The 243793-nt window shown below is 42.9% G+C and overlaps 1 protein-coding gene and 1 pseudogene across 2 annotated transcripts; both read right to left on the reverse strand.

The window, feature by feature from the left end:
• Positions 1 to 54252: 54252 nt before the first annotated feature.
• On the reverse strand, positions 54253 to 55301 carry LOC142201135 (U8 snoRNA-decapping enzyme-like; annotated as a pseudogene).
• Positions 55302 to 116679: 61378 nt separating this feature from the next.
• ARFGEF1 (ARF guanine nucleotide exchange factor 1) lies at positions 116680 to 234990 on the reverse strand. Of its 2 annotated transcripts, XM_075270398.1 has the most exons (39): positions 234641 to 234990; positions 188610 to 188640; positions 187842 to 187998; positions 186411 to 186557; positions 184525 to 184704; positions 182677 to 182950; positions 179803 to 179916; positions 178573 to 178733; positions 177277 to 177410; positions 164825 to 165059; positions 162621 to 162720; positions 162378 to 162517; positions 160378 to 160486; positions 159289 to 159490; positions 156139 to 156250; positions 153978 to 154183; positions 152280 to 152364; positions 148469 to 148640; positions 147525 to 147676; positions 147245 to 147373; positions 138237 to 138395; positions 137285 to 137435; positions 137109 to 137199; positions 133092 to 133132; positions 132782 to 132951; positions 131691 to 131842; positions 130806 to 130978; positions 129087 to 129247; positions 126989 to 127119; positions 126031 to 126160; positions 125329 to 125464; positions 123501 to 123639; positions 122927 to 122990; positions 121817 to 121949; positions 121111 to 121250; positions 119813 to 119981; positions 119246 to 119384; positions 118251 to 118368; positions 116680 to 118124 (listed from the first exon to the last, which is right to left on the reverse strand). In XM_075270398.1, the coding sequence occupies exons 1-39, from the start codon at positions 234735 to 234737 to the stop codon at positions 117891 to 117893; spliced, it is 5568 nt and encodes a 1855-aa protein (XP_075126499.1). In that variant the 5' UTR covers positions 234738 to 234990; the 3' UTR covers positions 116680 to 117890. The 2 variants fall into 2 exon arrangements, 1 of the variants encoding a protein (XP_075126499.1); XR_012715439.1 differs by lacking the exons at positions 116680 to 118124; positions 118251 to 118368; positions 119246 to 119384; ... (3 more) ...; positions 122927 to 122990; positions 123501 to 123639 and having other exon boundaries at positions 125332 to 125464; positions 127000 to 127119.
• Between the last annotated feature and the right edge of the window lie 8803 nt (positions 234991 to 243793).

Consider the following 243793-nt stretch of genomic DNA (forward strand, 5'->3'; position numbering starts at 1 on the left):
GAATATATTTCAAGGTTTTGGAAAATACTTTAAAGGGGTTCTGATGTAAGGTGGTGAAAGATCTGTGACTTGTTAGTAGCACATTTAGTATTTTATAAGGAAGCCTAGAACACAGGACAATAGAAGTGGTACTGTGCAGTGTCTATATATACAGAATAAGGGGAGATACTGGTAATTACACCCAGTATACAGGACTAGAGAAGTGGTACTGTGCAGTGTCTATATATACAGAATAAGGGGAGATACTGGTAATTACACCCAGTATATAGGACTAGAGAAGTGGTACTGTGCAGTGTGGATATATAGAGAATAGGAGCAGATACTGGTAATTACACCCAGTATACAGGACAAGAGAAGTGGTACTGTGCAGTGTCCATATATAGAGAATAGGAGCAGATACTGGTAATTACACCCAGTATACAGGACAAGAGAAGTGGTACTGTGCAGTGTCCATATATAGAAAATAAGGGCAGATACTGAGAATTACACCCAGTATATAGGACTAGAGAAGTGGTACTGTGCAGTGTCTATATATAGAGAATAGGAGCAGATACTGGTAATTACACCCAGTATACAGGACAAGAGAAGTGGTACTGTGCAGTGTCTATATATACAGAATAAGGGGAGACACTGGTAATTACACCCAGTATACAGGACTAGAGAAGTGGTACTGTGCAGTGTCTATATATACAGAATAAGGGGAGATACTGGTAATTACACCCAGTATACAGGACTAGAGAAGTGGTACTGTGCAGTGTCCATATATAGAGAATAGGAGCAGATACTGGTAATTACACCCAGTATACAGGACTAGAGAAGTGGTACTGTGCAGTGTCTATATATACAGAATAAGGGGAGATACTGGTAATTACACCCAGTATACAGGACTAGAGAAGTGGTACTGTGCAGTGTCCATATATAGAGAATAGGAGCAGATACTGGTAATTACACCCAGTATACAGGACAAGAGAAGTGGTACTGTGCAGTGTCTATATATACAGAATAAGGGCAGATACTGAGAATTACACCCAGTATATAGGACTAGAGAAGTGGTACTGTGCAGTGTCCATATTTACAGAATGGATGTTCCTGGCTTGCTAGTATGTCACATTGTATACTGTGTCACTTCTCTCCATAGGCATTTTGGTGAAGCAGAAACTTTCAGACTGTTGAGTGTTGTACCAAGTACAGGAGTCATCTGTGTTTGTTCCAGTGGCGTAACTACCACCATAGCAGCAGAGGCAGCTGCCACAGGGCCCGGGACATTAGGGGCCCGGTGACAGCCGCTACTGCTGCTATCATTATACTCGGGGGTCTTTTCGAAACCCCGAGTATAATGATTGGCGGACCAGGAGAGGTAAGAAACATAAAAAATACTGTTACTTACCTCTCCACGATCCTGCCAGACCTCCTTCCTGGCGTCCTTTCTGACATCTCTGACGTCACATGAACCCGGCCTGCGTCCCGGGTCATGTGACGTCCGACGTCATAGAAGAAGGACGGCAGCAGAGAAGACAGCGTAGGAGCCAGGGGACAGGTAAAAAACAGTAGTTTTTTATGTTTTTATTCCCCTGGGTCTCCTATTATTATACTCTGGGGTCTGAAAAGACCCCAGAGTATAATAATTGTTTATGGGTGTCCACAAAGGGGCATAATACTGTGTGCAGGGGCCACTATGGGGGATAATACTGTGTGCAGGGGCCACTATGGGAGATAATATTGTGTGCAGGGGCCACTATGGGACATAATACTGTATGCAGTGGTCACTATTGGGGACATAATACTGTGTGCAGGGGCCACTATGGGGGATAATACTGTGTGCAGTGGCCACTATTGGGGACATAATACTGTGTGCAGGGGCCACTATGGGGCATAATAGAACGTGCAGGAATGCGCAGGAGGGGGTTGGTCAAGGTCTTCGGTGTCGGTGTCGGTCGGGGGGGGGCATGTCAAACGTTCGCCACGGGGCCCCGCCATTCCTAGTTACGCCACTGGTTTGTTCCATGGTATGACCCTGTGTAGCCATGGTCTTTACTCTGGGTCTTACATAGTGGCACGTCTACTCTATAACTAGGAGTGCTTGTATGCCACTTAAGGACTTCAGGTCTTGGAGATGTTACCTCCATTCTTCTTCCTGAGCGCCATCAGCTCTGTTCACCTGGTAAAGCCTATGCTTCAATATTCTACTTTAAAGACAATTGTTAGAAGACGTCGCTGATAGACTTTGTGTGTAATATTATTGTTATAACTACGGGCTCAGGAATGGAGACTCAGTTATGAGAGACTGTTGTGCCTGTTGCCTTGTAGCCATTTCTATTCTGGGCCACAACTACTCTTGGATGGTCACAGAATTTCATGAAGGTAAGTCCTGTGTATGTGCCATACTAAGGGCTTTTGGAGAACATAGAGGATCTCTCTCATTTGAGATATGCCTTTATGTTGTTCAATACACCCCCACATACTTCACCCCCTCTCTTCCATGATCTTTCACAATAAGTGATGAACAAGGCAAGTAGCACTTCTTTGGTCCAGGATGGGTTTATGTAAAAAAGGCTCACCATAATTACCCCCATCTATGCCACAAGACTGGTGTAGATGGGTTAATAAATTCCCCCCATTGCATAGGAGTGGCTCCTGTTCTGTCAGACATGAGTTGCCCTTATTTACCTAGGGGGCGCATTATTAATGGTTTGTCTCTGGACAGTGCTAGGACTTACCAAATTCACAATGGAAACGGTAACTCTCAGTTGTCGAAGAGGAGTAACAGAGGAATAACACAATCCAGAGGTCTAAGAAAAGACTTGTATGACTTTTATCTTTTGGAACGTACTTCATACAAACCAGTTCTCTATAACATATTGAGGTGATTCTAGTATTTGTAAGGCCTTGTTTACACATGTGGACTACCAAACTCATTTGCAAGCGGTGTGCAGTGAAAGCACACAGACCCCATAGACTATAATCGGGTCTGTGCGCTTGCCACGAGATCTCCGCAGGGAACATGTGGACAGGAAAGTAGGTCACAATCTACTTTTCTGTCCACATGACTCGTGCAGAGCTCTCGTGGCAAGCACACGGACCACATTAGAGTCTATGGGGTCTGTGTGCTTTCACTGCACACCGCTTGCAAATGCATTCGGTAGCCCATTTAGGGGGTCCCCATGCGGACTCCCTGTATGGAGTACCAAACGCAGATGTGAACCAAGGGTAAGGAACACAAAATATTCATTACATAGTAGTCATCATAAACAATCACAATGTGAATATTCCCTCTGTCAATAATAACTTTTATAGTCCCATATTTTAATAAAGCTATTCTATAGAACCATGACCAGCCAGATCAGCAGGGGGGCTCTGTTGTCTACGCCGGCTTATTCTCCGACACTCTATTATTTTTACTCCAATCATGTCTTCAATGGAATATTATCACAGCAATAAAAACAGAGGCATTAGTGAAAAATGGAAGTGAAGCATAGATCCTTTCATCAAGTACGATTGCGGACTTTAATCTTTGGAAACCACTTGTTCAAATTTGTTTTTCCTCCCCTTCTGAAGTCCGTAAAATACAAATGTCTTCTTAATACTTTGTTACTTTTACATGGAAACAATTCTGCTGGGATTCAAAGAAAAACATGTCATTAAAAAGGTGGAAGAGCCATTACACGTCAGCTTTCTGAAAAAATAAATACCTTATCAAGAGAACATATGCAGATTCCCTGCCCCATCCGAATAAAATGTTTGCACAAATCACACATAAATCATCCGATTTGCTTAGTGTCAGATCTGTTTATTTGTGTTTTGACTGATCCTTTGATCACATTGATCAAACAAAGGCCCCTTGTCAAGCGCTGCTCTCCGTCAAGTAGTTCTGCCCAAATTTTCAATATATTGATGTCATAAAAATCGCTCCCAATAATGGAGTTCAGATAAAAAGGCAAAGCCATTAAATAGGCGATTGAACCCCCAACTTTAATCAAGCACATTATCTGTTTTCACAGGCGCAGGGCTCTTGTTTTCCTCCTACGGTTCAGTAGGGAAGTTCTGACATGACAATTTGCATGCTAACTGAACACAGGCCTCATGTAGATGTCTCAGGACATCTGTTTCTCATTGTTCAGTGCTGGCCTCTTCAGAATAATGTATGAAAATGCAAAAGGTAAAGGCAAATTATTTACCCAGGCAGCTACGAAATTATAATGGTTAACTCCTTCTATAGCCGATAGACCACGGTGCTCGACCTCATGAGCAAATAAAATATACACCATAAAAGAGTAGTGTAAATAGCGGACAGACTATGGGGTCACTGAAGTTAAAGGTTCCAGCAACATCAGCAAACAGGGCTATAGGGTATCAACCTAAATATCCGGAGAAGGGGATTATTATTATTTTGCTTACTTATATAGCACCATCATATTCCACATTGCTTTACAGACATTGTCAATCACAATCTACATTCCCTATCAGTATATTTATGGATTATACTGTATATATTATGTGTATAGAATTTTAAAAAGTTCATTTCCATGCTGTTAATAATGATCAAGTCATGAGTTTTTACTATGATATTTACTTAAATAGCATGGCGCCACCTGGTGTTCAAAGTGTATAGCACTATGCACGTCCATCTACCGAGCTGAGGACTGGGTGACATGCAGGCTCAGTCACTCTTCCTACAGTTTGGTCTTCGTAACCCTTTGTTCATCGAAACAGCTTGCTGTGCCTCTGGATTAACTAGTTTTGGGGGGTTTTTTTGAGGGGGGGGGTAGAAAGATTAACTTTTTCCAGTCTGCCAAATATGTATCATGGTCACAATAGCAAATTATCTGTACAAAGAAACGTAAAGGCAGGGACAGCATGGTGGCTCAGTGGTTAGCCTTGCAGCACTGGAGTCCTGGGTTCAAATCCTCCCAAGGACAACATCTGCAAGGAGTTTGTATGTTCTCCTCATGTTTGTGTGGATTTCCTCCCATACTTCAAAGACATACTGATAGGAAAAAAATGTACATTGTGATCCCTATACAGTGCTCACAACCTATATTAAAAAATGTAAAGGCAGAACATAATTTTAACCCATGCATTTTGTTCCTCAGTTGCTGCTTAACATAACCACCCTTTGTCCTTTGACTATAGCGACCAGTCAGATTATCTTTTTTTATTTTCATTGGAATTGGTTGGTTGCTCTGAACTATTCCTTATTAATTAAGGTTATATATTTCTATTTATATATGTTTGACAATATTTGTTAATACATTGTGAGAAAGTGACAGGCAGAGTGCTGGAGTCCCGGTATGTCAGCCAAAGAGTTCTGACCTATGTGTGGTCTAGTGCGGGTCTTGAATAGGTTTCAGCCCCAGGTGTGGATTCTGGACCTGATACTGAGAGTCTGGTGAGATTGTACTGTGCTACTTTGTTTTGTTTGTGTGGTTGGTAGTACGTCACACGTATAGTTAGTTTTTACTGTTTAAGTTTTGCTCGGACGAGCAGGGTTTTGTTTGAGGTTTTGCCTGAAGTTGTGGCTGTATTTTATTTTGTTTATTCTATGCCTGATGTGAAGATTTATATATTTTTGCTGTTTCTCAAATAAACCTCTTTGCACCAGACATCATGTGCCTGTCTCTGGCTGGTTGGGTCCGCACCATTGCTGCTACCGAGCGACCTTCCCCACAACATATATAGATAGATAAAGAAATAGAACTAGAGAGATGGATAGAATTTTATTATTAGCTATCAAGTTCAATACCAATGATACAGCATCCTTATACAGCATTTTCCCCCTTGTCAACTAATAGTTACATCTGCTTCTTTGGTTCCCTGCAGAAAATCCAAGACAGAACAAAACTTGTTAAAAGATAATCTGTCCCCTATCATCTTTCCAACAACTCCGGAGTTGGCAGCAGAGAAAGAAATTCCAATTTGCACAAAAGTAAATTCTTACTTTAGGCGATGACTGCGAATGTGGGCTGAGATTGTGATGTGCACAGCAAGTGGCTGAAACACATTGAAGTGTTAATATAAGGTATTCTTTTATGTGAGGAGGAAGAATATCGCTCTAAGTAAGAGATGCATTATGACCTAAGGATACAAGATATCACATGTGACCTCTACAGATCTTAAGACACAATTACTGATAAATTAGTTGGCTCTATAAAGTATAAAGTAATATAACATTATGTTCTCTCATGTCTGTGTGGGTTTCCTCTGGGTACTCTGGTTTTCTCCCATACCCAAAAGACATACTGATTGTGAGCCCTATATGGGACAGTGATGGACAATGTCTGTAAATTGCTAAAGAATATTTTCGCTACAAGAAAGCAAAGTAAATTATAAATAAGATTGTGATTGGGAAAATATAGAAACGATGAAAGATTAGCAAAGAAGTAAAAACTTTGGCATGGGTTAAAAGCAATCTTCATCTACAAACCCACTGATTTGCTGCAGGTTTTCCTTCATCGGAAATTTCCCTTTAGGAACGTTTCCCTTCTCCTTTTTGCATCAATGTGTATGAATATATCATTTTTTTAAAATTGAATTATCAATATAAAGTTATTACTTTCAGGTAAAAAAAGTCTTTTTAAAATCACTACAGCTATGGTGGTCACTCAAACTAATGGCCATCCAAGGAGCAACATGGTGGCTCAGTAGGAGGGCAACATGGTGGCTCAGTAGGGGGGCAACACGGTGACTCAGTAGGGGGGCAACACGGTGGCTCAGTAAGGGTGCAACACGGTGGCTCAGTAGGGGGGCAACACGGTGGCTCAGTAGGGGGGCAACACGGTGGCTCAGTAGGGGGGCAACAGTGGTTAGCACTGTAGTCTTGCAGCGCTGGAGTCCTGGGTTCGAATCCTGCCAGGAGCAACATCTGCAAGGAGTTGTATGTTCTCCCCATGTTTGCATGGATTTCCTCCCATTCTAGACATATTCATAGGGAAAAATGAATAAAAAAAACAATAGTCATCCATATAATGGCCTGCTCCCCACCCCCACCTTCAAAGCACTCGTCCATAGCTCTGTATTATCAGAGAGGACGTTTCTTACCGCTGTGAGGAACTCCCCCACTGACTGTACTCATCCATAGACTAGTACTGGGGGGGAGTACGTTCTTCACAGCTTAGTGTCACCGCTGTGTGGTAAGGAACGCCCCCTGTGATAGTACAGGGCTATGGACGAGTACTGTCAGGGGGGCGTTCCTCACAGCCCAGCATATACTGTCAGGAATACCCTTCTTATAGTGGGCAGAGATTGGTAATGGCACCGATATCTCCAGCCTGGGGCACATAACAGGAAAGCCAAAAGTGTGCTGAATTCAACGCACTGCCGGCTTTCTGGCGGTATATAAAACCGCATGTGCCTGAGGACATGAAAGGTCCACTTTAAATACTAACTAAAGCTACTGTACGAAATTCTTTGACACAACTGTCATGTTATTAGCGGGCCCCACATGACTTCTGAGGGCCAGTCTTAGAGCACCTAGATCAATCCATCTTCTTCCTCTTCTCCTGCGTTCATTGGTATTACGGATACCATGGCAGCTGGCTTTATTATTACAATGACCTCGTCCAATACAAGCCCTAATAATACAAGCAATACTAGTGAAAACAGGAAAGCAGAGAGAAGTGGTTCAACTCAGGTGCTGGTTCTGAGTCGTAGCCACCCCAAAAACCAAAGGCTCAGGTGAACTAGTACCCCGAGGGCTGTAAAGTGAAAAAAAAGGTCCCTGGATAACCCCTTTAAATGCTGGCTGTCTAGACAGAGATTGTAAGGGTTACTAAGTACTAGCAGGACACATTTGTTTGCCCATTAGAATGCATTTTGCTCTACATGGCTAGAAGTAAACTTGATCTTTTGTACAAATTATCCAGAAAATTAACTATATATGTTTTCATGGAACGCCAGCAGCAACTGCACTAGATAAATCAAAGCGGCACAAATGTCTTTGGCATCCGTGGCTGTAGAGGCGATTTGGCTTCTCTTTTGAAGAAAATAAACTTTGTCTTGAACTGTAAATGGTTTGAAGGATAAACAAATAAATCTGTTCAGAGCCGACTGTACGCTGAGAAGTCACAACAAAGGGCAAACAGTGGGGGGCTGCTCCCCCCTCCCCAGATAATACTTATAGGACTTGTACAACTTGCTACTTATAATAGTAATATTAGAAGTAATAGAAACAGCAATAATAGGTGTAGTAGTAGTTCTAATAGTAGTGTATATTGTATTCGCCATTTATTAACCCTTTCATTTTGCGTTTGTGCGACTTTCTTACAGCCATTCACTATGCAGCCAAAATGACATGTCATTCTATGAGTAAGTATGATTCCAGCAATACTAAATTTTTATAACTTTTTTTTTGTTTTAACCCTTTCCTGCCGTGGGCATTTTTCAACTTTCGTTTTCTTTATTTTTCCACTCTCTTAATGTTTATGGGACAATTTTTTTTTCACGATGCTACCATTAATTATTCTATACAATGTACTGGGAAGCTGGAAAAAAAATTCAGAACGGGGGGGATTTGAAGAAAAGTTGCACAAATGCACGACTTTCTTACGGGCTTCGTTTTTATGGTATTCAATGTGCAGACAAAATGACATGTCATCTGTTTTCTATGTTTCAGTGCGATTCTGGGGATACCAAATCAATGTGGATTTATTTACCTTTTAATCCTGTACGGGAAAAATATTTTTATAGATTTGTAGAGCGGGCGTTTTCGGACACAGGGATACTTAATGTGTATGAGTTTCACAGTATTTACCGTATATACTCAAGTATAAGCCGACCCGAATATAAGCCGACCCCCCTAATTTTACCACAAAAAACTGGGTAAACTTATTGACTCGAGTATAAGCCGAGGGGGGGGGGGGGATGCAGCAGCTACTGGAAAATTTCAAAAATTAAAATGGTCGGAGTTTTTGGGTGCAGTAGTTGCTGGGTGCTGGGGAAGGGGAGGGGGTGTTTTGGTTGTCATTCTGTCTGCCCCTTCCCTGAGCTTGAGGACTGGGTTTTTCTTCCCTCCACTTGGAATTCAGTCTGCTGAGTATAGGGAAACTGCAGTGCTCCTATTAACCCCTTCCCGATGGAACAGGAGCACTGCAGATCCCCTATATTCAGTAGACCGGGCACTTTCAGACACAGGGATACCTAATGTGTTTGTGTTTCTCAGTCATTTTCTACTTTTGTATGTATTCTAGGGAAAGGAATGATTTAGAACTTATATATATATATTTTTTTTTTTTTAAATCTTCTTTTTTTTTCTTTTGCACTATTTTATGGGAGATTCTATACATTAATATTGTGGCTGGTCATAGACCCCCCCCCCTCCTAAAATATATATATATATATATATATATATATATATTTTTTTTTTTTTTTCCTTTTATGCTGACTCGAGTATAAGCCGAGGGGGGCTTTTTCAGCACAAAAACTGGGCTGAAAAATTCGGCTTATACTCGAGTATATACGGTAAGTACTTTTATATGTTTTCTATGGAAAGTGGAGGGATGATTTGAACTTTCATCAATTTTTTATTTTTATTTTTTTCATCAATTTATTATACTCCCTAGGGATTTTGAAGCCCATGTCATCTGATCACTAATAAGATATGATAATCCTTTAATAGTCAGTTAGGAGCCGGAAGGTGGATTCTAGAGGGCCGCGTCCTGCACTCACTACCAGGGACACCACCTTATCAGAGGACGCATAGGCCACTGCTGTTTCCTCCTTTGGGATACCATTGTTGACTGATTCGCCAGGTGGGAAGGATAGGTGATGGATAAGTCTGAATTTTCCTTTCCCTTTCTTGGGGACCAGGCCCAGTGGTGACACTCTCAGGTTTTTAAATGGAGGTTCGGTAAAGGGGCCCGCCATGCAGCCCAAGGCCACCTCTTTCTCAATTTTTGCCCGTGCTGTGCTCATATTTTTTGCAATTGAAAGTAGATTGTCTGCTAGGGTAACAGATGAACTTGGAAAATGGGGTATGTAGAAACCGACAATGAAACCATTAATAAGCATGTCTACCTCTCGCCTCCTGGGGTACCTGTCGAGCCAAGGCTGCATCCTTTTTACGATCACGGGTGTCCTCTGGCTTACACTGCACCCGCTTTGGGGACTTAAACCTTCTTGCGCATTGCAAGGCTGCATGGGCCCCCCACAGATGGTGCATTCATGTTTAAATTGACAGGAGACATAGAATCTACAGTACCCTTCATTATACATCCAACATGTGCCTGTCTTGTGAGCCGCTGCTGCGGGCGACCATACTCCTGCAGCGGCTGCTGGCTGAAAGAGAGTCCTTACCAGCTTGGGGTTCATCATTATTTGAATCCATACATCAATAGCTTTAGAGGCCCATCCCACCTCTTGACACAGAGCCAAGCACCGCCGAAATTCCTCATCATACCTCCACCATGCTGAATCACCATACACATTTTATGCTGAGAGAATGATATTCTGATACACAAACAGCTCAGGTGCCTTCTCCAATCTAGTCTGGCAAAGTATACATGACAATGTGCCAAAGGTCTGTAAAAAGTTTTTGCCACTCTGGGCTTTTTATCCTCTCCTCTCCCGTATACCCGCTCTTTATCCACTATAGGTTGGACCTGAGATATCAGCGACTATATGTCCAAAAATTCCCCTTTTATAATCTTTTCCCTCACGTCCGCTGGCATGTGTGTGCCCAGCGGTGCCACTCCACAGAAAAATGTATTGCTCCATAACCTACTTTCTGGCAGCCGCGCAGCCACAACCGTTGTGGACTTAGGAGGGGAGGATGCAGTCTCCAGTTTCTCTAGCAGAGAATGCAATGCAATGCATTGCATAAAACCGTCAGTCCTATTGCAGGCTACATAAAGTAGTCTGCAATAGAACATATTGCATGACAGGCCTGAGAGCCTTCACAAGGCTCCCGGGTGTCATGACAACTGGATGCCAGCCACAGAGCTAGCTCCAGGCACCAGCGATCCATAGAAAAATGGCAGCGCCCATGCGCCTCCGATAAAATGGTACTTCAGTCAGCTTTAACCGAGGCGTTGGGAATTTAATGCCCGTGATCAGTGCAGGCACCGATCGCGGGCATTAGCGCTGGGTGTCTGTTGTATAAAACACGCAGCATTTCACTGGATTAGGCCTAAATGAATTGGCCTAGTCGGGAGGGAGTCTCACGCTGCAACGGATTAAGCTGCGGAATCCGCGTCAAGATAGGGCAGCTCGTTTCTTTTTTCTGCGAGTGGGAAAAAACTGCTAGCGGAAAAAAGAAGTGAACGGCTCCCATCGAAGTCAATGGGAGTCATTTTTTGGAGGAGGATTCTGAGGCAGATTCCGCATCAAAATCTGGTCCAAAAAACTTAGCGTTAACCCACGTTAACTAAAGAATTACAGGGGAAATCAGCCTCCACCACCAAAGAAATTATTATGCCCTTATAGGGACACATTTTCCCTCCTTTTTTGTTTGTTTTCCCAGGTATGAAAAAATGAAGAAAAAAAAAAAAACGTGCCAAAATAGAAACAACGTAAAAATAAAGCCCTATGTGTCACCGAAAAAAGACACAAAAATTAGTTGAATAACCCAAATGGTAAAAATGTCATAGCCCTCAGAACTGCACATACAAAAACCCCGAAAATGTATCAGGTCCAGGACCAGACAAATTGTCCCGGTATTGAAGTGGTTAAGAAAAAATGTATCTATACATAAAGTATAAACTTCATTAGATAATTTTCAGACTATTCCATTAATATTATATTACCGTATGTAATCCCTAGTTAAGAAATTTTATAATATAACAAATAAAGTGTAATAAGCTGTCATATTCAAACTAAAATTAAAAAATAAATAAATTGCATTTTGTTTATGTTTCAGTACCATGGACAGGGGGCATTTCTGATAAGAGAAAAATGTAGAAAAAGTTGGAAGGGCACTCACCTACACCGAGGCTTATCTTCATAAAAGACTTCTTTTATTAAGGTAGCACATCTTTAAAAACAATTCGTGCAGGGAGGGAAAAACAGCATAGAATGGCAAGTAGGCAACAGCCGTTTTGCGCAGCTCTGTGCGCTTTCTCAAGCCTTAGAATGCAAAGTTTGCATTCTAAGGCTTGAGAAAGCGCACAGAGCTGCGCGAAACGGCTGTTGCCTACTTGCCATTCTATGCTGTTTTTCCCTCCCTGCACGAATTGTTTTTAAAGATGTGCTACCTTAATAAAAGAAGTCTTTTATGAAGATGAGCCTCGGTGTGGGTGAGTGCCCTTCCAACTTTTTCTACATTTTTCTATTTTCATAATTGCTTTTCTCTGGTCGTTGAGCACCCCTACGGTTCGTTACAAATAAGGTTCAATCCTCATATTTACCTCCAACTCACCAGGACTTTTATCCATACACCCAGCAGTGCCATTCTATATATCTTTCTTGTTGCATTTCTGATCAGACAAAAAATTTACAATATTAAACAAAAAATGTATTCATTCATTGATGACTTAGTTATGAATAATGATACAAGCTGTATATGGGCCAATAACTGTTGTTATTGGCCCATGTCCACAAATCAGCTAAAATGTAATAGCACTTTATTGAGGCCTGAAAATATCACTTCATTAAATTCCATTAGACATTCTGGATGAAAAAGTCCTGCAAACATAACATTTATGTACAGTGATATCAATTGCATATAACAAATACTTAACAGACCCCATTATATAATGAAGGGGGTCCTTCAGGATCTGTTGTTGTCCACCTTAGATTGACCGTTTTTCTATTCTTTTGGTCCTGCAATGAACCAAAATAATAAAGACAAAGACACAGAGGTGAATGTGCCGCTTATCATTTTCTCCTGTTGTTTCAGGTTCCTTCAACACTCCAAAAACATGGCTTAAAGGGGTTTTCCCATCTCCTTGTTTCAGCAGTTTGTGTGCGGTCTGTTCTTGTCACTTACTGTATTTCTCCCCCATCCCTCACTGAACACTGCAGAACCACAATAATTATGCAGATCAGATAATATGCAGATGCTTGTACAGAAGGCACTCAGTGTTATCTGTGTGTTTACATAGAGAGATAACAGACTCTGTTTTATCAGTAAACTGCAATTAGCTGAACTGATTGTCCTGCCGACACTGAGTAAGTGACATCACTTGTCCCAGTACACAGGTCCATGGTTATAGCAATGCTGTGTAAAGAATGGGAGGCATAAGTTCACATAGCAGGCAACAAAACAGCATTTCTAAAGCAATATATTTAGGAAAAGTCTTCATTTTACATAAGCTACCAGTATAGATAGGATCCTTGAGATGGGACAACTCCTTTAAATGACTTCCTATGGGATCAACCTGGCGTGTTTCTGACATTAGACACACAAAAAGACAGTAACCAATATTGGAAAAAGAAAACAATTTCTAAAATGAAAAATAGTAGGTGGTTCCTCCAGAATCTTACATTTGATAATAATGCCAGGAAAGTCCAAGCAGTACACAAAGTATTACATGAAGGATATTCTACTGCTATCGCTTAGACATAGAGATATATATTTGAGGATAACATTTATGACAGGAGACATAGTCATGTAGTATCTCTACTGCTGAATAATAATAATAATAATAATAATAATAATAATAATATTTTAGGCCATTGTATTGCCCCAGAGGTGTAGAAGATTGCACTTATGGGAATTGGAAACAGCCTTGGAAAAATACTGCGTTAAGACTATGTCTTTGGTTGGGACATGACCTGCTTACAAACCACTAGCAAACAACTAGCAAAGATATTATAAGAGCAATAACACATAACAAGGGTTGAGCCGGTCTTGAGATTTCAGGATCGATTTTAAAATTCGATTTCTGATCATTTTCCAGCCGATCGCGATCGTGAAATTTGCTCGATTGCCGATCGGGATCCGACCTTTTCCAAACCCGATCGCTCAACCCTGCACACAACATGATAACTTTGTTGCACTGGAGTTCTAGGTTTGAATCCAGCCAAGGACATGCCTGGGGTTTGTATGTTCTCCCCTTGTTTGTGTGGGTTTATTTCAGGTACTATGGTTTCCTTCCACTTTCCAAACACATACAGATGGTATTTAGATTGAGAATCCTACTTGGGACAGTGACTTATAATACCTGTACAAGTGCCACGAAATAATTACTAGTAAAATTGACCCTGTACATTCTATATTACCAGCTCTATTGCATTGCCTCAGACAGTACCCTGAGAGTTGCCGCCATTTTATTCTTAGTCTATTCATGATGTAATCCTCACAAAGTTTATCGATGGGAATGAATAAGCAGAGGACGGTTCATTCTGTGCAAGATCTCTGAAATTGCTGAGTGCAATATAAATAGCCACAAGCTCTAATACAATGAGAGTAAATCAGCTCTTCTGTATAATGGCTGCAAGCAGCATTCACAAAATTTCCCAATCCAGTGGAAATTTATGTAAAAATGCATTTTCTTTTGTGGTAAATAGCAGGGTGCTGAGGTCATAGCCATAATTAACTGAACCAGGCAATTTGTAATGTGAAAGAGCATGGGATAAAAATTCATGGTTTATTATGCTTCGTGTGTTTCAGCTACAGGGTGGCAAATCCTATGATTAAAGGAAGGATTTCTCATATGTAGACGCTTGGTCTAAATACCAGGAATTAGAATTCGCCTTTGTTTTCAAGCATTTAATCAATGTGTTACATGGAGTGAAAGTGAAAAATGACAATAGAGGTTAAAACTAAAATAAAAGATATTCCAATAGGGAAATGATGTGTCCTGTAAAGTTTTACATTGTAAGAATAAGAAGACTGGATTCTGGAGGAACATAAGTATAGATCCTCTGGTGCCTTAAAGATGCCATCCTGGAAGAATGATACGATATGCTGTTACATCCTGATCAGCCACCAGCTACAGTATGTTGTAGTTTACACCAAAGGAGGTGACAATGAACATCTTGGATATCAGATTGGTGGGGGTCTGATCTTTGAGCACCCCCACCGATTAGTTGTTTGAAGAGCTATGGACCTTAGCCATATTTGGAAGACTCTTCTGAGTTTACACTGGTGGCATGCTGTCTACTTTCTAGCAGTGGTGTGGGGTATTTAAGCTTCATTATATTCACTTGAATAGGAAGAAGCTGTAATATCCGGCATCAATGATAGCAAGTAGAAGAGATAGATGGACCAATGTAAACATGGAGAGGACACAACACTCAGCAAAACAGCTGTTCACCAGTGGTTGGAGTTGGACCCCAACCAATATTATATTGAAAGCCCTTTGATTGATGGCTCCAACTTTCAAGTTGTTTAGTGCCATAGCTTTCAAGACTTTTGGTATAAAGCATTGATGAGCATATACTTGTAAAGCCACAGATCTATAAAAGGGGGAGTTCAAGTTGATAGATAATAATAGAGAAGTAGTAGATTTTAAGGTGTTTTCTAATCCCAGGTGGTGTTTTATACTGATGACCTATCCATAGAGTAAATCCTCAGGATAGGTCATCAATATCCACTCGGTGGGGTCTGACACTCGAGACCCCACTAATTAGCTGATTCAGTTGTAATCCCAACACCCAAATCTACTGCACAGAATGAGGCCGGAAGTGGTTCTGCCCAGGTAATTGGACCAGAGTTACCACTTTGTCCATATAGCCGTGGTGCCAGGGTTCTGCAGCTCTGTGCCTAGTACGTGAACAAAAGTAGATCCTCTTCCAACACTGGAACATGTCCAGAACTGCTGATCGGTGTGAGGGTCTGGGCGTCGAACCTCCACTTATCTGCTGACCTATCTTGCGCGATCTATGCACTTCCATGATCATCAGAGAGAGATATTTATCCGTTGGAAGTAAAAAGTAAAAAATCCTATTTAATGAGAACAAGCAGAGATTTTGAAATTCCCAAGAAATAGATCCAGAAATGAATATCAGAAAATAGTATAACTTTTCACGACACAGTGAATAACCTCTACTTGCTGACACCGCCATACCCACTTAACTGTGTCCCAAGTGTCACCAGAGGAACGCTGCAGCACCTGTTCTTCTGCAATGTGAAAGGAATGATACAAAGAGAATGAGCCATTTCAGACATCTCTAACGGGACTTCCCGAAAGTAAAAGTATTCCTTTGGATCGCTGGGGTAGAAGATAAAAATACTTTGGATTACACAGTGAAAGCTGTTGGAGAAGTCATCTTAATATGGTCATACATGTCGGATTGTCTGCCCTAGCAGATAGCATCCAATGCGGCAGCGGAGTAATGAGAACCATTTCTACAGGCGCTTGTTATTTTTACCTCGGAGCACCAGGAAACCATGGATCGTGTTTTGATTGGCAGGCCTGACTTCACCTTGTTCCTAAGTGACAAATACTTGAAGTGTTGTCTTAATGTCAAAATTCAGGGACTTTCGTCTTGACATATTTACTCAGCAGCCACAGCCTGTGATTCTTAAAAGACTGACCCTGAGATCTTAAACTGTTTTCATAAGTAAAATAAATGTTCTCTTGTAGTCATTCAATCACTTGTGACATGGCGGAGTTATGACTACTTTTATGAGAGGTACCGCTAGATTATGTTAAATGGATATATAAAGTTTAGGTCTTAAGAACTTTCCCCATTTCCTGATTTACTTTTTACTATGTTATTCTTGTAGATTCTAAGAAATAAATGGAGCCTTCCACCTGGGCTAAACAAACTACCACCTCAAACCCAAAATGTCCATCATCAAATTCAGAATTAACAGTGGATTTTAGCCATAGAGATGAGCGAATTTCCCAAACTTCATCTCGAATCTAATTCCATCGAATTGTCTGTTGGATTTGATTCAGTCCAAATAAATTTGATCCTAATAAAATTCCCTGTTCCCATCTGCTTGGCTCGCTTCTGGCTTCAGTTTTGTTGTGCGGTGTTCCCAGATTTTGTCAGCATCAGTTCATATATGTAATATTTGACATTTTTCTACAGATAAATTAACCATTAGCCATATAATGTCTCATAAACTCCATACTATCAGCCATACTATCATATCCTATCACGTAACTAGTCTCCGTAATCAAAGGATGTGACCAACTGATGGCTAGTGTATAGAGAATTCTGGGGAAATTACCCACTTTGGTCAGCAATTATCACGTCTATGATTAGGTTGAACATATTTTGTTGATCTGTAGATTAAAGGGGTTGTCCAGGAATTGACCAAAATCCAGAGGGACCTGGGGTAGGTGTAACATATAAAAAAAAGCATACTCACCTCTCCTTGGTTCTCCAGTATCTGCCACCACAGTCCATTTGATCACACGCTGTGCCTTGGTCACCTAAAGCACTGCTCCTCTTATGACTGTTGAGGTCTCTGTAGTTGCATGAGAGAGACCAATGCCATCACTCATATGTCACTGGTCCCCTCTGCAGCAACCAATCAGTGGCCTCAGTGATCACATGGTGCTTCCCAGGACCGAGGCACGGCAAGTAATTGAACAAACTGGTGGACACCAAAGCACTGGGGACAGGTAAGTATGCTTTTTTTAAAAAAATATATGTTATACCTGCCCATGGCACCTCAGAAATGTGTCCAATTCCTAGACAACCCTTCTAACATACTGTATATACATAATCCTCACTAAATGATTAAGTACATACATTTCCCTTGTTAAGAATACCAACAGACACCCCAAAGTGTCATGATGTTGAACCCCTCCATGTGACCGCTAAGGCCCAATCACTGGTAACCTGGAGCTGCTGACATCACAAAGGAGCCCGGGGATGTTGGGGATGCCCAGGAAAGAAGACTGTATGCCACAGCAGAGCCCCAGAAAAGTGAGAAGAGGTGAGTATAGTTGATGATTTCTGAGTGGCAAACTCCAAAAAGTCTTAGAAAATTTGTAACAAACCAGCTCACTGATGCCTAGCTCTAAATAGACAATTATATTTGTGATTGTATGTAACAGATTTTGCTTCAGGGTTGATACATATATTATTAATGGATAGAAAATTAAATGGAGTCTACCACCTCCCGCAAGCATATTCAACCGCTAGCACCATATTACAGAGCACATTCTAGTGATATAACAAAATAACTTTCTTACTTATGTCACTTTGATAAAAACTACTTTAAAGCCTTATGCGATTGAGGCAGTTGGAGCACTGGGGGCGGGGCTTCTGCTCCTTAGAGCACTGCTCTTGTTTCTCAGACCCCTCCCATCTCCTGCCTGCACCATCCAAAGGAGTTGATCCTTCCACTGATATAACCTATCCTACTTTAGTAGCAAGATCAGTGCTCCAGGAGCTGAAGGCCCGCCCCCAGTGCACCAACTGCCTCATTAACATAAGAATCTACAACAGTGATTATACATAACAAAGGTATGTTGCTTATTACTGTAACATACTCTGTAATGGGGGGAGGTACAGACAAATATGTGTGGGGAGGGAGGGGAGGTGGTAGAATCCTTTTAGATAAGAAAAAATAATAGATTGAAAAATGTTAAATCTTGTCTGCCATTAGAACTGAATCCCAGACATCGGCTCTACCCGGCACAAAGCAAACAGCACGTCCAGTTTCTCAGAGTCCTAGTGGTATTCTAAATTTGCTTAGCATTTTCCTATGGTTGAACTGGCCTGAAAAACAAATAGAGATTTACATAGGTTTTAAAGCAAAACATTTGTCTCAGTGCAGATTATAAATCGGTAAATTATGTGGATTACTCTATGTCCATTAAGGGGTTGTGCACTTTAGACAATAGACCTTGTCAGGACACATCTGCAACATGTTATCAAGCAAGAGGAGCTGTGAAAATTGATATATCACTTTGTGGGAAAAGATTTAGTAGATCTTGTAACTTATTGACTGAATGTCTGCATTTTCTATGCCTAGGAGTCCAGTGGGCGGATCTAATAAGTGAGTGACAGCTAGTTCTGTCTGCAGATACATATGGTGATCATTAAGTGAGACTGCCCACTGGACTCCTGAGCATAGAAAGAGCAGGGATTCTAATTATCAATTTATAAGTTATACTAAATCAGTCCGTTCAGCTCCTCCTGCTCTATAACAGGCTGCCAGTACATTCATATGAATAGCTCAGCCAGAGCCTACAACCTATAAGCAGTGCAGCTCTACTTACTCATGATGTTCACTATTTCATGCTAAGGATCCATATTCTAGCAAAAAAAAGCCGATATTCTATAGTACAACTTTACTAAGGAAACTATTTCACATTTCTGGAGAGCACAGAGAGCGGCCACATCAGTGAGGACCCATAGAAATACAACAGATGCATTTCAGAAAAAGAACCTGAAAGTAAAGTGCAGCCTGCACAGTGTGAACTAGTACTGGAGACTGAAGATGCAGCTTTATCTGGGGAATAGTTGGAATATACAAACCGTGATGCTGCTTGTCACTTTCATGCAAATTACAATGACACGGCTGAATCAATGCAAAGTCTTTCAGCAATTTCATTGCCGTGCCACTTTTAACAATTATTAAATTTGGATAACAAATTTTGTACTTGCACCTATTTTATTTGTACATTGAATGAGAAAGATGGATGGATAGCTAGATAGATAGATAGATAGATAGATAGATAGATAGGAGATAGATAGATAGATAGATAGATAGATAGATAGATAGACAGACAGACAGACAGACAGACAGACAGACAGACAGATAGATAGATAGATAGATAGATAGATAGATAGATAGATAGGAGATAGATAGATAGATAGATAGATAGATAGATAGAATGAGATATAGATAGATAGATAGATAGATAGATAGATAGGAGATAGATAGATAGATAGATAGATAGATAGATAGATAGATAGATAGATAGATAGATAGAATGAGATATAGATAGATAGATAGATAGATAGATAGATAGATAGATAGATAGATAGATAGATAGATAGGAGATAGATAGGAGATAGATAGATGATAGATAGATAATAGATAGATGATAGATAGATAGATAGATAGATAGATAGATAGATAGGAGATAGATAGAAGATAGATAGATGATAGATAGATAGATAGATAGATAGATAGATAGATAGATAGGAGATAGATAGATAGATAGATAGATAGATAGATAGATAGGAGATAGATAGATAGATAGATAGATAGATAGACAGATAGATAGGAGATAGATAGATGATAGATAGATAGATAGATAGATAGATAGATAGGAGATAGATAGATGATAGATAGATAGATAGATAGATAGATAGGAGATAGATAGATAGATAGATAGATAGATAGATAGAAGATAGATAGATGATAGATAGATAGATAGATAGATAGATAGATAGATAGGAGATAGATAGAAGATAGATAGATGATAGATAGATAGATAGATAGATAGATAGATAGATAGATAGATAGATAGATAGGAGATAGATAGAAGATAGATAGATGATAGATAGATAGATAGATAGATAGATAGATAGATAGATAGATAGGAGATAGATAGATAGATAGATAGATAGATAGATAGGAGATAGATAGATAGATAGATAGATAGATAGATAATTAGATAGATAGATAGATAGATAGATAGAGGATAGATAGATAGACAGACAGATAGATGATAGATAGATAGATAGATAGATAGATAGATAGAAGATAGATAGATGATAGATAGATAGATAGATAGATAGATAGATAGATAGATAGGAGATAGATAGATGATAGATAGATAGATAGATAGATAGATAGATAGATAGATAGAAGATAGATAGATAGATAGATAATCAGATAGATAGATAGACAGACAGATAGATAGACAGACAGATAGATGATAGATAGATAGATAGATAAATAGATAGATAGATAATTAGATAGATAGACAGATAGATAGGAAATAGAAAGATAGATATGAGATAGATGGATACCTAGATAAACAAACACATAAAGCAGAAGCGTGTGCGTAAAAGAGAGAGAGATGGATAAATATGAGATAGGTAGATGATAGATATAAAGATATACAATAGATGAATAGAGTGATACCCCCCCCACCCACACACACACACACACACACACACACACACACACACACACAACACAGGAAGAATGGATAGAGATGGATGGATGGATAGATAGATAGATAGATAGATAGATAGATAGATAGATAGATAGGAGACAGATACTGATTTTAGCTCCCATCTGTAATAATAATAACACATTTTATTTATAAAGCGCCAACATATTCCGCAGCGCTGTACAATTTGTAGGGTTCAAGTACAAACAAAAAGATACATTACACAGAAATAGTTATTTCACACAATGGGACTGAGGGCCCTGCTCACAAGAGCTTACAATCTATGAGGTAGAGGAGGGTGACACAAGAGGTAGCAGGGGCGGCATCGGTGGTCAGACAATTTTGTAATAGAGGTCACTGTCATCACACAAACATAAAGCTGTATGAGCCGTCACTATCTGTGTCCATAAGCAGTTTCAGTTCTGCGTACAGACCATTGTGAAGGATGTTATCCACACTTAGTTACTTGTTTTTCCAGTATAATCCCTGTTTTCTTTAACGCTGTTTTATCTGGTTTACCTTCCACTTTGAACACTTCTCATTTTTCTAACCACATGAAGTTTCGGCTCAGCGCACAATACATAAACTGCTGCAGGAATCACAAGACACAAGTGAACAAGTGTAATTCAAGAGCGTCCGCTGTTATTAAAGCAAACCTGTCTCATTGTATGCAGTGCATTCTGCGGGCAGTATGTTATAGAGCAGGAGCAGCAGCAGACTGATATATAATGTTGGGAGAAAAGTTCCAGTTTAATTTGGATTTTATTCATTTAACCTCTGCTTATTCTGAGCTTAATAGTCCAGTGGGCGGTCCTACTCAGTGCCTGATGGGAGAACTGATTCGTACAAAGCCGGGTTTCACTTAATTATTCCAAATTATTCGCTTTTTTTACATTTTTACATTCTAATTCTCAGGCTATAGACGCTTCATCCAGGTTGTCACGGTGTCTACCCCCAAACTGCTGATTAGAGGCTGAATCCACCCTGATTTCAACAAACTTTGCTGGATAGAGCACAAAACACAATGCAATAAAGGCTACAAAAGAAAGTAAATCCACTATCAACAACCATAAATAATGTCAAACGACAGGATCACTTATAAGTAAAAATATATAAATTTTATTGTAACATATAAAAACGAGGTATAGGTGTCCAGTGCTTCTTCATAGGATTTTTCCTGCGGTTTCGGACTTATGTTGGCGCTGTGGCTCCGCTAGGGGTACTATGCTACACATTTGGTGGGATTGTGACGTTCTGCGGCCTTTCTGGGACGCGGTGTTTTCATTGTATTCCACGGTCAGTGGGCGCTCTGTGACTGTTTCTCCTCAGCTGGCGCTTCTGTCAGTCATCCCTGGCAAGCTGTCGGTGATTAAGGAGGACCTCCTGAGACATTTTCTTACGGCCGCCAGGGCTGTTATTCCAAGACGCTGGCGTAGCTCCACTCCGCCCTCCCTGCTTGAGTTCCTCCAGGAGTTTCTGCTTATACAGAGGATGGAGTCCTTGGTGGCGGAGGATTCTCCCGCTTATTCCAAGTTTGAACTTCGATGGCGCCCTTGGATTCTGTTCCAGGAGTCCTCTGCTTTTTCTACTGCTTTCGCTTGAGTGTGACATGGCCGTCTGTTTTCTTCCCTTCTTTCTTTCTTGCTTTCCCTTTCCTCCACTTCCCGTTCTGGTTCTGTTTGTGGTCTCGCCGTCTTTGTCTTGTGTTTGTTTATTTGTTTCTTGTCTCCTCCTTATTCCCTTTTCTTCTCCTCGTTGAGCTATTTTTGGTTTATGTGATGAGAGGTCTTTTTTGGCCTCCTCGCCTACTGATTTATATGCTTTTTCATTGATGCTCGACTTATCTTTTGTTTATTTGTGTTGTATTTTTATTGAAAAATCCTTAATAAAACCCGTTTAAGCAAATTACAATAAAATTTATATATTTTTACTTATAAGTGATCCTGTCGTTTGCTGGATAGAGGCTGAATCCACCCTGATTTCACCAAACTCTGCTGGTGCAAGGCTCAACTAACCCCAAGGGCCAAAAACACTGCTGGTGCAAGGCTCAACTAAGTTAAAGGGCCTAAAACTCTGCTGGTAAGAGGCTGAAGTCACCCTAAAGGGCCTCAATCTCTGCTGGTAACTCAGCTTATGGGCCTCTAAATTTGGAAGGGCTCACGTTAAGGGTCAGAAAAGTGAATTTTGGAAGGTCTTACTAGATCACACACACACACACAACCACAATGACAGTTCAGGGTAGATACTGTTGGATTTCCCATTGCCTATTCCATCTGTGGTTGTCATGGGCAATGTGATTTAAAGGGGTGCTTGTTAAGGTTTCATTAGAGTAAAATTTGGGTTTCTGTCCATCCAATTGGGGAGGAAAAAAGGTTTCCAGGTATTTTTCCACTTTCATAGGGGTTCTACTGAGTTTGGAAAGTGTCTATTTGATAGGCTGTGATAATGGGGTAATACAAGGACTTTGGTGTGTTAGATGCCCCCAGATATGCTTCCCCTGCTTTCCCAGTTGCATTCCCGAGGTGTTGTCATCATTCGCTGAGGTGACATAGTGAACATTGGCTTTCCCCCTAAACGAGTATTTTTCCCCATAGACTATAATGAGGTTTGATGTTCGATCGAACAGTCGAGTATTGAGCAGCTACTCGAATTGAACTTCGAACATTTCACTGTTCGCTCATCTCTAATTATAAACTAATCTGCTTTTTTTTCCATTTATATGACCCAAAACTCCAAGTAGATGAGTTATTCATAGAGCGGTCATAGTAATAGTATTTTTTTCGGGTATTTCTTTCGGGTTACTTAAATGATCCCCCACCTCCACACAATGGTCTAGTGAAAATGCAAAATGATAGTAAGTGACCCAGTGACAAGGTCACAAGGACTGCATAGAAAATTCTCTCAAAGAAAACAGGGAGCAGGCATAACATTTACCATTACTCCTGGATACATCCTTCAGATCTTCAAGTCTTTCTAACCAGATCAGGTGTCAGCTGTAAAAGGAAGCCCCACGTGGTATTTATTTCCTTGCTATCTGCACTTTTCGAGCCATGACTTTATTGCTCCAATGTATATAAATGCACAATAAAGGAACCTTGTGAGACTTGGTTAGAAACATGTTTTATTGTGGTGTACTGCATGCTGCTCGTATGCAGACTGATGTGTCTCCATGACTACAAACTAAAAACTGACCCTAAATGTAGTCATGTGTTACTGCCCCCTATCTGCAGTCTCTCCTGTTTATAGAATGTGCATATTGGTTACGGACAGTCTTTCACTGAGGACACAGCATATCAGTTTCAGTGTTTACAGACTACAACAGAAACCCACTATAAGAGCTGGAGGGCGACTCTGGGTGGGCGAGCTTCCATTAATGTCAAGTCCTCCAAGAAGCACTATGTGTACTGAATGGTTGGACCAAGGGAATGCCGTGGACATAGTATATCTTGACTTCAGTAAGGCATTTGATAAAGTATCACATAACCTTCTTATTGAAAAAATGATTAAGTATGGCTTTGACAAAAAATCAGTTCGGTGGATTCACAACTGGCTTAATGATCGGGCACAACGAGTAATACTAAATGGCTACACATCGAACTGGAAGAAAGTCAAAAGCGGGGGTGCCGCAGGGCTCTGTTCTGGGCCCAGTACTTTTTAATATCTTTATAAATGATCTGGACGATGGAATTATTGGGGAACTCATAAAATTTGCAGATGATACGAAGATAGGAGGAATAGCCAACACTAGAGAGGAGAGAGAGTGTATTCAAAAGGACTTAGACACACTGGAACAATGGGCTGAGGCCAACAAAATGGTATTTAACAGGGACAAATGCAAAGTTCTACATCTGGGTAACAGAAATGTAAAAAACATATATAGTATGGGAGGAATAGAACTAAGTGATAGCATAGGGGAAAAGGACTTGGGCATAATAGTAGATCACAAATTCAACATGAGCCAACAGTGCGGTGCTGCTGCAAAAAAGGCGAATAAAATTCTGGGATGTATTAAGACAAGCATTGAATCTAGATCAAGAGAGGTCATTATTCCGCTGTACTCTTCCCTGGTCAGACCACACCTGGAATACTGTGTACAGTTCTGGGCGCCTCAATTCAAGAAAGACATCGATATATTGGAGCAAGTCCAGAGAAGAGCAACCAAAATGGTGGAAGGTCTGCAAACCATGTCCTATGAGGAGCGGCTAAAAGAATTGGGATTGTTTAGTTTGCAGAAGAGAAGGCTGAGGGGAGATTTAATAGCAGTCTACAAATATCTGAAAGGTAGTCACAGTGCAGAGGGATCTCCCCTATTCTCATTAGCACAAGGAAGTACAAGAAGCAATGGGATGAAACTAAAGGGAAAGAGATACAGATTAGACATTAGGAAAAACTTTCTGACAGTCAGGGTAGTGAGAGAGTGGAATAGGCTGCCACGGGAGGTGGTGGGCGCTCCATCAATGGAAATTTTCAAGCGGAATCTGGATAAACATATAGCTGGGATGATTTAGGAAAACCTGCACTCGCAGGGGGTTGGACCCGATGGCCATTGAGGTCCCTTCCAACTCTACCATAAGAAAAAAAATAAATAAATGCTTGCAAGATGTCAGGGATACACCTTGTAAATATCTACCTCCATCAAATCCCACTGAATCCAAGCAGGTCACCAGGTATGGTGCCCAATCACTATTCCACAAGAATTTCAAGCACTAGTGTGACTCTGATCCGACTCAGCTCCACTTGCAGAGTAGTCTGGGGTGGTTTGTCACATCTTCACTTGACACTTGTTTCTCTACTGCTCACGACACACTACCCTGAGACGCATAAGGTAGCCCCATAAATTACATCTGAATCCACCTTTTTACAAATCCGGTGCGGCGTTACACTTTGAGGTCCACACACATTGCCAGGGACTCGGCATCCATGTTGCCCACCACCCACAATCTAATATAGTAAATATAATCACTGAACGGGACAGTATTTAAGAAAAGGAGGTTAATGAACCCTAGTGAAGTGCACCAAAAAATTGTGTGTCTAAGTGTGTGTTCACATATTATTTTCCATTCTTAATGGAAGTTAAAATGCTTTGCCAGGTTTGCTGTCCAGCAGACACCAGTGGTGGCCAGCAGACCACAATGATGTATAATGGGATGTGTCAGGTTCATTCTTGGCAGGAAAATTAGTTATGTAAATATAACAAGATCAGTGCTAGAGACTCAGAACAGAATCTTCCAATCTGCAGCCGTGTCTCCAACTTAGATGTGAACAGACCTCACCTGCTGATAAATATTTAGATCTGTATCATTGGGATATACATTGAACTCAAGACTAAATGTCTTAAAATTAGGGGTGAAGAGCAGGGGAGTTACAAGGAGAGATGCTAACATGCCAGGGGTATCAGCAAGCCATGCTGCTTTGGCCCGAGTATTCTGCAAGGACAGGGAACGGCATCTTTCTTCCTAAGCCTCTGAAATACAAGGTGCAGTAAATCCTATTTCAGACACAATTGTTACCAATGGATCCAAGATGTTCCCACTGAACTATACTCCATTTTCCTTGGTACCCATCTGAAAGGTTTTCTTGTTTGACACCTTGAGAGTAATCTGACAGGTTGATGACATGTCAAAAATGAGATAATGTTCATGATATCATCAGGCCCCTTACTGAATATGACCTGCCCTTCTAGCTATTGCTCCTCGCAGGCCATCTAATGAGCCTCTTTAGCTGTCAGGATGTCTTCTTATAGTCAAGGAGAAGAACATCATTATGACATTTGTCGATACAGGAACTGATTACTCAAACTTATCCACCAGCCATCTGACACACATGTAGATACGTAGTATTCCTCTCGTAGGTAACAATGCCTGCTTTGTCTACATCAGAACCTACATTGGTTCAGCTAGACTTCTGTGATGAACAAAGCGAAGCCTAAATGTGACATGTGATGTGTCCCCATCAGTAAGCATGGCTGAGATCTTCATTTATTTTAGCACAGATGTTTCTTCCCTTCATATCCAGAGCTGGTTTCAAACCACAAATGTTGGCACAATTTAGAGAAGTATTGAAAAAATTCAAGTTTGTTATTCCAGAATATTCTTTAAAGTGTGTTCAAGAAATACTGTACATACTTCTTCATCATGTCAGAATTGAGGAACCACCATGTGCAATGTGGGTGACTGCCAGGTTCAGAATTGCCATTGCCGTCCCTCTAGTGCTGTTTTTAGGGGATAAGGCCCTGTACATTACTACTCATTCTGTTTCCAGCTACTCATCATTTTCTTTGTGTCTGACTTCATCACTTGCTCAGCTAGTTTGACTTCTTCTGGTTGTGTCCCCGTTGTGTTACATGTTGGTTACTATTAGAGATGAGCGAGTAGTATTCGATCGAGTAGGTATTCGATCGAATACTATGGTATTCGAAATACTCGTACTCGATCAACTCGCTATTCGAATAGAAAAGTTCGATGCAGAACCAGCATTGATTGGCCGAATGCTATACAGTCGGCCAATCAACGCTGGTTCTTCTCCTTCCTTTAGAAGTCTTCTCCGTGCAGCTTCCCCGCGGCGTCTTCCAGCTCTTCATTCACTCTGCCAGGCATCGGGCCTGGGCAGAGCCGACTGAAGAGCCGGAAGATGCCGCGGGGACGCTGCACGGAGAAGACTTCTCGGAGGATCCAGCCCGACCCTCACTCGTGGACTTGGTAAGTATAATTTGATCGAACGTTGCCTACCCCTGAAACGAGCATTTTCCCCCCATAGACTATAATAGGATTCGATATTCGATTCAAGTATTGAGGGGCTACTCGAAACGAATATCGAATCTCGAACATTTTACTGTTCGCTCATCTCTAGTTACTATACTTCTTTACTCTGATCGTAACAACTTTTGGCTACATATCCACCAGGCGTTCATTGCAACACTTTGAACCAATCCATTCTTCTTTCCCTCAGGCCTTTAAACTTGCACTATGAATTTACCAACGTAATATCCCATTGCAGTGAGTTCCATAGCCTTACTGCATGTTCTTACAATAAATTATCCCCATCTATGATACTGGTGAAATCCAATGTAACTATTTCTCCGGGAGTCACAAAGTCAGGCTCCTTTCAACTACCACCTCAATCATCCCCTTTTGGACAAGCTGTTCTCATACTACACTCACATAGCAATTTGTGCTAAACCAAGGAAAATAAGAGGGTTGCGGATAAGGAAATTGCCTAAGGCACCAATTTATATATTAAAAAAGGATCAATGGGGAAAGGTATGAAAATGGACAATTGAACTGATGATTCCCATCCAACAATCCCTGAACGTCAAGGACCAAAAGCGGTTGAGGAACATTCTAAAGCCAATGCCTTGGATATCAACAGAGCTTATCTTGTCCCTTTTCAAAGGTACAAATTGGTTGCATGTCTAGTATCTGGTATTTAGGCCAGTTATTGGATTTGCAACGTCTTTGCATTGTCATGACCATTAAAGTAATCTAAAAATGGTAATATAAGTCTTCCAAATGTTCTCACTACTGGATTACTGGTTATTAATTACTAGTTAATTGTTCCCTGGACTCTGAGTTCATGATCCAAGCTGATGACCTTGAACAAAGGTTTCGTAGACAGGGTTATCTATAGACAGTCTTGAATCGAGCATGTGAACATGCCCAGTCCTGTAACAGAGTTGATTAACTCACCCCACGCTGAGTGGGAATGATGAAGTCATTAGACTGATAGGTTCCTTTACATGTATACTCGTATGGTTTGTGTATAGGTGAATACCCCTGGGTAGGTATATATATGTCCCTGATTCCATATATTGGAGGCTCTAGGTACCTCTGTGATACAGGATGTTAGTTTTGCCTTTGCCTGCACTCTTTGTTTCTTGTTTTTTTCCAATGTATACTGCACAAGATCAGGTTTTGTAATAGAGCCCATAGCCTTTTACGAACGCTTATTGAGACTTGTAGCACCTAGTTTCCTAGAAGATACTCCCTCTGCCTATAAACAGCCACATCACAATTGGTACCACCCCTAGTATCAGCAAAGAGGGGGGTATAACCAATAACATTGCTCATGCATGGTGTCATGTGGGAGACGGTCCTATAAAACCCCAAGCAGAAGTAACGTCCACCACCAGGACTCCATGTCTGGTGTCAGTGTCCGGTGAGTGTTGAGGGGGATTAGTTATTATTCAGACATCCAGAAGATTGTACTGTGACACTGTTCATTATCCTATTATGACATCATTCTGTACATTATTTCGGTACTGCGACATCACTATGTGCATTAATCCTATAATGTGACATCACTGAGTGCATTATCCCTGCACTCTGACATGAGTGTGTGCATTATTCCTGTACTGTGACATCACTGAGTGTATTATTCCTGTACTGTGACATCACTGAGTGTATTATCTCTGTACTGTGACATCACTGTGTGCATTATTCCTGTACTGTGACATCACTGTGTGCATTATTCCTGTACTGTGACATCACTGAGTGTATTATCCCTGTACTGTGACATCACTGTGTGTATTATCCCTGTACTGTGACATCACTGAGTGTATTATTCCTGTACTGTGACATCACTGTGTGTATTATCCCTGTACTGTGACATCACTGAGTGTATTATTCCTGTACTGTGACATCACTGTGTGTATTATCCATGTACTGTGACATCACTGTGTGTATTATCCCTGTACTGTGACATCACTGGGTGTATTATTCCTGTACTGTGACATCACTGAGTGTATTATTCCTGTACTGTGACATCACTGTGTGCATTATTCCTGTACTGTGACATCACTGAGTGTATTATCCCTGTACTGTGACATCACTGTGTGTATTATCTCTGTACTGTGACATCACTGTGTGTATTATCCCTGTATTGTGACATCACTGAGTGTATTATTCCTGTACTGTGACATCACTGTGTGTATTATCCCTGTACTGTGACATCACTGAGTGTATTATCTCTGTACTGTGACATCACTGTGTGCATTATTCCTGTACTGTGACATCACTGTGTGCATTATTCCTGTACTGTGACATCACTGAGTGTATTATCCCTGTACTGTGACATCACTGTGTGTATTATCCCTGTACTGTGACATCACTGAGTTTATTCCTGTACTGTGACATCACTGTGTGTATTATCCCTGTACTGTGACATCACTGAGTGTATTATTCCTGTACTGTGACATCACTGTGTGTATTATCCATGTACTGTGACATCACTGTGTGTATTATCCCTGTACTGTGACATCACTGGGTGTATTATTCCTGTACTGTGACATCACTGAGTGTATTATTCCTGTACTGTGACATCACTGTGTGCATTATTCCTGTACTGTGACATCACTGAGTGTATTATCCCTGTACTGTGACATCACTGTGTGTATTATCTCTGTACTGTGACATCACTGTGTGTATTATCCCTGTATTGTGACATCACTGAGTGTATTATTCCTGTACTGTGACATCACTGTGTGTATTATCCCTGTACTGTGACATCACTGAGTGTATTATCTCTGTACTGTGACATCACTGTGTGCATTATTCCTGTACTGTGACATCACTGTGTGCATTATTCCTGTACTGTGACATCACTGAGTGTATTATCCCTGTACTGTGACATCACTGTGTGTATTATCCCTGTACTGTGACATCACTGAGTGTATTATTCCTGTACTGTGACATCACTGTGTGTATTATCCCTGTACTGTGACATCACTGAGTGTATTATTCCTGTACTGTGACATCACTGTGTGTATTATCCATGTACTGTGACATCACTGTGTGTATTATCCCTGTACTGTGACATCACTGGGTGTATTATCCCTGTACTGTGACATCACTGAGTGTATTATTCCTGTACTGTGACATCACTGTGTGCATTATTCCTGTACTGTGACATCACTGTGTGTATTATCCTGTACTGTGACATCACTTTGTGTATTATCCTTGTACTGTGACATCACTGTGTGTATTATCCCTGTACTGTCATATTACTGTGTGTATTATCCCATTGTGTAAAGAAGACAAAAATAAACTATACTTTTCATGTTCTGAACTTACTGCCCAAGGTGGTCAACAACAAGTTTTCTGGCTACCATCTATTTACTCATAGCCATATCCGTTGTCAATTAAATATTAATAAGTCTGTGTTTGTGTTTCAGAACTAAAGATTAGTTAGAGCCATAGGAGCCCTCAATGTGTCATACACAAATTTTAAGGCCCCTCTTTCATAGCAAACCAGTTTGGACTGAATTGAACTCGCCAAACCTGAACAGAACAAATACTAAAAAGTTCACTCATCTCTACGGGTTACCTAGGCGGTTTTTGGTTATCAGATTTGGCTTTTTTATTAAAATATTTTAATCCAAGCATTCAAATATGAATTATGTCTATGTATAAGTTGTTGTCGTGGGATAGAAAGCATGAACATCTGAGGCTGAAGAGAGTACAATCTTTCAACATCCTACCGTTGTGAATGCAATTTTTTTTAGTTCTTGGGAATTGTCTGGATAGATTCAACGTTTGATACATTGTTCTAGAGTAAAAGCCATAGTCCCCAGGGTTCATGCTATATGATCATATCCTTGCTGATTGTCATATTTCTGGAAGTACATCATTGGTCTTGATAGAGCAATATTGGCATGCAACAAGACAAGATTAATTGCTACAAAAGACTTCCTGACACATCATTATTTCAGTTTTGCATAATTTCAGATGGCCTTCATTATAAAGACGTCTACATCTGTTCGCTATTATACACAAATACAACAACCACAAATAACCACCATTCACTTGCCCCAATGCCCTCCTTCTTTCATCAAGGCCATAATAAAATAAAAGAGATAAAATATAGACTCCTCATTGAAAGAAGAAGTAATATGTCTAGCCATACATCTGGGATTCTCAAGGGTCTGCATACTGGATGACTTCGGTTCCTGGTTGGTTTGTGAAGTCATAAACTGAGAAATCATAAATTTGTCTCCGCCATGATCTGTGGTTAAGTTAGGGCCAATGCCGATCTATCATCTCATGTGAACCACTTCCCAGCTACAGCCCCTGACAATAACCAAACCAATGGCAAAGACAATAATGCCTTGAGTAACCAAAATCCAACTTGGCAGATCAGATTTTTCACAGATATGTAAATTGGCCGTTTTGTTCAACCAAGATTTCTGAGAGCCAGGTATAAACTATATACAGTATAGAACAAGTAAACTCTGTGTATGCAAATTGGATTAATCATTTAATTTCTGTAACAAATTTTTGGCCTCAAAATTGGTTTATTTTCAATCAAAGTAGATCACCGCAATATAGTTTAATGCTGATGTATGGATTTCTGTACAGGGTGATAGCAAATATTATATACCAGAGGTGTCAAATGCCGACTCACATCATCCTTATGGTTGTCTTCAAGTAGTAATTCTAGGATTGTATGAGTGTATCTCTGCAAGTAAGCCATAGTTTCATCTATATAACCAAAAGAATGCTATGGAGACAACCCTTAGTTTCAAAATTGTATCACAACAATTTATTAGGATTTGAGATGAGCGAGTAGTATTCCATCAAGTAGGTATACTACGGTATTCGAAATACTCGCACTCGATCGAATACTACTCCTATTCGTAGCAAATATTCAATTCAGAACCAGCGTTGATTGGCCAAATGCTATACAGTGTACAGCATTCGGACAATCAACGCTGGTTCTGCAGGAGGGATGCTGCAATACTATCCTGCGGGTCTATCATTCTCCCCGCACCGTGTCCTACTCCTTCCACTTTGCTTTTAGGGCTGGTTCACATTAGCGCTTGCCTCCCGTCTGGAAGGAGTCTGCAGGAGGACCCCCCCCCCCCAAACGGAATATTAGCGCAATTGCAAGCGTTGTGCAGTTAAAGCGCACGGACTCCATAGACTATAATGGGGTCCATGTGCTTGCCACGCACTGTCCGCACAAATCATTTGTGCGAGCAGTGCACTGCAAGCACACGGACCCCGTTATAGTCTATGGGGTCCGTGCACTTTAACTGCACTTCGCTCCTCCTAAACACTCTCCTCCTGCTACTCGTGGATTTGGTGACTCTCCTTAGTCAAATTGTGGTTTCCCCTGAAACTAGCATTTTTTCCCCATAGACTATAATGCGATTCGATATTCAGTCGAATACTCGAATATTGAGGCTCTACTCAAAACGAATATCGAATCTCGAATATTTCACTACTCGCTCATCTCTAATTAGGATCTAATATTATAGACAGAGAGATTACAACAAGGGTGCAAAATGTAAAAGGCACCTAAGATGCCTGGCCCCCTCCCCCAATAGTAAAGAAAGGGATATCCTGTGGATATGAAACTCAAATCAAATGTAATAATATTACATATTACTCAAATGTAATATTATGTCTCAGTATAGACATATATACAGTACATACTATACTATTGTAACCTAGACACAGTTCTATTATACGTATTAAATCAGATGTCAGCTCAAATCTATATTTTGTCAAACCAAATAGTCTAAATAGTAATAGATGTATGGTCAATTTCCTATATTATAAAACTCAGCACAGCGTATAAGAATAACCATCAATAATAGATGATAGCATGCTGCGACTATTAAGAGTATAATAATCAGAGGCCATGGGGAGGTGACAAACATTAAAAAAAAAAACACTGTTACTTACCTCTCCCTAGCTTTGGCGCAATTCCAAGTGATGTTGGCCATCTTCAATGATGGAAGAGGCGACATTTGAGCCGGGTCTTGCGTCACGACACATAAACCCACAGGACCCAGCTCAAGTGACATCACCAAGTGGGCACAAAGCCTGCTGGAGCCAGGAGAGGTGGGTAACAGTGTTCTTTTTGTTCTCTCACCTCTCCTAGCCATCCATTCATTATACTCGGGGGGTCTAAAAAGATGATAATGATAATGTTTGTGGGGTCTGCTGACCCGCGGCCTTACTTACCAATCCCAGGTTCCTGATCAAAGGCTTCGAAGAAGAAGCACTGGCGGCCATGAGCAGGAGCAAGATCAGTAAGTAAATAGGGCCCGTTACCTGCTGGAATTACATAGATATCAAAAGATATTGAGGTCACCCACTTCAGGACAGCTTCTTTCCTAAACATGGGGCAACTAGAGTTTGGCTGATCAATTCAGGTCCAACAGCTAAAACTCCCTGTATAGATCTGTTGACACTGAGCAAACTGCAGGTGACCTCACATTTCCTTACATCCTAGTATACAGTTGCACCAAATCTTGCAGAGTTGGAGTTGTTCTTTCCAGTAGCTCTAGTCTCTGGCTTATAACATCTTGAGCCAGGAAAACCCTCTACAATGTCGAAATGCCCTGATTTACACCCCAATATATTTTGTATAACTTTGACCCCTTCGGCTGGAAAATGCAAAATATAAAGTGCCAATTACTTTCCGAAGCCTTTTAACTGTTTACTCCACAGCGTAATAAAACAATACATAAACTCGCCGGCGGACTCTTGTATTTCTCTGCACACCTTACAGTCAAACACTTCTTTACGTTTTATATAGGCAAAGTCTTTTGTGTTAACGCGAGCAGCCCGAGGCCATGGGAATACTTTCAAGTAGACGTATTGAGACGAAAATACTAAGCGATACCTTGAAACGTCAAGACTAAAAATAAAAGTCATTCAGGGAGGTTTTGATGTGGCCCTTTAGAAACAGATCCATCATTATATTGGGCTTTTACGAGACATTGACACATTTTTCTTTTCATTTTGTACCCAACAATAAAAGGTGGAGATCATCAAGGCTCTCGCCTATGTAAAAGCCATTTTGGAACAATGGAGCACGTAAAAATAGGCACGGCCCTTTCTAATCTTTCTAAGACATATGAATGAAAGTTTCCATTTTGATAAATTATCATGTGTTTCAACTTCCTGGAAAATCCTTGTAAAATACAACTGAACCGCATTACCCTTAGTCTTGAACTTTTTTACCACTAATGGACAAATTGAGCCGCGGCTGAGAACAAATGTGCTATTAATTACACAGATGGCTTTTTAATAGAATCGCGGCTTATTGCACAGTCACTAAACATTGTGCAGAAAATTTCTTAATAATGCCGGCCAAATAGCATTCCTTCTGGAGGGAATAAAGATAGCATTGACCACAAGTTTAAGTTATGTTAGGTTAGCTCAGGAGATAGTAGACAAAGAGCGTGTATTGTTTGTGATCAATGCCATGCCCTATCGACGCTGCCCGGCATCTCTCCACAATGACAGATTTTTTAATTCAGTGCAGATTCTCATAAAAGTGGGTGGTCAGCGCGGAGGGAATCACACAGTGCACCTATTCATACAGGGTGGGGAGACGGGCAACTCAGACTTAACCTGGACTGATTTAATACAGAAGAAAGTCAAGGCAGAAGGATAAAATTAGGATTAATACATTAAATGTTAAGGTCAAGATGTTAAGTCTTCTGCTGAAAGACATCAATGTAATAAAATGGGGCACAGACACAAAGAGATCACCTGAGCAGTCAATGGATATCTTCAGGACTGTAAACTCAAGAAGCGAAATAATTAAACTTAATTTGGAACAAATTGTGAGAAGTCAGGGAGCGAGTTTATTCTTTACAGGTGTACCCGCCTTTGTATGTCTATTGGGTTTTCATACATTTAGTACTTTAATTTAATAGAGAGTTAAGAACATTGGACATGCAAAGACAAAACAACAATCTAAAAATGCTAAAAAACAGAAGCTTACAAGGGTTGTCCCAAAAATAGTTCATAGCATAGTGAGGACCACCATGATGCATGGTTTTATTGTTCATGTATCTTGGAATTTATAATAGGTTTTACGTATTTTTATATTTTGTTCAATTTTATTCTGAATTATTATACTATTTTCTTTATATTCTGGTCAATGATAATAAAAGCTGAGGCTGAATTGTGAATATGCTTTTTTAGATGATATTGTATATAGAGAGCGAGTACTATTCGAAACTGCCACTTCGAATAGCACGCTGCCATAGGAATGAATGGGAGCAGCTGGCGCGCAGGGGGTTAAGCGGCCGGGCGCCGGCCCAGGCTGCGTGCCGCCTGCGTCCATTTATTCAAATAGTACTCGCTCATCTCTAATTGTTTACATTTTAATATACATTTCCCTGTGACCATTAAAGCATAATCTATTTGGATCCAATACATTTGTAGTGATGGAGACCTTGCCTAGGTAATATAGTTTGATAACATGTCAGTAAGATAGATTAAGTTATGGCAGGTTTGTTGCTTTGGAGTAACTTTGGACTCTGACCTATTCTTCAAGTCACACATCCAGACCCCCAATACCTCCTGCCGCCTCCAATTCAAGAACATCCATTGCATCTGCTCGTTTCTCAACCCTGAAACCATAAAGATGCTAGTCCAAACTGTGCTGCTTGCTTAATACATCTCGCCCCCCGTTCTTCATCGGCTGCTCCCCTCTGCCAATCCCTTCACTAGTTACCCATTACCCAGTGAACAATGACATACAAAGCTATCCACAACCATAATAATAATAATAATTAGAGATGAGCGAACACTGTTCAGATCAGCCGTTCCAAACAGCACGATCCCATAGAAATCAATGGAATCATTTCTATGGGAGCGTGCTGTTCGGAACAGCTGATCCGAACAGTGTTCGCTCATCTCTAATAATAATAATAATAATAATAATAATAATAATAGAAAACAACAAGTCTAAGGCCCCATATAGCAGGCTGCAGTGAAATGGCTCTCTGGGAAAAAAGCGGCATAAACGCATTGAGGTTTTTCGCACAGAGCTTCTCACAAACAGTCCACAGAGGTTTCCCTGTGGGAAAAAAAAACAAAAAAACATGATATTGTGTTTTTCTATGTGAGGTTTTAGCCTAAATGGATATTCCGATTCTTTTAAGTTACCCTCTAGCTACAGGATAGGGATTAATTTGTTAATCATGGGTGTATGAACACTGAGACCCCAACCGTTGTACCTCAGAAAAATGGAGCAACTAGTCAATGCATGACTGCTCCATATACTTCTATAGGACTCAGCTATCTGTTGCAGTCCATTAAAGAATGAAAGAACTGGCGGCATGTATGGGAATGGGACGACAGATAACCTGTGTGCTGCAGGGATCAGCAAGTTACTTCTGTTCCTGTGGATAGGAAATAACTTGAACTAGTCTGAATACGCCTTTATTCAGATGTAATTCAGCAATCAGTTGTACATATGGGCACTTTAGGCTTTTTTTACATCATATTCACAGTCCGTAATCTATCTACATACCACAGCATACACATTAAACGGATACAATTGTATTCTTTTTTTCCTATCAGTATGTCTTTGTACTATGGGAGGAAACCCACACAAACATGGGGAGAACATACAAACTCCTTGCAGATGTTGTTCCTGGCAGGATTTGAACCCAGGACTCCAGTGCTGCAAGGCTGAAGTGCTAACCACTGAGCCACTTTGTTGCCCCTTCCTACAATTGTATTCTTTACCCATAGGATCCATATACATTGAAATACACTCCTTCTTAGTAGATATTACAACATACTATACTAACATATTCCAGCCAGCTGAAGGCCAAAAGGACACTCTTTTATCCTCCTTCAGGGTAATGTATTGCTATTGGCACCTGTGGTATGGGTTCATACACATGACTGTGAATGACACAATCCAGCGGGCAAAATATAGAACTATTCCTGTCCGATTTTGCGACCCTGCTTCCGCGGCTCCTACTCATTGAACAAAGGGAGCTGCGAAAACATGGCTGGGGCATGGGTGGCGCATGAGTGGCATCCGTGTGTCCCCCAAGTGCCGCACGTGCCGTTCATTCACGGCAGCCAGTTAGCACATGGTCGTGTTCAACTGGCTTTAATCTGATCCTGTGTTTCTTTTTTCATTTATTACCAAAAAAAAACTGAATTTATAGTTAAATATTAATATACTAAGATATAATAATAATAATATGTTAATAATGAGTAGCACGTGATACATTGGGCTGATCTGTAGCCATTAGTGTAGACGCAGCTCCATATCACGGAGCAGCCAGTGACACCTGTGGGTAGAGAGGGCTTTTGTAATTAGTTTATATGACCTTCCGTAACCTCCCCTCTAAGCAATGATAAGATTGAACTGAAATGCCACCTGTCTGCTCAGGGAGACAAAGCTCTGAAAGCTTCTAAATCATCCAGCTGTGTATTGTGAACCTCGCTCAATGGGAGGACAGCCAGAAAAAACATAAATTGTGAAAAAAACAATGTAACCATACACTCGGAAAGATGGACGTGGTGGGTCATGTCAAACACCTTTCTATTACCCAAGGGAAGGCAAAAATAAACAAAATACAAATCCAAAAATAAAGAGCAAAAGGGCTTCTTATGTCTGTCCTGACGGTATAGGCTGGATTGACTTACCAAGCACAGAGTCACATCCTAGCGGCAGCTCCATGCACAATGTAATACGTATTTCTCTATACTGTATACATTTTACTGCAGTACATACATTATTACTTTAGTCAACACATATACAGACGTATTCATCAAAAGCAATTCACGGCTCCATTTTGGTGAGGGCAAGGTAGACATGTTAAAGGAAGAATTTGGAGCTGATTTTGAGACGTATTCTGCGCCAGTTTCTGCCATGAATCTACCACCCACTTTTTTCAATGGGCTGCAGAGATCGAAGCAGGACATTGAGAAATTAAGCAATAAAGAGATCAGGCCCATTTATTTAAGCCTAACCCACAACAGAGAGCAGAAGCTCTACCTTGGAGGAGCCGGAGCATCAATGAAGAGGAATCTAAAGTGGATGTCCGCCTTCATTCCTTTTCATTTACGCTATATGAATGGTCCCTTAGTCGTGGGCATGTGCAGGGCCATTCTATGCACCACATTCATCATCTTTTATGCTACTTTTCTGGCATTAAAGATGGCAAAATCAATACCAGCAAGCAGGCACAAGCACTCCAAGAGGATGCGCCTAACTCATGGCAAGGTTCAGGCTCATCATGAATTAAGCGCATCCGACATACAGGCCTGTGTACAATACCCAATGGCTTCATCGACATCGAGTTGAGCAGAAAAGTTGCACATATGTATAATAAGGGATCACATTTCTTCATCCTTTGAGATAAAAGTACTGCCTTTGTTGCTTTTTACCAAAAGGACGGATTAGATATGACATAGATAGACAGCTGCCTTTGAGGATGTTGTGAAGGTTATAATCATCTGAAAGTCAGACAACGGAGAGAAAATGTATTGTCAACTAGATAGTTAAATGGATGGATGGATATTGTAATACTGCTATGGCAGCTTGCACCTGTTTGTTTTAGTGTCGGAATCTGCGTCTTCTGCATAGTGCATGGGGGGCGGCCTCCCTCCACGTTGAACGTGCGCTCCTTCCATTTGCACTTCGAATAGAATATGTTTCTTAGATCCTACATCAGTCTCCCACCTGCTTAACACTATCTTAGCGTGCATTCACACAGCGTAGCGCGCCGCTCCTTTAAACACGTATACACGTGTCCGAGCGCGGCGCTTCATAACAGAGCCCATTGATTTTAATGGGTGCCGATATACGCGTGCTACCCATTGAAATCAATAGGTAAAAAAGCCTCCGATTGATTTCAATGGGTAGCGCGCATATATCGGCACCCATTGAAATCAATGGGCTCTGTTTTGAAGCGCCGCGCTCGGACACGTGTATACGTGTCTAAAGGAGCAGAGCGCTACGCTGTGTGAAGGCACCCTTAGGCTAATAATTTTAGGTTCACACTAACGTTGCATCTCTGTTGTTTGGGTCTGTTGGGGCAGCAGTTACGCACGGAGCCCAGCCAATCCCATTGACTATAATGGGATCTGTTGGGTGTCCAGTGAAACCAGCAGAAGAAAATAGTTCCAATGGAGATTTCAGCATAGATGTGAACATAGCCTTAGGTCCCACATTGTGGAAACACAGTGTAAGAAAACACTGCGTTTTACAATACTAGCAAAGTGTATGAGATTCTGGCTAATCCCATCTATATATTGAGAGGAAAATGTGATACGGAAAAAGTGTGTTATAAAAAACACAGCATGTCAATTTTACCTGAAGCAACAAAGCATTTTCCCTATAGATTTAATAGGGAAATAAACACCACAAAGAAAACAGCAAAAACAGATTTTTTTTCTGCATTGTTTTTTAGCTGTGGTTTGGTACATGAAGCCTTAGCTCTAATTAGAGTCCATTCACATGGAGGAAAATGGATGGGATGGAGAAGGTCAGGGATCGCTGACCTTCTCCATCCCATCCATTTTTCCCGGGTATCCGGTGTTTCCAGAACGGAACCGCTGCCACTCTTACCTGGCTCATCTTACAATGCGGATACAGGTGTTGTGACTATATCACAACCCCTCCAGGTGAGAGGATATATTGGTCGTTTTTATCTTTTAATATAAGGCTTGATATCCTTCTAAAAGTGATACTACACTTAGAGCGCTCGGTGTCTCTGTTTCTTTTCTTTTTTGTAACATGGAGGAAAATGGTGAGGAATTTGGTGTGGAATTTCAGCGCTGAAAAAAAGCCTCCCATTGAAGTCAATGGGAGGCTTTTTTTCAGCGCTGAAATTCCACACCATGTGCTCGCATGTACGGCTGTGAATGAGGATTTTTACAAGCCCGGTGTTACTCCGTGTGAAGGCAGCCTTAGAATAGAGCAGGGTTTTAGATCTTACTTGCCCTGTATTCACATTGTAGGCCTAATCTAGTCCCAAGAGAAGTATGTCTGATTAGTGAAGGGGTTCTTGGTTATGTATACCAAGAACCCCAAGTTTCTAATTATAGCAGTAATGTATTTCTAACTCTAATTATTTATGTCTTGCCGCTGTAGTTTTAGTATTAGATACATAGTCAGATAAATGTTTTGTATCCACTAGCAACCAGAGATCTAGAAAACCATAAGAAATTGATACAGAAAACTTATTGGAAATTTGTATAACTTTTTATTGTACAAATAACAAAATTTGTTGCTTGATATTGATCTGAAAGTGGGCATCCCCTTTAAAGTTTGCCTAAACTATCAAACTCACAGCATATGTGTCATTAAAAACTTTGTAATATATTTCATTACCAGATTTCTTTCTTCCTCTTCTTTCTTCTGTTATAGGCAGCAGAAATGATCACTGCTTCTGACTGTGAGTATGAGGAAGTTTGGGTGTAATCCAGAGAAGCTGAGGCAGGTGGGTGAGTCACTTCAAAGTCTTATATCTCAGGAATTAACATAGAACCATGCTTCTGGTGTCATGTGAAAGAAGGGATTCCTTTTCGTATGACACCAAGACAGTGTTTAGTTTTGTGTTTTAATACAATACAATGCCACTGTCAAAGACACATTCTACCTTTATTATTTTCATATATATAAGTGCTCGAAGGGACCACCCCCAGCTTCACTATCTCTGTATTACGCCCATCTCCCCCATACTCACAGTCAAAAGCAGTGAGGATTGAACGCGCACATCTCCAAACTCCTGGCCCAGGAGATGTTGGCGCACCGGTTTGTGGAAACTCCGGCCTTCCGGGACCTGATGGCAAGTGCGGCACCTCACTATGCCATCCCTAGCCGTCACTACTTCTCCCGCTGTGCCGTGAATGTAGTTGAGGCTGGGACTGAGTCACAAACTGGGCCGGTGTACCTCGTCTCCCCGCCTATCATTCCTGGCAGGGGCTCTGAAACAACACCCTCCTCCTCCTCCTCCGCCGCCGCCATTAAATTGACCCCAGCTACAAGCTGGAAACGTTGCAGCACTGGCGTGGGTACCTGGGCCCAGGCATGGTCGTGTGTGATAACGGCAGGAACCTGGTAGCAGTTCTGGAGCTTGCCAGCCTCCAACATGTTCCATGCTTGGCCCATGTCTTTAACCTAGTGGTGCAACGTTTTTTAAAGACATACCCAAATGTGCAACAGCTACTGGTCAAAGTGCGGCGCTTTTGTGCCCACTTTCACAAGTCTACAGTAGCTGCTGCTAGACTCAAAACACTCCAGCAACACCTACATCTGCCCGAACACCGGCTGTTGTGCGACATCCCCACATGCTGGAACTCAACATATCATATGTTGAGCAGAGTGCTTGAGCAGCAGAGACCTTTGATGGAGTACCATCTCCAAAACCCTAGGGTGCCACAAAGTCAGCTTCCTCAGTTTCCCAACCCTGAGTGACCATGGATGGGAGACCTATGTGAAATCTTACGGGTGTTTGAGGAGTCCACCAAGAGGGTCAGCTGTGACAAGCGTAACAATCCCGTTCTAGTAAGGCCGGTCTGTGAAAAAGGCTATGCCTTTAACAGAAGAGGCCTCATGACATGGCTGACTGGAGAGAAGACACAGGGGATGATGGGGTTAACGCCAGTAGCCGTTAGGAGGAGGAGTGAAGGATGACGTCAGGGAAAGGGGGGGGGGAGGGAGGTATATAAAGTAAGGGCGGGAAGATTCCCGTCAGACAGTGTGAGGTAGTGAGCAGTAAACAAGCCCCCACTGTATTCAGCTATAATGGACATTGAGGCAATGTTACGCCAGCTGCGGAGGGAGGTAGATATGAGAGGCCGGCAGTGGCTTGATGATCGCTTGCGCAATCCGGGGTCTGGGGATGCGGCCAGCCGCCCTTCCCCTCCTTTGCAACGGCCACGGAGGGTTAGGCCTCCGGAGCGCCTTAGCCCAGATGAGACCCCTAGGGCCCGGCGACGCATGAGGAGCCCCTCTCGGGACCCTCCAGTTACTGGAGGTGGGCGGTCTGCTGCTGCTCGACCATCCAGAGCCGGGAGGAATCCTAGCTCGCGTCGGGGCCTACAACAAAGGAGGAACGTCCTTCCCCCTTTTACAAGGACTACGTTGGACGCAGGAGATGCGGCCGTAACCAGGCCGACGGCTGTGGGAGGAGCTCGTCGCGGAGGTCAGCAGGCCCATAGCAGCGCAGCTCTTTCGGCCAGACTAGCGGAGCTGGCGTCAGCAGAGGAGGAGAGACAGCAGCAACTGCCAAGGAGGGAGCAGGCGAGTCGTCACGGCTCCAGTGCCAGGAGGCCTGGGAGGCAGGCTACGGAAGAAGACCATGGAGAAGGTTCATCCGACAGTGCCGTTGCCATGGAGACCAGGGATGACCAGCCACCAGGGGATCAGGAGGTTGACCGTTGCTGGGACCACAGCACCCAGGCAACCAGGTGGGACACATTTTCACACACCGGGGGTCCTGTTAGCTTCTTCAGGGGGGAGTCAAATAGGGGGAGTCCCTGAAGGATTTGGCAGGGGGCTTGATAATTTTATGGGAGCTTTGGGTGATATGGTTAGGGGTTTAGGTAGATCTGTGGGTGGTTTAAGTTCGCCGGTGTCAGCATGGGGGGTGGTGAGTCCAGATAGTGGGTCGGTTGCAGGTTCAGCTTCTGGTACCGGGGTCTCTGTTTCTGTCCAAACACAAGGGGAGGAGTCTAGTGACACTCCGCGGATGGATGATGCTGCAAAGGGAGAGGTGTATGTTTGCTTTGAGGGGCCATTAGGGGCACACTTAAAACAAGAGGTACGGGAAAAAATTTGGAAGGGAGAATACGTAGAGATATTCTCCCTTCTTCCTTTAGAACGGTTTAATTTAGACAAGGCCAAAAAGATGATAAAAAAGAGGATGAAGAGAAGAGGCATTATCGCCTCATCCCTAGAACATTCTCCAATTGGTTACAGGCTTTTGCCATTTTGGCAAGCGTTATTGGAGAAAAGGCGCCGGAGAATTGCTCCGCCCTTTTTTGCTATTTAGACGCCATTGGAGAAGCATATAGAGTGTACGGGGGCCAGGCATGGCTCCGGTACGATGAACAATTTAGGCAGAGGAAGGCGATTCAGTCCAGTATTCGCTGGGACCATAAGGATATAAGCCTTTGGTTGCGTACTATGGCGCAAGCAAAGGCAGGCCAGTCCTTTCCAGGGGGGCCCGGGGGCTCTGAGTCCTCGGGTAGATCAGTTGCATCGCAGAGGGGACTGTGTTTTGCCTTTAACGAAGGTAATTGCAAATTCGGGGCAAAATGTAAATTTAAACATGAGTGCTCCTTTTGCAGTGGGTCTCATGGAGCCAGTCGCTGTTTCAAGTCCAAACAAAAGGGTGGGGACTCCTCTGGAAAAGGGGGTGACTCCAGTTCAACTGGAAAAGATGGTGGGGTTTCTAAATAGATACCCCGATAGGAACATGGCGGAATTGTTAGAAAATGGCTTTAGATTTGGTTTTATTATTCCGAGTTTAGTTGTTGGGGAGCGTTTGGGGGGGCGGAATTTAAAATCGGCTAGGGAACATCAGTCATATAGTGACTGAAAAACTTAAAAAAGAGGTTGAATTGGGTCGCATGGCGGGTCCATTTCAAGACCCTCCAGTGGCTGATTTAATTGTATCGCCGCTAGGGGTCGTTCCAAAAAAAGAGGCGGGGAAATTTAGAATGATCCACCACCTGTCGTTTCCAGATGGTGATTCAGTTAATTCGGGGATCGATCCAAATTTATGTTCGGTAAGTTACACTTCTTTTGATGTTGCCATTTCTTGGGTTCAAAAATTTGGAAAAGGTGCGTTATTAGCAAAAACAGACATAGAGTCAGCTTTTAGGTTGTTACCAGTACATCCAGATAGTCAGAGATTATTGGGTTGTGTGTGGGAAGGAAAATTTTATATGGATAGGTGTTTACCTATGGGCTGCTCTCTATCCTGTTCATATTTTGAGGCTTTTAGTACCTTTTTGGAATGGGTGGTTAGGGATGTTTCAGGATGTTCTTCTATAATTCATTACTTAGATGACTTCCTGTGTATAGGGCCTCCGGGATCGACGGTATGTTCATTGCTTTTGCATTCCATGGAAATGATAGCACGACAGTTTGGGGTCCCCCTCGCGGCAGATAAAACGGAAGGCCCTTCGACGGTAATTAGTTTTTTGGGTTTAGTCATTGACTCTGAAAAAATGGAATGTAGGTTACCGGAAGATAAGTTGCGGGATTTAAAACGGTTGGTTAAACAAGCAAGTCGGCTAAAGAAGTTGCAATTGCGTCAATTGCAGTCTCTTTTAGGCAAATTAAATTTTGCTTGTAGGATAATGCCAATGGGGCGGTTTTTTTCCCGCCGCTTGGCTGCGGCTACGGCAGGAGTATCCGTGCCGTCGCATTATATCCGACTGGGATGGGAGTTGCGGGGGGATTTGAGGGTGTGGGATTCATTTTTAGATCATTATAATGGTAGGTCTTTAATGTTAGGGAACGTGGTGGAGGCGGTGGATTGCGAATTATACACGGACGCAGCTGGTAGTGTAGGCTTTGGGGCTTATTTTCAGGGCAGTTGGTGTACAGGGGGGTGGCTGGAGGATTGGAAAGAGGCGGGTTTAGTCCGTAATTTAGCACTTTTGGAATTGTTCCCTATTTTAGTATCCGTTTTGGTTTGGGGGTCGTTTTTTCGGAATAAACGAATAAGATTTCATTGTGATAATCTGGGTGTGGTTCAGGCGATTAATGGTTTGTCTGCATCCTCTCCGCCAGTTATTAGGGTCTTACAGAGGTTGGTTCTGGAATGTCTTTCTTTGAACGCCTGTATAGTGGCAGTGCATGTTCCAGGTGTTCATAATGATATCGCTGACGCACTCTCTCGTTCGCAGTGGGAGCGGTTTCGGAGATTGGCGCCGGAGGCGGAAGAAGAAGGACGTTTGTGGCCGACAGAGTTGTGGGGTCTGCCAGTCGGGCAGTAGGAGTGCTCATTGGGTCGTCTGTAGTAAAGGGTAATGGGTATTTGGCGGCATGGAAGCAATGGGAAGATTGGACTCGTTTTTTGGATTGTTCTGAAGACGATTTTGATATGGCAATGCTGTTGTTTGTGGGACATTGTAATGAGTTGGGTTGGTCTTTTTCTAGATTGAGTAAATGTTTAGCTGGATTGGCATTTGGTTTTAAAAGTAGAGGTTGGCAGGATTTTACCAAGGGATTTTTAGTAAAACAAGCATTGAAGGGTTGGCACAGAGTGGACTCTGCAAAGGATAATAGAAAACCTGTTTCTTTTGCCTTGCTGAAGGATGTGGGTAGGGTGTTAAATATCGTCTGTCATTCTGAGGTTGAGGTGTCTTTATTTAAAGCGGCTTTTTCTTTGGCATTCTTTGGGGCGTTTCGTTTGGGGGAATTAGTGAGCGGATCCAAGTTGGTTCCGGGGGGATTACGGTTTGAAGATGTGGATTTATTCGCGGATAGGGTTGATATCGTCTTAAGAAAATCTAAAACTGACCAGTTAGGCAAGGGTCGTGTAGTTCGTTTATATGCAGTGGAGGGTTGTGTCATGTGCCCAGTATTATGTGTTCGTCAATTTTTGAGGGATAGGCACACTTCTTTTGGTCCGCTTTTTATTCATAAGGATGGTTCATTTCTTTCCAGGTTTCAATTTTTAGCGGTTTTTAAGAAATGCTTGTGCGTTCTGGGAAAGGATGTGTCAGGTTTTAGTGGCCATTCTTTTCGTATTGGGGCTGCCACTGAGGCTGCTAGGAGGGGTTTGGGGGACGAGATAATTAAGCGTATTGGGAGGTGGGAGTCGCGCCGTTTCAGATCTTATGTTAGAATGGATATGGATGTGGTATAATTACTTGGTTTGTTTGTGTCTATTGTATTTGTTTTGTTTTTTAGGTGCGGAATCGTGCTTGATTTGGCTGATGGGTCACTCTTTTGTATTTTGGGGAGCTCTTCGGGCGGCTGTGAGACCAGACGGAAGACAGTTGGGTTTTTCGAGGGATGTGGCTACTATCAGATGGTTGGGGCTTAAAGGTATGGTTTGGAGCAGGTTTTTGCCAGAATTCCATAAATTTGCACGTTTAGATAGGGCCCCCGACATTTTATTAGTTCACTTGGGGGGAAATGATTTAGGTGTTAGGCCATTTCGTCAACTGATTACTGACATAAAGTTCGACTTTTTGAGATTATGGGCGTTGTTCCCGAATATGGTTACAATTTGGTCGGACATTGTGCCGAGAAAAGTGTGGAAAGGGGCTAGATCAGTGGTTAAGCTAAATAAGGCTAGAATTAAAGTAAACAGGGCTATTGGGAGTTTCATGGCCAAGAATGGAGGAGTGGTAGTTCGGCACACGGATTTGGAGTCTGGTGAAGGGTCTTTTTGGCGTTCGGATGGCATCCATCTTAACGCAGTGGGAATCGATATATGGGGTTTGGGTTTACAGGCAGGGATTGAAACGGCGCTGCGTATGTGGAGGGACACTCACCGGCAAGGGGTTCACCGTTGAGTGTGGTGGCGGGGGGGTCCTCGAAGCTGGGTGGCTTATGGAGACTGGATAGAATGGGGGGGGGCCCGTGGGAGGGACTGGACTCCCTAGAATATTGGTAAATAAAGGAAGGATTTGCTTTTTGGGTTGTGGATTGGAGGATGAGCACCAGAGAGCTTTAACAGCTCAGTGCCCTCGAGCCAGTTAAAACGGCTGGGGGTAATTAGTAACGGTGCTAAGGAATACATTATGGGTCAATGTTATAGAAAATTGTTGGGGCTTCGAGGACCTCCTTCGTTGGTTGAGAAGGGATCTTTAAAAGTTGTTTGGGTTGAGGTTATATAGAGTTATTATTAGTAATATGTGGTAATGGATATGGTTATATATATTCATATATGGTTATGAAAATGGTTTGGAAATAAAAGGAATACATTTGTTCATACATTAAACACGGCTGCTGTGGCCGATTTAATCCGATCATGGTGTCTTGTCTTTATTTGAAGAGGTAAAAATTGAACGACTAGGCGTGCCTATGTCAAGTAAGGCCGGTCTGTGAAAAAGGCTATGCCTTTAACCCCTTCCCGACATTCGCCGTAATAGTACGGCGCTGCAGGGAAGGGCTTCCCGCAAACCGCCGTACTATTACTGCGGATGAATGGTGCGCACACAGAAACTGTGTGCGCACCATGCACAGCGGGTGTCAGCCGTAATACACGGCTGACAATGCCCCGTAACACCCGCGGTCGGAACCGGGTCCGATCGCGGGTGTTAACCCCTGAGATGCCGGTGATCAACATGACCACTGGCACCTCCGAGGTTACAGTGTCATATGGAGGCGATCGGCACCCCCCGCGCCGGTTTCAGGGGGTGCTGGTGTTTGTAGGGGGCAGCCCGGGGTCTGATCAGTGACCCTGGGTCTGCCCCTTCACTTACCCCGTCCTCGCGCCTGGTCGATCCTGCCGTAAATGAAGCTGTCAGCCTGTGCATCCACACAGGCTGACAGCTTCCTATACAATGCAATACACGTGTAACACGTGTATTGCAGCGTATCTCTATTGAAGCAGTGATCAGCCGATCACTGCTTCAATCCCCCAAGGGGACAGAAAAAAAAAGTGAAAAAAAAGTCACAATAAAAAAGTTTAAATAAGTTTAAAATAAATTATAAATAAATAAAGCCCCAAAAATCCCTTTTTCCCCATATAAAATGTTTTATTATGTAAAATAAAGAAAAATAGAAAAAAACATTACATATTTGGTATCGCCGCGTCCGTAATAACCTGAACAATAAAATTAAAACATTATTTAACCCGAACGGCGAATGTCGTAAAAAAAAACCATAGAAAACCGCACAAAATAATGATTATTCACCACCTTTCCCTTACAAAATGTTCAATAAAAAGTAATCCAATGGTCAGATGAAAACCAAAATAGTACCAATAAAAAGCAGAGGTCTTCCCGCAAAAAATAAGCCCTCAACCAGCTCTGTCTAGTGAAAAATAAAAACGTTATGCCTTTCAGAAGATGGCGATGCAAAAACAATAGATTTTTTCCCTGAATTGAATTGTATTCTGCACAAATAGCAACTAATTAAAAAATCATATAAATGAGGTATCGCCGTAACCGTACCGACCCGCAGAATAAAGGTAACATGTTACTTATGCTGTACGCTGCACGGGAAAAAAAAAAATGCTAAAAAGCAATGCCAGAATTGATGTTTCCTTTTACATCCCACCCAGAAAGAGTTAATAAAATGTAGTCAATAAGTTACAGGCCCCAAAATGGTGGCATTGAAAAGTACATCTAATACTGCAAACACCAAGCCCTCATATGGCCACATTGCAAGAAAATAAAAATAAAAATCTACCTTGTACAATGTGAAGACAAAACCCCCAAAAGTCGCCAAATCATTAGGACATAAGTGGCTGCGACTAGAAGGAAATGTGTAAGCGGTGCGAGCGTTTTCAGGGGACACCCCATATTTAGAGCGAGAAGACACCAGCGCTGATCCCCCAGAATGCCCCTCTTCCCCGTCCGTGTCATAGGACCTAGTGGGAAAATAGAATGGGATTTGGTGTACCCAATTTACTCCGCACAGCTTACATATTCACTTCGGGGTTACTAATGCTCACTACATCACTTGATAAATTCTTTGAGGGGTGCGGTTTTCAAAATGGGGGCACTTTCTAGAGGTTTCCACTGTTTTGACTCCTCAAGGGCTTTGTAAATGCGACATGGTTCCTGGAACTGATCACAGCCAGATCTGCCCTCTAAAAGCTCTTTGGCGCGCCTTCCCTCCTGCGGCTCGCTGTGCGTCCATATATTAGTTTACACCCACAAGTGGGGTACTATGGTAGTCGGGAGAACTTGCCTAACAAATTGTGGGATGCGTTTTCTCCTTTAACCCCTTGTGAATGTGCAAATTCTAGGGCTAAACGAAAATATTAGTAAAATAAATTCAAATTTGAAAATTTCACCTCCATTTTGTATTAATTCCTGTTAAGCATTTATAGGGTTAAATTACTAGGTATATGTTGTTTTGGCTTATTTAAGGGGTGCAGTTTTGAAAATGGGGTGATTTATGGGGGGCTTTAATACAAGGGTCTTTCAAAACGCTTTCATAACTGGATTAGGCCCTTTAAAAAATGGGTTTTGGAAATTTCTTGAAAATTTTGAATATTGTTGTTTCACTTGTAAATCTTATAATGTCCGTAAAAATTAAAAGGGTGACTAAAGTTTGATGCCGACATAAAGCAGAGATCTGGGACTTGATATTTAGGATATAATTTTGGCGGTCTGACTATCTGTATGTAATGCACATCATTTCAAACTTTATAAAATGCATATTTTTCAAAATTTCCACCAAATTTCCAATTTTTTATAATTAAACACAAAACATATCAACCAAAATTTACCACTAACATGAAGTACAATGTGTTACGAAAAAACAATCTTAAAATCACTTTGGTAAGTTAAAGTGTTCCAAAGTTATTGCCACATAAAGTGACACATGTCAGTTTTGAAAAATCGAGCTTGGTCAGGAAGTCAAAAAGTGCCATCGGCGGGAAGGGGTTAACAGAAGAGGCCTCATGACATGGCTGACTGGAGAGAAGACACAGGGGATGATGGGGTTAACGCCAGTAGCCGTTAGGAGGAGGAGTGAAGGATGACGTCAGGGAAAGGAAAGGGGGGGAGGGAGGTATATAAAGTAAGGGCGGGAAGATTCCCGTCAGACAGTGTGAGATAGTGAGCAGTAAACAAGCCCCCACCCACCCTCCCTAGAATTTATTAAGTTATTATTGTCACGGTAGCTGTTGGCGGGGGGGTCCTCGAAGCTGGGTGGCTTATGGAGACTGGATAGAATGGGGGGGGCCCCGTGGGAGGGGCTGGACTCCCTAGAATATTGGTAAATAAAGGAAGGATTTGCTTTTTGGGTTGTGGATTGGAGGATGAGCACCAGAGAGCTTTAACAGCTCAGTGCCCTCGAGCCAGTTAAAACGGCTGGGGGTAATTACCGTATTTTACGGACTATAAGGCGCACTGGACTATAAGCCGCATTGCCCATGAGCGCCTTATAGTCCGTCTCGGTTCATATATAAGGCGCCCCAGACTATAAGCCGCAGTCCGGTGCGCATTATATCTTATTGAAAGCGGCGGCAGGCAGACTTTGCCAGCGGCCGCTTAACCCCCCGCGTGCCAGCCGCTTCTATTGGAAGCGCTCGGCAGGCGAGGAGGGGCTCTATCAGCAAAATCATGCTGATAGAGCCCAACCGTAAACGTTAGGTTAAACTACCCCCCCCCCCCCCCCCCCCGTTTTAAAATAAAAGCCTGAAACAGAATGTGAAACTTACCGAGCAGTGTAGGGTGGGCGGGCATTCAGGCCTCCTCTTCCTCCGATGTTCCGTCCTCCTCCGGCGCTCGCAAGCTGATAATGGCCAGGGCACATGCGCAGTAGAAGCATTATGATATTGCGCATGCGCCCCGGCCATTATCAGCGAGCGCCGGAGGAGAAGGACGGAACATCGGAGGCAGAGGAGGCCTGAATGCCCGCCCGCCCGCCCTGCACCGCTGGGTAAGTTTCACGTTCTGTTTCAGGCCGGCGTGACAGCAGGGCTGCCGGACACTTCCTATTCATTTCTATGGGAGCCGACATGCGAGTGCTCCCCATAGAAATGAATGGACTGCTTTTTTCCATTCATTTCTATAGGGAGCGCTCGCATGCCGGCTCCCATAGAAATGAATGGGAAGTGACTGTCCATTCATTTCTATGGGGAGCGCTCGCATGCCTGCTCCCATAGAAATGAATAGGAAGTGTCCGGCAGCCCTGCTGTAACGCCGGTGTGTACGGCTGTGATACACGCCGGCGTTCGGTAGTGTGAATGCACCCTTACGGTGCCTTTTATGTATGTATGGAAGCGGCACGCAGTCTTTGCCGCCGCTTCCATCCATATATAAGCCGCACCAGACTATAAGCCGCACTTACGATTTCTGAGGAAATCGTAGGTTTTTATGTGCGGCTTATAGTCCGGAAAATACGGTAGTAACGGTGCTAAGGAATACATTATGGGTCAATGTTATAGAAAATTGTTGGGGCTTCGAGGACCTCCTTCGTTGGTTGAGAAGGGATCTTTAAAAGTTGTTTGGGTTGAGGTTATATAGAGTTATTATTAGTAATATGTGGTAATGGATATGGTTATATATATTCATATATGGTTATGAAAATGGTTTGGAAATAAAAGGAATACATTTGTTCATACATTAAACACGGCTGCTGTGGCCGATTTAATCCGATCATGGTGTCTTGTCTTTATTTGAAGAGGTAAAAATTGAACGACTAGGCGTGCCTATGTCATGTGTGTGATGTGAGAATCCCTCATTGCCATCAGGGATAATGCAGATCACACTGAGGAGTCAGGGATAGCAGCAGAACCGTCACAGAAGGAGAGTAGGTCCACACACCTGTCCGCTTCACAGTGTTTAATGACGGAGGAGGAGGAGGATGAAGACGTGGCAGATTATATGATTGTGACACAGGAAGCTACCGGGGAAGTTCAATGCATCCCATTTTTGCAGCGTGGATGGGGCGAAAGGGAGGAGGAGGAGGAAGAGGAGGAAATGGAGAGTGACTTTTCTGGTGGGGGCAGGGAAGTCATGCCAAGTAGCACTCTGACACATATGGCTGACTTCATGTTGGGGTGCTTTTCAAGTGACAAGCGCATAGTCAAAATAATGGAGAGCAACCAATACTGGATATTTGCAATCCTTGACCCCCGGTATAAAAATAACATCTCATCTTTTATTCCGATAGAGGGGAGGGCCAATTTCATTAATGATTGCCACAAACAATTGGTGCAGAATATGATGGAGATGTTTCCATCAAGTGTCGGCGGCGGCAGAGAGGACAGTTCCTCCATGAGGCGAACAAGTGCCGTCTGGTCCACACCCACAAGGGGCACGCTGTCTAAGCTCTGAGACACGTTAATAGCACCCCCTCGCCAAACTCCCGCCACTGAGGGGCCTAGTGTCACCAGGTGGGAAAAGTATAGGCACATGTTGCGGGAATATCTGTCCGACCACAGCCCTGTCCTCTCCGATCCCTTTGCGCCCTACATGTATTGGGTGTCGAAGTTGGACCTGTGGCTTGAACTTGACCTATACACCTTGGAGGTGCTGTCCTGTCCTGCCGCCAATGTGCTGTCTGAAAGGGTCTTCAGCGAAGCCGGTGGTTTCATCACGGATAAGCACAGCCGGTTGTCAGCTGAGAGTGCCGACCAGCTGACTTTCACCAAAATGAACAGCCACTGGATAGACCCATCATTTTCGTGCCCACCAGTGTCAAGCACCCCAACATGAATTGTCATGTCTGCGCTCAACCTCTACAATTCCTCCTCATACTCCTCCACCATCTGCGTTGCACAATTCTCATCCTTCTAGGCTCAATCCACCCTGATTTTCCCAAACTCTGCTGGTTAGAGGCTGAATCCATCCTGATTTCCCCAAACTCTGCTGGTTAGAAGCTCAATCCACCCTGATTTCCCCAAATTCTGCTAGTTAGAGGCTCAATCCACCCTGATTACCCACAGCTCTGCTGGTTTGAGGCTCCACAACATAAAAGGGCCAAAGACTAAGCTGGTTTGAGACTCCACTACAAAAAAAAGGGCCAAAGACTAAGCCAGCCAAGGCTCAACTCAATTGAAGGTGCAACGTTTAGATGGGTTCTTTCCAAACCAAGGGTGATACCTTTCAGTAAGATCTGATGGATCCCTAAACTAAGTGGGATCCACTGAAATTGTCAGCCTATATACCCTATAAACGCTTAATCCAGGTTTCACCGGTGTGTACCCACCCAAAAATAAGTGGGATAAACATTTGGCAGGCTATTGGCAGGATTAATCCAGGTTTCACCGGTGTATAACCCACCCAAAACTAAGTGGGATACACATTATTTGGCAGGCTACATACGCTTAATCCAGGTTTCAACAGTGTGTACCCCCCACCAAAAAAAAAAAACTGATTTGGCTACACTGCAATTAGCAGCCTATATACGCTTACGTTCCTCGATGGTGTGGAGATTTTTCGAAGAACTAAGCTGCAATACCAGACACTGTCTCTGGATAAGAATGGCGCTGTTTCTTGGAGAAAGCCACTTTTATATTAACATCTTTTGAAATAAACCATTATTTGTAAGAATTTTTGGCCAACTCATAACTTTCTTTGGCTATTCAGCACACAATATTAAGTACAGAGACTACAAACTGAACATCCTAAGTAAGAAACCAGTGTCTGGCATTTGGTATTTTATACTATACATTCTTCGAGGACCTTACTCTAACAGACGGGTTAAAGGGGTTTTCCAGAATTAGAAAAATACAGTAAGTTGGCTTATCTCCAAAAACAGAGCCCTACATGTTGTTTCTGGCATTGCAGCCATATTCACTTTAATGGAATTAAGATACAACACAGTAAACAACGCAAAAACAGGGCTGAGAGAGAAGCCATGATTCTTTAATTCTGGACGACCACTTCAAATGAAAGATCAACTAAAACTAAAAAGAATTCTGACTGGCCCAAATGGAATCTTGAATCTGATCTTCCCGAAGTAGCCGCAAGGTGCGCAGCCCATTGAGAAGCTTGCTTTTTGAGTTTCCAATAAAGGTGCTAGGCAAAAAGGCTAGAAGACCTCCAAATCCATCCCGTAAAGTATACAGAGGAACACGGACTAATCCCATTACCTCCAGGCCATGATCTTTTGCACACACGCCTTCTTTCTCTGTGGCCTTCATTTCAGCCAGCTTCAGCTCCTTTATGTAGAAGTGTGTGACCAACTTCTGAGGATGCTCTCGGATCTGAGAGCTCCGATAATCTTCGTCGGTCACCTTCAGACTCTTGGAAATGGAACCCAGTTCCTCCAGCAATGTGTCCAGCCTCCTGGAACTCTGGCCTGGCTCCGGCCACCGCCTTGTCCCGGTTCTCACTTTTTGTCACCGGGGCCTCCGCTGGCACACACTGGCTCCCGGTTCCAGGGTGCACAGTCCACTGCCGGCGCCTGCTGCCCTCCAGCATGCCTGGGAGGGGTGAGCCCTGCCCGACTTTGCGCCCGCTGCCGACCCGGTCCCCAACGTGGAAGTACCGCCGCCTTCAGTCTCAGGGTAATCCTCAGCCTCAGAAACAGCCGGCTGATGGCAAGACTGAAAATGAAAATGAAAATACATGTCTGCTGGAGCCGGATTCAGCCCGACCATGGAGCACCACTGCAGCCGGGCATGCCTCCATGCAGGTCGATCGGGGACTGACCTTTAAGCCCACTGCCGGGCATCTCACCATGGAGGTCGGCCAGAAACCGACCCTTAAGCCCGTCGTCTCAAGTATCCACAAAACCACCCGGGAAACCGATGCGTCCATCGACACGCATAATAATCAATACAACATATCTGATAGGGACCCGGTCAAACAGCTTGGCATTGGAGGGGGCGTACAGCATGAGGTGACAGGCATGCCTAAATCACTCCAGTTTCAGGGCTTCCTCTCGGGTCACATTACGGGGTTGTGGCCAATCCTCTGCAGGACCCTGCAGCTGCCGCTTGGCCTAAGACATGATACAGGCTACATTCTGGGAGCAGGGACGCTACATTTCACTGACAGCACACTGGGTAAATGGGCCGTGTACCTCGTCTCCCCGCCTAACATTCCTGGCAGGGGCTCTGAAACTACACCCTCCTCCTTCTCCTCCTCCTCCGCCGCTGATAAATTGAAAATGTTGCAGCACTGGAGTGGGTAGACGTCAGCAGGCAGTGCTGAAGTTCATCAGCTTTGGGGACAGACAGCGCACTGCCTCCGAGGTGAGGGATGCTCACTAAGCTGGTGCAAGGCTCCACTCACACAAAGGTGCAAAACTCTGCTGGTGCAAGGCTCCACTCACAGAAAGGGCCTAAAACTCTGCTGGTGCAAGGCTCTACTCACTCCAAGGGCCAAAAACACTGCTGGTGAAAGGCACAACTAACCCCAAGGGTCAAAAACACTGCTGGTGCAAGGCTCTACTCACTCCAAGGGCCAAAAACACTGCTGGTGCAAGGCTCTACTCACACCAAGGGCCAAAAACACTGCTAGTGCAAGGCTCTACTCACTCCAAGGGCCAAAAACACTGCTGGTGAACGGCTCTACTCAATTAAAGGTGTAACATTTAGATGACTTCTTTCCAAACCGAGGGTGATTCCTTTCTGTAAGATCTGATGAATGTTTCCAGCCCTGATTAACCTGGTTGAACTTGTGGCCATATGGTCATGAGGCCAGCTCAGCATGAGTATCTTCTACGTTAGGTTGTCCTCCCCACACACACACACACTCACACACATACACACACACACACACACACAATGCGAGTACTGTTGGATTTCCCATTTCCTATTCCATCTGTGTTTGTCACAGGCAACGTGATTTAAAGGGGTGCTTGGTAATGTTTCTTTAGCTTAAAATTTGTATTTCTGTCCACACAATTGGGGAGGAAAGAATGTTTCCAACTATTTTTCCACTCTCTGAGAGGTTGTATTGAGTGTGTAAAGTGTGTAGTTGTTAGGCTGTGATAGTGGGGTAATACAGGGACTTTGGCATGTTAGATGCCCCCAGACATGCTTCCCCTACTGTCCCAGTTGCATTCCCGAGGTGTTGTCATCATTTGCTGAGGTGTCATAGTGAAGTTGGTGACCCTCCTGAGTAGAATGGTGGTTGCCCCCTTAATGAGTATTTTTCCCCATAGACTACAATGGGGTTAGAACATTTCACTGTTCGCTCATCTCTAGAAAGGAGTCCAAATTCATTAATAAAATATATTACAAAAAATTTTTAATGATACAAATGATGGCAACAAAATCTAAAAGTTTAGACATGCTTTAAAATAACCCATAGAGTGTAGTACTATATATCCATTTTGCATTGCTGTAGCATTCCTAGGTGCTGTCTTGAGAACAGACGTTTGTTCCTCCCCATGATACACAGTAGCTAGGTAATGGTGTAAGGGGATAACGTTGCTTCTTTGCTGACCTTTCATGCTAATTAAAACAAAGCATTCCAAAGGAACACATCCAGTTTTATTTGCTACTTTGTGATAATGTGTTCTCCAGAAGGTCTAGCACATAGTTAATAGTCACTGTCTGTCTGTCTGTCTCTATACATATTGGCAGTAGTTAAGCATGAGCATGGAAATTGCATAACACAAGTGTAACGCTACTATATCCCCGGCTGACATTTTATGTATACCTGCAACAACTAATGTGGAGCCTGCTATGTAACGCCTTTAAGAGATAGCAGAGATCTCTCCTAATAGTCTCTACATGGTATCCCTGCTAAATGATAGATGATGAGTCTTAAGCACACACATCATCTAAGGTTTCATTCAGACTTTGGAGCTCCCTTTGCAGTCGACAGTAGGGCACACTGTACAAAATCAATCCGAAACAACAATAAAAAGGGTATTTTGCATGGAAATCAGAAGGAGTTGGATGTCAGACTCAGCGGTGGGAACTTGTGTCCCAGTGATCCGTATGTCAGCATCATGTCACATGCACAAGGTGAGTCATTGCTGTAAATTCTAATAAAAAGCCATGTATTCACAATGTAACCCAGCAGTGATAACATTACTACTGATGAAAAATAAAGTGTGATATATTAGCTCACTACAGATGTGTTACTGGCATTCAAAGCCGAAATGGGACTTCTTGGTTCATTCCTCGCCAAAAAATACCTGGCCTAGACTCTTTGACATCCTTCCTCCTTTCCTAGTACATACTTGGGTAATTACAGGTACAAGAGGCCCACAGGAAGTCATTAATCTTTCATGAGACCATTCTACCATTTCTAAATTCAGAACAATAGCCTCTCAGAAAGGCCCCGCAAGCTCACATACTTGGGAGGAAGGAGCATTTTAAAGGCAGATAAATCTGATAAAAAGATGGAGCGAGAAGAAAACACTGAGTCTAATAACACGTACAATCCCGGATTTGTTAACCGTTAACAAGGTAAATAATTGGGATTTATTGCCTCCATTTTCCATACAGTTTGTTTCATAAATACAAGATACTAAAGATTGGGATTCAGGGCCTTATTTATTAGCGTTTTGCTGTAACCCAAAATGTATTCAAACCATTTATTGTAAGGTGTCGGCTTTTAGAACTAGGCAATATACATTATTACAATTATTTTCTATTGAGTAGATTTACATATGAATATAATAATAATAATAATAATAATTATTATTATTATTATTATTATTATTTTATTTTACATAATTGCATCCAATCCGTAATAAAAAAAAATTAATAATGAGGCTCACAGATAATGTGTTACTCCTCCTGTAAATTGTCGTAAGCTGACAACCGAACATTGCTATTACGCTGGACCCTAGTGTACAAGAAGGGAAGAGGTGAACTTCAGAGAGTGCAGAGAAGGGTGACAAAAACATTAAGAGGAATGGATAGATTGGAGGACACAGACAGATGAGTTTAGATGAATACATCAGTCCTTAAAATCCTATAACCCTACAATCCTCTAAAGCAGCGGTTTTCAACCTGTGAGTCGCGACCCCAGTGGCCAAACACAGGGGTCACCTAAAGCATACCTCCCAACCGTCCTGGTCGGTGGGAGGTATGTCCCGGTTTCAACTTATCGGCGCCCGGAGGACGCCGATGAGTTGAACACACAGGCGATTAAAGCAGGAGCTGTCACAGCTCCTGCTTTAATGCTGCGCTGCGGCTTCTACATGTCTAGCCACGATGTGATGACGTCACATCGCGGCTACAACTATATGAGTAAGCGAGACTGTGGAGAGAGCGGCAGGGGAGCATTGGAAGATGAGTATAAGGGCTCGTTCACACAGTGTAACGTGCCGCGTGATGTGGCACGTGTACGCCACGTGACCCTTTGCGTGCCGTACACGCTCCCATTCATTTCAATGGGAGCGGGGATCGTATGCGCCGCACTAGTTTGCGGCTGTGAATAAATGCACGGCCGCAAACTAGCGCGGCGCATACGATCCCCGCTCCCATTGAAATGAATGGGAGCGTGTACGGCACGCAAAGGGTCACGCGGCGTACACGTGCCACATCACGCGGCACGTTACACCGTGTGAACGAGCCCTAAGAGTTTTTATTTGTTTTAAACATTAAGGTGGAACATAATGAAGGGGCAGGTGAAGGGGGGCAGCATGACACTGGGGCAGATGAAGGGAGGGGAACGACATGACACTGGGGGCAGAGATGGAGGGACATGAAACTTTGGGCAGATGAAGGGGGGACGGCATGACACTGGGGGCAGAGATGGAGGGACATAAAACTCTGGGCAGATGAAGGGGGGGGACGGCATGACACTGGGGGCAGAGATGGAGGGACATAAAACTTTGGGCAGATGAAGGGGATGGCATGACACTGGGGCAGAAATGGAGGGACATGAAGCTCTGGGCAGAGATGGGAGAACATGAAACTGGGGAACAGATGGGGACATGAAACTTGGGGAAGAGATGGGGGGATATGAAACTGTGGGTAGATGAAGGGGGGCACGGCATGACACTGGGGGCAGAGATGGAGGGGGGACATGAATCTGGGGGCAGATGAAGGGTTTATATGAAACTGGAGCAGAGATGGCGAGGGGACATATAATGTACGGGTGACTGTAGGAGGATTATACTGTGTGGGAGCATAAAAGTTGGGAGGTATGCCTAAAGCCATCAGAAAATACATATTTCTAATGGCTTTAGCCACTCTTTAGCTGCGCTACTGTCTGCAGCAACACTATTCAGCTGGAACGCACGCCGTTATGGACGCACATTCCAAACTGAATTGGGTCACCACAACATGAGGAACTGTATTGCAGAGTCACGGCATTAGAAAGGTTGAAAACCACTGCTCTAAAGTGTTGATCCAGAGGAAGGCAAAAAAAAAAAGAAACAGGAGGCTTATGCCAATTGCCAAATTCCTTCCCAACCCCAATCTGGCAATCAGTAAAAAATCCTGGATCAATGTGACCTCAAAATCTAGAACCCATAGCCTGTAATATTGCTCTCTTCAAGAAAGGCATCCAGGCCCTCTTTGACCTTGTTTAATGAATCCACCATCACCAATTCCTAGCGGAGCAGGAATGACTTGTAAATCTCCGTACGCCTATGTAGGCACACACTCTCCCTAATGTGTACGATTATCCCCTGACCATGGTCTATAGTCTCTCACTCTGCCAAATTAGTATCCCTGCGCTATGCTGAGGAGGTCCAAAAGACCGAAACAGCGCTGTCCATAGCTGGGAATCTGTTCCTTTTGGAATAGAAATATTAATTTGGCAATAAACCCCACATCATTTCAGTAGGCTTATTAACTGAGTCATGCATTATGTTAAAGGGGCTGTCTCTAGAGGTCAGCATACAGAGGCACTGTTCTCCTAATTACATCCTGGAGAATAGATTTGCATATTTTTTACCCACTTCCTGGGGCAGAGGCTTCCATAGCCTCGCTATTCTTACTGTGAAGAATCCCCTTCTATGTTTCTTGTGAAACTTTCTCTCCTCCAGACGTAGAGGACATCCCCTTGTCACTGTCACTGGCCTAGGAGTAAAAAGATCCTTAGAAAGTTCTTTGTGCTGTCCCTTCATGTATTTGTACAAACTTGAAGTTACTCAGTTCAGATCTAATGACAATGTATTTGAAGTGACAGTACAAAGACCTTTTTAATGGTCTTTTTACTACTAGATATGATAGCCACAAGTGGGCATCCTCAATGCCTAGAGGAAAGAACATTTCACCAACATCATAGACAGGAATGCTTTACTGTAAGAGCAGGGAGGTTATGGAACTCACTGCCATAAGATGTTGATGTGTTTGGAGGGGCCTGAACACCTTTCTAGAAAGGAAAGTTATGGGTATTACACTTTTGGTGAAGACAAGTTGATCTAGGGTATTATATTAATTGCCACATTTGGAGGATTTTATTTCCTCACATGGGGCAATCGGCATCCGCCTAAATTCAGGTAGAATCGGACTCGCTACGAATTGGTTCACTTGTCTCTATATGGGACTCTGTGACTAATTCTGGGTAAAGGTGATGGGGTTATTCAGTTTAGAAAAAAGACAGCAATGGGGAAATATAATCACAATGTACAAATACAAGCACAAAGGGACAGTAGAAAGACTAATCTAATGAATGTTTTACTCCTAGGTCAGTGACAGTGACAAGGGGAAGCCTAGAAGAGAGAACGTTTCACCAGCACCATACACAGGGATCCTTTACTGTAAGCATAGCAGTGAGACTATGAAACTCATTGTCACAGGATGTTGTGATGGTGGATTCATTGTGCTAGTTTATCGGCCTGGACGTCTTTCTTGAATGGAAAAATATAACATGTTATGGTTTTAGATTTTTAGTAAAGACAAGTTGATCCAGAGTTTTATTCTGACTGCTGGATTTTGAGTTAGAAACAATTTTTTTTCCCCAGACATGGGGCAGTTGGCATCAGCCTCATAGAGTTTTTTGCCTTTGTCTGGATTGACACTGTAGGGTTATAGGTTGGACTTGATGGACATGAGTCTTTATCCATTGTTAGACTATACATAGAGTGGAGGATCGGGGAATAGTTGCACCCAGATGTCAAAGTATAAATACATGCTCTACACATGGAGTTCATGCCATATTAATTCATGTCTCTTTTATAATTTACCTCTTCATTATTGCAAATAATATTATTCTAATGGGTTTCTCTGCAGATTTCAGAGAAGACCACTGAGTCTACCAAGAAGTAGACTAATAAGATAACGTACAAAGACTTACAGACCACAACCACCCAATGCCTCTAGTCCAGCATTGAAATTGAAGAATGTTCTTACAATGCTTAGGCAGCCGTACAATAAAAATACTTAAAGATTTGACTATGGGCTGTTCTTTAGAAGTAGATCTTCCAGTGTCATTGCTCCGTGGCTCAGACTAGAGGCACCATCTCAGGACCTAAGTCAGACAGACCGCACAGTGATGAATGCAACTATGGATCAAAAGGTAGACACTAACTAGCAAGCCAACTGCTTTGTTCTTAGTAGACTCCCTTGAGGCTTCTTTCCTGGTCTTACCATGGTTTGTCAACTTGAGAGGCTACAAGAGATAAAAGGGAGATGTATAATTCCTACAGCTAATACAAAGATAAGACTTAAGTTATGACACTTCAGGGCCTTAAACAGGGACAAGGATCGGCCATTCCACATCATCACCCCATTTAAGCACTCTCAGCTATGAACCAGCATATCACCAGTGTGAACAACTTATGTAATGCCAATAGATGTAAGATTGCTGCATGTAAATGGAAGTTCTGATAACTTGCTTTATTGTCAATCATAGGGTGTTATGGGCAGGAATGCCCATGTAAAAGGGCCCTGCAGTGTACTAAGTATGAAGACACCTCGATATTCTCCTACAAACATCTACAGGTATACACTGATTGATGCAGCAATTTATTGTTATGGGATTTACCCTAGAAATTGTGACATGTATGGATATCTTAACGGTGCATTCACCTGTTGTTACCGCCAGCACCACACCTCTAAAGAGGCGAGGTGACCGCCTTGGGCGGCGCTCCGGGAGGGGGGGAGGGCGGCAGCACGGGCGATTTTTTATTTTTTTTTTTAACTCTTTTTTCTCTATACTAACTCAGGAGAGCTGCCGCTCTATTGCACTGGTCTAGACATCTGTGTCTCAGCGCAGGTGGCATCATCGCGCTGCCTACACTGAGACGCAAACATCTTACTGCCAGGAGAAGAGAAGGCGGCTGCAGCGGGAGCAGCGCGAGGTCAGTAAGTAAAATAACTTTTTTTTTGTTTTATAATAGGCCGCTACCTGCCTATTTCACTGCCACCTCCGCTTCCTCTTGTACTATAGGCCGCGGCGGGCGGTAGTGAATAGGCCCGGACCCAGGCCATGATCCACTACCGCTATTATTATACTCTGGGGTCTTTTCAGACCTCGAGTATAATAATTGGAGCCCCAGGGGACGTGAGGGAACATAATAAACAGTGTTACTTACCTCTCCGGGATCCGATGTTAATCCTAGCAGGCTTCAGGCCTATATGGTAATATCCCAGAAGTCACGTGGTCTGAGATATTACCATTTAGGCCCAAAGCCTGTGCTAGCAGTACCATATAGGCCCGAAGCCTGTGCTAGTAGTAATAGCCTGTTACTGCTAACACAGGCTTTGGGCCTGTATGGCAACAGGCTGTTACTGCTACCACAGGCTTTTGGCCTGTATGTTGCTGCTAGCACAGGCTTTGGACCTAAATGGTATATCCCAGACCATGTGACGTCTGACACATTACCATACAGGCCCGAAGCCTGGTAGGATTAACATCGGATCCCAGAGAGGTGAGTAACAGTGTTTATTATGTTCTCTCACCTCCCCTGGGGCTCTTGAGTATAATAATAGTTCATGGTTGTGCAACTGTGGGGCATAATAGAGCTTGAAGGGTCCACTGTGGGCCCATCTGTATTATGCCCCACAGCGGCCCCCCTGCAACCAGTCTATTGTGCCACTGTGGGGCATAATATAAGCTGCAGGGGCCGCTTTGGGATATAGGGGCAATGTACATATAGCTATAACATATAAGGTTGGGGGTGAACTGGCAAACCCTATGTCATGTGTGGTATGGTGCTTAGCCAGTCTTGTTTTAGGATCCTCTATAAAAGTGGTAACATGTATGGTTGTCTCATAGGGAGTCTCTCACCAGAACTTAGCATATAAGCCTAGCCCCACAGATAGATAGGTTAGGGTCACCAGAGTCAGTGCCTACACTACCAATATATTGCTGTCAACTCAATCCCGCACTAACCTATCTATCTGTGCAGTGGCGTAACTAGGAATGGCGGGGCGAACTTTTGACATGTCCCCCCCCCCCATTTCTGCGTGTTCTATAATCCCCCATAGTGGCCCCTGCACACAGTATTATGTCCCTTAGTGGCCCCTACACACAGTATTATCCTCAATAGTGGCCCCTCCATACAGTAGTATGTCCCTTAGTGGCCCCTGCACACAGTACTATGTCCCACTGTGGACACCCATAAACAAATATTATACTCTGGGGTCTTTTCAGACCCCAGAGTATAATAATCGGAGACCCAGGGGAATAAAAGCATAAAAAAACTACTGTTACTTACCTGTCCCCTGTAGTGTTGTAGTGAGGATGCAGGTCTTCTGGAATAAGTCCACTATGAGATGGTTACTCTTGTAGATCAGAACACTTTATTCCATGCTCCATCATGGCTCCCTGTCTAACAACTCCTCCCCCTAAGCTCAGCTCCTCCTCCATTACTACCTCACTGTTGCTAGGCAGACAAAGCAGAATAAGTAAGCAGAACAGAACATATAGAACATACTTATAACAACATCACATCCCCCGGCTCCTATGCTGTCTTCTCTGCTGCCTTCTGCTCTGCTGTCCTTGTTCAATGACGTCGGACGTCACATGACACGGGATGCAGGCCGGGAAGGAGGCCTGGCAGGATCGTGGAGAGGTAAGTAACATGTTTTTTTATGTTTCTTACCTCTCCTGGTCCGCCAATCATTATATTCGGGGGTACAAAAAGACCCCCGAGTATAATGATAGCAGCGGTAGCGGCTGTCACCTGGCCCCTAATGTCCCGGGCCCTGTGGCAGGTGCCTCCGCTGCTATGGCGGTAGTTACGCCACTGTACCTGTGGGATTAGATTGATATGCTAGGTTCTGGTGACAGACTCCCTTTATGAGTGTATACACCTGCTGTTACTTCCAACCTACAAATGGGTTGATACGTGGAAGGCAGTGTAAGCGGCTGCCTAGGGCACGTGTTTTGCCTACATTAATGGTGTTCATATGGTGTGTATGTATAAGAAGCTATTAAGCTAGAAACTGTAAAGAGGCAGCAGTAAGATGAGATTCTGCATGTTCTTGATTTAGGGAAGAGCTTTTCTTGGCACTGGTCTACTATATCTAAAACCAGTGGAGGACTTGGATATGTTCTGTATACATGTAATAAAGATACATTACATATGAATAAGACAGATTTATCTAAGTGCCCCTCGAAGCTGTATCAGCATCTATGAACTGCCAAGGGAATTATAGTGTAGAAGGGCAGCACAGGGCTACGGGGAGGCAGGCGAGGTTATCTCTGTATGGACATCTCTATTTAAGTGTTAGTCTTTCCAACCCGAAATTTAGAAAACATAAGTAAGTGTCTGATATAACTTAAGCCGCAGGAGCCCGACCATGCGCTATATCTAGCACATTTGGATTTTCTTATTTTATTTTACTCAAATACTTCATAAGGATCTACTAATAAACAGGTATTAACGTACACTTCTTCCTCAGTGTGTCTCAGACAAACAGATTATTCATGTTCTTGAAACAGATTTGGCCTGGTCATCAGATGTGCCAATGTGCAAACCACAAAGCAAACAAGAACAGCCCGCAGCCCGAGTAAGCATATTTATCTTCTGTACAGGATGGAAGGCTATTACAATGCAGAATATAGCACATAACATATATACGCCATTTGTACTGCAAGCAACAGCAAAAAATGAGCACCTATTTCTCCACTATTTATTTTACAGAACCAGCATGAAAATTCCTTGGAGTGTTTTTGTACAGTTTACTGAGACCTCAGAAGACGTCTATGGTCATCAAAAGTCTTGTTATTTCAATGCAGTATTGAAATCGGGATGAAATGATAAATCAATGGAAATATTATGTTTATCAATGTGAAATATTCATCATCTTTTAGGATTAGCCAGACAAGATTTGACACAAAATGGAATAAATAAAATACTGCCATTTAGCTAACAGGAATTGCCCCTTTTCACAAACATAGGCACAGCTTCACTATTGTGGCTATGACCAGACACTGGAGTAAACGTGGCAAATCTTTGACATAATGTGGTGCGTCTTGGCACATCTCGTTTGGGCTAAAAAAAATTGACATACTAGATATGTGGGTGTTGGTCATAATGTGCCAAAATATCAAAATATATTGACAAATCTGATGCATTTTCAGACTACTTGTCTAAATTTACACTTTATAGGACTGAGGCCCAACGTTGCGAAAACGCAGCTTTTTTTTTCTTGCAAATTTTGCTGACGTTTTTGGAACTAAAACCAAGAGTGGCTACAAAAGGAATGAGAAATACATAGGAAGTTCTTATACTTCAACCTAAGTATTACTATATCATTGTAGCTGCTTTTCCAGAGATCAGATGAGCAAGACATGGAGGAGAAAAGGGCGATCAAATACCAACCTCTCAGGAGGGGTCAGTGCTCGAAATTCCACTCTATGAATCTGGAATAAATGTAGAGCTATTCCTGTTTTTGTGGACAAACCATGCCTGTGTTGAATAGGTGGCCATTCACCTGAATACCTGTCATTCCTTTGGTTGGAAATTTCTGCCTGTTCTTTGCGTCTTCCAGCCAAAACTTCTTTTTTCTTCCACAACTTTCCTCTTCTCCCATACATATCCTTGATCTGGTCTTCCTCTGATTCCGCTTATGAATTTATTAAATCCTCTCTCCCAATTTCTGACCAAAACTCTTTGTCTCTTATACATATAGGAATCTACGCACCATTAGCACCCGGCACCTCTCAGGCACTCTACAGTCTTCACTGTCCTGCTTCTCTTGACACTCCTGCCTCAACCTATAAAAGTGCACTGGATGGGACAGCTTCTTTCTCTACCGGAACCTTCTGACACAGACAGCGGCACCCTGGTACACACCACGGACACGTTTTCTTCAGCATCGCTCTAAGTGTGCTGCATGTCTGCTGAGAAAACCCTATACACTCATAGACTTCCTCCACATCAAGTTTATGGTCACAACCTATAGCTCTGCCCTTCACCTTGCCAAGCAAGTTTATTTTACCATTCACATCTCTTCTCTCTCCAATAACCCTAAATTACTCTTTGATCGTTACCATTCCATACTTACTTCCAAGATGTAAGTAGCCAGATTTGGCTTTCAGTACCATCTTTGTGCTGATGACGTCGAACTACAGTATATACTTCCTATTGTGACATCACCCCTGCATTACTACAAAACACCAATAACTGTCTCGCTATTGTCGCTAATATTATGTCTTCCCTTTCTCTGAAAATTAATCTCTCAAAGACTGAACTACTTCTGTTTTCACCAGCAACTAACTGACCTAACCTTGATATTGCCATTTCAGCCTCCAGTCTTACCAGAACACTGAAGCAGCACACCAGTTGCCTCGGGGATACAGTCCTATGAAAAAGTTTGGGCACCCCTATTAATATTAATCATTTTTAGTTCTAAATATTTTGGTATTTGCAACAGCCATTTCAGTTTGATATATCTAATAACTGATGGACACAGTAATATTTCAGGATTGAAATGAGGTTTATTGTACTAACAGAAAATGTGCAATATGCATTAAACCAAAATTTGACCGGTGCAAAAGTATGGGCACCTCAACAGAAAAGTGACATTAATATTTAGTAGATCCTCCTTTTGCAAAGATAACAGCCTCTAGTCGCTTCCTGTAGCTTTTAATCAGTTCCTGGATCCTGGATAAAGGTATTTTGGACAAACAATTCAAGTTCAGTTAAGTTAGATGGTCGCCGAGCATGGACAGCCCGCTTCAAATCATCCCACAGATGTTCAATGATATTCAGGTCTGGGGACTGGGATGGCCATTCCAGAACATTGTAATTGTTCCTCTGCATGAATGCCTGAGGATTTGGAGCGGTGTTTTGGATCATTGTCTTGCTGAAATATCCATCCCCGGCGTAACTTCAACTTCGTCACTGATTCTTGAACATTATTCTCAAGAATCTGCTGATACTGAGTGGAATCCATGCGACCCTCAACTTTAACAAGATTCCCGATGCCGGCATTGGCCACACAGCCCCAAAGCATGATGGAACCTCCACCAAATTTTACAGTGGGTAGCATGTGTTTTTCTTGGAATGCTGTTTCTTTTTGGACGCCATGCATAACGCCTTTTTTTATAACCAAACAACTCAATTTTTGTTTCCAAAATGAAGCTGCCTTGTCCAAATGTGCGTTTTCATACCTCAGGCAACTCTATTTGTGGCGTACGTGCAGAAACGGCTTCTTTCTCATCACTCTCCCATACAGCTTCTCCTTGTGCAAAGTGCGCTGTATTGTTACCGATGCACAGTGACACCATCTGCAGCAAGATGATGCTGCAGCTCTTTGTAGGTGGTCTGTGGATTGTCCTTGACTGTTCTCACCATTCTTCTTCTCTGCCTTTCTGATATTTTTCTTGGCCTGCCACTTCTGGGCTTAACAAGAACTGTCCCTGTGGTCTTCCATTTCCTTACTATGTTCCTCACAGTGGAAACTGACAGGTTAAATCTCTGAGACAACGTTTTGTATCCTTCCCCTGAACAACTATGTTGAACAATCTTTGTTTTCAGATCATTTGAGAGCGGGCTGTCCATGTTCGGCGACCATCAAACTTAACTGAACTTGAATTGTTTTGTAGAAAGAAATGGTCCAAAATACCTTCATCCAGGATCCAGGAACTGATTAAAAGCTACAGGAAGCGACTAGAGGCTGTTATCTTTGCAAAAGGAGGATGTACTAAATATTAATGTCACTTTTCTGTTGAGGTGCCCATATTTTTGCACCGGTCAAATTTTGGTTTAATGCATATTGCGCATTTTCTGTTAGTACAATAAACCTCATTTCAATCCTGAAATATTACTGTGTCCATCAGTTATTAGATATATCAAACTGAAATGGCTGTTGCAAACACCAAAATATTTAGAACTAAAAATGATTAAGATTAATAGGGGTGCCCAAACTTTTTCATAGGACTGTATGTTTGACTTCGATCTTTCCTTTAACCCCTCCATATTCAATCACTTGCACGCTCATGTCACCTGCACCTCAAAAAATCTTCTGTAGAATCTGTTCATTTCTTACCATGAAAACTAAAAAAAAACCTTATTGTTGCTCTGATTCAATCTCGCCTTGACTATTGTAACACCCTTCTAATCTGTCTTCCCCTTACTAAACTCTCCCCTTTATCAGTCTAGGTGCTACAGCGATGTCTCCAGTTTGTGTCACTATATTGGCTGCCTATTCACTATAGATTACAATATAAACTTGAGAACCTCCCACTGCCATCTCTAAGATTTCTTTTTTTTTTGTAGATTGTGAGCCCCACATAGAGCTCACAATGTACTTTTTTTTCCCTATCAGTATGTCTTTGGAATATGGTATAGAAATCCATGCAAACACAGGGAGAACATACAAACTCCTTGCAGATGGTTTTTTGCCCTTGGCGGGATTTGAACACCAGGGCTCCAGCTCTGCAAGGCTGCGGTGCTAACCACTGAGCCACCGTGTGGCCCCACTGTCTCTAAGATTTCTCCCGAGTTGCACCACTTCTCTAGAATGCTCTACCCCGGACATTCAGATTAACTCACAACTTCAAAAGCTTCAAGCACATTCTAAAGACATATCTCTTCAGACTGACCTATCACAATTCTTATTCTAAATACTTCTAAAGATACATTCTCTAAAAGGAACCCTCCTTTGTTCACACCACACCCAACATTATCCCATGGGATATGATAGGACATGATGTCTTTATTAGACTGTAACCCTGTATGTCCAGGCACTTTGGATCTGCTCATAAAAGGACATGGCTGGTGACGGCTCACACAACTTTATTTATTTGTATAATTATAGTAAACTTTGACATAAAAAATGGTTGGTCCACTGTATAAGCAATACTACCTCCTGTGCCACCCCTGCTACCTCTTGTTTCAACCCCTCTATGCAGAAGTGTAACTAGAAGATACCAGGCCCCTAAGCAAACTTTTGACTTGGGACCCCCACCCCCACAAGACAAAGCACCCTGCCCCCCCCTCCCCACAGAATAACACCAACCCATTTACACACAGTACAATGTCCCACAGTGACTTCTATATACAGTATAATTTCTATAGCGGCCTCCATACAATATAATATCCCATAGTGGTCCATTCACACAGTATAATATTCTATAGTGGCCCATTCGCACAGTATAATAGCCCATAATGGCCCATTCACACAGTAAAATGTCCCATAGTGGCCACTACATTGTTTGTTGCAAATATTGCACAAACTTCTGATTTGGAAGAACCTGAAATTTTTAGGGTTCACCACCTACAAACTATTATTATACTCGGGGGTATCTTCAGACCTTCATAATCTGAAGCCCAGAGAACATAATTAAACATAAAAAACAATGTAACTCACCTCTCCTGGGCTCCGGTGTTGGTCTTCTGGTCTCTGAGCCCGCTGAGGCTTATAATTAGGTCATAAGACACAGTGGTGTGACCCATATGACCAATGAGGTCCAATTACAGGCCTGAGCAGTCTGTGACATCATTGAAGACATCCAAAAAAAAGGGCCGGAGCCAAGGGAAGGTGAGTAACACTATTTTTTATGTTTGATCACCTTCCTGGGTTTCTGATCATTATACTCCGGGGTCTGAATAAAGTGGCCCTGGAGAGCTGAAAGGGAAGATTGTGGCCCCCGCAGCAGCCACTATGGTGGTAGTTCCATCACTGCCTCTACTTCATAGATTGTAAGCTTTTTCGAGCAGGTCCCTGACTCCTATAGTGTAAACTAAATTTTTAATCTGTAATGTCTCGTTTTGTCTCATTTTGCATGACAGTGTCCCACTACTCTATATACAAAAAAACAATGTTCGACACTATTGGTGGTGAGTGCATCAGCATCAGATATGGTGGGGTGAAAGAACAGTAGCCTGACAGGAGGACATACATTACTCACTGTTAGAAGTTATCCTTAAGATACAATTAGGAGTGTCTGAGATATTCTTGTCTGAGTGTATGGTTCTGACCTAGCCTGGCCTCTCCATCCTGCACTTGATATGTGTTCACCATCTCCTTTACTTCCTGACCCATTGCTGACCTTGGCATATCTCTCGACAGTGCTTGGAAATTGCATTTGTCCAGTGAGTAGTTGCTGACCTGACCTAGTCTGCCAGGAGTCACTCTGCTGCTCAGCCAACTTCAGGACCCTTAGAAATGCTATATATCATGGCCGACATTAAGAAGGGCTAATAGTTATGATGCAGTTTACCATTGTTATTCTACCATCAGGGCTTCAGGAAACCTCCACCAGTAATTTATAGACGGAGGCTTTGAGACAGAATATTTCAGATCATTTATAAGCATTGTATATATGGCTCCTTGTTCTGAGGTTTTGCTCTTTGCCCTTTCTCTAAATACAAATCCATCAGCGATCGGCCCTTTAACCTCAGTCAGCCAAACCAAATAATATAACATAAAGAGGGGTAAAGGATACCCCATACATATTAGACGTTGGACATTGGTGCTAAACTAAATTTATACAACTTTCTATTGAAACCTCCCCTTCACTTCTAGTTACTTCTGTTCCTCTTATTTATTAATCCATTGAGTGACTTTCTATTTTTTTCATTTTAGCTTTTTCTTCCTATCTTCCAAGAGCCATAACTTTTTTTTATTTTTCTGTCGAAATTGCTGTATGAGGGTTTGTTTTTTTGTGAGATTAATGTGCAACAAAATAACACATTAAAGGGATCCTATCATTAGAATCCCTTTTTTTCTTACTAACACGTAGGAATAGCTTTAAGAAAGGCTATTCTTCTCCTACCTTTAGATGTCTTCTCCGCGCCGCCATTCGGTAGATATTTGATTTTCTGTCTTTAGGCAAATTAGTTCTCTCGCAGCACTAGAGGCGGGCCCCAGCGCTCAAACAGTACTGGGGGCATCCAACTCTCTCCAGCACCGCCTCCATCTTCTTCAGGAACCGGCATCTACGTGTCGTCTTCCGGCCTGGCTTTCAATCTTCTACGCATGCGCAGTTGGCTCTGTCAGTGGGCCTCGGTCAGAGCTGACTGCACCTGCACGCTGCCATTTTTTGGCCGCTTACATGAGCTCTTGCAGTAAGCGGCCACAAAAAAATGGCCGCGTGCAGGTGCAGTTGGCTCTGCCGGGGGCCTGCTGGCAGAGCCGACTCTGCATTCGTAGAAGATTGGAAGCCAGGCCGGAAGACGACACGTAGAGGCCGGTTCCTGAAGAAGATGGAGCGGCTCTAGAGAGTTCTCTCGCAGCATTGGAGATGCCCCCAGTGCTGCGAGAGAACTAATTTGCATAAAGTCGGAAAACGGAATATCTACCAAACGGCGGGGCGAAGAAGACACCTAAAGGTAAGAGAAGAATAGCCTTTCTTAAGGCTATTCCTACGTGTTAGTTACAAAAAAAGGGAGTCAAATCGTAAGATCCCTTTAACTTTATTATGTGGTTGAGAATGATACAATACCAAATTTATATAGGGTTTTTTTTTTCTACTTTATTAAAAAAAAAAAAAAATTAACAGTAATTTGCATTATCATATGGGGAATTTGGGGTGTTTTGAACTTTTCCTACTTTAGTTTTCCACAGGCTCCATGTCCAAGTATTAGTTTTTAACTTTGTTTTAGGCTAAGCCCCATGTGGGCCACAGCAAAAAAGTGCTGCAGGAAAAATGCAACCCATCACATTTTTTCCCGCAGCGCTGTTCCCTTCAGTTACCCTCTCTTCATAGGATGGGGTATAAGAGTCATTTTGCTGGGTTTCCAACCATTGGGTCCCACAGTGATCAGGAGAAAGGAGGACTGAAAGTCCTTGAAGCATTGGTGCATGTGTGTGTCCAGCGTTCCTCTAACTGGTATGGAGCTGTCAGGCCTTCAATCTTCATAAGCCTCGGTAGTCCCATAGAAGTGAATGGTGCTTCATTTACAGGGTGGATGCAGAGGGACTTTTGATCTCCTAATCGCTGGACTACCATCAATGTGACACTTATCCCCTATCCTGTGGATAAGGCTACATGCACAGAACTGTGTACATGTGCTGGGTTTCTGGTTCAACAGCAAGGACAGCATATGGTTGATATCTTTCTGCTGCTCATGCCTCCATGGACCCACAAAATGGACAGGTATAGAACCTGTCCTGAATTTTGCCATGGGCCATACTTGGGCCCATGATAATACATGGACGTGTGTATGGGGCTACTATCATATATAACAGGTCAGCTAGTAGCACATGCTACATGGTTGTGTGCATGAAGCCTAAGGAATAAGTGTCTTTAATGGGACAACCTCTAAGGTGAATCAAGAAATAGGTAGTAACTGGAGGTGCCAGGGCGTAGTGTGCAAGAGACTGGTGCAACAATGTCTAGGTGGGGCATGTTGTGGCCTTCCTAAAATCCATAGCTGCACAAAAGGTTAGCACAAGAGTCAGCCATCCAGTCTTCCTCCATCCTGGGTGCATACTGGTCCTGGATCTCCTTTAGAGACTATACATGCTTAAATAAACGTAACTGCAAAGAGTCTACATGAGAAATAAACTGTTCCTGTTTACACCAAAAAGTGTCTGTGACATTCCAGCAAGGCATGGTACCTGATTTATGGGGACAGAGCCTGTGCCGGAGTTATAGGGAGGATGTGTGGCTCTTTATAAGGATCCATATGGCCTCTGCGCTCTGTGGCACAGGCTACTCGTCTGTAATGTTGTGATGTCATGCACAGATGAGCGGTAATACAATTTGCAGATGCACAGATCTCACGTCTGCAACTTCCAAAATAGCACTTTAGATAAAGCCATGCATGTAACCCAGCAGGATATGCACCTGGCAGCCATCGGGAAGGAAAGCTCTGATTAATAATAACAATCATTTTTATGACAAGTGAAAGCCGGAAGGGAAAACATGAGGCATGTTCAGTATTTGGCAGAAGACTTTCCCTCCCTGACCTCATGTTAAAGAGAGCTCAGGCTTATGTGATTTTAGAAAAGATGTTGCAAGGGTACGTCATGTGTGGAAAGGTGAAATGTGTCTAACACAAAGCAGAATAATTCATTCCAGACGTTTGTAATGCAGGATAAACAGGTGCAAACAATTGAGCCATCTGTCAGTAAGCTCCAGTGATCGCTCCTGATATCTTAATCGTGTACTGATCCGTGCGCAGCATTGACAACATCTCTGTCATAGTTGATGCTGCATGCACATCTGCACAATTCTGCTCCATACATCGTGGGCGTTATTAAAGTCTCATTCAGACAAGGCAGAACTGACATCATTTCCAGTATTAAAGACCGGATGAGATTTAGATGTCAATACATGTTAATAGTCTGCTACCGTATATCAGTCCGGGGAAGGGGATGAGAGATCATTATGTATGGGCTTAATATCCATGTCACATGCTGAAATGAAGCCATTTCTGATTACACACACCAATATGTGTGTGATTGTGTAAAAGAACTTATTTAGACTAAGGCCTTCTGAGCATGGCCATATTATGACGCCCATGCAGAGTCATATAGCGGTATGTTTCATTAGAGGCTTTACATCTAAGGTTTCATGCACACAGCCCCGATGTGCAGCCCCCATGTGTTCTGATCCTCTGTTCAGTTCGGATATCTTATAGAACCTGATCTATAAACATCTGAACAGTATATCAGAACAGTATATCAGAAAACACAAGGGCTCCACACTTGGTCGTGTCCATGAAACCTAGGGGTGAAATAATTCTTCATGGACAAGTCATATCGCTCCATGTGCCAACATAAGAACTTCATGTACCACTTTGCCATGTATATGAGCACTTAGCAGGGATGGACAGAGAGGTGTCTGGTCCCCTAGACAAAAACAATCATGGGCCCCTTATTAGGTCCCATACTTATGTAAGGTGTTGGAAGCTACCACTTTCCACTGTTATAGCATTAAAGGGAATGATTTCTGCCAGGGAAGATGAAAAATAAAAAAATCCATACTCACCTGTCCCCGGAGCTCCTGCTGCCTTCTGGCCCAGCGTCCTAGGGCAGTTTGCACCTGACCACTGAGACAGTGGACCCAATTGATGGCGAGCCCATCTGCTAAAACAGCGGTTAACTATAATGGGGTCTGCCTTGTGTCTGTCGGGTATCTGCCGTGCAAGACTTTTCTCTCCGAAAATTTTTGCCAGATTCTGCAGCAAAGTCTCCATAGGAGATGTGAACCTAGCCTCACTGGTATTGCTGAGTCATTGCGCCACTACTTGTTCTAGTATTTTCTAGATAAGAGGTGGTATAAAGAGTAGGGTTCAGCGATCGGGATCGGAAATCTTCGGATTCCAATCGGCGATCGAGTAAATTTCATGATGGCGATTGGAATTCCGATCCCGATCTTTTCGGGCAGGATCGAGATCGGAGGTTATTACCCACAATGCTTGGCTACTGGCCAATCATTGTGGGAAAAGCTTAGCACCCATAGGAATGAGTGGAAGCGGACGGCCGCTTAACCCCCTGCATGCCGGCTGCGTCCATTCATTCCTATGGATTTACCGCAGCCTGCCACTCTTCTGCTTCATCCCTGTTTTACCGTACACTCAGCTGAATATACGCTAAAACAGGGACGAAGCAGAAGAGTGGCAAGCTGCGGTAAATCACTGTGTGCTGCGCTGCTGTGAGGACGACGAGGCAAGTTCGCGAGTAGATAGATACTACTGTACATTGACTTGTCTATCTACTAGACAAGTCAAAGTACAGTAGTATCTATCTACTCGCGAATTTCGCTCAACTTACCTGCACAGAAGTGCTGCCGCTGCCCTCTTCTGGTCCGGTCCTCTCTCCTTCACATGCCTTCAGAGCGCCCTGCCCCCCCACCACCACCTTCCTAGACTAGTACAGTATTATAGAGATGCTGGGAGAAGGTGGGGCTTGTGGCTTAGGAGAGTGTGGGCGGGTACTGGGAGGGGAGATATGAGTGATGCACTCACGTCTCCCCGCTTACACTTTCCTAAGCCACAGCAAGCCCCGCCTACTCCCATCATCTCTAACACTAACCTAGGGAGGTGGCTGCGCTCTGAAGGCCTGCAAAGGAGAGACCAAGACCGGGCCGGACCAGAACAAAAAGAATTGGGAGCGGCAGTGGATCTGTGCAGGTAAGGGGACACCAGGGGGGATTTTGTTTTAATCACTACACAGCGTGGAGTCCAAAAATGTAAAAATTTTTAGACTACATGCTGTGTAGTGAATAGGATAATTTTTCAAATCCAATCTTCGATTATTAAAAAAATCCCATTGACTTGCATTGGGATCAGAATTGGGATCGGGTTCGAATGGAAAATGATTGGAAATCGGATTTTAAGAACGATCCTGAAATTTCAAGATCGGCTCAACCCTAATAATGAGGTGTTTGCGTCCATTGGCTGTGCAGCAAGTGGTGCCTAGAAGTGCTGTGGTCTGATGCTTTACTGTAACATGAGAAAACTGACTATATTAGGAGTTTTCCTGTGTCTTCTAGGAGTCTGGTCTGGGGACTTTGGTGCCATCAATGCATTTTCCCATCTATGTAGGGTTATTGTAGAATAACCTGGAGTTTTCCAAAAACCAGAAGAGTGAGCAGCAGTGGCAGCTTAGAGTAGCAGATGAGCATGACCCCTATGTAAACGGGTATGGTACTGTGAGTTTTTGCAGGCCGTCAACTCCAACTCTGAGTAACTTCTGTGTGCTGCTATGCCGTCATGATGTATCCAACAACTACCTCATTAAGGTGCCCACCGAAACTGTGACCTGCAAGTATTGCTGTGCTTTATCGACCATTACTTCAAGATGAACTGGGAGTCGACTTCCTTTTTCACTGTTTTGGGTAGGCTGGTGTAATGGCTGGTGCTCTTAGACTTCGCTGTCATTGCTCTTCCTAATACCTGGGATAAATACCTGACTACCCTATGATAAAATGGTAATAATATATGGGCAGACTAGATATACAATGGGGTCTTTTTCTGGTTCTACGTTTGACTGATGGCCCTAAGATCATATATTTATAAGAAGACCATGAGCTGCTTATATAACGGCCAGTTTTTACATGAGTATATTACAGCCAAATGCCTTGTTGGGTCAATTGACCTGGACTGACATCATCATAGGGATCTAATGCTGTCATTTCAGGTTGGGACATTTGGCTGTAATATGGGCACACATATTCTTTTATAACAACGGCCTTTGTCTGACCAATGACCCCCAGTTGAGTTGTCATTTTATAACAAATATGTTTTTCTCTTCCTTGCTGGCCAAATTTCTATAAGAAAGTCCTCATTTGCTAACTCTACAAGACCTGAGCTTCATAAGAATGTAGACGTTCTCTCGGGAATGTGGTTAACTGGTAACCACATAGATTGGGCATGGTAAAGATGGAGCAGTCTCCAAGAAAAATTTTGGTTGGCTGAAACGCTATACAATAGTGTCGATATGGGGCATTTATGAAAACAAATTCACAGGAAAGAGGTAATACTTCATATAGCAACCTAAGTAAACAAGGATTTCATTTTCTTATAGAAAATTTAGAAAGGCAACAGCTATGATGTGATTGGTTGTGATGGACTTTAGTAATAAATGTATCTAGGCCAAGAGAGGTCATACTTCTATGGGAGAACAGCTTGGTGGTATGATAATTGGATGAAAATACTGCAATTTGTTAAAATCAAGAGACATATGGAGTCTTTGTGAATCTTTGTGAATCCAAGGTAGGGCCCAGCAGACTTTTATGGGTGTCATATTGCAGCATATTACAGGTCTTAAAAGACCCCAGAGTATAATAATTATTCATGGGTGGTCCACAATGTGGCATAATACTGTGTGCAGGGGCCACTATGGGGCATAATACTATGTGCAAGGGCCACTATGGGGCATAATACTGTACGCAGGAACCACTATGGGGCATCATACTGTGTGCAGGGGCCACTATGGGGCATAATACTATGTGCAAGGGCCACTATGGGGCATAATACTGTACGCAGGAACCACTATGGGGAATCATACTGTGTACAGGGGCCACTATGGGGCATCATACTGTACGCAGGAACCACTATGGGGCATCATACTGTGTGCAGGGGTCACTATGGGGCATAATACTATGTGCAAGGGCCACTATGGGGCATAATACTGTACACAGGAACCACTATGGGGAATCATACTGTGTGCAGGGGCCACTATGGGGCATCATACTGTGTGCAGGGGCCACTATGGGGCATCATACTCTGTGCAGGGGCCACTATGGGGCATAATACTGTGTGCAGGGGCCACTATGGGGCATCATAATCTGTGCAGGAACCACTATGGGGCATAGTAGTTCATGCAGGAATGTAAGAGGGAGCGGTTGAGTGAGGGGCCCATGTCAAAAGTTCGGTACGAGGCCCCGCCATTCCTAGTTACAACACTAGGTAGAACAGAGCCATGATATGGTTATGTATGTAAGGACACCCGCAAAAACAACACATACCGTAGTTCCCTAACTAAAAAATGTTACCAGTTGGTATTTGCTCAATAAGATAACTTCATTCCTCAGCTTATAATGTTTCCATAGAAGACACAAATACTTGAAAGTTATAAACTCAAGGAAATACAAAAACAATTGGAGGAATTTACTAAACTGGGAAAACTAGTTTTCTGGTGCAGAAGGGGCACATTTTTTTCACATGGCAATTTGCTCCAAAAATGTGTTTAAAGTACACTACTTTGTTCGTTTTCCGACCTGCTCACCACTTTTGATAATAGTGAGAGGAGCAAGGTAGGGATCAAGGCAGGCAAAGATAGGGATGTCTCAGCCTGACAGATTTACTAAAACGCATGCCAAAAAACTGGCAAGAGTTATATCAGAAATCTACGACAGTCCATCAGTGGCATAGATTTTATTTCTTGTGCATGGGATCTCTCATGGTACACCAAAATTATTAAGAGGCCAAAATGATCCCGTCACATCCAATACCAGCGTACACAATATTAAGACCAGTTCACAATGCCAACTGGCACAAGCTACAATACCACAGAGCATCCAAAAATGGAGGTCCTATAGATGATCATATATATCAGATGGATACAACAGCAGTGCAGTACGACAATAAAGTTCTCTCATCTAAACAAAACGGATAAAGGGAAGTATAAAACAAATGGAGAGTAACATTCACATATTACCCCCGAGAGTTGTTCCACCATCTTATATGGCAATGAGGCCGAACCTTGCAAGGACCATTGATTATCCCACTGAACAGAAGATTTCTTGCGTATTTCCCTCCATTATTTGCTTATGGTCAAAACTTTATCATCAATATTAATCAATGTCTCGGAGGAATCTTAATAATCGGCTTGGATGAGACAATCCGGCAGCCATTCCTCCATTGTGCTTCCTCCTATGCAGCTCTTAGTCATGTTGGCTGCACATTTAATATTTAGGGTTTGCAAAAAAGATTATTATTAAGAGAAACCTAAAACCACTTCTTTTGTGCAGGCATTTTCTTTGTGAATCCTCTGTTGTGTTTCTACAGTGAAACCAATTGATCACAAAGACTTCATTTTCTTCTTTGTTCAACGTAATTTTCGTGTTTTCTTTAAAAGTCAAGAGGGAATTAAAACACAAATGTGCAAAAACATGTCCGTCCCAGACAGAGTGTTCTGCCAATATAATGGTTTAGTCAACACCGCTCGGCACTGTCCTTGTGGTGGAGTAAAAACAGTAAATTGTCTTATTCCAGACAACTGGATGAATGGATTGTCTCATTTGTCAGAATATTCCTACTGTATTAAAACTAGCAAAGAAATACATACTTATGGGAGATTAAACAATGAATTTTCCATACATATCACTGTAGAAACACTTTAACTCCTTCCCATCTCAGCCAGGTTTTGTTTTTTGGTTGATGTTTTTTCATCTCCACACCTTTTTTTCTCCACTGCCTGTATTAGGCTTGTTTTTTGCAGAATTAGGTGTATTTTGTAACGGCACCATTTATTGTACCATGATAAACTTTGAAAAAGTTATTTATGGTATTCTTCTTTTTTAAGTCAACAAATTCTAAGACCTATTTTTTATTTAAGCCGTGTGAGAGTTTAGTTTTACAGGACAAGCTGTAGTTTTTATTGGTAGCATTTTACATACATAGTTACATAGTTGCATAGTTCATGAGGTTGGATAAAGACATTAGTCCATCAAGTCCAACCTATAACCCTACAATCCCTACCGTGTTGATCCAGGGGAAGGCAAAAAAACCCCATGAGGCTCATGCCAATTGCATGTACATATAATTTTATTTAGGGTGGAGGCAAAGTGAGCAGCAAATAGCAATTTGATTTTTTATGCCATTCACCATGTGAGATCTTGTGGAATAAATAACATGATATTTACTAATTCGGACATTTTTTTTTTTTTTTTTTTTTTTTTTATTCTTAAGGCTTTGCTTCATTGATTGTACAATATACTGCAATACTTATTTCTTGTGTTTTGTGACTGTGGTATCTTCTTATTGTACCCTCCCTGGGAGTACCAAGATGGCGGACTTGGTGAACCGGCTACCATGAGTCCCCTCAGCCCCCTGCAATTGGGTTGCAAAGAAGGGGGAGGTCAATCAGGATTACTCCCTCTCTATAACTGCCCAAATTACAAAATTACACAGTGTCATTAGAGGTTTGCCACCTGAGACCCCTGGCAAACTGCTTATAGAAATATGAAAAGATGTGGCCACTATAAGTGATACATAGTAATACATACATATTGTTATAATAAATGGCTCTCCATGTAACACACTGATATATTAGGTATGGCAGCCACTCTTCTTTGACTCACAGAGAGTCCTGAGCCGAAAACCTCCCTCTATGTCATGCACATTTCCCTATAGGTATGTGGAAAGGGAGTTGTTGAAAGATGACATCATACCTGAAGAGGATTGTTACAAATACAATTCTCTATACAATTTAGCCAGGACTGGAAATATGTTGGCCAGAGTATAATAATCGGAGACCCAGGGGGAGAAAAACATAAAAAAAACTCTGTTGCTCACCTATCTCCCGGCTCCTACGCTGTCGGACTCTGAAGTAGTCCATCTTCAATTACGTCAGATGTCACATGACCCGGGACGCAGGCCGGGGTCAAGAGACATCAGACGACTAGGCTGAAGGGTGCCCGGATTGTGGAGCAGTAAGTAACAGTGTTTTTTATGTTTCTTACGAAAATGTCCGAAAAGACCCCCGAGTATAATGATAGCAGCGTTAGTGGCTGTCACCAGACCCCTAATGTCCCGGGCACTGTGGCAGCTGCCTCTGCTGCTACGGCGATAGTTCCAGCACTATGGGCTGCGGCTTTTCTACTGTCCTGCAAGCTACAGCTCTGCTGAGCTCACCTTTTATGTTCCCGGCTATGGTAACATATTATTACCAAAACAACCGATGCTTCCTTCTGACATCACCCATTTATATGGACCTCTCTCTTATCTCCATTGTTGGTAGATTAAGGTATTAAGCTTTTCTTGGCTTCTGTTCTTCTGCATTGTAACTCTGGTTTTGACCCCTGACTCTGACCTTGGGATTGTTTACTTGGTATCTGTTGTTCTGCTACTGGCATTGACCTTTGGCTCCACTTCTGGTTACATTCCCATATCATAGTCTGGCCTGTCACATTCTGACCGCTCTCCTGTTGATGACCCTTGGCTCCATTCCTAATTACAGTACTGCTTCTACAATGCTACTTCTACTGATCAGTAACTTTTCTGGGGACCTAGGAATCCAGCCTAGGAAAGTCAATACCTCTTTGCAGAGTTAGCCCTGGTTAGCACATGATCATATGAATGGTCAGTGTGTTATCCGGGTATTTCCTAGTTAGCACACTCATTCATTTTTACCTGTACACATGGCCATGAATTACAGTACAATGTGACTCATCAATATGTTACTCAGTCCGGGCCGCAAAATATGAATCAGGTCAAAATATGAAACAGGTCCTATTCTTGTCCTAGGTCATTGAAATAAAGGACCCGTGGAAGCATGGTTGGTGAAGGGGCGGCCAATACAAAGAACTTTCTAAGGATCTTTTTACTCCTAGACCAGTGACAGTGACAAGGGGACATCCTCTACGTCTGGAGGAGAGAAAGTTTACCAGCTATATAGAAGGGGATTCTTCACAGTAAGAACAGCGAGGCTCTGGAAGTCTCTGCCCCAGGAAGTGGTGATGGTGGATTCATTAAACAAGTTCATAGAGGGCCTGGATGTCTTACACAAAGAGAACAATATTATGGGTTATGGACTGTAGATTTTAAGGACATGTTGATCCAGGGTTTTTATACTGGCTGCCAGATTGGAGTCGGGAAGGAATTTTTTCCCCTGAAATGGGGCAATTGGCATAAGTCTCATGGACATTTTTGCCTTCCCCTGGATCAACACTGTAGGGGATTGTAGGGTTATAGGTTGGACTTGATGGACTGATGTCTTCATCCAATATCATCTACTATGTAACTATGGGAGACATTGTGTGTTTTCCATGGGCCACCCATGTTGTTCACTCATGGCCACTAGATAGCACACGGTCATATGTAACCAGCTTTAAGAATGAAGAAGAGGGAGATTTCTCAGATTCTGCACCCCAGTCTAGCCAGCTGATATTAAATTCGCTTCTACGGAACATACATTGTAACAAAGTTCATATATTAAAATCCGAGATAAAACATTCAACACAAACTAAATTCTTCAGTGATTAATTTTCTTTTTTGCATTTCTTCTTCTTTCCTCTTAGCACACTTTGCAATGTTCTGTAAATTGACCAACCTTTGCTTTTTTTTAAAGTTATTATTAATATTTTATTAGTTTTCCAGCATTTGCACACTACCTTCCCTTTCTTTTAGGTTCCATTTCCATCGTGGATAAAAAATCACCTGAGGTCTTGCTTTGGCTAATAGGTCTCCAGCTGTAGGCTGCAGTAACATCATCTGTCATCTGTGGAAAGATCTAATGACGGACTGAGGGAAAGTCAGACTGAGGCTGCTTTTTGGAGACACAGTCTATGTTCACAATAACACATGAATGATTCTGAAAGGTGGATAATAAAAAGTTACCGGGTTCATGAGAGAAAATCAAAGAAATTGAATTATAGTAAGTACTGAAGAATATGGCTAGGACTGGTCATGGAGGTCGCCTCCTTAAGGCTCGGGGTTCACATGAAGGTTTTACTACACGGCTAATGCTTTTGTTATTAAAAAAAAAAAAGGATGGCAAAAAAAAAAACCTGATGGAAACACATGCCATAGAAAGGATATGCATTTTAAATAGACTTCCATATTAAAAGCTTCAAGAGTTTTTCTGGCCCTAAATGGATGAATGGATTCCAGCAGCCACTGAGCACCAGAGGTTACAGCTTTGGATATGGAGTACATGCAGATGTGCCAATTCTAGTAATAAGAGCAGACTTCAAATTATCTGGAGCCACCGCTATGTAGTGGATGGGGCTGCAGCCCTATTAATAGGAGCAGTTACTCACACTCCCCTTCTACTCCCCGGAGGTTGTTGAAGCAGTTGATCTATGTATGGTCTGGGTGTCAGACTCCAGTACTTCACATACATATGACCTACCCTTGTAGATGGGTCATCAATATGGAAAAAACTTTTGGGCCTGACCATGATGTCCTATTAGGTCATACAGATGTCACGGAGCAGTTCCTCCACTCAAAACCCCAATATATTAGTTAACATTTAGGCCTGGTTCATATCTATGTTCGGTATTCCTTTTGGGGAGTCCTCTTGGGGAACAAATTAAAAAGAGATGAGCATTAAAAGCACACGGACCCCATGAGGTCTGAGTGTTTTCGGGGTGGTGTCCCCACGAGTCATGTGGAGAGGAAAGTACTTCAAGAATTACTTTCCTCTCCACATAATTCATGCGGACACCATGCAGAAAACACATGGACCCCATTATAGTCTATGGGGTCCCTGTGCTTTCATTCCTCACCGCTTTGTAATGCGTTTGGTATTCCGTTCGGGGGCTCCCCAAGCAGATACCGAACGCAGATGTGAACCAGATCTCAGTGGGTCTTGGTTCAGCTGATTTATGTGATAGCCAACAAGTAGTTATATGGGCTAGCATGTAATGCTACATTTCACTTGTAATATCAGCTAATGACCACTGCTATCTAATGGTTGACCTGTAAGAATCAGCTTCAAGTCTAAATAGTAGTTTCTTCCATGAGACAATGACTGTAATATCATAATTCGGTAATAGTCACGCTTAATATGGTTTCAATTAATGATGAAGTCGAGTAGCTTCATAACTACCAGAATAAGTGAGCATTGTGTTGCTTCCTATTACCGTGATTGTTTAATTGGCAACAGGCCTTGGTTGGTTAGCTAAATGCAAAGCATATACAAATGTCTTTGGTACTTGACTGGAGCAGATCTTACATTTTTCAGTGCCATACCACCCCGACATCTTACTATATGCCCTACTAAAGTATGTAGTAAAATAGCAATGGTACTGGAGATGTGGCGCTAGTGTGGTCGGGTTCTCCAAACCAATGCAACCAAGATAAGAAACCACAAGACATACTCTTTAATAAGGCAAATTACTGGTCCGATTTATTGAACAATTCACATATATTGTGTAAGACATATATATTACTATGTTCCATAGGATGTAAGCATGGATGTCTTCCACCATATGGGAGATAATTCTACAAGACAGTATCCAGATCAATATGTAACGTTTTGGTCCGATGATGACCTTTGTCAAGAATAATCTGGTTGTAGGAGAAATGGAGTTAGGTGGAGGCTGGAGACTGTCTTGTTCAATTATCTCGCACGTGGTGGACGGTGACTATGCTTACAACCTATGGAACATTACATGTTATATGCCTTACACAAGATATGTGAATTGTCCAATAAATCAGGCTGATAATGTGCACCGCTAAAGACTGTGTGCTGTGCTTTCTCCTAGAGGTTGCTGAATTGCTTAGTTACGAATGGGATTTGACTGGAATATTCCAAATTGTTTTTATCGAAACCTAAGAAAATGGTGATTCGCTTCGGACAAATAAAAATGGCCACTGCATTATACTCTTGGGACTTTAGACTTCAATAGGTGGAAGCTGAGGAAAAATAAAGCATTCATACCTTTCATTACCTCCTTTGGGCCTCCTCACAGCGTCTGGTGCTCTCCTGTGAGGTCATGCGCCCAGGGTTACTGCTAAGGCCTATGATTGGGCCACCATGCCAAGTGGCAAGACAATATGATGTTGGGCTTGTCCATGTCACCACTGAGGCCCAATCACAGGCCTCAGAGGTGAGACCAGTGCTCGAAGTCACCAAGGCGGTGGAGAGAGAGTGCCGGTCATTGCAAAGAGGCCCAAAAGAGGTAACGAGAGGTGAGTATGAATGTTTTTTTATTTTTACACTTCTCCTGGGCCTCTACATATTATACACTCTGATCTGAAGAGACCCCAGAGTATAATAAGGTCACTTTCACTTTGGTATAACTTTTTTTTATTTATTTTTAACTGTATTTGCCTTAGGGTAAGTACACACAGAGTTTTTTGGCAGCGGATTTTGACGTGGAAACCGCCTCAAGATCCGCTGCCAAAACCGGCTCCCATTGACGTCAATGGGAGCCGCTCACTTCTTTTTTCCACTACCTAGTAGTGGATAAAAGAAGCAATATGACCATTCTTGCCGCGGATTCTGCGGCTAATCCACACTCCCCTCCCGATTAGGCCTTTTCATTTGGACCTAATCCGGAGTGGAATGCCATTGCACTGCACCCGCATCCAGTTGTAGCCTTTCTTTTGGACTGGATTCTGAGGAAGCCTCCGTCTCAAAATCTGGCCCAAAAACCCCGGTATGAACTTACCCTTAAAGAGCTAAGTGGACCCAATTCTTGGTCCTGAACCCAAAACAAATCATGAGAGGTTCGCCCATCTCTAGTTTCTTGTCTTGGCTACCAGAGTATGTAGGCATTATAATGGGGTGCCCACTTATCATGACACCCTCTATAGGCCATGTAATAATATGCCGCATTATATGTGGGATATAGTCATCCCTTCTTTTTAAGATATTGAAGCATCCCATGAACCTTCACCAATAAGTCGTACTTCCACCCTCTGCTCTGCATAGAATACCAATGGATTTGCGGTAGAGACAGATTTAATATGAAGTCCACTATTGCCAGTAAGCAGAGAATGACATTTACTCCCGTCCCAAATGCTGAACAGAACATTTTAATTCACGGTGACAAGATTTTTAATGTTGTTCCTGATCCAAGTGTTATTAATGCGGGACCCGTGCATGCTCAGGCATATCACTTTGTGGGTGGGAAATTTCAGTTTGCCGTTAAAAAACTGATACGGTTACATTTGAAGCTGCTCTGAAGGTACTTTCCAGGTTTGTGACATAAAACCTGATTTAAACAGTGGAAAATGTGTGTCATTAAAACCTAATAAAACACAAATGTGACTGAGAACACGACCTCTACTCTACTGAGAACGGACCTGGAACACAAGGAAATGCCGGCATCTATGCCGAAGAAAAGCTAGAAAAGTAAATAGAATTTTATGATGTGTTGTATGGATGTTTTTCTTATTGCCGTCATGTCGATGTAGCCACGTGATTTATTCACTGTCAGGTTTAGGATAAATCGTTCTAACAGTCCTCATAGAGTCTTTTGTTATATGGTGTGCTAGGACACCAAAATGTAGCCAAAATATTGGAGCACATATTGTGCTATCTAAGGGTATATTCCGCCTCAAAAAACGCCTCCCATTCATTTAATTAGGAATCAGTAGCAGGTTTTTTCCAGATTCAGATTTTTTCAGCTAGAGGGAAAAAAAGTGACATGACCCATCCTTAGACGGATTCCGCCTTGAAAAACACATTGAAATCATATAGTAGTGCAATATAAAATGTATTCAACATATCAAACTGAGAATATCTGCAAGGAGTTTGTATGTCATCCCTTTGTTTGCGTGGGTTTCTTCCAGGTACTCCAGTTTCCTACCACACTCGACAGACATACTGATAGTGAGTTTAGATTATGAGCCGTATATGGGACAGTGAGCGATGAGAATTTGTTAAGCGTTGCAGAATATGTTGGAATATATATGTCACAGGCAGGAGAACAGGTATAGCGGGTGCAAAGGTAGGAATCGCTGTCAGGTCCTGGAGCTTAAGGGGGCCCAAAAGCCTCTGTACAACATAAAAAGACACCAGTGTTATAGATAGCACATGGTAAGTGGGGGCCCTATTACATATTCTGCATTTGGGCTCAGGAGGTTCAAGTTACACCCCTGGTCACAGGGACGTATTCTAATTTGCCCTCTTATTACCATATACTTTACACTGGAGTTTAAGAGGACCTTCTTGGAACTTTAGACCCCAGTTGAACTCTTAGAGCATTGTGTGAACCCCATGCTTTCTAATAATTCATTACTGAGCAGCTCCCTTATATCTCTCTAACATTACACCAATAATTGGGAGATACAAGATTCATGAGCTTAGCCCCTTAGTCATCTCTGAATCCTGATGCCTGACGGGGCCAAGGGATCCAGCCCCTTCCTTATAAGAACCCACTAATTTTGTAAGTGACACATGGTACATAAGGGGGCCCTATTGTATTAAAAGTAACATATGCTGGATATAGGGGCCCTATTATATGTGACACATGGTAGATATAGGGGCCCTATTATATTTTAAGCGGCTCATGGTAGATATGGGGGCCTTATTATATTATAAATGGTTCATGGTATATATGGGAGCCCTATTATATCATGTGACACATGGTAGATATGGGGGTCCTATTATATCATAAGCGACACATGGTAGATATGGGGGCCCTATTATATTATAACTGACACATGGTAGATATGGGGGCCCTATTATAAGTGAAACATGGTAGATATGGGGGCCCTATTATATGTGACACATGGTAGATATGGGGGCCCTATTATATTATGTCTGACACATGGTAGATATGAGGACCTATTATATTATGTGACACATGGTAGATATAGGGGTCCTATTATATCATAAGTGACACATGGTAGATATGGGGGCCCTATTATAAGTGACACATGATAGATATAGGGGCCCATTACCTACTGCAGCCAACTACATGCGTTGCGCCTTTGATATTTCTGCAATATTATGACCAACATTGATATTATTATGCCTTATACTATAGTAATAATAACAATAATAAAATAATATGTTACAAAGTAAACTACAAACGTGTGATTTCTTTTTCAGGTTGGGCCCCTCTTGTCAAGGTCACGTTACGGTAGTTGATAAATACAATACAGCACTGTTACCAGTGGCATATAATGGATATTGTGTGTGAAATGTCCAGATCATAAAGTATAGCAGCATGGTGCATTCTTGTAACAGCGTCTGACCTTTAAGGCACTGCGCTACTTGTACATAAAATGCTGATTTTGAAAACTGTCAGATAAGATATAGAGATGACATAATAGCTGAAAGATATTAAGTAGGCTCCTGGTAAGCTACCATTATCAGGTTTCAGTAAAATGCCATGTGAATTCACTGAGGTCTGCCTTTGCTTTTTGTATGCGTCCTTTGTTTCATAATGTATTTTTGTAGACACACTGCCCCCTACTGACAAGACTGTCGTACTGCCAGTGACATGATTCGTTACAGCAAGGTAAAATAATACTCCAGCAGCAAATATGGAATTTACCGGTAACTCATTATCCAACAACATTGTTTGTGGAAATCCATAAAGCACAGGGGTCGCAGGGTGTCAATAAACAGGAGCTCAAATGCAGAGACAATACTTGGAGAAAGTTAGTGCGGTTTTTATTACAGCATATGGCAATGTCTTCTCCACAATGCTTCTAGAGGAGAATATCTCCAAAACACAGCATTTCATCATTGTAGTCTGAACAGAATACAACAGATAGGTCAGAGGCATACGAGGGTACTGAAAAGTCCTATACACTTCTATGGGTGCAGTATTATGGCTCCATACAGTAATATGGTAGTATACATCAGGCCTACCTATGTAATATCTTCTATATAGAAAGGAAGCCCCACAGCAAGATCAAAATAACCCCCATTATAAAGTATCAGGTATTACTAAAGCATATACGGCAGTTTATACAAACCACTTTCCAGACTACATAGAAGTCAACCTGAAAGAGCCCTGCACAGGGTCATTTGCGAGTGCAAGTTGCGACAGAAGCAGGAGTGGCCATTTTTAGGGACGTGGCCTTTATAAAAGTGCAGTCACATATATCCAGACTCCATATTATAAGATTAGATATCAGAGTGTTACTAGTTAAATAAAATAAGCAATTGATATGGAATAAACTAAAATATATCATAATTTATAGAGGATCTTCTCATTGATATTCTCTGTACTCAGGTGACGTCACAGCGCAGTGAATATTAATGAGCGGACAGAGACTATTCAGATTCTTAACTAGAGATTTCTCTGTTCCCGATAGAACTAGAGACTGTCGGCTTCCAAATAACACCAGACGCTCTTTTGTAAGTGGTATAAAACATGAAATACAGTTATATGAAGTGACAGGCTACCTTTGGCATTTGCTATATCTGTATATACTGGCAAGTCAGGGTGAATATGGGATGGATCTTTTTAACAACGCTGTTAGATCACTGCTAGGGAGAACTTTCGAGCCTTTTTTTCTGCTAAAAGAAAGTACAATAGGTTAATAAAGTCTACCATATAAATAGCCAGTAAACTCCTCCGTACACAATGGCCAAAAAGTGAAATAACAGTTATACTACAAAGGATGAAAATGACTGAAGACAATGCAAGCTTATCATCATTATTCAGGACACTAATGTTAGTTTTTGCACTTTCCCTTCTTTTCAGCCTTTTTGCTATAGGAAGACATTGAAAATGATAAAGTAATATTCTGGTTCCTGTTCAGATACTACAGGTCTGGAAGTACTGTGCATGTGGTAATACACAGTGGACTGCAGTATGGAAATTTAGTACAGTATTGGGGCAAATGGAGGGCTGCAGCTGGAAGCCATGTGAGAAGGTTGAGGATCTCTTATTGATTAAGTATGTGCCCTGGAGCCTAGGAGACAGACTTCAGAGATTTCTTTGGTATTTCTAACTTTTATTCCTTTTTATTTTATGGTATTGTATTATGCTTTGCAACCGTATTTGCTTGTCACCTACTGATATATATATATATATATATATATATATATATATATATATATATATATACAGTCCCACAAATGGTTTGACAGCGACTGCAGAGCACTACGCCATACCCTAAGAACAGCCTCCAACCAAAAACACAGGGATCCCAACAACAGGGAGGTGAGGAAAGCCTACAACAATCTATGCAAGCAATACAAAGGCACCCTCAGAGAGAAGAAACAGAGGTACCTCTCCCACAAAATAGAGCAACTAGAGGACTCCCTGCAGGACAGCTCATTCTGGGAGACCTGGCACCATATGGGCACAAAACCCAAGAAAAACTCCCTCCACATCCAAAATGGCAACATCTGGCTCAACTACTTCAGAGGTCTCTACAAAAACATCCCAGAAGAAGACCTAACTCCAGAACAGCAACAGATAATCACCAAACTGAGGGACATGGAGAAAGTCATCAAAGACTTCCAGAACCCTCTGGACTCTCCAATCACCATAAAAGATATACAGGAAAGAATTGCCCTGCTGAAAGGCAAAAAGGCCAGTGGCCCTGACGGCATCCTACCAGAGATGATCAAATACAGCCCTCCAGCAATACACGCGGCAGTGGCAAAGCTATTCACCCTCGTGCTCAATGCTGGACACTTCCCCGAAGACTGGAACAAAGGCCTCATAACCCCCATCTACAAGAATGGGGACCATTATGACCCCAACAACTACAGAGAGATCTGCGTCAGCAGCACGCTGGGGAAACTGTTCAACAGCATCATCAATAACAGAATCCTCACCTTCCTCACACAACACGAGGCCTAAGCCAGAGCCAAGCAGGGTTCATGCCAAACCACCGCACCACGGACCATATCTACACCCTGCACAGCCTCATCAAGACGCACGTCCACAACACCAGAAGAGGCAAGATATTCGCCTGCTTTGTAGATTTTAAGAAGGCGTTCGACTCAGTATGGCACCCAGGCCTACTCCTAAAACTCCTAGAGAGTGGAATAGGAGGAAGAATGTACGACGTCATCAAGAGCTCCTACACCGGAAACCAGTGCAGTGTGAAGGTGAATGGAAAAAGGACAGCATATTTCCAACAGGCCCGAGGGGTCAGACAAGGCTGTAGCCTGAGCCCAACGCTCTTCAACATCTATATCAATGAACTGGCTACAGCCCTGGAGGCCTCACCAACCCCAGGCCTCATCCTGAATGACCGGGAGGTGAAGTTCCTGCTATACGCCGACGACCTCCTACTCCTGGTCCCCACCGAGAAAGACCTCCAAGAAAGCCTGTCAGTGCTGGAAAAATTCAGCACCACATGGTCCCTACCCATCAACCAGAAGAAGACCAAAGTCATGGTATTCCAGAAGAAGGGCCACAATAAAGCCTCCACCCCACAATTCACACTGAACGGCTCCACGCTGGAGAAAACCAACAGCTACACCTACCTGGGGCTGGAGCTCAGCCAATCAGGAAGCTTCAAAGCAGCAATAGAAACCCTGAAAGCAAAAGCCTGCAGAACCTTCTACGCCATCAGAAGACAACTGTACCACCTCAAACCACCGGTGAGGGTCTGGCTGAAGATATTTGACGCAGTCATCTCCCCGATCCTTCTCTATGGCAGCGAGGTTTGGGGCCCAGCCACCTACCCAGACCAGTCAAAGTGGGATTCCAGCCCAACAGAGAACTTCCACCTGGAGTTCTGCAAATACCTGCTCCATGTCCATCGCAACACCTCCAACATGGCCTGCAGGGCAGAGCTAGGCAGACTCCCCCTATGGCTCACCATACAGAAGAGGGCGCTAGCTTTCCAGGCACACATCCAGGGGAGCAAGCCTGACTCCTACCACCACCAAGCATGGCTAAGCCACCTGAGCAAACCAGACACTCTCCAACCAAACAACCAACCACCAAACCAAAAACACCAACAGATGATAACCAAGGCCGAAATAAAGGCGACCACAGAGGCAAACAGAGAGAAGAATTGATGAATGGAGAAACAAAATAAATAACTCCAAGAAACTCACCGTGTACCAATCCCTACAAAGGGACTATACCATGGCTACCTACCTGGAGAAAATACGCCACCCCAAACACAGACAGACCCTGAGCCGGTACAGACTGAGCGCCCACAACCTGGAGATAGAGACGGGGCGATACAGGCAGACATACAAGCCACGGGAGAACAGACTGTGCCAGCAGGGGGCCCTAGAAGACAAGACCCACTTCCTGCTACACTGCACCAAATACTCAGCTGTGAGGGCCGTCTACTACCAAAGACTCTCTGCCCACATCCCAGACTTCATATCTGCAGACGAGAAGAGGAAACTCTACATCCTATTGGGAGAAGAAGAGGCCACTGTGGAGATCGCTGCCCAATACGTGTCCAGCTGTCACCAAATAAGAGGAAGATGAGACTCCACGGACTGTTATATTTATCCCAATACACCCGCCCCACCCCCACCTCCCCATATAGCGGTCACCAACGAAGAGGAAGATGAGACTCCACGGACTGTTATACCCCAAACCACCCACCCAACCTCCCCATATAGCGGTCACCAACGAAGAGGAAGATGAGACTCCACGGACTGTTATACCCCAAACCACCCACCCCACCCCACCTCCCCATACAGCGGTCACCAACTAAGAGGAAGACGAGACTACATGGACTGTTATACCCCAAACCACCCCCCCCCCCCATACCCACCACTCACCCACCCGAATCCAACTCCCCACTTTACTAGCTTTGGCAATGCCAAATATCTATTCAGACGTGCCAATAAAGCTTTTTTGATTTGATTTATATATATATATATATATATATATATATATATATATATATATATATTTCTGTATATGTTAAGTGGCTAGTGGCGACCCATTCGGGGTTGATAAATATATAAAATTTAGAAAGCTCATTTCATATTACCCTATAAGACCCAGATACTCACGGGGCGCAAGTGGAAATTAAAGAAGAAAGGTAATCACCAATTGTGCAAAGTGGCTGTGGCTGGGCGGTATGCTTCGGTCAGGGGGAGGAAGAAAACCTGCATCTGGGTCCCTGAGAGATGAATTCATTACAGGTAATACAGACTGCAAGAAATCTCTATTGGACTACAAAAAATTAAGAGAAAGAAAAACTATGTATGATACAGGGAAATGTTCGTTGTTGTACCGTGTTAGCCAGTGGGTTGGAAATATAAAAAAAAACACGAAAACTTGGTAATCTTCAGTAGTTGATACCTTTTTAATGGCTAACTCATAATGATGACAAATGGCTAACGTTTCGAAGCGCAAGGCTCCTTTGTCAAAGCAAATTTAAAAACATTTTTGAAGGATGCATATATATATATATATATATATACACAGAGCAGGCACAAAGGGTGTTAGATTTCAGGAGGATCCTGAAATCTAACACCCTTTGTGCCTGCTCTGTGTATATATATATATATATATATATATATATATATATATATATATATATATATATATGCATCCTTCAAAAATGTTTTTAAATTTGCTTTGACAAAGGAGCCTTGCGCTTCGAAACGTTAGCCATTTGTCATCATTATGAGTTAGCCATTAAAAAGGTATCAACTACTGAAGATTACCAAGTTTTCGTGTTTTTTTTTATATGTATGATACATACATACAAAGATACCTTTCTCCACTATCTTCTATTTAATGCAGTACTTTCTCTACTAGTGGAATGAACACAGTTGTAGGGGTACAACTGACCGGGTGAGATGATAGCTTTTGGGCACAGCCACTACACATCTCAGAGATCATCACTCATCTACTGTATTGTGGACAGCACCGTTAATGGAAACCAGCCAGGTGTTATGTGATGTGTGTACCAATAGAAGCCTGTGTGGGGCCATTGTGAGGAGCATAATATGCTGTGTGGGGTCACTGTGGAGCATTATACTGTGTGGGGGCTCTGGGGAGCACATTATACTGTGTGGGGCACCATCAATATTTACATCACCCTCCATCTCATAGTCTCTATAAAAACAGATACTTTGCGATGTAAATAGCGAAGGGATCACATTTTAGATGTTTATCTCTAAAGGGATTTTCCAGTGGTTACAACCACATTTCTATTTGTGAGGCAATTAGAAGTTAAACATTCCTAGTGTCCAGTAAGTATGGCTATGGGTTCCATGTCCAACAGGGGCAGCATGGTGGATTAAACCTGCTCTAAGGCTGCCCCGCAGAACATGTAGATAATGCAGAGGTATGAGGACATTGGGCTGCAACATTCCTATATTGGCAGAACAAAGGAAAGGATAAAAGTTGTGACAAAAGAAAAAAAAGGGACCAGCTATGCAATAGAAACTTCTTGGAATCAAACAGTTTGGGCAGGTCTTCTACCTCTTCATCCTCCATTTAAGTGCTGGATTCCAATACATCCAATATATCCATGTTTGTCTTAGTATATGTGCATTAATATCACTTCTACCCATCATTCAGGTCTTTCTAAATTTGATTTTTGATGTTTTCATCACCGTTCAACCTTGTAAGTGTAAGAGACAGAACCACATTTGTTAAACTAATTTCAAGTAAACAGACCAACAGGGATCTAGCCCTAGACATATAATCTATACTAAGACGATTAGATTTTCTTAGGCGAAAGGCTTGAAGAACAATCTATAGTATATGTATGTAAAATTGCCTTTGGTACATTTGATAATGCGATTTTGTGCAAATGTGTTTATGACTATTCTCCACTGGTATCTTGTAACTGGAATATATAGTAGGTAGAAAGAGGCATGTTTGGAAAGGACCCGTAACTATGTAAACCTACATCATATAGGAAATGTCAGTCGGGAAGGGTCAGTTTCCCGGATAAGTCACAGTATTGAGCCAAATCTTCTAAGAGACTCAAACAACAATTCCATGCCCAGTTTACCCAGCATTACAATCTCTACAGACCTCCAGTACGATCAGATTAAATAATAAAACTGTACAGTGCCTAAAGGTATTTTCCCAGCGCTATGATGATGTTAGAAAATCAAGGTAAGTCATCAATATCAGATTGGTGGCATTTTAAAATTTGCCACCCCCCCTTCCCAAATGTCAGCATTGTGTTTTACTCAGATGGAGTACAGAAAAAGGATATACAAAGTAACACAAAATACTAAAGAGCACATGCAAAAATCTTACGTACAGTACTCAGCTGGAGTAGCCCAAAGGTAGACCTATTGTTATGCTAAGTAATGAAGGAGAGACTTTGAGTATATTTGTTAGCAGAAAGTTAAGTATACGTATAGTCTCTAGTTTAACCCCAATATTGCTGAATTGTGTGCCATGTATGCTATGTTGTCATTGTAAACCCAAATACTACAATTGCCGTTCAAGTACTTCTGTAGCATGCCATTGATAAAGTTTGATAAGATTCAGAGACATTCTGTGTATATGCTACCTGCAAAGAGTTGCCAAGGTAAACTCAGGAGGAGAGGGAGACTTCCTCCCCACATAGATGCCACCAAAGACTTGGTGCTTCAGTGAGGTCAAACAGTTTATTAGCTTTCTTGTGTTTCTTCAAAGGCTTTTCGATAAATAGTTATAAACCACAGCAAAGTGTCTTTGAAGTCTCTACAGCTGGACCACATTATAGCCTATTAACCTTTTCAGTGCAAAGTTGAAAGCAATGGAAGACCCACCACATTTTGGATGGTTTTTGTGATGATGGCTTTAACAAAAAACCTGCAACTGAATTTGCAAAGGGAAACTTTCTATTTTCTATATCTTGTGCATAAATTTGACTTAACTTTAACTGTATTATATTTTCACACAAGTCCTAAACGCAGTTAAGAGAACCAAATCAAACAAATGAGTCAAAATATTAGATCTGGTCATTTATTTATAGTAGAAAGTGATCAACTATCCTGTATCTGTGAGTGGCAAAAGTATGTGATGTTTTAGGATTAACAGGTAATTTGAAGATAAAATTTGAGTTAGTCATGAAATCAGGAGTGAGTTGGCGACCCGTTTTAAAGAACAGGGATCTATCAAAGTCTAATTATCAAAACACATGTATGTGGAAGTGTATCATGGAACAAAGAAAGGAGATTACTGAGGACCTCAGAAGAAGAGTTGGTGTTGTTCATCAGGCTGGAAATGGTTACAGAACCAGACCTTAAGGGTTTGCAAGATACAATTGCCTCTTTAAGTAGGATATTGAAAACCTGTTCAGGAGTAGGGATGAGCAAATTGGTTCATAATGAACCAAGCTTGTTACGAAGTTTCCAAAAAACAAAAAAATTGGCCAAATAGGTACAAAAATATAACAAATTGTCAAACTGTCTCCTAGGCTGAGTCATGGTGTCCAATGCAGGTCCCTGTCCTCTTCAGCCTTTTCTTCTTGAATAACGTCACATCCCACAGCGCATCATGATGGAAAACCCCATGTGACCACTTTGTCCAATCACATTCCTCTGCAGTCCCCTGGAGCTGATGACATCACTCAGATGGATGGAAGAGGCCTGAGAAGAATGTGGAGCACCTGAAGCTGTCATAGAATCCAGGAGAGGTGAGTATGACTGTTTATTATGTTCTTGCATCTCCCTGGGTCTTTCCTGATTATATTCTGGAGTTTGAAGTTTAAAACCATTTCCACTTTGGAGTCAAAAAAACTATTGGATGTCATTCCTGTATAATCCACTTCTCCTGGGGGAACTGACTCCAGCAATGGTGTGCCTGTGGAGCAGACTGGGTCTGTTCCATATTGCAGATTTGGTCAATCCTTTGACCCTACAGCTCAGGCTTTTTGACTACTTTACTTCAGTCCTACACTTACCCACTACTGAGTGGTTCCATTATTAGCAAATAATTCATTTTGTCCAAGTTCAATTTTCATCCACATTTGTCTCGCTCCCCACGGCCTTTGAAAGACTGTGCCAGGCTGGCATCTCTACCAGGGGCCTCATCTCCGGTATCTACAGGCTCCTATCTTCCCCAGATGGGGGATTCCCCCCAGCCTCACAAGTATATGGTTAAGTGACCTGAGGCTTTGAATAGGCAGATCTCACCCAGGCAGTGGGAAGTCATATGGTCCCGATTGGCTGAGTCCTCATTTTGTGTCACATTTTGAGAAACTTAATATAAGATACACCTGCTTTGCTCCACAACTTCAATCCCATCATTCTCCCTTCAGGTTGGTGTTGCGAGACCTCTTTGAGAACTGTGTTCTTTTTGGATGGAAGTTAAACTTCTCACTGATGCCCTCTTTGTGCAGGGAGTCCCATTAGACCCACATACTTCCTCCCATGGGGTCTGAGTTAGTTGCACACATGAAATATGTCCATAGCCTAAAGTTCTTGACCACAACTCTCAGTCACATTATGGAGGCCTTTGATGCCCGTGTGGTTGCACTGGGACACCCACTGTATCTTACATGGTCTCTGACCTCTGTTCTTCCCATCCCTCCCTCCCAATTTTATCTGTTGGGGTTTGTTGTACTGTTGTTTCTTGTAAATGATGCAAGGTGTAGATCGCACTCCAATATGGTGTGAAGATAGGGTCCTGGTCCAGTATAACAGTTATGGAAAAGAATTCATACTTAAGAGTGAGGTATACACAATTCCAGTGTTTTATTCACACATGTGATCAAACGTAGAATAACGTTTCGGCCGTTACATTCGGCCTTCATCAGACTCAAACAGTAGAAGAAAAAAGATTCCAATGTTGTGATCAGTGAGAGATGGCTGCAGCAGGTCATCAGACCAGGGTATTAGGACATAAGGAGACCCAAATATGCAGAGTTATGGTGTCATAAGGAAGCGGGGGCATTAAGTGGCTTTCAGTGCAAAATTTTTATAAACATACTTACTTTTTTCCTTTTACTAGTCTTTTATGCCATCAATTTCTAAAGATGTTTTGCTTAGCCAGACAATAGAAAAAAAGTCACCCCCAACACCATTTGCTGGTGTGTGGTGTATTTTTTATGACATGTTTTTATTAAAATACAGACGGCTCATGGTGGGAAACGGCATTTGAATAAATTTTTATCAAGGAACCTCTATGGTAACAAAAACTGTACTGTGACACATTGTCTATGTAATATAAGTGATGGCTTTTGCTGCAGTTTCCTTTCTTTTTGGTGTATTTTTTAGAATTAATAAATAATTTGATTATCAAATGTGCAGAACATGAACCTAGAACCTTCCCGAACCAACACAAATGTATCCATATACTGTATGTGCAAGATGAAGTGCACAGAGAACAGCTCTGTAACCTTGTGCACACCTAGCTCAAGGAACAACTTTGTCATTTTGGGGACCTCAAGCAAAACTATATTTGGGGGCCCATAATCAAAATTTTAGGCCATGTACCCTTTTTACCAAAAAAAGGTAAAAAAAAATTCCCCCTTTATTAGCTCTTACACAGTCTATTGCCTTGCACACAATACATTGTCCTCTTTTATGGCACCCACGTGGTACAATGCGTCCGTCTATGGTAATAACACAGTACATTGTCCACATTTATTTCACCCACAAGGTACATTGTCCCCTTTTAAGGCCCCCACACAATACATTTTCCCCTTGAACCTTTTAAGGCCATTACTTGTTAGATTATATCAATAGTTAAAGGGGCTCTATCATTGGGAAAAGTCATATTTAACTAAGCACATCCTTGCATAGCCTTTAGAAAGGCTATTCCCCACCTACCTTTAGTATGTAGATTGCCTCAGTGGATTTTGAATAAGTCCGTTTTTATTCATATGCTAAAGAGGTTCTCAGTGCACCCCGGAAGTCTCTTTGTGTCTTTGTGCACTGTATGTACAGCATACAGCATCGTCTGTATATACAGCACAGGCTGCTGCTGCTGCTGACTCCTCCTTCCTGCGCTCATACACAGCACACAGCAGGGAGAGGAGAGCTGGCTGACAACTTCCTGTGCACAGATAAGCTAATTAGCATATGAATAGAAACTGAATCATTCAAACACAACTGAGGCAATTTACATACAAAAGGTAGGTGTGGAATAGCCTTTCTAAAGCCTACACAAGGATGTGATTAGTTAAAAATGACTTTTCCCAATGATAGAGCAGCTTTAATAACATATATACACTCACCCATCTTGGCTCTGCTCTGACCTCCAGAGGGCACCATACACTATGTATGGACACTGAACAACTTCCTGATGTTCTGGATCTGGATATGGTGCATGGCTCCTCCTGTTGGCTAAAGTGGAGTGAGCCTGAACAGGAGAGATGAGTAAAATATTGTCTGTTACATATTAAAATAATCCAATAGGTAGCAGACGATTTATAAACACACTCATATGCTGGATATAAACGAAAAGGTTACACAGCATGGATCTAAAGATGTGGTTGCACGGAAAAACACCCGACTGTGGTAGGTGAATATAAGACGAAACTTTGAAAAATTCCAGCAATCCACTGTTTTATAAAACTTAACTTTTACTCCATATAAAAATTAAAAACATGGATATACATCACCATTCACGGATACATGGCAGAAAAATCTGACGCGTTTCAGGACAGACATTGTTAACGTCTCTTACTCATAGCTTAGGTGTTACACAGAAAGAGCAAGCTGCCGGGAATGGAGACTGATGGAAGATAAGGACGAGAGAAGAGAGTATGTGTGAGCAAAAGGATGGAACTGGGGGCAGATGTAGGGAGCAATTAAACTGAAGGCAGATGAAGGGGGGGACATTAAACTGGTGGGCAGATGGAGGGTAACTTTAAACTGGGAGCATATGCAATGCTATGGAGGTACATTCTGAGAAGATGGGCCTTTGGACCACATTTTACTATTCCCTTAGCTAGAGGGACCAGGCATGGATGCCTACTGTTCTCTGCTTCACTCATGTTGGTAATGGAGCCACTAGTAGCAGCCATAATGTTAAAGGTTTTATAGTGGGAAGGAACAAACATAAATGTGCTCTGTTTGCTAACAATTTATTGTTGAGGTTCCCTTTAACTTTGTTTTCCAACTTGTTCTATCTGATATCAGAGCTCTCCAATATATCTGCCTTAGAGCTCAATGCTGTATAATCTAAAGCTCTTACTCAACCTACACAGGTGGTCAAACTCTTGAAACTGAACGTTGACTTTTAGTGGAATTAGTCGAGATTACTCTATTTGGGCATCTATATGACCCTATCAGTGACCACCCTTTATGAGGCTTTTCTGTCATTTCTCTCCTCAGTTTTATGACAACCCATGCCATTGGGATACCATGACGGTGTCTTGGTTGGGTAGGATTGCATTGGTTAACATGAATATATGGCTTGATCTACTATGTGCTTTTTGATCACTCCCTACTCACATCCCTATATTGACACTGATGTACCCCAGGTGGCTAGATAATAGCAAGTGGCTAGATTGGTACAACTAGTGCTGGTTCATATGAAATGTGATGCTCTGCAGTCGGATGGCACTTGAGCTCACAGATTGGTCGAAAATGGTGGAAGCAACTGTGAAAATATCGATCAAGACGGTTCCAGATTAGCCGCTGTTCCTTTTGAATCCACTGTCACCAAAGCACTTCCCGCACAGTAACCCTCCAGCAGAAATGGCAGAGAGAAGAATCAGGAGCGGAGAGAAAGCAGTTGATTCCTTGTGGGTGTAATGCCATACACATTAGAAGACCAGCCAATCTCTCCAAAAGATGTTTCATTAATCTTATGCGCAGGACTAATTGTATGGGAAGCTTAAGACTATGAATTTGACAACATAACTATATAGATAATATAATTTTATATGATTAAGAAACTCCATAAATAGTTTATTAGTTAGAGGAAAAACACTTAGTATAGAGCTATATAATGAATCTATATAGGGAGGCTAGATGAATAAAGGTACCGGACAAAAACTGAAAAAAAAAAATAATAATAATAATAATGAAAAAATAAAAGAATAAAAAAATAAATATAATCTAATAATGAAAAAATAGAGTCATAAATACTTTGGTGTGTGAAGCCTCCCAAATACTAAATGAAAGTCTCCAAAAGAACAAATTGAAGGATCAATTATACATCGTTGCGTCAACCAGTATTAGTCGGCGCACCCAATGTGCTGGAAATGTGAACAGCGCTTTAGGCAACTTAAACACGACGGTGCATGTTGCGCCACCAATACTTCCACAGCTCCATTCATTGGGACCAGTGATCACAGTCCACAAAAAGTACAGGAATAAGGCCGATCCTGAGTTTTGCTCACGACCTGCGACCCCATACACTAGGCTGTGGAAATACTCTGTCGCGCCTATGGCACCATAGAAATGAATGGGTCATGAAAAACACGGCTAGCACATTGACTGTGCGCCTGGTTGTATGCATGAAGCCTTACTGTATGATAAGAATGGAGATGCACACACTATCGGCCATGTGTAATAAGTTCTTTACATTTCTCTCCTGACATGACTTTAATGTTAATGTTTTTGATCTGTTTTTTATATGTGACTTTCAATGCTGAGTTTTTTTTTCTAAATTTCTATTAATCAGCAAGATCTCATGATACAGAATACATGTAATATATTTTACTGCAGTATAACTGGCACTGGCATGTGCCGCATGACTTATCCTGGCATGTGCCGCAATAGAATGACAGCATGTGGCTACAAACCTGGAAAAGAAACGTCAGTTGGTGCCAGTCAGCGATTGCTCTTTTAGAGATTAGACCCTATTGCTCCCACTTGCCAGAAAGCGACAGTTTTTTTCACTACAGAGACCTGATCGATACCTGCGGATTAAGAAGAGAACCGCTAATAGCGAGTCACCAGAGGTAAGATATCATCACTATATTGTGAAATCCGGATTTATGTCCCCTGGAATGTGACAGTGAGGGGACCCCTGTAACTAGATAATAGAAATGATTTGCACTGTGTGAGATATAGTAGATGGCCTGGATGTACATGGGTAAGCCTGGGAGACTACAGGGAAAACATAAGTGAATTGGGTGCTCATGGTGTAATGTGGGGAATATTGGACGCTTATTGATGATATAGAGAAACATGGAGGATCATTCCAGTCATTCCTGATATAATAACTTACAGAGATTGTATGGAATTAGGAAAAGTCTCTTTTATTAGACACACTGTTACTCCCTATCCAGTACATGGAGCTGAGCTGAGATAACAGACATTAGCTGATATTGTTTCCAAAAATGCAGATCCTTTTGGTTAACATTTCATGTCTGTCACTAATAAAAGCTTATATTTTTATGAGACATCTTTAAAGGGAGTCTGTCATCTGAATAATCAATGTTAAGCTACCACAGGACCTTGTAGGTCCCATCCCCCTCACCAAGCTACTACCTCCATATTGGTGAACTGACCGGTGTTGCGGTGTTAGATTTTCCTACAATTATGCTTAAACTTCTCTGTAAGGTCTTGCTAAGTCATATTACCAAGTATTTGTGTACAATTTTCTTTCTCTTCACATTCCCTGGAGGAAGAGAAGATGATGCGGAAGAGGAAGAGAGAACTTATTGCCCAGTATGAAGAGGAGACGTAAGTACAATAGTGTTAATCACTGTATTACAAAGATCTGTCAATGGAGGCCTATCCTTAGAATAGGTCATCAGTATCATACATGGTTCTATATACAATCTCTCAGATATCATAAGAATAAATAGTAAAAACCTCTATATGCCATAATATTCATTCATAGCCATGTTGTGGCCCACTATTGTCCCATACATGTCCTTTTTTACCATATTATGCAACTTGGATAAACCCTAATGGGTCACATGGGAATTAATATCTCACAGTTCACGGCCTGACCCCGAGGAGGAATCCAAGAAGAGGAAGATGGATGACGGCTTGCAGAGAGAACAGACTGCTTTCTTCAAACTCCTGGGTAAGATACTCCTTCCAGCTCGTGGCGAACCCCAAAAATTTCCAGTTCAGTTGAACCTGAAATTTTTGGAAAATTTGTTGGGGCCACAAGGGGGTTCTATACTGTGTGGAGGGGGCCAATATGGGATATTATACTATGTGAAGGGGCCACTATTTAACATTATACTGTATGGAAGGGCTACTATAGTACATTATACCACGTGGAAGGGCCGCTATGGGACATTATACTATGTGGGCGAGGCAACTATGGGACATTATACCATGTGAGGGGGCCAGTATGGGACATTATAGTGTGTGGTGAGGTCACTATGGGACATTATACTGAATGGAGAGGCCGCTATGGGACATTATACTATGTTGGGGAGGGCCACTATGGGACATTATACTGTGAGGAGGGGTCACTATGGGACATTATACCGTGTGGAGAGGCCACTATGAGACATTATACCATATAGGGGAGCACTATGGGACAATATACTGTGTGAAGGGACCACTATGGTTCATTATAATGTGTATGGAGGCCACTATGGATCATTACTCTGTGTGGAGGGGCCACTAAAGCAGTTTGTTCCTTTGCTGTAGATATAAAGGTGTTCTGAACATATCAGAAGGTATTGATGAAATACATTAACCTATTATCTTATTTTTGTTACTTTGATAGACGACGAGGACATCAAGCTTTATCTAGACAGGGACAGATGTCTTAAGACCTCGGACAAGGTATTATTATATAGAGGGAAAGAATAGAAAATATTCCTGAGACCTGATATCAGTAGTAGATGCTATACAAAGAAATATAACCGTAATCTATGCGGCAGTCAGGTTGTAACTAGATATCAGTATACACAAGAATATACTGAGCTCATATATCTGTACTGTATACTATTATGTATTAGGAAATCTATGACAAACTACTAACTCTCCTTTTCTCCCATTAGTATCTCCTGGCGATGGTCCTGATCTACTTCAGAAGAGCCAAGCTACGTGTAGAGGAATATCGCCAGTATTTCTTTCCTTCTCTGTAAGTTTCTATTATTATTATTATTAACCCAATCTGTACCTAAACATGTGTTTAGGTACCTATGTGTACCTGTATCTGTACCTATGTGTTTAGGAGAACACAGTCGTCATATTCCCTTTATAGGCTTATAACAGCCATCAATTGTACAACCATAGATTGGCGTGCTGTTAATGTAATGTACCACAGCACTGTATACTAGTAATAACATAGCATGCCATTCATACACTACTACATAACAGCAGTATATTAGCAAGAACATCCTGACACCAGAACATGTCACCACACCCTATCTCTGGCCAGTGACTGGCTGCAGTGGTCACATCTTCCTGTGTTAGGACATCATTGCTGCAGCACAGCAGAGACCAGTGGGGTCCCTAGCAGCATTGCAACTGGAGCAGGAGGGGATCGATAAGGTAAGTACGTCTTGTGTTATTTGTTACAAAACTGAGCTGTTTATAAAATTATTTTAATTGCCTGGGAACCCCTTTAACATTAGTAATATCACCACCTTCTTCTCCTCATTATCTTCTTTTTACATGTTCTATCAGTTCTTTGTCCTACTTTTTATTTATTCCAGGTTTTTAGCCAACCAGTTTGAAGAAGATCTGGAATTTCGACGGGAGATCTACGCCTGGACCCCTGGACGAACATTGAAGATGAAGAGGATCCAGCTGCTTCACCTTCGTGACCTAATGCTCATCAAGATGGACTTCAGAGCTTGGGTAGACAAGGAAACCTGCGATTTGGTGTGTAGCATAAAACAGAAAGATGTAAACTTTGATCTAAAGCTTGTGGTGATTATAATAATTCTAGATTATGTTAAATTCTAGATCATGGTAGAAGACCCCGACCACTGGGCATGGAAGAGACAGAGAGAAGACCATCACAGCAGGGCTATACGCTGGTTCAGGAGGGATTTTACAGAATTCAGCATAAGAGGCCCATGGACCACCCTTCCAACCTGCTCTCTTTGTAACCCCATTCTAGATACCAGCAAGGAAGAAGAGGAGAAGGACACTCATCATCAGACAGACGCAGAGGAGGAACCCGGAACATCAGCTACAATCATCTCAGGTAAGTGTATCCATTGTGTGAAAGAGAACTTCAAGTAAGGGGCCATTCGCGTGACGTTTCTGTTGTCCGGTAAGCAGATCTGTTCAACAGATATGATTTTTAAATAGTAAAAATGGATAGAAATACAAATATTCATCCGATTTTACATTAAAAAACAGATCAGTTTGATTGAACAGAGCCATGAATACTGGTGTGTAGACATGGACAAATCTCAAAAGATTTCTTTTGACAAATATTCATGAGGTTCACCCCTCCCCCACATGGTTTCCAAAAGTGCTATTATTATACTCTTGGGTCACCTCAGACCCCAAAATATAATAAGACCAAGGGGGTGAATGAAAATAACAAACAGTCCATTTGCATCTTATTCGGGCCTCATCCGGTCGCTGGATGACATTACGTGCCCCTGGGTCTCAGATGAGACTTGTGTTTTGGCCTCAGTGGTGACATGGGGCATTCTGACGTCACACACCATGTGACCGATGAGGGCCAATCACAGGCCTCAGTGGTGACCTGGAGGTGCATAATATCATCCAAAAGAGACCAAAAAATGATGCCAGGAGGCGGCTGGAGAAGTGAGAAATAGCTGATTGTTCTTTTCATTCACCTCCCCTGGGCCTCCACATATTATACTCTAGGGCAGTGATGGCGAACCTTTTTGAGACCGAGTGCCCAAACTGTAACCCAAAACCCAATAAATTATTGCGGAGTGCCAACACGGCAATTTAACCTTAAAACTCTTTGGATCCACAATTGCGGACCCACAAATTACAGTCGTGTGAATGGAGCTTTACAGAGCTTGTACTGAAAGGTCTGTACACAGTACAATCTGCCCCCAGTGGCCCCACACACACAGTACAATCTGCCCTGCAGTGGCCCCCCCACACACAGTACAATCTGCCCTGCAGTGGCCCCCCCACACACAGTACAATCTGCCCTGCAGTGGCCCCCCCACACACAGTACAATCTGTCCCGCAGTGGCCCCCACACACAGTACAATCTGCCCTGCAGTGGCCCCCACAGACAGTACAATCTGCCAGGGGGCCACACGGTGGCTCAGTGGTTAGCACTGCAGCTTTGCAGCGCTGGAATCCTGGTGTTCGAATCCCACCAAGGGCATAAAACCATCTGCAAGGAGTTTGTATGTTCTCCCGGTGTTTGCATGGATTTCCATCCCATATTCCAAAGACATACTGATAGGGAAAAATGTACATTGTGAGCTCTATGTGGGGCTCACAATCTACATAAAAAAAAAAAAAAAAAAGACAATACAATCTGCCCTGCAGTGGCCCCCACAGACACAGGACAATCTGCCCCGCAGTGGCCCCCACACACACTACAATCTGCCCTGCAGTGGCCCCCACAGACAGTACAATCTGCCCCGCGATGGCCCCCCCATGGGATTATACCTCCACAGTATACTCCACAGTAGCCCCCTCCCCACACAGCATGAAATGGTCCACAGTAGCCCCCTCCCCACACAGCATGAAATGGTCCACAGTAGCCCCCTCCCCACACAGCATGAAGTGGTCCACAGTAGCCCCCTCCCCACACAGCATGAAATGGTCCACAGTAGCCCCCTCCCCACACAGCATGAAATATTCCACAGTAGCCCCCTCCCCACACAGCATGAGATGGTCCTCAGTAGCCCCCTGCCCAGACAGCATGAAATATTCCACAGTAGCCCCCTCCCCACACAGCATGAGATGGTTCACAGTAGCCCCTTCCCCACACAGCATAAAATATTCCACAGTAGTTCCCCCTCCCTAACAGCACAAAATGGTCCAGAGCAGCCCCCTCCCCAGACAATACACATATACACTAACCTGAAGGGCCGCCAGGCGTCCTCTCTCTCTCCTATACACTACGGGCGCTGATGACTTACGTCATCATGTCCGCGCCGGTGCAGAGGTCACACTCTGTATAGTCAATGTAGGCCGTGCGTACCGCGCGGCCTACACTGAAAGCTTTCAGCTGGATGTGCATTTGCACATCCAGCTGAAAGCAGCGATCGCTCGCTAACGGGGAATCCTGTACCGGATTCCCCGTTACTGAGCGATCCGGGCGACCGCAACCGTGCCAGCATAGAGGGCTCTGCGTGCCCTCTCTGGCACGCGTGCCATAGGTTCGCCATCACTGCTCTAGGGTCTGAGAGGTCCGCACAGTATATATTTCTATCCGTTGTTCATTTGGAAGGATGATGGAAAGTGTGATATGCCGCACCTCTCTGTCCATTAAATACAACAGAATATGACGTACTAGAGGTAGAATTGAGGCAGAAGTGTACACTTTTGACATTTGTTTTACAAACAGAAGTCTATAGGGATGTTGAACAGCACATTTTGACTTTTTTTTTTGGATTTAAATGAACATCTGAAAGAAAAAATGTGATGTGAATGGCTCCTAACATACAAATCTTAGAAGCCAAACCTTAACAGTTGAATGAGGTTCTGTGGCAATGTTGCAGAGACCCCTACCCCTTTATTCTTCATACTGGAGGTCGGGAACCACATCTATGGGATTGTTATAGCATATTGTAGGACCTGAAATACCTTTTCAATAAGAAGTTGATGTAGAAGATCTTGGTAACATTGCTCTGCTTCTATTCTATAATATATGTGTTACTTAAGTTTTCCTTCTATCATTTCTACTTAGATGTACAGCAGCCAGAACAACAAGAAGAACAACAACTAAGAAGACACGATGGATGAAGACATCGGCCAGACGTCCACAGAGAAGAACAGCACAGGATGGATGAAGACCTAAACCAAGGAGAGAAGTATCCTCCATGGTCACACACACATAAACACACACGTTACATCACTATACACTGCACATACACACAATCATCACACACATGTATAGACATATACACTGATACATGCTCTAGCGGTCGCCTCCCTTAGTATGCCCAGAGGAGGGGCAGTACAGTGGCCATGGTTTCCCTGCAGGTTTCCTCCACTGGGGTTTTTTCCTGCCCTGAGTGTTGCTGTAAGCTCTTCGTGAGTGATGGGAGGTAACCAGCACATATAAAAATAGATAGAATAAAATATATAGAATAAACTTCACATTAACTTTCTTTATTGTGTCTGCATTATTTATTCTATTTTTGTTTGTGAAAAATTTGTGTGTGAAAATATTTAATTTACAAACTAAAACCAGAATGTAGATGATGTGAGTGAGGGTTGTGTAACGAGAGTCCCATTTTATTCGTTAGCTTCTTTCTGACTCACAAATAAAGTGAATAGAGCAGTTACAGTCGGACACAACTTTTCATATCTACAACACAACTAAACTGCACTGTATTAGCGTATATTATAAATAGCACATGATAGTTGGGCGCAGTTACACACGTCACTCTGCTTTATGTTTTGTGTACTTCAGTACATTTCTCACTGTACGGCTTCTTCCTTCTATAATAGTGTGATATCTTAGGCCTGGTCCATATGTACTGTATATGTGGAATTGGTACCTTATGGCAATATACAGTACATATATAGTAATACATGTGGATGGGGCTTTCAAAATGCCATCAACACGTAGAAGGGAAAATAATCAGCACTGATCAGCATTCTACACATTTTCACATTCACGTCATGCTCATTATTTCGTCAATAAGCAGATGTTCTATAGTCTACACCAGTGGTGAACCTAGCCTATCTGCTGCCCGAGGCGGACGATCAAAAGAGGCCATCTTTTGATCATCCACCTCAGGCAGTGGGGGAGGGGGGGTGCTAGTGGTAACATTACAGTGAATACAATGCAGTAATATTTTGGGCAATAATACTCACAGGAGAAGTCTTCCCACATTTCCCGTCTCTTCCCTATAGACCACCATGACCACTTCTTCCAGCTGTGACTTGACTCTGAATTCCATCTACTTTTCACTGACTGTAAAATGCCAAGATTTTTCCCCTGGGGCCCCGGCCTTAAAGAGGTTGTTCAGGAACTACAGGTTTCAGCAAGGAGGCTGGGGAAGATAAACAATAAAACACTTTACACAAATATGCACACATTAAATATACGTATTTTACCCAATAAATGTACTTACATTTGGCTGAATTGCTGGGTGCACTGGGTATGGAGGCTCATGTGCAGCTCTGTCCTGTCTGGCAGTAGTGAAAGCTCTGCTTCATTTGCAGCAGCCGGCAGACTTCCCCCTGCACACTCCGATCTGTGTGGGGGAGGGGCAGCACAGGTCCTGCTACATGATGGCAGCGTACAGCGCAGGGAGCAGAAGACCACGTGCCTGCTAATGGTCTCACACACTCGGAGTGATTGGTACAGGGGCCCATTTTGGGACGGTCAGGAGCCTGATCGGGCCCCTGAAGATCCCGATCGAGTCCCTGACAACAAGTGCATTTGGATAGGTTAAATGGAAACTAATAGTCAGGCTTGGGGCCCACTGGGGAATTCCCCGGTTCCCCAGCGGGCCAGTCCGATATAGGCTATATCATTTCAGCCCACATAATAGCACTGTAGTGTATAAAACAAGCCTTGACGAGATGAGATTTTCTGATCCGTGATTTTCCTAGAGTACTGTAGATGGCGACAGAGTACAAGTGAAAGGGTTCTACAAAGGAAGGAATTTTTATAAAAGGAAAAAACAATCTTATCAAGTGAATAGAGTAAGTATTATTCGCTCATTTCTTAGAACCGCTGGGGAGGTCACGCTTGTCCTAAACTATAAATGTCTGGGCTCACAGGCCTACACAGAAATCCTAGAACCATAAAATTCTAATAGATATTAATAGTTATTAAAGGTCCACGATGTCAGATGATAAAATGTTACTATAAGTAGATCCAATGAATCCCATTGTACTTCTTTTATAACAGTGAATGTCAAAAACTGACACAATTTTCATCCACTTCTCGCTGCAGCCAGTTTTCATTTTTGCATTTCCGTTTTTTTAACTCCCACCTTCCATAAGCCATAACTTTTTTATTTTTTTATTCACAGTGGTATATGAGGTATTATTTTTGGCAGAACACATTGTACCTCATAATGATACCATTTAATATTCTGTATCAAGAAACAGGAAGCTGGAAAAAATCAGAACGGGGAGGAATTAGAAAAAACTACATTTGTGCCATTTTCTTATGGATTTTGTTTTTACGGTGTTCACTGCGCAGCCAAAGTGATGTTACCTATATTCTATGGATAGGTACAATCCCAGCAATATCAAATTTAGGCTGAGGCCCAGTGGTGTAAGTAAAGTCTTGTGAGCCCCGGTGCAAACTTTGTCTGAGGCCCCCTACTCCCACCCTACAGTGAGTTCTTGATAGTGAGGGTTACGGGTGCTGCAGCAGTATTTCAAATACTTAAAAGGGATACAGCTATTATATTAGTATATTATGATCCACAGTGGCCCCACATAGTATAAAATGCTCCCCAGCAGTGGCGTAACTATCACCATAGCAGCAGAGGCAGCTGTCACAGGGCCAGGGACATTAGGGGGCCCGGTGACAGCCACTACCGCTGCTATCATTATACTTGGGGGGTCTTTTCGGGCCCTCGAGTATAATGATTGGCAGACCGGGAGAGGTATGAAACATAAAAAACACTGTTACTTATCTCTCCATGATCCTGGCCAGGCCTCCATCCTAGTCGTCTGACGTCTCTGACGTCACATGAACCCGGCCTGCGTCCCTGGTCATGTGACGTCCAACGTCATTGAAGAAGGACAGCAGCGGAGGCCGACAAGCGTGGGAGCAGGGAGACAGGTAAGTAACAGTAGTTTTTTATGTTTTTATTCCCCCGGGTCTCCGATTATTATACTCTGTGGGTCTGAAAAGAGTGGGACATAATACTGTGTGCAGGGGCCACTATGGGGGATAATACTGTGTGAAGGGGCCACTATGGGGGATAATACTGTGTGCAGGGGCCATTATTGGGGATAATACTGTGTGAAGGGGCCACTATGGGGGATAATACTGTGTGCAGGGGCCACTATTGGGGATAATACTGTGTGAAGGGGCTACTAAGGGACATAATACTGTGTGCAGGGGCCACTATGGGGGATAATACTGTGTGCTGGGGCCACTAAGGGACATAATACTCTGTGCAGTGGCCACTATGGGGGATAATACTGTGTGCAGGGGCCACTATGGGGGATAATACTGTGTGCAGGGGCCACTATGGGGGATAATACGGTGTGCAGGGGCCACTATTGGGGATAATACTGTGTGCTGGGGCCACTAAGGGACATAATACTGTGTGCAGGGGCCACTATGGGGTATAATACTGTGTGCAGGGGCCACTAAGGGACATAATACTGTGTGCAGGGGCCACTATGGGGGATAATATTGTGTGCAGGGGCCACTATTGGGGATAATACTGTGTGCTGGGGCCACTAAGGGACATAATACTGTGTGCAGGGGCCACTATGGGGTATAATACTGTGTGCAGGGGCCACTAAGGGACATAATACTGTGTGCAGGGGCCACTAAGGGACATAATACTGTGTGCAGGGGCTACTAAGGGACATAATACTGTGTGCAGTGGCCACTATGGGGGATAATACTGTGTGCAGGGGCCACTAAGGGACATAATACTGTGTGCAGGGGCCACTAAGGGACATAATACTGTGTGCAGGGGCCACTAAGGGACATAATACTGTGTGCAGGGGCTACTAAGGGACATAATACTGTGTGCAGTGGCCACTATGGGGGATAATACTCTGTGCAGGGTCCACTATGGGGGATAATACTGTGTGACGGGGCCACTATGGGGCATAATAGAGCGCGTAGGAATGCATAGGAGGGGGTCGGTCGAGGTCTTCGGTGTTGGTGGGGGGACACCATGTCAAAAGTTCGCCACGGGGCCCTGCCATTCCTAGTTACGCCACTGCTCCCCAGGGTCCAGTTAGAGCCACTCAAGGTGAAACCTATGAAATTTGGCGAATATTCATGAGGTTGGGCCCCGGCTTTGTTTTGGTCCTAATATTATACTCTGGGGTCTTCTCAGACCTCAGAGTATAATAACTTGAGGCTTAGGGGAGGTGATTAAAAATAACAAAGACATACTCCCCTAACTTCCCCTCTCCTGGGCATTCCTGCTCCATTTGGCTCTCTTTATGACTAATTCTTGGCCACAGACAAGAGTAGGGGATAATACAAGTCTTTTTGTGGCTCCATGATGGAGGACGACATACTTGGGGCATGTTAACACTGGCGCCTGCTGTCTGCCCGCCAAAATTGCACAAAAACAGATGAGGGACGGCTTGCATACGGTCAGTTTAAAAATTCATTCATTTCAATGGGTTCTTAAAGCATAACGCTGGTGTCCATATGCAGCCTTTCCACGGTGAAACAGGTTTTTTTGCATGGACAAAAAGTCCTGCATGTCCGACTTTGTGTCTGTGCAAAAAAAGTGGTCTGATCCCCACAAATGTTGTATTGATGACCTAAGCAATGGTTGATCATCAATCTTATGAGCCCAGAAATGATTGACTGCTTATTTACATTATATCCATCTCCGCCTCTGCTGGCCAATTATTCAATTCATTACCTCGTTCTGTGTACTCCTAGCCTCTAATTTACAAACCTAGCAGTGTTAGGAATGTACAAAGTAGGTGCAGCAATCATACAAGGTGTCGCTTCTATCCCCTCTCCTTAGACTAATATGTAGAAAGTAATTGCCTAAAAAGAGGAGGAGAAAACCTATTTCTTTAATAAGATATATTGCTGAGTTTCTTATATTAGCCTGTACTATTCATCTATGAAAAGTTGTTTAGAACTTGAGGTCCAAAATTCTGTGTTAATAACTGTGATAATATATCTTTATATTGGCTGCAGCTCCCTGTTTGAGACACCACTCCAATCCTTTTATATAGTCACATGCTAGATACAACTTTGCAACCAATTTTTTCTTATTGATTCAAAATTTTTTTTAAAAAGTAACACTGTAAATAGCCCTGATTAACAATGCTGTGTATGTGCCTATAGCTCCCATACATTTCCAATATACCTGAACCTGCAGTCATGCCCCCTACGTCTTACAAACATATATGTCATAGCTATAATGAGCCAACACTAAATATCTATACTCTGCGTGAAATAAAACTACAGATATCCTGACTAGTCTAATTTTTAGACAACTCAGCATAGATCCTGGCATTGGAGATTGTGATTCAGCCACCGCTCTCAGCAACTACTATATGAAGGCAGGACAGACATACTGATAAGACCAAGGGGACTGCACAGAGGAGACAAAGCTCAATAGACTGTAACGTACAGAACTTCTCTGCATTCTGACCACTGTCTGTTTATACCTGTCCTGTGACATTGCTGCTTATTGACCCTATACTCTGACCCCTGTACTGTGACATGACTGAATGTTTATACCTTCATTGTGTTCACTACCCCTGTGTGGGACTTCAATGTTTTATTATTATTGTACCTTACCTACCTAACATCTCGGGTTCAGTTTGTTAGTCCCAAATTTTGGGTGTTGTCCTGTTGTCCCAGGTGGCAGGTACAATTCCCAGTTTTAACGCTATCTGCACTGTCTTGGACACAGGCAGGTGCGATGTAGTGACATCACTATACCATGTCTTCAAGTAGCTGAGAGACTGGAGTGGACTCTGGGGCAATGGGACCAGGTATTTTTACTTTCCATTTTACTGTGTGGGGGATCACAAGTAAGGGGTAATACAACGTGTAATGGCCACAAATGAGACATTTTACTACAAGGGGGCATTATACTGTATGGGGTACAGAAGGACAGTGTGGGGTCAAAGAAGGCAGGAGCAGGGTTACAGCTGTGGCTTATACATATATGTTTCAGATTTTGTCCCTGTGTCATCTGGAATGCTTATTCTGTATACATCACTGTATTTATTAACTATATAATGTGACATCACTGTGTCCATCGTTATTATATGGTGACATCAGTAAATTTATCTATACACTGTCTACTAATAAGTATTTGGACACCTGTGGTCCAAGCGACGATTACAGCCTCAACCCTACCGGGCATGCTTTCCACAAGTCCTAGTATGATGGCTAGTGGTATTTTATTCCATTCGGCTTGGAGAAGACAGGTAAGTTCTTTCACCAATTTTGGACGGCTGCCGCATCCCATCGTTCGGCGATCCAACACAACCCAGAGGTGCTCAATAGGCTTCAAGTCTGGGCTCTGGGGAGGCGAGTCCAGTGCATTAACCTGATTGTCACTGTACCAAGCCATGGTAGACCTCGCTACATGATAGTCGACATTGCCATCCTGGAAGTAACATTGGTCCAGCCCATAGAACCGCCATAATGTAGGAAGTACACCGTTAAAAATAGTGCAATAGGCATCGGCGTTGAGTTTACCATACGTTGGGACCAAGGGTCCCAGTCCGGGAGAAACACGCCCAGACCATAACTCCACCTCCGCAAAACTTTACTGGGTGTCCAAATACTTATTGGTAGACAGTGTATAGATTCTGACATCACTGTTCATTATCTATGAATTGTAACTGCACACATATTTACTCTCCCTGTAGTGTGACATCACTGCATTCACCATTCCTGCACTGTGACATCACTGTGTGTATATGGTGACATCACTACATTTATCTACATATATTGTGATATCACTGTGGCCCAAATTTACTATTGTGTTTACAGGTGTATATGTTGTGCATCTAGTCTATGATAACATTTTTCAACTTGCTAGACTCGGGGGGGGGGGGGGGGGCGGCTTGAATGAACCACAATATATCAAAATTGTGTTAAATTCTGTCTCAATCTTACCCAAATAAAACACGGACTAGACAGTCTAATGAGATGATTTAACATCCATCATCAATGACCGAGTCTGCTGTACTTTCAGACTACCTAAGTTTGCACTGTATAGCGATTAGTAAATGAGGGTCAATGTGTTTATACCGCAGTATGACATCACCGTCATATCTGTATTGCCACATTACAATGTTCCTTAGGACTGTTTAGCGCACTTCATGCACGGTCCAGGTTCTGTGTTTTAGGTAGCAGGTTTTTGATAAAACTTTGTAAAAATCTGAAGGAACATGAAGCACTTACATAATAAATGTGTCTGCCATCAATCCTTTGTTCATCCGCACAGGGGTTTTATCCCTGGTATCGCATGTAATGCATTCAACCTTCTCTGAGCCTGACAGGACTTGTGGAGATTTCTCTAGAGCCGTAACAAATGAGAATTTATATCAATTCTATTCAGTTCTGTGCTATAAAAATAACTTGGCAGCTTTCTCAAACCAGATATAGATTCTCATGAAGGTGTTAGGATCATTTTTGTTGAACCCTACAAAGATCTAGCAGAAGGCAAAGCTGAGTTTTCCTCGCAAAACAAGTTGAATAGGATGAAAGAACGTTATGTGAAGTGGTGCAATATGGCAGAAAAAGCCGTTTTATTCACTAAACAGGTCCATTTTAAATAAGTTATATGACCTTAGATAAGGGCTCTGTTACATAATAAATATATTTCAAGCCTACTCCAAAAACCCTGCAAATTCAAGGTAGGGCTTATTTTCAGGGTAGGGCTTATTTTCGGAGAAACTGTAACATTTGTATCTACTGAGGCTATCCTTATGTCTGCCATGTATTTAATACTGTATTAATTGAATTATCGCATTTGAGGTTTCTTTTCACATTAGAGATTAGTTGGCCAACAAGCTGGTATTGGTGGGACGGTCTGATCTAATGAGTATATGGGGGTGAGGAGAGATTAGGCATGTTGACCTTTAGTACCTGATCCTTTTGTTCTCAGGGAAGGGGTGTCTGTCAGCAGTTTACACCATTCTATCCATAGAAACACGGCCAAACTAACTATGTATTGTGAGTGTGTGAGGGTGTCGAGGGGAATAGCCATTGTTTAGCCAATTAAGGATGTATGGGCACCACTAAGTAAGCTGAATGTAGATAATGGTAGATCAAGGTGATCAGCTATCAATATAGGATCTACACTGCAACGCCATATCCAGACAGTAGACAGCCAACCACCTATTGTGCACAGATGTGTATCTACGAAAATATATCCATTACCTTCCTTTCTAGGAATATACTTTATCCTTGAGCTTGTTTGTAGTTAAGTTACACCAGAGATTTTTTTTTTAATTCTTAGGGAGCCTTCACACGGAGTAAACGTGCGTGTATTTTTGCAAAATACACGTGTAAAAATAAGACTCCCATTGACTTCAATGATATTTTTTTACACATGTAAAAATACGCCTGTAAAATGTCATTGAAGTCAATGGGAGTCTTATTTTTACTCATGTATTTTTACACGTGTATTTTGCAAAAATACATGTGCGTTTACTCCATGTAAAGGCTCCCTTAAGCCCTGGAATGTGCACTATATGGTGCAGTCACTCCCCAGGCGCGTCCTTCACTTGATCCCACTGCTGACCGTATGATCTGCAAACTGACCTGCCGATTTTAACTAGACAGAAGCCCCTTATTTCTATGCAAGTCTATGAGTCTGTTACACTGACTGGTGTGTACATCTGTGGCAGCTGACCGTATAGTCCCTTCTTATTTGCCCTGCAGATAGTCCATTCAAGATCCAGAGTAGTGAAGATATGTGCAACCCCCACTGTATTCACCTGCTTAGAAACCAGTAAATCTTGAGTGGATGCAAAGCCTTACCGTAAAATGACGAGAAGGAGAAGTCTACCTAGTTATACTGCCATGTTATTGCAGAGACTCTGCTCCGTCCCTGCCCAGCAGGACAAAAAGTGGACGGATGTATAAAACTGGTGTAAGAGAGTGACGTACATGTGATGGACAGCCATGTCTTCACATGGTGCACAGCTTGTGATGACCAGGCAGATTACTGTGCACCTGTGAAACATGGGAGCATAGTATGGGTGTGTTCACATCTGCAGTGGTCCAGAGACAGACAACAGATCCCGAGTGACCCCATTAACTGTAATGGGAATATTTTACAATTTCACTGACATTACCGATTGAAAAAGCTGGGCTCGTAAGAGTTTTTCGTCTGCAATACCGGATGGACTCTAGTCACAGAGGTAATCGTAGCCTAAGCCAAACCCTGGGATGTAATGTAGTGTTACCGCACCGATGATACATAAGACATGCACCAAGAGTCCAGCTTGGTTTGCAATGATGAAAGAATTCAAAAACTTTATTGACCTATAACCTGATTAGATTATGCCAGATGAGAACCAATATAGTACAGAAAGTTGTACAGAATTTTACATAGAAAACTTTACAGGTCTGTACCATATACATTTTGTTGAATAACTCTACATCCACTGCAATAAGGAATGCTCGACACTTTAATCTGTTTCTTGTTTTGTTACCATTGAAGCACAATTCACAGTAGTGATATAGTTCCCGGAACAAAAAAAAAACCAAAAAAAAAAAACCCTTAATTTTCCCACAGGCCAAACCAAGCCAAAATTTGTTACTTTTATATATTTAACATTAATTTCTGTACAGAGTGAAATCTACATCAAACAAAGGAACATAATTAGAACAGCAGACACTACCTAGACTTGCTACAATGATTCAAGTTCCAGGTCACTGGAGGAATTGCTCTTTCATTTTATTCAAAGCCCAACTATTATTTTACAGGTAATTCCAAATGACGACACTTGTCAGCTTCTGCTTTGAAAAAGTCAGCAGCAGTAACGCCAGGGCTAAAAGAGAGTATTACAGAAAAACTAAAAAAATATTCATTTTTTTTTTTAATCTCAAAAAAACCTAGTGCATTCCATAAATGATAAAATAATGGGATCTGCAGCAAATCAGTGAGAAAATGAGGAAAAAAAAAATTCAATCAAATATTGCAGGAAGATCGGCAATAATAGTGTTTTTTTGTTTTTTTTTTCATGGTTTATATTACAGACCTGCACATCTGTACATTTTACCCCCATAGATGTTTTGAAAGTTCAGAGTGCAACATAAAAATAGCAACGTCAGATTCCTTGAACCTTCACGGCCGTAAAAGGGTTAATCCTTCCACATACAAGTGACAGGGAGGAAAGCTGAAATTTGCCTTTTAATCACGTACGCAGCAGAAGAAGCAACTTGTACGCCTCGGAGTCCTCAAGTAAATTTTATAGGTTGAGTACAAGTTGTACAGCCCTGGACCTGCTGTATTGTACAGCAATAAGGGGTCTGGAAAGAGACAATCCAGGTATGTGCTGGACAAAAAAAAAAAAAAACCTGTACAGAGACGGTGTTCACCACAAGACAGTCTGGAGTGTAATGAAGTGACAACGTCCTCTTAAGCAGCTGTACCATTAAAACCGCAATAGAAAACCATTCAGATTTAAAGGTTATCTTGGGAGGCAGGCCTCTGGGGGTCCTCCTCCGTGGACTTAAAATCAGTAGCCTCTGCACTTTGTCCTGATCTGTCCTGGTCCAGATCTGGGGGTAGAGAGATTTTAAAAACAAGCCCAATTCGATGGAAAAATCTTCTGAGGATAGCGCGCAGTTCAGGGATCAAGTCAAACTGGATGGTTTCGCAGAGAAGGGGATAGTAGAAGGAAGCGTGGGCTTTAAACTGCAAGAAGGAGAAAGGAAATCATTATTCTAAAGAGTCGGTTCTGGGCAGACAGAAGATGGTAGATTAGTGTGTGTGTGTGTGTGTGTGTGTGTGTGTGTGTGTGTGTGTGTCACTAAAACATACCCGTTCATCGCTGATCTTTAGGACTTTTGTTAGGAACAGTAGCAAAAGATTAGTCCAGGCTTCTCGGTGACTCTCAGATGTGAGGGTTAAAAAATAACTCAAAGCTTCACTGCACACACTGTAAAAAGAAATATATATTGTAATGCACATGATACACAGATAGATGGATGGATAAATAGAAAGAGAGATAGACAGATATTAGATAGATAGATAGATAGATACCGTATATACTCGAGTATAGGCAGAATTTTTCAGCACAGTTTTTGTGCTGAAAAAGCCCCCCTCGACTTATACTCGAGTCAGGCAAAAAAAAAAAAAAAAAAAAATATATATATATATATATATATATATATATATATATATATATATATATATATATATATATATATATTTTTTTTTTTTTTTTTTTTTTTGGGGGGGAGCCAGCCGCAATGGTAATGTATGCAATCTCTCATAAAATAGTGGGGAAAAAAAGAAGCTTTAAAAAAAAAAAAAAAATAAAAGTTCTAAATCCCTCCTTTCCCTAGAATACATATAAAAGTAGAAAATGACTGAAACACAAAAGTATCCCTGTGTCTGAGAGTGCCCGGTCTACTGAATATAGGGGATCTGCACTGCTCCTGTTCCGTCGGGAAGGGGTTAATAGGAGCACTGCAGATACCCTATATACAGCCAGGCTGAATTCCAAGTGGGGGGAAAAAAAAAAAAAAAAACAGTCCTCAAGCTCAGGGAAGGGACAGACAGACAACAAAAACACCCCCTCCCCTTCCCCATCACCTACTGCACCCAAATACTCTGACAATTTTAATTTTTGAAATTTTCCAGCAGCTGCTGCATTTTCCCCCCTCGGCTTATACTCGAGTCAATATGTTTTCCCAATTTTTTGTGGTAAAATTAGGGGCCTCGGCTTATATTCGGGTCGGCTTATACTCGAGTATATACTATAAAAATAAATGATAAGAATTATAAATAGACAGACCGGCCTAAACACTTACTTGAGTAATCGTTGCTGCACCTCATCCCAAGCGCTCTTGCGGCTCTCATCCATGTACATGCGGAACAGGATCCGCAAACCACAGGCAAGGCTGCTGGTCTCCTGTTTCAGGAGGTTTGGCTTTGATTTGCCCTTGAAACCTTATAGAAAACACAAAGTTAATGTAGCTTTCGCTGTGTTGTTTTGTGACATCTAAACAAGATATATAGCATTTAATCACTGCATAACCCATATAAAATTCAGAGTGCAACATAGAGCTGTACTTCTAGAGACAATGTGAGGGAAGCGGACTGTTCAACACCAGTGTTTTAAGACGCCAGTCCTGAACATCGCTGCACTGCCTGAGGCTTTGCCTGATGGACTTGCCCATAGGATGCCCTTAACATGCCCTCTTTTTGGAAAGTGGCATGGGTGGAATAAAAACTGCATTTGCAATAATTATTGCTACAAGTGGCATTTGGTTTGTAAATGTGTAGAAGAGTAATAAACCTCCCCTGCAGAGTATTAATATTTCTACATATTACAATGGGTACAATGTGTAATTGATCTGGTCACCGGTGTTACTGACCTGCCTTCCACAGAGCAGTCCTTTGCTCATTATTGGAGTTAAAAGCTTTTGCAAATCTGTGAGATTCAAGGAGACAATCCAGGAGCTTGAAGAGTTGCTGAGATGTGAGGAAGCGATACATGCCTTGATCCTGAGTGTCAACATGGACATCAAAGTGAACAGCGTCCCTCTGTGGATGACACAACGTTATAGCCTTATGCTTGGCATTCTCTAGCCAGAACAAGAAAGGTTTTCTCAGTGCTCCTGGAACATCACATGGCTCCCAGGAGGCTTAAAGATATCATTCCTGTATGTTCAGATGTATTCATGCAGGATCGGAAAGTGGCCACAGGAGCACAGACAGTCTGAGCCAACAGAATTTGTTAGGTTTATCTGGAATTGGTCAATGTATCTATGTCCAGCTTAATATTAATATTATATTCTTCATAAACGGACATCTTGATATTGTTTCTGCTCCCTAACCTAAATAAGACACCACTTAAACCAGAGGTTGTTAGTTATAGCCATGCTTGCCTCTACCCTAAACTAGGAACCCCATTATCTCTATATCAGATCCATGATTATAGAGCTGCATCTAGATCTATAATGAGATCTCTTTTTACTTGTAGAATAAGATCACATAACCCCCAATGAATATGAAGAAGGGTCAAGGGAAGACAGTATAAGGGTCATATGTATAAGACAGCTTGGCATCGGGCACACTGCAAGATGACATATATTGTTATATGACAGTATGTGACATATATATGGTCGGACCGGGGCTGAGGTCTCTACTGACTTTCAGTGAAAGCAACAAACTTTTTACATGGTGTACTCGGCATGTAACCAGTAGGAATAACATTAGTATAAATAACATGACTATTTTCCATCACTATATCCAAGTGACATTGCACATGTTCCAGGGTTGCTGCTGCAAGTCTGTGCATATGGCTCAATGTATACACTTTATACTACACAGGATCAATGTGATGAATCCCAGAGGTTCCTAGACATCTTCATTGGGGTTATGTGAACCTATTCTACAAGGAAAAAGAGATCTAGTGATAGATCTAGATAGAAGTCTATACTCATGGATTTAATAAATAGACTACGGTATCCATATCACGCATGTATTGCACAGATTCCTCTTGGTTCTTTAGAATCAAGCGTACAGCTCAATAGATTCCCAGTAAGCAGACCAGCGGGATACATAACATCCCGAATATATAGAGTTAAATACAGTTACAAACTGCACATCAGCCTGAAGCCTGCGGACCTTCCCTACGGTATTATATTTCCCACGACAGAGCAGCACACACCTGAGCCGCAGCTAGATTCTCCGCATCCTCCTTCTTACTGGTCGCTGGGAAGAACACGATATTGTCGATGGTCTGAATGAGTTCGAGCTGTACCACACATTTAATTAACAAAGCGGAAAAAAGCTTCTGTTCTGGAAATTCTACAAGAAAGCAGAAAAAAAATCTGTAAAATTATGGAAAATTATTCATCTCGAAGAAGTAAAAAAAAAAAAAAAACCTTTTCCAGTTCAAAGCCACTTGTTATCTTCTACCTTCAGAAGCTGGTTATTGACAGGCGGCTCTGCCTCGTGGACAGGTAGAAGCCAATGACATTAGCCGCCAGTAAGGAGCAGACATAAAAGTAATAACCTTGTCGCAGGAAGATTCATCTAAGTTATTCATCTCAGATTACTTGAGTTAGTGCAGTGCTCAGGACTGCAACAAACTATTATAGGGGCCGTCACACAAAGTAAAATACAAGCTGTTTCTATGTCATTGGTACCCCGTCCTCTATAAACCAAAACAGAATGCTGCTCCGGGTCTGCCATGTTTTAGTCTACAATGTATTACATGGTTGGTCCTTCATTTGGACGGTCGCCATGTAATACTAAATTTCCCCTATACCTGTCCCTGGAAGGGAAATACCTGGTTGGCCGTAGCTTTCCCAAGTAAGATCGGGAGTGGGATCTGGGGCTATAAGCCGATTTCTCCAGTCAGTTCTACTTACTTGCTCCAGATCTTATCAAGTACAAGTCCTCATTGGCTACATTTGTTAGTCCAGGCTGGGGAATCCGTCTGCCATCTGCTGTCCGAGGCTGGATGGAGTCGTGTATATCGACAGACTTCTGAGATATAGAATCCTGACAAGTACACACATTTCACTTGGTTAAAGGTTTTTAAACATTTTCGTGAAGCATATCCCACATAAAATGAAGAGACCCCCGCCACCCTGCCAGAGACTTGTTAAGCTAGAATAGATCAGTCTGGAACTATCTATGTGGAAACAACTTCAAGAAAGGATCTTACTGCACACAATTTTTATTTTTTTTATTTTCAATGTATAACAGTACACAGCACACTCCTTAGCTCCCTCTAGTGGTGGACACAGGTGACAAGCATTAAAAAAAAAATAATAAATCAGCAAAGTATGTTGAGTCTATAAATGACATTTAAAAAATGGAAGTCTACTTTTATGGGGATTTCTGGGACTACAATATAAAATTGTGGGGTCCAGCTCCTGGCACCACCACCGGTTATCTGGCTGAAGGGGCTGCAGTACTCAGAGTGCCATCCCCTTTACTGTTTTCCAGGCACAGCTCAGTACAGCCGATCCGAACAGCACACTCCATAGAAATGAATGGATGCACCTGGTACTTCCCCTTTGACGCTGGCCGGCCGCTTAACCCCCTACGTGCCGGCTACGTCCATTCATTTCTATGCGAGAGTGCTGTTTGGATCGGCTGATCCCAACAGTACTCGCTCATCTCTAGTGGAGGCTCAAGTCTACTCAAATGAAATGTCAGGCAAGCAAGGTCCAGATAAGATGAATAGAAAAAAGGACCTAGGACACAGTCAGAAGTGACAGGCAGAGATTTGTCTCCCTAATGAATAACCATAGATGCTGTGCCAAGTAGAGAGGTCAGGAGAAATAGCTCTGAGCCTGCTGACAGCTATCTTATGCATATTGAACAGGTTTAGGCTTTATGAGCCTGAAGAAAAAAATATTCCAATATTAATATCATCCTAAATAGAAGAGACTTTTATCTGTGGTTTCTTGTTGCATACAGTAAAAAGGTATAGTGGTGGAAGCCCTAAGCACATGCAATGCAAAACTTACCAGCTGCTTTTCAGACTGGGCACTTATATCAATCTCTCCGGCCGCTGGTTTCCATGTTAACAACCTGTGCAAATGGAGACAAGAAGACTTAGACAAGAGCAGCAACGCACAATCCATGCAGTTGAGGCGGTGTTCACATTTCATTTCTGAACTATATTTGCCGTATACAGTAAATATACCCATAGGCTATAATTTGCACACCAGATGCCAAGAGAGTGCCCTTTAAGCATGTGCTGGTATCTGCATAACCTTGTTTTTACTGTAATGTGTAGTCTGCTGTGCTGTCCTACGTAGAGGCCTACAATAATACAGTATGGGGTACGTTATTTTATTTATTTTTGTACAAGAGAACTCTATGGACAATATATCTCACTGTGTTCCTATACAGTGGCATCCATCACAGTAGCCTCCCAGCAGAAGTATGCTATAGCTTGGGACATGTTGACAACGTGTGATCATTTATTTACCCAGACCCTTATGCTCGTGTATTGGGCGGTTCTATAGGTGCATATGCTATAGGAGTGACTGTAACAACCAGTTAGACAGATCTTCCTGCAGAGGTTAAAGCACTTACGCATGTGGAATGGTGGTCTTGAAGATATCGAGCATACAGTTTCCGGTTTTGTCCCAGATTTCCAGGGTGAATTTTTCTCCGTTTAGAATAACAACATTTTCTAAGCAATTAGTTCCAGAACGAGCGAGCTGTTCATTGTCTGCCATAGAAAATATCACAGTTACATCGCTGAGAAAACAGAAGGTGTTTAACCATTACATTTATAGAGTGTACTGAACATCCTCACCCAGATACAGGGGGGATTCACTATTCACTCAATGCCAGAAAACTTTGACTCACAGCCCGTTTTTGCACCAAAGATGCGGCACTTTCCTCTTTCTGTGTCCAGCTTGCCACTTTATATGAAAAGTTGGTGAAGCAGGGCAGGGGATAAAGTGAGCCGGGACGCCTTGGCATGTCAAATTCACTATAACTCACGCCAGACAAGAATCTATGACAGTCTGTGACTGACAGATCTTTAAATTCTGGCACGTGGAGCCTCCTGAGATTGAGTTCTTAGAGAGTTAATAATTCCGGTGCATATAGCACCAGTATAGGAATAGATTAACACTGGCGTTATTAAATAAATACTCTCCGCAGTCTGTTTTATAAGTTCCTGTATCTCACGAGACGGCACACTGCATGCTAAACAATCTATGTGTACACATTAACGGCAGCTATTCAATAAGGTCCTGATTAGTTGCAATGGGATATGGCAAACGTTTCATAACAAAATGTTATATATATCACATACTATATTGATCCTCGTGAGCTATTAGTGAAGTGCATATACTGATACAAATTTCCTAAATGTTGTGCTAAAGCATCTGCATAACACAAAAGAGGGGAGAAAAGGTGGAACAATTGGCACCAAACCGTGTAATGAACAAACCTTCCCTAGTCTGCACAAGAAAGAAGTGTATTGAGGTTTATCACTGGTACACAGGCAGAAGGGTCTGCTTCAGATCATAGGGTAACAGGTAGTGGTAGCTGCTTAAAATCAGTATTGACATGAGTGGGGCAGATGTATGAAGACGGCACCAGTGGAGTGTGTGCGCCTCATAAGTCAGATGGATCCTACGCTGGGCCGTACGCCTGCAGTCACCTGGCATAAATGATCATTAACCTGGAGGGACCGGTGGCCCAATCCACACCATGCGCCATTCAAGGAAAGTGATGGGGGTGGCAAAGAAGTGGTAATAGTCAGAAATGGGGCAAAAACCCAACTTGCAAAAAAAAATTAAAAAAAAAATTGGGATTTTCTTTTTCACACCAGAAAACTGGCATGCAAGACAGAATACACATCCACAATGTCTACTATTAATGACAGTTAAATTGTGTATATATATATATATATATATATATATATATATATATGGAGAGAGGGAGAGAGAGAGATAGATATATGGGGTCTTCAGTTCCTACAAGGTCTTCATGACAACACTGAACCTGCTGAGCACTTGCAACAGAATGGAAAATGCTGTTGTCGGAATCTCTAATAAGGCTCTGTTCACACGTCCATTGTGCAAGCAGGCAAGGTCATTAGGACTCTCTTCTTGGAGTCCGGTCAGGATTTACCTGACCTGTAATTCCTAAACCCTGCTCCAAATCATATTACATGATGGGGTTGCTTTAAGGGAACTCTACTTTTACGTAATGGTAACAAAATCTAACAGAAGATTGATTTTAAGTCATGTAACATTTTCTAGGCAGTCCCCAAGATAAAGGCTAGTCTGCACATGAGAATATGGCAGATCACAGGGTGCACATATTATTCACATTATTATTGCTGTAGTTCACACTGTGTGAGATCACCATCTGCAGGAGATGATCTGAGCTAAGAGCTTACCTTGCTGTACACACCAGTACAGCTGAGAGAAAATGTCATCCAGCAAGACATCGCTGAGCACTTCAAAGTACTGGGTGAAGACATCACATATTGCATAGAGGGCGTGATTGCATGTTGTGGTCATCCATTCTGCTTTCTGGGAACATAAGATTAGAACTATTGTATCAGATATATATAGATTTATATAGATAGAGAAATCTAGATAGATAGGTCTGTCTGTCTGTCTGTCTGTCTATCTATCCATCCATCCATCCATTTATCTATCTCTATCTATCTATCTATCTATCTATCTAGTCACAAGGCTACAGTATTTTCTTCCCTTTGCCGATACCTGTTCAATGTTTGTAAGACAAAAATAAATGGGTATAATGTTATTCCTCCTGGAAATGTATGAACAGATTGATAACCAAGTATTATCATTCTCCTTGTCAATAGGATGTGTCCCTGTAACAGTCTGACGCTCCCAGCACAGGGTCATAATGTACAGAAATTACTGTATTTTTTGACTTTAAGATACACTTTTTTAGCAAGGAACAACCTTTCTAAAAATGCCTGTGTCTTATAGTCCAAAGTCAGGGAGAGATCCAATCAGTGAGAAAGCTGTATGTCTGCCAGCTACTCCCTCCCTGCACCGCACCGATCTGTCAGATCAGATGAGAGGAATCTGCAGTCTAGATATACAAGACACGCAGACAATCTCACCTCAGTCTGCTGCTCTGGCAGCTTCATGTTATCAAAGATCCTGAAAACAATCCGGAATAAATCCTGCCACCAGTGCTTCTCAAAGGTATGTCCATATGTCTTCATTACTTCAAACATGACGGTCAAGCCCCTGCAGAGAAAAAAAAGAAAATCATTTCCAACAGTGTCAAGAGGAAAAATATAAAAAAAAAAAAAAAAAAATTTATATATATATATATATATATATATATATATATATATATATATATATATAAGATATTTCTGGTCCTCTGTCAGGATAAAAGAAAGGGACTTGTTAGAGTGCATTTTACTACATTGGACCTCTACATATAGATATGTATATATGCATATATAGATAGAAGTCAATCACTGATTAGGACCATCCACTGTGTCCTAAGTAACTTTATATCAATGTGCTCAGCTCCCCCGCTCTATAACATACTGACCACTGAATACATAGCCAATGTGACAGGTTTTCTGTAAGTTACCAGCCCAAAACCTGAAACTGCACCACTGAGGGATTATAATGTCAACCAGTTCCCTTCTGACTCTGTCAGGCTTCATGACAAAGGTCTGACACCTGGGACCCTCACAGATCAGATAGCTGAAGAAGCGGCAGTGTTTAGGTGAGTCCTGTGGCCGCTTCACTGAATGACAAAACCCAGTGCTGTACACCGAATATCAGTTTAAGCCTTTGCTATACCAGGTGACCAATGAATGTGACGTCACTGGCAAAGGGAGGAGGACACAATGCACGAAAGCGCTGCTGTCTGATCACCCAGCTGATCTGTGGGGGTCCCAAATGTCAGAACCTCACAATCATATACTGATGACCTATGCTAAGGATAAGTCATCATTATGCAAGTCCCAGAAAACCCCTTTAATATCACAGTATAAACACAAATAACAGAACAGAATAAATACCTTTAGAACTGGAATTGCAAATACTGATTGTTACCTGGTTCTTACATCTAATTTGCATCTGTTGATGATGCAGGACAGCTCAAACAGAATGGGGAACCATCCTCGCACCCACACTCGGTCTTCAGGTGCTACATTCATGTCATCACTTGTGTACTCCTTGAACGCCTGTAAAATATCACAATGTATCAGCAATGTGTCAATGACTTGACTCCTGTAAAATAAGACTTCTTCCGTATAGTAGTTTCCCTTTATGTTTATCACATGCACTGCAAAGACCCCGGGCCTATGTGAAATATGCCCCTAGACCCCTATTATACTGACATTTATTTCTTTACAATATGGAACAGGAAAGTGGACCACGCTCTTCCAGTAAAATTGTAAATGTCTGTGCCTGAGGTCTCAATTGGGAAATTCTCCCAAGTGAAACGTCAGCGGGGTAATGCAGAATGCAGTGAGAGAAGTCCCTGAAATACATGCTACCCATAAGGTAAGAGTCTAATACTGGGTGTTTTCATTCATCAACTTATACTGGGTCAGAAGGTGTACCATGACATTACAGAGACGTCACTCAGAAACGTAGAGGGACTTACTAGACCATGCGTACCCTAAGAATTCTGGGTATGGCTATATGCAAATAGATCTCCTTGGTGGAAAAGAGGAATTTGCTCTAGCGCCACCTTATTGCCTCTCAATGATGAGAAGCAAAAGCCTTGACGTAGCTGTGTGCAGATGGGACCTTCTTCCTTTTGGAGGAGATATTCTGGTTTGGTTTTATTCCCTTCACAAAAACCTAGCAATAATCTATAGGATGCTGCCTTCAAAAGGTGGCTCTAGAGCAAATTTCTCTTTTCCACCAAGGAGGTTCTATTTACAAACTCTATACCTATTAACTTATGCTGTGAATACTCCAAGCAGTGTATGGCATGAGTCTAGGTCTGTGATGGTGACCCTATGGCACGGGTGCTAGAGGTGGCACTCAGAGCCCTCTCTGTGGACACTCATCTGTGAAACAGATTATATTGTGTAGGGGCCACTATGGAGCAAATTGTACTGTGTGTGGGCTACTGTGGAGCAGATTGGACTGTGTGTGGACCACTGTGGAGCAGATTGGACTGTGTGGGGGTCACTGTGGCGCAGATTGGACTGTGTGTGGGTCACTGGGGCGCAGATTGGACTGTGTGGGGGTCACTGTGGCGCAGATTGGACTATGTGGGGGCCCTTCACTATTTATGACACAGAATATCTGTTTAATAGCAGACGTGATATTATTACAGGTCATAATAACATTGCACGGTCACTAGATAACAGATCTATATGATGTACAGTAAATAGTGAACATTAATTGTTCAAAAGTACCAAATGCAGTACAAAGTTGTTTGTATAACTGAAAGATCAGTAAAGCCCCATTCGCACGACCATATTTTGCAGGTCCGTAACTGTTCACAATTGTGGATCTGCACAGTATTAAGGTTAAATTGATGTGTTGGCACTTTCTGAAAAATTAGTTGGTTTTGGGTTGCAGTTTGGGCACTCGGTCTCTAAAAGTTTTGCCATCACTGGTCTAGGTGGTAAAGTACTGGGCACCCAGTGGATGCAGCAATTGGTAAGAGCCAAAAAAAAATACATATACTCAAGGTGTTTGTTCATGGCGTGTCTATTTACAGTAGGGGTACATGGAAATGTGACTCCTGAGATAGGACACTATGTGGGTGTCCTGAGCACGCTGCTATAAATGGAGTACTGTACGCCATTATAATTTAGGGGATAATTGCTGTTGCTGGCTCATTTGTGCATTCCTCACCAGGCTCGTACATGACATGGACATTCTCTCTTGTTTCATTTCACTCCTAATACGGTTTATTAATAGTGACAGACTGATTTACATATGAATTGCCACTAATGGCCACATCTTAGTCTAATATGCTTTAATTTGAGCAATTTCCATAAAAAACAGAACTGATAAAACCCTACCTAAAAATACAGCAAATCTCCGCCTTACGACAATGGTGTACAGACATACATTATATCTGTGAATATGTTTATGTTGAACCTATTTCACCTCACACATCAATGTTTTATTTCTACGCAATTTGTAACGCAATATTTCATTGTCATGTCCTTAGAATCCATACCTGTGGCCTGTCGGAAACGTATTTAGCACAATGGCGGATGAGACGTATGGCTTCCATGCTAGTGTCAGGGAATGCTGCATTACACGCAAACTCCGACAGACATTTCACTGCATCTTGAAAAGAGTCAATGGTGGCAGGAAAGTGTTTTTCGAAGACGAGAGCTGCAGGGACAGAATAGAAGATCCGTACTTAATACATAACCGGACTGGTAGGATAAAATGTTAGATCAGAGGCGATAAAACACCCAGCACCCCAAATCAGCAGCTGCAGGCACAGCCCCTAACACACAGCTCCATGTTCTGTGTATGGGCTAAGCAGAGTCAATGAAGTTCAGCCCCCATTCACATGAAAGAAGCTAAGGCTACATTCACATTAGCACCAGGGAGGCGATGCTTCTGTGAACCTAGCGTAACCTGTAGAAATCTGGTACGAGCACTACACAGAAAACAGAGCGCTGCTTCTGGCTCTGCTCTATGTGTTGGTTCATGTGCCAGCTGATCAGAGGGATTGCTGGACTGACACCAATGTGATATGAAATGGATAGAACTGGAGAATGCTAAATAAGAAAAGTGAAGATTGTCTGACAAATATATGGTGGTGGTCCAAGCTCAGAGATATGTCAGACACTACTGATCATTTTCAGTGGTATTTCATCGTTATGTGCACCCACCCGAAATTCTGAACCCAAACATACATTGGGCCTTATTCACACATCTGTAGCTGGCTGGGTAGTGTAAAACATAGCAAACTGCAGAAGACATTATTATTAAAAGGCTATCACAAAAGTATTTACCTTCAAATTCAGGTAAACCTATGTTAGGCTAAAGCCCCACGTTACGGAAACACAGCTTTTTTTTGTTGCAGATTTTGTTGTGGTTATTTTAGCTAAAGCCAGGAGTAGAACGAGCAGAAGGTAGAAGTAAAAGGGCTAGCTCACATATGAGTTTTTTTTGGTTCGGATTTGGACGCGGGAAGCGACGTCAGAATCCGGACCAAAATGTGCCTGCTGTGGCTAGCCGCAACCGTCGCGGCTTCCGACAGACATGGCTTTCCACTCCGGATTAGGCCCAAATGAATGGGCCTAGCCCGAAGGGTGGTGTCGCGAGGCAGCTCTCTTTTTTCCACGAGCGGTTTGTTCCCGGCTCCCATTGATTTCAATTGGAGGCGTTTTTTTTTAGCAGGATTTTGACGCGGGTTCCGCGTTAAAATTCTGACCACTTTACCGCATGTGAACTAGCCCTAAGAAATTCCTATATAGTTCCCATTCCTTTTCTAAACATTCTTGGCTTTGGCTCAAAAAAACGCAACAAAATCTGCAACAAAAAAAGTTGTGTTTATGCGTTTCAGGCTTAAAGGGGTTTTCCAGTTTCTAATATTGATGACCGCCACCAATATTAGATATGCAGGGGTCTGACACCCAGGGCCCACAGATCATGGGTACAGAGCCACAATGCTCACTTGCCATACATACTGTAGTGGCGAGTGTAGGTACTGCAGCAATGCCCTACTCTCCCACTGTCATCTACATGGGTCTAATATCCTAAGGGATAGCTCATCCATCTTAGAAATAGGATAGCACCTTAAAAAAAACCTCCATGAGTGTACACATCTTTTAAAGCTTTACTCACCACAACTTATATTCTAAAAATTATGTGACTGTAACAAATGTGAAAAAACCATGAACTACTTGTGATCTATTTAGACCAAACAAATACTCACTGACTATGTGCCCAGTGGTCTGAAAGGCGAGCTCTACTATGCTCTCATCCTGGTCTGACGCAGCCAAGTGAAAAACTGAGAATATGTTTTTCCAGCCTGAGCGAATGTTAGCAGCTTGGGAATTTACCATCTGTGCAATACAGCGGACAACCATGTCCCGAATGGTTGGTGACCTTAATAAAAGAGAACACAAACAACGTGAGTGCGCTGCCTCCGCCATGGGATATAGGTACATAAATATCTGCGTGACTATTAAAAGACATACAATTAAAAATAAATAACTGAAAACACAACACTATTCTGACCTCATGGTGGCGCTGCAGGTAACTTAGATTCAGCAGCTTGTAGCGCACCAGCTCTATTATTTTATCCAGGTAATTATATAAACCTGCAGACTATGTACTGAGTATGGAGGTTTACAGTATATTGTTGTATATTCCTGGTAAAGAATGGGCATGTGGTCTATAATATGGATATGAAATCCGTATATATGAGAACTTATTGGACTGTATGGCATCAGTGTTAATTTTTCTACCAATGCGGCTTTGTCCTCCAATCTAAGTATATCTGTATCATATACCATAAAAGAGACCAATGGCGAATGGTGGATCAGACTACAACACACGTCTAAAAGCTTATTACAATGACAATTCACATGTCATATTAGACCATATGGATGTGATGGGTTCCCCATATGAGACTTATTATTAGTGGAGAAGCAATGGCTCCCAGAGGCTCCCGACACATCATTGCACAGGAAATGAACTTTTGGCTGCTTTCCCTTTAGACAAAAGCTGATCACGACCGTCTGCAGCACCAGGATCAGCTCACCATCGGGGAACCGGCGTAAGGACAACACTACTAAATAAGTCATTGTGCGCTCACCTATTTCTCTTCATAATGTGCTCAAAAGGCCTTAAGAAATCCTTCTGGAAGCGGAAATTTGCAAGTTCCCCCTTTTCTAAAAATTTCATAGAAAGCTGTCTTAAAGAATCTACTGCAAAGATGGCGACATCCTCATTGGGGTTGCAACCAACCTAAGAAAGAGAAGACATGATAGATGTTATTAAAGCAACGTGGTCTGTAGTCTGGGACTGTGCTACAGGTAGAGCAGATACAAACTGACAGCAGGCGAAGTGTTGTTAATGTGCCACCAGAGGGCGCTGCACTGTAATAACACAGCGCAGTCTAGAGGCTGCATCAGGAAACACTGTGTATTACTTCAAGGTGCTGCAGAGCATTACATCCTTCTGGAAACTTCATTCTCATTGTCAGCTTTCTTATACTCGAGTCAAATGTGTTCAAAAACAGCTGAGCTGGACTCATGGACTACAAAAAGCATGCCAGCCTTAAAGTCACCAGCACAAAAGCAACTATTCCAAGAAAATGCTCTTTATGCTGTGCACATATGGAGTCAATGCACGTCCTGTTATAAAGAGGACCTTTCGTGACCAGATTAGGTGCAGAAACCCCATACTACCCCTTAAAAGCACTGTTGCCTTGCAGCGCTGGAGTCCTGGGTTCGAATTCGATCAAGGGCAACATCTATTTATATGTTCTCTCTGTGTTTGGAGTGTGGGAGGAAAGCAGAGGAAACCCACACAAAGACATGCTGATAGGGAATTTAGATTGTGAGCCCTGACAGTGACTGACAATGTTTGTAAAATACTGCAGAGTATGTTGGTGCTATATATGTATTTGACAATGTTTTAAGACACCCTTTTGACAACGACAATGGCAACAACCAGTTCTCAGTTTATCCATAAAAGTTCTAGAATGAAAAACTGAGAAATAAGACAATTCTGGTATAAAAAAGAGGCTCAAGAGTTGCTTTCATAGAGAATACAAGATTTTATTAAACAGATGTGTCCAGATTGGTGAAGGGTCAACGTTAAAGGGGCATTCTTGCTCACTCAATTACCAAAATATCCCTTTAAATAACTGCATAGTTGTGTAACAATGACCAATAATCTTACCTTATTAAAGTGATCTCCAATGACCTCCCATATCCTGGACCACTGGAGTCTGATACGACCCATGTTGTAGTAAGAAATCTCAACAATTTTCTGTAAGCTAAACATACGTGGGTGTGTGGGGGACACCAGTTCATCCATTGAAACTGCACAAAGCCAGCGCACAAAATCCACTGCAAGCACAGAATGGGTTCAATTTAATGCTATACAACAAATCTAACTATGAAATGATGTAATGGTGAAAGCAAGAGACGGGACCGGGGTGAAAAATTGGAATAAAGATCACCAAAGATTGCTGCCATGGAATATTTACCTATAGCGTTTCCATCCAGTCTTGTAGATCCAGTGAATATTCTGCAAAGAAATGTATTAGATTTTATAACAGTGCATGTCATTCAATATGCAGCAAAAAAAAAAGGGTCATTTTTGTCATCTTAACCTATGACCTGTTTTAAAGTAAAGCTGCACCACGGAGCCATTCCCAGTGTTTCGGCTAGGGAGATTAGAACATGGCTGTGCCACACGTTTCATCCCAACCCTTTATGGAACTGCAACATCTGCAATTCCCCAGATTATCTCCACTATCAGTATCACTACCTTAAGCTCTAGCCACACAACCATGTGCTTTGGCAGTGTGTTAGCCATGTGTTTCATGGCTAGAACACTGATCCGTTTGCATCTATGATCCCATACACACGCCAAGGGGTCGTGTAGGTGGCAGGGAGTCTGGGGTGAAACTCCATACAGATCCTATTATACCGTCTGTGGCGGCACGGATAGCACACAGGTGTCATCCATGTGCCACCTATGCCACCTTACCATGGACTGGGCACATGAACACATTGGTGTGCTTGTAGTCTTACTAGCGAGGACTAAGAATTGCCCTCCTGTGCCATACACAATACTATGAAAGCCATTCAGCACATTATATAGCCATGTGCCTTCTCCATACTCCGAATTTGACCAGCAGTTTTGTCATGGGGGTTTGGAACTCCTACCAGACGTCCCAAATGATAAATTGAATTGCTTTCGATTTCATAGAGGAATGGCTGACAAACAATTTCCCCGTTATAAAGAAGCTTAAAGCGTACCTGCAATTCTACAACGACTTTATATAAATGAATATTACAGGCGAAAATAATCACTTTCTAATATATCGTATTAATGAAATCTTTTCCCATCTCCACTTAGTAGACGACTCTCCTCGTCCTCAGTGTCAGACTGTTTATTATAGAATCATCTTCATAGTTAGCTCACCCATAGAAGTCTATGGAGAGGGGAAGAGGAGGAGGAGGCTTCTCACAGAAGCCCCCGCCCCCTTCCATTGACATCTACGTAAAAACCAACTCTGTCTAATAAATGGAGAAGGAAACATTATTCCTAAATAAGATATATAAGAAAGTTTCTTATAGTCACCTGTGCTATTCATTTATGAAAAGCGGTTTAAGGGTGCGTTCACACTATGTAACGTGTAGCGTAATCTGGCACGTTACGGCGTGTCAGAGTTTGAGCGCTCAAAAAGATCCCATTGATTTCAATAGGAGTTACGAGCTTATACACCGTGTTATTTTGCGCCCGTAATTTGGCGGCCGCAAAATAACGCGGTGTATACGCTCGTAACTCCCATTGAAATCAATGGGATCTTTTTGAGCGCTCAAAGTCTGACACGCCGTATACGTGCCAGATCACACTCAATTTTACATTGTGTGAACACACCCTTAGAATTGAAGTTCTGTTTTAAAGGAACACTGAAGAAATCAATGATAAAAGCAAACAGGATAGAACACTGTCCATGCAGTTATCAGGTTGAAGCATTTTCAACATGATACTGAACAAACAGTTTTGTAGAAAGCCTGCAGATAACACAGGGGTTAAACTTCTGCAGATCTCTTCCATTTAGGCTGGAGACCGACCAAGGCGATAGAAGTTAGGGCGGGTTCACATCTTGCGCCCCGGGTCTCCGCTTTCAGTCTCCGTCTTCTGCCCAAGAAACTGGACAGAAGACAGAAACTGGCAGTCAGTTTTCAAACCCATTCTGATGGGTTTATGTCTCCTGTCAGCAGAAGACGGAAACTGAAAGCGGGGACCAGGGCGCAGATGTGAACCCGCCCTTAGCCATCTTTTTGTCTTACTGCAGACAGGGCACAGCCAGTTGTCTTACAGCCAGACACAGGACAGAAAGTAGAGGGTTAAACATGGCACCAGGGACACAGATACTACTTTACGTTGTTTTAATTGTAATATGTAATTGAAATGTAAGAAAATGGGATCAAAGGAGAAAAAGAAGTGAAGCAAGGGCTGGGAAACATTTTTTAAAAATCTTTTTTGTGCAATTTTAGTGTTTAGTATTCCTTTAACATTGAAGTCACCCTTTTATGAATGACTGCCTCTTCCAGACGAATAATCCCCTAAACACACAACCTTTCTAAACCTTGCGGATCCACCCCTGTGTTACCAGGGGGCCTATTATGAGCACTGATTTTCTATTAAACTGAAATCACTTGGAAAATGAAACATTAATAGGCAGAAAAGCCTGACCCCCTCTCCTGCTGCCATGTCAGGCAGATAATCGTCTCTGCCGTTACAGGCCCGGCCACGGTTACTCCGCTGTGAGACGCTCTCTGACAGGCCGAGCTAGAAAGGTCAGGGAACGAGAAGTGTTGTTTTGTGACGCTAGCCCTCGCAGAGTTTTCGTACATTGTGCGCTCTCTGGCCTTTTACTGACACGCTTACAAAATGTTCCTGCTGGCATGAGCTCAGCCGACTGGAAAATCCCAAGTTGATGAAAGATTCATTTGTGATAAATATTGCAGTAAAAGCTGTAATAAGTCTCCATACTTCAGGGGGTAATGGAAAAAAGCATGCAGAATAATGGGAGCGGCTTCTGATTTACCGTTCAGGACTAGCTAGACCCAGATGTCCTTTATCAGCAGGCTTATGGATTCAGTTCTTACCTGTTTATTACTGGCAAAGCAACACAAACAAAGCTTATACCTTATATAAAAATCCTGCAATGTCCTATAGGAGATTGCTAATCTATGTAACTGCAGGGGATGGGTTGATATGCTGGGTCCTAGGGGCAGACTCCCTTTAAAACGATTTTAAGAAACTAGATAAGGGAGTGTTCACACTTGTGCTGCTATCCGTTCGTTGTGAATCCACCTTAGGATCAGAAAAACAGATTGGCGGTTTGCAAATGGTCCGGTTAAAAACCCATTCACTTCAATGGGCTTTTAAAACAATCCGCAGTTCTCTATTTTCAGCCTCTCTGCCGTGTGTCCACTCTTTTGGATGGAGACCAAAGTCGAACATGGAGGACTTTGTGTCCATTCAAAAAATAAGGATACAAAGCGGGGAAGCTAAAAATGGACACCGGCAGGTTGTTTTAAACACCCATTGAATATTGGATGGGGAAAGCTTGTCCTTGTTAAAATATTGATAAACTAAATACTGATGAACTATCCTTCGATCAATACTGGATTGTATATCTGAAGTGGAAGTGGCACTTCAGTGAGTGATGCATCTACTTGCCAGGCCATATGCCATCATGTCATTTGGTCACATGTTTGAAGCTCAGCCCCATTCAAATACGTAGGGCTGAGCTGCATTATCAAGCACAACCGCTTTACAATGTAAGCAGTGAAGAAGCTCATAGTTTGTATGAAAGCTGTGATCCTCTCCAAATCTGACCGGTGAGGGTGTCGGGTGTAAGAGACCACTGATCTCTTTATGGCTTAACTATACGGAGGATGAGTTATCAATAGTTTAAGCCCTTTAAGGGCTAGTTCACATGGGGCAAAATGCTTAGAATTTTGACATGGATTCCACATCAAAACTCTACTCAAAAAACCGCCTCCCATTGAAATCAATGGGAGCCGGTCATTTCCTTTTTCCATGAGCGGTTTGTTCCCGCTAGCGAAAAAAAGAAGCGAGCTGCCCTTTCCTCAGGCAGATTCTGCGGCTGATTCAGCTGCGGACATACGCCTTGCGACACCACCCTCCGGACTAGACCCATTCATTTCGGCCTAATCCGAAGCAGAAAGCCGCGACGAGATGCCAGTGCACTGCACTGGCATCCCGTCTTGGCAGCCGCGACGGAATGTGTTTACGTGAAACCCCGTATGAACTAGCTCCAATACTAGTTAATAAACCTACCTACCAATATACCTTCAAACTGGTTAAATCAGTCAGCCAAAGTTCACACAGAAATTTTTTGAAAAAAATAAAAATAAAACGACAAGAGCATTTACTTGTATTTTTGAGCAAAAATCCCCATGTAAACCTAGTATTATTGGGAAATGTTACACAATGAGAGAGATGAAAGACTTACCTGTCCACGGCCACCACAACGCTTTGAGAGCTGGTCTCCCCTATAGACTCCTGTATACTTGCCATCTGCTTCCAGTCTACGTTTCCTCCAACTTAGAAATAGAGAAGAAAATGATTAAATAAATGAGAGTAAAAGTTCAGCTCAACCTACAACAACCCACTTGGAGAAACACTCACCTAGGCCAAGACTGACAAACTCATCTGAGGCCTGGTCTTTGGTTCCAGTGAATGATCCTTCTCTATTCCTCACAGTCCCAGAGATATAACGCGGCTTCACTCCGGTGCCTATTAACTGGGCAAGTTCAAGCTGGCTGATGCACTTCAAAATCTGTGTGGAGAAGGGGAAACATGTTGGACCTGGATGTTTTTTTTTTTGTTTTTTTTTTGGTTCGGCGGGGATGCAAATGCTGAGAGACCCACTGACCAAGATTTTTGTCCCCTGTTCTGAATGGATGATGGATGAATAAGACAATAGCCCATATTTATTAATAGCTATACATTGCAAACTAGACAAACAGGCAGCCTGAAGATATGCCAGATTTATTACAGTGACTGATGCTGAATATCTTCAGACTGTCTATTCTTTCTTTGGCTTACGTTACGGTTCACACTTACATTCAATCCTCTCTGTCCCAGATTCTGCTTAAATCGGCAAAAGAGAAAAGTCAAACCGAAAGACGGGGTTTCAGTCTTTTGGGTCCCCAGGATAAGAAGAATGGAAACCAGAACGCTAGTGTGAACCTAGTGTTACTTTGTTCAAGTTTTTCAACACTATTGTGACGCATTGTGGTGCATTTAAGTCATGCCCACTTTGACAATTCTACCCCAAGTTATATGCCCCACACTGCGCCAGAAGTTCATTAAGTTTACACTAGTGTCTAATTGTATCTGCAGTAGTAAATTGTTGGATTTATTTCTCATCACATCAAATACTAACTTTTTATTAAAAAAACGTGTAAGCCTAATCCTATCGCTTGCAGTTTTCACATGACACTGCTATATATCTTCCCAATTAATAACAAATGAGAAAACAAAATCAGGATGTGAGAAGCTACCTGTGTAGTCCGCTTCTACCTGTATGTGTAATGGCTACTGAATAAGAGGCGTTTATCACATTGCAGGGTCTAACCTCATGCCACGAGCTCCCTAAGTAGTTTCCATCTGTATGAGCCACGGTGATGAGCGTCTTGATGGTATCGATGTTCTTCTGTTTCATCTCCGTAATTCCAGAGCTGACGGTTAATAATGTAAACCTGGCTAAGGCCTGGACATAGGCATCTCGTTCCAGCTGAAAGGGAGACATGGTATATAAGTACAGCAGACTTTATAGCAACAGGTTTACAACTAAATCACTCTATGCTTATGGTCTGGCAGTAGACACGATTATTAAACAGGTGTTTTTTGGGTTAATAGAGACTGAGGACCTATCCTTAAGCTAGATCATCAATGTCAGTGAGGGGAGGGGGCAAGACCATCCCCATCAGCTCTTCTCTGCAATCACCATTGCCGAAACCAACACAACAACTCCATTGTCTGTGTATAATACAATTGAATAATTTATTTGTTCTGAATAACTCCAACTCCACAGCCCTGGCTACCAGGTTATACCACATATTCCGGCTGATTGATGGGGGTCCTAGTTGGGTAACAATTTATGATCTACTTAATAACAACTAGAGGTATCCCAAAGCAGAGGACCCCTTTAATGACATCCAGCTATACATATAAGTGATGGCTCAATATCCACAGTGTTTACAGAACAGATAATATGCCATCTATGGTATGAACAGAACTAGAGAGGTGGCATGGAGAATGGAAGGGCCACCATATAATTCACAATATGCAACTTGCCTTTAGGATGTTCGAATCCATTTATAAAAGCCATTATATCTAGCGCAGATAGATCCACAGTAATAATATTTTCTTTCAGAGGCATGAATGACTGATCTGTAATGGACCATTGCAAGCAGTGCCTGCTCTAGCCCAGGCGTCCGCTTATCTCGCTGCCTCGGAGTTACCTTCAGGACTGGCAGGTTTCTATTTACCACATGCCAGGTCATTTCTTTGCTTATTTCACAATGAAGCACGCATGATGCCGGGGACAATAATCTTCTATGTGATGCCAAATCTTGGGAGCTTAACGTAGTCTCATCCTTCTCTACATCTTAAGGGTAATGTGCTAAATTTTCAGACAACTTAGTCTCATTTCATAGAGCATGTGATTCTGGACCAAAATGTAAAGTACTTTTCTGTGCTGCACCCCTAATGAGGCGAGGTGAGGCGGCCGCCATAGGTTGCACTTTCGGAGGGGGCAGCGGCCACGTTACTTGTATTTTTTATTTTTTTCACCTAAACTAGTCCAGGACAGGGCTGCTCTGAAAACAAACCTAGTGGCCCTGTCCTGCACTAGTTTGGACCTCTGCGTCTGAGCACAGGCGACGTCATCACGTTGGCTACCCTGAGATTGAGACGTGTTTGCTGGGTGAAGAGGAGGTGGTGCAGGAGCAGTAGCAGCAAGATTGCAAGGTAGGGAAGTTAATACTTTTAGTTTTTTTTATTTAATAGGCTGTTACTTTCTGGAGTATCCCCAGCAAGTAGCGGCCTATTTACCTACCTCCCCGGGCCTGCTCATAGCCGCCCCTGCTTCTCCTTCTGCTATAGGACATGGCGGGGCGGACGTGAACAGGCCCGAGCCCAGGTTGTGAACTCACTACCGCTATTATTATACTCAGGGGTCTTTTCAGACCCCTGAGTATGATAATCAGAGCACATGACGTCTGGGACATTAACATACAGGCCCGAGGCCTGATAGGAATAACATTGAATCTCGGAGAGGTAAGTAACACTGTTTATCATGTTTCTTCACCTCCCCATGGTCTCTGATTATTATACTCCAGGGTCTGAAAAGACCCCCGAGTATAAGAATAAGGTAGTTGGCATCTTTTGATCGTCTGCTTCAGGCAGCAGAAGGGCTAGGTTCACCACTGGTACTTTAAATAAAAATGTGGCGGCTTTCTGCCTAAAAAAAAACCCCAAGTAATGTTCCTACCACTAGGTGTCTCCCCTTCTAGCTAATTTTCAGTTCACTCCCTGTTGCTAGCCAAGATCCCTTCCATACATACATTAGATGAGCAAGACTTCTTCACAGTGAGTTGGGGGGAGGACTCTTTTTTTGAATGGAAAGGTGGAAAGGGAATGTGATGGTTCTCCACGTACCCTCCAAGTTTGATAATTGCTTACTCAATGCAAAGGACTGAATAGTCTGCAAATCTCACAATGTAAGAAAAAACTTCTATATACTTGTATCTACTTCTGGCTGCTTGAGTGATTATGGATGGGATATTATTCAGACAGCAAGCAGCTTTCCTAACTGTGCTCATAGATCATAGCTCAGTTTTTTCCCTGCGTTTTAGCCGCCTATACCTAATAGATCGCCTCTATTATGGTCACTTGGCCTTTTCTTAGTTTTGTGTTTGCTATAATACAGTTACTCCTGGCAGAATTACATATAAAGAAGCCAGTAGTATCAGTAATGGATAGGGGAGGGCGCAGATTGCTCCTTATTGTACACACCTACAGTCTCGCAGACAAGTGTAAAATCTGCTGCAGCTATGTTATTATACAGAAAAACTTATAAGACACCATGTATGAAGGCTTATACAGCCCAAAAAGACCCTGTACATATTTAAAATTTTCCTGAAAATGTAGGTACTCTTTCAGGATAGGTTCACACGGCAAATTTTTTCCACTAGAATATAAAAGAATATGGGTAAAATATTACAGCCATCAAGGGAAATAATTATTGAGCTCTGAAGTTATCTGCACTGAGCTGCCAGTATTCATAAGTGGCATCACATGCCTGGCATAGGGCACGCCACTCACCTGGCACAAGAGAAGAGACATTTTACTTTTTTCTTTTTAACTATTTTACATTCTGAAGATTCCTGAAGACTGAAACTCAATAAATCCAGAGTAACAAGAGTCTGTGGAATTTATAATGTAATTGAAGTGGAGATGAAGGTCTTAGTAGTATAAGATCCTTGTAATGTGGGCGGCTACAAGGGGGGTAAATAGGAATATACGAAAGTGGACCAAAACTGCAGGCTGTAAATGAATGCAATAACATTGTACTGCACTACACCAGTGACACACAGTGGTCGATAATAAAGGATGGTCACGCATAGTACTGTGTTCAGCAAGGCAAATTCTGCAGATAAGATGATAAATTCTTTTTTGCAGCTATCAAGTTGTCAGATGACAAAAACACATACGCACTATAATATTACTGGTGCAGCTCACGCAACAGTGTAAAGCTTATGCTCTGCGCACATCTCATTTCAGCCTTGTATTGGAGGTACATGTGGTAGAAAGATTCACCAATGTATACCTCTGCTGGAAAGCTCCAATGTACACTGCTATATAGGCATACAATTCACACATGGGAAAAAAAAATCATATGCTTTTCTATGCAGACACATCCCATAATAAGAGTCAGAGAAGTTTTTCTACTTAGATGAAAAAAAGTGTACCAGCCTGAGAGGTGACATCAGTAAGGTGACAGTAGCTCTATTGAGAAGTATTTTTTGCTTTCCTGGTGCAAAACCTAGGACCCGTTCACACGGTGGAATTTAACACAGATTTTGCCAAATCATTGCCAAATTCCTGCCAAGTCTTGCCCCTGCAGATTCAGCTGCAGGTTCTGCCTCTGGTAGATTCTGCGTTAGCTGCCTCCAGTTTGATAACTAAATTGTTACCTTTTAATGTAATTCTGCCTGTGACGATAATGAGATAACTGATAAAAGTGATCTCTACAGAGCAGGAAGTGTCAGCTCATTAGAACACTGTGATTATGGATAAAAACTGCTACATTTCATGAGTTTTAAGGTACTGTATATAAAGTCAGGGATCGGACCGCAATGGGAGACACTGAAGCACAAGTCATAGGTTACTATATGTTTTTTTTTTTAATTATTTTCACCTCCTGGCCAAAAATAAATACATAAAAATTATTCTGAATAACCCCTTTAAGAACAACTAGACATTTTATAGGTTCACTATAAGGAATGCAAAAGAGCTTCAATTTCCACTACTAAAGTATGAAAGACTTCTGGGTCTCAGTCTCTGTCCCAGCTAAATCCTACTATTATAAATGTGAAAGTTTGTGTGTTTGTATGTTTGTTAGTCAATCACGCAAAAACGGCTAAAAGGATTTCAATGAAATTTGGCACATAGATAGATTGTAACCTCAATTAACACATATGCTACTTTTAATCCTGATAAATGGCATGGCTTCACGACTGTTATGAATTTATGTTCACATACTATATTACACTGCTCTTGTAGCAGCTCATCTCAGGTTCTGATAAAGCCAGGTCTGTTATCTCTCTGTATAAACACACAGCTAACCCTCAAGTCCATTGTGTACCAGTATATGCATTTGCATATTGTCTGATCTGCTTCAGGCAGTGCTGACACACTGGATAGGAATACAGATTTAATCTAAACCAACCTAAATTTGTAGTTTGCTACTTTTAAACATGCCGGGAAAAAGAAAATCTAATTTGTCGCAAAATTCAAAAACAACAAGAGCTATGAAGGCAGTCAGAAGTCAACAGAGTTCCCCTCAAGCTGACCTGAGGGGGATCATCGGCGTCAACAACACACTCATTATATGACGTCCCAGCGAGCTGCTGAGATGCCAGAACAATCACAGGCACGGTGTGAGGAACAAGTTCAGCAGCAGGACAGTTTGAGAGCTGCCGAAACGCCAGAGCAGGCAAACCATCAACAGCAGAAATTTGCTGAATATAGGCGGATCATCGACAACAACAACCCGCAGACGAAGTCGCAGGCAAAAGCTAGTGTATAATAAAAGGTAGAATTTCGATATCTGACCAGCACAATGCAGGAACAAGTAATGGTTGAGGACAGGATTCCTCCTAGTAGCACATTACATAGCCTTTTATTAGCTGCTTGTTCTCCAGAGCTTCTGGTCCAGATCGAATACTAAACTAATTATCCTTAATTCACATCCGGTAAACGCCTGAGGGTAATAACTGAAAATGAGATCTAAAATAAAACTATACCAGAAATAGCTCCTCAACGCTTTCTGGATGACTGGCCATCCTTCTATCTATGGAATGGACAAAACGATAATTGTACAATTTATCTTAAATAATGACTGATATAGCTTCATGCATGTATGAATAATAAGTGCGGAATATCAAGTTATTCATTTATAGCAAGTGACATCTAAGATTGGAATCGACCTGAGAGAGTAACTCAGAGGCTGGAAAAAAGAAATGGTCTTTTATACATAAAACTGGATGACGGGGTCTTTATTCTGGCATGAAGTAGTAGCTGGACAAATCCAAAATTCTAGTACAAAACCTGTGTACATTTAGGAACCTGAAAAACTAAAACCAGATGACTGAGACCCTATTCAGACAAGCAAGTGTCCGAGTACGCCAACCTTGTGTGGCTCAGTCTGAAGGACTATCTCCGGACTACACATGGACCCTCTGATTTCAAAAGGTCCATCCAAATGTCAGTCTGAATAGGGCCTAGAGGAACATAACGGTTACATGAAATCTCCTATAGAAAGACAAAGAACAGTAATTTAAGCTAAAACTATTTAGACATTAAACACATTCCATAGTGCTTTAAAGACAGCACTCATTGTGAATAGTAGGGCTACACTTAGGGTTGAGCGATCGGGATCGGAAAAGATCGGATTCTGATCGGTGATCGAGTAAATTTCACAATCGCGATCGGAATTCCGATCCCGATCTTTTTAGGCGGGATCAAGGTCAGGGGTTATTTCCCACAATGCTTTTCTACTAGCCAAGCATTGTGGGAAAGGCTAACAATGTTAGCTAGGTCCCATAGGAATGAACGGATGCAGCCGGCACACAGCCTGTGCCGTCGTCCGGCCGCTTAACCCCCTGTGCGCCGGCTGCGTCCATTCATTCTAATGGGAGAATGGCTAACATCGCTAGTAGCTAACACTTACCTGCACAGATCGCTGGTCCGGTCCCTGCTGTTCTCGCTCCTCTTCTCACCGCGCTGCCCCCGCCTCCCAGGTTAGTGTTACAGCCCTACGAAGAAGGCGGGGCTTGTGGTTTAGGAGAGTGTGGGTGGGTACAAGGCGGGGAGATGTGAGTGCTCCCCCCCCAGTACCCACCCACACTCTCCTAAGCCACAAGCCCTGCCTTCTTCCTAGGTCTGTAACACTAACCAGGGAGGCGGGGGCAGTGAGGCGAGAAGAGGAGCGAGAACAGCGGGGACCGGACCAGTGATCTGTGCAGGTAAGTGGACACCAGGGGGGACTAAGTAGCCAGAGGATTTTTTTTAATCACTACACAGCGTGGAGTCTAACAATTAAGGCATTCAATGTTTAGACTCCATACTGTGTAGTATCGTTTTTAAAATCCGATCTCCGGTTATTAAAAAAAATCCCACTGACTTGCATTGGGATTGGAATTGGGATCGGGTTTGAATGGAAAGTAATCGGAAATTGGATTTTAAAAACGATCCTGAAATCTCAAAATCGGCTCAACCCTAGCTACAATCTAAATTCCCCAGAAAACCCCTTAAACTGAAACCTACTTCTCTATATAGCAAGAAATAACCTACAATACATTGTTAAGTGCTACCACCAGAACACAGAGCAAAACTTATGTCTTATGATCATGGCAGTCTGAGACTGCATATCAGACATTATAGATAAAAATGATTAATATTATAGAATGATTTGATTGTGCAGGATTATATGGAGGGATTCTCTGCAGTCTCCTTCAGTCCAGGTGGTGTAACAGCAGCCGGTCACCCATCCTCCCCATACAAGGAACATGCAGTGATACAAGGGTTAGTGCCCTTGCATGGTATTCTGATTACAGTATAAAGAGGAAATTGAAAGGCAATAGATAATAGCAAGGAACATTAGCACTAGGAATAGGATATTACAAGGTTAGAGGCTGTACCCTTGGACAAGAAAAACTAATGACTGAACCCTGGCTCTAATAACTACATTGTACGGAGTGTAGTCTGCTATACCATGAAAAAATATTTTCAGTATATAAAGCTGAAGAATATCGCCCTTTTCAAATTTAAGGAAATGGTTTAATCTGCCCCTACTTGTAAGATGAGTCAACTCTACACTTAAAGTGCCTGCTGTTTCTTGACACCTAAGGGCATGGGTCCTCAAACTACGGCCCGCAGGCCACATGTGGCCCACTGAGGACAGTTGTCTGGCCCGTCACATGTGGCCCGCACGCTGTCGCCCGGATCGCTCACTAATGGGGAATTCAGTACAGGATTCCCTGTTAGTGAGCTTTTGCTGCTTTCAGTTGTATGTGCAAACGCAAAATACAGCTAAAAGCAGTCAGTGTAGGTCACAGTCCGCGCAACCGCAGGCTACACTGACTGCCCCGACGCCTGTAGTCTGAAGGAGAAGGACGCATGGCAGATCTTCATGGGTAAGTATAAGTGTGTGTAGGTGCATAGTGAAGAGAATATAATACTGTGTATGTGTGTGGCGGGGTGTACTGAGGAGTATATAATACAGTGGGGGGTGTACTGAGGAGCAGATAATACTGTGTGCAGGGCGTACTGAGGAGCAGATAATACTGTGTGCAGGGCGTACTGAGGAGCAAATAATACTGTGGTGGGGGGGAGTGTATTGTAGAGCATATAATACTGTGAGGGGGGTGTACTGAGGAGCAGATAATACTGTATACAGGGCGTACTGAGGAGCAGATAATACTGTGTGCAGGGCATACTGAGGAGTATATAATACTGTGGTGGGGGGGGGGCGTATTGTAGAGCATATAATACAGTGGGGGGGGGTGTACTGAGGAGCATATAATACAGTGGGGGGGTGTACTGAGGAGCAGATAATACTGTGTGCAGGGCATACTGAGGAGCAGATAATACTGTGTGCAGGGCATACTGAGGAGCAGATAATACTGTGTGCAGGGCGTACTGAGGAGTATATAATACTGTGGTGGGGGCAGCGTATTGTAGAGCATATAATACTGTGGGGGGGCTTGCTGTGTAGCATATAATACTATGGGGGAGCTACTGTGGAGCATATAATCTTAATTTTTTTAACTATATTTCGGCCCTCCAATGGTGTGAGGGACAGTGAACTGGCCCCCAGTTTGAAAAGTTTGAGGACCCCTGCCTAAAGAGGTATTCACACTACTGTTGTTAGTGTCCGTTGTTAGCATCAGTCAGAAAACGTTAACAATGGACACTAACAAATCAGTCAAAAAATTGTTAAAAATCCCATTGATTTCAATGGGATTTGATCTGTTGTCCGTGAATTTCCTTTTTCACCAAATCAGTCACATTAATGTCTATGGCTATCAGATGCTAATGGACAGCCGTCCGTTACACTGTCAATTTTTTTTTTCTGCGCATGCTCAGAAAGCAGAACAAAAAATGTCCATTATGATAGGATATGTTAAAAAAAACAAAACAAAAAAACAAAACAAAACACCCCTCCCCTATCAGAATGGACATCAAACGGTAGTGTGAACGTCCCCTAATTAATATATCCATGTTATTTCTCTATAGGGAGGAGGGGCTGGTAGACTCTTAGAAGATATAGCACATGGCCAATTCTGTACTATCCAAAATTAATAGTCAGGCATGTAAGAGATCACAGAAATTAGGAGGACTTTCAGAAATCTGCTGTAATATGGGGACAAACCTGGCAGTAACTCATTGATCTCTCTGCAGCGCCACAACAGGGGAAATTAGGCACGACACCCATGCCCATTCAAATCAGTGCATCCGTATAATGCAGAACAGATGCTCTGGCTGTTCGTCACTGCTTTGCACTCTGGCCAATAGGATAGTCATGGTCCCTTCCCCCCCCCCCCCCCCCCCCCCCCGTTACTTCAGAAGTAAAGGAGAACATCTAAGAGCAATCTAAAATATATATAAAATACTATACAATAGAAATATTATATATATATATATATATATATATATATATATATATATATATATATATATTGTTTCTAGTCGCCACATTTCAGTGTTTACAGGCACATATTTTTCCTTTTGCTCTGACTATTTTGACTGTATTCAGACAGAAAGGCGACCAGAGAACAGTTTGAGCCCATTTACCTGGATACTGAAGATACATGCAATCCTTATTGCACAGCGGATTCCCTCCAAACACAGAGAGGCGACCTCAGTGTCATCACAATCCTGTAAGCCCACACTGAATGCTGCAAGAAACGGCGTCCATGCCAACTGAGGAAATAATGGACAGGGGTTTATATTATAGCTAATATCTACATCATGGATACCAGAAAAAAGCAAATACATATATTTTACTAACTTCCATAATATATATTTCTTATAAGTGTAGATAAACCTTTGAGAGAAATGAAGAAAATCTCACCTTGAACATTGGCCGGACATGCTCCAGGTGAGTGGCACTGGTGAAGGGGGCCTGGACGTGACTTACGGCCTCCATCAGAGCCTTGGCAGTCTTTGCCATCTGCTCCATTTCTAAGTTATAGAGTAACCTCCTCTGCTTCTCACTAGCGACACCTAAAAGAGGAATGAAGACGTCTTACACCCAGTCTGAACCGCTACACAGGAAATTTCAATGTGAACACATTGCTACATCTTCCAAATGAAAGGGGGTTTCCATAATTAACATGTTTCAACTATGGCAGAGTATCTGTCGGACCCCACCAATAACAAGATTGGGAATCCTCATGTCCCCTTTGTTAATGGAGCCGAGGCTGATCCAGCTACCTCCGGGCGCCAGGAGCTACAGAAGTGAATGGAGTTAAGCAGCTGTGTCCCTATTTATATACCAGGACCACAGCTGCAGTACCCCAGCACCACTACTAACCATCACCATCTTTGTGAAATGCTTTGGGTGGGGGGAGTCTTTGGTGGGGACAGAAAACCTCTATCGGATATTTGTGATCTTAAACCTCCACTCATGTCTAGGGTTCTAAAAAGCACAAAGCCTCTATCGGTACTGCTTAGTTTTTACTCTGGGGCTTAAATGGTTTCCTAAATCCCATTCATGATAACAAGAGGTAGCCTGATATCAGACATGGCGGTATGATTATCCTATGGGTTATAACTGCACCCCATGCACCATGAGGCCGTCTCCGCAGCAAGCACATGGTTCTCTGCAGGCTGTATTCAGATGAATGGTACAGTCGCAGGGCTCCTCCATATGTGTACAGGTAGCCTTATATTACATTATAAAATGTATAATCCGGAAGCTGCAAGTACTGTAGGACCGCCCATGCTTACAGCACATCAGAATGTCCTCCACCACCGTAACCTCATGGTCCTAAGGACAGCTTTCTCTTCACTCACTTGGCTTGGAGGATTTGGTAGTAATTGCCAGCTCCTTGGTCTCCTTCATAGAGATTTTCTTCCCTGCAATCTCATTGTAGATAGCGGACAGATACTCTTCCGGAAGGTCCTTGCTGTCATTAATACCGCGGTTCATTTTGATATACTGTTCTTTAGTCATTTTATTCTTCACCTGAGAATGATCATTTATAATAAAATATATTTATCACATTTCAGGAAAGGTACCATGATTCGTTTCAACAACATTGCAGAAAATCAGTGCTATATACCCCGCACTATATCAGTACTATATACCCCGCACTATATCAGTACTATATACCCCGCACTATATCAGTACTATATACCCCGCACTATATCAGTACTATATACCCCGCACTATATCAGTACTATATACCCCGCACTATATCAGTACTATATACCCCGCACTATATCAGTACTATATACCCCGCACTATATCAGTACTATATACCCCGCACTATATCAGTACTATATACCCCGCACTATATCAGTACTATATACCCCGCACTATATCAGTACTATATACCCCGCACTATATCAGTACTATATACCCCGCACTATATCAGTACTATATACCCCGCACTATATCAGTACTATATACCCCGCACTATATCAGTACTATATACCCCGCACTATATCAGTACTATATACCCCGCACTATATCAGTACTATATACCCCGCACTATATCAGTACTATATACCCCGCACTATATCAGTACTATATACCCCGCACTATATCAGTACTATATACCCCGCACTATATCAGTACTATATACCCCGCACTATATCAGTACTATATACCCCGCACTATATCAGTACTATATACCCCACACTATATCAGTACTATATACCCCGCACTATATCAGTACTATATACCCCGCACTATATCAGTACTATATACCCCGCACTATATCAGTACTATATACCCTGCACTATATCAGTACTATATACCCCACACTATATCAGTGCTATATACCCCGCACTATATCAGTGCTATATACCCCGCACTATATCAGTACTATATACCCCGCACTATATCAGTACTATATACTCCACACTATATCAGTACTATATACCCCACACTATATCAGTACTATATACCCCGCACTATATCAGTACTATATACCCTGCACACTTCTGCTCCCTGAACAATAAGTGTAAAAGTCAGAAACCTGTTAAGTTGTGTCATCTGCGTTACAACCAGCATGTGGCCCCAAAAATGTTGAATGGGAGCTGAATGAACAGAACCACTTGAACTAAAGAGCTCACAAGTCAGATCTGCTCCACCCATGACACTAAGGGCACATGCACAGGATTACATGCAGCTTTTATGTACAGATATTTTTTTTTTTTATATGCTTGATTAAAATAACCTTTATCATACCGGGACCACTGTATAAGCAATGCTACCTCCGATGGCACCCCTGCGACCTCTTGTGTCACCCCCTCTACCTCATAGATTGTAAGCTCCTGTGAGCAGGGCCCTCAGTCCTGTTGTGTGAATTGACTTATTAGTCTGTAAATGTCTCAATTTTGTCTGTACTTGAACCCTACGATCTGTAAACTGCTGCAGAATATGTTGATGCCCTATAAATAAAATGTATTTTTACTAGAATATCTTATTAAAAGAAATAGGTTTTCTTCTCCACTTTTCAGGCTGAGATACTTTCTACATATTATTCTATGACGAGGGGAGGTGGATAGTAAAGACACTGAAATAATTGCAGCTGCTTCATTCTGCTCTCATGCACTCTGTTAACACTGCTAGATTGTTGATAAGAGGCTAAGTGCACAGAATGAGGCAATAAATCAACTAATCAGGTGTCAGCAGCCCCATACTCCACCCCTCCTGGCTCCATAGAGCTCTGTGTGTGAAGATGAATATGGAGACAAATCTTATGTAAACTAGATTGACGATAAGGAGGAGAACGGCTTAAAAAGTGGAGAAAGAAATAGATCTCCTTAATAAGATATATAACAACATTTATTATATTCATATGATTTTAAATAACTGGAGGCATGCTTTTTTTGCTCTCTGTAATTTGGGACATGCAGGTTTTGGAACACATTTTCTGGCGGATTCAACAGCATATTAGTGTGAATTCAACCTAACGAAACTAATGTGATTCCCCTCTCGGTACTCATTGAATAACAGGGTTTCCTCTGGTGACTTTCAATTTTCTGTGGTACCCGTTTGGTCTTTGTTTATTTGTACACAGCAAAATGATTGTCAACTGACATCTACTAAGGGAAGCGGAGATGTCAGTATGGAAGGCTCAGCAGCCGTGAGGTTTTAAGAAGCACACATCATTGCTGCATCCAAATAAACAAAGACTGCCGGGGGTCAGAGAACAGTCAGTGCATTAGGTAGGAGATTGGAAAAGGGAATATGAGCCTTTATGTAATTTTCAGCCATATGCAGCTATTACTCTTGCCATTAAGGCTGCAAAACCCCTTTAAAAAGGTACAATAAGGCTAGAAAGGAATGATAAAAATTAGAGATGAGCGAGTACTGTTCGGATCAGCCGATCCGAACAGCACGCTCCATAGACATGAATGGAAGCACCTGGTACTTCCGCTTTGACGTCAGCTGGCCGCTTAACCCCCCGCGTGCCGGCTACGTCCATTCATTTCTATGCGAGTGTGCTGTTCGGATCGGCTGATCCGAACAGTACTCGCTCCTCTCTAATAAAAATATACAAGAAATACAGTATCCCTCGCTGGTTATCAGTTTACACCCTTTTCTGCATGATCTAACACAAACAGTGAGCAAAGGGGTTAATCACTTGCCGCTCTATTCCATCTTTAGCTGGTGTTTAGATAGAATGGGTGGAGCTTAGAATGGGGGTGGGGTTTATTGATATTTCATATTACAGACAGGGCTGCTCCTCCAGCCAGTTGTTTCACAGCAAGAAACGGGACAAAAAGAAGGGACAAGGCTCGACTCCTAGGACACAGAGAATTTTATCCGTCCCAATACATATAGTGCGGGAGTTACGGTATATATCCCCCAGGTTTCTGACATATGTGTGGTTCAATGTGAGTCTTGAATAGATTTCATCCCTAGGTGTTGTTCCTGGTTTCATTACTGGGCCATAAAAGGCTGCAGAGCCTGCACTTCAGGACATATCCTGGGAGCGAGAGGAGGCGCCTGGGTCTGTCCTGGTGAGACTGTATTGCGCTCTTTTTGTTGATTCGTGTGGTTGGTAGTAAGCCACCCATCCAGTTAGTACTTATTGTTTAGTAAGTGCTCAGACGAGCAGGGCTTTGTTGCTCATTTTTTGCCTGAAGTTAAGGCTGTATTTTATTTTGCTTATTTTTGTGCCTGAAGTGAAGGTTTATTTATTTTGCTGTTCATTTCTAAATAAAACTGTTTGCACCAGATTTTGTGTCCCCGTTTCTGACTGGTTGGGTCCAAACTATTGCTGCTACAGAGCTACCTTCCCCCCAATAGAAGCACATATATATTTCACATTGCAATATGGAATCAAACAGATAAAATGGAAAGGAGGAGATTAAGGGAGAATATGTTTTGTGCAATTTCTGAGTTCCCTGTCGGGATCTTATACGATAACAGATTTCTTAAGTTATTTAGACTTCTTCATTGTTATGTACTGAAACTGTATTCATTTGTGGATAATCTGGATAATGTTCCCCAGAATGAAGACATTTTAAGTATGGACAGTGCCATGTTGAGAATAATCTCATTAATCTACCGGTAATTGAGAATACTAATTTGTTATTGTAAGTATTATGTCAAAAGTCACACAAAACCCAGCTAGCGGTAACATACCTGAGGACTATGAAGATCTGTTGTCAGCATAATGATTGAGTAAGCCAGAACATAAGCCGTGTCTGCACTAGCAAACAAGGTTTGTCTGCAAAATAAGAAGAAAAAAAGAAAAAAAATCGAAAAAACACAACATTAAGAAAAATAAAAACATCAGAAGAATAAGGGCGACACAAAGATGCGGCTAAGTGTTGTAATAAAAGCTTTTAGAATAACCAGGTTCATATGGGTTGCATAAGCTACTGTTATTCCCATAGCTGCCATAATCTTCACTAGCGGCTCTGATAAGAAACAGCATAAAGACTGTCTTAGAGATGATACTAGCTTGTATCATATTAACGGACGACATCCAAGTACTTCTGCCCATTTCATAGCTGCCAGGTTGTTTTGCCCAGCTAAGGCTGTGTTCACATTTCACTCTGGTCAGTGTAGTATATATTTTTGTTTTTCGCATTAACTGCATCTTCTTACCCTGTTCATTACACGACTGTCTTTGGGGTGTTCTTTGTACCTGCTTTCCAAAAATTCTATAAAAATCTTATTGATAAAAACAAAAAATATCCTGCTCTGCTTTCTGATGCAGCAAAATATACAAGTACTGTATATTGATGTACGCCAGCTCAGCAGAGGACAAAAGCGTGTATGTGAGCCTGTCTGTCGCATACAACAAGGTTGTTCAGAATGCAGTGTGAACACCGCCTCATTCAAGGCCATGACAAGCTAAGGAATGGTGTGTTCCATCCTTATTACATATTCCTCCTATATGGGCTTATTCCATACAGTTCATAAAGCAGACCAGACGTATGATAGATACATGATACTACACTTCTTATTATAGCAGGCAATAGCTTCTCATTCAAGGTGATCTATAGTCAGAAAATTACACTTGTAAATCTATTTTCAACACATTTCTTAACATTTCCCTATCAGTTGTCACTTTTCAGCTCAGCAGCCATCTTGCTTTTATCAGTTAGGGCTTGTTCACATCTGCGCCCGGGGTCTCCACTTTCAAAACTGGGCAGAAGACGGAAACCTGCAGGCATTTTTCAAACCCATTCAAATGAATGGGTTTGAAAAGTGTCCGACTGTGAGCACTGGTGAGCGTTTTGTGCTCTCCGCGGCGAAACCGTTTTTTTTTTTTTTTTTTTTTTTTAACCAGACACAAAGTCGGACATGCAGGACTCTGCGCCCGATTAAAAAACAAAATCGGTTTCGTCGCGGAGAGCCCAAAACGCTCACGGCCAGACTCGATCTGACAGGATTCTATCTTCTGCCTGCAGAAGATGGAAACCTCTGAACGGAGACCGAATGCTGGTGTGAACCCAGCGTAAGGTGATAGAAATCTATGGAGAAGGGTGTGGAGGAAGAGGTGAAAAATAAGAGACTTTTCTGTTTCCTCTCACAACAGGGCTGGATTTCTGTACACAGAAGGGATCAGTGAATGCAGAATGTGCTAAAAACAGAGGAAGGAAACATGAGAAAGAAATACTACCTGGTACAGAACAGTATATTGCTAGGAGTCAGAGACTTCTAGCATCATAGATAACTATAATGCTAGGAGTCCCTCTCATGTCATGCTGTTGCTTTGACAACTGTCCCTCCAGGGTGCCTCTCCTCAAGCCCCATGTCCAATGAGTTTGGATAGTATGCTTTGCCCACCCTCTTGCTACAATACCCATACATGATAATAGCGTTGCTTACCCCTGATTGCACTCCAGGTATCGAGCAGCAAATTTCTCCATTAAGCGATCAATTTTTTGGGCTTCACCAGGAAGGCGGAATCCTTCAAGAAACATTCTCAGAGCAGACACAAAGTCTTTCCCCAAAAAGTCATGCTGGTCCACATAAGCGTACATGACCTCTTTGTTAAATTTATCATTGTCTCCAAGGAATTCTCCAACCTGAGTCTGGAACGCAAAATATGGACCAAATAAAAACCACCGTTTAAGGTCAGGAAACCAATTCAAAGCTGCACAAGTTCCAAGATAGACAATCTCTACTACATTTAGCAGCATTCGTAAGATGTCAGAAAACCTGTTTATATACCCCATATCGGGACATCCCATGTAATAAGGAAGTGTCCCTAGTCAAGACCATCATCTATTGGATAGTGTAAAAAAAAAAAAAAAAAAAAAAAAGTTACAAAAAAATATCTTGTTTTAGATGACCTTGCCTATCTATGCTATACACAGAGCACTGACTGGAAAACATATTGTACCGTTTTATTTCCCCTACAGCAGCGCTGCAAGGAGACTGAACATATGCGGCTGTGTACCCCACATAGTACAGCTCAGCGTGGAGCTCAGGAATCCACTTTGTAGAGATTGTTCGTCTCATAGTCCCCTCCATCAGCACTAGGAATATCTGCAGCATAGCTCAGCAGCCTTCACTGCAAATGGAGCACTAAAGTAACTGTCATGTCAAAGAGAAAGCAGCCTGAAGCTGGGAACACACAGGACACACAAGCTGCTGCACTGTCGCCAGGGACAATTCAGCCTGGTTTCCATGAAAGCCACTGGAAAGGTTTACTGTGGTGCACTTGTATATATCCCATCCACTGTGCTGCTATTACATTGTAGCGGTTTATCCACTCGTGAGTTTGCTGTAGACAACCTGATGTAAGATTGTGCCATGTGTCCTCAGCTTTAGGCTACACACACATGACCAATTGTTATACACTGTATCAGACTTGTGTATGGAAAAAGTCATTTATTTCAGCAACCCAATCCTAGAAAAATCTACACCAGTGATGGTGATCCTTTTAGAGCCCGAGTGCCCAAACTGCAACCCAAGACCCAATAATTTATAACAAAGTGCCAACACAGCAATTTAATCTTAATACTATGCGGATCCACAAGTGTGGACAATTACAGACCCGCAAAATTCAGTTGTGTGAATGGAGCTTTACAGAGCTTTCAATTACAGAAACAACTTTGTACTGCATTTGGTATAATTTTGAACAATTAAAGTTCACGATTTACATCGCACAGATCTATTTTATAGTGACCGTGCAATGTTATTATGACCTAGAATAATATCACATGTCTGCTATATAACCGATACTGTGAGGTATAAATAATGAAGGGCCCCCAATCTGCTCCACAGTGGCCCTCACACAGTCTAATCTGCTTCACAGTGGCCCCATACAGTACAATTGCTCCATAGTGGCTTCCACACAGTATGATCTGCTCCATAGTGGCCTCCACACAGTACAATCTGCCCCACAGTGGCCTCCACACAGTACAATCTGCCCCACAGTGGCCTCCACACAGTACAATCTGCCCCACAGTGGCCTCCACACAGTACAATCTGCCCCACAGTGGCCCCCACACAGTACAATCTGCCCCACAGTGGCCCCCACACAGTACAATCTGCTCCATAGTGGCCTCCACACAGTACAATCTGCCCCACAGTGGCCCCCACACAGTACAATCTGCCCCACAGTGGCCCCCACACAGTACAATCTGCTCCATAGTGGCCTCCACACAGTACAATCTGCCCCACAGTGGCCCCCACACAGTACAATCTGCCCCACAGTGGCCCCCACACAGTACAATCTGCTCCATAGTGGCCTCCACACAGTACAATCTGCCCCACAGTGGCCCCCACACAGTACAATCTGCCCCACAGTGGCCCCCACACAGTACAATCTGCTCCACAGTGGACCACACAAAGTACACTCTGCTCCATAGTGGCCTCCACACAGTACAATTTGCTCCATAGTGGCCCCCACACAGTATGATCTGCGCCAGATGTGTGCCCACAGAGAGGGCTTTGAGTGCCACCTGTGCCATAGGTTTGCCATCACGGATCTACACCATTTCCCAGACATGTATCATCCCAACTAAAAGGAAATTCTTACAGAATCTAAACGCTCCTCTTGATGCAGGAATTGGGCAATATCTTCTGGGGTATTTCCCAACATCCCTTGTTCTTGCAGATATTGGATTCCTCTTTTTGGTTTCTTATTAAATCTGTTCAATGAAGAGAAGAAACAACTTACATCCATACAAGGAATTCAGAGCGTGCCGCAAATAACAAACATCAACTTCAAAGATTGAGCCGAATCACTATGAGACATGGACAAAATTGTAAGTCAATGTTACTGAACCTTAAAATGTCCGGGAACATAGTTCAAAGAGGACACAATGTTATGATCAAGAGACAGCCGGCGAGCTCTGGAGAGGCGTCCGCAGTAGCGTATGTTGCCGCACTCCGCTAGACGACATTATATCAAGTGCCTCAATCTCGCCATCAAAGATAGCAATCATTTGGAGGCTTTTAGTCCATGTTTGTCTGCGTTGCGGCATCTTGTTGCTTAGATACGGCTTACTTTCATGCTGAGGATCACCTATAGGGCTCCATACTGGGACTTTAGAAGTAAATTTTGCAAAAGTTTAGACATATAGTTTCTATTTGTTCATCAAACAGACTTCACAAACCAAACTTTTGCGAAATTTAGTACAGAACAGTGGATAAAGGTGCACAGCAGATACAAGATGGCCGAATATAGTTTCATAAAGGCATTTGAACAATAATTCGCAATTGCCGATAGCAGACTTGAGTCCATAAAAAACACATGATCGGCCAGGATGGAAAATTTTGGCTGTGGTTGACCAAATCTGTGTATATGGCATGGCCGGGGACGAGGGCTTTTAAAGACTGACTCCCTATTCACGCAGTTTAGCTGCTGAGACAAACAATCGCACAGATCAGGGATCGGCAATCCTTGGCTTCTGTGAAACAACAACTCCCAGCATGCTACAGAGCAAGCATGCATGAATACTGGGACTTGTAGTACCACAACAGCACCAGTGCCAAAGGTTGCCGAGCACTGCCATAGATGACCGATCAGTATGTCATCGGTACGACCGGCCTAAAAATCAGCGCACTAGAAACAGCTCCTTCTCACAACTCTAAATACACAGGGCTGCGCAATTCATTATTTCAAGAAATTTATCATATCAAAAAAATTTGAGTCTCCTTGTTGCAAGAATTGTAAAATTTCTGTTAGCCCTGCCACATAGATTGATATATTCCATGCAGGGCTTGTGCGCCTATAGCAAACTACGGTTAGCACGTTCTTTATTGTGGTCAAATATCTCTAGCTCCTCCCCCTGCGCCAGATCACTGACATATTTTAGTTTCTTTAAGCAAACACATGAAAATTGAGAACTGCCCTTAAAGCGGACCTTTCACTACATCTGCCAAGTCCTCTAAGTTGCATAATTTAATAGGGACCTCTTTTCTGATTCCAGCACAGGTGGAATTTTTCCTCTAGCTCCCACCAATCCTGAGCAATCAGTGCAGTTAGTTTTGGTGCCGATATACTATTTAGGCTCTGTACTGACAGGTGGGCGGGTAAGGAGGAGCAGACAAGGGGTGTGGCTCTGAAATTGTTCACCTCTGATTGGAGCTCTGAATCTCTCCGCCCTTTCCTGCTCCTCCTTGACACTGACCACCTGACATTACAGAGGCTAAGTGGCATATCAGGCACCAGCTCTTACAGCATTTATTGCTTGGGAATGGTGAGGACTAGAGAAAAAAAAAAAAAATCAACTGTGTAGAATCAGCGGAGCAGCAGCTAATAACAGATGCTAAGATCTAGAGTTAGCGGAGGGGATTAAAGGTAATCTTTAAACTTAAAAAAAACAAAACAAAAAAAAAAACACAACTGATTTTATTTTAAAGACAAAAGAGTCACCAAGCCGTATGAGAAAATTCTAATAGGCAATCAAAAGAACACCAGGGGGCGCCATAACAAGTATGTAACCGTAGCAGAGTCAAATTATATTTCATTGTGGGACAACCATTGTTCACAGTTGTGCAGCATATTATGACACTAAATACTATGAACAGAAGATACCTCCTTACAGAAGTGTGAATTTGGCTTTAAGGACTTTTTCCAGGCAAACCTTTTTGATGACCTCTTCTTAGCAAAGGTCATCAATATCAGACTGATGGGGTCTGACACCGAGCAACCCTACCATTAGCTGATATCACAAGCAGCAGTACTGTTAAAATACAGTGCACAGCGCTGGTAGCAGACAGCTCCATATACTGTGTAGTGATTAGGGTCAGTGATTATACAACTCAGCTGATATGTATGTGACCTGAGCTGCAGTAATCACTGACCACCACTACGCTGTGGATGGCGCTGCCTGCTTCCAGCTCTGTGCTTTAAAGTGACTACTGATCAGCTGATAAGTAGAGGTGCTGGGTGTCAGCCCCCTAGCAATTTTATCCTAAGCATAGATCAGAATGCCTCGAAAATCCCTTTAATAGTATTCAGTTAGGTAAATGTATCCACATATTTATATTTTGAAATCATTTACAAACTTTTTTGGGTTTTATAGATAACCAAACCGCTACGGGTTAGTTCACACGGGGCAAAGGGGGCATATTTTGGTCCTGATTTTGACGCGTCCGCGTCAGAACAGGACCAAAATACGCCTACCGCAACTTCCGACAGTCGCAGTACTCCGGTCCGGAGCAGGCCCAAATGAATGAACCTAGTCCGGAGCGTGCTACTGTGAGGCGGATGTCGCGGCTGACTCAGCCGTGGAATCCACCTGAAGAAAGGGCAGCTCACTTCTTTTGCCGCTCATGGTAAAAAGTAAGCTAGCGGTCTACATAGACTGCTATTGTGAGGGGGCGGATTATGACGTGGATTCAGTGCCAAAATCCGTCCCCTCTTGCCCCGTGGGAACAGGGCCTAAGTGGATTCAGGCCCCATACGCAGGCTTCTAACACTCATAACAATTTCATTATAAACTACAGTAATCCTCTGATATATAATAAAGATGTATATACTCATATCTCATGTCCCCAGAAAAAAAAAAAAAAAAAAGCACACAGCCCTCATAAATCTGCCGTTCATTCATTCATTCCTACCAAATTAGATTAAAGAAGGATTTTTTTTTTTTCCCTTTTTCTGTTCAGAAGCCAAAAATGAGGCCAAAATGGAAAAGCAAAGCAGCGATATCATGATCAGACAGACGGGCCGACTTACAAATCTATCCCCTGCTCTATGATTTCTTTTTGTTGTTTTAGGACTTCAAACTGCTCGGGGTTATCGGTGCCAGACATCTGCGTGCTGTAGCTGCCAATGCCCGAAGACGTGGTAGAATCCAGAGAGTTCAGGCTTCCGTATCGATTGATGGTCTCGGGGTGTTTGGTCTCATTTGTATCCTGCTCGATGGGTTTCTCTTGACCTGTTGCACAAAGGTAATGATAAACTTGTAAGCAAATAGAACTTATGAAAACCCCTTCTACATAGATATTACTAGGATTGGCTAAAGAGATTTTCTAGGGCTCGGACACTGATGACTTATGCTTAAACCATCAATATTAGGGTCCATTCACACAGAGGAAATTGGCACGGATTCTGGCGTGGAATCTGCGCTGAAAAAAAGCCTCCCATTGACTTCAATGGGTTCCGTTTTCCGCGTGGAATCCAATGGAATCAATGGAAAAAAAGCCTCCCATTGATATCAATGGGTTCCGCGTGGAAAACAGAACCCACTGAAGTCAATGGAAGTCTTTTTTTCAGCGCAGATTCCACGCCAGAATGAGCGCCAACTTCCTCTGTATGAATGGACCCTTATATGGGTAAAGTGACATTCAGCACTGCCACCGATCAGCTGTTTAAAGAGTCTGTGGCGAGATTCACTTCCTCTTCTCAGGCCTGTAACACCACATCCATCGGTCACATGACCATACTGCAACTCAGTCTCATTCAAATAAATTGGGCTGAGCTGCAGTATCAAGCAATGTATCAATGTATGTGCTGTGGTTGCAAGCAAGAGGCCACATCACTTGTTCAATCACTGCACCCCCTTCAATTAGCTGATCAGTTGGGATTCCAGGCACTGGACACCCACCGATCAGATATTGATGACCTATATCAGTGTCTGGCTTTAGCCCTATGGTTTGTATAGGACACCCAAGCACATGCTGAGGGTTTTCCACCTTTCCTGTCACCCATATTCAGACCGATCTTGTGGGAAAACTTCTTTAAATATAAAGCAACAACCCGTCGCCTAATAATTTCCCACATTGTGTTTTTCTATAAACCATTCTACCAGATAGTCCCACTTACCAAGCGTCGTCTGAGAGTTAGGATTCACATACAAGTCTTTACTCCACTCCACCATGCATTTTAAGATGGAAACCAAGCACTCCAGGCCTTTCTTCCTCAGACTTAATTCCTTAAAAAAGAAAGACATTACAAGTTGTAACAACACATTCAGTCAGTACCAAACACAGGCCCAGTGCTGTCACTTGGATGTGCGGAGGACTCAGCCTTCCTTCCATTAACCTTCCTTCAAGGCTTGATTGAGGCAGTAATTAGTCTGTCTGATATCATGTACCGAGAGGAACAGCCGCCCGCACTTCTAGACACTTACAACAAAGCTGTCACAATTTTGCTGGATTTTTATTGTTTTTTTTTTCTAATACATTTGAGGCAAAGACATAAGCTTTGGAATAGTTTTCCTTTTCTGCCTCATTTGCCCTTATCTGGGGATGCTGTGCTTTCTGTATGCTGCTGTATACATAGGATAATGTTGTCAATGTATATAGCAAATAGGAATTCCCAAGCTATCTGGGCACTATCTACCCACAGGCCCGTATATTGTGCCCTAAATACCTGTGTCCGCATGGAAAACCAAACCTTATACTTAACCCAGCTCTTGGTACTCCTGGCGCCTGTGTAGCTCTTTATTGAAGCCAGAGTAGTACACCCCACCTCAACTTCAGTGCACACGAGCAGATCCTTGGGCGCCTGCGCAATAAAGCTAACACTGGGTTCACACCAGTGTTCGGTCTCTGTACTTAGGTGTTCGGTGTCAGACCGAGCCCGGCCGTGAGCGCCGGTGAGCGTTTTATGCTCTCCGCGGCGAAACAGTTTTTTAAAACCGGACACAAAGTCCTGCATGTCCGACTCTGTGTCCAGTTAAAAAAGAAAACGATTTTGCCACGGCGAGCATAAAATGGGTTTGAAAAATGCCTGCAGGTTTCTGTTTCCTGCCCAGTTTCGGGCAGGAAACGGAAACCTGTATAAACGAAGACTGGGCGCAGATGTGAATAAGCCCTGAGGTTTATTTCGCCAGCTTCAGTGGTATACATGCACCAGGAGCAGCAGAGAGGAGTCTGATAAGACATGTCTACAGGTAAAAATAAGGGTTGCTATCAAACCAAAGCTGTCTCTGGACAGTGTCACATGGGCAGCTAGAGACAATACCATCTCTGCCTTCTGGGGGACAGGGTAATTCTCCTTTTCTCTCTCTCCTTCTACTAAATAATCTAAGAGGCTATAACTGTAGAGTTCGGAAGGTTGTATTGCGATCTTCTTCATTATAACCGAGTGACTTATAATCAGACGTTACAGAAATTTGGTGTTCCTCTTGTGAACAAATGGTACATATAATTTCAATTATACAAAAAGGTCTGTAGCCTGAGATGGTGACCCCTTTAAAGAGAACAGAAAGGCATCTTATTCTCAGGTGGTCGCCATGAGAGCACATGACCCAACTAAAAAGACGGTTCAGATAGAACGCAAAAAAATACTTGCTGGAAATAAATAAATAAAATATAAATATATATCACAAAGGTTTTGCTTTAAGTCAATGGCCCTGGCCATGCTGCATCTCAGTCCCATTCAAATAAATTGGGCTGAGCTGCAGTACCAAGCACATCCACTAAGCAATATATGTGCTGTGCTTGAAGGCCGCAGCACTTGTCCAAACACTGCGCCCCCTTCAATTGGCCGATCAGTGGGGAGTCCAGGTGTTGGACATCCCCTGGTTTAACTATAAAGTGCATAGTTTGCACCGTAACTACATCCATTAGAATATACCTAATAAATGAGGTTTATGGCTAACTATGACAAACCACATTGTCCCTATAGCACTTGCCTGAAATACGCAAAACATGTACCAGACCTGCGTTTTGCATGGACTGACCTCTATATACATTGTATAACTGCAGGTATCCAAACTGAAAAGGACTGGGAAATTAACAGAAATACTTAAAATTGGAGAGTTTGGCCTAAAAACGTCAAGTGCAGGGAAAATTATATATTAACCAGTAATTACATACCTGAACATTCGTCATGCCAAGTTCTTGACTGCCTCTTCCTTGAGCAATCTTTGAGAGATCATTAACCAATCTTTCAAAGATGTTTGCTGCGTTCAAGTCACAGTCGTAATTGACATAAATATCCACCACACTTTGAGCATCTGTAGGAGACATCGGACGGAGCGGATCAGTATGAGACACACTAGTCATATCTACCTATGGCAGACAACAGGGGTGGGGGCAGTATATCTGGTCGCGTCATACCTGCACAGATTCTTGTCAATGTCTGAATAACCATCCATTTGTGATCGAATGAACTAGTGGATGTTTCCAGAATATAAAGGAAGATTTCTTTGAAGAAAACCTGAAAGAAATAGAAAGACGGATGGATGGATTTCATATACTGATCTGCAAGAATCCACAACATCAGATCATCTTAATGCAAAAATGACTCCACAAACAGAGCGGGAACAAAAAAAAGAAAAAAAAAGACCGCGCTCTGCACTCTTATACTATATCTTATATTAGAATTCAGTCCTGCAGACCTTGAGCTCCGGCGCTGAAGAACTCATCTCATTTATTATATATGGATCATCCACATAAGCAGCCCTCTATGAGCGTATACCGTACATCCTAAAGAGGTGTTTTAGGACTTGCATATTGATGGCCTAGTATGGGTTCACACTAAGGTTATTTAATGTCCGTTGTTTTCACCTGTCATAGGATGAAGACAACGGACATTAACAGTGGAAGAGTAATGGGCACAGATTGAGCCCCCTCCATCTGGCGTCCGTTCCTATTGATACTGATGTAGAAAAAAACATGGCGGAAGCTTTCTCCCATTACGTATTTTACTTTCCTGATGGTGAAAATAGGCATGCAAGAAGGAGGTTTCTCTTCTGTTACAAAAGTTAAACAAACAGGACGGAAAAAAACTTTTTTTTTTCTTTTTTTTTTTTTTAAAAACATTAAGCTTATTGGGAACAGGAGCAGACAGAGGTAGCTAGATCTGTGTCCATCACTCTACTATCATTAATGGTAGTAAAGTGATGGATGAGAGCAATGGACGTTCATAGCAGTATTGTGAACGCCCTCTTATCCTTAGAGTATATCATCAATATGTGGTCACTGGGGCACAAATAGGACCCCCACAGGTCAGCTGATCATAAGTGCTGCAGCCTCTCAGTCACATGGTACAGCAGCAACTCAATCGCATTTATGTATATGGCACTGAGCTACGATACAAAGCACAGCCCCTATGCAATGTACAGCACTGTGTTTGGTACTGTAGTGAAGAGACCGCAGCACTCACCTGTACGCTACCTGTCCCTTCAAATAGCTGATCTTTGGGGGTCTAAAGATAGGTAATCTACATGTAATTGCTAGAAAACCCCTTGAAGAAAGCAGAGAATGCACACATCTGTGAAGAGTAGCTTTAAAGAGGACCTTTCATGTTTGGGGCACAGGCAGTTCTATATACTGCTGGAAAGCAGCGCACTGTCGGCTTTCCCGATCTGTGCCCCGGGTGAAGAGTTAGTGGTCACGGTACCGTAGCTCTTCACAGTCAGAAGGGCGTTTCTGACACACTGTCAGGAACGTCTTTCTGTACAAGCAACATCAATAGCGCTGTACTGTGTGAGCGGGGAAGAAAGTAGTCTATGGACGAGCACTGTGAGCAGAGGGAGGGGGGTGTTCCTCCCCGCTCACACAATACAACGCTATTGGTGTTGCTTGTACAGAAGGATGTTCCTGACAGTGTGTCAGAAACGCCCTTCTGACTGTGAAGAGCTACGGTACCGGGACCACTAGCTCTTCACCCGGGGCACAGATCGGGAAAGCCGACAGAGTGCTGAATTCAGCGCACTGTTGGCTTTCCAGCAGTATATAGAATTGTCTGTACCCCAAACCATGAAAGGTCCTCTTTAACCTCTTAAAAACCAACCTAATTTGCTACTTTAGGACAAACATTTTTCAGGTTTCCATGCTACCAGCTAAACACATAGGCGGCATTCATGCTGCTTTCCACCCTGGGATGTGCACTGTAAACCCTGGGGAAAGCGGACAGCAGACGGCTTGCGAGTTGTCGGCTTTAAAACCCATTCAATTGAATGGGTTCTAAAAGGTGACCGCTCGTGTGCGGTTTCAGCCTCTCTGCCTGGAAAGGGTTGAATGGGAATGAATGGGTTTTAAAGCTGACTGCTCGCAAGCCGTCTGCTGTCTGGTTTCCCCAGGGTTTACAGCAGACACCCCGGGGTGGACAGCAGCGGCAGTATGAATGCTGCCTTAGTATAAGGTTCAGGCGGTTGCATTAGCTGATTATTGTAGGACTGGGTTTCGGACTCCAAATGATCCCGTAACGATCCTGTGAACAGGTTATCTATATCAAAAATATTCAGATTCTGGACACACACACACACCCTTGACACACAATTTATTCACAAAATATCCATGAACAACATAAAACCTACCTCTATCTGCATCTTTAAGTGTAATTTGAAGTTCGATAACAGGGTCAAGAAAATAGAAAGAGAAAGTTCAAAGACTTCCGGGACGGATGAAACGCCATTTTTAGACAGCGCAACGCAGAGGTACTGCTTAATTGCATTGATAAACATCTCATTGGTCTTAAAGACGGGACCTGCATTCTGCAGGATTGACAGGAGCAGCTGCAACGATAACACCTTGGAGCGCAACTCGTGGGACCTAGAAAGAAAGAAAACTTAGTTAGGTCTCAGCCCTATGAGGGAATAGTATTGTATATTCATAGCCATATCTATATTCACAACAATATAGCGTGTAAAATACCGTACAGACTGTGTATAAGACGCGCTCTCATTATACTGCAGTGCGCCATACCTGTAATATTCAGCTACATCCTCGGTACAACTGGTATTTGTAAGAAGCGATTTATTCTGCATTATTGATAGCATTTACTGTTCCTGTGAGCTATGCTATCCCCAATGGACTGCTCCAAAGTTTATGTGCAATGTAATGTGAAGCAAGGGACACCAAGGAAAGGAGAAAAACATTTCTCTATACAAATGAGAAAAATAATAGCTCTGCATCTATCCAGCTGTCCGTTACAAATCCATTGCATTGCGTCTAGCTTTTCTGCACACAGACGCCGTACCATAGCAGAATCAAATAAAGAATGGGAGAAAAGTGAAGAATCAGCACACGAGAGATTGACTGACATGCTGGAGAGAAGGGGGGAAAAAAATTAAAGTTTCCATGGATTTACGTAACCAGTGGACCGCTCAATGGGCCATTTAATAATGTAAGAACTTGGAGATGTTTCGTGGCTTTCAATGGGAAGAAAGACCCCTCCAAATTTTTAAACACAAAAAAAAATTAAAAAAATGACACAAAAGCTTTAGTAATACAATCAATAAGATAATATGTTGTCTGACGAAAACCATAAACAGGAGGAGAGGGTCACAGCTAAACTCACTAAAAGCGGGGCTAAACTTCCGGACAACTTTTGATTTTCTGGAAAGATTTGTGTCATTATTACGCTGGGTTCACACCAGCGTCTGCACTCCGTTCTCAGGTTTCCGTCTTCTGCATGCAAAAGACGGAAACCTGTTATACCGAATCCGGCCGTGAGCGCCGGTGAGTGTTTAGAGCTCTCCGCGGTGAAACCGTTTTTTTCAAACCAGACACAGAGTACTGCATGTCCAACTCTGTGTTCAGTTTAAAAAAAACGGTTTCGCCGCGGAGAGCATAAAACGCTCACCGGCGCTCACGTACGGACACTTCTCAAACCCATTCAAATGAAGGAGTTTGAAAGATGGCGGCAGGTTTCCGTCTCCTGCCCTGTATTGTGCAGGAAACGGAAACCTGCAGAACGGAGTCCCGGGCGCAGATGTGAACGAGCCCTTAAACTAATGCAATATACTTTATTAACAAATTTTGGATCCTTTTGTGAAATTTGCCATTTTTTCACTTTTCTCCTTGCTTCTGTATTGAGAGCGGTTTTTGACTGAATGTTACAGTGTATGGAATACGGGGATGTGTAACAAAGAGAATGATGGTAGAGCAGGGTCACTTCAAACATAGTTATATCTCGGGTATTGTAAAACGTAGATTTGCTTTTGGTGTCATACAAGAGTGGAGATTCTCTTCGTTCATATGACACCAAGATGATATCTACGTTATTTCCAGAGATATCACTAGGTGTCCCCATCCTATCAGGTGACCCTATACTATCTGTCTGAAGGGTTGGATTGATATCCTGGGTTTCTAATGGCAGACCCTTTTAAAAAAAATAAAAAATAAAATAAATTTAGTTTTATTTTTTTTGGCAAAATCCTCCAGCCATCCGGCTAGCTGTAAGCAGGTAAAGCTCAGAAATAACAATTACATTTATGTTCCAGAGATTCCCGGCTATAGAAGACGCTTTGTATAAACCTGTTATTATATCAGACAATTATATTGTAATGAAAACTATTACATGCTTGTTAGTTTGTCCCGAACGCCTTTTTGCAGCAGAGAAAAACAAAGCGAGGCATTTCATTTTACCTAAAGGAGATGAGAAGCGGCGGCATCGTGTGAAATATTTATTCTGCCAAGTACAATTCTGGGTTGAGTATAAGTGTGATGTGACTCGGATATGTGAAGAAGTCCAAGTATGGGGAGACGGGTTTCTGACAGTAGTTTGGAAATGATTTATTAACACACAGACGTCCCTATAATGGCAGATCTAAGGCCTACACGGCGATTATCTCAGTGTAATTGTCCTGCTATAGCTCCAAATGATAAAAGCTTTATGTATCCTAAATGTACGGCGGTATTATCTGCTCGCTTATCTAAACTTCACGTATTCCCACAGCTCCGCTATGAGGGGGCTTTAGATGTACTAGACAGGAAAAACAATCAGAGACGGCTGCTATTGTATCCAAGGACCCTTCACCCTGCTCAAGATTATGATATAAAATCTCTCACAAAACATTCAGATTTTTTTCTTACATATACTGGGGCCAGTATGCCATTTTACCCCCTTTGTGTATATGTAAAAACTAGCTGGTACCCGTGACTTCGTCTGCGGTGATTGTAGTAGTGGGTATATACAGGCGCGGGTAAGGTTTTCATACTGTGTATAAGGTATGGGATATGAAATGTAACTGTGTATCTTGGTTTTGCTGTAATTCTGAGAGCACATGAGACTTTTGTGTTGAATGTAATTTGTATTTCAGCCGCTATACGGTGTTGGTATAAACTGTACATAGTGTCTTTGGGACAGAGGGATTTCAGGTTAATATACTTGGATATACGACATTGTATGAGTTGTTATTTTGCGCCAGTACATGTAAGTTTTAGGCACAGGATACCCTTGAGCAAACAACATAAAGTCTGGCCCTGTGCATGACAGTTTAGTAACTCCATGTGCCTCTTATTAATAGCAATTAACCCCATCATGTCCCTCACATTAACCCCTGTGTAAGAGTTACTGATAGAGATGAGCGAGTACTGTTGGGATCAGCCGATCCGAACAGCACGCTCGCATAGAAATGAATGGACGTAGCCGGCATGCGGGGGGTTAAGCGCGCCGGCTACGTCCAAGCGGAAGTACCAGGTGCATCCATTCATTTCTATGGAGCGTGCTGTTCGGATCGGCTGATCCCAACAGTACTCGCTCATCTCTAGTTACTGATATGTGAGAGACTTGGAGGTAATAATTAAGTATCTTCATTACTGAGGTCTTTTATTAGTCCCTCCATATGTCTCACATATTAGTAACCTTTATATGAGGCACACAGGGGTTAATATGAGGGACATGATGGGGTTTATTCCTATTAATGTGAGGCACATGGAGTTACTAACACTAAACTAATAACCCCAAATGGCTGACATTAATGTGAATAGGAACTAAAGGAAGGGAGCTGTGTGTTTCTTACTTTCAGTTTGCTAGCAGCTTCCTGTCCTCCTCCGGGAACGTTTGCAGGGTGCAGATGGCAGGAGCTATCACTATAGCAGGCAGGCAGAGACTTGAGCGATTAAGCTCCACCCCCTGGGTTTCCTGCACCCCTCGCAAAGGGGAGTGTCCTTATGCCTCAGCTCAAGCAGAGCACTGAAGAGACTCGGACTTCATTTAACTCCTGTGCTGCTGGTGTGCCAGTGAAATATGGCAGGAGTGCCACTCTTGGCACGTGTGCCAGGGGTTGCTGACCTCTGCTGTAGGGGTAATATGAATTTTGTGGCTTGCTATGGTCCAAAGTGTGTGAGATTGCAGAGATAGTGATGTGAGTTTGGGTTTTGTGGGGGTCCTGGGAAAAACGTATGTGCGCTATTGTGACAAAAAGTAGCCTATTGCGCAATCGAGTGTAGTGACTATGTTTGTGGAAAATTTCAGCCAAATCGGTGGAGCGGTTTTTGCGTGATTGACCGCCAAACATCCGAACATCCAAAGTCACAAACCCACAAACTCACAAACATTTCACATTTATAATATTAATAGGATTGTATACCATGTGGTATAGGTGTTTTTAAAAGTAAGAATCAAAAACCTCCTAAAGAGCGACATACATAGAACCATTTTATCAATATGCAAATGAGCTCTTTAGTGCAATGAGGGCGTTGCGGCCTAACTCTTAGGGGGCGTTCACACTGCCGCTGCTGTCCGCCCTGGGGTGTCTGTGGTAAATCCCAGGGAAACCGGACAGCAAACGGCTTGCGAGCGATCAGCTTTAAAACCCATTCATTTCAATGGGTTTTCAAAGGTAACCGCCCGTGAGCGGTTTCAGCCTCTCTGCCCGGTGTCCGTTTTTTTTCCGCAGACACAAAGTCCTCCATCTAGGAGCAACAGCAACTCCCAAAAGTTATTGCATATTGGCCAAATAGGCGACATCTTAGTAACAGAGGTATTGGTCCACAAGGGTGATTCAGATGATCCTAACTTAACCTATCTATCTGCAGGGCTGAATTCTGCTTACATACTCCTTTTAAAATGCAACAAATACACCAAAATTTTGGCACAAAACAATGGCTCAAATGGTATATCCAACATTAGGTAAATCTGGCGTCTTTTCTAAATTTGCACTAACTATTAGCAAAAGCGGGTCAATGTAAGCGTGCCCCCCGACAAATATTACCAGCAGACGTTTGACATCGGCCCACAGGAACTTTTACCAACAAATACACCAGATGTAGAGCTCTGTAGAGTTCAATTTTTGCTATTCAGTATGGGAACAGCAAGTAAAGAGAAAGGAACAAAAAGGAGGATTGGGCTGTTAAATTTTAAGGATGTCTGATCCTTTAGTACGTGGGAAGATAATGATAACAGAAGTGTCTGGCTGCCGCATACTCCAGTCTCTCCATTGAGAACACAATGGATCTTAAAGGGATCCTATCATTAAAATGCAATTTTTTCTGACTAACATGTAGGAATAGCCTTAAGAAAGACTATTCTTCTCCTACCTTTAGATGTCTGCTACGCCCCGCCATTCGGTAGAAATCCCGGTTTTCTTCACTCTTCTCTGGGGACGGGCCCTAACACTCAGACAGCACTGGGGGCATTCCCAATGCTGCGATAGAAATCTCCAGCGCCGCCTCTTTTTTCTTCTGGAAAGGCCTCTTCACGAGTCTTCTTCCGGCACTGGGGGGTCAAACTTCCACATGTGGCCAGCCATTTTTTTGTGGTCGCTTACGTGAGCATGCGCAGTACGCTCTGTACTCCACTGAACTACAGGAGCATCGGGCCTTGGGCAGAGCCAACTGCACATGCGGGCAGCCATTTTTTTTTTGTGCCCGCTTACGCAAGTATGTGCAGTACGCTCCTGTAGTTCAATGGAGTACAGAGCGTGCTGCGCATGCTCGCATAAGCCGTCCGCATGTGGAAGTTTGACCTCCAGTGCCGGAAGAAGACACGTGAAGAGGCCGTTCCAGAAGAAGATGGAGGCGTCGCTGGAGAATTCTCTCGCAGCATTGGGGACGCCCCCAGTGCAGTGAGAGAACTCACTTGCATACCGAAGAAAACCGGGATTTCTACCGGACGATGGTGCGGAGAAGACATCCAAAGGTAGGAGACTAATAGCCTTTCTTCAGGCTATTCCTATGTGTTAGTCAAAAAAAATTGCATTTTAATGATAGGATCCCTTTAATATCGAAGTGAGCTCTTTAACCGCTTACCTCTTGGGGAGCAATGGTAACTTCCTCCTTGTTCCAAAATGTTATTTCATACTGACCAAAAATCTATATCTGTGCTAGCTCACAAGAGCAGAAAATTGTGCGATTCAGGTGACCCTAACTGATCTATCTGCAGGACTTCTGGTGATAAATATGATTTAAGCTACGCTGCCTTGTGGAATCAGAAAAGTTTTTGTTTCTAACCATGGTATGACACATTTTGGCACATTTTACATAAGAGTTGAGTCATGACCAGAATAATAAATATGCCCCATTGTGTTCTAACATTTGCTTACCATTATAGTGAAGAAATAAGGCACAAGGATAAATAATGTGATGTGCGCTGCAGCTGCCTGCACAAGTCTATGGGCTCTGGAGATCTATACAAATAATAGCCCGGATATTCAAGGCTAATGATAAAAGATGCATCAAAATTCCTCTGCTTGATGACATACATTTACACACAATAAAAGGCCATTGCTGTTGCTAAGGGATGATGACAATGGTTTACAATCTCAGGTGTGAATTGTAACATTACAATCGCCCAAATCTATTATTTACTACACAGGCTGGAGCTTGGCCGAACAATGGATCATCAGGAAAAATCGGAATAAAAATAACGCTATTATAATACATCTCATTCATATCAACCACAATACCCTGTGCTGGAAAGTAAACAAAACATATATATATATATATATATATATATATATATATATATATATATATATATATATATATATATATCCTATTAATATTATAAATGTGAAATGTTTGTGAGTTTGTGACTTTGGATGTTCGGATGTTTGGCGGTCAATCACGCAAAAACCGCTCCACCGATTTGGCTGAAATTTTCCACAAACATAGTCACTATACTCGATTGCGCAATAGGCTACTTTTTGTCACAATAGCGCACATACGTTTTTCCCAGGACCCCCACAAAACCCAAACTCACATCACTATCTCTGCAATCTCACACACTTTGGACCATAGCAAGCCACAAAATTCATATTACCCCCTACAGCAGAGGTCAGCAACCCCTGGTAGACATGCCAAGAGTGGCACTCCTGCCATATTTCACTGGCACACCAGCAGCACAGGACCTGCAAGAGTTAAATGAAGTCCGAGTCTCTTCAGTGCTCTGCTAGAGCTGAGGCATAAGGACACTCCCCTTTGAGAGGGGTGCAGGAAACCCAGGGGGTGGAGCTTAATCGCTCAAGTCTCTGCCTGCCTGCTATAGTGATAGCTCCTGCCATCTGCACCCTGCAAACGTTCCCGGAGGAGGACAGGAAGCTGCTAGCAAACTGAAAGTAAGAAACACACAGCTACCTTCCTTTAGTTCCTATTCTCATTAATGTCAGGCATTTGGGGTTATTAGTTTAGTGTTAGTAACTCCATGTGCCTCACATTAATAGGAATAAACCCCATCATGTCCCTCATATTAACCCCTGTGTGCCCCATATAAAGGTTACTAATATGTGAGACATATGGAGGGACTAATAAAAGACCTCAATAATGAAGATACTTAATTATTACCTCCAAGTCTCTCACATATCAGTAACTAGAGATGAGCGAGTACTGTTGGGATCAGCCGATCCGAACAGCACGCTCCATAGAAATGAATGGATGCACCTGGTACTTCCGCTTGGACGTAGCCGGCGCGCTTAACCCCCCGCGTGCCGGCTACGTCCATTCATTTCTATGCGAGCGTGCTGTTCGGATCGGCTGATCCCAACAGTACTCGCTCATCTCTATCAGTAACTCTTACACAGGGGTTAATGTGAGGGACATTATGGGGTTAATTGCTATTAATAAGAGGTGCATGGAGTTACTAAACTGTCATGCACAGGGCCAGACTTTATGTTGCTTGCTCAAGGGTATCCTGTGCCCAAAACTTACATGTACTGGCGCAAAATAACAACTCATACAATGTCGTATATCCAAGTATATTAACCTGAAATCCCTCTGTCCCAAAGACACTATGTACAGTTTATACCAACACCGTATAGCGGCTGAAATACAAATTACATTCAACACAAAGTCTCATGTGTTCTCAGAATTACAGCAAAACCAAGATACACAGTTACATTTTATATCCCATACCTTATACACAGTATGAAAACCTTACCCGCGCCTGTATATACCCACTTCTACAATCACCGCAGACGAAGTCGCGGGTACCAGCTAATATATATATATATATATATATATATATATATATATATATATATATATATATATATATATCTCCTATTAATATTATAAATGTGAAATGTTTGTGACTTTGTATGTTCGGATGTTTGGCGGTCAATCACGCAAAAACCGCTCCACCGATTTGGCTGAAATTTTCCACAAACATAGTCACTACACTCGATTGCGCAATAGGCTACTTTTCATCACAATAGCGTACATACGTTTTTTTCCCAGGACCCACACAAAACCCAAACTCACAGCACTATCTCTGCAATCTCACACACTTTGGACCATAGCAAGCCACAAAATTCATATTACCCCCTACAGCAGAGGTCAGCAACCCCTGGCACACGTGCCAAGAGTGGCACTCCTGCCATATTTCACTGGCATGCCAGCAGCACAGGACCTGCAAGAGTTAAATGAAGACTGAGTCTCTTCAGTGCTCTGCTAGAGCTGAGGCATAAGGACTAGAGATGAGCAAACAATGTTCGGATCAGCCGATCCGAACAGCACGCTCCCATAGAAATGAATGGAAGCACCTGTGACGCCGGCCGGCCGCCGGCAAAGTCAGCGTCACAGGTGCTTCCATTCATTTCTATGGGAGAGTGCTGTTCGGATCGGCTGATCCGAACAGTGTTCGCTCATCTCTAATAAGGACACTTCCCTTTGAGAGGGGTGCAGGAAACCCAGGGGGTGGAGCTTAATCACTCAGGTCTCTGCCTGCCTGCTATAGTGATAGCTCCTGCCATCTGCACCCTGCAAAGTTCCCAAAGGAGGAGAGGAAGCTGCTAGCAAACTGAAAGTAAGAAACACACAGCTACCTTCCTTTAGTTCTTATTCTCATTAATGTCAGCCATTTGGGGTTATTAGTTTAGTGTTAGTAACTCCATGTGCCTCACATTAATAGGAATAAACCCCATCATGTCCCTCATATTAACCCCTGTGTGCCCCATATAAAGGTTACTAATATGTGAGACATATGGAGGGACTAATAAAAGACCTCAGTAATGAAGATACTTAATTATTACCTCCAAGTCTCTCACATATCAGTAACTAGAGATGAGCGAGTACTGTTGGGATCAGCCGATCCGAACAGCACGCTCCATAGAAATGAATGGATGCACCTGGGACTTCCGCTTGGACGTAGCCGGCGCGCTTAATCCCCTGCGTGCCGGCTACGTCCATTCATTTCTATGCAAGCGTGCTGCTCGGATCGGCTGATCCCAACAGTACTCGCTCATCTCTATCAGTAACTCTTACACAGGGGTTAATGTGAGGGACATTATGGGGTTAATTGCTATTAATAAGAGGCACATGGAGTTACTAAACTGTCATGCACAGGGCCAGACTTTATGTTGCTTGCTCAAGGGTAGCCTGTGCCTAAAACTTACATGTACTGGCGCAAAATAACAACTCATACAATGTCGTATATCCAAGTATATTAACCTGAAATACCTCTGTCCCAAAGACACTATGTACAGTTTATACCAACACCGTATAGCAGCTGAAATACAAATTACATTCAACACAAAAGTCTCATGTGCTCTCAGAATTACAGCAAAAACAAGATACAAAGTTCCATTTTATATCCCATACCTTACCCGCGCCTGTATTTACACACTTCTACAATCACCGCAGACGAAGTCGCGGGTACCAGCTAGTATGTATGTATATATATATATATATATATATATATATATATATATATATATATATATATATATATATATATATATATTAGCATATGCCCGCAACTTTGTCTGCAAGTTGGTGGTGGCGCTGAGCCACTTATATTTAGCCAATTGCTGTTGAGGATGATCCAACTGTCTCGGCTCTGCTACATCGCAGCATATGCGCAGCATACTCAGTTGTATGTACATCTCTGCATATGGAGAGCGTACTGAGCTGTGCTACAGCGCTGCTTAAGCTCTGCTACATCTGGCCATTTGGATTAGAGAGGTGTTCTTATGTCAGTGTGTGAGCAGCTTCTGTGGTGGAAACGGCTGAATGGATGTTGCTGAAATGTGCCAAAGTTTGATCAGCCTGCTCCCAAGTTTCGGTTCTGCTACATCGATGCATATGTGTAGGATACCCAGCTGTATGTACATGTTTGCATATGGAGAGTCTACAGAGGTATGCTACAGCGCTGTGTAAGCTCTGCTACATCGGGCAATTGTGATTACAGGGGTTTTGTTATGTGACTGTCTGAGCAGCTTCTGTGTTACAAATGGCTGAACGGATGTTGCTGAAATGTGCCAAAGTTCTCCCCCCTCCCCCATCAGAGGCACAACACATTCCCCGTCGTACTCACTGAAACTCTACACCCTATATACTCCTCTTGCCCACACACATCCTGCATGTTCTGTAATCTCCTGATCTTCCATGAGACTCCATTTTCATCAGCTTTCACACTGTCCAGCTTCATCCTATATAGCTCCGCCCACTGCCTAGCATGATCCTATCCTAGAATGGCTCAAGGACCTGTGATGATGTCATCACAGGTTCTTTAGTGTTGGGTGAGCTTACATTCCTTCACTGCGGTCGTGTAATGATGTCATTTACTGGGATAAAAGTAGCCTATGTTTTAATCGGGGTTCCTATCTATGTATGTGGCAAATTTCAAATCCATTCAGCCGTTTTTGCGTGACTGAGGAACAAACATCCAAACCCACAAACTTTCACATTTATAATATTAGTAGGAGAGTAGGATAGGATAGGATAGGATTAGTAGGATAGGAGGATATGGGATATATATATATATATATATATATATATATATATATATATATATATATATATATATATATATATCTCCAATATCCATATATATAGATAAGATATGGAGCTGCAAGAACGAATGGAAGGTAAAAACAGGGGGATGTCTCCATTATTCCAATGCACTCTAATCGGGAAAATTAAAAAAGGACTATCAAAAATGACAAGGATCAGTATGGGTTCAATGGGATTGTTGCGTATATGGTAACCCACTGTAGAACTTAGCAACTGCAACAAAACCCATAGCAGCACTGAGGAAGGCTTTGTTCACACAGTCAGTACTGACAAACACTTTCCATTACACTTCCTTTCTGCAAATACGGATGCAAAATACTGAGAGGTGTAAATGGGGAAGCAGGGAGTCTGCACATGGGCAGTAGGTGGCACTAGGTGGGTTTCATTATAAAAGTACGGCAAATACTTTACTAATACATAAAAATTTTTAAAATTATTTGGTCACTGGAATTTCCAATGCAAAGAAAATGTTAACACACACCAAAAAAAAAAAAAATGATATAGTGCATTACATTTATTAAATTGTGAGAATAGCCCTGGCCATTTCTGATGCTTCTGGGGTAAAAGGTACCGTATATAGTATACAGTTTTTATGCTGAAGAAGCCCTCCTCGGCTTATACTCGAGTCACTAAGTTTTCCCAGTTTTCTGTGGTAAAATTAGGGGCCTCGGCTTGTATTCGGGTCGGCTTATACTCGAGTATATACGGTAAGTGCCCTGATAAGCTGATAAAACCGCACAACTAACATCATATGCAGACAATACGAGAGATGATAGCTAGTCCACTCAGGGTTCTTCCCCTACCAGGCAAACATAAACCTGTTATGTAATGTCACAACATAGGCCGACGGCCGGATTCTGCAGGTCACTGAAATATCATTTCCAATTATGTCACTCAAAACATTTATTAATCTGAACGCTGTCATAATATTCTTACTTCATGTTACTTTAAAGAGCTTTTCTAAGTGCTCATTCACACGACAGGGCCGTGTAAGACTTTACAATGGTGTGCACACACAGCCCAAGCACAAGATAAGATTAGGAATGTGCAAAAAAAAATCCCATTAGGGAAAATGTATCAAAAAATAGAGAAGAATTTAACTAAAGCAACCATTCATTTCCATGTGTGGGGTTTTGGGATCAGTTGTCATTAAAATAAGATAAGATAATCCTTTAATAGTCCCACCATGAGAAAATTCAGTGTGTTACAGCAGCATAGTAATACCGTATTATAGCGGATTATTAGGCCATAGATTGCAATATGCAAAGCAAAAGGTTGAAATCCAGGCTGACTACATGGGAGGCCAGTGAGGGGAACAATGATCACGTGATCATCACTGTAGGAATAAGGCCAGGGCCACATGTGCCATAAACGCCCCGATTTGCCCGTGGCGGAAACTCCACAGGAAAAAAAATCACAGCGTTTTACAGTCAGAGCAATGTGGATGGGACTCTAGTGAATCCCATGCCCACTTTGCAGTAATTTCCAAAAACGGAGAGATTTTGCAAATTGCAGCCTTCCTATTATACCTACGGAAATGCCAGCGTTTTCCCCATAAGTATAATTGAAACAAAAAAGTTTTAGTAGATTTCATGCTTGTACAAGTTTCTTAAACTCCCAGACAACCTCTAGGTTTTAGCAGAGTGTGAATGTGGTGTCTGACTGCTGCAGTATATACAGATAAGAAGAAACCATTGATGACATATGTAAGACAGGCAATAAGGAGGTTTTACTTCAGCGGAGAACACGCCATTGAAAAGGAGTTATTTACACCTAGAGGAGATTCTAATCAGCAATAATACTTAGAACTTACTTTGGGTCTGGCGGCCCATCAGATAGCGGCTTCATAGATAATTTACATAGCGACCTGAAAACTAGGAAGGCATCCTTTTGTAAGATATGAGAGAATTTAGCACCAGGAGTAGGTCCTGAAGTATTTCCAGATTCCTATAAAGAAGAAAGGAATACATCATGTAATACTTTATCACCACTGAACACTGATTTTACCAGGATCCTATAGTCAATAAACCAGCAAGATGAGTAAATGAAGTGCAGGTAGATGTGACTAGAGCCTGTGTTGGGGTATTGCTCAAAGCACCAGTCACACAAGCGCACTGGCGTTCCACTCATAAGGAAGTTTTAGGGGGACTTTTGGTCCCCTGAGCTTCTGATCACTGGTGGACGTGGTGAGGGGCCCACAGTGATCGTACACTTAGGGCTTGTTCCCATGGGGCAAGAGGGGGCAAATTCTGACGCCGAATCCACCTCAGAATCCGCCGCCCCCTCACAATAGAGGTCTATGTAGACCGCTAGCTTCCTTTTTACCGTGAGCGGTATTGTTCCAGCTCACAGAAAAAAACAAGCGAGCTGCCCTTTCTTCAGGCGGATTCCGCAGCTGATCCATCCCCAGCGTCCGCCTCGCAAAAGCACCCTCCGGACTAGACCCATTGATTTGGGCCCACTCTGGAGCGGGAAGCCATGGTAGGCGCACTTTGGTCCTATTCAAATTCTGGACCAAAATACGCCATTCCGTGCCCCGTGTGAACTAGCCCTTAGCCTGTGTATAGCGAGTATGTGTCCATAATGTGACAAGACTGTGATCAGGTTAATGCAGAGAGGTCAAGGTGAAGATGAATGACAAGGTCAAGGTGAAGGACCACCTTGAGGTCTAGAGTCCACTCTTCAGGTTTAGAGTTAATTTTTCATAGTCATGCTACTACTAAACAGTATACACTAATGTATGTTTATACAGATCTTCAAGGCACCCATTTTTAAGGGTCAAAACTTCCAACAGATTCCTTCTAAGACTACCAAGGGGAACTAAAATAACTATGCACTTTGAGTATTTATGTTAATGTGCCCATATTATAAAACAGAAGATATAATGTAGTAGTCTAATGCACGCTGCAGCCATATTACTATATACAGTAGTGTACAAGCCTATATAATATCCTATGGTGTTGGAAAAGGTGATATCCGAGCATATGTTCTTCCTGGCTTGTTATGTCACTGAATAAGTAGACAGGACTGTAAACCTACAGTATATGATACTGGTACTTTGCAATTTTTTCAGCACTATAAATGTGGAGGAGAGAGAATGGATCCTTGCCTGAGTGTCATTGGAGGAGACGGACAGTCTGTCATCTGGTAGGGAAGGGGTATATGCCATAGATATCGGCGTGCCAGGTATGCCATTGGCATGGATAGTATCCCCATCGCTGCCATCTTCTGTTGTCCTTGCAGTACATTCATTGAGGACAGTCTCTTCACCTGTGTATGAAGTGGAGTAAACACAGTTTATCAGATATAGGTTGGACTTGATGGACTGATGTCTTTATCCAACCTCATCTACTATGTAACTATGTATATAATACCTCTATGTCCACAGACGTGGCAGAAAAACTGCTGGGCTGTACAGAATCTTATGTCATACAAAAAATAACATCCAAAAACAAATGCAGCTTAATAAGCAAAAAAGTGTACATGACAAGCGGCAACAATGGGCAGACACAAGCGGCAACAAGCAGGCAGCGCTCACCAAGAAGGGAAAATAATAGAAGCAATTCTATGAACCGCAGGAGACGGATCATGTACGTGTGTAATGTGACAGAGACCAGGGCCAGGTACTCGCCCATTCTGGACTTGTCTGCTGTGAATATGCCAAAGTGCATTCAGGATTAAAAGGGCTGGGAATGCAATGTGCCGGAAGTCATTAGAAATGCAAACGATATTACAACCCGCTGCCCTAAAAACGGCATATTCCCAGCAGCTCTGACACAGGGAACACAAGAAACTTTATAGTTTCAATAACCACAAAGAAAATATCCTTGAAAAAAAAGCCAAGTGCCAAGAAGATAACTAAGAAGAAAAAAAGCAGGGTGAGGTAAGGAGCCACAACCTGGACCAATCAGGAGACAGGAGGCGTGTCTCAGACCATCTCAAGATTACTGTAGGCAATGCAGCTAAGCTATAGATAACAGATCAATGCTCTGCTGTAATGGAGCTCTGCTAGAAGTAACCAGGCTTCCAGGTCTTAGAAAAACAGAGCACATCACTGCTATAGCAGATACCGTAGGAGGAGGAAACCCAGTGTGTAAGGATTGCCACAACCTGATGCCCAGAGTACTAAAAATGACAAAGTAACCACAAGAATAACATGCACTTGGATAGAGATGGGAGAGTAGAAAATGACACCATAGAGGACTGATGGAAAACGTTAACATAAGGGGCATCTAATCTAATCTGGCCATATGCTCCATTTGGCCTGGTCTCTCCCTATGGTTGCAACATCCTATACCCAATACTATTTATACCCGTATAGCTTTTAGTCCGATCTCACCTCCCACTACAGAGTTCAGCATGTCTTCTATTATACTGTGAATAATATCCTGGGCGGTTTCTTCACACTCGTGACTACCATCTACCCCGACTGCCGAATCTGGTTTGGAGTGACCTAAACAAAAACAAAACAAAAAAAAAAAAAAAAAGATGTTGAATATTGAAGACTGGTCTAGTAATGTTGACATAATGAGAATAGGATATGGAGGGAAAAAGCATAAAATGAGCACAATGTCCCACATTTATGAAGACTGGGTTTCCACACAAGTCCGAGCACTTGGGGAAGTGTCATAGCTATTATTATTATTATTATTATTATTATTGTTTATTTATATAGCACCATTACTTCCATGGTGCTTTACGTTTGGGGGTTACATACAATACACAGAATATAAAGGTAGATATAATACTAACAATGACTGACTGGCACAGTGGGGTAGAGGGCCCTGCCCGCGAGGTCTTGCAATCTATGAGGGAAGAGGGATAGAGACAGAAGGAGAGGGGGAGACTGTACAGATGGCGGTGAGGTGATAGTGTTATTGGAGGTTGTAGGCCTTCCTGATTAGGTGAGTCTTCAGGGCCTTCTTGAAGCCTGTGATTGTGAGGGTCAGTCCTATGTGTCTTGGTAAGGAGTTCCAGAGTATGGAGGATGCACGGGAGAAATCTTGGAGACGGTTGTGTGAGGAGCGGATGAGGGCAGAGCGGAGTAGGAGGTCATTGGAGGATCTGAGGTTACGTGTAGGCAGGTAGCGGGAGATTAGGTCAGAGATATATGGAGGGGACAGGTTGTGGATGGCTTTGTATGTTAATGTTAGTAGCTTGAATTCAATTCGCTGGGCTATAGGTAGCCAGTGGAGGGACTGGCAGAGGGGAGAAGCCGATCAGGGGCGTGAGGTGAATTAAGCAGGCAGCGCAGTTTAAGGTGGATTGGAGAGGGGCGAGGGTGTTAGCTGGGAGTCCATGGAGAAGGATGTTGCTGACATACATTTTTCACGTCATTTACACAGACACAACAGAAATCAATTGATCCATTTTTAACTGACGTACATAAGTTGAAAATGGATCAGCGGGTTTAGTCAAAAAATTAAGACTTCCAATAGTCATCAATTGTTAAAACGCTTGCAAAACAGATGATACTTGGCCATCAAAACGGAACAGGTGCAAAACTATCACCAAAATGGATGTGTATATCTGATTTACCAGCCATTAGATCTGTCAAAAACGGCACGGCCATATGAATAAAGCCTTCGGTGATTTCAGCTGCCCTATCTCAGAGCAAAATATGGAAGAGGGTGAGAAGGGGAGCACAGATATATATGGGCTTATATGAATGTTTATATGATACGGCGTGGGATTATTGAGTAAATCCTGACAGGACGCCAAGCAGAAACAGTAAGAGGCCCGCTTACCACGCCCACACAGGATGATTGACAGCTCTTCTAGTATCAGTGTATATACAGAAGCCTATCAATCACTGTGTGGGGGCCGAGTTATCAGGACTCTCACTGTCTCTCTTAAAAGTAAGTTCACACGGAGATTTTTGGTCCGGAACCTGAGGTGAAGGCTGCCTCAGGTTCCGGACCAAAAGCCGGGTACGCACGACTCAAAGTCGGTGCACTGTTCCGGCATGCAGCCGCGCGCTCCGCTCCAGATTAGGCCCAATGAATGGGCCTTGTCCGGAGGAGGGAGGTGTCTTCAGGCCGATTCGCGAGGTGAAACGGCCTGAAGAATGAGCATCTCGCTTCTTTTTTCCAGGAGCCGGAAGAAACGACTCCCGGAAAAAAGACCTGAGCGGCTCCCATTGATTTCAGGCAGATATGGCCCCAAAATCCTAGCCAAAAAACTCTGTGTGAACTTACCCTTAGAGTCCTGTCAGGATTTACTCAGAAATCCTACACCAAATCATCATATAAACCTATATTTCACACAACTCACGGTATCAGTGGTGTACCACAGCCCATTTGTTGTTGTCTTATTAATGACCTTGCTAATACAAGATAACGTCAGTATTTGCTGATGACACAAGAAGATGAAAGCTGTATTGTGGCATACTAAAGAGAGACCTTGACAAACTGGTAGATGACATCTAAAGATGATAAATGTAAAGAAAAGCACTGTTGCCTTACAACTTGTATATCTTTAAATGGAACACATCTGGGTATTAAATAGCATTACAAATGCAAATAAGATCAGTTTCACAAAAAATGTTGTACCTCACGTGTCACCTCTTGAAAGGCAGCTATCAATGCCTGACCTCCCTTTAAAGTGTAACTACCATTTTGGCTGGATCTCCGGTTTTATACCACCTAAAACTTAATATGCAGCTGTTCATGTAGCAAAGAAAAAAGAAAAAAACAAAACATTCCCAACTGCTTAGTACCTAAATCTTGGCAGAATCTCAGCTTTCCTGTGATACCAGTACCATTTCTAGGTGGTGTACAATCGAAGATACAGCCATCTGAAGTCACCATCGGCCCTCTTTGGTATATGCATCAGCTCTGCATATTTACAATACAAATGTGTACGGACTTTCCCTAGTAACAGCTCAGTAAGGGCGGGTTCACACCTGTGCCGTGTCCGCTTTAGGCAGTCCTGCTGGGTTTCCGTATTCTGCCCCGAGAAATTGGACAGGGGACGGAAACCCGGCAGTCAGTTTTCAAACCCATTCACTTCAATGGGTTTGCAAAGTGACCGCCCGTGATAGTTTTATGCCTCTCCGCGCTGAAACCGTTTTTTTTTTTTTTTTTTTTTAACTGGACACAAAGTCCTGCATGTCCGACTTTGTGTCCGGTTAAAAAAAACAGGTTTATTCAGAGTCAAAAACACACATGACCCCTCCCCTAGAAACATGAGGTCTGATGGACTAACCACATACCATCAGTGTGAACAGGCTGGTCCACATCAGGATTCTCATTATCTGTAGGTTGAGCGTCGTATCCATTTTCCTGTTCTGCTTCTCCTTGGAGATTGTTTTCTACATAACTCGGACGACGGCCCATTTCTCCCTCCTGCTCCCGAGTCAGCTGATCCGTCTGCTCCATAACGTGTCTCATCTGTGGCAATTCCAGCTCATGGTGGCTTAGTGGAGAGTGCTGCAGATGATGCTGCTGTTTGTGTCGCTCCTTCTCCATATGTTTGGCTTCCTGAAGCTGGAAAAAGGGTAAAAAATAAAAATCCATCTTTTTTACAAAGTGACATTTATACTGCAGGTGGAGCACATGACTGCTAGTATCACAATCTCATGGATGTCCAGTCGTGTGATTTTTATGGCATCTCAATGGAAGGCAGACGATTCTTTTTGCCACAGCAGATATTGCCTGGTGGGTCCGACCACCATAGTGTGAACTTGTAAGTGACTTCACATAGCACCTCCTGATCCAAGACACTGGGAGCAGAGACAGCAGCTGGATGGTGAAGCAGGGAACGGACAGCTCCCTACTTCACCAATGTCTTAAACTCATCCGTCGATGAGCTGGGACAGCCCTGACCCACTGCCCATGACAGGGGAACAGCAATCATAGGACTGTCCGCAGGGTACCCTTGTTACCATAGAGCTCAGGGCAAGTGCGCCATTGGCCCTATGGTTAAAGCAGTCCTGAAGCCCTGCACTGGAGATCTAAGAACAGTACAGCATATGAGGTAGGAGTCTTCTTATTGGTTTTACCCCTCATTTCCAGCTTTACTGCTTCTTAAAATAAGTCACCTTAAATGTTAGAATAAAAAGAAATTCTGCAACAAGATGTGAAGTTGTGAAACTCAGCACTCTTATTTGTCTAGATCACAGTTTCTGCTTTTTTTTTTTTTTTTTTTTTTTTGCTAAAGGCTCTTAAAGAAATTTCCAACATGTCGCCCTGAGCTCTCATCGGTCAGGAATTAACAGAAAATTCACCCTGTAAGATAAAATAAAACTAAATCTCATTGCAACTCTAAGACTTACAGAACAACTGACCCACAGTATCAGGGAGCAATGACACCGCAAAGCTGCAGGATCAGGGTGACGTCTTGTAAGATCCTCTGCAATATTAATGTCCATATAATAGTGCCGGCTACATTTCCTTACAATAGCGCCAGATAACTCTAGTGGCAGCCATATTAGTGTCTACATACAAGTATCAGCAAAAATAACCCGTGCCACATTTAACAGCGGCAGTCCTCTGCTATATGCAATCTCTTCCATTAAAAAGACACGCCAAAATGTCAAAAAGATAAGGATTGTAATTGAAGTGTTCACCTAGCTTGCAATGATAACGTGACGTGGCCAGGAGCAGTCACATATGATCCAGCTCTATACATAATAAGTAGAGATGAACAAGTAGTATTCGATCAAATACCTCGTGCCATAGGAATACGTGTAAGCGGCCGAACCTCAAGGAGTTAATTGCATTGAATATTCGATGCGCTTAACCCCTTGGTGTTCGGCCGCTTACACGCATTCCTATGGCGGCGAGGTATTCGATGGAATACTACTTGCTCATCTCTAAAATAAGTCTGAAAAGAGTCATGTATATTACCTGGACATACAGAACAGCAGGGTCAGACATGAGTCCCCTAGTCTAGCCTATGGAAATTAATGTGAGAGTCCATGCTCCATCTATACATAACATGTGCACGTCCACAAACCATCCATAATACAGCTAGTATGCTGGCGGTGCAGTGTGGCCTGGGTACCAAATGCTGCGACTCAGAACAGGTTTGGTCAGACAAGGACCGCTCATACACTCACCGCTTGGTTTTCCATACGTGCAAATATTACATTGAGCATCTGCGTCAGGGTCGCCTTGGCTGTGGTTTGATTGACAAGATTCTTGCTGGCCAGGTAGATGTTGTAGCATGTTCTTACTGCTTGTAGTACAGTTCCTTCGTGAATCTCTATGTGCTGTGAAGTAACAGCTGTGAGCAGCGCCTAAAAGTGAGAAATTAGGGAAAATTAACTGAAGAAAGAAGCTGCAATGTAACCAATACAGTCTGCAGGTATATAGGCCTTCACCAAACACAACAGGATCTAATGTCCATGTAAACGGACAGATCCATTGCCATAATCCGTACTGATCGGCAAATTCTAGTCAATTTAGTACATTCATCATATTGTACAGGTGTGAAGGATGACTAGGACCATTGTTCTTCTGCGTACAGATTGCAATTATTATGTACACAAGAGGATATGCGGTAAAACGTCAGGATTGTTATGTCCTTGTAAAAGATGTGATCAATGACAAACAAGTGTTTCTTTGTCGGTTGATGCAATCCTGGCCATGTGTATACTGGCAACGATGAAGAATGAATCTACCGTATGCACAAATGTAGGGCCGAGCACTGGCCCCTGCAAAAGGGAATTTACTTACTAATGCACGGACAGCAGTTTTCTGTAATAGTAAGGCTATACGACTGCGGGCATTGTTAGGGCGCTCGCTGTGGTTTTATCAGCTAACACACTGACCCATTATTTTCCACGGCCCCAAACAAACAGCCTTGTATTATTACAGGTATGTGTAGGGGGCAAAACTAAGAACGGATCCTATTCCTGTTCATTTTGTGGCCTGTGATAACTACATGTAATGACACACTAAGGCCGCATGCACAGGTCAGTGATTGGCCAGTGATTTGTATCAGTGTTTGTAAGCCAAAACCAGAAATGGGTTGAAAACTCAGAACAGGTGAAAATCTTTCCATTATATCTTTCCTCTGTCTAGTCTAAACACTGACCAAAACACTAAAGTGCCAAAGTGGCCTAAGTAAATCACCAAATCCCTTGATCAAAGTGCACTCTCTTAGGGAATTGGCATACCTAACACTGTATTATAGTATTACCTGACGTGCTTGATTCTACATTAACCCGTGTATGCCTAGAGTTCCGTCATTGGAACTCAAAAATATATAACCTCCGGCATTAATGTGACAAAGTCTCAGCTTTCCAAAGATGCAGTGAATGTATCAGCAGCTGTACGATTTATACAGTATGTATCCTCCCCCACACCCTCCTGCGTTCTTTGGTCTTTGCCACCCATAACTATGATCTGCCTTCATGAAAGCCACAGCCCTGTGAAGCAGAAAAGCGAAGGCTGTTTGGGACTGTCTGTACAATATGACAGAAGATCAGATCTGCGCTGCAATTCTCACAACTGATTATGTCTGTGGAACAAAGAAACACAAATTCTTATTAAATATGCATCACTACACTTCACTCTACGAATCCCAGGAGAATGGAAAAACTGTTTTCCTGCTCGTTTTACAAACTTCTTTTCTGTAATGGCAGTCTGAGGGTGCTGACAAACAGGGTATTGAATGCCACCATAGCTGCACTCAGGGCAGGGGCCGCCACAGCTGCACTCGGGGCAGGGGCCGCCACAGCTGCACTCGGGGCTGGGGCCGCCGCTGCTTTTACTAATAAGTAATTTCAGCTTATTTCTCATTACTGGTTACCCAACTTTTCTATTACCGCGTGGCCAGTCATAGCCTGTAAATGGAAGTTTCACTTACTTAAGTGAAAGCACTGGCAACACTGAAGGCTGAAGGCTGCTTTGGCTACATTCAGATCTCCATGTTGCTGCACCCTCAGTGTACACACTATGTATGAGCTAGAGACCAGAACATTTACATCTGCTCCACTACCTTTATGATCTGCAGCTGGACATCTTCATCTGTCTGGGGTCCTTGGAAACAGCCACATATAGTTTCAATAATTCTATCAATTAACTTCTTGCCGGGTGTTGTGCTATCTGGTGCATTGCCAGTCAAGTGTCCATATGCAATAAGTTTCTAAACAAAAGAAAAAAGTTAGAAAAAAAAAAAAATAGTCATACAGTATATACAGCCAAATATAGAATGCAGCTTTATAATACATAGGGCCAGCTAATATACATTGCAAATCCCTGCCTAGTGCTTTTTTTTTTTTAAACCCTCTAGGCTGAGTTCAGATGGGGTTCTTTGGTCAGGATTTTGACATGGAACCCACGTCAAAATCCTGCTCAAAAAACCGCCTCCCATTGAAATCAAATGGAAAAAAGAAGAGACATGCTCTTTCTTCAGGTGGATCCTGTGGCTGATTCAGCCGCGGACATCCGCCTTGCGACATTCACTTGGGCCTAAACCGGAGGGGAATGCCGGAACTGGATGCCGGTGTACTGCATTGGCATCCAGACCCACCTAGCCGTTTTTTGGGTCCGGAATCTGAGGTTTCCTCCACATTGAATTCGGGACCAAAAAACCTCGTCTGAACTCAGCCTAAGGAAGCTTAAAATAAAAAGACGTACATACTCACCTATCAATTCGACTGGGCATCCGGTGAAGAGACTCTGGCAACACTGAAGCAAACACCCTCGCCCCCCTCCAGTCCACCTTAAACTGCGCTGCTCGCTTAATCCACCTCACCCCCCGATCTTCATTGGCTGCTCCCCTCTGCCAGTCCCTCCACTGGCTACCTATAGCCCAGCGAATTGAATTCAAGCTACTAACGCTAACATACAAAGCGATCCACACCCTGTCCCTTCCATATACCTCTGAACTAATCTCCAGCTACCTGCCCACACGTAACCTCAGATCCTCCAATGACCTCCTACTCCGCTCTGCCCTCATCCGCTCCTCACACAACCGTCTCCAAGATTTCTCTCGTGCATACTCTGGAACTCCTTACCACGACACACAAGACTGACCCCGACAATCACAGGCTTCAAGAAGGGCCTACAACCTCCAATAACACTATCACCTCACTGCCATCTGTACAGTCTCCCCCTCTCCTTCTGTCTCTACCCCCTTCCCCCATAGATTGTAAGTCTTCCTGACCTTTGACCTGAACACGAGGTCAGCCAATCAGTAGCCGAGCAAACATACATCCGAACAGAGATTCTCCACTGAATCTCCACATAAAGAGACGGTTGGGTGTGCGAGGTTTATTATATTAGTGCGACGATTATAATTAAAAGAATAAAAAAACATGACCTGGAACAACCCTTGAAAGAGCAATTTTCTGCAATCCATAGATTTGTTAAGCATTATTGTCTGACATTTTGTATTTATAGCAATAAATTAAAGGAAAATACAAACCTGCAAACAATCCAGAGATGTGCTTACAATCCGCGGGCATTTGGACTGGCATGCAAGCTCAAATGGTAAAAAGTACTTGTCGGCTTCAATAAAAGTAGCCTTTGATTTGACGGGAGGAAGGGTGCTAGAACCGGTCTTTGCATCTCCTTGGGGAGGACTGAGAGAAAATAAAGAAAATATCCATTAAAACGCAGTCACATATGTAAGAAAATATGAAGATTATATGGAAACATTGGATTTATTACACAGAGAAAAGCAAATCCCTATACGCTAAAGCTATTATTAGAGTATTTTCACATCACGTATTACAACAATGGGATAAGACTTGGTAACAAATAGTTTTCGATGTGAGTTCAGCTGTTTGGAATAGTGTTCGCTCATCTCTAATAATAATAATAACAATATTTATATAGCGCCAACCTATTCCATAGCCCTTTACAAATCAGAGGACATACAGACGGACAATATGAGACATTACAATGTGACAAAGAAATAACACACCAAACAATAGCAGTGAGGCCCAGCTCACAAGAGCTTACAATCTAGGATGAACGGAGCGCTATGACTACTTCTGACATAGACACCCATAATCTGTATAGGACCCAAGAATATTGCAGGGTTTCCTAGTTTAGAAATCTTCATTAAACAGACACAGAAGCCGGCACCGCTTTGAAGCTCTCAGGGACAAGCAGTATAGTCTGAGGTTATTATTTATCTTGGGAGGAAATTTTCTTTGAAAATAAAATATGTAAAATGCTAATGGCGTACCTTTGTTTTTCCGCTTCATGCTTTATCTCCTCTGCAAAGAAGGAAAAGACAAAATTAGAAAAACAGTTTAGAAAGTCGAGAGCCGAGAGGAAGCACAGGCGGCAATCCAGTTATATAGAAAAACACACACATATATATATTTTAACTTAGATCTGACACATAAATGAAATGTTTTCCTACCAAGTTCCATTTAATTTGGCCAAAGACGCAGATACAGATATGAGTCATGTCTATGACCAGCTATAGGGGGCATTCACACAGAGTTTCCATGCGCTGATTTGGAAGCGGAACACACGTCAGAATCCGCGTGGAAATAATGCCTCCCATTGACTTCAATGGATTCCGTTTTCCGCACGACACCCATCGTAATCAATGGGGGGAAAAAAAGCCTCCCATTGATTTCAATGGGTTCCGTGCGGAAAACGGAATCCAATGAAGTCAATGGGAGGCTATTTTTTCTGTGCGGATTCAGAGTCAGAATCCACGCCAAAATACTCCATGTGGATGACCCCTAAGCTACACATCTCAATAGGAATGGATCAAGGGCTGAACAACCCCTGATCATTTCACAAACACATGAGTCCATACTGACCATTACACCACACACACTGGCCATACAAGTTCAATGATCAGCTATTCGGGGTTACATCCACTCCCCGTACTATGCAGCGCCCTCTATAGTGCCCAAATGCAGGAAAATAAATAATACAATTCCTATAAAAGAATAATTTAGGCCTTACAATGTGTACAAATGAAAATGCATTCAAGGTATAATGAAGACTTATGCACAATTCACACCGTCATCTAGCTTTTGTACAGCGAGATCTGCTTGGTTTCTCAGTAATGCAAACTAGAAGATGAAAGCATGGCAGGGAAATCTCGCTGTGTGTAACAATGCTAGGTGACAATCCCTGCGGGACGCCGCCATATTCGCTGCCGCTTGGTTATCACACATGCATCCATGTAACAAAATGTAATACTGCAATAATCCATGTGCTGTAAGTGTTACTGGTGTGAAGGCAGACTATTCCTGCTTCGTGTCTGTATATCGCCAGGGACGCGGGCTTCCAATAAAGGTCTGCACCGCCTTGACTCATTACTCAAGACTTCTCAGCCGTCTCGGGAACTGGAGGCTTCCATCTCCGCAGATCCCAATGTATCCCCGGAGAGGAGTATTCCAGCACAGGTAGCGGCGCTGCCTCCATATTTATAGGCCGTGCTAGATTAATACCAGCCATGTACAACCCCCTATAGTGCGAGGCTACAGTATTACTGTATCAGCGCCATCAGCAGGCTGGAGTCACTCATGCCCTTTTCAATGAACCCTGTTGACCAAAAACCCACTGACCATCTAATATATATATACAGTGGGGCAAAAAAGTACCGTATTTTTCGGACTATAAGACGCACTGGACTATAAGACGCACCCAGGTTTTAGAGGAGGAAAATAGGGAAAAAAAAATTTGAAGCAAAAACTGGTAAAATATTTAATATATGGGAGTTGTAGTTTTGCAACAGCTGCAAGGCCACATTGACAGGTGACCCTGCAGCTGTACGGGGATGCATAGAGTGTTTTTTTTTTGCGGGTCCAGAAGTACTTTTTAGTTATACCATTTTGGGGAATATCTATTGCTTAGATCACCTTTTATTGAAAAAAAAACCCGGTGGTTTATTATATATGATTTTCTACTTTTATATATATATTCTAGGGACAGGAGGTGATTTATAACTTTTATTTATTTCATATTTTTATTTTATATTTTTAAAGCTTTTTTTTTTTTTTAAACTATCACCTGTCACCGGGACAGGTCGGCTCCTGCGATATCGTCGCGCAGGAGCCGGCCTGCAACTTTACAGGTACGGGGCCGGTGGGGACCGGCCCCGGGGGAGAAGAGGCCGCTGACACAGACTGCAGACCCGGCATCCGCTGTACTAGAGAGGCGGATGCCGGGGAGGGATAGACGCCGGGGCCTGAGACATCGCTGCCCTGCCCTGCATGAAGCCAGCGGCGGGGGGACGGAGGAGCTGCTGCTGGCTTCATTCAGGGCAGAGGAGCGCAGCGATGTCGCAGGCCCCGGCACCTGTAATGGCGTCTATCACTTGCTGGCTTCCGCCTCTCTATTACAGCGGATGCCAGGCGCCACATTCAGACTATAAGACGCACCCTTCTTTTCCCCAAAAATTTTGGGGAAAAAAAGTGCGTCTTATAGTCCGAAAAATACGGTATTTAGTCAGTCACCAATAGTGCAAGTTCCACCACTTAAAAAGATGAGAGGCGTCTGTAATTTACATCATAGGTAGACCTCAACTATGAGAGACAAAATGAGAAAACAAATCCAGAAAATCACATTGTCTGATTTTGTAAGAATTTTTTTGCAAATTATGGTGGAAAATAAGTATTTGGTTACCTACAAACAATCCAGATTTCTGGCTCTCACAGACCTGTAACTTCTTCTTTAAGAGTCTCCTCTTTCCTCCACTCATTACCTGTAGTAATGGAACCTGTTTAAACTTGTTATCAGTATAAAAAGACACCTGTGCACACCCTCAAACAGTCAGACTCCAAACTCCACTATGGTGAAGACCAAAGAGCTGTCAAAGGACACCAGAAACAAAATTGTAGCCCTGCACCAGGCTGGGAAGACTGAATCTGCAATAGGCAACCAGCTTGGATTGAAGAAATCAACTGTGGGAGCAATAATTAGAAAATGGAAGACATACAAGACCACTGATAATCTCCCTCGCTCTGGGGCTCCATGCAAAATCTCACCCCGTGGGGTCAAAATGATCACAAGAACGGTGAGCAAAAATCCCAGAACAATGCGGGGGGACCTAGTGAATGAACTGCAGAGAGCTGGGACCAATGTAACAAAGCCTACCATCAGTAATACACTACGCCGCCAGGGACTCAGATCCTGCAGTGCCAGACGTGTCCCACTGCTTAAGCCAGTACATGTCCGGCCCGTCTGAAGTTTGCTAGAGAGCATTTGGATGATCCAGAAGAGTATTGGGAGAATGTCCTATGGTCTGATGAAACCAAACTGGAACTGTTTGGTAGAAACACAACCTTTCGTGTTTGGAGGAAAAAGAATACTGAGTTGCATCCATCAAACATCATACCTACTGTAAAGCATGGGGGTGGAAACATCATGCTTTGGGGCTGTTTCTCTACAAAGGGGCCAGGACGACTGATCCGGGTACATGAAAGAATGAATGGGTCCATGTATCGTGAGATTTTGAGTGCAAACCTCCTTCCATCAGCAAGGGCATTGAAGATGAAACGTGGCTGGGTCTTTCAACATGACAATGATCCAAAGCACACCGCTAGGGCAACGAAGGAGTGGCTTTGTAAGAAGCATTTCAAGGTCCTGGAGTGGCCTAGCCAGTCTCCAGATCTCAACCCTATAGAAAACCTTTGGAGGGAGTTGAAAGTCTGTGTTGCCAAGCGACAGCCCCAAAACATCACTGCTCTAGAGGAGATCTGCATGGAGGAATGGGCCAACATACCAACAACAGTGTGTGCCAACCTTGTGAAGACTTACAGAAAACGTTTGACCTCTGTCATTGCCAACAAAGGATATATAACAAAGTATTGAGATGAAATTTTGTTACTGACCAAATACTTATTTTCCACCATAATTTACAAATAAATTCTTACAAAATCAGACAATGTGATTTTCTGGATTTGTATTCTCATTTTGTCTCTCATAGTTGAGGTCTACCTATGATGTAAATTACAGACGCCTCATCTTTTTAAGTGGTGGAACTTGCACTATTGGTGACTGACTAAATACTTTTTTGCCCCACTGTATATATATATATATATATATGTATATATATATATATATATATATATATATATATATATATATATATATATTAGGACCCCCAACAGAGGATGCCTTGAGAAAGAAGAATCAAGAATGTTACACTTCAATGTCCACCCCCAGCTAACATTTCTTTTGGAAAGAGTAAGAAATAATCCTCTCTCCATTATTAAAAATAATTTTTACCCCCGGAGGATACACCATTTGCAGTAATGGAAGTAGAGGCTATATAGACATAATAATGCTGAGAGGACCTTTCATGTCCTCCGACATTGGCGGTATTATATACCAATGGAAAGCACTGTCATCTTTGCTGGTATGTGCTCCGATGCCGGAGATGTTGATGACCTTAGTTTCGGCACCGATATCCCTCCACTGTCAGAAGGGCGGGCATAACATCCCTTGGACAACTAATTCGACAGCGTTGGGTAAGAATCCTAAACCTGGCTTTAACGGGAGACAGGAAAGGGTTAACATGTAAAGGTAATACAGTGTTCCCCATTGGTCATGCGTGTGCGGTACATGATAGGAAGTCGGGGAAAGAAAATCCCAGCACCGAGATCCTCTCACACTGCAGACATGGCCGCAGGGCAGCTACTAATAAGAACCAAGTGAACTGACAGGTAGGCTTTAATGTCTTTTGTTCTTTGGCGAGGTTTCACAATAAAAACATATTCTATCTCGGCATACAAAGCTCTCCATAGTGTAAAGACTTTGGTGTGGCGCGGCACAACGACACCTTGCCCTTTGTTCATTGGGAAATGTGAGTGTGATCCAGGAACATTACACAGAGATCGGGTTCTTGTGCAGAGAAAAACTTTACATTTTATTTGATGTTTTCATCTTAAGAGGATGATCCGGATAATTCAGAGCATGTGTAAGCGTACATATGTGTACATGTAGCCGTATACAGTATAATCACTGTGTCTATAAAGGGGAACTGAAGTCTTAAATATTTCAGCATATTATACCATGAGGACATTACTACTCCCTGCCTCTAGTAACAAGACTATATGGCTGTATACTGTATATAGTGTTACTACTAACTGCACTTTGCCCAGCGCCAGCATGAGCCAGAGACCAGGGCAGGTTTAGGGCGTTATGCCAGGTTTTTGGGGGGTAAAAGGTCACAGACCTTGGAACTGTGTCTGTTTAAATGCCATTTGCACAAAAAATTTAGCATAAATGAATTTTTTGATGCTGCCCTTACCCCTTTCTGACAAGGGGCAGTGCCAAGGGAATGCGATGGTCTGGCCAAATTTCTCATTATTACTGCTGGTCTTGTGATACAGTGAGCACTGTCGATCACTGTGTGTGGGCGGAGTTCTCAGGACTCTCACCAGCGCTCCTAGGAGTCCGGCAGGGTTTGTTCTGCTTTGCTCATACACATCAGGGTAAGGTTAACAAAAATTATTTCAACCGTAATGAAAGTTTACCTGCTGAACTTTATCAGTGAACGATCATTGTTACCAACCCTGGAAAGAAGCCGACCGGGTAAGTACCGGAAATTTTCATGTGATAACTTGACAAAAGATCTTTTATAGAGATGAGCGAGTAGTATTCGATCGAATACCTCCTCGTCATAAGTATGCATGTAAGCGGGCGCACATCAAGGGGTTAAGCGCATCGAATATTCGATGCGTTTAACCCCTTGGTGTTCGCCCGCTTACACGAATACCTATGGCAGGGAGGTATTTGATTGAATATTACTCGCTCATCTCTAATCTTTTACTGTTAAGGTGCCTATACCAATTTAATAGCTGTCAGATGACTCCCTAATATGTACATGGCCATTTTATATGACCAAAATGAACTAAATGGATATGACTGTATCGGCAAACCAATTGCTTATCAGGTGATTGATCACTCAACAGTTGTTCAGCCATCACCCATCTACTCTCTATTGTGTATTCCAAACTATCTTATTACAGAGCTCGACTTGTTTTCCTCCATCATGTCCTGCTCTGAGCAGAAATCATCTGACAGGTTCACTTTTAAGGGCTCGTCCACACGGGGGGCGGATTTTGGCACCGAGAGTGATGCGGGGAGCCGTGTGACTCTCGGGTCAAAACCCGCCTGCCACAACCATCGTGGTCGCGGCTTCCCCCTCCGGAGTTGGCTCAAATGAATGGGCCGACGCTGGAGGTTGCTGCCGCCAGGCGGAAGCCACAGCTCAGCGAGTCGCGGAATCTGCCTGAACTAAGGGCAGAACGCTAGTGGTCTCCATAGAGCACCATTGTATGGCGGTGGATTTTGAGGCGAAATTCGCTGTCAAAATCCACCTCCTTGCCCCCGTGTGAACTAGCCCTAAGGCTACGTTTACACTGAGTTTTTAGTAGGCAGATTTTTAGCAGGCTTTAAAGAATACTTTCCAAATATCCCATTCAGTTCTGTGGGAATCGGGCAGATATAAATATACAGGTTATAGAGAAGCAGAACACCGGATCCATTATAGGTACTGATGGTCGGAATTGCACGTTGCAAAATGTTGGCTCTATATAAACAGCAGAAAGACTGTTTTTCTGATGTCCCTGTGGCCTGATCTCACTTTTCATAACAATCCGCTTGATATCTGGATGAATTAAACAAAATATAAACTTCCCCTTTAAATACCAGCGAACAACATTCATGAATGAGGACTGAGAAGACGGCTGACTGCTTCCCATGGGATCCGGCCTCTGACTACATACACTTAGTACGGCAATGTCATCAAAAAATAATGGCAGGAAAAGAAGGATCTAGTAATAGTTTTACTTGTACATGCAGGAGCTCTGCGTTGCCCATATAAAGGGCTGTATAAAATAATTGGGCTTTCATTTGTCAGATTACCTACAGGTAGACGACCTCAATCTAGACTTGGGAGCGACTATTTCAGCCTTAGATTGCAAAGGCGACAGAGCGAGAATTGCTCCTCAAGGTAAACAAGACCTTACAGGGAGAAGCAAACAGAACTGAGCAAACTCTATTAGAGTCAGTGCCTGGATGAATGCCCGCGCCGCACAAGGCTGTATACCACACGCCGAGCCAAGACAGCAGACGCACAACATGCTAAGCACACGGCAAACTCATATCACCTCACACGTGGTGAGCCAGTCATCTCTACCTATAGATAAATACCATATAGACGGCTGGCGACACATCAATTACTTTATTACTAAATACTTTGTATACGAGTTATGGGGAAAATATGCAAATCTGTTTTTCCAAGATGTAGATAGGAAATCCGTGCCTCTGCTTGTTGCCCTCTGATTTCCTATCTACATCTTGGAAAACAGATTTGCATATTTTTCCCATAATCCCCCAGTGGAGCAAAAATGGCTTTGTAAGTCTCCATATGCCTGCGAAGGTGCCCCCTCCCTAGGGAGTGATATTATCCCCAGTATATGAGTTATGGCAGTCACTGTAAGGATATGCAAGTAAATAGCGGACCAGCCCTCTCAGAAGGATGGGCAGAAGAGTACCAGCGCTCACTCAAATGGATGCAAAGAAGAACTTTACTGCACAACGCGTTTCAGGCTCTCTCAAGTGCACGCGTTGGGCTCGAAACGCGTTGTGCAATAAAGTTCTTCTTTGCATCCACTTGAGTGAGCGCTGGTACTCTTCTGCCCATCCTTCTGAGAGGGCTGGTCCGCTACTTACTTGCATCGACGTCTCCCGGACATATCCAGCTGCTGCTCTACCAACTATTGATTTATACTGTAAAGGTTGTTGTGCCCCACACAACTCCATCAGGTGAGAGACCACTTCTCTGCTCACCTTTGTTCTGTGACTGTGCTGATAATACTACACTAGGGTCGGCTCGGTGTTCTTTTCTCTCTTTACTGTAAGGATATGTTCACACAGGGACGATACGCTACATATTCTCACCTTTAAAATGTATAGGGTAAAATATGCAGCAAATAAGCACAAACCATACGTAGAATGTGGATTTTGCTTTACATTTCACCACAAAGTTATTGTGACTCCTCAATGAATTTTTTCCATTGCAATTCCAGGTTGTTTCGATGTACCCTAAGGGCTCGTTCACACGGGGGGCGGTGGGGTGGATTTTGACCATATTTTGACTCGGGGAGCCAAGTCAAAATATGGTCAAAAACTACCTGTCACGATGTCGCGGCTTCCTCCACCCCTGAGTCGGCTCAAATGAATGGGCCTACGCCGGAGGTTGCGTCTGCCAGGCGGAAGCCGTGGCTCAGTGAGCTGCGGAATCCGCCTGAAGAAAGGGCAGCTCGCTTCTTTTTTTCCGCTATCGGCAGTTGCTGATAGCGGGAAAAAAGAACGCTAGTGGTCTCCATAGACCACCGTTGTAAAGGGGCGGATTATGACATGGATTCCGCTGTCAAAATCTGCCCCTTTGGCCCCGTGTGAACTAGCCCTAAGGCTCTGTTCACATCTACAGAGGTGTACCTTATCTGCCATTCTATGTGCTGGACAGACCCCAACTGACTTATACGGGGGTCCATCAGAATCTGCTCAGGTTTTTGGGGGAAGATGTGAACCCAGCCTAATGTGAATAGGGCTCAACAAAGGCAACACTGAGGTTTACAATGGAAATACTAGAGCATATGCAAACAGAGTCCGAGTTAGGCTAAGACCCCACGTAGATGGCTGCGCGAAAATCCACTTTTCACAGAAAGTCCACAAAGGTTTTCGTCACAGATTATACCTTTAGGGAAACTGCCAGCGTTTCCGTTTGTATAATTGACATGCAGTGATTTCCAAAACCGCACCAGTTTTGGAAATCGCAGCGTTTTGGTTGCACATATTTTTCTGCAATGTGTCGACAGGATTCGCTAGCATCCCATCCATTTTGCAGTGGCTGTAAAATACTGCGGTTTTGCCATGGCAGTGACACAACATGGGGCCCCGCTATTAAACTCAACAACAAGATGGAGGGGAATCATCAAACAACTGTGCTTCATAAACTGATCGGCACCAGATTGCTGTAACGTACAGTGCCACAGATGACGGCAGATAATAGGACAATGGCATCTCTACTGAAGCCATGTACAAGACCTCCAGCACAATAACAATGTAATAACTAATATCTAGAACATAATATTGTGAAGCTGCGACGTCTAATAGAAAGGCAGCACTTTACAACGTCCACATAAGACGCCTGCTCTTCTTTTCTGTATAATTTTACATATTCTTACTCTTTATAGAGATGCACAATGAAAAAAAAAAAAAACAATAAACAACTTTATAAAATAACTTCTCGAGATCTTGCTATAAAACCCATCTGTGGCTAAAGTAAAACCGGTGAAAGCTGCAAATATTGAAAACCTGTAAAAGGAGAACTGGAGATGTTAACAAATCTATTAAAAGATGTTGCTAGACAACCAGCCGTCCCCGGAGTCTGCGCCAGCCTAATACCTGTGCCCTGCCTGTTCTCTGTCTGCAGTAAGAGCTCCCAAATGATGGGGGGCACATACTTTATTAATAAATGACTGGTCACCGGTGCAGCTGTCATGAGACAACGGGAATGCAGAGTGCAGACACCATAGACAAGCTGAAGTGATCAGACCGGTGCGGACGTGCAAGAAGGACCAGAGAGGTCACATGATGAGCGGGTCCTCGCACCACCTGTCTTACTGGCAGGCAGGGCTGTGGGGGCAGCGGGATTAGACTCCTATATAGGACTGACAGCAATGGTCAGATATAAATATACAACGTCAACAATTATATAATGGCATTAAAATTAATTTCTCATTTTATTTTGATTGAGTTGGTAACTTTTTCCCGACTGACTCCACCCCAACTCCAAATCCACAGCCCTGCTGGCAGACGGGGGCAGTGCACAGCTCATAAGTATGGACATAACACACAAACTTTGAGCCTGTCTGACCAAAAAAAAAAAAAAAAACATACTAAAGAGGTTCTCAGCCTATTTCCATCACTACTCAATTAGAGGGCCCCTTGACAATAAAAAGTTGGGACCCTCTGTCGGGAAACCCAGCAAAAAGTATTCAACTTCCCTGCAATGTCGACCAAAGTAGTATTATACTGCGCCCATGTACATCATTGGGATGTCTGTGTAACGCAGAACAGGATAGGTCCTCCAGAAAGAGAAAAACCTTATCCACTCTGGCCAATTCCCAAGATATATGATAACGGGTTTTCTAAACTGGACAACCCCTTGAAAGCAAGAGAATCTTATGTCAATGATGGCAACTAAGTGGGGATTTTAGGACCAGAGGTTGGAGGCCTAAGGTAGATCCAGCTGAGAAGGGAGGAACATAGTGACGGTAGGGTCGCACTAGCACTGCAACTCTGTAGCTCAGATCCATCAGGGGACCCAAACAATGGAGACTTGGGCTGGTAAAACCGCAGTTACGCACGGAGACAGACCGCATTGACTACAATGGGACTTTCGGTATCTGTCCTTTTAAAACTGAACCCCTGGAAGGAAAAGATGTGAACATAGCCTAAGTTGCTCTCAGTCTATGGGGATCTCTGGAAGAGTCCTTAGCTAGCAGCTGTCAGACTGGGCCCATCTCAATATACTCTCCTCCCAAATGTCCAAGGATCAGAATGTGACAAGCACTGGTTACGGGAGCAGGATAATAGGAGTCCTTGGCACCACTAGTCAACACATTACGGGAACACTTGACTCAATACACCACACTGAAATCAGAATATGCACAGAAAATAACACAGTATTTCCTTCCTGCATCTCATCCTTCCCTTTGATGCTATTTTTTCTCAAACTACAATTAAACATGAAAAGACAAGATAAAAAAATTATTAATCTCCAAGGAGAAATTACACTCTCGTTACAGAAAAGTAATTCAACCACAAACACACAATTTATAATGGCCACGCGATGTACAAGAGCAACACACTATAGAATAGAGCGCCACGATATACAAGAGCGCCACGATATAGAAGATCGCCACGATATAGAATAGAGACACAATATCATTCACCAAGTATCAGAACTGTCATCTCCAAGTATCTCCATTGTTCTCAAAGACGGCTTTGTACAGTACAAGTGCTGCTGGTATACAAAACGCCTGAACCAGTTTTTATTGCAACAAAACTGGAGAAATTTGGCATATTCAGTAAGGCATAGAGGGGATGCAGGGGAGGTAATCCAATTCCAATTTACTCAAAATTCTCCTTTCCACAACATACATATTATAGAATGAAATCTTCTATATATTCCATAAGAGATCAGCCATTTCCCCCTCTTACTACTTGTATGTAGCTTCAGCAGGAGCCTCCCCCCATTTTGTCTGCCATAGAACACTTAGATTTTCTGGGCTAAAACTATCGATGATCTATCCTAAGGATAGGTTATCAATATCACATTGGTGAGGGTCCACCAACCTTCACCCTCACGAATCAGTTGTTCTCAGCATCGGACACAGAGAATGGAGCAGGAAGCAGACAGCGCTGTTCTCTGTGTAATGGATGACCTGCGTCACTGCAGCTTAGCATTCAATTGAGTGAGAGCTGTGCTGCAGTACCTAGTCTGGCCACTACACTGAGAAACACAGAGAAATGCAGAAAACCCTGCAGACTGACAGTGCTGACAAATCTACTGTCTGTTTATATGACTCCTTTCTAGGCCTGACCGATATTTTCTGTAAATACATTGCAGCTATGTCCCCTGAAATATGCCCCTGTTGCCTAACTTTTACGTCTTTATCGCGGACACTCGGATACCGTGGGAAGGGCCGGGCCACCATGTTAACTGCGCAGACTTAATTGTTAAGGGACCTGGAGATGTAAGAAGAAATTAATTAACCTCTTTATGAAGCCATAGAATTAGATAGGGAGACGCAGCCACTTAAATACACATGTAATATGCAAGTAAAGGCCTGGACTGGAAAACAAGAATATCCTGTCCTTCAACTAGCGCACAAAGCAGACAAGGGAAACAAAGGAAGTTTTCTTACAGCTCAAACAAGCAAACTATGGGTCAGATGAAAGGAATATTATCCTCCAGCACTGGAAATTGCCATAACGGCCTTTTTCAGCAAAGTGTAAACTGCCTTGGGGCAAAGGGGACGACTAACCTTTCTGTAGAAAATGATAATAGCACTAGGCCTTGTAGAGAGCTGAGGCCTTCTGCTCAAGTGGCAGAGCACAATCTGAATCAGGCCCAAGAATGCCAGCTGTCCAGACATCACAAACTTAGCATCATCGATCCAAAGCATGAGGACAGAGTCTCCTCCAATGCATCTATGACAGCTGGTCTGCCGCCGCCACCACCGGGCCCAGCACACAAGGTCCTAAAGGAGGCGAGGGGCAGGATGCGGTGTGTGCGGGCTGCAGTTTTAAGTCTATACTAAAGGGGTTATCCACTTTCTAATACTGATACCCTATGCTTAGGATAGGCTAGATCATCAATATTACATCTGTGAGTCTGACAACCAAGATCCCTGCAGATCAGCTGCTCCTGGTAATGTCAGGAGCCACACTGTTCACTCACTGTACAAAGCATAGATACGGCTTTAGGTACTGCAGCGATGCCCCATTGAGCAGCATGTGAACATTACCAGGATCTGGAGCGGCTGATCTATTGGGGTTCTGCCTATAGGATCCTTTAAGATCTAATATGGAAAACCTCTCCATCAATATTAGAAAGTTGATAACCCCTTTAATACAAAGTGTTTGGTCTGTGGTCTTAATAAATTTTAGGTGTTTGGCCTGTGGTGCGACTACATTTAGAGGTCTAATCTGGGGATCTCAAATATTTTGAGGAGTCTGGTTTAAGTTCTGAATAACCTTAGGGGCTTGACCTGGAGTTTGAATCAGCTGATCTAGGCTTTGAAACTGGGAGCCAATTTGGAATATGAATCAGTTCAGAGGCTTTGACATTTTCGGGGTTTCGTCTAGTTTTCCCACTACCAAATATTATTAAATCTCTTACAAATATAAAATTGAGTTTCTGTCTGTTCTTTATGTATGACCAAACGACTGGATGGATCCTCACCAATTTTGGCACACAAGCACATCAGGTGTCTGGGAAGGTTTTAGACCGGGTCTCAGCTCTCTTGCATGTACCATTCCTGAGATACAGTAATCACAAAACATCGACCTACAGTAGCCAAAATAAACATGCAAGTCTTTCACTCATATTCCAACTGCCATACACTTGGTCACATGTCCCTTGTCAGCCAATAGAAGCTCACAGGCGCTTAGTCTCCATATGCACACAGCTTTACTCCAGGTTTCCATAACAAACCATCGCAGGATTTTCACGGATATCCAAACTGAGATACACATGATCACCTGACGCTTTTGGACCAATGGAAACTAGCAGGTTCTTCTACACATATCTTTACACCAGATTTTCACAGCAACCAACCTATGATTATGGAGCCACTACACAAACTAAAAAAATTAAATATACCCGTATGAAATCGGGTCCTTCTGCTTGTCTTGTATAAATAGTCCTACAAACAAGAATCTTGCTATTCATCCCAGGCCATCACCTCCATAGACCCCGGTAAGTGGAGCTAGTTGTGTACCCCTGTACTAGTTAATACAAATGTGAAAATAATACATAAGTAGCAAATCACAGAATCAAGCTACTAAGCTGACGGCGTGTAGGTGTATGGACCAATGTATACACTAAAGAGACCAGAGCGCTGAAGTCCTGTCATACATCTTACTGACGGTGCTCTCCCCAGAGTGCGGCTGCCACAATGACTAAAGAGCCATTTTTAGTATTTTAACAGAAAAGAACGTTTTTAAAGGCCTTGTATTTACTACTGGGGATCGGGAGAAGTTAAATGGAAAAAGTAGAGTGAGCGACATTATTATTTCAGGTTTCTCCAGCATTCCTAGAAAAAAAAAAGTCACTGCTAAAACAGCTCAATACAATGAACATATAGAAAATAGGTTTCAAAAAAGCCAGTTGCCAGCGTGAATATGAGAAGCGACAAGCTAGAAAGGAAAATGATTAATAATGCACCATGGCTGTGTCCTACTGTACGGCGACTAATAAGAAGCCAGAGTACGGTTACCTCGCCACAATGACACCGCCGTAAATAGGACAACACTATTCATTTATTAACCACGGGGACTCATTTTCACATCCATTCATTTTCCAAACTACAGTGGTCAGTGAGGAAAGTAAGGGCTTAGTATTATAGGAGGCTGGAATAAGATTACAGACCTGCTGCTTCCACAGGACGTAAACAGCAATTTCCCAATATATTTATTAATGGATTTGTTCCCTTCAAGTGCAGGAGCGCTGAGATAATAAAACTGGGCAGCAAAGAGGAAATAAAATTCTCTGCTATTAGAATTTCATGTGACAGAGCCGAGCGGACCGGATACGAAGTCCCTTGGTATACAATAAGGCTTCGTGCACATGACCGTGTGCAGTGTCAGCGTGCTAGCCATCTTTACTATGGCTAACTCACTGGCTTGTGACACGGATTGGTTTCTAAGGCTCCACTCACACACTGTGTATGGAGCCCAGGACAAGTCCTATACCCAGTGGAGTAACTAGGAATGGCGGGGCCCCGACCGACACCAAAAACCTCGACCGACCGAGCCCTCTGCATTCCTGCGCGCTCTATTATGCCCCATAGTGGCCCCTACACACACTATTATGCCCCACTGTGGACAACCATGAACAATTATTATAATAATCAGAGATCGAGAGGGGATACCAATATAAAAAATACTGTCACTTACCTACCCCCCGCTCCACGGCAGTCCTTGGTGGTGTCGACCATCTTCAATGACGTTCGGACGTCACAAGACCCGGGACACAGGCCCTGGTCATGTGACGTCAGATACGTCACACAACTAGGCCCAAAAAGAATGTCTAGAGCGCTGAGAGGTAAATAACACTGTTCTTTATGTTCCCTTACCTCTCCCGTCCTCCGATCATTATACTCGGGGGTCTGAGTATAATAATAGTGTTTGTGGGGCCCGTAGAGTCAATTACCGATTCCGGCCCCTGCCAGGATTGATAAGTAGATAGGGCCTGTTACCATCTGGGGTAACTCCAGCCGGTAATGGCCTATTAACAAAAAAAAACAAAAAACGCAGCGGTAGTGGCTGTCGCCGGGCCCCTAATGTCCCGGGCCGTGTGGCAGCTGCTACCCCTGCTTTTCTGGTAGTTACGTCACTGCCTATACCTGTCTGGGGTCACTGATGGCAGTGAATGGCGCCGCGGAGGCATGGGCACACTATGGATCTGGCACACAGTCACGTATACGTTGGAAGTCGGATTTCAATTTCCAAATAATTTTGTTCGGGACGAAATTCGCTGCTGCAAGAGCTGAGTGTGCATGTACATACAGGAAATAGCTGACAGCTATCTGACATGTAGGGTTTGCTTGCGGTATTGCCAAAACATGCTCAGACCCATCCAGTGAGACAAGGAGATCCGGTCTAAAAGCTTACTTTGGGGAAGACTTTCCTAAACCCTCAGGAATGTATTGTATGATTTCTCTGACACTAAATACACTGCTCCTGTATAGAGCAATATAACAACCACGTGAACAGAGGCGAAGGCTTCACACATAAAAGAGTATATCTAATACCAATAGTTTCTTCAGACTGCGTTCTTCTGATAGGAGCCCATCACATCCTTAGTACATATTATATGGGAAATACAGCAGCTGTTTCTGTATTGGGTTCTTTCCTAATGTTCTCTAAGGCTTTCCCCACCAACTTTTTAATTCTCTAAATACACAGAATATATAGAATTAAAGAGGACCATTCACATCCTCATAGATGCAAAATTATGCAAGTGTCCTAAAAATTCTATAGCTCCTATGTACACTATGTAGTGCATTTCCATAGTGCATAAGAAAAAATAACCTTGTGCCGTGTTAGCCAGTGGATATGAAATGAAAAATTTTTTTGAGAGAAGTCCTCAGTAGTTGATACCTTTTTTTAATGGCTAACTTAAAAAAAATTTTGATGACCTATTTCGAGCTTTCGGGACTACTTTAAAAGGTCCCTTCATCAGGTTGGAAATTGTGTTATACCAACCTGATGAAGGGACCTTTATAGTAGCCCCGAAAGCTCGAAATAGGTCTTCAAATTTTTTTTTAAGTTAGCCATTAAAAAAGGTATCAACTACTGAGGACTTCTCTCAAAAAAAATTTTTTATTTCCATAGTAACAGACAACATACTGTTGGTAGTCTGATCCTTCAGTCATATTTCTCTCTTTTCATTCTCTACTTTCCGCTATCCTGACAAATTTAAAGACAATCTTTCAACAACTACAGTTGTCGACCTCCTATCTATCATTTATTTAAGGCCATAAAAACCTTAGGCCTGGAAAACCCCTTTAAATTCCAAACTGGGTGTGTATTTGATGCTAGGTTCACACTAGTGCTGTCTCTTCCTTCTTCTGGTCCATAGGGGGACCTAGACAACGGCGAGGAGGACCGCTAAAACAGAGGTTACACGCAGAGCCTGGTGTAAAATAAAACCAGCAGAGGAAAAAGTTTGCCTTAGAGGACTTTTTCCACCACCGATTTTCTGCAGACCCTGCGACAGAGTCTCCAATGGACACTCCAATGCAGATGTGCCAGGTTTCACCATAACCCTAATATACTTTAAGGAATTCATCTGCACTAGAAGACTTTACTAATGTCACTTTGCCAGAAAATCAGAGTAGAAGTGATACATCTTCTGCATCTTAGAACAGCGCCATAGTTTTAGCCCATCTAGTGCCAGTGGGGAAATCGGTTAAGACTGGTATAGAATGCCAGTCCTAATAAACTCCCCCATCACGTTCCAAATCCATGAAATAAGGCTACATGCACACGGCTGTAGTGGTTTTACTGTCTGCAAAAAACATGTCAAAAAGACTTGTATAGCTCCTCTACACTGGTAAAAACCACAGTCGTGTGCATGAGGCCTAAATATTTTCCCAAATTCCTGCCTCCTTTCTTAAATCCTGTAAACAATTGGTAAATTGTTCATTTCAGACGCGATAACGTAAATGAGTTTGGGTTTAATTAAAGTCTGGGCAGATCAGCCGTGTACTTCAGATCCCACATCCCTGTAACTTCACACCCAGCACTTCATTAAAAACTTGTAAGAAATGTCAGCACCATTACATAAGGCTGTAAATTGAGTTTGCAGGAAGAAGCTTTAGTGCGATACCTGGACACATTTGGTTTAAAGTCACTTTATAAAGATTGCAGAACGGCAGGGACGGTCATCTGACCAAATAATTGAGGCCTCACATTCACCCCTTCACATTTAACCCAAAAAATCTGCAGTATTAGAAGTTTAACCACCAATTTCATTCCAAACACGTTTTGGGGTTGTTAGGATCTGGTATATCACTGTCATTAAAGGGTTATGTGGGGAGCACTGTCGCTGTACTGGTTAAAGGGATCTTATCATTAAAACTCAATTTTTTCCCATTAACACGTAGTACTAGCCTTAAGAAAGGCTATTCTTCTCCTACCTTTCATTGTCTTCTCCGCGCCACCGTTCAGAGAAATCCCAGTTTTCGTCGGTATGCAAATAAGTTCTCTTGCAGCACTGGAGGCGGGCCCCAGAGCTCAAACAGCACTGGGGGTGCCCGCAATGCTGCGAGAGAACTCTCCATCTTCTTCAGGAACGTCCTCTTCACATGTCTTCTTCCGGCACAGGCTTCAAACTTCTAGGCCTCGGGCAAAGCCAAGTGAGCATGTCCACCAGCCACAAGAAAATGGCCGCTTACATTACTGTGCTGTTTGAGTGCTGGGGCCCGCCCCCAGTGCTGCGAGAGAACTCATTTGCATACCGACAAAAACTGGGATTTATACCGAATGGCGTCGCGGAGAAGACATCTAAAGGTAGGAAAAGAATAGTCTTTCTAAGGCTATTCCAATGTGTTAGTGAGAAACAAAATTGAGTTTTAATGATAGAATCCCTCTAAGGCAGGGGAGGGAACCTTCGGCACTCCAGCTGTAGCAAAACTAAATCTCCCAACATGCATACTCTGTCCGCTGTTCTTGGAACTCCCATGGAAGTGAATGGAGCATGTTGGGAGTTGTAGTTTGACAGCAGCTGGAGAGCCGAAGGTTTTCTACCCCTGGGTTAAGCTTTATTACCAATAAACATCTTACTCCCCCCGAGCCCATTTCTTACCTCTGCAGAGGGCAGCTGGGAAGGTCAAAATTATTGTTTCCTACCCCCCCCCCTCCTGCCACTCAAACTATTATTATCAATGCCACTGACACCTATTAATTGGTGCTCAGGCCAACTGAGTAGTGTGGAGTCAGTCATGTGACATCAGCTGGGGAGTCAGATGAGCCAGAGCTTTGTCCCCCCAGATGCCCTCTGCAAAGGTAATAAACATGGCTCCGGGGAGCGAGGTGTGGATTAGTAATAAAGCTTAACGAGTGCAGGGAAAGTACTAGTAAGAGTTACTACTCCCTGGAAAACCCTTTAATAACAATGATGTACCAGGTCCACCTAACAATCCAAAAAAATTCCTCTATAGATGCTCTTCAATAGCCAATTCACACATACAGATACTTCAGGTTTTTTGATGCAGTATTTGACGCTAAAACCAAAGGTGACGAGTGCCGGTCCTGGGTACAAATATGTGTTGTGTGTAACTTCACGTACTGGTGGGCAATAGCTATGGAGCATTATAGGGAATTGTGTGAATGGACATGGATTCGGCCATGTGTGTCCATACCCTTAGACTTTCTTTAAGATCTACTCTTGATTTTGGCTTCCAAAACTGATTAACAAACTGAAAAGACGTGCAGGTGTGAATATACCCTAAAGCTCCGGCATGTAATATCAGGACAGGAGTGCGGCAGAACTGTAACAGCTTCAGCCATGTAAGCGGTGACACAACAGAAGGAGGCAGGAAGCCGGCCAATGACACAATCTCCTTCTGACTTTATACCTAAGAAATATGCAAGATATGGCTTCAGGTATAGAAGAGGAGAACGTGCGCCCTGCTCACATCTGGACTGCTCTATGTACACATTACATAGACATTTTGTGCTTCTCATAGTTGTAATGTCTGACACTGAATGATCTTATTCTCCTTTTCAATCACTAGAATTATAGCTGGCAGATTACAATTCAGAAATATGTATAAAAGCCACAAGAGAAGCCTCAGCACATTCATCCTTCAGCAGATGTTTGGTTCCCATTAAGCAGCGTCCCTCAACTGGCAGGCCGCGGTCCAAAGCCAAACTAGGGAGAACCCACAGACATCACATCAGGGCCTGACCCGAGTCCATCATGTGGGCCACAGGCACCTGACCCATTATATGCAGATGTCTTTGATTTCTATCACAGAAAAGAAAAAGCACAACGTTAACACATTTAAAGGGTTGTGCACAATTTCGAAAACATGGCTGCCTCCTTCTCAGGAAGTGACATCATGCCCGTTGGTCACATGGCCATGCTGCAGTACGAGCATGCGAAGCACGCTCTGTACTCCATAGAACTACAGGAGCGTACTCCGCATGCTCGCGTAAGCAGCCACAAAAAAATGGCCGCCCGCATGTGCAGTCGGCTCTGCCGAGGCCCGCTGGCAGAGCCGACTTGCGCATGCATTGAATATTGACCCCCCGCGCACCGGAAGAAGACGCCGCTGAATAATATGGAGGCGGCGCTGGAGAGAGTTCTCTCGCAGCACTGGGGACACCCCCAGTGCTGTTTGAGGGCTGAGGCCCGCCCCTAGTGCTGCGAGAGAACTTATTTGCATACCGACAAAAAACGAGATTTCAAGTGAACGGCGACACGGAGAAGACATTTAAAGGTAGGAGAAGAATAGCCTTTCTTAAGGCTATTCCGACGTGTTAGTGAGGAAAATAATGTGTTTGAATGATAGGATCCCTTTAATGTGTTAAGTGTCAAATTAAACTTTGATACAACTATAAAGTATCGACTTATTCTTAGGACTTGGTTTGGGGGACAGATGAAAGGGATTAAGGAGTCTCGGCTGAGGTCTCAGTGAGTTAAATGGTCTCATCTGGGATCTGAAGGAATTGAGGGGTCTGGTTTGACGCTTTAACTTTAGGGTCTGGTCTGGTTTTCCCACTAACACATCCTGATGTAAACAGCAGTAATTCTATTTGAGCTGGTTTTCCGCTTGGACCTTCACCTGACCTTTGCTAAAGCTAGCTTTACAGGCTAAAGGGGTTTATCTGATTTTTAAAAACATATGGGCCAAATACCAGGATATATCAATACAAAACATTTCCTCATTTACACCCAGTTTATACTTGGCACAGTTTATCGGATTTATTTTCACATCATTAACCACCGCTGTGACGTTTCGTTTGCAAGCTAACAACCACCCCATCCCCCCGGAGCAGTTGGGATGTTTCATTTGCTGGCTCAGCAGCACATGACCTTCTTGTCCCTTGAAATCAATGAAGGGAGACATTTATTGTCTGAAAGAAGTAACAGAGTGAGAGCAGGCAGATGAATCCTGGGAAATGTAGTTTGTCCACAAATTAACTATATGTAAATGAAAGTGATACAAGGAGCCGCAAGTAAAATAACATCAAGCCAGGGTGTAGAAACGTACAGTGAGTATTTAGCACAGAATTTTTGGAAGCTAGATAACCCCTTTAAGATTACTCAGCCCTATAACCTGTGTATCTGCTACTATAAATACCCCAACAGATTAGAATTGGAGGTACGGCATTGCTCCCTGATAATAAATGAAGTTCTGATATACTTGTCACATATATGTTGGGAACCTGCACATCGTCACCATGAGCCCTGCAGTTACAAATCCTACCACAAGTGTATACAGCAGGCGGAGAGACAGTGGAATAAATGGATTTCACAATCACACAAGCATATTGTATCCTCCACTTGCACCGCATGTTTGCTTTGCTCTAATGGTAGACGTGCAACACTGACAAAAAATGCAATGTCTCAGAGACGCGGCGTCAGGAGTTCAATTTATACCGAATTACTGGGATCAGCTCCAATGCTATGGGTGGAAAATGTGACACCATTCAGCCATGATGCTTCCCTTCACTCTGCACTGACAGTCTTGGCTTTGCTGGTGTCCGAACTGCTTATGTACCACTTTGTGCACTATGGCGCACTGTCACCAAGATGCAATGACATTTATAGCAGACCAGATGAGAGGGGGTCCCTGTAGGGAGGGTGCCCAGCCATGCCATATATATACATATATATATATATATATATATATATATATATATATATATATATATATGTTATCCCCTTGTCTGTAGGACCTGCATTGTATGGGTGATAGGAAAGGCAGTGACGATCTTGTCATAGATCAGGGGCATCCTCTGCCGGGCCATGCTCTTAACTGAAATCTACCCCACTCATAGTTGGCATACATTTTTAGGCGTCATTTATGCCAAAAAACTGGTGTAAATGATGAAGAATCTGACATGGTTAATGGCCCTGCCCAGAGCACATCCCCCCAACCCCCTTTATAGAAAGTCTGGCCTTTATAGAAGTAGTGGCTCAATGAACGTTCCCCCTAGAAGGATTCCAGCCCAGGCGTGGGTTTGCATAAAGCTTTTTTGTCCCCCACAAAAGTGCATGCAGAACAGTATAGGGCAGATTCAGATCCTCTGCACCAGCGGAGGGTACACGATCTCATAAACCAGGTACACTACTGGCCCACACACCTGCCCTGAGGCCCGGTTCACATCTGCGTTCGGGCCATTCCATTCCTCAATCTGCATGAAATATGCGGAGAGAAAAGTCCTGCAAGCAGAACTTTTCTCTCTGCATGTTTTTGAGGCGGAAACCACATGGACCCCATTATAGTCTATCAGGTCCGCTGTTTCTTAAGCTTTTTCATGCGGATTGATTTCTGTTTGGAGAGTCCTCGAGCAGAAACCCAAACGCAGATGTGAACCGGCCTAAGATCTACACCAGATTGCATTCGGTATAGATTTCAGGGATCATTTATGTCAGTACTCTGGTACAGATGGCCCTGCCCGATTTAGGACTGTGTTCCGATCCACACCATGCCCCTTTCCAGGTAAATGGCAAGGGCAGCACCAAACAGATAAAGTTGCAAATTTTTATGCCAACAAAAAAATTTGTTCAGTAATTTGCAAATGTTTTCATGCTTTGTGTGCATCATAAATCTGGCAATATGCATTTTATTAAAACTGCATGCATTATGATAAAAGCATTGCACAAATCCATCCTTCATAGTCCTCCAGAGCAGACAGACTTCTATATTGGCTTAGCCAATCTAGCTAGCTATACCATAGCTTATAGGTCCCATCCTACGTGTAACTATAAAGCCACAAACTACAGCAAAAACATACAGCTTATGAATGTGTATGTAATTCCACACTGTGGTCTACCAGACCGACGCCAGAATAAATTTTCCAGGTATGTGAATCGGCTCTTGGGGATAAAGTGTGAACACAACAGGCAATAGTAAGTGAAAGCGCCATCTGTGCCCTCGTATACAGTATACGACCAGGAACGGCTCTGATTCATGCACATTGGCAAGAGGACGCTTAGTCCATAGACTAATATTGCTAATGTTCTGACTGTAAACAGAGGCTGCGGAGCCGCCACATCGCTGCCTGTCCAATCTGCATTAAACCACATAACGGATCTATAAGGAGCTGAGCTCTACATACAAATGAGGAAGAAGAGCCGAATCTACCAAGAAAGCTCGGCCGATCCTGACAACCCCGGCAGAGTGTCTACCATGCATACCTAATATCCATCAAACGGTCTCAACCAGGGAAAGCCTGCTGTAATAACGTTCTGCTCCGGTGGACAGCCTTAGCATATGGAGAAAAACAGATTTTTGATTGAATACATAAAACATATAAAAGCATAGAAATTGTGCAATATATTAGTCCAATGTAAAAATCAGCCCCATCACCGTGAATGAACGAAGGCAGCTAACAAGCTGAAGAGCTCAGCATGGAACAAGGATGTTCGGATGGGGCTTTTCATCTCACTAGACAACATCACATTGATATGGCGGTCTATAAGAAGGCAATGAACTGCTGCAAAATCCCTTTAAAGGAAACCTGTTAACATGAAAATGCAATCTGCAGACATGTTATAGTTTGTGTCTGGACATAGTCTTGAGTTTTATTCATTTAAAGGGAATGTGTCACCACAATAGTCCATAGTCGCTATTGGGCCCTGGAGCATGAGAAGAATATAAAATATATTATTACCTGTCAGGGCTCGTTCACATCTGCGCCCGGTCTCCGTTCTGCAGGTTTCCGTTACCTGCACAAAACAGGGCAGGAGATGGAAACCTGCCGCCATCTTACAACCCGTTCATTTGAATGGGTTTGAAAAGTGTCCGGCCGTCAGCGCCGGTGAGCGTTTTATGCTCACTGCGGCGAAACCGGGTTTTTTTTAACCGGACACAGAGTCAGACATGCAGTACTCTGAGTCCGGTTTTAAAAAAAACGGTTTCGCCACGGAGATCTCAAAACGCTTATCGCCACTCACGGCTGGACTCGGCATGACAGGTTTCCGTCTTCTGCCGGCAGAAGACAGAAACCTAATACGGAGACTGAACGCTGGTGTGAACCCAGTGTCAGTGGTATAAGGTAGGTAGGAGCCCCTTTAGATTTAGCATTAGGGCCCGGGAGCTTCAGGTTACGCTTCTTCCTGGCCGTGCACATGTCAAGCATAGTAGGGAAGGATGGAGAGACTTGATGCTGGAAAGCATAGATCTTTGGCGTGATGAGAGCAATGGTGATACCCTTGTTGCTCTAAACATCTCATTAGCATATCAGGAAAAAAAAAAAAATTACATCTCAGAAACAAAAAAAAGCTTTATTAACATGAACCCTGGATATCCGACTGCTTAGGGCTAGTTCACACGGGGGCAATGAGGCAGATTTTGACAGCAGATTTCGCCTCAAAATCCGCCTCCATACAATGGTGGTCTATGGAGACCGCTAGCAGAAAAAAAGAAGGGACATGACCTTTCTTCAGGTGGATTCTGCCTGAGGAAAGCAATAGCAGTGAATGGGAGGCAAAAAACGCCTAGAGTTTTTTTGCAAAAACCTGCGACCGAAAATGCTTAGCCTTTTTTTTTTTTTTGAGTCCATTCACTTTAGGGGAGGGGAAAACCGCCTGGCGTTTTCTGAAGCAGTTTTTACCACAAACTGCTCCAGAAACCGCTCCAAAAAACGCCTCAAGGTCAAAAAACCGCTTCCTAATCAGGAAGAGGTTTTTTTTCAGGACCCAAATAAGCCAGGCGGTTTTTACGTGTGAACTAGCCCACTTATAGTTCTGGTGACAGACCCCTATTTAATCTCTGTCTATTCTGGGCTTAGGAGTCCAGTGGGCGGTCCTATTCATTGCTTGGCAGCCTTCCTTACATTAGCATGCATAGTCACAGATTAGGACCGCCCACTGGACCCCTTAGCCCAGAAAAGGCATGAATCCAAATGAATAAACCCCAAGACGATTTTCCCATAAACTATAGATGAATCTGCCCAGTTCCAACACAGATTGGACTACACGTACAGCATAGGCTCCCTGTAATATCCCTACACTCAAGTCAGTTACTAGAAATTATTTTTTAATCACTATATGTTGGGATTTAAGAAATGTAATATAACATGGTAATCATTTTTAGCTCCATAGACCGGGACATAGCTATAAAGGGTGCAGCGGTAGCCATAACTATTGGGCCCTAGACACTAAGGTCTCTCCTCCGTGGGTCATTCCATATCAAGTGATCCAAATAGGAATATTTTTTTTACCTGACGTCTTTAGATTTTTTTTTTTTTTTTTTTTTTTCTTCATCAGTTAATTTTTTATAGACTTCTAAAGTTTTGAAAAAGTGTGAATTTTGGCCTGGTATGGCTTTACATTTTTTAACATATCTTGGGCTAGAATTAAGATAAATAGGTGGGAGAGGCATCATTTTTCTCAGAGCGGTACTGGCTTTCATTTGATATGTCACAAGACGATGTTTCTTTATATTTTGTTTTGGAGAAATCAAATTCAAAATTTTGATGCGCAATTGTGAAAAAATCGTATGTTCTAAAATTGTGAAAAAATGCATTTGTGTTACTTGTGTTCTTGGTTATATTTGTACAGGTTTTCAACTTGGGACCAAATTGGGATCAATTTTTAAAAAAAAAAATTTTAAGCCTTGAATCATCTGATTTTATGTTTGTGTGAGCTTCTTCCTTTTTTCTTTTCAAATTCCAACTTGCTGAATTCAACATTTATATGCAACAATAAAAAAAACATAAAAAACAAATCCCATAAGTGCCAGAATAAATACATCTTATCATCATAACACAACTCGTCCAGCATTTTCAACCTGAATGCATTGAACAAACCGAAAGAAAAAAGCTGCTCATATCCTCAAGTGCGATTTTCTAAATAGTCTCATCCTAATTATATGTTAACAAGAGTACAAGAACCAATATTTATAACACCTATTTCTACATGTAACAATTGTTTTTTATTATATCACTAAACATGTAATTAATTAAGAAAAATAGTCCAGTAGATAAATCCTCATTCTATAAAATATGAACCAAACAACTAATAGGACATTTTTAAACTACTGGCCTTTTATCATCAATTTGTCCTTTCTAGTGAGTGAAATGTAATCTTGTCCATAAGCGCTTACTAGCAATGGCCATTTCCTTTTGTGTCAAAGAGTATGTACGGCCTGTCATGGTGTTAGGCTCCACCTGAGTTAATATCTGATTTTTGTTGACTTGTAAAATGTCTGGTTTTCTTGGATACACAAAGGATGGTGCTGGACCAGAAGGATGCAAAAAAGTCAATTTTATTGTCTTCATTTTCACAATCTTTGGAGAGTCCAGTAGCCAGCCACCAGCGCCGATCATATTCACAGGTCACATAACCAGTTATGTCATCCATTGCCAATCTTGTGCCGCCTTCTACCACTTCATGGACTTCACTGTCATTTTAGACCACAGGCTGAACAGATCTGAATTCAAGATTTTCGGAATGACACTGTAATAGTTATATTTTAAAATATTATCCCATCGCGATCCCAACTTGAATTTTGGTACAGATGTGGCTAAGGGCATAGCAGGCCCATGTGCATTTTTTTGAAATTTTTAAATAAAACGTTTTTTTCGGAAATGCGTTTTAAAATTTTGCGTTTGCGTTCGCATGGGTAAAATATTAACAAAGATACTCTTGTGACATATTTGGTGAAAGCCTGTATAGTTCTGAGTAGAATGGCGTTTATTTTGTTTCTCTATCTTTTTTCTAGCCTAAGTTATGAGGAGAAATGTAAAGGCAGGAAACACCGAAATTCGCACTTTTTCTGAACTTTGAAAATCAATTAAAAATCCAAAAAAATTTCTAGAATTTTTTTTTCTTCACATTTTGCATTCTCTGACACACTATTACCAAATGACAAAATCTCAAAAGAATTAAAAATATAGAGGGAAAAATCATTGGTTCACTTGACACGGAATGACCCCCACATAAAATAAACTACTATTCTAAATGGTGTGAGGTAGGTAGCGGCACATTCACAGATTTATCATTAGAGTCCATGAGCCATGCCAGGTTCACACTAGTGTTCGGGTTTTGGGAAAGGCGGAGACCCTTTTCACTTAAAAAGCGGTAACACGCCAAAACCCACGGACCATACGGAAAGACCTAGACAAAAGGTTAACATCAATCCTCTACTAGTCCAGTACTGTAAGGTTACTTGCACAGAACCGAATGTGCCATCTGAGAGGGGCTCCATGATATCGGATGGGGACAGAGCCCCCCATAGAAATGAATGGATCACTGTGTGTAATCCGAGGGGCTTCTGTTAAATTGTCGCGCACTTGGCCTTAAAACCTTCCAGGACCTCAATATAGGGTAAAATAGAAAATGATGTAGTCAATACCGCAGTGATGATGTGTTGTGTCACATGACTCTCACAGCCAATCACTGTGGAGTAAACAAAGACCGCCAGGTTATGAGAAAATCCTCAGCACGGGGCTTCAGACGTTGAGCACAGAGTTAGTTCTTCTTTTTCTTTTAACTATTTTTCAGTTTATTTAAAGACACTTTGTAGGGATAGAAAACCCCTTTAAAGCACTGAAAGTGTGAAAACTGTATATAGTGACTGGCAATGGTAATAACCGCCAGAAATGAAAGTCACAGACATCAAACCTCACGTAGCGAGTTGAAGATTAATCTTACACAGTAACTTTACTGCCGGCACAGCAACAAAATGACAGATCAGAAAGCCAGATAAAAGTTCTGCACCTCCTCATGAAGAGAAGTCATGGTGAACGGGCACGTGACAATCCCCGGCAGAGGACGGCGAGGCGCGCGCTGCGGAAATGGCTTTATGATGAAGCTCTAGATACCGCCACGAAGATCAGAAAGAAGTCATTTCTAGCGGCCAGAGATTGTTTGTCCAACATATTACATAGAAAGAAGAGACGCCATTTCATGCCAGAAAAGGTCAACGAGACAACACAAGGGAAACCAGCAAAGACCATTCAGCCATGAATTAGAGGAATCGGTGTCAGAGACGAGTAGCACAAGGTGATGGATGTCAAACGTACGCGCATTATACGCTCAAAGCATCGGATTTAGGACGTGTGTCTGGGTTAGTGTCTATGAAAAACTCTATTTTGCTACAACTTGAGCCAACAAAGGTTCACAAATTGACCAAAAATCCAATTTTTTATTTTTAAAGTCTCAATACATCCACACAGGAAGCAAATTGCAGAGGGGAAAAAGAACTATTCACTGTAGGTTGGTGTGGAATTGTGTCAAAATCCTTGGCAATATCAAGTCAAGGCGTTATACCACAAAGAATAGTTCTCAATCCACAGGGTAGAGGATAAGTATAAGGCCCGTTCACACAGGGCACGGGATGGCGGATTTTGGTCCTAATTTTGACGTGGGAAGCCACGTTAGAATAGGCAATGCTCCTGCCGCAACGGTCGCGGCTTCCCGGTCCAGAGTAGGCCCAAATGAATGGGCCTAGTCCGAAGAGAGCTGCTGCCCTGAGGAAAGGGCACCTCGCTTCTTTTTTCTGCTAGTGGGCACAAACCGGTAGCGGAAAAAAGAACGCTAGCGGTCTGCATAGACCTCTTTTGTGGAGGAGGATTCAGCGCCAAAATCCGCCCCCTCTTGCCCCATGTGAACGAGCTCTAAAAGTATCTGGGGGGGAAAGGGGGTCTGACTAGTGATATTTGAGCGGCGGCGATCTGACAAATGAGACCCACACCGATCCCGAGAATGGGGGTGTTTTACCCCAATGTGAATTCATTCTGACTGCACCCAAGAGTTGAATGTAGTCACCGCTAGAGATGAGCGAACACTGTTCGGATCAGCCAATCCGAACAGCACGCTCCCATAGAAATGAATGGAAGCACCTGTGACTCTGACTTTGCCGGCGGCCGGCGTCACAGGTGCTTCCATTCATTTCTATGGGAGCGTGCTGTTCGGATCGGCTGATCCGAACAGTGTTCGCTCATCTCTAGTCACCGCCTGTTGGAGAAGACTCACCTGCCCTCTAATTCATTTCAAAGGCAATGTCGGAGATAGCCGAGGGCTGTTCTCCATTTCTGCAGCAGATTTCATCCTATACATCCAAAATCTGCAGCAAAAGTCCACAATATAAATTACCATGCTGCAGATTTAGTATTTGCACCACAGGTCAGGTTCTTGATGAATTTTGGAAAAATTTCAGCCACTTTCCTAGAACTGTAATATGCAGCGTATCTACCAGAAAGGGCCCAATCCTGAGTCTTAGATAGGAAGCGAGTGTACGGGGTTTTGTAACTCTCTTCCTAGGTTATGAAATATAATTCACACGTACTGCAATGTAAAAAAAAAACAAAAAACCTGTGAGAATAAGAAGCACAAGCGAACATACCCTAAGAGAAATGATAGTGGGCTGAGAAGATTTTGGTACAAACCAAAGGCAAACGAAACGTCTCTGAAGGCTACCAGCGATATACGCATTTCACAAGCCATAATCCCTTACATTCCAGGCCCCCAAGGAAGTCACAGTCCCCAAACTCCGGAGACGGCCAAGAATTAAGTATGCTGGTAACACAATATAAGATCATTGCTTTCATGTATAATCCTGTGAGGTTTCTGGTCACCTTGAAGCCTCCGCTGAAACTTTGTGCTATACAAGCATATAGGAGACCCTGCGTCCTCCCATATAACGTAGTCACCATCAGACTGCACAGGCACAAGGCTTGACCATAATGAATGCACTATAGGGCGGTTTCACACACCCTACCCTGCGGTTTAGCAGAAGGAATGATTAATATAAAGGACATATAGCAGGGTCAGTTTTTTGGAGTCGTATAGTGAGCGGTCTCACTCCAGGATACTGACACAGCCACCCATTAGATGGAGTCCTACAAGGAAATGGACCAAGTTTTATGTATCTTGGAATGTCTTTTGCAACTACGAACAAACAGACGTGAACGAAATTTGGAGAGTGAATTTACCTGGATTAGGAGCCAACACTAGTACCCCCGCCTGTATAGGGCAATTGTACTGTGGATTGGTGTCTGTGTGTCATCCGCAGTTTTCACTGACCCATACATTCCAATAATTCACAGAGCCGAACGTAGACGGGTCAGACCCCCAGCCGCAAAGAATACGGCTGTGTGTATAGGCCAATTGAAATACGTGAGTCTGTATTTTTATCCACCATTGTTTGTGCATGAGGCCTGCCTTAGTTTATTTGGGCTGTACTATTATCTACTAGGGGTAGTTTCAGGAACAATTGAACAATTGGCATTATCACTTCACCATATAATAAGGTAAATGTTACCTAAGACCAGGGTTACGCTGCCACTTTCTGTAACAATTGGCTTTACTGAGCTACAACTTCAGGCCAGATGAATGCATTGACTAGTATACAGCCTTGAGGAGCACAGCAGTCACTCAATAGTTAAAATCGCTTATTCTACAAAAAGTCGCCGTTTAGCACCGGTCAAACATTGCAGCGCCATGTTCAAGACCCTGAAAGTGCAACAGCTTTCCTAAGCTAAGAGCAGCGGTACATGAAGCGCTATGCCGAGCACAAGGAACCGACCTCAGGGGACGAGTTGTTTATGCAGCCACGGCACATACTGGGGTTTACTACTGCCGGCACAGGAGGCATAGCTTTACTACATCCCAGATAGCTCTTCGAAAATCCTTATTATAGAAAAAAATGAAGCTAGCCTCACGGGACAGAGTCTGCTGTGAACGGAGATCCAGTCAAGGCAAAGATGAAAAGCTATAGGAAAATGCACTAGTCATAATCCTACTAATATTTTCCTACTAATATTATAAATGTGAAAGTTTGTGAGTTCGGCACGCAAAAACGGCTACTTTTTATCCCGGTAAATGACATGGCTTCATGACTGTTATGAATTTATGTTCACATAATATATTACACTGCTCCTGCAGCAGCCTTATCTCAGCCGGGTCGGTTATCTCTAAGTGTAAACACTCAGCTAACCCTCAGTGGATTGTGTACAGCATTTGCATATTATCTGATCTGCTCCAGGCAGTGCTGACACACTGGATAGGAATACACCTTTAATCCAAATTGGCAGTTTGCTACTTTTAAACATGCCAGGAAAAAGAATATCTAATTTGTAGCAAAATTCAAAAACAGCGAGAGCTATGAACGTAGCCGGAAGTCACAGAGTTCTCCTCAAGTGGAGCTGACGGGGATCATCGACACTAACACCACGCTCATTATATGGTGTCCTAGCGAGCTGCTGGAATGCAGGCACAATCACGGGCACGGTGAAAGGAATGAGTTCAGCGGCAGCCCAGCTTGACAGCTATTGAAACGCCGGAGCAGGTGGTTCATCAATGCCAACAACACGCTCATTATAAAATGCCCCAGCAAGCTGCTGAGATGCCAGAACAATCACAGGCACAATGCGAGGAATGAGTTCAGAGGCAGCCCAGCCCACAGGCACGGCATGAGGAACAAGTTCAGCAACAGGACACCTTAAGAGCTGCTGAAACGCCGGAGTAGGCAAACCATCAACAGCAGCTATTTGCTGAATATAGGTGGAACATCGACGCCAAAAACACGCAGACGAAGTCGTGGGCAAAGACTAGTATCTATAAATACATCAGGAGTCATTGACACAATCTGCTTTGTATGTGGTCATAACAGGACTCCCAAATGTGAGTATATGTTTTTAGATGCCCGATATACAAAGTGCAGGGTATATTAGATATAACCATAGATCCTTATTTTCCAAATACGGAGCCTTTTACATGACGGGTTTTTTGCCCCAGCACTTACCCGAAGTAAAGATACCCAGTGACTACCTGACACGTGATAAACCACTTGTATGTCGCTCACCACAACTTCTATGCAGCATAAAATGTATTATTTTCCAGCAAAACATCCCATTATTGCAGACAATAATGTAAAAAATATACGAGGAGACAAACCGAATGATCTCATGATCAATTGTCCATACAGACCCCTCCATCACCAATACATGAGGCTGATGCCACACAGTGGGGCAGAGTTATTATACTGGCATTTTATACATGATAATAAAGCCCCCAACAGGCACAGGGCATGGAGGATTTACAGAGAGGCCTGGGCACCAGAATGGAGATCTAGGTCACTTAGGAATTGGTGGAAGTTATGATACATATGTCGCGCCAAGGTGTCCACCCTGGGATACCCACAATCACACAAGGTAGTGAATGAGGCGCATTACAGATATCATAATTATTACTTTGCTTCCTAAGGGTGGGTTCACACTACCATCAGTGAGATCAGTTACTCTCATCTGTCACAGGATCAGAGCAACAGACTAACTAGGTTCACACTAACTCTCCATACAAAACGCCGTCCCACATTCTGCTTAGGGGGGACATTTCTCTCTGCCGTTTCCATCGTAAACTTGGTGGACCCCATTATAGTCTATGGGGTCCACGGGTAACCACTTTTTAAGCAGACAGGGTTTTCGTCTTTAGGGTCCCCAAACAGAACACTAGTGTGAACAAAGCGTTAAACACCAATAGAGAGACTAATGCAGATGGAGCCCCTCTGCCTGCGTCTGTTCCCATTCATTCTATTGTACAGCACGTGACGGGAGGCGAATGTTTGTTCACTTTTATAAAGGAAGAAATAGTCTGTAGCTCTGATCATATGATGGATGAGGGCAAAGGACCTCACTAATGGTACCCTGAGGCTATCTTCACGTTGATGTCAATAAAGTCCATTGTTCTGATCCGTTATAGGACCAGAGCAACGGACTGAAATGTTGACAGACTGATCGATGCAGACAGAGTAACGGGACACAAGATGGAAGATTAATAGGGGACTCTTTTCTGTTAGCAAAGTAAACAAGTCAGGAAAAAGCTTCCGTCTTGTTTTTGCATTACAGTGACTGGAGATTGCGGGGGCTTCACCTGCATTAGTCATTCTGTCTGGGTTTCAGTTTGTTGCTCTGATCCTATGATGGATGGCTGTGTGAATATAGCCTAAGAAAGTCTAAATGGCAACTCTGTGAAAACATGGATAGCATCTAGGTAGACAAGACCCGCACTTGCCTTTAACGGTGATATTTTTTCAGCTTTTCTATTGGAAACCGCTGAAAGACGTCACACACAGCAGACTCCTAGAAAACTTGTAAACCATCCATTACCAACTAAGAGATTTGCACTGACTAGAGCAGGCAAGAAATTCTTTACAATCCAATGACAGGTTCAAAGAAAAAGATAAGAAAACCAATAGCAGTCACCGGTAAGTAAAGCAGAAACCTGAGGTTTGGTCTGTGATCTAATCTGCAGCTCGCACAGCCATTTCCTATTACAGCTATGGAAGGAATAAACACATTGGTTATATCTAGTGGAGCATTATAATAAGTGAGGGGCGCCAGGCACAAATCCCTTATTAAAATGATACTGGCCCATAATGCAAACAATGGTCTGTGTTTTTCAGCTTCATTCACATGTATGACAATGAGTAACCGTACAATAGCAAATACATAGCTGATAATAGCCCTAGTAAACATATTATGGGAGATCCAGGGACCCCAACTGCAAATGCAGGGAAAATACATGCAGGTATGACACAACTAAAAAGATCCCTGACACACAAAAAGAGTACTTTATGAGCAAACTCAGTAAAACTGCTTACGGTCTGTGAATAATATCCATCTGTAATCACATAAGCAGCCAGAAGTACATGCAAGTGCATAGAAAACTTCTCTTAAGGGTCCATTCACACGGAGTAACGTGCCGCGTGATGTGGCACATATACGGCGTTGAGACTGTGCGTGCCGTAAAAGCTCCCATTGATTTCAATGGAAACCTGGATCGTATATGCCACGTTATTTTGCAGCCGTGATTTTGTGGCCACAAAATAACGCGGCGTATACGATCCAGACTCCCATTGAAATCAATGGGAGCTTTAACGGCGTGCACTGTCTCACACGCCGTATACGTGCCACATCACATGGCACGTTACTCCGTGTGAATGGACCCTTACATTGTAAGATGTGCAGAATGTTCAGTACTGTGCACAGAGAAAGCAGCTTGCAGACGCATATAAGGAGAATCAACACACCCCCCCTCCCCCTCCTTTCACTAGAGACTCACTGTGGCAATGCAGGTCCAGTGCAATGAACATTATGCAAGAAGGCAATTTTTAGGCCACATGATCTGTACATCAAATGGATTTCCCAGGTCAAACCCAGTCTGGAGACTCCAAGCCAGGCATCATAGGAATCTATAATCCTAGAAGTCCCTGCCTCTTGTGGATTTACTGCCCCAAGGTCATGTATATACTATGGTATATAAGACCATAGGGAGGCAAAGACTCCTATGACCACAGGTCACATAGTAACACATGATACAGGTACCGTAGATGATTCTTCATACGGCCAAGACTGAAGACTGTTTTTACAACGCGTTTTGAATTTCAGTTGGCTATAGGATAGGAAAATCACCGCAAAATACAACAAGCGTATCCGTATGCCACCAATGACCTGATGGAAGCCAAAAGACTATAGCTATGGGAAATCGCAAAATAGCCTTTAGGCCACTATGAAGAGGACTTTATTACCCACGTACTCCAGGAAACCAGCATAGATGGGTTGATAATATGGTGTACAGCCCTTTCATGTGCAAAGATGTGCCATGTCCCCTGTTCTACACCCCGCTCGTCACTTTCTGTAAATGTGGGCTGACCAGGGCAGGGTGGGACGGGAACCCCTCGAACCAACATATGTATTATAAATCATGCCAGAGACTTGAAGCGGGTTATAAAAATAAAAATAAAAAAAATCAATACCAGATTCGGACTTGCACAGATGTCCATTCTGGTGACTGGGGCGTGCATCTGATTTATTAAGAGACTGGAAGCCACTATGCACAGGATCAGCCTGAGGATTTGTGTGCAACAAGGTACGAACATAAAAGCAGAAGACTTTGTGCAAAGCCTCAGTATGAAGCACATATTTGTTGGCTGGAGCCTCTTAATAATTCAGGTCCCCCTCGCGCCAGTCAGGGCCTTGAGAGTGGTGTAGTAAACATCAGAGGTATACATTAGTACATATGGGTCTTATTCCACTCGTGTTCCTCCATACATACAAAATCATGGCGTTCTCCATCTCACGCCATATTATGGAGTCCATGCACAAGTCTATATTTAATAGATTTTCTCATTCTGGAGTCCAGGATTCATTACGGTAGAAGGAAGGTGATTCCAGATCACGCCTCATATTAGCAGAGAAATTCAGAGGTCTAGTAATATTACGCTAATAAAGCAAGTGAACAAATTGCGACTTTTTCTGCACGGTTTTTCCACTTCATACCATGTCCCTGCATGAACCCGATCTGTGTTGTATTCGTTTTCTCTACGCTCTACGACCAGTACCGGATAAGGGTCATTTATAACCACAATTTATTGTAACCATAGGACGGCACTGAGCTGTGTCTGCTCTTCATTATTATATCAGCATTAGAGATGGCGGTGTCCAAAATAAGCCCTGGTTACTATTAATCTGCTCGGGGAGGAAACACAGCCCACGTAGAAATTAACCAACGCACTACCGCCATACATACAGGAGAGATAGGGAAGACGTATCAAGAAGTCGCAATCTAGCAAACTACACAATCCACCCCGGCAATTCTCACATATATAGTTGTATATTATCTAATATTAATATCGCACCAACATACCCGAGTGCTGTACAACATTCAGATCCAATTAACACACTGTCGGCCCCCTATAGAGTTCACATCTAATTTTCCTTCCAGAAATACAAGCTCAGAGGCGTCTCAGAAATGCCCATATATTTTCCTATCTGGTAATTCTAGTGCACCCCTATACTCCAGCCCCATAACCCTCCCCGTATCTCATCCGCAGGGCTCTCTGCCTTCCTTGTATTAATGCAATCTGCCTGCACGTCGAACAGCTGATAAAAGCAGCATTGTTTGCTCGGCTCCTTCCTGAATGCCGGGCCTCACAAAGCCTGGACTCTCCGCCCCGCCAATGTGACTCTCCCTCTAGTTTAGAGCACCTCGGCCTCCAATACCTGATACCAAGCATGAATATTAGATGAAGGTACAGATCTGCGGGGCCCTTTGTTTCCTCCGACCCCTCCCTGATTCCATTCACTGACCAGATCCATCCCCTGCCATGTGTTATAAGTGCACCAAGGTATAAAATACAGAAGGCCGCATATAAAAGAAGAGCACATGAATCAAACTGGGCAGGGAGGACCTCAATAACTGAATATCCCCTAAGGTCATGTTCAGATTAGGGGTAAGGATGTATTCAGAGGGGTCAGTTAAGACCGCATCTTGCAGTGCATGCAGTTATTCAGCAATATTCAATGTGGTTGTGTTTTTCGCAGATTAAACCTTTTGTTTTTGCCAATGCAGGTTCCAACTTCATCCTATTGCACTGTCTGAATATTTCCTCAAGGCACAGCCAACACAGTTTTGCCAAACATGTTTGGGTTGGGTTCATCAAGACTGGCATATTATATGGCACAGGCCTCATCGTGAATCCAGGATATCTTCCGCTGTGCCAGATCCCTCTGTAGAAATCTATGCCAGCTCCTAGCTAATAATCATACATTTAGTGGGGACAACGACCTCGCCCCTGCCATGACTGCCCTGTGACTGTAACAAGCTGTGCACCTGTGTGTATATCACACGACCATGGACTGTACATCACACGACCATGGACCGTACATCACACAACCATGGACCGTACATCACACGACCATGGACCGTACATCACACAACCATGGACCGTACATCACACGACCATGGACCGTACATCACACGACCATGGACCGTACATCACACGACCATGGACCGTACATCACACGACCATGGACCGTACATCACACGACCATGGACCGTACATCACATGACCATGGACCGTACATCACATGACCATGGACCGCACATCATATGACCATGGACTGATTTTTACCCACCGGAAGTCAAATTACGTCTAGCAGAGATCTAAAAAACCATGAGAAATCAATGAAGAAGTATATTGGAAAACTGTAGAACTTTTCATTATACAAACAATAAGATTTGTCTCCCAATATTGGTCTAAAAATGGACAATCCCTTTAAAGAGGACATTTCATATCCAGAGATGTGTAGTATTACATAACAGTAGAGAGGCAACAGTGGGCTGAGTTCATATCTCCCCACTGTCAGAAAGGAAGGCCTTAGAGCCTTTCTGACAGTGGAGGAATATCAGTGCCGAAACTAACAGCACCAACATCTCCAGCACCTGGGCGCATACTGGGAAAGCGAACAGTACACTGAATTAAGCCCAATGTGGGATTTCTAGCAGTATATAAAACTGCACATCTATGAGGATGTGAAAGGTCCTTCTCAAATAGCATATCAGGCACCAAAACCAACTACACTTGTTGCTCGGCACGGTGAGGGTTAGAGAGAAAATTCCAATTGTGATGGAATCTGTGGAGCAGCGTCTGTTAGAGCAGGGTCACACCGGCGCCCAGTGTCCGCTTTTCTTCTGCCCGAGAAACTGGACAGGAGACGGAAAGCGGCGGTCAGTTTTCAAACCCATTCACTTGAATAGGTTTGCAAAGTGACCGCCCATGAGCGTCTTCTGCCTCTCCGTGGCTAAACCGTTTTTTTTTTAACCGGACACAAAGTCGGACATGCAGGACTTTGTGTCCGGTTAAAGAAAAAAAAAAAAAAAAAATAGATTTAGCCGCAGACACCAGAAGGCGCTCACAGACAGGCACTGACTGCCGGGTTTCTGTCTCCTGTTCAGTTTCTCGGGCAGAAGACGGAAACCCACAAAGCGGAGACCGGGAGCAAGTGTGAACCCGCCCTTATCAGACACTAAGAACTAGAATTACTGGAGGTGGTGAAAGTCCTCTTCTAGACAGGTCATCTATATTTTTGCCTGAAAAAGCCCTTTGACCTGTAGAGATAGTAGGTATTCTCTAGTTAACAGGCAGCGCCATATCTCAGTGTAGAGAACGCATGGTGGTAAAGGAATGTAGGTGTTAGGTGAGGTGGCGCAGAGTCCCCGGCGTCTCTATAGTGATACACATTACGCACCATACAACCTGCTACACCTGTTAGCTCAGCCCTTTGAAGGTTACCGTCTTCCCTCCTAAACGTCACATCCGCATGATATAGCAGCAGGGTGTGGAGACATGCCGCCCATCTGCCACATGGCACTCCTCCATACACACGCCATTACCTGCCTCCACCATTCTCCGGTTACATATACATCACTCTTACTGCTAACAATTAACTCTTCATAGCAAGTGTCTGCCCTTTACCTGCTTTACAAACACTTCTTGCTCACTGTTCACACACAAGCATTCATTTTTCTCCAAATAGATTTAGGCTAAAGCCCCACGTGACATCCCGCAGCAAAAAAGCGCTGCGGGAAAAACTGCGACGGCAGCACATTGTGGTTCTTCCCGCAGCACTTATGACAAAGTTTGCAGAAATTTCCTCAGCGGACTTCTCTGTTTCAGTGATACCTATAGGGAAACTGCTAGCGTTTCTGTAGGTATAATCGACATGCTGCGATCTCACAGCGGTTTTGGAAATCCATGTATGTCCGCAGCGCATATTTTAACATACAGTGGGGATGGGATTTGCCAGCCTCATCAAATAAAATGAGAACCCTATGCAGGCTCCGGGGCTATGAAGACTGCCCCAATAAGTATATAACCAGACTTTTTAGAAGTGGAGGGGTGGAGCGATTTTGCACCTTGTCGCACAATTATTGAACACGCAAATTACTAATTTCTCAGAACCATAAGGGTAAGTTCACACGGGGTTTTTTGGTCAGGCCGTATCCGCCTCAAAATGCTGACCAAAAAGATGGCTCCCATTGAAATAAATGGGAGCCGGTTACGCTAGGTTCACACCTGCGTTCTGGTTTCCGTTCTGAGCTTTCCGTCTTCTGCATGCAAGAAGTCGGAAAGCTCAGACCGGGTCCGGCCGTGAGCGGTGGTGAGCGTTTTAGGCTCTCCACCGCGAAACCAGATTTTTAAATCCGGACACAGAGTACTGCATGTCCGACTGTGTCCAGATTATAAAACCCAGCTTCGCGGCGGAGAGCGCAAAACGCTCACGGCCGAACAGCTTCCTCTCCCATTCAAATGAATGGGTGAGAGACTCCTGCAGGTTTCCGTCTCCTGCTCTGTTTTAGGCAGGAAACGGAAACCTGAACTACGGAGTGCACAACGCAGATGTGAACGAGCCCTTAGTTCTTTTTTCCGGGAGCCGTTTGTTTCGGCTCCTGGAAAAAGAAGCGAGGTGCTCATTCTTTCAGGCGGATTCGCCTTGCAACATCCGCCTGAAGACACTCCCATTCATTGGGCCTAATCCGGAGCGGAGTGCGCGGCTGGATGCTGGCACAGTGCACCATTATCCAGTTGAGGCTACCCAGATTTTGGACCAGAACCTGAGGCGGCCTCCAAAAAACCCCATGTGAACTTACCCTAAGACCACATCCAGTTTTTGCAAGAAAACGCCAATACTACTAGTCAGGCACAAATCTGTCAATTATGGCTAATATTTATTACCCCACATGGGGAACGAAAAGAGGGAGAGCCGATCTCCTACCATGTCAGTTATACACAGAAACATGGGCACATTCCCTATAGATTTAATAAGGGAAGAAAAAGCTCAAAAAAAGGCCTTAGTCTTTTGGCTCAAAAGTTCAGAAAATTCAGTCAGGAGAGGAATTGTGGATGCTAAAATATGGACGCATTACCGCAGTGTGAATAAGGTGTAAAACATATTTATTGGATATTTAAATGTAATGTTGAGCCTGTTGGTATTCCTTGCTGCCTGTGGTAGACGGCATCCATACTGAAACGCCTACAGGAACGACATCTCTGTGTCTGATGCATTTGTGTGGTTAGCTGCCATTGTCTAACAGGGTACGCTCAGGGTTTAGCATTCAGACGATGGGTGACAGCAGAGTTTATACATTATACAGCGGCTGCGCTCGGTATTCACATGAATGGGACTGACAGAGTTCACATTAGCATCGGCTCTGCGTTGTTCTGGCCTATCAGAAGACCAGCACAAAGGACAGGCATTGACTTAAATCGCTTGTTGGACATTGTGACGGGTCTCCGAGGTAAATGCGAATATAACCCTAGCTGCAAACAGACCCTGTGACTATTGACTATGATATCACATTGTTTGTGAAGCATGGCTCACAGGGCGCCGCAGTCATTTCAAGGGTCCTAGGCATCGGACCCCCATCAATTTTTGAACAATGTTGTATCCCAATAATAGGTAACCCATTTTGATAGTCTGAAAAACTCCTTCAAAAATCTCGGTGTATTCACATATTGTGGTTAAGGTGCAGTAAACAAATCAAAACAAAAAGAAACAAACGTGTTTTTGTGGTTTTCGATGCTGCTGTTAGGCCTAGTTCACATGGGCTAATGACCACATATTTTGGTCCTGATTTTTTTTTTTTTTAATGTAGATTGTGAGCCCCACATAAAGCTCACAATGTACATTTTTCCCTATCAGTATGTCTTTTTATGGAATATGGGATGGAAATCCACGCAAACACGGGGAGAACATACAAACTCCTTGCAGATGGTTTTTTTTTTGCCCATGGTGGGATTTGAACACCAGGACTCCAGCGCTGCAAGGCTGCAGTGCTAACCACTGAGCCACCGTGTGGCCCCTCAATTTTGGTCCTGATTTTGACGCGGGAAGGCGTCAGAATCAGGACCAAAATACGCCTACTGCGGCTAGCTGCGACTGTTGCGGCTTCCGACAATCGCAGCTTCCGGCTCCGGAATAGGCCGAAATGAATGGGCCCAGTCTGGAGGGATTGTCCTGACGCAGGTGCGCCGCGGCGTCCGCCTTAAGAAAGGGCAGCTCGCTTCTTTTCTCCATGAGCGGGAACAAACCACTAGTGGAAAAAAGATCGCTAACGGTCTACATAGACCTCTATTGTGAGGGGGCGGATTTTGAGGTGCATTCCGTGCCAAAAATCTGCCCCCTTTTGCCCCGAGTGAACTAGCCCTTAGTTTTACAGGTGAAACTTTTGACTACCACTGTCTGAATACATTCCTATGAGACAGTCACATGGATAGGTCTACAGGGTGAAAGTGGGAGGGGTATAACAATAGTAGCTGAGGTTTATGAATCACCACACAAAGATATTGGCACTGTGTATTGTGAACCCGCAGCATGTCATTTACTGCCGCAAGCCTTACCTACAGCTTAGCACCTTTCACATAAACTGCAGGAGAGCCGCAACAAGAAATACCCAATGTCAGGCTTAGGCCACACGTTGCAGAAACGTTTCTATTGTAGTTTCCATTTTTTCCTTACCCACCCATATAGGTCTATTGTGAAAAGGAAGCATTTGTGTAATGTGTGTGGTCAGTGTCAGGAGGCTGTACAGCTTGCAGAGGACTATGCTGCGTGCTTGCCCTGTGTGGCTACAATCTTAGACCACATGGGTCTGACTTCCCACAATGGCCATGGTATTTAGTCACGGTTCCTTGGGTAGGGGGGCTGGCCCGGCTTTCACCCTTTGCATTACAACATATTGGATGCGCGTTAAAAAAAAACAAAAAAAAACCAAACATACAGCTCTCCTGTCCCCCACTCTATAAGAACCAGACAGTGGAGACAGATGTAAGATCACTATGATGCAGGAAGTTAGGGTCTCCATTTTGACTTTGCGTGCAGATTTTGTTGCAGATTCTACAGAGTCTACCCCATGGTTTTCAATGTGAAGCAGATATGAGAGCGGGATGGTGAAAAAAATATAAGTACCATAAATACCATCTTGCTGCTAAGTCCACGCTGCGAGACACCATGCCGATTCATGTGACAGAAAGCTGCAGGGGCCAAAACGGAAGAGGAATTCAAGGAAGATGATTCCTTGTCATTTCCCCCCATGTGAACCTGGCCTAAATAATCCAAAAACTCTGCATTTTTGTATCACTATAACAACACAAACAAAATCAAGTCTTGAAGCTAAGGCCCAAGTCATGTCGACCTGTCCCCCCTCCCCCCATAACCTGAACGGCTGCCTCCTGCATCAGGAACAATTTTGTGGTGTGAACTGTGGCCATCACCACTGGTTTCTGCAATAGGATTTCAGGATTGCATGAACATGACAGTACAAAGCGCCATCACAGGCGAGCCACAACCGCCAGACGTTACGTGGACTGTTCTCCGACCAGGTTATAGACTGGCATAACAATAAACCACGTACATCTGGCACCAGAGAGCACAACAAACCAGGGATACGCAGAAGAATAAGCCAAAAACATGGAAAAATTACACTAAAAATATCAAGAAAACTAACATTTGCAAATCACTGGTACTGTTGGATAACAACCCAAGCCTGGTTATGGAGTCAATAAACCAAACCACCACCGACTATTTTTACACAGCCCAACTCTGTCAGTAAGATCACATGACACTAGGTCCACATTAGAGATTGTCTCAGGTCCACATGGGGACCCAAAAGATGGAGAGCCTGTCCGCTGAAACAGTGATTACCCGCGGACCCCATAGACTATAATGGGATGCGCCAGGTATCCATTGGGTTTCCACAAGTTTTGTACTGAAAGGGGCAGAGAGAAAATTCCTCATTGCAGATATTGGGCGAATCTACAGCAAAGTCTCCTATGCAAATGTGAACCTAGACCAAGTCATTACAAAACCAGTGGTTGAGTTCGTATGAGGGTAAATCCGTAACAAAGCATGCATCTCATTAATTATACTAGATTAATAATTGCATAATATCATTAAAATAATTAATTTTATTTTGATGCTGGAGTCACTTTTTTTTTCTCCACCTTCACACATAATTGGTGTTGACACCTCAGCCCTGTGCCAAGGCATCCCATAGCGTGACTGGCACGGGTCCATCACTGCCACCCATGACTAGTGACATTTATAATCTTATATTTTTACTATCTCACACACGCCCATCCCTGAAATAGGTGTGCGCAGCAAGAAGGGCGGTAGGGCCTAAACAGGAGGAGAAAATACTTCAGGGCCTGAACGCATCATCTAACACAGACTGAAGAGCCGCTCATGGAGAAGAGACCAAGTGAACCTTCACTGTTTCACGTCAATGTGTTTCTATGGTAATGGAGGGTAAGGTCCTGGCAGGGCACTAGACAGATAGATACTTTTACAGGATCTACATAAGGGTTCATTCTCTATAGAGCGGTATTTGTTGCAGCAGATATCTAGGGATTCTCTTCTATATATGCTACTCCTAGGGGTCAGTATCTCTGTACACAGGTAGGCCAGCGTATACAGCTCTGTACTAAGCACCATATAGGTCCGTCACCGTGTGAGCCATAAATCAATGGAGCTCATAGCCCTAAAAACACAAAATCCAGAACCTTCCCTGAACGTATAATACTCAACCAATGGCTCATGTATCTCTGAGAATGAATCTTGGAGGGGTAAGTAATCCTGCACATGGTACCACCATGACATGGGACTCCTACTAGGACGACGACTCCTCCGATGTCATCACTTCATCGAGTCTTGTGTTACCATCCAGTCTCACAGAAAAAATAACACAAAATCAGAGTCCAGCTCTTATAGGAAAACTGCAACCTGATTGGCTGCTGTGGGTAACCAATGTACAATAGCAATCTAGTGATAGATCTCAAGCTCCGCCTCCTGGCAACACACAACAGTCCACAATGAACACATTGTACACTAGTGTGACCTCTCTGCTTGTCACACACACAACAGTCACCACTGAACACATTCTACACTAGTGTGTATGACAGGAGGAGGAGAGGTCACAACAGTCAACGATGAGCACATTCTACACTAATGTGACCTCTCCGCTTGTCACACACACACACAACAGTCACCACTGAACACATTGTGCACTAGTGTGACCTCTCCGCCTACTGTCACACACAGACAACAGTCACCACTGAACACATTGTACATTAGTGTGACCTCTCCGCCTCCTGTCACACACAGAGTGATCACCACTGAACACACTGTACACTAGTGTGTATGACAGGAGGAGGAAAGGTCACAACAGTCAACGATGAGCACATTATACACTAGTGTGACCTCTCCGCTTGTCACACACACAGCGGTCACCACTGAACACATTAGTTTCTGGGGTTTTTTTTTGCCGTTTATGCTTTCTGAGAATGAGCAGAAAATAATCGGACACAAAATAACGGACAGTAACTGACGGCTATCAGGTGCTGTCCGTTATATGTCCGGTGCCCATAGACCTCAATGTTACAAAAATATCAGACACTTGCCGTCCGTTTTTTTCAAATGGACAGAAAAGTCCTGCATGTAGGATTTTTTTTCCTCTTGAAAACACGGACATGGGTATCAACGGACACAAGATAACATCCCATTGAGATGAATGGAAATTGCAAACGGACCAGTGAGTGTCCGCTGCTAAAATCTTGTACGGACAATAACCACGGACACCAATGGTAGTGCGAATGCCCCCTTACACATGGCTCACCACTTTGCGTTTTTGCTTGGTAGTGGGCGTGGTTTAAATGCACAAAAAAAAATAAAAAATAGGGGAGTAACTGTACTCCAGATCTGACACCATTGGAATCACAAGCTCCATTAGGTGTGCGGAATATACGACGCCAGCGAGTCGCTTTTATAAACCCGGCACAGTTATTGTCGAGACAAAAAAAAACACACAGGAAAGTGGGGGGAGGGGGGAATGCACAATTAAATAAATAGCCACCATTGTACACAAGTGTAACATCTCCTGTCACACAAACAATTCCTCCCTCACCATACATTATACACCAGGTTGTCTTCTCCTTTCACTCACAAAGCAGTCACCACACATTGTGCACCAATGTTGTCACACATATTAGAGTGATATCTCCTGCTCACACAGCAGTCACCATGGCCACACATAATACTAGTGACACATCTGCTCCTCCTGTCATGCAAATATCAGTGACCACACATTGTGCACTAGTGTGACATCTCCTCCTCCTCCTGTATAACACAAATCACCACACATTGTTCTGTCTTGTGACCTTTCCTACTGGTGTCATACACATGACCACACATGGTACACTAGTCTGTCATCTCCTACTCCTTTTTCACACATCACCTGACATTGTGCACTAGTGTGACATCTCCTACTCCTCCTGACACACACACACATCAGTGTACACTAGTGTGACATATCCTCCTCCTGACACACACACACATCAGTGTACACTAGTGTGACATATCCTCCTCCTGACACACACACACACATCAGTGTACACTAGTGTGACATCTCCTACTCCTCCTGACACACACACACCATCAGTGTACACTAGTGTGACATATCATCCTCCTGACACAAACACATCATCAGTGTACACTAGTGTGACATCTCCTGCTCCTGACACACACCACCAGTGTACACTAGTGACATCTCCTCCTCCTGACACACACACACCATCAGTGTACACTAGTGTGACATATCCTCCTCCTGACACACACACCATCAGTGTACACTAGTGTGACATATCCTCCTCCTGACACACACATCATCAGTGTACACTAGTGTGACATCTCCTGCTCCTGACACACACCACCAGTGTACACTAGTGACATCTCCTCCTCCTGACACACACACACCATCAGTGTACACTAGTGTGACATCTCCTACTCCTCCTGACACACACACACCAACAGTGTACACTAGTGTGACATCTCCTTCTCCTGACACACACATCAGTGTACACTAGTGTGACATCTCCTCCTCCTGACACACACACACCATCAGTGTACACTAGTGTGACATATCATCCTCCTGACACACACACACCATCAGTGTACACTAGTGTGACATCTCCTCCTCCTGACACACACACATCATCAGTGTACACTAGTGTGACATCTCCTCCTCCTGACACACACACACACACACACACCATCAGTGTACACTAGTGTGACATATCCTCCTCCTGACACACACACACCATCAGTGTACACTAGTGTGACATCTACTCCTCCTGACACACACACACCATCAGTGTACACTAGTGTGACATCTCCTCCTCCTGACACACACACACAACATCAGTGTACACTAGTGTGACATATCCTCCTCCTGACACACACACACAACATCAGTGTACACTAGTGACATCTCCTCCTCCTGACACACACACACCATCAGTGTACACTAGTGTGACATCTCCTACTCCTCCTGACACACACACACCATCAGTGTACACTAGTGTGACATCTCCTACTCCTCCTGACACACACACACCATCAGTGTACACTAGTGTGACATCTCCTTCTGTCACACACATCTCTTCCTCCTGTCATACACATCACTGTACACTAGTGTGACACCTCCTACTCGTGTCCCTTACAAAGCAGCCACCATGACCACACATTGTGCACTAGTGTGACATCTCCTTCTATCACACACACACACATCACCTGACATTGTGCACTAGTGTGACATCTCCTTCTGTCACACACATCTCTTCCTCCTGCCATACACGTCACCACACATTGTGCACTAGTGTGACATCTCCTTCTAACACACACACACACATCACCTGACATTGTGCACTAGTGTGACATCTCCCTCTGTCACACACATCTCTTCCTCCTGCCATACACGTCACCACACATTGTACACCAGTGTGACATTTCCTACTGGTGTCGCTCACACACATTGTGCACTAGTGACGTTGGCCCCTGCTGTCACCTATTGTCACACACTGCCCCTCCTCACGTCAGTCGCAGATCGGGCAGTGAGTGCCCCCCATTGTCTCTCCTCACCTAGCGCCACCTCACACGCCTTGCGCAGCTGACTATGATGCGCCCTCTTCACTTCCTTGTCGCTGAGGATCTTCTCCAGGGCTCGGGTTAGGAACATGTTGTGATTCCGCTGTGTAATGCGCCTCCTCAGGCTCTGGGGCTGGCGTTAGATCCCGGCTAATGTCCGACAGTGTCTTGGGCTTGAGGTGGAGGTCGCCCCATCACAGCCCGTGCAGCTCCTGTCACTCGAGGTGTGGGAGGGGGCTCAGGACAGACGCTAAGATCTCCGTATCCCCGGGAACGGCGGCGGTTGTCAGTGTGACGGTGCTCGGCTGCTCAGGGAAGCTCAGCTCTTCTCCTCGCCATGTTGGAAGGAAACGACGTCAGGAACAGACCCGCCCAGAGCAGACACTGCAGCAACACCCGGGGGAGGGCCGGGGACTGGAGGAAGGTGGGGAGGAGGTGAGGACGGGGCGCTGTGTCACTCAGGGGGTCACCAGGGCTGGGGGGGGGAGACCTGCAATGGACCGGGGTCACAGGAAGGACTCTTATAGGGTCACACATAGGGTCACTCAGGTATAAGGCAAGTTCTGGGGTTTTCTAATATTGCTTCTTTCTATTCCTCCTCTGTTTCTGCTTGCTGTCAGTGAATGGAGATACAGCCAAGAGTCATGGCAGAAAGTAAGGCCTTATTCACACAGTTGGAGAATTTATTCACATTTTCTCCACAGTCTCCATTGGAAACTCCGTCACAATGTCTGACTAAAATAAGCAGACGAAAAAGTCCCACAACGTGCGGCTTTATTCATCCCCCGCCTTAAACCGATAGACCCCCGACAGACCCCATTACAGTCAATGGGTACCATCCGTACGTAACCGCTATTATAGTGATCCACCTATTCAACCTTCTGGTCTTCAGGCAGAGCATGACAATGGAGAGTCAACACTAATATGGCGTAAGCCTACACTAGTCTTAATAAAACCTTCTGGTGCGAGGCCGGCCTAAATTATGAAGAGGCTCCGACATCTTTATAAATCCGTACATGAGAATGGAAAGCTCCGCCAGTCAGTAACTTGTGCGCGAGTTGTAATAATATTGGACTGAGACGACCCCACCTTGCTCCATTCACTTTTCTAGAAACTGGTGATAGAGGGGGAGGGGGGATGCGGCATATATTTGGTGTAAGAGCGGGACCTGTGCCATATTAATTCCCATTTACTCCAGAAAACCGGTCTAGATGAGATAATAAATTCTCCCATGGATTTCAAACTGGTTAATCACATGTCCATTTTTGCATGGTCTCTTTTGACGCAGAATATTTTCTATATTTGCCATAGCAATAAAAACTGGTATAACCACAGTGCTGAATAGCACTCCATATATACAATAAATCAGATCCACTCAGGCCCCACAAAATATACACTTATATAGGCCCAAATTATTCCTACATATAGGATAAAACATTGGACTTTATTGCATATATCAGGACCTTTATATAATCACAGCTACCCATTATATTAGGGCCTATACAACTAGCAGGGTCTATAAACGCTTCTTGTGAATATTGCAGCTTCTAAGGCCTAGGCCGGGGGCCCCACTGGCCGGAAACGCCGTGACTTGGCTGCGGCAGAAACGCTGCGGTAAAAATTGCGGTGTTTTACAGTACTTGCAAAGAGGATGGGACTCATGCGAATCCCGTGCTCACTTTGCAGAAAAAATCGCAGAGCGGACACGTTGCGAATTCCAAGACCATTGCGGTTTTGAAAATCGAAGATGTCAATTATATCTACGGAAACACCAGCGGCTTTCCTATAGATATAATTGTAACAGAAGGTCCGACAGAAAACTCTGTGAACTTTCTGTTGAAAGCGCTGCGGGAAGAACCGCAATGTATTCACGCCGCGGTTCTTCCCGTAGCGCTTTAGCGCTGCATTTCCGCCCAATGGGACCTTAGCCTTAATGAGTCTATATAATATCCGTGCCTGCAGTAGAGTTTACACCGGCCTACAAAATCGCTCAGGCCGGTAGATTCACACATGTACTGGGATGCACGGGATTCGCATGAGTCCCATCCTCTTTGCAAGTACTGTAAAAACAAAGATGGCCAATGTGTGACATCACTAATTGCAAGGACTAAGGGTAAGTTCACACGGAGGCGCCGAGTATATTAAAACTACCGAATAACTTTGGTTCTGAGTAGAGGTTAGGGAAGTGATACTTCATTTGTCTATGGCGCAAGGACTATTATTATTATTGTTTATTTATATTATTATTATTGTTTATTTATATAGCACCATTAATTCCATGGTGCTTTACATTTGGACTGGTTTAATTTATCTATTTGTGTTTAAGTGTATTTCCTTTATTTGTACATTTTGATCTGTGAAAACGGGTCAGATAGATGCAAATTGGCCATGACGTTTTTCACATCCACTTTTTCCCACAGTACTGTGAATATACCATAATAATAATAACTTTATATAGCGCCAACATATTCCGCAGCACTTTACATATCAAACAGTAGGAGTGAGGGCCCTGCTTGCAAGAGCTTACATCCTACTAATATAAACATGAAAGTTTGGATGTTTGTTACTCAATCACACAAAAAATTTGGCACATAGATAGTTTGTAACCTCAATTAAACACATAGGCTACTTTTTCTCTGTAAATGACATGGCTTCACAACTGTTATGAATTTATATCCACATACTATATTACACTGCTCCTGCAGCAGCCTTATCTCAGGTTCTGATAAAGCCAGGTCTGTTATTTCTCTATGTAAACACAGAGCTAACCCTCAGTCCATTGTGTACATGCTTTTGCATATTATCTGATCTGCTCCAGGCAGAGTGCTGAATCACTGGATGGGAAAACACCTTTAATCCTAATTGACAGTTTGCCAATTTTAAACATGCCGGGAAAAAGAAAATCTAATTTGTCGCAAAATTCTAAAACAGAGCTATGAAGGTAGCCAAACCAAGGCTTCTCCTCCAGCAGAACTGAGGGGGATTATTGACGCCAACAACATACTCATTATATGCAAGCTTCTGAGATGCCGAAACAATCACAGGCACAGTGCGAGGAACAAGTTCAGTGGCAGGCCAGCTTGAGAGCTGCCGAAACGTCGGAGCATGCGAATCATGGACTCCAACAACACGCTCATTGTATGGCTTCCCATTAAGCTGCTGAGATGCCGGAACAAACTCTGGCACAGCGCAAGGAATGAGTTCAGTGGCAGGCCAGCTTGACAGCTGCCGGAGCAAGCGGATCATCAACGCCAACAACACGCTCATTATATGGCATCCCAGCGAGCTTCTGAAATGCCAGGAACAATCACAGGCACGACGTGAGAAACAAGCTCAGCAGCAGGACAGCTAAAGAGCTGCCGAAATGCCAGAGCAGGCAAACCATCAACGACAGCTGAATATGCTGAATATAAGCGGATCATCAACGTCAACAACACGCAGACGAAGTCGCAGGCAGAGGCTAGTTCTATGAATATGGCCAAACAGAGGAAATAATACTCAACTTGCCACTGATGGGACGATTCTTTCCAGGTCCTTTGCCAGTTCTGGTTTTCCCAGTTGCACTGATGACACGTTAGCATAACATTTGCCCTCTGCAGGCAGTCTGTAACCCCAGTGAGGTCAGTACATAGCCTAGACTGCAGAGGACATGTGTCAATACGTGAAACTCAAGCTGTGTATTTACTGGATTTTCCAGTCTGAGCAGTATGCTGGGAGAGGGACTCCTAACATAATAGTTGTCATGCTGCTAGGAGTCCCTGCCTCTCCGCAACATACTGTCCTGTAGTGATTATAGTACTGATAATAGTACAGTATATCGCTGGGAGGCATGGACTCCTACCACCATAGATAAGTATTGCCTCTGTCCGCATATTGTTTAGGCCGAGAAACCAGTTGAACGCACGGATCAAGTTCTAGTCTGTCATGTGAATATAGAGTAAACACTGGTGAAGATTTCAGCTTTATGTGCTACAGATACACAGATCTCTGACATATTGAAAATCTGAATAATAATTCTGGCATGTGAACATATCCTTAGGCATCATTCAGACGGTACTACTGGATTTTAGCGTCCATATTACTGACACAGGCCCTACATGAATGACCTGAGCTGACAGCATCATTCACCCCTGTCCATCATACAACCACATAGCAGCCATCTGAATGAGGACTAGAGGTGGCAACACACATTAGACTTACACATATGGTCAGTTACTATAAAGGTATATTGAATGCTTGATGTGTCGCTCTGCAACTCCTTCACTCATGTTTGTGAATGGAGTCACATTGCAACTACGAAGGTACCACATATTCTGATCGTAGCACCCTCGGGACCTTCATGTCACTCCATTTATTAACCTGAGTGAATGAGCTTCAGGACAACATGACTTTTGGTCGTGTAACAAGAGTCATGGCCACAGTCACTGTGTGGTCTCAGCCTTAGGGTCCATTCACATGGAGTAAATGCACGCTCATTTTGGTGTGTATTTTTACACGTGTATAAATAGGCGAGGCGTTTTTTGGCACAAAGTGTTTTGTGCTGCGTTCTGTTATTTTACACGTGTAAAAAAAAGCAATAAAACACTCTTGCGACAAAAAAACGCGTCACATTTTTTTACATGTGTAAAAATACACACCAAAATGAATATGTGTTTACTCAGTGTGAATGGACCCTTAGAGTAAGTTCACACATATTTGGCGCTGAATTTGTCAAGCATAACATTTCTGCTTCAGGAATTTGTTGTGGATTCTGCTTGACAAAAACCAATGAGGATTTTGACGCTGAATTTATATCAGATTTTGGAGAAGATCGCCACGTGATCACGCCAATTATTGTACCCAGTGCATGCGCCGTTGGTGCTTTATACGAAAACCAGCACTATATTGGTTGGAGTGGAGATACTGTGGGCGTTACTTGCATTTAAACTCCCAGATTCACACATTAGACTCCATCTCCTGACGAAGGCTTGCGCGAATCGTATGTCGGGTCTGTGGCCCTCACCACCAGCTCTTAGCCACCTCCACACTATGGGTAAGGTTATTTATGTCACATTACTGGTTGGATATATGGACTAGCTAGGTCCCACACATATATCTATTATCCCCATACCATCCACAATGCTATACATAGACATATAGGGAGTCGCCTCTCCCTTGTTTGGTAGCCTCACCGTAGTGTAGGTTTGCATCCTCATACTGCTATTTTTACTCCTCTGTTTTTGGATGTTATACTGCTACTGTTGGTTGCATGTATGGATGGCTTATGATGATACCATATACTTTAACATTTTATATACATATGTATGAACTGTTTAAATTGTCATACTTGGTGGTGATTCAGTGCAGCGACCATTTATTATATGGCTGTTCATTTTTGTACATTGTTCTTGGTGTTTTTAATGCTGAGTAATAAACTGTTGTATTTTAGATATAAATAACTATCTTGGTAATTATTCAGTTGATCTTGGGTATATACTTACCTGACCCTCTGTGGGTCCAAGTTTTTCTTATGTAGGGCCGTGCCACATGACGTGCTGGATTGAGACAGTGATAGCAGCATACAGTCCCTGGGCCACCGCTGCTTTCACTTCTAAGGCTGCAGTCACATGTCCAGATTTTGCAGAATCTGATACCCCCCCTGTTCGCAGTTTTTGTGCTGTCTGTATTTGGTCAATTTTTCACATGCTGGAAAATCCTAATCTTTTTTTTTTTTTTTTGACATCTCCTGTACTCCTCAATGCCTCAGCCTGTGAATAATGAATTAAACAAGGATGTAATCTGTGTATTATTCAAGGACCCATAGACTTGTATTGATATGATGCATCTGTTATAAAAAAAAAAAAAGAAACAAGCTTTGTTTTTTAATTTTTTTTTTTTCTTACAGATCCACACTCTCTGAAAAAAATTGATGCCTGTAGAAAGTCATTGAAATGAATGGATAAATGTATGTCATCCGCAAAAAATGTATATGTATGTAAATTGCAGAATTTGGCCTTAGTAAGTGAAACGCTGTATATCATTACTGGTCACATGGTGATAGCAAAACCACATGGCTAGAAATCAGATATAGCCAAAATTAATTATCATTTCACTAAGGCTAGATTCACACCATTGAGCTTCACCATCAGATTTATTGGCCTTAACTTCATGCAAGGAGCGGGATTCCAATCATCATAGTTATTTATTATCCCTACAACGTACAGTTGGGACAGTGCGGGACAGTATATCGCCGGAAGGCCGGGCAGGGAACTATGATGCTAGGAGTCCCTCCAGGCCAGTAAATATGGACTCCCAGCTAACACCCTCACCCCCCCCCCTCCAGTCCACCTTAAACTGCGCTGCTCACTTAATCCACCTCACCCCCCGATCGGCTGCTCCCCTCTGCCAGTCCCTCCACTGGCTACCTATAGCCCAGCGAAATGAGTTCAAGCTACTAACGCTAACACACAAAGCCATCCACAACCTGTCCCCTCCATATATCTACAACCTAATCTCCCGCTACCTGCCCACACGTAACCTCAGATCCTCCAATGACCTCCTACTCCACTCTGCTCTCATCTACTCCTCACACAACCCTCTCCAAGATTTCTCTCGTGCATCCCCCATACTCTGGAACTCCTTACCAAGACACATAAGACTGACCCCCACAATCACAAGATTCAAGAAGGCCCAGAAGACTCACCTATTCAGGAAGGCCTACAACCTCCAATAACACTATCACCGCACTGCCATCTGTACAGTCTCCCCCTCTCCTTCTGTCTCTATCCCCCCCTTCCCTCATAGATTGTAAGCCCTCGCGGGCAGGGCCCTCTACCCCGCTGTGCCAGCCGATCACTGTTAGTATTATATCTACCTGTATATTTTGTGCATTGTATGTAACCCCCAAATGTAAAGCACCATGGAAGTATTTTTCGGACTATAAGACGCACTTTTTTTCCCCAAAATTTTGGGGGAAAAGAAGGGTGCGTCTTATAGTCTGAATGTGGTGCCTGGCATCCGCTGTAATAGAGAGGCGGATGCTGGCGAGGGATAGACACCGGGGCCTGAGACATCGCTGCGCTCCTCTGCCCTGCATGAAGCCAGCAGCGGCGATGCTATTCCGCTCCTCCATCCCCCCGCCGCTGGCTTCATGCAGGGCAGAGGAGCATAACGATGTCTCAGGCCCCGGCACCTGTGCCAGCGTCTATCCCTCGCCGGCATCCGCCTCTCTAGTACAGCGGATGCCGGGTCTGTATTGGCGGCCCCTTCTCCCCACCGGCCCCATACCTGTGAAGTTGCAGGCCAGCTCCTGCGCGGCGATATCGCAGGAGCCGACCTGTTCGGGTGACAGCCGGGAGCCTAATGAGGCTCCCAGGCCTGTCACTGCTATATTAGTATCGCGGCTGGGTCTATGACCAGCCGTAATACTAATATACAGAATGTCCCATAGACGGCAATAAAGTTGTATTGCCGTCTATGGGACTTGCAATCAAGTGATCGCAGGTTGAAGCCCCCGGGGGGGAATAAAATAGTAAAAAAAAAAAAAAAAAAGCTTTAAAAATATATAATAAAAAAAAAATGAAATAAATAAAAGTTCTAAATCACCTCCTGTCCCTAGAATATATATATAAAAGTAGAAAATCATATATCATAAACCACCGGGGTTTTTTTTTGTTTGTTTGTTTTTTTCAATACAAGGTGATCTAAGCAATAGATATTCCCCAAAATGGTATAACTAAAAAGTACATCTGGCCTCGCAAAAAAAAAAAACACTCTGCGTCCCCGTACAGCTGCAGGGTCACCTGTCAATGTGGCCTTGCAGCTGTTGCAAAACTACAACTCCACAACCATCTGCAAGGAGTTTGTATGTTCTCCCCGTGTTTGCATGGATTTCCATCCCATATTCCAAAGACATATTGATAGGGAAAAATGTACATTGTGAACTCTATGTGGGGCTCACAATCTACATAAAAAAAAAAAAAAACTACAACTCCCATACATTAAATATTTTACCATTTTTTGCTTCAAAATTTTTTTCCCCTATTCTCCTCCTCTAAAACCTAGGTGCGTCTTATAGTCCGAAAAATACGGTAAATAAACAATAATAATAATAAATATGGTGAACATACAAACTGACTTTTATGGTTGTGTAAATGTAGTGTTACTAAGGTCGGGTTCACACAATACATTTTTTCCCAGAAAACAAATGCATGTTATATTAAAGTAATGTGAATGCAGCCTAAGGGAGCCTTCACACAATGTAATGCTGCGCTCATTCTGATCGCAAAAACACGTTCAGAATGAGCGCGTAAAATCAATGGGAGGCTTTTTTCCCTATGCTTTCAATGTATTACGCGCGTATGCCGGCTCCCATTCAAGTCAATGGGAACTGCTTTTGACGCACTCATTCTGAACGTGTTTTTGCGATCAGAATGAGCGCAGTGTTACATCGTGTGAAGGCTCCCTAAGATGTGAAGCATTGGCAGTCCGGGAGCTGCATGCAGCTGTACCTCTATCCAGTACATTCTGCATTTCCACCAGTGATAATAGAAGAACTCCAGAGTTGTTTTTGTGTTTTTTTTGGAGAATACAAAAATTTTCTAAGACAGACATGCCAGAGAACTGATGGATACCCTTTTACATTTATCATTTGTAAAGAACTAAAATGTCAGGGCTATATATAATTCATCTCCTGACATTTTAAGAAAAGTGACCTTCCAAATGACCGGTTGCTCTAGGTCACATTATATATTACATAGATTTAATGTGATTTCCTATTAGGCTGGGGTCACACTCAGTGAACAGGCTGTTATAATAACCTGTAGCGTGTTTCCTTGGATGCCGCCGCAACACAAAACACCCAAAATCAGATGGTTTTTACTGTGACAAGCAGCAAATGTTGCAGGTTTTGACCTTTACACTGTAAAATGGTTGAAAAGCAATAGCACAGGTCACTTTGTACTGTGGGAGGTGGGGTCACAGCATGTGGATGGTATGTGTAGACATCTCATCCAGAATACTATTATTGAACCCAATGCGATTATTGCCTGTAGGTCTCCGACCTAAGGTTGTATTCATACAACAGAGCCAAGTGCAGGATCCGTGCAGCACCCTTTTTTTTTTACTGACTCATTCACCTAAATTGGATTCTTGACAAGGGTTCCTGTA

Source organism: Leptodactylus fuscus, chromosome 4 (genome assembly GCF_031893055.1).
Source record: "Leptodactylus fuscus isolate aLepFus1 chromosome 4, aLepFus1.hap2, whole genome shotgun sequence".
In the NCBI taxonomy this organism is placed as follows: domain Eukaryota; kingdom Metazoa; phylum Chordata; class Amphibia; order Anura; family Leptodactylidae; genus Leptodactylus; species Leptodactylus fuscus.

Coding starts and splice junctions, on each gene's coding strand:
- ARFGEF1 (XM_075270398.1), bottom strand. CDS start 234,737: ATGTTCCTAACCCGAGCCCTGGAGAAGATCCTCAGCGACAAGGAAGTG. Junction 178,734..179,802: donor GCTGAACTCTGTAGTGGGAG/GTGAGATCGGAC, acceptor CTTCATACACAG/GTGAAGAGACTGTCCTCAAT. Junction 147,374..147,524: donor ATGTCCGGCCAATGTTCAAG/GTGAGATTTTCT, acceptor TTATTTCCTCAG/TTGGCATGGACGCCGTTTCT.